At 39.5% G+C, this 222,617-nt stretch overlaps 1 protein-coding gene across 11 annotated transcripts; it reads right to left on the bottom strand.

Moving 5' to 3' along the window:
• Positions 1–90,006: 90,006 nt before the first annotated feature.
• Positions 90,007–221,023, bottom strand: tbc1d1 (TBC1 domain family member 1). Of its 11 annotated transcripts, none has more exons than XM_008119004.3 (22): positions 221,002–221,023; positions 201,655–202,127; positions 157,339–157,866; positions 152,400–152,489; positions 151,185–151,289; positions 149,423–149,555; positions 147,791–147,882; positions 144,198–144,308; positions 140,366–140,494; positions 139,106–139,192; positions 138,107–138,384; positions 135,873–136,025; positions 132,999–133,118; positions 130,548–130,687; positions 119,208–119,393; positions 115,710–115,871; positions 114,668–114,826; positions 110,666–110,910; positions 110,007–110,166; positions 101,397–101,566; positions 97,626–97,796; positions 90,007–94,012 (listed from the first exon to the last, which is right to left on the bottom strand). In XM_008119004.3, the coding sequence occupies exons 2-22, from the start codon at positions 202,069–202,071 to the stop codon at positions 93,809–93,811; spliced, it is 3,840 nt and encodes a 1,279-aa protein (XP_008117211.2). In that variant the 5' UTR covers positions 202,072–202,127; positions 221,002–221,023; the 3' UTR covers positions 90,007–93,808. The 11 variants fall into 11 exon arrangements, with proteins under 11 accessions (XP_008117211.2, XP_008117209.2, XP_016852235.2 ...); XM_008119002.3 differs by lacking the exon at positions 221,002–221,023 and adding an exon at positions 220,615–220,837; XM_016996746.2 differs by lacking the exon at positions 221,002–221,023 and adding an exon at positions 220,615–220,837 and having other exon boundaries at positions 135,873–136,022.
• Positions 221,024–222,617: the final 1,594 nt, after the last annotated feature.

Raw genomic sequence — 222,617 nt, 5'->3', positions numbered from 1 at the left:
TGTGGCACAAAAGGAGTGTTCTTTGTAGAAGTTTTAATGTTTTTATCACAGTATGTGAGTGTCTCTGCAATAAAACTTCTGTGAAAGAGACCCATTACACCCAAGAGATAGAAAAGCAGTGATATTGGGAGTAATTGATTTTTTTTTCATAAATGAAAAAGTTTGCTGCATCAGCTATTTAAATACAAAAGAGTAATAATTATCATGGGGCCCCTGGGGGCACAGTGTGTTAAAGCGCTAAGCTGCTGAACTTGCGGACCAAAAGGTCCCAGGTTCAAATCCCCGGAGCGGAATGAGTGCCCGCTGTTAGCCCCAGCTCCTGCCAACCTAGCAGTTCGAAAACATGCCAATGTGAGTAGATCAATAGGTACTGCTCCAGCGGTAAGGTAACAGCACTCCATGCAGTCATGCTGGCCACATGACCTGGAGATGTCTATGGACAACGCTGGCTTTTCAGCTTAGAAATGGAGATGAGCACCAACCCCCAGAGTCGGTCACGACTGGACTTAACGTCAGGGGAAACCTTTACCTTTACTAATAATTATCACACAACACAAGAAATTTGGTGAGACATACTGCCTAAATATGTTGTTATTCTACTATAATTGTGAACTACCAGCCTCGTATGATAAAGTCCTGAGTTAACTAAGTGCAAAGTATTTTTCCACTGGGAACTCAGTTTCAGTTGCTGATTTAGGCTGTGGACAAAGGGGAAAAGTGAGAGGAGGAGAGAGAAACTTGACATTTTTAGAGGAGTTGAAAAATGTAATCTTCCAAATCAGAACAGTTGGAGGATATGCAATATTGTTGACACTAGCTGGCCACAGCTCCTAAGGCCTGTTTCTTCAGACATGAATTTTCCTAGCTGTACCTCAAGCTGCCAGGAATTAACATTGGATTTTGTGCACAAGAAAGCAAGTGTTCTACCACTGAACTACAGTATGTAGCTACTAGCTAAACCTACCGGCTCCCCCAATTCCATTTCTCTTTGTCTTTTTACATCCCCTGATTCCTGAGCATGGTTTTTTTATTGAAATATTTTTTGAGTGGTAAGAAGTTACCTCTTGGGTATATAGATTTTTTTTGTGCTTCTGCAAATCTTGGCTTCCCCTGAACATGTGAATACCTCCTTTTTTTCTCAATGACCTCATTTTGGCTGCAGTCTTGTTGGCACTCAACACCTCAGTCTGCTGTGTAATGTGGCTGCGTGGGATGGCTAGTCCCAAGTATTTAAAACAGCAATAACCAGATGGTATTTTGATTTAAAAACCACTGCATTTGATGAAATTCTAAAATCAGGATTTTGAGGGCAAAAAATGAGACTCTGAATTTTTTAAAATATCCAACTGTTTTTGGATGGCCCTTTTATTTGAAATAGTTTTTAAAAACTGCTTTGCTAATCTATTATAGCATTCATTATATTATAAGATGCTTTAATCATGTACAAAGAGATGAATTTTAAACACCACTTAAAATTTTCAACAGCATAATGAACATAATTGGTTACAGTATGCTTAATTGGCCAGTGGGATGGAATTGGCTAGTGGGGTGGGATTTATCCAACTAGTAAAATTCACATTCCTAAGCAAATATCTTTATATTTCTAGGTGCGAAGATTACTGCAGATGCAGACTGCAGCCAGGAAATCAGAAGACGTCTACTTCTTGGGAGGAGATAAAATACTCGCAACCTCGATAAAATACTGAAAAGCAGAGACATCACACTGGCAACAAAGGTCCGCATAGTTAAAGCAATGGTATTCCCCATAGTAACCTATGGTTGCGAGAGCTGGACCATAAGGAAGGCTGAGCGAAGGAAGATAGACGCTTTTGAACTTTGGTGCTGGAGGAAAATCCTGAGAGTGCCTTGGACCGCAAGAAGATCCAACCAGTCCATCCTCCAGGAAATAATGCCCAACTGCTCACTGGAGGGAAGGATATTAGAGGCAAAGTTGAAGTATTTTGGCCACATCATGAGAAGACAGGAAAGCTTGGAGAAGATCATGATGCTGGGGAAAATGGAAGGAAAAAGGAAGAGAGGCCAACCAAGGGCGAGATGGATGGACAGAATCCTTGAATTGACTGGCTTGACCTTGAAGGAACTGGGAGCGGCAACAGCCGACAGGGAGCTCTGGCGTGGACTGGTCCATGAGGTCACGAAGAGTCGAAAACGACTGAACGAGTGAGACGAAGCAAATATCTTATTTATTGCAGCTATCACATTTTTGGTAGTTGGCTACCTAGAGAATTGTACTGGCCTTTTAAAGAAATTCGGAATTGGAGTCCTTTCACATTACAGTGTTCCCTCACTACTTCGTGGTTCACTTTTCGTGGATTCGCTGTTTCGCAGTTTTTAATAAACTCTAAAAAACTATTATAAATCATAAAAAATTACAGCCTAAGGAAGGGAAGAAGGAGAAGCCAAAGGGAGAGAAAAGGAGCCCAAGCGGCAACAGAAAGAGAAGGAGGCAATTTATCAACACACGATTGGTTGATAAAGACTTAAAATAGTGTATAACTACTAAAATAATGTATAAATATGAAAATAAATATAGTGTCCCTACTTTGTGGATTTTCACTTATTGTGGGTGGTCCTGGAACCCAACTCCAGCAATAAGTGAGGGAACACTGTACACAACCCTGATCCCCCTTTACCTGCCATTGTTCTATCTAAATAAGGGAGCATATTTAGAATTTTCTGATAGTGTCTCACCAGAAAAAGACTTTAGGATTCCATCATGATTAGAGTGGAATCATGATGATATAATTATGAAGTGTAAATTGGCTTCAGCTTACTTCACCTGATCTTATTTGTATCTACATACGTCAGAAGGTGGGTATCTGAGAGTCCGGACTTATGATCTTTCCCTGGTACTACACAGACTGCAAAATATTAAAAATTTGGAATGGTTTCTTGTTTTGGAAAATGGGTACTTTTTAAATGCTAAATAGTGTGGGTGTGGTGTGGGGGATAGTTCAAAGATTAATCACCACTTCTGAAGATTTCTAGGAGATTCAATTTGTTAATAAATAAAGGACAGTCCATTGTGTTTGAAGGCGTTGAGAGCCAGAAAACCACCTCGGGGTGAGGGCAAGGTTGAGCTTTGCCCATATCTGACAAATAGTGTCAGCTGAGATGACACAGTAACACAGCCAAAAACAGAATTACTCTTCAAGAGATGCTACGTTCAGCTTCAATATTCTGGCTTACCTTGATTCATGAGCTTCACATCAAAGTCCCTTGTTTCTGGATTGAAAATTCAATACTGTTGTCCCTCTGTATCCTGGATTCTGCATTTATAGATTCAACCAACCCCATCTTGAAAATATTCAGAATTAAAAAATCCACAAAAGCAAATCTTAAATTAGCTGTGTGTTAAGCACTACTCCTACTATACTTTTAATCACTTGTTGTTTAAAAAAATCTCCTTTGCAAAATATGTTCTGAGAAGCATGCAAAATGGTGAAAATGCTTCCTCATCACCTAGAGGGCATTTGAAGGCAAAAATTGTATTCTTTGCTGGAGTGTGTGTGGCAGGGAGCAGAATTCCACCAAGATCGTCTGGGAGCTAATGTAGCTCTCTGCCCTTCCACTTTTGCTCATACTTGTAAGTACAGTAGAGTCTCACTTATCCAAGCTAAACGGGCCGGCAGAAGCTTGGATAAGCAAATATCTTGGATAATAAGGAGGGATTAAGGAAAAGCCTATTAAACATCAAATTAGGTTATGATTTTACAAATTAAGCACCAAAACTTCATGTTATACAACAAATTGGACAGAAAAAGTAGTTCAATACACAGTAATGTTATGTTGTAATTACTGTATTTACGAATTTATCACCAGAATATCATGATATATTGAAAACATTGACTACAAAAATGGCTTGGATTACCCAGAGGCTTGGATAAGCGAGGCTTGGATAAGTGAGACTCTACTGTAACAATAAAAGTAAAAATATCAGGAATAAAAACAGAAATGTTAATAAAAGCAGAACAAAAAGAGAAAAAATATGGTGAGAAAACTAGTAAATAATACTGCTGAATAGTAAATCTAAACTTGTGAATTCTTATTGAATCAATGGGTCTACCCAAGACTAGAAATTGGATTTTGGCCCAACCTTGGTTCCCCTAGGTATTTTTGACATCAACTCCTAGAAACCTAAGCAAGTTTGATTGATGGTCAGGAATTCTGGGAGCTGATGTCCAAAACTTATGGAAGAACAAAGATTGGGAACCATCCATCTAGTTCAGTGGTTCTCAACCTAGGGTCCCCAGATATTTTTGGCCTTCAACTCCCAGAAATCCTAACAGCTGGTAAGCTGGCTGGGATTTCTTGGAGTTTTCAGCCAAAACACCTGGGGACACCAAGTTGAGAACCACTTATCTAGTTGATCAGCTCTGTGGTGGCTGCATGACACACAGGGCTGATTTGGGTTAATTCAGACCAGAGTCACTAAACTGGACCTTGAACTGCATTAACAAAAGGCATGGGTTGCTCTGAATTTTCCCCGAGAATCTGGAGTAAACCATATCTTCAGTGCTATTTATATGCCCCATATGCATCACAATGGGAAGAAAGGTAAAGGCTGATGGTTCATTGGTGCCAAACTCGTTCTGGTGCTGCTCAGCCATATTGATGCTATGGATGGCTCAGTGTGTCTGCCATTTCACCCCCAAGTCAGCTCAAAAATTGGCCATGTGGACCTTGGCAACGCTTACCTGGAGTACCTCACTCTGGATCAGCAACGGTATTTGTGGCTAGTGTAGATGCACCCTTAGACATTCTCTCTCCCCAGGTCGTGTCCACACTTAGTTAAAGAAAATATATAGTTGAAACCACTGGACTAGGCCAAAATGGGGTTCAGATGCTGCTATTGGTCTTAAAAATCTTAATGAAACATAGAGAAAATTGTGTCAGTCTCTGTGCTATATAGGCCACAGTCTATACGTACACAATATTATTCAACTAGCCTGAGCTGGTTGCTGCAGAACTCATTTTGCCGATGCTTGTTTCTCTCTCTCCTTTTGCTTTTTTGCCTTAGGCTATCAAACAAAGCTGCTTTACCTTCTACCTGTCTATCAACCGTGAGCTATTAAGTGAACAGCAGAAACCCTGTACGCAAGGGAGGGATGGCATGCTGGCTGCATTTCAAAACACAAGAGTTGCTGCTACAAATGTTATGCCGGCTGCTCCTTATTCTGCCTGAACCTGCTAGCAGAAGGCTACTTGAACTGAGGGAAATCTATAAAACTTTATCTGGGTGTTGCTGTGAAACTGTTAAATCACATCAAATTGAGCACAAGAGCATGTTTGGATTTAATAAGGTTTTGCCTTTCCCATGGGGGCTCATTCCAAACACATCACAGAAGCACGAACATTTCTGCAAGCTGACTCTAGTTGTGAAGGTGAGACGTTGTGATGACGAGAAACACTTCAAGACATTGAGTTTCTGGGAATATCCTTTCAGAGGAGTCTGTGTGTTCTGTCATTTTGAGATGGATAAAATTCAACTTTTGTATTTCTCTTATAAACCATTTAGCAAATATATTTTGCACGATTTTAAAGTCTTTCTACATATACAAGTATTTCAGTTCATGATTAGATGGAAGTCATGTATTTCATTTCCCATCTTCTGCAATAGAAAGGGTCAGATATGGTTAAATAAAGCGAGAGACATGAGGATGATGAAAACACGAGGATTATGAAAACATCACTGCAGCATACTAAAGTCATGCCAGCTTTTTTCCTTTGTAAATATGCTGTGGCTTCTGAGAAAATTCCAGAGACCATTCCCCCAGCCCTAGGAATGAAGCTCTTTTCAAAGCAGGGTATAGTTCACATTATTAAGGACCGTTAAGGCTCCTTAATTATCTCACAAACAAACAGATCATTGTGCATTCACTGCAAGACATTCATCAGGCATATATTAGTAAGTATATATTATTGTTGTAGCCCAGCCACCTGACTCCTTTTCACCCTAACACCACACAGTTCAAAGGTATTTCACAATAAGTAAGAAGTTTATTAAGAAAAAAGTATTTAATAGAAAAGGCAGGTTCAAAAATGAATAAGCAATAATCCAAAAGTCATTCCGAAATAATCATTCAAAATCCAGACTTTAAAAGCATTTTCCAAGTAACATCCATAAGCTTGATATTCTTGGGCACAACAATTATCGTTGACCAACTCTGAACATGAATCCTAAAATCCCAAAAGGTAAAAACAAGAAGCTGTAATCCAAGGGTTAACTTAAAACTTAAACCAAGAATTATAATCCAGAGTTTTGAAATCTTAAACACAGTACTATAGTCCAAAGGGTTGAAAACTTGAAAAAAGAACTATAATCCAATGATTTGAAAACTTGAACAAAGAACTGCAATCCAATTGAGAGGCACTGATCTTAAATAGGAAAGCAAGGCACAGAATTAATGGCAAGAATTCTTAACACAGAGCTCCCAAAACAGGCGACTTGAAAATCCAATGTTGAACTCACAATGAACATTGTTGCAGATCGCTTAAGAAATCTTGCCCATGATATCACCCTTTCTCACACCTGGGTGCCCTTTGCTTATTTTTCAGCCTCTGGGAAAAATATAGCTGTCTCTGCTTCGCGCTATCTCTTTGGAATTTTAATTCCTGAGTTATAGGCAGAGTCACTGTCGCCTCCAAATTCCTTTCAGAGTCAATTCCTGGCAGATTCTCATGAGAACCACTTTCTGTTTCCCTAATAGCAGATCTAACCGAAACATTCCCATCCTCCAAGGAAACTTCCTGAGACTTCACAGAAGTAACAGGCTCCAGCCCTGGCTCCAGCCCTGGAGTTTGTAACACTTGACTCCCATTTTCTGGATGGGACAAGATGGCAACCAAGCAAAATCGGGGGGGGGGGGGGGGGAGAGAAATATAGGCAGCTGCCTTATGCCATGTCAGAGCATTGCTCCATTTAGTTTAATGTTGGCAAATATGGTGTGTGGCATGGCCCATGATTTTATAATGTTTCAGAATGGAATCTTTCCTATCTCTTCATTGAGGTGCCTAGGACTGAATTTGGGACCTCCTGCCTCCAAGGCATGAGTTCTGTCACTGAACAAAAATCATTCGCTGAACAATTACGAATGACACCACTAACACTATCATCACCATTGTCAGGCATGGTGGCCAAAGTGTGAGATCAGAAAGTGTAGCTAAGAGAGAAACTTTAAAACAGGTGGCGGAAGATGATGGATCCTACTTTTATCTTGCTCATAAACCTCTACATTGCCTGAATTTCTTACCACACCCCTGAAGTCAGTTAAAAGGCATCAAGCTTTCACTTCAGCAGGAGAGTTTGGCATCCCATACACATGAGACGAGTGATGGATTCCCTTTCCCCTAAGGGGAAGGCTGACAATTAGATTCTATGCTTGAGCAGCTCCTTAATTACATGATGAATTTGATCCAAATGAGTTAGAAATTGCCTTGATCATCTAAGACAAAACCACACCTCTCAGACAAGCAAGAAAAAAATGCTTTGAGGTTCTGCTCTTATGTTGTATTCCTTTTTATTTGTCTAATTATTGGTTTTGTGGCATTCAATAGATGGAACACAGTCCTCGGCGCAATCACTATGGGAAAGGAGAGGGAGAAGAAGTCAGTTCTGATTCATGTGCAAAAAGGAGCAGAGAGGATTTAGTGGATGGTGATAAAAAAGGAGAATGTATCAGAGCAAATCTATATTACCTATTGATATCATATGCAGAAGGGGATCTCTAAGAAAGGAGCAACTTGTTCTGTGTCACCGGGGCATACGTGACAATAACAATGCATGTAATGTGAGAATCTTGACTGTACAGTTGTTCCCTTTTTCATCCCTAACAGGTATGTATGTGGAAAAAGAGCTGGGAATGGAAAAACATGAGATGATAGAAAGCTAAAGAATTCAAAAAAGCTTAAAGTTTCCTTGGGAGTACTGTTTCAGCTTGTAACATTGGAGATTTTTTTTTTTCATGTCAGGAGTGGCTTGAGAAACTGCAAGTCGCTTCTGGTGTGAGATAATTGGCCGTCTGCAAGGACGTTGCCCAGGGGACACTCTGCTGATTTTTGATGTTTTTACCATCCTTGTGGGAGGCTTTTATAATATCCCCACATGGAGCTGGAGCTGATAGAGGGAGCTCATCCTCGGTCTCCCCGAGTTGGATTCAAACCGGCAACCTTCAAGTTAGTAATCCAACTGTTGGAGAATGATGAGTGAGGAGCAGCAAACTGCAAAGTATCCCCCAACTTTGCCCAAAAGCAGGGCAACATTGATTTAAACCTGAAAACCCCATGATACTCACTTAAACTTGGCAAATGTCATAGAAACAGTCAGAAGAAAATTTGAGGCAAGAACAGGGTTTCTTGCCCATATAGAATCACCTGTATATAGGGAAAGGGGAATAGTGGTAAGGGCTAGCAACAGCGATGGAGAGACTGGCAAAGAAATTGTCCTTACATTGAAGAAGCAGGCATTCATCCTTCCATCATCGCAGAAAAGCATGCGAAAGTAAATCTATGCTGTCCTTGGTTTTGGACTACCTAGGAGACTACAGTTGTTATTTTCCATGCAAGTATCCATACCTTGAGCCCTGATGGCGAAGTGTGTTAAAGCACTGAACTGCTGAACTTGCAGACTGAAAGGTCCCAGGTTCAAACGCCAGGAGTGGCATGAGCGGCTGCTGTTAGCTCCAGCTTCTGCCAACCTAGCAGTTTGAAAACATACCAATGTGAGTAGATCAATAGGTACCGCTCCGGCGGGAAGGTAACAGCTCTCCATGCAGTCATGGAGAGTGTCTACGGACAATGCCGGCTCTTCGGCTTAGAAATGGAGATGAGCACCAACCCCCAGAGTCAGACATGACTGGACTTAACGTCAGGGGAAACCTTTACCTTTACCTTATATAATGAATTAACACATCTTTTCATTTTATGCAGATATGTTGTCCCAATTTCTCTTTCTTTTCTCCTTCTTAGATGATTTTATAAGCCAACATAGACTACCTCCAGATTTCAAGATGCTCCTTACCGTTTCCAATCTGGATTTGCTATTTGCTTACCTGTCCTGCCCACTTAGCACATGGTAAATTTGATACTATGAGCATCATCATCCATGGTTTCAGGAAGACTATTTGGGAATGAGTGGGCCATGAAAAAAATATTACCATTTCATTTCCTGCAGTCTTCAGAGCATCGGTGGACCAATGTGCATTTACAGTTGTGCAGCACTGGCTAGCTTTCTTTGATGGTGGTTGCCTAAATTTATTGGCCGTGCAGGCACATTATAATAAGGGCTGAAGATGTCCTGCCTAGAAGCTACTTGAAAAGTTGCACATCAGAAGACTTGCCATTTCATTTCTACAATTGCTTTACAAGCACAGATGAAAATGCACCTCACCTCGTCCCTTCTTAATCTCATTAATTAGAAGCAAAAGGTGCAGTAGCCTCATTGTCTGGAGGCATACGTGCAGCCTTGCCCCTGCCAGGCGGGGCAGGGTGTGAAGGAATATCCTTGGCTCTAATGAAGGGTGGCGCATAGCTGTGCAATCATGCTTTGCAGTCTGGCAGAACAAATTCCACACCAGAAGTTGCCCAACCTCCACTGCAGTAATTTTGGAGCAGCTATGATTCCAATTCATTAGTGAACAGAAATGGGCCAAAAAAAGTCTACAAATGCCAGGAGATAATAATGGTTAGTGCACGCTTCTGTAACCTTGCAGTGCTTGAAAAAGTCATTTTACTTATTCATTTCTGAGTCAAAGAAGATGCCGTTTAGCTACTATTCTAAAGCATGAGCTGTATTGAAGAATGATTCTTCTCTAATGTCAAACCACACAATTTTTTAATGATTTTTAAATGTGTATATAGAGGATGCGGTAGTCCAGAGACCATCCCAATTTGAGTAAATTGAGTACCTTGAGGGAACTCTCAGATGTTTCTCATACTCGCAATTAGAACTAAACACACAGCAGAGTATCCCGTGAGTACACATTTATTAAGGAGCCCCGGTGGTGAAGTGTGTTAAAGCGCTGAGCTGCTGAACTTGCAGACCAAAAGGTCCCAGGTTCAAACCCCGGAAGCGGCTTGAGTGCCCGCTGTTAACTCCAGCTCCTGCCAACCTAGCAGTTCGAAAACGGCACTCCATGCAGTCATGCCGGCCACATGACCTTGGAGGTGTCTACGGACAATGCCGGCTCTTCGGCTTAGAAATGGAGATGAGCACCAACCCCCAGAGTCAGACATGACTGGACTTAGCATCAGGGGAAACCTTACACATTTATTCTGTAAAATACGTTTACATCTTGATAAAACATTTATTTTCTGTATATGTGACTTTCAAATGCTTAACGCCACATTTTGTTCCTTTGGTTTAGATTTCACTATGTATAAAAACCTGTATCTCTAAGTAGAACAAGTGTCAAGTTTATAACTACAGTAGAGTTTCACTTATCCAAGCTAAACGGGCCGTCAGAAGCTTGGATAAGTGAATATCTTGGATAATAAGGAGGGATTAAGGAAAAGCCTATTAAACATCAAATTAGGTTATGATTTTACAAATTAAGCACCAACACATCATGTTATACAACAAATTTGAGAGAAAAAGTAGTTCAATACGCAGTAATGTTATGTTGTAATTACTGTATTTACAAATTTAGCACCAAAATATCATGATATATTGAAAACATTGACTACAAAAATGTCTTGGATAATCCAGAAGCTTGGATAAGCGAGGCTTGGATAAGTGAGACTCTACTGTATTGTTAGCACCTTAAAATGTTTTTTTTTATTATATGATATTCAATGGATATATTTGTAGCAAATGTTGATGTATATAACATTTTCAGACCACCAGAACAAGGCCTGGGGTAAGGCCTAAACCAGTTGTGGTCGGCTGATTCATGATCAACTCAACATAAGAACACACAGCGTTGATATTATTTCAGAGTGATTGTACAAAACCCATTCAATATTGTTTGTGATTACTGTGAAGTTTAACAGTATAATTGTAACAGTCAAATTATTCGCTGAACTTATTTATTTTCTATTTTGTATATAAGTGGGCTATTTGTGTTGAGTCCAGACATCATACCTGTAGTATGCAATACTCTCCAATGAAAACCTTCACTAATTTCATTTCAGAAAGAAGTAAACAATAATTTTAGCAATTTTTCACAGTTTGGGATTTATCCTGCAGAAAATTCACAGATTACTTTTTGTACAAAAAAAAAACTTGTTGGGGGCTACATAACATTATATGCCAATTTGGCACAGTATTGAATTGGAATATTCTTATCCAGAAACAATATTTTTTTAGGGTTCTAAAGTGGAGGTGCCCACTTTGCTATTGCCTGCTTTATCCTTGTAGAATTCTGGGAAATGTAGTTTAAGGAAGCAGAGGATCTCTTGGAAGATAATTCCAAAAGGCTCCACCCTAAACTACATTTCCCAGAATTCTGCAAGAGCAAAGCAGGTGGTAACAAAGTGGGCACCTCCTTCTTAAAACATTAATTTTATATTGTCCTAGGATATTGTCCTAGGATTCCTCTCTTCAGGGTTTTTTTTATGAGAAATAAATTTTGACCATTTTCTGAATATTTCCATATATTCCTTCTATTCCTACAAGTTAGAGGGAACTCCCTAAGGGACTTGCTCTCTGGAGAGGAGCCCTGTGGTTATGGAGGCCATACTATACAATAATGATTGCACAAAAATACTGTCCAATTTGTCAATTATTTCAAAAGTCTCTCCTTCCCCACCAATACTATTTTTATCAAAGTATGGAATGTTGAATTTGGAAATTAATTTGATGATGTTAAGTTTTAGAAGTTACAAAGCTACTGCAATAAATCACTCTGACCACGAGGTCATGAGTTCGAGGCCAGCTCGTGGCAGGGTGAGCACCCGTCAATTAAAAAAAATAAAAAATAGCCCCTGTTCGTTGCTGACCTAGCAACCCGAAAGATAGTTGCATGTATCAAGTAGAAATAAGGTACCACTTATAAAGTGGGGAGGCAAAATTAACTAATTTACGGTGTTGGAATGAGGAAATGCCATCACAGTGGATGATGAAGCAGCTGCTCCCCCCTGTGGCTAGAATCGAACATCCCCTCAGGAGAAGGTTAAATTGCCTCTGTGTCTGTCTCTGTCTTTGTTCTATGTGTATATGGCATTGAATGTTTGTCTTATATGTATACAATGTGATCCTCCCTAAGTCCCCTTGGGGGTGAGAAGGGCGGAATATAAATACTGTAAATAAATAATAAATAAATAAATAAATAAATTTCCGTAGCATTAGCTACAGTAATTGAAATCATTTAGATCATTTAACAAGTTGTCATTGATTAAATTGTCAACAGAGACATTAATGTTAGGCTATAGGCCAGGTCATGGGATTTAAAGAGAGTGGCATGGAGTACATTTTGCTTCTGACTCCTTCAAAATATATATATTTAAAATATTGCAGTCTTCCATGCTGGATTTCCCCCCACATGAATTTTTTTTTCATGTCAGGAGAGACTTGAGAAATTGCAAATCACTTCTGTGTGAGATAATTGGCTGTCTGCTAGGACGTTGCCCAGGTGTTTGATGATTTACCATCCTTGTGGGAGGCTTCTCTCATGGCCCCTTATGGGGAGTTAGAGCTGACAAAGGGAGCTCACCCACTCTGCCCAGATTCAAACCACTGACCTGTTGGTCAGCAGTCCTACTGGCACAAGGGTTTAACCCATTGCACCACTGGGGACTCCGCCCCCACATGAATTAAAAACCCCACAATATGACTCTAGCTTTGGAATGGGGACAGTCCAGCTCATCTGGGAACTGTCAAGTTGATGGAGGATGTTGCCAAGAATGGCATTTAATCGTACAATCTCTCAGTCGCTCATCCAGGTTTCTTTTTACTCCTGTCAATACATAGATTTCATTCTGGTGCTTATCACACAAGGCAGGCAAATCGCAATTATAGCAGGGTAGCAGTATCTTTGGCTGAGACTTATCACATGAAGTCACTCCTCTTCTGCTGCTCTTCCAATGGGAGATAGCCTGGAAAGTGTTTGTTTTCCAAACACAAATAAACTACTAATGACCTCCTTCTTAAAGAGAAACACTTTCCAATGGTCTCCCACCAGATGAATAACAAAAGAGAAATGACATTATGTGATAAGTCCCACTGTTAACATATTGTAATTATGATTCACCTACTTCTTGTGATAAGGCTCCCCTTTTTCAAATGCCTGATAAGTGAAAGTTTAATGAAGAATGATTTATTTCAGTTAAGGCAAACTGATCCTCTGCAAATTCAGCAATACCTAGATTTAGTCAGTGAATCAAATGGCAAATTCTTTATTTATTTTTTAGTCAGAACATATAATAATAATAATAATAATAATAATAATAATAATAATAATAATAATAATATCAATATAAAATTATATAAAATAATATAAAATTAATAAAATAAAATAATAATAAAATTACGATCTGCCAACTGCAAAAGGCCACCCTGCTGGGATCTGCACGCATCATCCGAAAATACATCACACAGTCCTAGACACTTGGGAAGTGTTCGACTTGTGATTTTGTGATATGAAATCCAGCATATCTATCTTGTTTGCTGTGTCATAATAATAATAATAATAATAATAATAATAATAATAATAATAATAATAATAATAATAATAACAATAATAATATAGGTAAAGGTAAAGGTTTTCCCTGACGTTAAGTCCAGTCATATCTGACTCTGGGGGTTGGTGCTCATCTCCATTTCTAAGCCGAAGAGCTGGCGTTGTCCATAGACACCTCCAAGGTCATGTGGCCATCATGAATGCATGGAGCACCGTTACATTCCCGCCGGAGCGGTACCTATTGATCTACTCACATTGGCATGTTTTCGAACTGCTAGGTTGGCAGGAGCTGGAGCTAACAGTGGCCACTCCCGGGATTTGAACCTGGGACCTTTCGGTCTGCAAGTTCAGCAGCTCAGTGCTTTAGCGCACTTCGCCACCGGGGCTCCTTCAATAACAATATACTTTATTTATTTTCTGCTCTATGTCCCTGAGGAGACTCACAGTGGATCACAGGTACATACATGGTAAACATTCAATGCCATTATACAATTGACAAAGATAGACAGTACATAAACAGAGGCAAGGCTTCCCTCTTTTTTCATCTCTAACATCTGGAGGATGTGCTTGGCTAGGAAGGCCATTTAATGCTAATTGAGGTGATTAATTACAACATTCACACTGGCCTTCAACAGGCCAGATTTCTTTTCCCCACCCAGGATCTTCCACAGATATATAAACCTTCCTTGCTTAGTTTCTCCATAAAAATGTTTATAAAGCCATTGTCCTCCCAACCCTGCTCTACGCCTGCGAAACATGGACGTCTACAGACGTCACACTCAACTCCTAGAGCATTTCCATCACTGTTGCCTCAGAAAAATCCTGCAAATCTCTTGGGAAGACAGGCAGAAAAATGTCAGCATGCTTGAGGAAGCAAAGACCACCAGCACTGAAGCGATGCTCCTACGCCATCAACTCCACTGGACTGGCCATGTTGTCCGAATGCCCGATCACCATCTCCGAACTCAAGAACGGTAAACGTAATGTTGGTGGGCAGGAATAGAGATTTAAAGATGGACTTAAAGCCATCTTTAAAAACTGTGGCATAGACACTGAGAACTGGGAAGCCCTGGCCCTTGAGCGCTCTAATTGGAGGTCAGCTGTGACCAGCAGTGCTGTGGAGTTCGAAGAGGCACGAATGGAGGGCTTAAGAGAGAAACGTGCCAAGAGGAAGGCCCGTCAAGCCAACCCTGACCAGAACCGCCTTCCATCTGGAAACCGATGTCCTCACTGCGGGAGAACATGCAGATCAAGAATAGGTCTCTTCAGCCACCTAAGAACCCACTCTCAAGACCCCATGACTGGAAGACCATCATCCTCAAACTACGAGGGATCGCCTAAGTAAGTAAGTAAGTAAGTTTCTCCATATACCTCACAGCCTCTAAGGATACCTGCCATAGATGTGGGCGAAACGTCAGGAGAGAATACTTCTGGAACATGGCCATACTGCCCAGAAAACACACAACAACCCTGTGATCCTGGCCATGAAAGCCTTCAACAACACTGTGCCAAAGTAGTACCTATTTATTTAATCACATTGCTGTTTTTGAACTGCTAGGTAGGCAGAAGCTAGGCTGATGGCAGGAGGTCACCTCACCTGCACCTTGAACTACCAACTTTCTGATCCGCAAGATCTTCTGTAGCTGGTGGTTTAATCCACAGCGCTAGCCCCCTGCGCAGCACAATCATGATATCCTTTCTGCCTCTCCACTTCCAATCAAGAAGTATGGTCTGCAAAGAAAGATAAAGATTTCAATTTGTTTTCTTATTTGCAACTCAAAGAGAGATTTAATCAAGGTAAGAACGAACTAGCTAGTGAAGCTGATGAAAATGTATTTTACTTAGAATTGTGGAAAAATTATGATCATTAAATTCAAAAAGTGTATAAACACCTTTGAAAATTGGAGACAGAAGATGAACCTGTAAGATCACCTGACAAGGTGGGCCCAACATTTGGGGCATAATGTTCCAATGGATGTATGGGAAAATCCGGATTAAAGAGATAAAATTTACCTTGTGCAGTGATTGATCAGAAATACAATGGTGCATAGATTGTATTTAACTCCAGCAAACTATCAAAAATGTCTACAAATGTTTTAAATCAATGTAAGGATTATTCAGGTAAGGAGAGGTCATTCTGCACATTTGGTGGACTTGCGAGAAAGTGAAAAACTAGTAAGATTTATATGTTAATTTAAAAAAGATTAAAGTAGCTTTTGCAATTTTTTAAAATGGATATTATGGATAGTAAAGAGAGATAACTTTTTATATACATAATAGCAATGGCAAGAATAAAGGCAAAGGTAAAGGTTTCCCCTGATGTTAAGTCTAGTCGTGACCGACTCTGGGGGTTGGTGCTCATCTCCATTTCTAAGCCGAAGAGCCGGCGTTGTCCGTAGACAACTCCAAGGTCATGTGGCCGGCATGACTGCATGGAGCACGGTTACCTTCCCGCCGGAGCAGTACCTATTGATCTACTCACATTGGCATGTTTTCGAACTGCTAGGTTGGTAGAAGCTGGAGCTAACAGCGGCCGCTCACGTCGCTCCTGGGGTTTGAACCTGGGACCTTTTGGTCTGCAAGTTCAGCAGCTCAGTCCTTTAACCCACTTCGCCACTGGGGCTCAATGGCAAGAATACTATTTGCTTAATCCTGGAAACAAACTGAAGCACCAATGGGAGACTGGATTGTTAAGGTTGCAGATTTTGCCCAAATTGCGATTTTAACACAATTTTAAAAAGATAAGACAACTGATGAGTTGAATTCTTTTGATAAAAATTGGAAGCATTTATAGGCTTTCTCGGTGATAAGCAATCTAACAATGTAATACTTTGTGGTTATGTGTATTAAGTCAAATAACCTTAGTAACTTTTACTTAGGTAGATCTGTAATGGCAAAATAATCTTTTTTCCAGATTTTCTTTTTTTTTATTACAGTTTGAATGGTGGGGAGGAAGAGGGAGAGCTCAGAGTTCCTTAGTGTTTTAGTTAAGGTTTAGAGTATTAGTTAATTTGTATTTATAGTTTTAGCTTTTAATCTTAGTTTAATGTCTTATTGTGTTTAGGTATTGTGTCTTTACTTTAGTCCCATTCTGATATCAGTATATGTGATGGCCAGGCATTAGCAGCAAACTCTCTGGCTGGTGTGGAGAGGTCGCAGAGACACTGGAATGAACCATTCCCTTCCACTGTATTACCTGGACAGTGGATCAGGCTGAAATAGACTGTGAATCACGTAGATCAGTGGTTCCCAACCTTTTTTTGACCAGGGATCACTTGATCAGAGACCACTTGACCGAGGACCACTTTGACCAGGGACCACTCTCCAACATTAGTACCAAGAGGGTTACGAATCAGTTTTTGGTCAACTTTAGATTTGGTTTGGTTATTTGGGGTGCTGATTCAGAAAATTGCATTGGATAGATCACATCAGCTCTAGTTTCTGATACAGAACATATGCCACTGGTAGTCGCCATCTGCTTGCCCACAGAAAACCATATTTAATAATCTAGAGTTGACATGGTTTATCCAATGCAATGGTCAGCTCTGCAGAAAGGAGCAGAAATAAATTAATAAAATAAATAAATAAAGAGGAAAGAGGTTCGCGGACCAGATTTTCATTCTCTTGACCCACTTCTAGGCCGTGGTCTACAGCTTGGGAACCACTGATGTAGATGTTCCTGAAAATGTCAGATTACCCTTTGACTTTGCCTAAATCGGAGCAAAGTTAAGTTTAGGGCAGAAAACTCGGGCTACTCCTCAGAAGTCACTATGTGAAGATAGCCTGTGCTGGTTTGAGATGAATCCATATTTTTAATTTGTGTAGGTAACCTCTAAAAATGAAGTCTTTACCCATCACAGTAAGAAATGCCAGCACCTCTCGAAGCTTCAACTCCCATGATTCTATAGCATTGAGCCATGGCAGTTGGTGTTAAACTGCATTGATTCTACAGTGTAGATGCAGCCTGAGGACCCCAGCCTCATGTTGTCAAATAACATTGTGATCCAGATTGTTTTCAGGGAGTTCTCTGAGTTCTCCAGGGAGGAATTGTGTCTGCAAGTCATCATATTTACATTCCTGGCCAATATCATGCAGTGTTTTCCTCCGTTGTGTTTGTTGGTCTGAGGTGTTTATAGCAACACCGAGTTTCTTAGGCTTTGCATTTTTTTTTCTGACAGAGACTGCCAAACACAAATGAGGTCAAGTCAAGCAGCACCAGTGAAGAGTACAACGATTCCAGAGCTTTCTTGGTAAGGAAGGCAGTGTGAAGAAATAGGAGAGGTCTAGTTCAGAGAAATTACAGGCAAAGCAAGTTGATGAAAAGAGCAAGGCATCCAGCCAGATCCTTGCCCAATATCTTTGAAGTTTCGGTGTTTTATAGCTCTGATTAGAACAATAATTTGTGCCTAGAGGGTAGCATACAAACACTTCACTAATAGAAGCCAATAAAACAGGGGAGATAAAAAAAAATGTAGCCAGCCATTTCGGAATACACAGCCCTGCCCATTACTCAGGTATTTCATCCCATTCATTTGATGGTATCAGTGGCATTTTTTATGTGACTGAAAAACTAATTGAAACACACTCTTTGCATATATTCACATATTTCTTTTACTGAGCTGTGGAATCAGAATGCAAATTATATACTCTCAAAGAACCAGATGCCACCTGATATTGGCTGCTAAGCAGAGCCAAATTTGGTTAGTATCTAGATAGGAGACACCAATGAAAATCAAGTAGTTTAGGCTATATATGAACTTGCAAAACTACCTTTGAGTATTTCTTGCCTGAAAATGCTCCATGAAATTCCCAGGGTTATCATAATTCAACAGGTAACTTGAAGACACGTACACACATATGGCTTTTTATATTTAACTAGCTTGGGGACTCGGTGGTGCCCAGGTCATTTGAGAAAAGCCTTGTTTGCCTGTGTTTCAAGTGTAGTCTAAATCCAGTGTCAGCGGGGTTCAGTGGGTGCGGGTGAACTACAACTCACATATGCAAGTCCGATCGTCCATGGTCCATCCCCCTCAAACATCACCAGGATGTAAAGTAGGTCATGGGGACCGTATGTGTCAAGTTTGGCCTTGATCAGACATTGGTGGGAGTCACAGTGGTCTCAGGAAATGAGTGAAGATACTGCCAGTCCCATCATCCATGGTCCAAACTCTTCCAAACCATACCAGGATATAGAGTGGGTCATGAGGACTCTGTCTGCCATGTTTGGTCCTTATTCATCATTGGTGGGAGTCACAGTGCTTTCAGAAAGTGAGTGAAGGTATTGCAAGTCCCATCATCTTGATCAGTCATTGGTGAGGGTTACAGTGGTCTTGGGAAGTGAGTGAAGATACTGCAAATCCCATCATCCATGGTCCCACACACACTACACTAGGGTGTAAAGTGGGCCACATTCCATCTGTGTGCCACGTTTTGTCCAGTTCCATCATTTGTGGGTGTCACAGAGGTCTGTGGGAGGTGATTTTGTTGAAGGTACTGGAAATCCCATAATCCTTGGTCCATCCTCTCCCAAACAGCTACAGCATGTAAAGTGTATCATATGGGATATGTGTGCCAAGTGTGGTTCAATTATGTCATTCTTGGCAGTTGCAGTGGTCTCAGGAAGTATGAAGTTACTGCAAATCCCATCATCCTTGGTCCATCCTCCCCCAAACTGCACGAGGACATAAAGTGGGTCATATGGGGTATGTGTGCCAAGTTTGGCCCTGATCTGTCATTGGTTGGAGTAACAGTGGTCTGTGGGAGCAGAAGCATTTGAAAGTACTGCAAATCTCATCATTCATGGTCCATCCTCCCCAAAATGGCACCAGGACATTATGCGTGCCAAGTTTGGGCCAGGTCCATCATTCCAGGCGGTCTCAGTGGCCTGTGGAAGTGGCAGCCAATCAGAAAGATATATAGATATAGATTATGTCATACATTAGTTTTCTACATCCAAGTTACAGATTCCCAGGATGCTCAAAAATGGGCCAAAGCAAGAATATGTAAACTCCGAAACTTGTTTATCTGTCAATTGCATTTATATCCAGCAGTAATTTAAGTGGGTTGATCTTCCCCATTTTATCCCTAGAAAAATGTATCAGTAACGTCAGGATAAGTATCAGCCATTAGTCAGGACTAGACAGGAAGTGAATGAACTCAATTGTAATGTGGTACAGCAGGAGAATAGTACAGATATAATGGACAGCCGGAGACAAATTGCTGAGTTCAAGAGCAAATTAAATCTGAACTATCACTAGAAACCAAAACGACTAAACGAACAACTTCATCAGGGACCCTCTTCTCCTTGTCTTCTCCCTGTTTCACTATGCTGTCAAAATGGAGTCCCACAGAGTCCATCATAGACTCCATGGGGCTCCGTTTTCATAGCATAGAGAAACTGAACCCAGAGTGTCTTTTGTGGAGTCAGATAAGGTGTGGGAAGAGGAAAAGATGTAGGAAGGGAGAAGGTGGACCTTGATGGGAGGAAACAGTATGAGACGGTTCCCTCTGCTGTCCCCCATTATCCCCCGCTATCCCCTGCTTTCCCTTTTCTTATCTGATGAGGTCCTTTGGCCATTATACTTTGAACACATAATGAGACAACATGACTCATTAGAAAAGATACTAATCTATATATATAAATGAGTGATGGCATCACGGCAACTCACAAAACAACAAAACTACAGGCCCCCCAACCTCAAAATTTGGCAACACAACCCATAATCCACGCCTCTAGGTTGATACAACAAAAAGAAAAGAAAAATAAAGTCCTAATTAGAGGGAGAACAATAATTGTTTTTATCCAATTGCTGCCAGTTTAGAGGGCTAATCTCTGCCCACTTCGTCTCCTAGCAACCAATTCAGCCAAGGGACAGCCAGGGTTCAGTTAGGGGACAGGCAGATTTAGGCCTCACTTAGGCTTCTTCCACAGATTATCTAATTTGCACTGGATTATATGGCAGTGTAGACTCAAGGCCTTTCTACACAGCTATATAACCCATTTATAATCTAATATTATCTGCTTTGCCCTGGATTACCTTGACTCCACACTACCATATAATCCACTTCAGTGTGCATTTTATACAGCTGTGAAGAAGGGGCCTCATATAATCCAGTTCTAAGCAGATCATATAAGATTATCAATATACAGTAGACTCTCACTTATCCAACATAAACAGGCCGGCAGGATACGTGAATATGTTGGATAATAAGAAGGGATTCAGGAAAAGCTGATTAAACATCAAATTAGGTAATCGTTATACAAATTAAGCACCAAAACATCATGTTATACAACAAATTTGACAGAAAAAGTAGTTTCATGCACAGTCATGCTATGTAGTAATTACAGTAGAGTCTCACTTATCCAACACTCGCTTATCCAATGTTCTGGATTATCCAACGCATTTTTGTAGTCAATGTTTTCAATATAACGTGATATTTTGGTGCTAAATTCAGAAATACAGTAATTACTTCATAGCATTACTGCGTATTGAACTACTTTTTCTGCCAAATTTGTTGTCTAACATGATGTTTTGGTGCTTCATTTGTAAAATCATAACCCAATTTGATATTTAATAGGCTTTTCCTTAATGCCTCCTTATTATCCAACATATTTGCTTATCCAACATTCTGCCGGACCGTTTATGTTGAGTAAGTGAGTCTCTACTGTACTGTATTTACAAATTTACCACTAAAATATCACAATGACTACAAAAACATTGATTATGAAAAGGCAGACTGCGTTGGATAATCCAGAACATTGTATAAGCGAATGTTGGATAAGTGAGATTCTACTTTAATATGAAATAATTACTGGGATAGAATAATGCACAACAATATAATCTCTAAAACCAGGACAGTAAATAAAAACCAACAGTCTGAAAGCAGGGAAATTGTAAATTCCACAAAGGAAACAATCAGGGCCAGCTAAAACCTTTAGGAAATAATATCCCCTGATGGTGCAGCGTGTTAAAGCGCTGAGCTGCTGAACTTCTGGACCGAAAGGCCGCAGGTTTGAATTGGGGAGCGGAAAGAACCCCCACTGTTAGCCCCAGCTTCTGCCAACCCAGAAGTTCAAAAACATGCAAATGTGAGTGCATCAATAGGTAACACCGCTCCATGCAGTCATCCCACGTGACCTTGGAGGAGTCTACGGACAATGCCGGCTTTTTGGCTTAGAAATGGAGATGAACACCAACCCCCAGAGTCAGACATGACTGGACTTAACGTCAGGGGAAAACCTTTACCTTTACCTTAACTACCACCAATTCCTCAATACTTTATTTCCCATACCACCATACTTCGCCACAGCAACGCGTGGCCGGGCACAGCTAGTGCTAAATAAAATGTTATTATTCACTATGCAGCAAATTAGCTTGATTCTGATGAGAGTGAGAAAGAATTCAGCACAATAGCAAACTTCCTAGCAGAGGATAAGGCCTGAAAAGGGGTAGATGGGGGTACAAGGGGTAGATGGGAGCATTATAATTTGCCTAAAGAAATTACATGTTCAGCCCTGCATCAATATCGCCTACAAATATTTCTGGGCCAGCTACAGATCTATGCCTGAGCAAAACTTGGAGTTGTCTGTCTGGTTTCCATGACTCCTTTTTCCTTTGTGCCTGCTTGTCTGTCTTGCAGCTTCCTTCTTTCCTGCCTCTCTCTAACAGCCTCCTTTGGGAAGACTTTCTGGCTCTTGTCCTGGCTTGTGTACCTGACCTTTTATTTAGATTGCCCTAGTTGCAGAGCATCTGCGCAGGCCTGCTTTTTCAGACCATGTTTAGACACTCCTGTGTTGTACTGGTGCCAGCGACAGTCCTGCTGGGACTTGCCCTATCTGCATCACATAACACTTGGACTGTCTTCCACTGAATGCTGGTACCAAAGAAGACCTTAACTTGTAGACACATGCCCAAGTTACAACAACCATAAGGTCTAGAAACCTGTTTAAACAATGGAAGACATAGCTGCCCAACTGCATTAGATGCCACTTGAAATATAAATCTTCACTCATATGACTTCATTATACGGGGCATTTTTAGCATCCTAGGACACTTCCTCGCCAGTCCAGTGATGGATGGGTACTCTACTCATCACACGATGTTGCTGGACTTCCAGAAGAGATCCTACGCACCACCGGAGTGGAAGCATCCTAGGAAGCTTCTCTCCAAGCTCAGGAGCCTGCTTGTGTTGTGCTCCAATGGAGCCAACATGGATCCACACAATTTCAGTGTTGCTTCTCCCATGTGATGGGGAGTGGTGGACGGAGTGACAGTCGGTCCCTCATCCCTGCCATTTTGCTGGCGAAATGTCACTGGCGGGGGGGGGGGGGGTGTCCATGTGATGAAGACCATAGTTTGTTTATTTTATGATGCTTATATTTATTATTGATAAATAATAAATTGAGATAAATAAGGTTGAAAACTGTGAAAGCCATGTTCTGCATGGTTATCATCTTCCCCCCAGTAGACTCAAATCAAGAAAAAGCTTCATGAGAACTGCCACTCCTCTTAATATTCCCCCAGCAACAGCAAGGGTATCCCTCTGGGCAACTAAACCAGGAAATCCCAATTGGATGGCCCCCCAAAAGGGTCTGCCTCCAGGGGCAAACCAAGAATGGGCAACTTGGAAGTCCCTGAACAGACTCAGAAGTGGGGATGGCAAAACGGCACTACCTAAAAGAATCCTCCACCTTGTGCGACTGTGGAGCAGAACAGACAACTCCGCATCTGTATGCTTCTCCTCAATGTCCTGCCTCATGTACAGAGGAAGAATTTGTTGCCGAAGGCTTTCATGGCCGGGATCACAGGGGAAGAATTGTTTGAGGATACAGACAATGTGGTCACTGTTGCCCGTTTTTTGTCAAAGGATATTTAGGCACTTGTGCTCCTTCTATTTTTATCATTTTTATACTGATTTATGCAATGCTTTTGATACAAAATAAATACATTTAGTATTGATGTATTCCGATTGCTGTTTACGTGATTTTAATATGTTGTAAGCCACTTTGGGTACTGTGAGGGAGTAAAGCAGATTATTATTATTATTATTATTATTAATAATAATAATAATAATAATAATAATAATAATAATAATAATAATAATAAAGTGAAAGTGAGGGCATAAATATGCCTAATGGCCAAACAATAAAGTGCCACCAGCCAGAGGCCTATAAATATCTGGCCATATTTCAGGTGGACAACATCAAGCATGAACATGTGAAAACTGTGGTCAGCAAAGAATACACATAAAGGGTCAGAAAAATTCTCAAAAGCAAGCTCAATGGAGGCAACACCATCAAGGCCATAAACACCTGGGTCATACCTGCCATAAGATATACTGCTGGCATTATAAATTGGACACAGGCAGAACTGGACATTTGGACAGAAAAACAAGAAAACTCATGACCATTCATCATTCACTGCACCCTCGCAGTGATGTTGACCGGCTATATCTGTCTAGAAGATCGGGGGCAGAGGACTCTTACAAGTAAAACAAGCAGTCAACGAAGAAGAACATGCCCTTGCAGAATATGTAAAGCAAAGTGAAGAACCTGCTTTGATTGAAGTCAAAAATCAGAAACTCCTCAAAGCACAGCAGACAAAAAATCAGTACAAGAAAACCACACTACAAACTAGAGCTGACAGCTGGCACAACAAAACATTGCATGGAAAGTTCCTTGACAAAATTGAAGGAAAAGCTGATAAGGAGAAGACCTGGCCCTGGCTCACGAATGGGATACTGAAGAAGGAGACAGAAGGCCTGATCCTTGCAGCCCAGGAGCAAGCAATCAGAACAAATGCAATTAAGGCCAAGATCAAAAAATCAGCTGATGACCCAAAATGCAGACTGTGCAAGGAAACCGATGAAACCATTGATCATATCCTCAGCTGCTGTAAGAAAATCGCACAGACAGACTACAAACAGAGGCACAACTATGTGGCCCAAATGATTCATTGGAACTTATGCCTCAAGTACCACCTCCCAGCAGTAAAGAACTGATGGGATCACAAACCTGCAAAAGTATTGGAAAATGAGCACGCAAAGATACTGTGGGACTTCCGAATCCAGACTGACAAAGTTCTGGAACACAACACACCAGGCATCACAGTTGTGGAAAAGAAAAAGGTTTGGATCATTGATGTTGCCATCCCAGGTGACAGTCGCATTGACGAAAAACAACAGGAAAAACTTGCTATCAGGACCTCAAGATTGAACTTCAAAGACTCTGGCAGAAACCAGTGCAGGTGGCCCCGGTGGTGATGGGCACACTGGGTGCCATGCCAAAAGATCTCAGATGGCATTTGGAAACAATAGACATTGACAAAATTACAATCTGCCAACAGCAAAAGGCCACCCTGCTGGGATCTGCGCGCATCATCCGAAAATACATCACACAGTCCTAGACACTTGGGAAGTGTTCGATTTGTGATTTTGTGAAACGAAATCCAGCATAGCTATCTTGTTTGCTGTGTCATAATAAAATAACAACAATAATAATACGAAATCCAGTATATCTATCTTGTTTGTTGTGTCATACAATAATAATAATAATAATAATAATAATAATAATAATAATAATAATAATATACTTTATTTATATTCCACTGTATCTCCCTAAGGGGACTCATAGCAGATTACAGGGTACATATATGGCAAACATTCAATGTAATTATACAATTGACAACAAAGACATACAGTACATAAACAGGTATTCCCTCTTTTTTCATCTCTGGCATCTGGAGGCTGTGCTTGACTCGGCCATGGGGAGGTGCTGTTGTTTCATTTTCCATGCCAAGGAGCCTGTTGTCCATGGACACCTTCCTGATCGAATTGCTGGCATGTTTTTCAGAGGCGCTTTTTACCTTCCCGCCAAAGCGGTACCTATTTATCTACTCACATTGCTGTTTTCAAACGCCTAGGTAAGCAGAAGCTAGGGTTGACGGTGGGAGCCCACCCTGACCCATGGCTTGAACTGCCAACCTTCCGGTCGGCAAGATCTTCTGTAGATGGCAGTTTAACCCGCTGCGCTAGATTCATTTATTTCACTGATATCCTAGCTTTTCCCCAGCATGGGACCCAAGGTGGCTCAAAGTACTTAATGTACATAGGCATGTCTGTCTATACACATGTTGGGTCAAATGTTGCAACATCTCAACTTAGAGAGCCAGAATTAATGTAATGCAGCTTCTGGTTTTGGTCCCTTTGGAGCATTTGGGGGATAGTGGATGCTAAAATTAGCTCAACTACAACATTCTATGAACCACCATTTCTGTGGCAATTTGAATTTTTTCTGGAGTTTTTGGTTGATTTTCTGAAAATCTCTTCCAGATTTTGGGAATGGTAATAGAAAAGGGGACGTCATGGTGCATGTGACCCCAGCCCACTTTTTTTGACCCCTGTTTTAATATGAGTTACTTTTATTTGCTGTTGCTGGTGGCAGCAAGGTATTGTTTTGGAATAGCAATGCATCTCTAGAACTCCCAGAAAGGGTGTATCCCTGGGTTAGCCTGTAAGAATTGCTTTAAATGCAGTTGACCCTCCATATTTGTTGATTTGTCTTTTTTTGGAATTGATTATTCATTGATTCGATTAACCTATTCTCTCTGAAAATCTATGGTATGACTCTATGGTCAAATTCTGCTGAGTAATTCTAGAGCAGTGGTTCTCAACCTGGGGTGCCCAGATGTTTTTGGCCTACAACTCCCAAAAATCCCAACTGCTAGGATTTCTGGGAGTTAAAGGCCAAAAACTTATTGGGACCCCGGGTTGAGGACCACTGTTCTGGAGCATCTAGATATTACAGAAAAGTGTCCATTCGTGGAGTTTGTTTCCAAAAGGTACCAAATCTACCTGAACAATTTTTCATTTAATCAGGAAAAAAATTGCTGATGATATGCATTTTTTTGTTATAAAATGCAATATTCCAAGGCCTGTGTCGAAGTGATTTGACACATTTTGGTAGTTTTACTCCATGCATAATATTCTTTTTCTAGCCAACAATGTACTGCCACATATAATTCATTTTTCATTGTTTTAAAACAGTGGTTCCCAACCTGGGGTCTGTAGACCACCAGTGGTCCCCAAGAACTAAAATATGGTCCGCGGCCTCACAGTTACTACACCGTTGCAACAAGAGCAACTGTTCTTGCAAAACCCTCTTATAGTGCTGAGGCAACGGGGATATCAGGCGAGGAGAGGCTGACTACCCATGAAAAGTGCAACAACAAGCCTCCTGACTGCTGCTTCTCCTCTTCCTTCCCCTTGAGCGGAGCCGAAGACACCAAGGCATACCTGGAAGCGGGGGTGCCTTGGTGTCTTCATTTTTAGTCTTGTTCCTGGGGTTATTTGGGGTGCTGATTCAGAAAATAGCATGGGATAGACCACATCAGCTCTAGATTATTAAATATGTTTTTCTGTGGATGAACAGATGGTGACTGGATGGCATATGTTTTGTATCAGAATCTAGAGCTGATGTAGTTTATCCAATGCAGTTTTCTGAATTAGCACCCTAAATAACCAAAACAATTCTAAAGTTGATGAAAAACTGATTTGTAACTCTTTTGGTACTAATGTTGGAGAGTGGTCCCTGGTTAAGAGGTCCCTGGTCATGTGGTCCCTGGTCAAAAAAAGGTTGGGAACCACTGTTTTAAATTTTGGTACCTTTTGGAAACAAATTCCATGTTTATGTTCACAATTTCTCACTTTTGTGGTGATACTGTGCCCATAATCCCACCTAATTTATGGAATGCCTTGCCAGTTGAAACTCGAACTATCCGAGACCTACTTGCCTTTCGGAAAGCCTGCAAAACCTTGCTCTTCCGACAAGCTTTCAATGGGTGAAAGACTTGGGGCTACGTCTGTTTTTATTGTTGTTTTTATTGTTGTTTTTATTGTTGTTTTTATTGTTGTTTTTATTGTTGTTTTTATTGTTATTTTAAAGCTAAGTGTATTGTTTTAATCTATTTCTGTAAACCGCTCCGAGCCAAACTGGGAGTAGCGGTATAAAAATAAATAAATAAATAAATAAATAAATAAATAAAATAATGGAGTTATCTATATAATTTATTTGATATACATGTTTATATGTTTTTGACTTTGTTTTACCCTGCTTTGACACATCGAGAGAGGTGGGTAATAAATAAAATGTATTATTATTATGAATGCAGAGGATCGACTGTATTAGCTTGATTGTATGCAGCAACATCATTGAGAATTGGGTTGCTGTGAGAGAAGCTTTCTCTCCTACTGAATCAATTCTCAAATCATCGAGAATTGATTCAGTAAAAGCTCAGGATGATGAGGAACTGGGAAGATCTCATTCTTTTGTTATCTAGTGTAAAGAACGTACCTTGTCAAGCTTACAAAAGGTTAGTTTATAAACTTGTACCTGTGAAAGCACATTTCGATTATGCACTGTACAAGATAAAAACGTCAGGCAAAACCCACTCCTTCTGAGAGGAAAACTTCTATTGATTGCAGTTGGTTCAGATAAGGCCTGGATGGGTGTTTCCTTGCTACAACAGCCTACCATTCTGAAGCTAAAAATATGCTATCAGGGCACGTCCTGCTTAAATGAATAATGAGGCCTTGTTCTGGTAGAGCTTTGTAAATACTGAAACCAAAGGAATTGCAGGAACAGGATAACAGCAAAAGAGCCGCCTGGACTAACGTCGGCTTATTCCAAAGTGAAAGTGTTGTTTATGGAATCCATCCTGGAAACAATTATTCGACACTATAACTCCCCTCCCTGCCTGGTAAAGCAGATGTTTTCCCCTCCCTGAGTAATATGGATACAATGGCACACCATGTGCCATGATATGTTAGGAAAGTTTACTCTAAGGGTCACTGCTTCTTTACATAAAAGACTGTTCTCTTTGATGACATCTCAAGTCCCTGGGAACACAGCCAATGCCAACCGGTGCTTGAATAAACTTACCGTACCCTTTGTGTTTGCTGTATTCTTCTCTGATACATGGAGTGTCAACCGATAGCTGTGCCTCCTCGGGTGTATAATTATTGTTGGTGGTGTTGCTGGAAAAGTGCTTCACTGGTGGCAAAGCCATTTTCAATACTGTTGACAGAGAATATCTAACCCAAGGCTGAAACATTTTTATATTATTGTTAATATTAGCATTTATTTCTATAGGACTTGTAGATGTTAACACTTTAGAGGCTTTCATCAATTGGTGATGTTACAAGTCAGACGCCAGCCAATGTAAATAACTCAGTTTATTGTGAAACAACACAAAAGAGCCTAGAAAACAACCAAAAAAGGGCTCAAAACACTTTCTCTTTAGTGTGAAATAACAATGTCCAACAAGAACTCAAAAAACCCGAACTCGGGATGTAATCTGGATTATCCTGGGAAATAATCCGGATTAAAACAAACTACTCTGAAAGGACTGGAAACTCGCTCCACCTACTCGTTGGAGCTTAGCAAACGGAAGAAAGCAACCAGCAACAACCCACAGCGACCAGCGGGCACACCATGCCCCAGAATGTCATTGTGAAGCCAAATCACGTTGTAAAAGAGAAGTCACAGCCGCCACGTCCGGTCCGTGTCGTTAGGGAGAAGTCACAAGCACCCAGTTCCAGTCCGCGTTCTTAGGGAGAAGTCTCAATCACCGAATTCCAGTACAAGGTCAACATAAAGAGCCAAAGCGACGGAGGCAAACCAGCAGGTCTCAAAGCAGTCTTCCAAACACGTCTTCTAAAACAGAGATCCCGAAAGCGGCCAACAAACACCTTGCCGATTGCAAGGTTACATTAGCAACAAACTTACTTTTATTTACAAGTCCTCCTCAGAACTTGAGCCAGCTAACGCCCTATCCACAGCTGAACCTTGTTGCCGCAAATCCTCATCGGAACTGGAGTTGCCCAACGCCCCATCATACCCACCTCCAGCTGCTGACCTTCTACGATCTCTCCAGCCAGTCCACCTTCTATCCAAACCCATAACTCCCCAGGATCCAGCTGTATCTTCTCTGTGCCATCCCTCAAACGTACCACTGCTTGTGAGTTCTTCACAAACATCCCGGATCTCTTGAATCCTAGTCCAATCCATCTCTTTACCCCCAGAGTCCGATATCCCATCCTCCTGACTCCCAGCCCCATAATCCTCTTCGAAACCCTCAAAGGAATCATCATCAGTGGGTTCGAAAAGTATTTCCTGGATTCTCTTCCTTTGTTGCTCCTCATCGGAGTCTTGCTCACGAGTAGTTTTCCTTCCTCTCCTAACACAACTGGTAGTATCTCTACTCGAAGACTCTACCACAACAGGTAAAAATGCTTCACCATATTGTGGTTGTTATTCCTGTCTTCGATTTATTTGCTCTCCATTTTTGGCATCAAAAGACTCTAGCAGCTTCAGAAATTACTTATATGACAGCATCAAGCCACATTTATATATAAACCGATAATGTGATAACAGACATATTTAAAAGACGACAGTGGATGTTATTAATTTCATCTTTAAAAGTTAAGGTCTATCTAAAAGGATCATCTTTCTTGCTATGAATGTGTTTGGGTATTGAGATAAGCAGTGGAAGTTTTTTTCAAGATACCCATTTAATGAATATTTCTGATAACAATTTTTTCCTGTGTGACTCTCATATTACATCATATAGACCGGACATGGGCAAACTAAGGCCCAGGGGCCGGATGCGGCCCCCTGGGCACTTACCTCAGGCCCGCCTTATTTTCCTTGCCTACTTGGCATAAGGACATGATGGCCCGCTGTGTCCTTTTGCTAAAAAGATGGGAGAGGAAGGCACGTAGCAGCTGAGAGGCCTCTGGAGTGCTCTTAGCCACTGTGTGTCTCACCCTCCTACCGGGACATGGACAGTGCAAGTGACCCCATTCTTATGCTGGGAGAACGACTCAAGGAAGGCATGTGTCAGCTGAGAGCTCTCTGGAGCACACTCAGCTGCCACCTGTCTTGGTGTCTACCCAGCATAATGTCAAGAGGACAGCCTGAGGATTGGGGGAGGAGGAGGGGAAGGAGGATCGGGGCAGTCATCAAGTGTCCCGCCTTCCTCCCAGTATAAGGATGGGATGAGCAGCCCCATCCTTATGCTGTGTGGACAACCCGAGGATGGCCTGGGCTCTGCCCTGCCCTCTCCTGGCCCCATCCTTTCCCAGGCTCTCCCCACCCAGTGTGTGCCCGGCCTTCCTCCCTCCTGGCCTGGCCCTCCCCATCGGGACCACAATGCAGCCCTAAGGCAAAAATATTTGCTCATGCCTGATATAAACCCTTGCACCTGCAATCAATCCCCACTTTCTTTTTGCAAAAAGATATCAAGATGATGATAATGATGATGATGATAATACCTTGGTTGTTTAAATTGCTCTTGGAGCTGTTACTCATGCATTTAATGTTTGACAAAAATGGCATGCCACCTGGGCCCCATCCAGACAACCTCTTAGAAGTGCAAGCTCCTGGTTCTTTTTATGGGGTGTACATAATGGCCCACGTAAAAGTGATTGCATTCAGCACAAAGCAGGAATAACCTGCTTTGTGGTGAGGTAATTTGACATCTGGAAAGACCCGCGTCTTTCAAGCTGCGGGGGCTGTGTAAATGGCACCGAGAATCATGCCACATGACTTCTGGTGCCCATCTACACATCTGTCTTGGGTTTCTTTGGCTTCTGGAGCCCAAGAAACCCGAGACAGCCCCCACCCCTCCCAAAACCCGTAGAAAAGCCTTTAAAAATGAAATAACTTACCTGGCCACTATTAGACTGCTGCCAGAGCTCTCCTGGCACATAGGAATGATGGGCTAGGAGAAGAGGGGCAGGAGCAATTTTCCTCCTCCACCCTTCTCCTGGTGTGTCATTCCTATGTGCTAGGAAAGCTCTGGCAGCAGTCTAATGGTGGCCAGGTAAGTTATTTTATTTTTAAAGGCTTTCAAAGGGGGTTTTGGGAGTTGGTAGGGGCTGTCTCCCTGGACCCCCTGAAAAGGACACATTTTCTGGGATGTGTGTGGACTGTGATCCGGGAACAATCACATTTAACAAGCACAATTGCTCCCATATTAAAGGGCTGTCTAGAACCGCCCCTATTTGTATAATACATAACAGCAATTTAAACTCATTCCTTGACACTTTCATTAAAGGTACAAGAACTCTAGTTTTGATAGTATTTTTTTAGACCCATGGGTCTAATGCCTATAAATATGATTGAATTATATTATTTAGGTGAACTATCAAGGTGTATTCCCATATGGAAAGAAATTAGATGCTGGAAATCCAAGGGAATTACTTCAGCAAGCTTTCCTGGCTGCAGAATTGCAGCTAAGATGGGTGCCACCTAGTCTAATCACTACCTTTCCCTAGATAGCAAATGACCATGGTATTGCCCCCAGGGCATGAAAGCTGGAGGAGATGCAAAATTTTACATGCAAAGAATTATGTTTCCCATGCCTTGATCTAGGGTTATGGCCTATATATTTGTTTTGTACAGAAAATGATCTCTCCAACCTAGGCAAACATTAATTTCTCTTGAGACCCATTGTCAAGTCTTCATAGACATATACACGAGTGATGGCAGAGCCACTGTAATACGAGGGTTATCCAGAAAGTAGATTACGCTGCGTTGCTAGCCATGCCCCCATTGTTGGAAACAAGTGGTTGAGGACACAAGCGGCAGAGTTTTGTGGGGAAGGAGTTGCAAAGCTCATTCATCGCTATGATAAGTGCCTAGATTTGAATGGCGACTATGTTGAGAAGTGGTATATGGGTGTGGTTTTCAACTGCATATGGTAAATGTTTTCTCCTATACTTTGTTCATTCTTAATTCCAAAACGTAATCTACTTTCTGGATAGCCCTCGTACATTGTGACCTAGTTATCTTACTGCATTTGGACTGCATTGGTGACTTAAGCCACAATCTTCACAGTCAATGAAAATAGGGCTATTGTTCTTATTGTTCTTATTGTCTTAAGCACCCATTTTCACTACTGTATGGTCCTCAGATGTAACGGAGAAGCTCTGCATTTCTACAAAGATGCAATGTAACCTACAGCTTCCTCAGAAATGCAGTTTAATTTTATTGAAAACATATAAAACTTGTTGGCAAGCACAAAGTCAAATGCTGGGAATTGTAGTCTGCTCATGAGATATTTATGAGCTAGTTAGCAAGGGTATAGCTGGTAATTTTGAAAGACTCCACTCTTTGATCTTAGCAAAGAGCAGTAGTTTAATTAAATCACATTTGAACAAGCCTCATTAACATCCGTGGGAATATCTGCGGTTTCTATAAACATTGACTCTTCATTTCAGCTGGATTCTTGATTGCTGTAGCTCTTTCTGAACTCATGGGTAAACTATATTCAGTTATTAAAATAGACTGGTCTTTACTACACATCAATGGAAGGGCCCTGACATGAGCGTCAATCCTCCCGTTGGATGATGTGTATGAAGCCATGACATACCCATGATGGCCGCTATAATTTTTAGGGTCACATGTTACTTGACTAATAATCTTATTACAAGAGACGTATCTCTTCTGACAGGCCTACCCAGATAGTATTAAAGATGAATTTTAAACTTCCACTCTATGTCCAACTTTTGTTTTGTGTATTTTAATATGCATTTTATGGAAATATGTTTTAATATGTGTAATCTATGGAGTGTTTTTAAATGATTATGTGTTTTGATTATGCGTTTTAGTAATGTTGTAACCTGCCTTGAGCTGTGAGGGGAGGTGGGTAAGAAATAATAATAATAATAATAATAATAATAATAATAATAATAATAACAATAATAATTGTGCGGTTTTCTGGCATTGTATATTTTTGCCGCTTCTGTGACTGTTCATTTGGGTTTTGATGATTCCGTAGCTCACTTGTTGATGGATGTCCAGAATCAGCAGCATCCACCATGGTCCTTTTTATCCTAGGCGATGACCGAGCCAGTATAGACTTCATTTTGGTTTGATTCTCCATAATGCTAATGGGTTAGGTGCACTTGGTTCCACTCCTCAGCTGAGGCCTCTCTGGCTTGGTTGGACCTGCCAGTAGTTACTAGTTTCGTTACCGCCAGCACAGCCCTCAGTCATCATTGGAGTGGTTAAGCCCCCCCCCCCCCACCACCACATCAAGGTGGCACCTGCGGGGAAAGGAAGGAAACCGATGAAACCATTGATCATATCCTCAGCTGCTGTAAGAAAATTGCACAGACAGACTACAAACAGAGGCACAACTATGTGGCCCAAATGATTCATTGGAACTTATGCCTCAAGTACCACCTCCCAGTAGTAAAGAACTGGTGGGATCACAAACCTGCAAAAGTATTGGAAAATAAGCACGCAAAGATACTTCCGAATCCAGACTGACAAAGTTCTGGAACACAACACACCAGACATCACAGTTGTGGAAAAGAAAAAGGTTTGGATCATTGATGTTGCCATCCCAGGTGACAGTCACATTGACGAAAAACAACAGGAAAAACTCAGCCACTATCAGGACCTCAAGATTGAACTTCAAAGACTCTGGCAGAAACTAGTGCAGGTGGTCCCGGTGGTGATGGGCACACTGGGTACCGTGCCAAAAGATCTCAGCCGTCATTTGGAAACAATAGACATTGACAAAATTGCGATCTGTCAACTGCAAAAGGCCACCCTACTGGGATCTGCGCGCATCATCCGAAAATACATCACACAGTCCTAAACTCTTGGGAAGTGTTCGACTTGTGATTTTGTGATATGAAATCCAGCATGTCTATCTTGTTTGCTGTGTCATACAATAAAATAATAATAATAATTAGAGAGCCAGTGTGATGTACTGGTTTGAGCATTGGACTACAACTCTGGAGACCAGGGTTCAATTCCCTGCTCGGATATCAAAACGCATTTTGTGACCTTGGGTGAGTCACACATTCTCATCCCCAGAAAACCCTATGATGTATTTGTCTTAAATCAGATATTACTTGAACATCAACAACAAACATAGCAAATTAAACTACGTGAATAGCAGTCTTCCAAATGTTATCAACTGGAATAAACTGTGGTAATAATTATCCAGTAATAAAAGCTTTAAACTAATGTCAAAACTGAAGGAAATTTAGTCACTGACCCATATGGCACAAGAATGGCAGCCCAGGGAGAAATCGTCCTATTTTCATTTACCAGAAAAACGCCCAATGAATATAATGACATCAGAATTTAACCTTGAGACCAAATTGCTAGTTACAGTCAAGAGGATAAATAATGCATGATTTCAACATGAACTAATTAAATTTTATTGAAATTAATTAAGAATCAAAGTGAACTGTTATCTTCAAAAGAAAGAGAGAAACCTCTCTTAGAGCTTAAGGGCAAAAAGAATTATATCGTATGTATTGTTGGGGTTTTTTTTGTATTTCGAATTATGAATTAGGACTTCACAATATTTCTGAATTCCAAGGATTTCCCAGGCCCATTTGCAATTCTGAACATCTGAAACTGCTATAGGCTTTGGGATTTGCAGTTTAGGCAGAAATCTGTGTCACAGACTTGTGATGCCTCACCAAATTACAAATCACAGTATTTCATAGGAAGTTACAGTGGTAGTTAATGCCAAATCATTATAATAGTGACAGTGAACATTAAAGGGCATTGGAGGTATTTTCATCAAGTTTCATTGTTCCCAGATAAAAGTGATTTTTATTACGAAATCAATTTCAGAGAATAAACAAAGTAGCAGTTTTTATTGAAATGAACTCACTTGAGATGAATCTATCAACTTTTCATTATAGTCTATTGAATTGTCCAGCTACTGTGAGAAGCATTCAGGAATGGAAGTAATATTTCAAAAAACCTTTTAAATAAAAAGAAATATATTTCTTTCATATTAAAAAATCCTGGACTTCTGAGAATATTTAGAATTTGAATATTCAGGTTTTTTATTTTCCTAAAAAATAATCACATGAATTTTTGCACAAAGCAGAATTTTCTGCACAGAAATGAATACAGTGTGTGAATTTTGCACAGAATAAAGCTTTGTCTACAAGGGCTTAATAACTTGTACTCACTCTGCAATTGCTCCTGGCTGTTCCCACAATGTTCTCCAATTTCCAATGCTTATCACAGAGTAAACCAGGTTAACCTGGTTGTAGGTTAACCCTGTGGCTTCAACACAGGATAGGCAGTATGACCTGATCCATTGCAGGGAAACAGGGATGAATCCGGCCAGATAACCGCAGAATTCCTTGAGATATCCTGGCCATCCCGCTTCCTGGTTACCCAGGTATCTCTTTTAATGTCAGTATAGGATATCCACAATCTTCAGGAACTTGTATGGATTTATGGGTGACTCTGACAATAAGGTGACAGTCCTATGGCACTGATGTGGTCTCGGACAGACTGTACCATGTGGAGTCTGCCCCACCACTGTTGGGGACAATATGTGTGACTGCCTTTGGAGCCAGTTCTCACATTTGTGCTCTGAACTAGCCCTATATTAATAATTTGTGTAGATGAGGCTTACATCTCCAATTGCGAATAGTCTTTTAAAACTATGCAGTGTTTTATTTCAGTGACATTGCTAAAATTGAGTTCCTATGAGTTTCCGGATGTATAGCCATGTTCCAGTAGCAGTCTCTCCTGACATTTTGCTTGCACCTGTGGCTGGCATCTTCAGAGGTTGCTAAAATTACTAATTTCTTCATCTGAGAGGCAGGTTATTGACTACTGTAATTCTATTTATGGGACCTTTTGTAAAGCTTGGAGTCCACAATCACGATCTGAAATCAGACTTCTTGGTGGCATTGGTCTCAAGAGCAAGAAATTATATGACTGTAGGATCCTGCGTAAGCCATATACATATTATTTCTGTGCTATAGCATAGATCACTCTTCAAGAGAAGAGTAGAAAATCAGTCTGAGCATAAGCACACCTGCCTGGTAGATTCCTGTGCTCTCAGGTTTTGACAAATTCAATCTTGGGATACTATGGAAGCAAGAATAAATTTTCCTGCAAATCCTGCCATACAGGGTACACTACATGAATTTCACTTTTAAATGTATATAAAAGGGAGCCAGCTTAGAGTAGCAGCTTTGACTCTGAGTGGCAAAACAGGATGTCCCTGGGCTGGTTCTTCCCAATGCTCCAAACCCACTGGGTAGCCTTTGGCAAGCCACTGTCTCTCAATCAGAGCCGGCCCTAGGTATTTTTCAAGTGTAGGCGAACAGAATTTGCCCCCCCCCCCTAAACCAATCACTGAAAAATAAAAGCGTTGGATAAGTGAAAATGTTGGATAATAAGGATGGATTAAGGAAAAGCCTATTAAACATCAAATTACATTAAGATTTTACAAATTAAGCACCAAAACATCATGTTTTACAAGAAATCAACAGAAAAAGCAGTCTCAACTGCGCCCCCGCATGTTTTGCGCTCCAAGTGACTGCTTAATTCGCCTCATTGTTAAACCGGCTCTGCTCTCAATCTCAGTTGACCCACTACTCTGTAATAGAGGGGAGAGTAATGATAATGGTAGACTACATCGTTGTAATAAGAGTTTGGAAAAGGTACTTTGAGGGTAACTCCTAAAATTCTATACCCAGCATAGCTAGTGGCCTTCCTGGTTGGGGAAATTTGGGAGTTGCAATTCAAAACAACATTTTTACCAATCCAGCATACCTTTGGAAGTTGCTGGGATTGGGTTCCAGGAAAATCTATGGATGCTCAAGTCCCATTATATATAGTGGCATAGAAAACTGTGTGCCTTGTATAAAACACCAAAATCAGTGGTGTTTTTGGGGGGTCGGGGAGCATATATTCAAGCTATGGATAGCTGAATTCATGGGTTCAAAAAGCATGCATGCAGAGGGCTGACGACAAAGCATGAACATTTTATTTTCCAGTTAATTAATGGACATTTGGAAAACCTTATGGAACTAATCACATTAACAAATTTCAGCATCCTAGAATGCAGAAAGCACAGAGCCTGACGGGGTCCATCAAACAGCATAGGGCTACTTCTGCCAGGGCTCTATGCTTTCTCCTGTGGGATGGGTAAGGGGGTGATATGAGGTATGGGGTGATGGACTCCCACACTGTCCGACAGACAGGGCCGGTTGAACGTAGAGGCCGCTGAAGCGGCCGCTTCGGGCCCAAGGTGATAGGGGCACTGTCGAGGCATCGACAGCGCCCCCGTAGCACCGCCGATGCCGCGCAGATCGCCCATTTCACCGGAGGCAGCTCAACGCAGGTGCAGATTGGCTGGCGATCTGCGCCTGCATTGAGCAGCCTCTGGCGAAATGGGCGATTGGCGCTGTGCCAATGGGCCCCCTCCGCACATGCGCAGGGGGTTGCTCGCTCACGCGATGACATAAGGCACGCAGTGTGCCTTACGTCACCGTGCGAGGGAGCGAGCGACCCCCCCCCCGCTCTGAGCCCAACCTCCGGCCCGCGCTGCGCCCGGTTTCCTGGCCCATGCTGGGCCCGGCCTCCTGGAGAAAGTACTCTTGTCTGCTTGAGGCAATTGTGGATGTTGCAACTGGCCACCTTGATTAGCTTTTAATGGTCTTGCATCTTCAAAGCCTGGCTGCTTCCTGCCTGGGGGGATCCTTTGTTGGGAGGTGTTACCTGGCCCTGATTGTTTCATGTCTGGAATTCCTCTGTTTTTGAGTGTTTTTTTTTTACTGTCCTGGTTTTATTTATTTATTTCCCATACTTGTGTCCCGCACTTCTCACCCCGAAGGTTTGTTCGCCTACACTTGAAAATTACATTGGGCCGGCTCTGCCAACAGATTTGCCATGCTACCTCAAGAATCCTCCTGCTATCACCTGGAATTTGGACCTCAATGTGGTCCCTTCAAAGCCATAGATTCAAACTGATAAGACCCTTGGGACCCCAGCTGTAGCAGAATGTCATGAAAAGCAGGGGCTTGAGGATACGTACCATGGAGATATATCTCACATTTTTTTCCAGCATATCCACGTGCATTTATCTTTCAGGCCATCTTGTTAGGGAACTGAGCTAGTTGTAGGTTCCTTCCTCCACCCCTGGCTCAGGGGTGGAGGAAGCCTAAAATCCTGTCTCTGAACCTGTCTCTGAGTTGCAGGAACTCACAGAAACAACAAGTAGGAACCCTTCAATGTTCACCCCCCCCCCCAGGTTGCTGCCTGGTGCTGTTAGGCAGAGTGACAACCTTCTTCCCACTGGCCTACAAGCTACCTTCATTTAGAGCAGTGGTTCTCAACCTGTGTGTCTCCAGATGTTTCGGCCTTCAACTCCCAGAAATCCTAACAGCTGGTAAACTGGCTGGGATTTCTGGGAGTCGTAGGTCAAAACACCTGGGGATTCACAGGTTGAGAGCCAAAGATTTTGAACTACCAACAAGATTCATGGACACCCAGCCTTTCTTTTACTTCCCTTCTGGATGGAAGCTGTTGGATGAATAAAATGGCCAAGCAAAAAGTTGATAGGAGAGTACAGGAAGAAGTAATTCAGTTGGGAAGAGATGTTTTTTCTTTCACAATTATCCATTAAACAGTTTTCTAGCATAATATATTCGAGAGTCACAAGAAAACAAAGAGATAAATACAGAGGAACCGGCCAAGTGGTGAGTGGACTATGGTTTTAACCACCCGATAACACATGGGAGACTCACCCCATAAAGGGATTTGGAGTTATAAAGTGATACACCCTATCTAGAACTTTGATTCTGGAAATATAAAGTGATAAAACCAGAAGTACTCTTTTTATTCATCTTTACGGCAGTGAATGCATTGCGGCAAATACCTGCAATTAAACTACAACCCTACAACCAGCAAGGCAATAAATATTAAATATTAAATGCCAAATACCAAATACGAAAAGCAAGATAACTGTCCACCATAGAAAAAAATAATAATAAAGAAGCTCGGTAGGCAACTATATTTAGCACAGAGACGGGACCGACCTTGGAAACAGCCTTGGACCAGCGGTGTTGTGGCTACACATTTTAACCCACGCTCGCCCGGGAAGAGCTGAAGAGGAGTCTTCAGCTCAACCCGGAAGCGGCTAGCTCCTAGAAGCAGGAAGCGGTGGGGAACAACTTCTAGAGGGCACACACCATAGAGAGGCATTCCGGAGGACGCCCCGTGAAGACTAACAACCTGCCTAGAGCGACCCGTAAGCACTGAAACGACGGACACCTAACAGATTGACAAGTAAACATAAAGAAGTCTAGTGAACATCCTTCCAAGCCCCCTTACTCGGTGAAAGTTATAGCGAATCTCGAACTCACGTCCCACACTTCAAACAACAGGCAAAATGACAACCTTCCGAGGGAAATATGAGAAAGACTTAAGAGATATGAAGACAACACCAAGAAGGAATTCCCTCCCAGAGGACACCAGCTGGAAAGACCTTCTACGGGAAATTCAAAGTATCTCATCCAAACAGGATATACTCCAGAAGGAAATACATGAAATGGCCATGAAACAAGATACACAACATAAACAGCTGCAAGAAGATATGGCAGATCTTAAAAAAGAAATTAAAGAGGAAATAAGTTTGATTAAAGCAGAGGTGATAAAAAATGCTCAGGAGATCTCTGGACTAAAACTCCAAAATGATAAAATGGAGAAATCACAACTGAAGACTCAGAGGAAAATAGAGAGCCTAGAAGCTAAAAACAATAAAGCAGAGAAGTTGCAAGAAAGATTAGAGCAAAATATTACTGACTATCAACTAAGGCTTAGGAACATACAGGAAGAACCTAAAGAAAATATCAAACAAATTACTGCCCAAATCATAGCAAAGATTCTGAAATGCACTGAACAAGAGGCTAGTGATCAAATAGACACCGCTCAAAGAATCCACACCAACTACGCGAAAAAAATAAAGTGGCAAGAGACACAATTGTTCACTTTGTTAAGAAAAGCACGAAGGAAGAAGTCTTCAGAGGCTCTAAACACTGTCTAACAACATATAAAGACAAAAAAAATAATGATATACAAAGAGTTCCCTCAATCTACCCTAAATAGTAGGAGGAAATATTTCTTCCTAACAGATGAATTAAAACGTCTGCAAATTAAATTCAGATGGGAAAGGCAAGAGGGACTGATGCTGACCTATAAAGAAGAAAAAGTGTGGATTAAAAGTGAGGAAAAAGCAGACGATTTCTACAGAAAATTAAAAAGGGACTTGTCACAGAAAGTAAAACTACAACCTCCGAGCCTGGAGAAAAATCCAAAGCAAGCGAAGAAAAGAAGGCAAGATTCGCCGAAGGAAATACAGACTACCCTGCTTACAGACGACAACCCGGAGGGATCTTCGGATGAGGAGGAGGACGCAGTGAGTGATAGATCAACTAATGAATAATTTCTTAGAGCCAATAAGGGTTTTTACAAATAACATCAACGGTTTAAACTCAAAAATTAAAAAAAAAAGACTATTCAACACTTTATTGAAAAATAACTATGATATCACGGCGCTACAAGAAGTACACATTGCAAACAAAGATGCCAATTACTTAACAAATAATAGACTAGGAAAAGCTTTCCACTCTTTAGATGAAAAGAAAAAAAGGGGAGTCACCTTATATATTACTGAAAAACTAAAACCAGTTAAAGAGTTCAGTGACCAAGAAGGCAGAGTTATTGCAGTTAAAATCTTTGTGGGCAATGAATCCATCCTAATATGTAACGTCTATATGCCAAATGGCCCAAAACGTAAATTTGTAAAACAATTGAGAACTAATATCAATCAAGTAGAAACTGATCACCTGTTAATAATGGGAGATTTTAACGGCATTATGGATTGTAAGATGGATAGATCATCAACGAAAAAGAATAGTAAAAAAAATGTTAAAAAATCTTTCCCCAAAAATCTGTTTCAGTTCATGGAAGAATTTGATCTATGCGACATTTGGAGATTAAAAAACCCTACTCAAAAAGACTTCACTTACTATTCGAACAGACATGAACTGTGGACTAGAATTGATATGGTATGGGCCTCAAAAAGCTTAGCATCTAAAATACAAGAGATAAAAATACAGGCAAGAGATCTCTCACATCACTGCCCTATAACCATGACAATCAATAAGAGAAAAAATATAGTAAGTTGGAAATTGGACAACAATTTGATCAAGCAGGAAAAAGATATAGAAAAGCTAAAACAGATAACTAAAGAATACTTCCAATTAAATGATAAGGAGAATATTGCCCCTCAAACCGTCTGGGATGCCTATAAGGCGGTGGTGAGAGGCTTCTTTATACAACAAAAGTCAAGAAAAAATAAAATTAAGAACCAAAAATTACTAACAATACAAGGAGAGATAGACAAACTTGAACAAAAATCAAAAGCAAACCCCCGAGTAGGTAATATATTAAAAAAAATAAAACTATTACAAAAAGAAAAGACAAATTTACAGTTAGAATCTATCGCAAACCAACTAAAATGGGCACGACAAAATGCTTTTGAAAATGCTAATAAGCCGGGGAAATGGCTGGCCAGAATAATTAGAAAAAAGAAAAATAAACAACAAATTATAAAAATCAGTACAAAGGAAAAAGATGTATTCACAGATGACGAAATTAAAACGGAATTTGAAGAATATTATAAAAAACTTTATGAAAAAGATGAAATTAATCCAGAGGAAATAACTAAATATATTTGCAGTCAAAAACTACAAAAAATAACAGATGACCAAAGATCAAAATTAAATCAAGAAATCACTATAGAAGAGATTAAAAAAGCAATTCAAAAATTAAAACTAGGCAAGGCCCCAGGCCCAGACGGCTTTACAGCCGAATTTTACAAAATTGAGCAAGAAGAAATACTGCAATTTTTTAAAAAAATTATGAACAGAGCCATTAGCGAGGGACGAATCCCAGACTCTTGGAAACAAGCTGAAATAATCTTGATACATAAAGACGGAACAGACTCGAGCAATGTAAGGAACTACCGGCCCATATCACTACTAAATAATGATTATAAAATCTATACTAAAATACTCGCAGAGAGATTCACAAACTTCTTAAAAGATTGGATTACAGAAGATCAGGCAGGCTTTCTACCCAATCGGAGTACTAAGGACAATATAAGAATAATTCTCGACGCAATAGAATATTTTGACCAAAATCACCAGCGGGAAGTGGGCTTCTTAGCATTAGATGCTGAGAAAGCCTTCGACAACGTCAATTGGGAATTTTTCAAATTATTATTTATAGAATTAGATATGGGGACTCAATTCCAAAACGGGATAAACGCAATCTACTCAAACCAATTGGCAAAAATTAAAGTAAATGGTCTATATACTGACAAATTTGAAATACAAAAAGGAACAAGACAGGGATGCCCACTTTCCCCCCTTATTTTCATATTTACTTTAGAAGTCTTGATGAGATCGATAAAGAAAGCAGAAAATCTAAAGGGTATAAAAATTGACAAGCAAGAGGTTAAAGTCCGTGCCTTTGCAGATGACGTGATTTGTATAGTTGAAAACCCTAGAGAGAATATTAAGGATTGGCTAAAAATGATTGAAGAATATGGTGCACTGGCGGGTTTCAAAATCAATAGGAAAAAAACAGTTATACTAACAAAGAATATATAAAAAAAAAAAACAAGAGGAGTTAAAGGATATTTCGGGCCTGGAAACTGTCAAAAAAATTAAATACTTAGGTATATGGATTACAAGTAGAAACAACCAACTTCTGGAATTAAATTACGGAGCAAAATGGCACGAGATTAAAAAGGACCTAGATAACTGGAAAAATTTAAATCTATCACTTTTGGGCAGAATAGCGATAATCAAAATGAATATCCTTCCTAAATTACTATACCTGTTTCGCAATATCCCCATTATCAGAGGTAAAAAATTATTTACGGATTGGAATCGGGAAATAAATAAATTCATTTGGCAAAATAAGAAACCCAGAGTAAAATTTACAACTATGACCACTCCAAAAGAAAGGGGGGGGCTTTGACTTACCAAATCTACAAATATACCATGATGCTTGTGCATTAGAATGGATAATAGACTGGGTAAAATTGGAAAAAATCAAATTACTAACTATAGAAGGATATAACTTACGATGGGGCTGGCACGGTTACCTATGGCAAGATAAGAGGAAAATTGACAAAGAATTTGGAAATCATTTTATTAGATCTGCCTTAATCGCAATTTGGGAAAAATATAAAGGATACTTATATAGGAAAACCCCCCTATGGTTTTCGCCTCTGGAAGCCAGTCAGCGCAGACTATTAGGATGGCAGAAATGGCCGACATACAAAGATATCATTAAAAAAGAAAGTATTACAAGAGAACCACCACCAGTAAAAGATTGGAAGGAAATTCAAAAAAAGTATATAAATATTACATGGCTCCAATACCATCAAATAAAAGAATGCTATAAAAAAGATAAAGTAATTGGATTTAATATAAATACGAATTTCTGGGATAACTTACTTAAAAGGGGAAAAAAAATTATAACATTAATTTATAATAAAATATTAGAATGGAATACGGAAAAGGATATAATTAAGGACTCAATGTTAAATTGGTCCAGGAATGTAGGCAGAGCGATAACAATAGATGAATGGAATACCATCTGGAATAAAAATACTAAAATATGCTATTCAATTGAGCTGAAGGAAAACTGGCTAAAAATTGTTCACAGGTGGTATCTAACGCCAAAAAAAATAGGATCTATGTATAAAGATAGAAATAATCTCTGTTGGCATTGTAAAAAACAGGTGGGCTCATACTTCCACATGTGGTGGAGCTGTAAGGTTATTAAAAACTTCTGGTCGATAATCCACAGAGAATGTAAAAAAATCTTTAAAGTAAATCTTGAATGCAAACCAGAATATTTCTTATTAGGATTATATAACTTTAAAAATAAAATAGACCCGAATTCGGAAACAGGGGAAATCAATAAAGAGAAAATCTTTATTTATGCCATCACTGCAGCTAGAACAGTAGTAGCCAAAAACTGGAAAGAAGGGAAGAACCTCACCAAAGAAGCATGGCTGGAGAAATTAATGGACATCAAAAACATGGACAGACTGACGTACTTGCTGAAAAAGGCTAACGGAAGACCAATGAAAGAAACGAATTGGACACTTCTAGATAACTACATGCAAGAACCAGCGTCCTAAGACAGGAAACGTACAGGAAGTGAAAAGATCGGAAGTCTATCTCCCCCCCCTCTCCCCTCCCCAACTTCCCGGATAGAGATCCCTCCCTCCCAGCTGTTACCCCTTCCCTATTCCCGTACCCTCCCTCCCTGAACCATATCCGTCAACCCCACACCAACATCCCTATAGTCCCCCCAACTTCCCCTCCCTCTCCCTCTCTGATCCTTGTGTAACACATTAAAGTTTAATAAAAAGTATTTTAAAAAAAAAAACAGTTTTCTAGCATTTTAATTGATATAGCGCAGAGCATACATTACACTGTAAGAGGTAGGCAAGTTTAAACAGTTTAAGAAATTTGCCACAATAAGATTCCATTTGAAAACAGGCTCTGAATTTGAGGCCAATGTCAATGGGATGCAGCCATGTAGCTGGGGGGGGGGGGTGCTTGAGGGGCTTCACCCCCCCCCCCCAATTCTTGGAGTGGTCTGGGAGAAGGCCTTACATTTATTATTTAAACTGTTATATTTATTCATATCATGATAATAATAATAATAATAATAATAATAATAATAATAATAATAATAATAATAATAATAATCTGATCACCATGCTCAATATATCCCATATGTATGGGGGTATTGGGATAACAATACAAAAAGTTTGCTAGGGTAGATCCTCTCCCACCCAGACTCAGCACCCCCCCCCCCCGAACCAAAATCCCAGCACCCCCCAAATCAAAATCCTGGCTATGGGCCTAATGGGATGTTTTGATATTTTTCCTGAGTTCTGCTTTTGATTTTGTTTCCGAAGAAGCAGGATCCCTAAAGTTTTGTTCTTCCCATGACTACTCATTTTAGAGACAAGGTAGTACAAAGCAATATGGAATATTGTGCAGTTGGGTTTTCACTGAGAAACCAATCTAAATTGGTAGAAATTTCTCCCTTCCAAACACTTAAGATTTGTATTAGAATCAAATGTTTCCCAGAGAAAGATTCCTTCTCAACCTTTGAACTCAGTCCTTTCATTTGTTTCAATTCAATACCATTATTTACCTTTGCTCTTGATTCTTCACATCCCTCTTCCCTCTGAGCTTCTCCTTTCTTTCTGTCTTATATTAGACACTAGCCATAACATTGGGTCGCTTGAGACAAAAACTAACTAGATGAGCAATGACATTGCAGGGACATAACTTTATGCACATGGAGTTGCACCTCATCATTTCAGTATTGGGAGGCTGCTAAATCAAATGCGATTTCATGTTCAGCCGTTCACAGCATAGCAACTGATACATAATGTGCAACGTCCAACACACAATATGCAATGTCCAACTCACAATGTGCAAAATAATAATTTTTTTTCGTGTCAGGAGCAACTTGAGTCGCTTCTGGAGTGAGAGAATTGGCCGTCTGCAAGGATGTTGCCCAGGGGACGCCCAGATTTTTTTTTGATGTTTTTACCATCCTTGTGGGAGGCTTCTCTCATGTCCCTGCATGGAGCTGGAGCTGATAGAGGGAGCTCATCCGCACTCTCCCCGGGTGGGATTCGAACCTGGCAGCCTTCAGGTCAGCAACCCAACCTTCAAGTCACGAGGCTTTAGTCCACTACGCCATCGGGGGCTCCGTGCAAAATAATAAAATGGCACCATACGCTTGTGCAACCTTATGTGTTAAGACACCAATCGGATGCCAGTCAATGAGCTTTTAATAACGTGTCAGTAATTTCTCTGGAAAATCTCTCTCTGTGTCCATTACTCTCTTTCTCCGTTTGGGTGCATAAACATGCACCCCATTGTGCATGTGTGTTATCGTATTATCGTATATGCTCAAGTATAAGCCGACCCAAAAATAAGCCAAGGCACCTAATTTTACCACAAAAACCTTGGAAAATATTGACTCCAGTATAAGCTGAGGGTGGTAAATTTCAGAAATAAAAATAGATACCAATAAAATTACATTAATTGAGGCATCAGTAGGTTAAATGTTTTTGAATAAAGCTCAAATTTAAGATAAAACTGTCCATCTCTGATCAAATCATTATTCTCATCTTCTTCAATGTAAATGTGCTTATGTATCCTTTAAATAATAATAGAATAAAATAATACATGTAATAATAATAAAAATAATAAATACAGGAAAATAATACATGTAATAATAAATAGAGTAAAATAATAAATGCAATAATAATAATATTAGAGTGAAATAATAAATATATTATTAATAATAATAGAGTGAAATAAATGTAATAGTAGCAACAATAATAGAGAAAAATAATAAATGTAATAATACCAATAATAATAGAGAAAAATAATAAATGTACCATATATTCTCAAGTATTAGCTGACCCAAATATAAGCCAACCAGGACCCTCACCCAAGTATAAGCCGAGGAGGGCTTTTTCAGTCTTGAAAAAAGGGACTGAAAAACTAGGCTTATACTCGAGTCTATACAGTACAGTTATCCAACACTCACTTATCCAACACTCAATTATCCAACGTTCTGGATTATCCAACGCATTTTTGTAGTCAATGTTTTCAATTTATCATAGTATTTTAGTGCTAAATTCGTAAATACAATAATTACAACATAACATTACTGTGTTTTGAACTACTTTTTCTGTCAAATTTGTTGTATAACATGATGTTTTGGTGCTTCATTTGTAAAATCATAACCTATTTTGATATTTAATAGGCTTTTTCTTAATCTCTCCTTATTATGCAACATATTCGCTTATCCAACGTTCTGCCGGCCCGTTTACGTTGGATAAGTGAGACTCTACTGTATTTAGAAAAATTAAAAACAATTACTTTGAAAAAAATAGTGAGCATTCAGAATCTCAAAATTATGTTGTACTTTTAAAAAAATGTAATGGAACTAATCAAAATCTTTCAAATGTTTTTCACATTTGAAAAAAAAATTGCAGTGATCCTCGGGTCCCTGAAAGTAAATTTTGTGTTCACTATTTTTTAAGACAAACCTTTTGAAACATACCATCCTAATTTGGTAAAAAATTCATCTAAATGCTTAATTTTATTTATATAGAAATGGATCATTCCACCCAATTAGGGATCACTTTAGTCTTTGGTGGTCTCACCCTAACATGTACTCTGAATGCATGAGGATGGAAACAGAACTACACCTACATGTCATGTTCCTGGCCATATATTTGACCTCTGTATGTTTGTCTGAGGAGCCCCCAGTGGTGTAGTGGGTTAAACCGCTGAGCTGATGAACTTGCTGACCGAATGTTCGGTGGTTTAAATCCGGGGAACAGAGTGAGCTCCCGCTGTTAGCCCCAGCTTCTGCCGACCTAGCAGTTCGAAAACTTGCAAATGTGAGTAGATCAATAGGTCTGGCAGGAAGGTAACAGCGCTCCATGCAGTCATACTGGTTACATGACCTAGGAGGTGTCTACAGACAACGCCGGCTCATCAACTTAGAAATGGAGATGAGCACTGGAAAGAAAACATAGGAAGAAAGATTAGGAAAGAAGAATGGGGAGAAAGAAGATGCCCAGAAGTCAAAACTATACAAATCTTTTTCTTTTTTAATTCTGATTTTAAACTTTTTCTACCTGGACCCCCCCCCCCCCCCTCTCCCACTACTCTATCACATTCCTTCTATTTCAGCACCTCAACCTATTCTATTTTTTTCTCTTTCTCTCTTTCTCTTATTTTCTTTCTTCTACTTTTTCTTTTCTTTTTTTCTTTCTTCTTTTCTTTTTCTTTTTGTTTATGCATTTCTTTTTGTAGTATTTTAATGTGTATATTGGAAAAAGCCTTAATAAAGATTATATTAAAAAAAGAAAAGAAATTGAGATGAGCACTGTGAACTGGCCTTAAAATATGGAGGGAAAATATGTCTGGAGGGAGTATATATATCAGGAGGATTTGGAGGATAAGGAAGGATAACAGAACTGAGGAATTTATATGAGTAAATATGGTAACTTATATAAGAAGGTACGGTAACTGCCACCAACGTGAGGTAATGTCTTTTAATGTAAATGATAAATGGTAAATGGTAAATGGTAATGGCTTTTCCCCAGGCGCAGAGTGAGGCAAGGAGACTGGTCTTTATGAACAACAACGAAGTTCAAGTTTATTTGTACATAAGCTTGTGGTTGCAATATATAGACTTTCAGGATCTTGAGTTACAGTGCAGTCTTATTTGTACGAATACTTCTTAAACAACTTCTCTTCAAAAAACAGTGATCTAACTATCACTTTAACAATCAAGCCGTGGATTGATCTTCTTCTTCTTTTTTTTTTTTTTGACCGACTCCCTCTAGACTAAACTCCCGGTCAGCTTATATCCTCAGCCTTTCCCTGAATGACAATAAGCTGCCGTCTGCTTGTGTGAACAAGCCTCAATTTCCCAGCTTTTCTAAGCTGTCAAAGAGCAACCTCTCTTCAGCTGATTCAAACAGCCACTAACTTCCTCAAAAGTCGAACAGCAACTAACTTTTTTAAAAAGGGTTTAAGCTTTAACTGCCAACTAAGCCACGCCCCCTTCTCCTCCAAAGAGAGGCTATGTTGCTATGGCAACCTGTTGTATACTGTTTCCAGCTGGCTTCTATGCGAGGTCTGCCTTCGTTAATATATAACTCCTTCTTCTTCTTTTTTTTTAACAAACAAATAAAATCATATTAATAATAATTTCTGTTAACTCATAACATCCTTACAAGCACCAACCTCCAGAGTTGGACACAACTAGACTTAATGTCAGGGGAAAACCTTTACTTTTACCTAGATGTTTTTCTGAAATGGCCATTACTTCCATACATGTAAGCCTGAAGGGCTATATGCATGTATAACCATATGAACTTGTGAGCCCTTTGAGAGCCCTACTAAACATTAGAAGGATAATGGGCATGTGTTTGTTTCTTCATATACGAATTGAACAAACCAGTGGTGGCCGTCATTTGTACAACTAATTCACTAAATGTGTGTAGGAGGAAAGAAGATTGTATCATCAATTTCCTAGGCCTTTGGCCAAAGATCTGAAGAAAAGCTACCCATAGTCAAATGGGAATGTGTAGGTAGTGTGCAAATAATCAAGGGCTTTATCTTTTGTTGAGTTCCCAATTACAAGGAAAGAGCCAACATAGATATGGTTTCTATGTGTGTAGGTTCATTTACACATCTGAAGAATAAGTGAAGTTCTGGAGTGGGAGCAGGTGTAAATCCATTCCACACCCACCACCTACACATCCAATAAAGATATGAAAAGGCCTGTAATGAATGGGGTTATATCAAAGAGTTGTGTAGTTAATTAAATTTGGCAACATGATAAAATCACTGAGGCAAGTGAGGACATTGTAAATGAAAAAGCTGGTGTTTTTGCAAGGAGTACCCTAAATCAAAAGATGGCATTTTCCAGCTCCGTGGATTTATCCAAACAAATTATCAGAACTAGGTTGGGTTTAGGTTATACCTTTGCATAACATTAGGTCTATAGAAGTCCATTGTTAAAAAGAAGGGTTAGAAAACTCCACCCAGACCATTAACATACACTTAATCTGAATCCAATTCATAAACTATGGAGAAATGTATTTTATTGGCATCACTAGAAGCCAAAACAAAACTGGCGTAGAACAGGATTAGGTATGGCTGCTGGAATTTTTCTAGGTGATATGTGAGCAGAATTTCTGGTTATGGTTCTGTAGTTATGAGATCATAAACTGGACATACAATCTCATATCAATCTGACAGAACCCCAACCAAAGCGGTTCTGAAGTGCTGCAAAATGGGATGCTAGGAAATAACATTTGCAGCACTTCCCTGTGACAGGATACATTGAGACAAGCATCTATGAAAGAACCCCGAGGGGTCTCTCCAGCTGCCTGTTTTGACTGCCTGCCAAAAGCTTAACAGATGGGGCCAGCCTAACTTTCTTGGATAGGGACTTTCACAGTCAAGTCATAACTATAGACACAGTGGTGTAGGTGTTTTTCCAAGCTAACTTCACAAAGTATTGGGACATGCAATAGGGCATCATTATAAGTTCTCAAATTTCTGGCCGGCTCATATGGGAGGAGGTGGTCTTTCAGATATTCTGCCCCCCAAGATCAACATCAGCACCTTAAACTGAGCTTGAAAGAATATTTATTTATTTTATTTATTTACAGTATTTATATTCCACCCTTCTCACCCCGAAGGGGACTCAGGGCAGATCACATTATATACATATAGGGCAAACATTCAATGCCCATATACACATAGAACCGAGACAGAGACAGACGCAGAGGCAATTTAACCTTCTTCTGAGGGGATGTTCGATTCTGGCCACAGGGGGGAGCAGCTGCTTCATCATCCACTGTGATGGCACTTCCTCATTCCAACATTGTAAATTAGATAAATTTGCCTCCCCACTTTATAAGTGGTACCTTTTTTTTCTACTTGATAGATGCAACTATCTTTCAGGTTGCTAGGTCAGCAACGAGCAGGGGCTATTTTTTATTTTTTAATTGACAGGTGCTCACCCCACCACGGGCTAGCCTCGAACTCATGATATCATGGTCAGAGTGATTTATTGCAGCAGGCTGCTCACCAGCCTGCACCACAGCCCGGAATATTGGAAACTAAGAAGTTCTTGAAAGAGTGGAATGCTATTTTTTTAGATCGGAATGGGTTATTTTAGAAATGATTCATTCTAGAAAGCCTGGAATTGTGTTGTCACTCTTCACTCTAGGACCTTACTTGGAAAGGGGAGAGTAGGGGACAATGAAGGTTTTTTTCAGCAAAGGTTTCTTTGCTGCCCTTACTGCTGCACAGTAGGTTCTCAAGTGAGCTCGGGTCATCTTGAATCTTGCTCCAACATTGTTCTAGCAAAAAGGAAAATAGAAAAAGTATGGTATATAATATAATATAATATAAAGTAAGTTATGTTATAGTTCTATACTTCTATAGTGATATAAAAAGGTAAAGGTTTCCCCTGACGTTAAGTCCAGTCATGCCTGACTCTGGGGTGTGGTGCTCATCTCCATTTCTAAGCCGAAGAGCCGGTGTTGTCCGTAGACACCTCCAAGGTCATGTGGCCGGCATGACTGCATGGAGCGCCGTTACCTTCCCGCCGGAGCGGTACCTATTGATCTACTCACATTAGTATGTTTTCGAACTGCTAGGTTGGCAGGAGCTGGAGCTAACAGCGGCCGCTCACACTGCTCCTTGGGCTTGAACCTGGGACCTTTCGGTCTGCAGCTCAGTGCTTTAACGCACTTTGCCACCGGGGCTGATTATATATACAATCATAATATATAAGTGATATAGTCACTTATATATTATGATTGTAGTATCAGTTTATATATTCCAACTGTACAGATAAATACATATAATTCAAAATTGTCTCAAATCTGAATCGGGTTTAAATCAACCTGATGATTGACCGTAACTCCGTTCCTGTGGTTTACACAATGAATAATGGTAGACTTATGTATAGTATCAATATCAATATAACAAACCACATATAATCCAATGATACTATACATAAGTCTACCATTATTTTTCTTTTTTCCTTTTTGCTGTATATAATAGACATCTGTGCATATAGCCAACATTGTTCTAGTAATCTATCCAAGCATTCCATTGTCCTTGACATGTGAGTGTGAAGAAGAGCAAACCACAGACCACTTACTTCAACATAACTTGAGCCCTGCCACATGCACAATGTAGGACCTTCTTGTCAGAGTATTTGCAGCGCAGCAGTAGTTGGATGGAATCAGTGAAACGCAGAACGAAGTGACATCCAGTGACGTTAGTAAAACTATATACAAAGTTTTACTATATGCAGTAATAATCAAGACAAACAGACTTGCAGACAATGGACGAACACAGGACTCTCACTCTAGGCAGACAGAACTCGACTCAACTCAGAACTGAACTAAACTGATGCAATCAGTAATGCATACACACTTGTGTCTGGACACTCCCCAGTTCCAGCCACACATCAAGGTCATTACAGCTTCTTAGTAATTAACTCTTTCCAGACTATCTTACACTCTGGATGATGCAATCAGTATGCAATACATGCAAGACACAAATTTCATTAAAACACTACCAATACACAAATCCCACATTAACACTTCTCACAGTGACACCAGAGACATTCCTTCTGGTCAAAGGAAATCTAGTATAATGCCAAGTTTTTAACTTTGTTTATCACCCTCAATTTGCTTCTGAGGTATAAATAAATAAATATTGCCCTGAGCTGTTCAGAAAACCAAGAAGCCCATACCTTGCACCTAAGTAAATGATCCTTGGGAGCAATTGTATCAATTGCCCGGGTCATTCCCATATTGTACAGATCATAAATGGCCCATTGACCTCATTTGAAGCTTCTCTGCTTCCTAATGATGAAAGTAAATGAAGGGAATTTCTGTCATTTTGGGGTTTCTGGGGGGCAGGAAGCGAGTGCCATCTTCCTGGGCTGCCTGAGCTCGGATAGTGTCGGATGGCTGTGGGGAATGAGCCTGGATCCAGGATGGCTGTCCCTACTGCCCCAGCACCAGGAACAGTACAAATCTTGCTTCAGGAATTGGACCTTTCACAGGGTTTTTAAAGCCTGGGGTCAAGCCCAATTAAGTGGCTTACCCCAGGTTCAATTCCATTAGCTTGTATGCATTGTGAAAGAGATAAAAAGGCCACCCAGTCCAAACTCCTGCCTTGCAGAATACACACTCAAAGCACTCCTGACACATGACCATCAAATCTTCTTAAAAACCTCCCAAGAATGAGAATTCACCACTCAACTTTCACCATTGGCATGAAACATTTCCAATAATTGGCTTCATGGGATTCTATGTACTTCTTTTTCTTAGAGAACAAACATTCTGTTCCCAGTGCTACTATATAATAGCTTATTTTGCTTTTCTGTCCATTACATCTGGATTTAGAAAGCAAAGCAGGTCTCTGTTGCACCCTAGGCTGCGAGCCATAGGGCAAGAGGTCTTATGCTCATGCCAAGAATACCTGCAGTGTCTTGGGAAGTCAGATGTCTCCAATTTCAACTTCTTTCACAGCAACCAAACTTCTCTGTCCCCAGGCAAGAGGCCTGCTTTAACCAAACCTCCTTACCAATATGTGTGCTGTGGATACGATGGATTGAATTACAACTAATTGATGGCTTTAAAGAGACTCAACAATGGGGAGCTATTCATATTGTTTGCCCTGTTTTCATTGTTTTACATGTGAGCATGGATGTGCCACATGACAGCTGTGAGATATAAACTAGTCTAAATAAACTTAGCATGGAAACTAGCACCAAGGATCAAATTTTCATGTCGTCCCCATTCTCAAATTAGTAATATCCTAAACTTTAGGAAACTGCTACCTCTTGATACTGTGAAATTGAAATTGAGGATCCATCTAAAACAATGAAATAAAATAGTATTAAATTTCTTCTATCCATTGTGAGACAGCATGGTATAGTGGCTTGAGAACTGGAATATAACTCCGGAGAGCAGAATTTATATCCCTGCTCAGCCATGGAATCCACTGTTTTGGTAAGTTATGCTCTCTCGGACTCAGAGGAAGATAAAATTAGCCACCTATGAATAAATCTCACCAAGAAAACTCCATCACAGGTTCAGAAATGACATGACGGCACACAATAAACTTCTACCCATTATGCAAACAATTTACTGGGCAATCTAGTACTGTACTACAATCATACATTTTGATATATTTGTTCCAACACACACACACACACACACACACACACACACACACACACACACACACATATATATATATATATATATATATATATATATATATATATATATATATCAGTTAGGGCACTATTCATCCACATTTAAGGACATGGAACAAAATAGATGGAATGTTTAACTTACTACTTAATGTCTCACCTTTCTTATTCTGCTCCCGGGATTTGAACCTGGGACCTTTCAGTCTGCAAGTTCAGCAGCTCAGTGCTTTAACACACTTCTCCACCGGGGCTTAAACAGATCCTTTTTTTAATAGAAAGAGGTTTGTTTTGTGGAATTTATATTATAATTTTGACCTTGAACTATAGTGCATTTAACTTAAGATTAGAGTCGTCTAAACAAGCAACTTGTAACAATTGTGTGTGAAACCTGGGAACAGATGCAATCATTGTGGCTGAACTGGTGTTTCCCCCCAAGTAGGAGCATGCAGAAAGCAGGTCATGCTGCTGGGATTACCCAGCAATGAAGCTTTAGTTTATATCTGAAATGTGTCAGGATAGAAGTGACAAGGTATTCTTTTAAAAGTAGGAATTTCTAATAAATTTGCAACATGAAGCTGCTACCACATGACATTCCTGCAATTTTGGATAGCGGCTACTTATTAGTATCATCACCTTCCTCTTCACACCACTGCTGGCACCACATAATTGTCAGAACCTGGAAGCTCTTGGAATAAAAGCATGCTCACAAAGGCAAATCTTGGATACAGCTTTATTTCTGTCTTACCATAGGCAATAGAAAGACAGCTCTGGCCAATTCTCGCCCATTCCTGTGTATATCATCCTGCTGACTTATGACCCCTCCCACTATCTATATTCTAAAAGCTACATTACATTCCCACCAAAAGATCCTACGGTTACTAATTCTCCCAGTCCAGATGGCCCTTATCAGAGATGTACTGCTAGCCTCCCTCTCCCAATAGTCATGGCATCAATAGCTGGAGATAATTTTATAGTGGTGAACTAACATGACTTTGTATGATAGGGACTATCAGAAAAGGTGGTGGTCCTGCTGCTATGCTAGTTTGCTACCTCTGTGTGATAAAGTCCTAAAACTAACTTGGATTATTATTTCAATTTGAGAGAAATTTCTAACTAATTTTAAAAATATGCCTTACTATTCCCATTTTATCACGGACTGCCATATTTCTGATGCTGATGTAAACATCAAAGAACGCATAATCTGGAGGAAACTATTCACACTTCAGTATCATTAAAATCAATGGGACAAATTAGTTCTGACTTCATTGGATTCCCCATATATTTTGACTGGATTAAAAGGATTACAGATTTTGGGGGAAATGGAACTAAGAACCCCTGGAATGATCATAAGAAGTGACCATACTGGATGAAGGATTCTAGGAGTTTTAGGGCATCATCACACATAAGCATTTATCCACTTTAATCCACTTTAAATGCTGCGACTGCCTCCTGCAGAATTCTGGCATTTAATAATAATAATAATAATAATAATAATAATAATAATAATAATAATAATAAGGAGAAGACCTGGCTCTGGCTCACGAATGGGACCCTGAAGAAGGAGACAGAAGGCCTGATCCTTGCAGCCCAGGAGCAAGCCATCAGAACAAATGCAATTAAGGCCAAGATTGAAAAATCAGCTGATAACCCAAAATGCAGACTGTGCAAGGAAGCGGACAAAACCATTGATCATATCCTCAGCTGCTGTAAGAAAATTGCACAAACAGACTACAAACAGAGGCACAACTGTGTGGCCCAAATGATCCATTGGAACTTATGCCTCAAGTACCACCTGCCAGCAGCAAAGAACTGGTGGGATCACAAACCAGCAAAGGTCGTGGAAAATGAACACGCAAAGATACTGTGGGACTTCCGAATCTAGACTGACAAAGTTCTGGAACACAACACACCAGACATCACAGTTGTGGAAAGGAACAAGGTTTGGATCATTGATGTTGCCATCCCAGGTGACAGTCGCATTGATGAAAAACAACAGGAAAAACTCAGCTGCTATCAGGACCTCAAGATTGAACTTCAAAGACTCTGGCAGAAACCAGTGCAGGTGGTCCCAGTGGTGATGGGCACACTGGGTGCCATGCCAAAAGATCTCAGCCGGCATTTGGAAACAATAGACATTGACAAAATTACGATCTGCCAACTGCAAAAGGCCACCCTGCTGGGATCTGCACGCATCATCCGAAAATACATCACACAGTCCTAGACACTTGGGAAGTGTTCGACTTGTGGTTTTGTGAAATGAAATCCAGCATATCTATCTTGTTTGCTGTGTCATACAACGTCATTGTGTCAATAATAATAATAATACTTTATTTATACCCTGCCACCATCTCCCCGCGGGGACTCGGGGCGGTTCACATGGGGCAAGGCCCAACTAGCACAATTTAGAAAAAACAACAAAATAAATAAATTGAGCAATATACAAAAAAAAATGAAACACAAAGACAATAAAACAAAAGTTAATAATATCAATCAACCACCAAGTAAAATTCAGTCAACTTCATTGGTGGGCGTGACTGCAGCAGCAATATAAAAATTTGTAGTTTAGGGAAGGGCCTTTAAACTGCTCAACCAGAGAAGCCTTAGGCCTCTCTAAACTACAAACCCCAGAATTTTGCAGGAGGAAGTCACAGCATTTAAAGTGGATTAAAGTGGATAAATGCTCAAGTGTGATGAAGCCCTAAGAAAATAGCTTTTCAGAGTTTTGAATAATGCCTCCTATGGGCTGGATCCAACTGAAGTTGCAGTTGGGGGAAAGAAGCCAGTTGCTTGCCAAAAAGAGAATGCAGAAAAATAGTTTCCCATGCCTCCTTTCTCCCTCTGCATTGTCTGCTCAGTTTTATGTGCAGCTTATTAAAATGTGACAGCTGAAACTGACACCAGGAGTTGCTGTCACAGCCTGTTCAGAAGTGTGCTACATGCTTTTTCCCCCCTTTTTAAGGTGGGACCTTGGGTGGGGTTGGATACACCATTTCTTTTGACCCGATGAACCAGATTAGCTGGGTCTGTTTCAACAGGGCGTAACCGCCTAGGCTGCTGAAGAATCTCAAGGTAAATGCCCCAAGTCATATTCTTTGGCGTTCAGTTCCTGACCTGAGGTCAGATGCCTTGCATTGTGCTAACCTCTTTCAAACACACCCTTGTAAACTGGCTTCAGCACCAAACCAGGAAGATCTTTTTAAAGGATAAGCAGTTCACTGAAACAATATCTAAGTAATATTCTTCTTTGTGAAATAGCCAATTAGTTGCAAGGATAATGCTTTGAAATTTTACATTTGGATTTTCAGAATATACATTTCCCAAACTTTACAACTGTCGGAGAGGAAGTCCTGATAAGTAATTTCCCATGCTCTAATAAGTTTTGTACAGTGTATGATCCAGGGAATACAGCCCCAATTTAGGTGCTTGACAATCTCTTCTTTTCTCAGTTCCAACACCAACAGCAGAAACAGGAATTTTACTAAGTAAATGAACTGATGTGCTTTTAACCTGATAGATGTGACCAAAATATGTATATATGATATGATGGTATGAATGGAAGAGTGAAAGAGAGCTAGACATTTGAAGACACCAGTCTGGAAAGCCTGCAAACCATTAACTACCTGCACAGGAATTGTAATTAAAACCTGCTAATGAGACCTGAAATAGTTGATCTGCCCGGCAAACTGTGATAAGAACTGCGACTGATAAGAGAAATGTTTACATCTGTTAACATCTGTCAACATTTGCTGACTTGATGAACTTTTGGGGCAGAGTTGCTAACACCAATCAAGAGGAATCAACATCTGGTCCAGGAAACTGAGGATATTCCAGGATGGAAGACGTCTATCACTCATTTACAACTTTGGGACAACATCATCAGCAAAATATTGCTATATAAGTGACCTTATGACAGTCCAGAAGGTGTGACAGACAGCGACGCTGTTCACCCGCCATGGAGATGGTGTACTTGGGAGTGGCAGATCTGCTATGGGAAAGCAGGATTCTGTTCACTGTTTGGGGCCTCCTCTTCTCAGGGAAAGAGGAAGGAGTGCATTTTGAAGTCATGGTCTTTTTGAAGTTTTGGCGTTTTGGCATTTTGGAATTATATCTTGGCAGGCAGCAGTGGAAGCTGGGTCTGGCCTAAGCAGGTGCTTTTCCAAGAAGGGAGAAAGAATATGGTAATATTTGTGTGCATGAAGATGGATGCATGTTGTGTGTGAATGAAGAATGAAAATGTAACCCCCCCCCTTTGTTTGTTTCTTAGCCAATGTAACTGTAGGTTGTTTGTGAATCCAATGTAGTTGCATAGAATTTGTATGTTTGTATGTCTAAATGTTGTTCTTTGTTGTTCTGTAAAAAGTTCTGCTATACCTCTCAGACTGAAATTGCAATAAAAAGAACCTATGCTTTAAAGTTATTGAAAAGTTATTCATAACATTTTTGGTGTCAGAAGTGGGATATTCTGTTCAGTCTGACCAGGATGTTTTAACTTTTGTTGTAAAAGTCTTCATGACATAGAGATGCAACCTCCCAACCACAGTTGACTCTAAAGGAAACTGCAATGGACATTTTGTGCACTTATTGCAATATCTACAAGTGGGGTCACATAGCAGTGATAATTATGTGAGCATTGATAAATAAACCTAAAGCTTTTGAAAAGACTTCAAATGTTGCCTCTTTGCCTTTTGACTCCAGACACACCCTGTCTCCCTAAGAACGGTCTGTTTGCTGTGATAACGGCAAAGGAGAGCCTATGGAGCTATACATGCATAGTCAGTGTATCACACAGGCAGAAAAACAGAGAAGGGAAAATTGCATTGTTTGTTGGCTGGACCTGGCCCTCTGGCATACTGGATGGTCAGGCCGGATGATGGGTGAATCAAATTGTCCAGTAGCTGAAACAAAGGGCAGGTGGCCCAGTCCATGGGTCATCTTGTCCTTAACACAGCAGGAGATCAATAGGACCAGTGTGGATAAACTGGTCCCAGGATGCAGGGTGACTGAATCAGTCTCGATCCATGGGTGGTATATGATATCAACAAAGACAGCGAAAAGGTTGCTTATGGGGGTTAGGGTGGCCATTGCTCTACACCTGCGAAACGTGGACGGTCTACAGACATCACACCAAACTCCTGGAGCGTTTCCATCAGCGTTGTCTCAGAAAAATCTTGCAAATCCCTTGGGAAGACAGGCGGACAAATGTCAGCGTGCTGGAAGAAGCAAAGACCACCAGCATTGAAGTGATGCTCCTACGCCATCAACTCCGCTGGACTGGCCACGTTGTTCGAATGCCCGATCACAGTCTCCCAAAGCAGTTGCTCTACTCCGAACTCAAGAACGGGAAACGTAATGTTGGTGGGCAGGAAAAGAGATTTAAAGATGGGCTTAAAGCCAACCTTAAAAACTGTGGCATAGACACTGAGAACTGGGAAACCCTGGCCCTTGAGCACTCTAATTGGAGGTCAGCTGTGACCAGCAGTGCTGTGGAGTTCGAAGAGGCACGAATGGAGGGCTTAAGGGAGAAGTGTTCCAAGAGGAAGGAGTGTCAAGCCAACCCTGACCGAAACCGCCTTCCACCTGGAAACCGATGTCCTCACTGCGGGATAACATGCAGATTAAGAATAGGTCTCTTCAGCCATCTACGGACACACCCTCAAGATGGAAGACAATCGTCCTCGAAGTATGAGGGATCGCCTAAGTAAGTAAAGGGAAGGAGGGTGTTCCTAGGCTTGGGGAAGTGGCAGGAGGACCGGGAAGATCAGGGAACCATGGGGAACGAGTGCATAGCAATGCAAATGCTTAATCCTCTTTTATTTGGGGATTAAGGCAATTTGGGGGGGAGGGGTTCCAGGCCTGGTAGCGACTGTTGGGACCCATCCCGTAGTGGAAGACCAAGTTCTCCAGGGTCCGAAGCATCTGTGGAACTCCCTGTGGTAAACACTTGAAATCTTCACCCCAAGGGGGGAAGGTCTGTTCTCGGCAACAAGTGGTGGTGCTGGAGGGGGTGGGTGTGGAAACTCAGCAGGTTGCACCAATGGCTTGTGTGGGCTGCATGCGGCTCACTGTCAATACTGTATGTTGTGCAGGCCTGATCTAGATGGTGGGTGTTTGAGGACTGAATGGGAGCTATAGTGTAGTTCCTCTAGCAGAACCTTTATGCTATCCTTTAGGGTACATGATCTGATCTGCAGGAGAATATGACAGCTGCTCTTTTAGAGATTTTTTTTTCATGTCAGGAGCAACCGGAGTTGCTTCTGGAGTGAGAGAATTGGCCGTCTGCAAGGACGTTGCCCAGGGGACGCCCAGATGTTTTTGATGTTTTTACCATCCTTGTGGGAGGCTTCTCTCATGTCCCTGCATGGAGCTGGAGCTGAAAGAGGGAGCTCATCCGCACTCTCCCGGGGTGGGATTCGAACCTGGCAGCTTTCAGGTCAGCAACCCAACCTTCAAGTCACGAGGCTTTTATCCCCTAGGCCACCAGAGGCTCCTCTTTTAGAGATAAATACAGACCAGGGCATGAACAAAAATTAGTAATATTTAAAGAATGGAATTTTTCAGCAATCAATGGTCACTGATCAGAGTCAACAACAATGCAAATTCCTATCCAACGTTTCCCATCACCTACGTGGGGAAAGGCATGCAAATAGCCAGAGAGGCCTAGGTTCTTTATTTACTATCTTTTCTATTATTGTCTCTGACTGCAATATCTTGCCTCTCTTTTAGTCGGGCACCTTCCGCTTTCATATTGCCTTTCATTTCCAATCCACTTTGGAGTCGGTTACAGAATTTCTCCACCCACCTCACTGTTGACCTGGATTCACACTCACAGTTTATCCACCCTTTCTGCTTCTCTCTCCACTTGATCCTGTCCTATAGCCCAAGCCACCCACACCCTCCTTCCTTTTTACACAACTCTGATGTGGCAGGCAGCCACCAAAGCAGCACCTGCTGAATTTCCAGTCCTTCTAGCATCAGGACCAAGGGCTTGTCCTACAGGGCACATTCAACCACACCTAGCTCAAATGCCATACAACAATGATTAGCACTTCAAGCAGGGAGTTACAGGGAAAGCTATCCAATATGGGTGACTGCAGTATAATTGTCCTCACGCCAAAAAAAAAACTTGTGCCCTTGTCTCTAAGAACATTATGAAATGGTAGGGGCAACTGTGCTGTAATTAAATTACACATACAGAAGAATAAAGGAGTAGTTTATGTTGGAGTAAGGTTGTATTTTATATGAAATGTAAATCAAGTGTTTACTGCTGATGAGCAGGAGTGTGTATTTTTCAGTGATGAAATGGTTAACAGCAGGCTAGTTTTGACTGACAGCCTGTTGTGATTGCTATGACCTATCAGGCATGACTTCCGGCCTTTGGGGGGAACTTCCTCTGGACAGAGGAATGTGGTTTTTATCTTATCTGTGTTCGCCTTGAGCTCTCGATGAAGATGGACTATGAGTGCTATGCTCTGAAGCCGAGAAATGCAACTGTAAATAGATCATGTAAATAAAGTTACTCAACAGTTGGACTTCGTCTGCTGGAGTGTTTGTTTGACCAGTGCTGTTTCTCAGCATGGGAATACAGTCTGGAGAAGGAGGTGAGACCGGGATGATGAATTTTGGAATCCACTCTGCACCCCATCATCCCCTGACAGTTTAGCACTACCTTGTTGTAGGTGTGCCAGGCTTCTTCCGTATGTGATAAAGGGCTCAAAATAAAAATGCTCCTGGATCTAATAGTTATCAGGAAGAGACCATGCATTCCCTTTAAAATGTAGGCATCATTGAACATGGTTAGGTAAGCATAGGGATATTTGTGTATTCGTGTATGGATTTATGGACTGCACTAGAAGAAGAATTAGCACAACCACCTCTTGCTTAAGAAAACCCTATAAAATTCATGGGGTCCATACACATCAACAGATGATTTAAAGGCACATACAATCACCCACATAAGACTTCTCTTTATTCTGCAAATTGGATGTGTTTGTAAATCGACCTCCCGTTTTGTAAAAGGATCTTCTGAGAGGACTGGGGAAAAACAAGGGAATTGCCATTCAAAATTGTTGTTCTAACAACTCTAGAAATAAGCACTAGCATTTGATGCCAAAATATTTTTGGTAGAAGGGTTTGGTGGATTCAGAAGAGGCCTATGAGTCACAAAAAGCACAAAGTGTATAGCCATAGCATGTAAATTTCCTTAGAAGAGTAAACGTTCAGCCTGTTGGAGCCATAAACCTGTTGTGTTTTCATTTAGATTTATGTCTTCAGTAATTAGAAATGTACAGTTAAGCAGTTAAGCAACATCTGATCCAGAAGAGATCTTCTGTTGTGTTACTATGCAGCAGAGACACCCAAGTGACTTATAAGCATTGGTGCCCAATACAGAATGGCACTGATGCACAACGGGACAACACATTGGTCCTGTTGTACATCATATTTGTCGCAATGTAAATGTGAATCGGGCACTCTTGCTGGTGATATGCCTCTTTTCAATCTGGTAACCAGGTTACAGGGAAAGGCAACCTTGTTTAGAAAATTACACGACAACTTTGCCTTAAGGTAGTCATAAATGGTAAATAGTTTGAAGGCACACAAGGACAACAGCAACAATGGGAAAAAATCATTTAGTGCTGCATTAGTGAGTAGGTAGCCCTCAATATTATATAGGTAAAGTTATTTCCTCTGTTATGGAAATAAATTCACTTATTTTCATTTCAAGGATAAGTGAAAGACCTAATGATGATAGTAGTTTGCTCAAAAGTTGGAATGCATGGAAGAACAGTGTTGCAGCAATACTCTTTGTCCTTCTGGTTTCTCACAGGAAATTATTGGACTTTTCTGAGCAAAAACATGTACTTTGTATAGATTTCTGTGCAGAACAATTTCCTGTGAGATTTTGCATGGCATGAATTCTTTTCAAGAACGGAGCAGAAAGTTTCCTTATTGACCTCTACAAGGATGAAAACTGTAGCAATGATTTGTTCTTGCATGAGAGAACAGAGATTGCAAAAATGCACATCCCTACTCAAGACCAGGTTTTTAGATTAATAACAAAGAGATTTCAAACTTGATTATTTTATATCTCATCCAGATGCTTCATTTTTCTAGACAGTGACTGATTCTATTGTAGAGGCTCACTTAGATGTAGAATGGTGTCATAATGCATCTCCAAGGTTGCTGCTCCATCTGTACTCCTCATGCCTTTAGAATGTAGCTGTGCAAGGGCAGACAGAAAAGGGGATATAATAATAATAATAATAATAATAATAATAATAATAATAATAATAATAATATAAAACTTTTATTATTTTTTCTCTATTATTGTTGCTACTATTACATTTATTTTACTCTATTATTATTATTAATACATTTATTATTTCACTCTGATATTATTATTATTATTATTATATTTATTATTTAACTCTATTTATTACTACATGTATTATTTCCCTGTAATAATAATAATAATAATAATAATAATAATAATAATAATAATAATAATAATAATAACATGTATCATTTTACTCTATTATTATTAAAAGTATACATAAGCACATTTATATTGAAGAAGATGAGAATAATGATTTAATCAGAGTTGGACAATCTTATCTTAAATTAGAGCTTTATGTAAACATTCAAAAACATTTAACCTACTGATACTTCAATTAATGTAATTTTATTGGTATCTATCCATGCAGTCATGCCGGCCACATGACCTTGGAGGTATCTACGGATAACGCCGGCTCTTCGACTTAGAAATGAGGATGATCACCAACCCCCAGAGTCAGACATGACTGGACTTAACGTCAGGGGAAACCTTTACCTTATTTTTATTTCTGAAATTTACCACCCTCGGCTTATACTAGAGTCAAAGTTTTCCCAGTTTTTGTGGTAAAATTAGGTGCCTCGGCTTATATTCTGGTCAGCTTATACTCAAGTATATACGGTACTCATTGTGGCTTTTGGTCATCAAGATAAATTGAAAGGGGCATTTTGAGCCTGTAGTAGAATGCCATGATAATAAACTTGAATATGAGACATTTGCATATATGTAGGTCTATCATACCCATTTATAACTGCTCAGCAGGTCATCAGCTTATACAGTACTGAAAATTGAAATACAATAAGACCTCATATCCATGCAAGTACAGTGCTAACTCAAAAATCATTAAAATAAATGACTTCTGGTTCCAGCATACTATAGTGTTGTGCTGGAATGCCTAGAGATTCCTAGAGATGTATCCTTTCTAGGCATTTTCTAGTTCCTCCAGCACAACTCTATAGTACCTTTGGGGAGGGGAGTCATACCATAGAATCACATAGTAGTATTAAAGCTGAAATGATCAGAAAGCAGAATTCTCTCCCTAAAAACATTTTCTTTGCTATGGACTCATGACCCTGCTTATTGACATTGTGGAAAAAATTGACTACATGAGTTTACATGCTGAACCACAAAGATTCTATGTAAATAAAGCACTGCCACCTCGCTACTAAGATTCCTGTTTTTGATTCCTGACACTTACTGACAGAACGAGACATTCCTCATGGGACACCTTCTCTCTTCTTACACAGAAAGATCTTTCCTGCCACTTCCGTTTCTCTTAAAGATGTCCTTCTCTCATTTGCCACACCTAATCTGATTCCAGGTTCCTGTGCAACACAGCTATCTAATTCCTACCCTCCTTGCTTGGCTGTTTCAAAGAAACACACCCTTATTTGTTTATTTTGCATGGACAGGAAAAGAAGCTGGCTGGCAAAATTGGCTGTTCTGACCCACATTTCCCCAGGGCCATGTCCAGGGGCTGGTGGTTGGGGGAAAGATGAATGGGGCATTAAGACACTCTGGATCACTTCCTCACTTGAGCTTCATTTTGGCAGAGCACAGAGAACTTTGAACACAGAAGGCCCAGTTTCAGCCCCTGGCATTCCCCAGTCAAAAGAATCGTTTTGTGGGAAAGATTCCTGCCTTGGGATGTTAAGAGAGCCAACGCCAGCCAAGAGCAGACAATGCTCAACTAGCTAATGCTCTTTTATAAGGCATCTTCCTGTGTTCTTATTGGAAACCACAAGAAAACATTGGACTACAAGTAATCTGACTTGTAATTATTTTTTTTATTAATCTCAGTAAAATTTACTGATGGGAATGAATTCCAGTCACTCCAGCTGAGTTTTGCAGCTTCGACCTGCATATATCTGTGGGACTCAGAGCCGGCCCTAGGTATTTTTCAAGTGTAGGCGAACAGAATTTTGGCGCCCGCCCCCCAAAACCAATCACTAAAAAATAAAAGCGTTGGATAAGCGAAAATGTTGGATAATAAGGAGGGGTTAAGGAAAAGCCTATTAAACATCAAATTACATTAAGATTTTACAAATTATTTATTTATTTTATTTACAGTATTTATATTTCGCCCTTCTCACCCCTTCTCACATTACACATATAAGGCAAACATTCAATGCCTTAATATAGAACAAAGACAAGACAAACGCAGGGCTCCGAGCTGGCCTCGAACTCATGACCTCTTGGTCAGAGTGATTTGTTGCAGCTGGCTGCAGCTGGCTGCTCAACAGCCTGCGCCACAGCCCGGGCAATGCAAATTAAGCACCACAACTTCATGTTTTACAAGAAATCAACAGAAAAAGCAGTCTCGACTGCGCCCCCATATGTTTTGCGCCCAAAGCAACCGCTTAATTCGCCTCATTGTTGGACCGGCTCTGGTGGGACTGGTATATGCAGTTTCATATACATATATTCAACAAATATGTCATCTATAAGCATAATCTTGGCCCTCCAGTGTGACTCTATGGTGGTATTGCACCTTCTTCTTCATTCACTCAGTCGTTTCCGACTCATGGAAACCTCATGGACCAGTCCACACCAGAGTTGCCTGTTGGCCATTGCCGCCCCCAGCTCCTCCAAGGTCAAGCCAGTCACTTCAAGGATACCATCCATCCATCTTGCCCTTGGTTGGCCTCTCTTCCTTTTCCTTCCATTGTCTCCAGCATCATGATCTTTTCCAAACTTTTCTGTCTTCACATGATGTGGCAAAAATACTTCATCTTTGCCTCTAATATCCTTCCCTCCAGTGAGCACCGGATATCCTTAATTTCAATAGGGTTTTCTATTACCTGTATTTGTGTATCCATGTGAAGTTCAGGAACAAATTTCCTGTGAATATGGGAGCTGTACTGTGTGTGTGTGTATGTATGTGTATATATATATGTATGTATGTGGATATATATATATATCTATATATATAAAAGGGTAATGAAATTTCGGCCTAGGACAAAACAACAAAACTACACATCCCAGAAACACTAAACTTGGCAGCGCAACCCGTCATCCATGCCTCTACGTTCATACAACAAAAAGAAAACAAAAATAAAGTCCTAATTAGAAGGAGAGGAAGAATTGTTTTTATCCAATTGCTGCCAGTTAGAAGACTAAGCTCCGCCCACTTGGTCTCCTAGCTCATTATTGATTATTGGTTATGTTTTGAAACAAAAATATTTTTTTGGTAATGTTGTCATTTTAATAGATGATATCCTCCTAATAGGGAGATCCCTCATTTATCCCATTCTGCTAGTTCTTTTCTTATCTCTCTCCACACCCTTTTCTTGTTATTTTTGAATGACTCTGAATTTTTCTTTGAAATGTATATTTGTAGATATTTGGCTTTCTGTGCAATATTATAGTCTGCATTTTCTTTTCATTCTTGTTTTTCCGACTCTATCAGATTCTTGGTTAAAAATTGACTTTTCTCTTTTTTTACCTTTAACCCTGTTAATTCTGAGAGGTTTGTCAGGCCATTGTTTAATTTGTTTTGCTGAATCATTGGGGGTTTCCAAGGTCAACACAATATCATCAGTGAAAGCTTGAATCTTGTAGTCTTTTCCTGCAACCCCGACACTCTTTATCTCCTTGTTCCCATTTTTTTGTTTTATAGGCATCTCTATACACATAATAAACAGGGATGGCAATAGCAGTCAGAGAGGCAGGATGTTAAATGCTTATTTACACATCAGGGAGAAAAGTCCCAGATGAGTTGCACAATCTGTCTAAAAACTGTTTATAATAGAGGAACTTCTCATCAGCCTGTTGTAGGCCAAAGGCTAAACTTCAAAATTCTTTGAAATAGCAGAATGCCCTGGTTCACAGTGTTCCCTTGTATGTCCCCTGGGCATTTCTTGGGTATACATTAGGGGCAGGACAATAGCTTTCAGAAGAAGACACAGCAAGAGCATTATGCCTAGTCACTGTTTTGAATGTCCTTTTGTTGTTTATTGGTTCAGTTGCTTCTGACTTTTCATGACTTCAAGGACCATCCCAGCCAGAGCTCCCTGCCGTCCATCTCCACCCCTAGCTCCTTCAAGGTCAAGCCAGTCACTTCAAGGATACCATCCATCCATCTTGCCCTTGGTTGGCCCGTTTTTCCTTCCATTATCCCCAGCATCAGTATCTTCTCCAAGCTTTCCTCTCTTGTCATTATGTAGCCAAAGTATTTCATGTTTGCCTCTAATATCCTTCCCTCCAGTGAGCAGTTTGGCATTATTTCCTGGAGTATGGACTGGTTTGGTCTTTCCTCCAACACCACAGTTCAAAAGCATTTATCTTCCTTTGCTTGGCCTTCCTTATGGTCCAGCTCTCCCATCCATAGGTTACTACAAGGAATACCATTGCTTTAACTAAGCTAACCTTCATTGCCAGTGTAATATCTCTACTCTTCATTACTTTATCGAGATTGGTCATTGTTTTCCTCCCAAGAAGTAAATGTTTGAAGGTCCTTAAATGATACAAAAACAAAAGTCCAAAAATTAATTTCTGATCAACAATTCAAATTATTCTAAAATGTAGAACTTCTAAACAAGTGTTCAATGGTCTTGGTTAATCTTGAACATTGGGAAAAGCAAACTGGAACTTCTGTCATAAGGTTGTCAACAATGGCATACCTTTTTCTGTCTTAAGTAGATGCAAACATGTTATTGTAGTTTTGTTTTAATCAAATATGCATTGATGTATTTCCCCCCTGAAAATACTCATATTTGAATATGTTTTTTAAAGCTCATATTTCAATGCATTAAAATGTATCCAAGATGAGAGGTGCATTGCAGAATCAAATGAAAAATCTCAAGGAGGTATGGATCAGATCATTTCATATCATGAAGACCGGATCTCTCAAGCATTCCTGTATTATGATCAATTGATAAACTACAACCATCAGTATCATTCTGCCAAATAAAAAGTAGTTTCTTTCAATTTATGTTTGCTATCCTTACTACACTTTGTCTGAAAAGCTAGGAAAGCAATAATAATAATAATAATAATAATAATAATAATAATGATCAACTTTATTTATATCCTGCCCTATCTCACCATGGGGACTTGGGGCAGTATAAAAGAATCGAACACCACCAGAGATTGAGCATATAAGTACTAGTTCTAATGCAGAACAACACACCATACTTGCAAGGTCAGGTCCCATATTTTCATTTATCCATGGGGAGAAGGTGGCCAATTCTGGTGGCAATTGGAGTATATGTAAATGATGATCAAGCTTTCTTTGTCAGCGAGTCAGACTAGGAGAATACAGGGAATCCCTGAGTTACAAACATCCAACTTACAAAAGACTCATAGTTAAGAATGGGGATGAGACAACAGGAAGTGAGATAATCTACGCCAAGGAAGGGAAATTCACTCCTGAAAGTGCTATCATGAGGAAAAGGGGTCTCCACTGAAGTTTTCTCATCAATCCTTGTTTTCACAACAAGTCAAATTTTTCAAAATTCAATTATCACAGGAAATCTTCCAAACGGGCACAGACAACAAAACAAACCCCACAGGGATGTTAACCCTTCCCTATGCTATCCAAGGGGCCCCTGGTGGCACAGTGTGTTAAAGCGCTGAGCTGCTGAACTTGCGGACAAAAAGGTCCCAGGTTCAAATCCCAGGAGCGGAATGAGCGCCCGCTGTTAGCCCCAGCTCCTGCCAACCTAGCAGTTCGAAAACATGCCAATGTGAGTAGATCAATAGGTACCGCTCCGGCGGGAAGGTAACGGCACTCCATGCAGTCATGCTGGTCACATGACCTTGGAGGTGTCTATGGATAACGCCGGCTCTTCGGCTTAGAAATGGAGATGAGCACCAACCCCTAGAGTCGATCACAACTGGACTTAATGTCAGGGGAAACCTTTACCTTATGCTATCTAAAGCTAAAGAATGGCTATATATACATATACACACAAACACTCACACACATATATAGGCTGAAGTTTCACTTAAAAATGAACCTGCTCCGATTTACAAATTAAACATAAGAACAAATTGACAGAACCTATCTAGTTTGTAACTTGCAGACTGCTTGTACAATTAACACAGGCAGGAAATCCCAGGACCGGCCCAAAAGATCCCACTTCAAGCCAGCTCCAAATTCTGCAGTGGCATTTACATGGCTCTGCTCTAAAACTGCATTTGGTGATGGGACGAGAATCCATACAATGAAATTTCCATGGTTTTGCCTAACATAAGGCATGAGTGTGTTAAGCATCTCTGTTCCATATAGGGTAGTGGTTCTCAACCCGTGGGTACCCAGATGTTTTGGCCTTCAACTCCCAGAAATCCTAACAGCTGGTGATCTGGCTGGGATTTCCGGGAGTTGTAGGCCAAAACACCCAGGGACCCACAGGTTGAGAACCATTGATGGAGAGGGTGAGATGGCTCCATGCATCACGTGAACACCATTGCACCAATTCTAGTTTACGTCAGAGTATTTGGCTCACATAGATGCATCCTAAGTAACTGATCTATAAAATTGTCCAAATTTTTCTTCAGGAAGGAGTACTCAGAGGGGCATGAGTTAAGAAGAGGCTGGCATGGGTACCTCTGGTACGGCACACAATTTGGTAACTACTTTATTATATTGACATTAATTAGAACCTGGGAAAAAATACAAAATATATTTCCATACTAAAACCCCTTTATGGCTTTCCCCGATGGAGGCAAATCATAGAAGGTTACTGGGATGGACAGTATGGCCAACTTAAAAAGAAATTTTAAATATAATTCCCGACTCACATGACTCCCCACAGTTAAAAGAAATGCAGGCCATACAAAAGACTAATAAAAATGTGTCTTGGTACCAATACCTCCAAATTAAAGAAGCCTATAAAAGGGATAAAGCCAAAGGCTTCGATTTAGAACAGGGGTTTTGGGATAAAGCAATTCAGTTAAAGACGAAAAATATATCAATAGTATATAACAAATAGATAAATTGGGAAACAGAAACTGAGACAATTACAAACGCAATGATTCAATGGGCAAAAAACATAGGCCGGCCAATCCAACTACATGAATGGGATTCAATTTGAAAAAGGAAAATTAAATACACATACTCTATAGACATGAAAGAAAATTGGGTGAAAGTCACACATAGGTGGTACTTAACTCCAAAGAAAATAGGGCTAATGTATAGGAATGCTAACAATAACTGTTGGAGATGCAAAACCCACACAGGCTCCTATTTCCACATGTGGTGGACTTGCAGGAAAATAGAGAAATATTGGACAACAATACTAGAGGAATGTAATAAAATATTTAAAACAAATTTAAGGAAAACACCCAAACTTCTCTTGCTGGGGCTATATGACCCGCTAGAAAGATTAGACACAAACAAAAACAAATTATTTACTTTTTTTTTAATCACCGCAGTGAGAATGGTGATTGCGAAATATTGGAAAGCCCCGACAAAAGACTTATGGATTGACAAACTAATCGAAATAAAGGATATGAACAAATTAACTTTTTTGATGCGAAGAAGCAATGGAAGAGTGATGAAGGGCACAGACTGGTCGAACTTCGAGGACTATCTTAAGAAGGCAACATCGCTGAACTATTAAAAGGAATACCTAAAGAAGAAAGACAAAGATCGGAAGTCCAACCCTACCCCCTACCCCTTTCCTCAATGTTTTACCCTTTACTCCCTTCAGATCACCAATACCCCTGTGAGGGCAGCGTGAGCACTGGAAACCAGACACGGAGGCCAATAAACAATCTAATATCTTTATTAAGGAAATAAAGGAGACAACTAAAAATAAGCAGAGTATATAGTCCAGCAATAGTCCTTTCAGAAAAGGTCAAATATAGTCCAGTAATGTGAAAGTAGATGTCCAGTATTAGAGTTCAAAGTTTTAAATCCAATAACCGAAACACACTCAAACCTTTAGGCTGTTTGAGTGGGGATTAAAGCAAGATCTGTCAAGAGTTCCAGGGTTCAATTCCGAGGCTAGGATACAAGGCAAGACAAAGTTAGTCATGGTAAAGCTGAATCGCTGTCCAGGCTTGACAGGGAGACGAGATGCAATGCCGGTCTACTTGAGAGTAGCACGCTGCAGAACTAGAGTCGATGTGAATTCCTCAACTGACACGTTGAACACCGCAAAGGTCAGTCGGTGCCCAGAACTTTTATGGAACTACACTCTCCTCTCCAGCCAGGTGTCTGAACACTCTTTCCCAAGGGAAAGTGGACTAAGTCAACAACTTGCCAGATGCAATCCTCCCGGGAAACTCTCAAGGGAACCGGCTTAATTAACGCTTGCTCTCTCCGCTAATCTAGCGCTTCTTCTCAGATTCTGCTTCTCCGAGCGAGATGTTTCCCAAAACAATCTGCGGTCAAAAGGAGCGCTGTCTGGAGAACCGGGCTGTGAGTCAAGGCCCTTTTTAATTAACTGTGGGCTAAATTTGTCAACAGGGGACATCTGGAAGGGAGCAGAATCTTGCGGAAGTGGCACAAACCCCATCTCTTCTTCGGTCTGATCCATAATAGCGACGGGGTCATGACTTGGGGGGTCTCTGAGACACTATAACCCCCCTTACACCTCCTCCCTCAACCCTCCCCTTTTTTCCCTTCCGTGCCTGTACGATTTTTCTGTGTAATATATGTTTCTGAATAAATGAAAAATTTCCAATAAAAATATTTTAAAAAAGAGGTGTAGTCCATAACACCTAGTATTCCAAGCAAAGTGTATCTCATTTGAAAACCTCCACCTTTTTCTTTAATAAGAACGTTTTGATGATTGGGCCATCATACATCCATCCATCTTCCTTTCATGGGAAATGTCACATGAGCCATGGTCTATTGTATTAAAAGTTTCATGGAAAACAAACCACACGAAATTCTCTAAAAGAGAGAAAAGCAGGTGTTGTGTCATCCACACCCAACTGTACACTCCCATAGCATTAATAAACCCACAGAATTTGAGAAGCAAACAAACAGATCCCATGTGTAAGTATTGAACTTTTTCCTCTTTGACCACACAGCCAATATGACATTTGTCATCATTATGAAGATAAAGATCAAGATACCCAAGATGGGAGTGTGTGTAAATAGGAAGACTCTATCGCATATTCATGTGTTATGTTGTAGTACATGTGCATTTTATCAATTTACTCCAGCTTGCTTATAGAAAGTATTTATTACATTTATTTACATCAAGTACCTCTCATTGGAATTATTACACAAAATACAAATGTATGACAAAATAGATAGAATAATCACAATTTTAATTCAAATATATTGAGGCTTAGAGTGCTATAGAAGGCTCTAGATTAATAGTCAATGTCAAAAAAAATTGCATGGACTGTAACTGGTATGCATTAATCTACAAGAAGGAAGGCACATAAAAACCAGGGAAGAGGTGAGAAGTGTATCTCTTGAAATGAACAAAATAGTTGTATTTGATTTGTAGTTTGTTTTTGTCTTTTTTTAACCTGGACATACACAATTTTGCTGTGGAAAGCTCTTGAAACAACAACAGCAACAACAACAACAACAACAACAACAACAACAACAACAACAACCTACTTATATTCTGCCCTTCTCCCTGAGTGGACTCAGAGCGGATTATAGCATATAAACAGACACAGACAAATACTCAATGCTTTGTTACAATTAAATATAATGAGGCACAAATACACAGACAAAGGCAAAGGCTTCTCCTTTCAATTCCGGCTCTGGAGGCGGTGCTCATCTCTGGCTCTGTGGGAGGTACTCTTTTCCATTTCCAAGCTGAGGAGCCTGTTTTGTTCATAGACACGTCCTGGTCGTGTGGCCGGCATGACTGCTTAGAGCCTTGTCTTTTTGCCTTTTCCTACCAAAGTGGTACCTATTGATCTACTCACATTTACATGTTTTTGAACTGCTAGGTTGGCAGGAGCGGGAGCTAGGACTAACAGCGGGAGCTCACCCCATCCCACGGATTCAAACTGCCAACCTTCAGGTCAGCAATTCAGCAGCACTAAGGTTTAACCCATTGCACCTTGAAATGAGTAATACTTCTTACATCCACATATTATGAAGTTCAGTTGGGATAGCCAAAGTTTCATGTTTGTTTTCCCCTACAGTTTCTTACTACCTCATTGTACACCACTTATCATCCCCTTTCAGGACAGAACCTATTTGTCAGTCCTTGGAAGCTATAGGACACAATGCAGGGCTCACACAGATAGTTCCATGGAAATGCTTTCTTGAAATCCGTCTTGCCAATATGAACACAAAGCTAGCACTAACTCTTTCCCGCCAACCCTCCAGTATATCAATCTACTCCTTCCCCCAGGCCCCCCTTTCCACATTCACACCTCTCTGTCAAATATTTCCTTCCCATGCTTGAAAACCAGAGCAGACCATAAATCAATCTTCCTAGCCAAATGGTTCTTATCATTCAGGCTATCTCCCTCCCTCATTGCTCTGGCAGGACATGAACAGGTCAGCTAGGTGAATGCTGGGCTTTTGCATCCTGACACTATTACATGATGCACCACACTTCTGGCCAGACTCCATTGGGAAAGGGGAGAGGAAGCCGTGTATGCCGCGGCAGCAGCAACACAGGAGGCTTCCTGTGTTGCCTTCAGAACAACGGGGAAAGCCGGGTAGCAACACTTCCTAACCATGTGATGGGGTCCCTGGTAAGTCACACGATGCGGGGCATGGAGTGACAGGTTTTCCACACTCTCCTCTGGGAGTCCATAGATTCACCACAATGCATGAATCCATGGGCTTTTGTGATGAGGCTCCAAACAGTCATGCCGGCCACATGACCAGGAGGTGTCAAGGAACAAAACAGCCTTCTCACCTTGGAAATGGAAAAGAGCACCTCCCCCAGAGCCAGAGATGAGCACCGCCTCCAGAGCCGGAATTGAAAGGAGAAGCCTTTGCCTTTGACTGTGTACTGATTGCTGTGGCCGGGCTGTGGCGCAGCTGTTGAGCAGCTGCCTTAAATCACTCTGACCATGAGGTCATGAGTTCGAGGCCAGCCCGTGGCGGGGTGAGCACCCGTCAATTAAAAATAAAAAATAGCCCCTGCTTGTTGCTGACCTAGCAACCCGAAAGATAGTTGCATCTATCAAGTAGGAGATAAGGTACCACTTATAAAGTGGGGAGGCAAGATTAACTAATTTACGACCTGGAATGAGGAAGTGCCGTCAGTGTGGATGATGAAGCAGCTGCTCCCCCCTGTGGCCAGAATCGAACATCCCCTCAGAAGAACGTTAACTTGCCTCTGCGTGTGTCTCTCAGTCTCTGTTTGATGTGTTTATGGGCATTGAATGTTTGCCCTATGTGTGTTATAATGTGATCCGCCCTGAGTCCCCTTCGGGGTGAGAAGGGCGGAATATAAATGCTGTAAATAAATAAATAAAATAAATAAATTGCTGATGGCGTCTAAAAGTGCCCTGGTTTTTATTGCTTTTTCTGAATTTTGGATTGTAATGTATGTTATTATTTATTGTACTGTTAAATTGTGCTATGATATGTTGTTTTATATTTTGTCATATTGTATGGTTTTGAGCATGGCCCCATGTAAGTCGCCCCGAGTCCCCGTTGGGGAGATGGTGGCAGGGTATAAATAAAGTATTATTATTATTGACACAACGATGTTGTATGACACAGCAAACAAGATAGACATGCTGGATTTCGTTTCACAAAACCACAAGTCGAACACTTCCCAAGTGTCTAGGACTGTGTGATGTATTTTCGGATGATGCGTGCAGATCCCAGCAGGGTGGCCTTTTGCAGTTGGCAGATCGTAATTTTGTCAATGTCTATTGTTTCCAAATGCCGGCTGAGATCTTTATTATTATTATTATTATTATTATTATTATTATTATTATTATTATTATTATTATTTATGTTAAATATATTTGTGCATCTTCCCAAATCTTGGAAAGACATTTTATAATCTGTGAAGTCAGGAGCTTGGGAAAAGTGTTCTAGAATTCACCAGCTATCATGGTTGTAACAAGTTCCCTATCCCCCCCCCCCCCCCCCCGAATGTATGAACAGTGGTCATGCTGGCTGAGGAACTCTGAAATATGTAGTCTATCATACACAGTCAACAGTATTTGGGCTCCAAGCAAGATTGAATGCTTATTGAAAAATAAACTTGGGTTGAATACAGTTGGCCATTGACCAAACAGTCATGTTTTGTTCTACCAAGGGTGGAGTATGGGGTCTTAACACATCCTTCTACACTTACTCAGTGGGTGATATCACTGAGGTAGGATGACCATTTTTGACCCCACCATATGGGGAAGGTAAGGGAAATAATATGAGTCCTAGTACAATGATGGGCAACCTTTTACGCTTGGTGTGTCAAAATTCACCAAAAAACCTAGTGGTGTGTCACTTCGAGAAAAAAACCATAATTTCGCAATATGTATAGTTTAAATAACAAAAATATATAATTGTAATATATAACTGCATTTAATAAATCATAACTATTTACTACCATTATTCCCATTTACAACAATCTATGGTACCTCATGCAGTTTCCACACTGATTTTTCTCTATTCTAGTTTCAATGTAGTCACGAATAATGAATAATATAATAATAATATAATAGTAACAATATGATAATATACTACAATAGAATATATATATATATATATATATATATATATATATATATATATAGGTAAAGTTGTTTGCGCCGTGACTATAACAACACAACTAAACGCCCCAGAAATACGAAATTTGGCAACACAATGCAAAAGTCTTGCCTCACGGTTCTTACAACACAACCACACCACAAAAACACAATCCGGAGCCACAAAACCGAAAAAACTGGCAAACATGCACAACAATGCAACTACATGACCCAAACACATGAAACTTGGCAACACGACCCAAAATCCTTGCCCCTAGGTGCCGACAACAAAAAGAAAAGAAAAATAAACTCCTAATTAGAAGAAAAGGAATCATTGTTTTTATCCAATTGCTGCCAGTTAGAAACATCAGGAGAGAATACATTTCAAACATGACCAGGCAGACCACAGAACTCAGAGCAACCCAATACAAAGACAAACAAAAATAATAAAATAAATACAAAAAACCCATAAAAAATAAAATACAATAATACAATAAAAATAAATAAATAAAAATAATATAATCAAATAATAAAATATAATACATACAAATAATACAAATAATAATAAAACAATAAAAATAAAATACATACAAATAATACAATAAAAATAATAAAAAACTAAAATAATTAAAACACTAAAATTAATACAATAAAATACTATAACAAAATAACTAAAAATAATACAACAAAATAATAAAATATATTAAATAAAAAAGATAAGTTATAATAAAATTAATTAAAAATACAAATAACGTCAAATAAAAATTCCACAACAATTTTTAACCAATACCACCACCACTTTGCCACAGCAACGCGTGGCTGGGCACAGCTAGTATATATATATAAGTGTAATGTGCATAATTCCTATGGAGTAAACAACAAAACCATTTGACGAAATCACACCAAATTTGGCCAAAAAAGACATAGTCATCCAATCAATCTACATGCGGCAGCGTGTCAACAAAAATGGCTAGGAGTGTCAGTGCTGACACGCGTGTCATAGGTTGGCCATCACCGTCCTAGTGTAATCTCTATCCTGCTTCTAGCAGGGCCCTGCTTTACTCAGTGAATTTTTTAATGAAGTTCTGCAGTTTGGATTCAGAGGTCTCCTTACTCCTACTCTTAAAGAGCATATTTCCATTTAACTTGTGTGAGAAAAAGAGTATTTTCCGACACTACCCACCTGTGCAAAGGTGGCATTTTGCAAAGGAACAACATTGCCACCTAGCGAGGAGGTAGGTATGCCATTACAATGCCCCATGTGGGAAGACAGATTTGCTAGAAACTTTGTGAAGCTGTTAGAAATCATTCCATAAAAATCCATCTTAAGTAGTGTGAAGACAGGAGATGAGAAAATTTACATTGCTGGATTGCAGTTGGTATCATTTCTTTTCATAGCAGTTTGGGCAATGTAGCTGCAGTCCAATATCTGGACAGTTACATAACCAATGGACAGAAGTAGGCTGTGAGTCTATTCTGATTTCACAGCTAAGTTCACTTTTCTAAAAAGCAGGTGTCATTTGTAGGTGTTAAGGTTGCCTCTGTCCTTTTATTGCATTGTGGAGGAAGGTACCCAGTACCTACTTTGTTAAGGGACCTCCTGTATAAGCAACTTGTCTTTTTTTTGAACATGTTCTTCTCTTGATATTTAGTTGCTGTGAGGTTAGCCAGACCATGGTTGGCTGTGTTTCTGCAGACAGATATAGATAGAACAGGGCTATTCTAACAGCTTTCCCAGTCATTTCACTTGAGGTGGGAAGAGAAAACTATACCTAGCATCAACATGTTGACAAATTATATGATCCAGTCATAAGTTTTATGAGTAACTAAGTAAAAATGCAGGGGTTAGGCTGTTAGTCTCATGAATATTTTAAGGTTGCAAACAGGTTCACACATGAAAAGTTTGGTGCTGCTACGTATTGCACTATGTGTGTGTGCATGTGTGCTTTTTAGTGCAATTACTCCTGGAATTGGTCACATAAAGGCAGAAGAAGATCCTATTTTTGGAACTGCTCTAGGGCCCCATCTATCTCAATCTGACCTTGTACAACATTGGGCCGGGCTGTGGCGCAGCTGGTTAGTAGCCAGCTGCAATAAATCACTACTGATCAAGAGGTCATGAGTTCGAAACCAGCCCGGGTCGAATTGAGTGCCCGACCATTAAAAAGCCTAGCTCGTTGTTTACTTAAACAACCTGAACAACAGTTGCATCTGTTAAGTATGAAAATTTAGGGACCGATTATGCGGGGAGGCTAATTTAATTAATTTACGTCACCATAAATTTAACTAATTTATGTCACCAAAATACTTGGAAGTCCCTAAACAGACTCAGAAGCAGGGTGGGCAGATCAAAAGACAACCTGGCAAGATGGCACTACCTGGAGGAATCTTCCACCTTGTGTGACTGTGGAGCTGAACAAACAACATATGTATGCTTGCCCACAATGCCCTGCCTCATGCACGGAGGAGTTGTTGTTTAAAGCTATGGACAATGCGATTGCTGGTGCCCGCTTTTGGTCCAAAACTATTTAGCTGTTTGTGATTCCTTTATTTTATCACTTTAAAACTTATTTATTATGCAATACTTTTGACACAAAATAAATAAATAAGTCGCCATAAAAATGTCCAGCAGCATGCATGCGGAAGAATGAGGAAGTACTCCATCAAGGACTCGGTGTCACAGTGGATGATGAAGCAGCAGCTCCCCCTGTGGCCAGAATCGAGCATACCCTCATGAAGCCGGAAGCTATAAAATGTTAAATAGCCTCTGTGTCTCTGTCTGTATGTTATATGTCTAATGGCACTGAATGTTTGCCATGTATATGTACATTGTGATCCACCCTGAGTTCCCTTCGGAGTGAGAAGGTTGGAATATAAATACAGCAAATAAATAAATAAGAACAAAGAACAAACTAGACATATCATTTCTGGAACTATGTTTTAGCTTTTCCAATATAATCAATGAAATATCGGAAAGGGAATCTTATCAAGATGTCATTGCAGAGTTGAGATTCCCCAAAGCCTACCACTCCCAGGGTTTAGAACAATATAATTTGGTAACACATCTCTTTCGGTATATCTGTTTGTTTGTTTGTTTCTTCTTTTCTTTCCTTAATTTGTACCCTACCTTCCTCCCAAAACTGGAATTCCAGGAGGCCCACAGCAACATAAAGAAAACAGATAAAAATGGAACCACAACCACAATAAACTGCGGAATTAAAACACAATTACAGTCTGCCCTGTCTCCATGGATCCTGTATCCAAAGATTCAGGCATCGATGGTTTGAAAATATTCCAATAACAACAACAACAACAACAACAACAACAGAACAAATGCTATTAAGGCCAAGATCGAAAAATCAGCTGATGACCCAAAATGCAGACTGTGCAAGGGAGCTGACAAAACCATTGATCATATCCTCAGCTGCTGTAAGAAAATCGCACAGACAGACTACAAACAGAGGCACAACTATGTGGCCCAAATGATTCATTGGAACTTATGCCTCAAGTACCACCTCCCAGCAGTAAAGAACTGGTGGGATCACAAACCTGCAAAAGTATTGGAAAATGAGCACACAAAGATACTGTGGGACTTCCGAATCCAGACTGACAAAATTCTGGAACACAACACACCAGACATCTCAGTTGTGGAAAGAAAAACGGTTTGGATCATTGATGTTGCCATCCCAGGTGACAGTCGCATTGACGAAAAACAACAGGAAAAACTCAGCCGCTATCAGGACCTCAAGATTGAACTTCAAAGACTCTGGTAGAAACCAGTGCAGGTGGTGCCGTGCCAAAAGATCTCAGCCAGCATTTGGAAACAATAGACATTGACAAAATTACGATCTGCCAACTATAAAAGGCCACCCTGCTGGGATCTGCGTGCATCATCCGAAAATACATCACACAGTCCTAGACACTTGGGAAGTGTTCGACTTGTGATTTTGTGATATGAAATCCAGCATATCTATCTTGTTTGCTGTGTCATAATAAAATAATAATAATAATAATAATAATAATAATAATAATAATAATAATAATAATAATAATAATAATAATAAGAGAGCCAGGTTTGTACTGGTTTGAGCACTGGACTACAATTCTGGAGACCAGGGTTCAATTCCCTGCTCAGATATCGAAACGCATTTTGTGACCTTGGGTGAGTCACACATTCTCATCCTCAGAAAATCCTGTGATGTATTTGTCTTAAATCAGATATTACTTGAACATCAACAACAAACATAGCAAATTAAACTACGTGAATAGCAGTCTTCCAAATGTTATCAACTGGAGTAAACAGTGGTAGCAATTGCCCAGTAATAAAAGCTTTAAACTAAAGTCAAAACTGAAGGAAATTTCATCACTGACCCATATGGCACAAGAATGGCACCCCAGGGAGAAATCGTCCTATTTTCATTTACCAGCAAAACGCCCAACTGCAAAAGGCCACCCTACTGGGATCTGCATGCATCATCCAAAAATACATCACACAGTCCTAGACACTTGGGAAGTGTTCGACTTGTGATTTTGTGATACGAAATCCAGCATATCTATCTTGTTTGCTTTGTCATAATAATAATAATAATAATAATAATAATAATAATAATAATAATAATAATAATAATAATAATAAATTTTATTCATTGAAGACTCAGGGCAGTTTCCAACATAGGCAAAACATTCAATTGCCAAAAGGAGACCATATAACAAAGTTAAATACCATAAAACAAACATACAATCCTGCTAAAACAAGCACAAAAATTAAAATCCAGTTTCAGTCTGCATATAAAAATAAATCCATTAAGTAAACCTCAATTTTGTCATTTTATATAAGGGACATCATTTTATTTATTTATTTACAACATTTTTACTTACCTTGCCTTTCTCACCCAAAGGGACTCAAGGCTGCTTTTACTACATCATTGTTGGTAATCATACTGAGCATCTATGGGGGTTGGCGGTTGTGTCCTGGAACCAAACTCCAGCTGATAACAAAGGCTCAGTGTATACAAAGTAGCATATAACACAATCAAGTTGAAAGCAATTTTAGAAGCACATTTTTAAAGTATATCACTTTGCTTAAGTCTGTATATGGATCAAGTAGGTCATTGTTCGGGGGGAAATGTTGGTTTCTCCCACTCTGCCTTGATACTATAAGCATAAGAAACCTTCACTGCCACATCCTCAGTTTCTTCATAAACAGGATGGAAATAATACATGTTTCAAAAGATTCAGCTGTGTGAGAAAGCAACATAGACACTCCCTTGATTGTTCCTATATGTTGCAGCTGATCACATTTATTAAACAATTTGTTTTTGGGGGCAATGTATTTGTCTTTGAAAGGGAAAGATACACTGTTGTCTTTAGATTGTACCTTTCGTTTGTAGGAGGCACCTTCTTTTCCACTTCCATATGATTGAGAAGTGAGAAGGTAATCCTGTTCTGCTATAGGGATAGATTCCTCCGTGTCAGGGTGAAGAAGCCCTTCATCTTCATCCTCATCACAAGCCCGGATACCTGCACAACACGTCTCATGTAGACATTATTTAAATTAGAGTTATTGAGATATTGTATAGCCTATAAGATAAAGGTAAACATTTTCCCCTGACATTAAGTTTAGTTGTGTCTAACTGGAAATTGATGCTCATTGCCATTTCTAAGCCGAAGAGCCAGTGTTGTCTATAGATGCCTCCAAGGTCATACAACTGGCATGACTGCATGGAGCACTGTTACCTTCCCGTCGGAGTGGTACCTATTGATCTACTCACATTTGCAAGATTTTGAACTGCTAGGTTGACAGAAGCTGGGGCTAACAGCAGGAGCTCACCTCGCTCCCTGGATTCAAACCGTCAACCTTTCGGTCAGCAAGTTCAGCAACTCAGTGGTTTAACTCGCTGTGCCATTGGGGGCTCCTGTAAAGCCTATAGTAATTTTAATTATTATTTGTTGTTTAAGATATATTGTTTTAGTGTTTAAATTATGGCTATGGCCTTTAACCCTTGTTTTTATTGATATTGTGTAATATGTTTTATTGCTCTCTATGTGATTTGTTTATACGGTAGAATGTTTTATATTATTTATATTATATTTGTTACACATGAATCCAACTGTACGTTCATTCTTAAATTAAATTTCAAATCTACCAACCAAGTGGCAACACAGCGTTTTGGTGACGCTGCGCAGCTGCGGGGAGGAGTTGAGGACGCAAGCGGGAACGTTTTGTGGGGAAAAACTTTCCAAGCTCATTCATTGCTATGATAACTGCCTAGATTTGAATGGCGACTATGTTGAGATGTGGTATTTGGATGTGGCTTTCAACTGCATATGGTAAATGTTTTCTCCTATACTTTGTTCATTTTTAATTCCAAAACGTAATCTACTTTCTGGATAGCCCTCGTAGATTAACCCTGGGTTTAAGCTTGTTTCATTCACCTTGAGGCATCAGGAGGGACATTATAATAACAGATACAATATACAATCGTATATATTAATTGGTGAAACTGTTTCCCTTTTTACCGCATGTATTTTCTTGCATGACATCCCGATCAGAATATCAGTGAAATTAAATAAACACAGAAACATGAAAAAAGTCACAAGTTCTTACCTTTCTTCACTTGGAATAGAAAAATGTCTCTCTATTCAACACTATTATGTAGTGTGTGTGTGTGTGTGTGTGTATCACCATACCTGGAAAGTAGTAATCCCTTTGAATGGATTCAAACACAATGCACCTGTGAAGAGGCCCAGGCAACTCACAACTAGAAGGCTTCCTGTGTTTCGAAGATAAAAAAATCCCTTCAGGGGTAATATGCCAAAAAAGAAAGTTCTGTGCTAAAAATTTAAGAGAAATACTTTCAAGGTGGCAGTAATAGGAGACATTCATTTTGTAATAGCTTATGTAAATAAATGCGAGGAAATGGGACAAGTCCTGCTGTGTCTGGAAATGAAGGAGGATTCTGCCTGCAAGTTTACCGAAAAGGATTCCAAAAACTTTCTGGGTATAGGATGGGATGTGGGGAGACAGCCAATATTTTATTTGTTTATTAGGTGACCTGGCAGGAGGTACTATTTAACTAGTTGGCCAAGGAAACTATGACCAGTAGCTCAAACATTTTGGAAAGGAAAAGAGTAAAGACATAGACATCCGCATCAGGAGTTGACTGCCTGATAATAGTGAAATACTATTTTCTGAGTCAACATGCCTGATTTTCTTCCTTAGTTGCAAATGTGGGAGAAATTACATCTCATCATCCAAATATTCATCCATGAGATGATGGTAGAGAAGGACCAAGCAAATGTCACTCCAGAAGTAAAGCAACCTTGTGGTGTTGGGATTTTTTTTGCCACTATGTATCCTTACAGTGTGTTAACTTTTTAGGAAGAATGTTTGGCTTCTGCCAGTGTGGCACAGTTTGAGCTATGTCAACACAATGGCCCCCTGGCATCAGAAGCATGTACCACATCCAGACTCATACACAAAGATGTCAGAGCAAGCAAGCATTGCAAGTTGTCTGCCAGCTAAATCAACTGAATGCAGGTCCAGAGTGAATGTGTATCGTAGAAAAGATAGATGATTGATCGATACAAACAGACATACATACACACTTATTTGCCATCAGTACCATCTTATAGACCTCAGCTCTCTCTTTCTATAGAAACACATTTATTTACCATCAGCACCCCCTTGTAGACCTCATCCTTTCATAAAAAAACTATGACATGATTGTCTAAACAGCAACTTGCACATGTAAACTCATCTGCTTATCTTTTCATTGTTTTAAAATCACGAGTTCTCCTATCATTGCCATTGTGCAAGCAAAATAGCCAAGAATGTATGGAGTTATGGAGGCATAATCTGGTGGACAAAGAAGGCTGAAGAAATCCAACACTTTGCAGACACCCATGATGCTCAAGGATTTTTCAAAGCCACAAAGATCACTTACGGACCAAGAAACCATGGCATACAGCCTCTACATTCATCAGATGAAACCAAACTTCTGAAGGATAAAATATCAATTGCACTACATTGGAAAGAACACTACCAGAATCTGCTGAATCGCAGCTCCAATGTGGCCGAAGAGGTTCTCTCACAAATCCTGCAACAACAAGCCAGGGATGAGCTTGCAGCACTGCCTAGTTTGGAAGAAGTCAGCAATGTCATCAGCCAACAACAACAACAAAAAAAACAACAAAGCCAGCGGATATGATAGGATCCCTGCTGAAATCTTTAAAGAGGGTGGACCTGAGCTGATACAACAACCCCACCAGCTCATTGAAAAAGTGTGGGTGACTGAGAAAATCCCAGCAGACTTCAAGGATGCCAACATCATCACCCTTTTCAAAAAAGGGGATAGAACCTTCTAACCTCAGCTGGGAAAATTCTCTCAAGAATCCTTGCAAACCGTCTTCTCCCTGTTTCAGAAGACATCCTCCCAGAATCCCAGAACGGCTTCCGTCCCTCCAGAGGAACAGTGGACATGATCTTCACTGCACGACAGCTCCAAGAAAAATGCAGGGAACAAAACCAACCTCTGTACATGGCATTCATTGACCTTGCAAAGGCATTCGACACAGTGAATCACAGCGCTCTCTGGACCATCCTCCAAAAAATCGGGTGCCCTGACAAATTTGTGAACATCCTGCGGCTCCTCCATGATGACATGATGGCAACAGTCTTGGACAGTAATGGCTCCCAAAGTGACCCATTTAAGGTGGAATCAGGTGTCAAACAGGGATGTGTCATTGCCCCTACCTTATTTTCCATCTTCATCGCTATGATACTTCACCTTGTTGATGGGAAGCTTCCCACCAGGGTGGAAATCATCTATCGGACAGATGGCAAGCTATTTAACCTCAGCAGACTGAGAGCCAAAACCAAGGTCACCACAACATATTATAGAACTCCAATATGCCGATGACAACGTAGTCTGTGTGCACTCAGAAGAAGACCTACAAGCCACTCTAAACACCTTCGCAGAAGCATATGAGAAGCTTGGCCTCTCATTGAACATCGAGAGAGACAACGGCCTGAGAAAATTGCCCAAGGGGCCGCATCCAGTCTCCGGGCCTGGGTTTGCCTATATCTGATTTAGATGAACCCCACAAAGATACTTGTGATTTCCGAGTGTGGTGTATAGTTCACTTTTATCCCATTCGATCACAAGAGCAGTAGCTTTTTAAAAATAAAAATACAAGGCATTTAAGGCCAAGTTTTCAGAAACCTGATCTGCGCACATACACAAATTCAATTTAACTTGCTTTCTTCATAACATAACAGCCGGTTGTTCCAGTTTATTAATGCAATAAACCATCATGATTCCCAGCAGCAGGAGCTTGTAGTTTTTTTTTAACTTCCTTTGGGGTTGAAATAGACAGTTTGAGGTGTTGGATTCCCGCTGCTTCAAATTGTTTAGGAAAAAAAGATTGTTTACTGGCAGCCACACATATTGGCTATTCCTTCCAATATTAAGTTATATAAAGCAAAGATACTATGAGTGTCAAATATTCACTTAGTGCAACTTTCATAAGAAGAAAGAAGGTACAGTAGAGTCTCACTTATCCAAGCCTTGCTTATCCAACCTTCTGGATTATCCAAGCCATTTTTGTAGTCAATGTTTTCAATATATCGTGATATTTTGGAGGTAAATTCGTAAATACAGTAATTACAACATAACATTATTGCATATTGAACTACATTTTCTGTCAAATTTGTTGTATAACATGAAGTTTTGGTGCTTAATTTGTAAAATCATAACCTAACTTGATGTTTAATAGGCTTTTCCTTAATCCCTCCTTATTATCCAAGATATTCGCTTATCCAAGCTTCTGCCGGCCCGTTTAGCTTGGATAAGTGAGTACTATGAGATGTAACCTGTAAAATCTTCAGCTCTTTCCCTGTTGCCTTTGCTGGCTCCCAAGAGTGACACTGTCGGACATTTGCTATAAACCCAAGGTTGGTGAAGGGTTTGTGACACCAAACCATGTTGCCGGTCTTATTCTGCACAGAATTCCTTGAAAGGTCAGAGGCAGCAGAAGATGTAATATCATCCTAATTATTATACATGTTTCTGCTCAGTTAACCAAAGATTGCAACAATACTGGTTATCCCTTTCAGCTTTATCATATTGGGTTTCCCTAGAGCCAAGAAAACAATCAAATTGGGACATAATATTGCAGAAAGACAGAGCAGGAAACATATGCTATCTGTAAGTGCACCATAAGTGCTGTTCAGGTTGGTAATTGTGGAAATATCCAAACATCGTAGAGATTAGGGTTGTTGTGTGTGTTTTTAGGCTGTATGGCCATGTTCCAGAAATATTCTCTCCTGATGTTTCGCCCACATCTATGGCAGGCATCCTCAAAATCACAACAACACTGTGATTCCGGCCATGAAAGCCTTCAACAACACATTAGCCCGCTTCAGTATTTTGCCATCAACTCTACTGGAAAAGAGATAATTACAAATTCCTAGATCAACAAGAGCAGGCTGAGCAAATTTCATGAAGACTCACCCTAAGTTTAGTGAATGTGATTTGGTAATGACTTAGCTGACTGCGAGCTGCCATTTGGAATGCCTTATGGAATGCCTTGCCGCCCTATATGAGAGCCATGCGTGAGTTGGGGCCTTTTACCCTAGCACTCAAGACATGGCTCTTTACTAGAGCTTTTAATCTATTTTAATATTTTTAATCAATACAGTAGAGTCCCGGTTATCCGACTTCCGTTTATCCGACACACCGTATTATCCGACGCACTGCCGGGGGGGGGGGGGGAGCGTGGCAAGGAGGGAAGGAACTTTTGCACCCATGCATGGAGGAGGGTGCAGAGGGGAGGGCCAAACTTGAAAGGCTCTTCTCTCGAGCTCCCTTCCTGCCAAGGGAAAGAAAAGCTCTCCTCCTCCTCCTCCCCCTCTTCTCTTGAGCTCTCTCTCTCCCTTCGGCTGCTTGAGAGAGCTCAAGAGAAGAGGGGGAGGAGGGGGAGGAGAGCTTTTCTCTCCCTCGGCAGGGAGTTTGAGAAAAGATCTTTTTTCTCCCTCTTCCTCCCCAGGAAGATGCGAAGGAGGAGGAGGAGGGGGAGACAGACGCCGCGTCAGAGGCAGCCATGCGCATGGCGGCTCCGGGCCCTTTTCCACACGGAGCCCGCCTCGCTGCCCGCCCCTAGAAACAGCTGGTGGGAGCCTTTGAGCTCCTGTAAGGTAAACAAGGAAGGCGCCGAGGGGGGGGGGGGGAGAAGAAATTTTCCATTAAAGCTTCCTTCTGAGCCTGCCTCCCTCCATGCATAGGGCCTCCGTATTATCCGTCAATTTCAGTTATCCAACATTGGGCCCGCCCGTTTATGTTGGATAACCGGGACTCTACTGTATTTGTATGTATGTATTTTTATCCTTTTTTATCTTGTAAATCGCCTAGAGCATCGTGGATGGAGGGCGATTAATAAGTAATTAAATGATGATGATGATGATGATTTGTGTGTGTGTAACTCCAATGAAGCAACTACAGTGGAACCTTAACTTAAGAGCATCCCAATTTAAAACATTTTAAGTTAAGACCTATCATTCAGCCAAGGCTTTGCTTTGACATGAGAAGTGTTTGAGTTAAGAGCTAGCACCAGAGGGAGTGCCAGCATGAGAGTAGAGTTTTAGGGCTTCAAGGGAGCAGCCTCTGTGTCTTGTGCTCTTGTCTGCTTTCAGAGATTGCTGTCCACTTTGGCTCTTGTCCATTTTGAGGAACTTTGGGTTAGTTGATTTTGTGTGGTTTTTATTCCTGGTATACTCAGTTTCATGGAGAGAAAGAGGGGGAGAGAGCAAGAGAGAAAGGGAGGCTGGAATGAGTAGTTTGTAGAAAAGGATGCTTTTGCCTCCTTCACTACCCTGTTTCCCTGAAAATTAGACATCCCCTGAAAATAAGACCTAGTGAGGATTTGTTGAATTGCTAAATATAAGGCATCCCCCAAAAGTAAGACCTAGCAAAGTTTATGTTTGGGAGTATGCCTGCCAAACAGAACACCAGAGCATGCAGGATTGGTAAATGTACATACAATAGATCGTTGTACATGGAAATAATGGTTGTAACAAGAAATTCTTGATAGGATTCAGTTTGTCTGGTTATGCTGGTTTGTGATAAAAACTACTGTACCGTATATAATAAATGTTCATTTTTTTTGTTCGACAATAAATGTGAATTCTTCTTCATGGAAAAATAAGACATCTCCTGAAAATAAGACCTAGTGCATCTTTGGGAGCAAAAATTAATGTAAGACACTGTCTTATTTTCAGGGAAACATGGTATGTGCTTTGTGCTTCTACCACTGTGCCACAACTTTGTGCTGCTACGTTATTAAAGTTGATCTTTTTTATTGTTCCATTTGAATGTGGATTTATTCATTATTCTTAATTAATAAAATACATCTTCCTGTTTAAAAACACATAAAAAATGGGGGGGGGGATTCGGGCCCCCCGGAATGGATTAATAGCATCTCAATGCAATGGAAATTTGCTCTGAGATAAGAGCATTTGAGTTAAGAGCTTGGTCACAGAACAAATTAAACTCTAAAGTCAAGGTATCACTTTCTTTGAAAAAATAAAAATGTCAACACCTTAGAGTTGATTCCTAAGATAAGGTATTCATGGACTATTATTATCAATATTTAAGGATAGAAAAACAGACCCAAACTTGTGAAGGACCATTTGCAAAGGGCCACTGTAAAAGATTAGAAGGCCGATAGCTATACTACAGCCAGCTTAACTGCCACATAGTAACAATGCATTGACTGAGCAGGCATTTCATTCTGAAATGACAGTGAAAACCTGTCATAACTCAGCCGGTGGAATTCAATCCAAGTAGAGTCAGACTTGGAGAAGCTGCTGGATCCAGAGAAGAGCTCCCATCAAGAGACTGAGCAGCTAAGGGAAGTTAACAGTTGATGAAGACCTTCAGCATGATGGGCTCTATAACGAAGTGTGTTTTTTTAGTTTACAGATGCCATGTTTAATTGTGTTTTAAAAGGATCAGTATTTCAGTTACTCTGCACTCATGAGTTGGTTGCCATGGAGAAGTGGGCGGAGCCAACTGTCGTTTTGTGTGGAGAAGTGCAGGTTTGAAAAAGAGCAGTTAGTCTGTGCCCTGAGGAGGTACAGTTAAGACTGATCCTCAGTGAAGGGATCAGGGAGACTCAACGTTTGATTTTGAGTCAGTTTAAAATAAGTTTGGTGACTTATTTTAAGTTAGTCTGTGCCCTGCTGAGGTACAGTTAAGACTGATTCTCAATTGGAGGATCAGGGAGACTCAAGTGCTTATTTGAGCCAGTTTAAAATAAGTTTGGTGACTTATTTTAAGGTAGTCTGTTTCCAGATAAGGAACAGATAGGCTGTGATTGTAATTCACAGGATGACTGCAGTTAAAGCAGTAGGGAAAGAAGTGACATTTTAAGAAGTTTGAAACACCTCAATATAGCTTTGCAACAGTTAATCCAAGTGCCTCTAAAAAGAAGTTACTATAACCATTAAGCTTGTGCCTGAATAAACGTGTTATTGTTCTTTTTAACATCTCAGTCTCTGACCTATATACTACCATCAAAAAGCAAACAAGAAAGAAGAAAAATAAAATTTAAAAAGTCTCCTCTTTTTGCCTCTAGTGGTGGCAAGAGTTGATAATCCCCTTAACATCTGGTGGCCGCATTATAAACATCCTTACCTCTGGTGGTAGCTTTTAAATAAAACATCTTTAATAACTGGTGGCAGCGGATATAAAATATATAACAATAATATAAATATAATTAATTAATAAAAACAACCTCCACCTCCACATCTTCGCAATTGGTAGCAGCAGTGGGATTTTAAAAAGATTCCCCCCTGCCTGAGTTCTCCTCAATTGGTGGCAGTGGTGGGATTTTAAAAAGATTCTCCCCTGCCTGAGTTCTCCTCAGGCTCCCATTTCAGTGAGAACTAACAGACATTGTGGTGATGCCCGTCATTCACAACATGACAAGAAAAACAGAAAAACCAAAACTGCTGCTGTTTCTTGCAGAAGATGAAATGGTAAATGCTGGGAAATTAGCCACTCAGTGTGTCCCGTCAAGCCCCTATAAATATCCCAGTGCTGAGGGGAGTTCTTTGTGTATGCCACTGTTCAAATAGCTAGTAGATTATTTTGTGCAATCTTTTGATTACTAAAAATTAAATTTTTATATACCATATTTTTCCGATTCTAAGACATCATAGCTTATAAGACACACACTAATTTCATTACCACCACCACAAAAAAACCAACTTTGATTATAAAAAATACATTTCAGAATATTTTTTAAGAATTTCATCTGCATACACAATAAGTTTTTGTTTCAATGTGGCTTTGTAGTGCAATCTTATTGACAGCATTTGAATATGCAATAAGAGATCAAAATAAACAAAACACATTTTATGTAGGTAGTTTCAGAGGTACAACCAAAACTTCCTAATTGTCACTGAGTTAGCAAAAGTATAATGAAATAACAGTGGGAAAACACTTGCAAAATGCACCATTTTATTCTACAATGGAATAGCAAGAGCAGAATGGAGTGATAATGATCTAACTTGGAGGTTTCTGCATAAAAACAAAATTTTGGGGAATATGCAAAATAATTGAGGAAAAGGGTGATTCTAAGACACAGCCTGTTTTTAGATATGTTTACATGAGGGAAAGTGTGTCTTAGAAATACAGCATTATCTCTAAGCAAGTTACATAGAGTTTCTTAAACTGTGCTCCTCTAGGTGTTTTGGATTTCAGCTCCCAGAAATCCTAGCCAGCTTACAATCTGTTAGGAACTGTGGGAGCTGAAGTCCAAAACATTTGGAGGAGCAGAGTTTAAGAAACTCTGATATAGAGGATTGTGCTACAAGTATGTCTCTCATTGGGTTGCTGTGAGCTTTTCATATAACCAGCCAAACACATTTATGTTGTGGACGGGTCCCAATGTGGCCATGATGGTGGACACATGCACTGGGCTTAATCCACAACAGCACTGTGTTGGTGTCCACATGGTCAGGACGAGAATGTATCAACCTTTGCCAGACCCATCACGTTTCTCCCAATGTCACCACCACTGCCACTCCTAGCCTGCCATAAAGCTCTCTGCAAGCATCTGGCTGTTGTGTCTGTAATGTTATAATAAGGTGCCTGAGTTAGGAAGCCCTTCTCCTCCTTGCTGGTAGTGTGGGCAATCATAGATGTGATTGTGAAGAAGAGGTGTTTGCACAAACTTTGTGACCAGATGGGAGTGGCAAGGACAATGTCCATTGAAAAGTGCATCAGGCTGAATACGATCTGATTTAACTGTCCAAACTGCTGCGAAAGTCTCAGGATACTTGAGAGTTTCCAGCAAGCTCTGGAATATCCCGATTTTGCCTGAAGCAATAAAATCCATAATACTCACTGGTAGTCAGCATACATCAGGCATGGGCAAACTAAGGCCTAGGGGTTGGATGCGGCTCTCTGAGTGCTTCCCTTAGGCCCTCCTCATTTTCTCTGTCCTCTTGGCCTAAGGACATGGCAACCCAACACGTCCTTATGCCAAAAAGACGGGGGAGGAATGCATGCAGCAGCTGAGAGCCCTCTGGAGCACTCTCAGCCACTGCATGTCTTACCCTCCTCCCAGCATAAAGATGGTACAAACGGCCCATCCTTATGCCAGAACGATGGCTCAAGGAAAGCATGCGGCAGCTGAGCGCTCTCTTGAGGACTCTCAACTACCGTCTGTCTCATCCTTCTCCTGCCATAATGCCAAGAGGACAGCTGGAGGATCAGGAGAGGAGGATTGGGGCAGTTGCCATGTGTCCCGCGTTCCTCCCGGCATAAGGATGTGGTGAGCAGCTCCGTCCTTATCCTGGGAGGACAACCTGAGGATAACCCGGACCCTACTCTGCTCAATCCTAACCCTGTCCTCTCCTGGGCTCTCCCCTCTCGGGCCTGCTCTGCCTATCATGTGCCTGGCCATCCTCCCTCCCAGCCTCGCCTGGCCCTTCTGGCTGGACCCACAATGTGGTCCCAAAGCAAAAAGGTTTGCCCATGCCTGGCATACATCATAGGGATAGCCAAATTCAAGTTAAGTCCAATTTTTTTCCTGTGTAGACTTGCCCTTGGTGGAAGAATCCGTAATAATATTTTATAATCTGCATCCAAATTCAGTGTACAGCTTCAGTCCTACATACTGTCCCTAAGCAAGGCATAGAAACGATTGTGCTACAAGTGTGTCTTTCAACCAGCCAAACAAATCTCTACAATTACAAAAGGTAATACAGTAGAGTCTCACTTATCCAACACTTGCTTATCCAACGTTCTGGATTATCCAATCCTTTTTTGTAGTCAATGTTTTCAATACATCGTGATATTTTGGTGACAAGTTCATAAATACAGTAATTTCTACATAGCATTATTGTGTATTGAACTACGTTTTCTGTCAAATTTGTGGTATAACACGATGTTTTGGTGCTTAATTTGTAAAAGCATAACCTACTTTGATATTTAATAGGCTTTTCCTTAATCCCTCCTTATTATCCAACATATTCGCTTGTCCAACATTCTGCTGGCCCGTTTATGTTGGATAAGTAAGATTCTACTGTATATGAAAAGATTGCATCAAATTGGCCATTTCTGTCCAATTAATTCTTAACACTAAAACAAATAATTATTACATTTCCACTTGGGAACAAAAAGCTTACAAACACACGATTTTAAAAAATAAATAAAATAACATTTTAAGGCATGACACATCATAATGATGTGAGAGTATCAGACCTTGCCAGTATACATTAGAGAGGGGGAGAAAAGTAGTGACGATCTAAGCTTGATACATTAAACTATAATGCCAGATGTTAAATGCCAACCAAACCCCATTCAATTAAAATACAACATTTCTAACAACAGAATGCAACCCCAAATGTTACTTAACAAAATTTGGCTTGCTGGAGTTCACTCTGTCAATATCTTCAAGCAATATGACATTTTAAAAAGCTCAATATGAATAAACAGGACACAATTCCATTTCAGGCAAAGAGCAAGAAAAATATCACAAACATAAAAATTCAAATTGCATATGAATATTTTGTAGCTTGTTAAATAGATGTAAGAAATCAGTTCAGGAGCTCCAGTGCTGCAATTCTTCAGCATCTTTGCATCATGTGATAATTTAAGAGGAGTTTTTCAAATGTTCATTGTATAAGCAACATGAAGCCCTTTGGTAGAAAAGCACGTAACAGTGGAGTTTAGAACCAAAAATGTTTAAAATGGACTGGCAATGTATAAAGAAGAAAGGCAGCAGAATGTTTTTTCCTGCTCATTATATTGCATATATATATATATCAGTAAAAAAATTAGAACAAACAGGCGTTTATTTCTGCTAGAGACATGCTTCTCTTTTGTGCAAAGTCTTTGGTTCATTCAACCAAAGTTAAGGCATGAACAATGTGAATGTTTCCAATGATGATTTCAGATGATTCTCCCTTGTCCACCTCCATGGTATTTTTCACTGTCAGTTGGAAGCATCTAAATGCTCTTGTCGAGTTAGAAGAGATTTCCTGCTGGGAACTGGTGAGCCCATGCGCAGCTCTGCCACTGTCTCTAGCAGTGTTTTCCTTTCCAGTTCGAGAGTGAGAATTGTCTGCTTCTGCTTGCTTTCATTGTTCAGCAGTGTCTCAATAATGCCCTCTAGGTTTTGGATCTTGGCATTTGCCACCTTAGTGAACAAAACAGGAAATGCAAGGACAGTGTTTGTGAAGAAGGAAGGAACATATGCACTGCTCACTCAGCACATTTCCATACTTCAAACTAAAAGTAACGCATTGAGCAACCAAGTGCAGAAATAAGACCGTAGATCTCATTAATTCATTAACATGCATATAGGTTTGGAATTTCATCTTGCATGCATAAAAATCTGAATGAACACTGGGGCACTACAGAAACTGTGAGCTCCCCCCCCCCCCCAGTTCTATGACATAGGAAATAATTGGGCCATGACTTATGGCCCCATGTAAGCTGCCCTGAGTCCCCGTTGGGGAGATGGTGGTGGGGTATAAATAAAGTATTATTATTATTATTATTATTATTATTATTATTATTATTATTATTATTATTATGACTTATAGGAGTTGTAGGGACTGGAATGCATAGTTCACCTGCAATCTAAGAGCACTCTGAACTCCACCAACAAATGACCTGGAACTAACTTGGCACACAGAACCCCCTTGACCAACAAATAATACTGGAGGTCTTTGGAAAGATTTATAGGAGTTGTAGTTCACCTACATCCAGAGCGCACTATGAACCTAAATAATGATGGATCTCGACCAAACTTGGCATGCATATCGGATATGCCCAATTTTGAATACTGGTGGGTTTTGAGAGGAATTGGCCTAAACATTTTGGAGTTCTACGTACTGGGATTTAAATTTCACCTGCAGTCAGTGAGCACTCTGAATTCCACCAACGATGGAATTGGACCAAACTTGGCACACAGAGTTCCCATGATAGCAAAAAATACTGGAGATCTTTGGGAGAAATTCACATTGATTTGGCGGAGTTGTAGTTCACCTACATCCAGAGAGCACCATGAAACCAAAGACCGATGGATCTGGACCAAACTTGGCAAAAATACCTGATATGCCGAAATGTAATTACTGGAGGGGTTTGGGGGGACTGGCTTTCCTTTCGGGAAGTTGTAGTTCACCCACAACCAGAGAAACCGTGACCTCCACAGATTATGAATCTGGACCAAACTTGGCACCCAGAACCCCCATGACTAACTCAACCTACTGGAGGGGCTTAAGGAGATTGACTCACCACAGTGAGAATAGTTTACCCTACAGCCAGAAAGCATACTGAACCCCACCAATGAGTCATAGAGCAAACTTACCCAACATACCAAACTTTAAGTATGGAGTTTCTCGGGTTAACTTGGCATGATGTGAGTTGTAGTTCACCCACAACCTCACCCACAACCACAATTCACTTTTTCAAATAACCCGGACAACACCAGGTACCCAAGTTGGTCAATAATAAATCTGATTTCATTTCTAACATATTCTCCCCATCCCTCTCAAATCTTGTTTCTTTAACATCTAAAACAACTTCTGCCTATATAACCTAACAGAGAGTAGAAAATTACAAAAACAAATAAATCTATGCCAGGCTGAGTAATAGACATTTACATTTATTAGCCAAGACATTTTAATTAAGTGGCATTGTTCATCTAGAACTACATTAAGTATGAGCTACGTGGATACTGAGATAAGGATATATGAATCATGACTCAGACGAAACATTATGTCTGAAAGAAACTGAGAAATTAGCTTTCTTGTCTATCATTATTCACAAGCTTTCACTTTAGAACATTAACCTGCACGATGCGGGGTTTTCCCTATTTTTTTTTCAGTGTTTGGTTTTGATCTCCAGGTAGAACACATCCAAAATAGGAAATAACAGACACATAACTGCTTTGCATATAATTTGAGCAGTAATTTCAGGCACCTCGACTGATGTCATAACATAAAAACTGTTGACTAAGGGGCTCATAAAAGTATTCCCTTAACCTCAACTTCCTTCTACACATGCTCTAAACTGATCGAACACTCAAGGGCTCCACTTTCGTTTTAAGTCTTTAAAATGTTTTTGAAATTACATACATTTTACTTATTTTGGTTAAAGGCTGTGTTTCTGACCATTATGCCTTCAATCATTTAGTAGTGGGGTTAGGAAGAGAAAACCTTCCTCATTACTGTACACAGAGAAAGCAGCCTTCTCAGAGCACTTTGAGTTTCAAGGACTCTGTTTATATGTTTTACTGATATTTACATGTATTGAAGTAATTCTATGTTAATTCCAAAAAAAATCAATAGCAAAGCCCCAGAAAACTCTGCGATAGGATCGCCTTAGGGTGATTTGGAAATGTTTTGAAGGCACACAGCAACAATATCAACATTACTACAGTTGAGACTCTGGATCAGAGTGTCTAAGATTGCATCTACACTAAAACAGTTTTACACCACTGTCATGATTCAATGCTATGGAATCATGGGAATTTCAGATTTACATGGTCTTTAGTCTTTTCTGCAAGGAAGCGCTAGTGTCTCACCAAACAACAACTCCCGCGATTCCGCAGCATTGAGCCAGGACAGTTAAAGTGGGTGTTAAGCTGTATTAATTCTACAGTATTGGGTGCGCCCTTAACAGTCTGGAAGTGCAGTGACACTCTGAACAACAGCCACATGTTTCAGGAAGAGAAACATTCCAACAAAGCCTCACTGCTGATAATTAATTCTTCAGTAATTGTTTAATTGAGTTCTCCTACAATTTTGCCAAATAAATAAGCAGCAAAGCAATTGCCACTTCCTGCTGCTTTTAGGTTTTACACATGGGTGCTAACAATTACATTCTGCTGACATTGATTTCATATTTTGAGACTCTGTCTCTGGTAGTTTTTCCTATTAATGGGAGAAGGCTGAGAATTTAAAATAGTAAATCCCAGTATTATACAGGATGCAGCCATAGAATTTAAATTGGAATAGGAATTCTTTAATACTGCAGCATGATTAGAGGCACAATACATGTAATACACAAGATCCCATCGATCTTGGAAGCTAAGCAGGCTCAAGTAAAGGTAAAGGTTTCCCCTGACGTTAAGTCCAGTCATGTCTGACTCTGGGGGTTGGTGCTCATCTCTATTTCTAAGCCGAAGAGCCAGTGTTGTCCGTAGACACCTCCAAGGTCATGTGGCCGGCATGACTGCGTGGAGCACCGTTACCTTCCCGCCGGAGCGGTACCTATTGATCTACTCACATTGGCATGTTTTCGAACTGCTAGGTTGGCAGGATTTGAACCTGGGACCTTTCGGTCTGCAAGTTCAGCAGCTTAGTGCTTTAACACACTTCGCCACCGGGGTTCAACCATGGTTAATACTTGGATTGGAGACTACTCATATATACCAGGTGCTGTCAGCTATATTTCAGGAGGAGGAGATGGCAAAACCTCCTCTTGAGTATTCGTTGCCTTAATAAAAACCTATGACATTTATGGGGTCATCGTAAGTCAATTGGCAACTTCAAGGCACATACACACACATGAAAGGCTTCTTCAGGAGATAATCCAACATGATAAACCTTTAATTATTCAAAGTATTTATTAAGAGTTCTGTTTTTAACATGGTATCAAACCCAATGGCTATTTTGTTTTTCACTATTTTTTCAAACACAGAAAAGTGTTACATCCCACTGTAAATAAATATGTCTACGCAGACAGCAGCTGCCTGATTGCTAATCGAGTTTAATATGCATTCAACAATGCACAACTGTTACCTGTAACTCTTCAAGGAGGCGAATGTTTTGTTGACGTAAACTATTGTTTCCTTTTTCTAACTTATCAATCCTCTGATTGTCGCTGAGAGAAGAATCTATCAGTTCATCCTGAAGTACATAATATTCAACTTCATAAGCCTGAAGTTGTTTAGAGATATCCATCTCAAATACCTAGTAAAAGAAAAGGCAGTTTTTTTTGTTACAGAAAAAACAGACATACATTGGGCTGGTAAATCACCAGCAGTAATAAGATCTACCAACCAAAAGGTGGCCAGTTCAAAGCCTGGTAGGGGTGAGCCCAGCTCACTGTTTACCTAAACAGTTCGAAAACAGCTTATAAACTGTAAGTATAGAAATTAGCAAATTGTGGAGGAGGTATTTATGGCATCATAAATAACAAGACCAGAAATTCAGTGACCGAGAGGAAGGTGGAAGGAGGAAGTCCTGATGGCTCTTCGCCATAGAGAATGAAACAACAGCACCCCCTGTGACTGAACCTGAGTGCAACCTCAACCTTCAAGGCACCAAAAAACTGGACTTCAAGACTACATATCTCCTTCTCCGTCTTATTCTGTTCTCCAAACAGTATTGAATGTTTGCTGTGTATGTGTACTGTGATCTGCCTGGTGTCCCCTTGGGGAGATATGGCGGAATATAAATAAAGTATGAGGGCTATCCACAAAGTAGGTTACGTTTTGGATTTTAAAAAGGACAAAGTATAGGAGAAATCATTTACCATATGCAGCTGAAAGACACATCTCAATACTACAATCTCATGTAATCCCCATTGAAATCTAGGCATGTCTCATATAGATAAATGAGTTTGAAAAGTACTGCTCCAGTAAATTCCCCTCTTGTGTCCTCAGCTCTTCCCCCTTCTCCCTTCCTGCAGTGTAGCTGGCTGCGCTGCCAGCCACACCCCCATTGTTGGAAACGGAGGAAAGAGGCGGCAAATTTACTGGGGCAGACTTTTTCAAACTCATTTATCTATATGAGACGTGCCTAGATTTCAATGGGGATTACGTGAGATTGTAGTATTGGGATGTGTCTTTCAGCTGCATATTGTAAATGATTTCTCCTATACTTTGTCCTTTTTAAAATCCAAAATGTAACCTACTTTGTGGATAGCCCTCATATTATTATGATGATGGAGCCCCCAGATGGCGTAGTGGACTAAGTGACTTGAAGGTTGGGTTGCTGACCTAAAAGTTGCCAGGTTCGAATCCCACCTGGGGAGAGTGCGGATGAGCTCCCTCTATCAGCTCCAGCTCCATGTGGGGACATGAGAGAAGCCTCCCACAAGGATGGTAAAAACATCAAAACATCCGGGCGTCCCCTGGGCAACGTCCTTGCAGACGGCCAATTCTCTCACTCCAGAAGCAACTTCGGTTGCTCCTGACACGAAAAAAAAATTATGATGATGGTGATTATAGAAAGCCTGTTGGGAAATCATTTTACATTTTTCTTGTTCTCACATGAATCCTAAGTTGGATCATGGGTCTGAATCTAATTCTAGTAGGTCCACTGGATCAATAGAACTTACTCATCTTTCAGTAACTGATTCACTGCGCCTGTTTTAATTCTGATTGTCAATTGGCTATTCTCCATAAGAAACCAAAGCCAACTTGGCATTGTGGTTTGAGCATTGGACTATTATTTTTAAGACCAGGATTTGAATCTCTGTTCAGCCATGGAAACCCACTGGGTGACTTTGGGCAAATCACATTTTCTCAGAGAAAGGCAAAAGTGAATCTTCTCTGAACAAATCCTATGATAGGTTTTCATTAGTGTCACCATAAACTGGAAACTTCTTGAACAATGACCTTAAAGCCTCATCTACGCTGCCATTTCTGATCCCAGACAATGGAATTATATGGTAATGTAGACTCATATAATCAGTCTGAAGCAAATAATCTGGGATCAGATACTGGATTATACGGAAGTATAATCGTCATATTTTGTAAATACTGAACAAAGTAGAATATGCTTATATATTTCAGAATAACTGAGTTAGGGTACTACACTGTGACAGCACTATTATTCCCCTTTAATTACCACGGCAAGATTATATGGAATCCTAGGTGAACTTTGGAATTCTAAGCCAGAGAGCTCTTGGGCTAAATGACAAACCACAGATTTCCACATAATGTTGTCATAGTTATTAAAATGGAATAAGAGCACTATGATAATGTAGGTCTGGGTATTTGATGGCTAACATCCGAATGGTTTTTGAAGAATGGTATTTCATCTGAAATGTCCATGTTACACTGAATCACAGATGATAACAAGCTGTGCCTTCAATATAGTAGGACATAGCGCTGTTACACTGATCATCCACCTTGCCTAAATGATAGGACTAAAGTTCTACATTTCAGCTGGGTTGCATATGTCAGGAATGAGGAGCCTGTGAACTTCCAGATGTACAACTCACCAGTATTGGCCATGTTTTTTAGGGCTGGTGGGAGCTTTTAGTAAAATGGCATCTGATGAGCCACAGCTTTCTCACTCTATTTATAGAAGGGGACTACCGAAGGAAAAGGAGAAAAGGGGAACATGGACGGCAACTTGACAAAAAGCAGTAAAGTAAAAATACTCCAATTTTTGTCAAAATCTTTATGAGAAAACTGCGGGGTAGGTGTATGAAAAAGCAGGCTTTTGCCAACAACAGTAATGGGAAAATTGTTTTGCAGAAAACGTGTTCTGCAAGAAAGTTTTCCTCTCAAAATGTAATTTTGCAAAAAAAACAACCTCTAAATAATAATTTAAAAAATCCGTCCCGAATGTCTCATAAACCTGCAGAGCTGAATGAGTATTTTGTTCTTGCACATGAAAAAAAAGTGCAAATTTTTGCATCCTACCAGAAAGCTTGAGGCTAGGACTTTTAACATCAGAAGGATGAAAAACAATTAAAAGATGAGATGGAATCCAAATACAGCTTGTAAATAGGTTTGAGAGAAAGATAGATGTAGGTAGGAGAAGCTTGGAGGTGGATTCATGGGGGAATACTGACGTTGTTGCAGTTGGATGCCTTCAAGGCCGCTCCAACTTATGGTGGCCATATCATTGGTTTTCTTGGCACTGTAGGTTTTCCATTGGCATCCTCTGAGGCTGACACTATGACTTGTACAAGGCCACCCAACAGCCATTCATGGCTAAAAGGGATTTGAACCTTAGTTACAAAGAGTCATAATCCAATACTCAAACCACTATTCTATGCTGGATCTTGGATGGTTAGAGGCCAAAATGTTGGGGAGAGAGAGTTAATTTTGCATGATGGCATGTGCTAACAAGCCACAATATACTGATTACAGATTTTATTATATATGTATTATATCTTTCTGGCTACAGTATCTGCAATGTATTTATCATTATTTTTTTTCTTTTCTATAAATATTTTGCTATAAAGCAAATACATTTGTATTGGTTTTAATTTTTTGATGAAGGTATGCCATATTTTGTTTACAGGAAGTGCTGTGTTATAATTTTTGGCTAGACTCTCATAGTGTTGGTTCCTATCCACAGGATACATTGCTCAAGCATCCAAAGTATTTCCATTGTTCAAATAAACAAAACTTACCAGCAAAACGCAGTAGGAAATTCAATTAAATTATTAAACAAACACTACATTAGAACAGGCCACTTTCTAAAAATACTTTGCCTGTGCATTAAATAAAAACCTTCGTAGCTAAATTATGGTAAACTAGCTCAACTAAGGGGAAAAAATATCCAGTCATAATTTTACATATCCCCAAACACTAATCAGTTTTATACCTGATTAATTGTCTTTTCCATCTGTACCAAGCCAAGGTTTGGAAGAATACATTTAATGAAATCAACTATAGTTTCCAGGTTTTCATGCTGCAGAATCAATGGCTTATGGCTTCCCAGTAGGCTTAAAGCCACTTTAAATATCACCTCTGGTCCATGAAGAAACAGTATGTCTGAAAAACAGATTGGGGAGAAACAGAAAAATAAGAAATGGAGGAAGTATACATCATAAAGAATGATACTATATCACTGGTGTCTTGTTTTTTTCTCCCAGATGTCACCCGCAATGGGTCAGTTCTACAAATTGATTCGGTCTTACTTTACAAACGGTTGTACTTGGGCCATGAACACTTAATGCCGACCATATGGTTTTGGCTATTTATGTTCTCTCTGATACCAACTTAGTTCATAAGCTTGCCAAAATAATAAAGCAGGAGGATCACATACATATTGCCCTTAGCTTCTTGGACAAAAACACAGGTGTAAATATGATAATATTCAAGGAGGTAGCCATATTAGTCTCTTGTAGCTCTGAAAGCGAGGAGGAACTGAGGAGCCTTATAATCAAGGTGAAAGAAGAAAGTGCAAAAGATAGGTTGCAGATAAACATTAAAAAAAATCCCGATTATGGCAACCAAACTGATTGATAACTGGCAAATAGAGGGAGAAAAACGTGGAGGCAGTGACAGACTTCATATTTCAAGGTGCGAATATTACTATAGACGCAGACTGCAGCCAGGAAATCAGAAGACATTTACTTCTTGGGAGGAGAGCAATGACCAATCTTGATAAAATAGTGAAGAATAAAGACATCACACTGGCAATGAAGGTCCACATAGTTAAAGCAATGGTATTCCACATAGTAACCTATGGATGCAAGAGCTGGACTATAAGGAAGGCTGAGCGAAGGATGATAGATGCATTTCAACTGTGGTGTTAGAGGAAAATTCTGAGAGTGCCGTGGACCACAAGAATATCAAACCAGTCCATATTACTGCTCACTGGGGGGAAGGATATTAGAGACAAACATGAAGTACTTTGGCCACATAATGAGAAGACAGGAAAGCTTGGAAAAGAGGATGATGCTGGGGAACATGGAAGGAAAAAGGAAGAGGGGCCGACCCAGGGCAAGGTGGATGAATGGTATCCTTGAAGTGACTGGCTTGACCTTGAAGGAGCTGGGGGTTGCCATGACTGACAGGGAGTTCTGGCGAGGTCATAAAAAGTCAGAAGCGACTGAACGAATAAACAACAAAAACAACAAGCATTAAAAGGAGGAAGGGGTGGGGGAGATGAATGTTCTAAATAGTCTAGCTGCAACACTTTGCACCTGAAGAAATTTCTGAACAGTTTTCAAGTCAGTTCATCATAAATAATTAGAATAATTCCAGTGGGGTGGAATTGAGCATGAATCAATACAACAATATCTGACACCTTCACGAAGTGGCACAACTAGTACACTAACTTGAAAGCTGCAAATATATTCCTAGCTACCGCTGAGACCTGAGCCTCTGTGGTCAGGGATGAGTCCAGCAATATAAACCTGAGATTTCATGGGCGAGTAACCCCATGAAGCACAAACTGAATCCCTATTCCCTCATCAGCCTGTTGACTCACTAGGACCTGCTGTCGTGTTTTGATCTATGAAAGATTTTACAGTTCATTGATCACGTTCTTGAATTTTTTTGAACTAAATAACAAAAGTAAGTAGTATGTATTAATATTAGCTAATTTTACTAGGCCATAAAACATGTTGTGTAATTATACTAATGTTACCCAGTACTTGCAGACTCTACCACTAGACGAAGACTCTATGTAGTCGAAACCTGGTGTGGGTCAAGGGTCTACTCATCCTTTATGAAGAATTAAGAAAATAAACAAGGAAGTTTACAACATTGCGAATGCAACTACCATTCATCATACTGTGAATGCAACAGTTTGTGATTTGTAACCTCAGGGATCTACTCATCCTTTACAAAGAAGAAAATAAACAAGGAAACTTACTACGTTGTGAATGCAACTACTATTCATCATACTGTGAATGCAACAGTTTGATTGTGATTTGTAACTACTTATCTGACATTTATATTCATTTATTGTACAAAATACAATGTTTAATGATATCTAATACCTTGTTATTATTCCATTAGTGGATACTTGTCAGTTAAACCCTTGGGAATCCATTTTTTCTTATAGTATTTTGATTAAGTGTCAGTTTGCTCACGATCATACTACAGACACCAGGGGCTGTCCCCCCCCCCCCCCCACACACACACACACCAATTTTTAAGATTTATGGAGTTGTTTTGTAAAAATTAATGTAAGGCATTCATTTTATTTATTTTTTTGAATATTTTAATGTTAACAAATTTAATTTCTCCAGGGTTTAACTGTAATGCTATCACTAAACCTTTTCAGGGTCTGGGTGCTAATTGGAAATGTGTCCCTAACCTCACTAAAACAAATTTTCCAAAAATAACAGCTATAAATGGAGCAAATATAAATGAAATTTATAGGGTACAAGTTGTGGCTTATCAGGCTGAATGCTGCCCACCAACCATGTTTGGTAAATCTGTAAAGGTCCAATAAACTTCACCATGCTTGGTGCTACACACACACACACACACCCTGCTACACTATGAATCCGGTGGTTTTGCCAGTTGCCTTGGGCTGTAGAAATAGGAGGCAGGCCAGAACATGTGGCTTTTGAGCAATGATATATATGATGCATGACAATTTGCACCGACCTTGTATAGAGCTATGAATATTAAGAAAATATATGTGCAACTGTTTTGCATGTAATGTTTTGCAAAGGCTTTGTGAATTTTAAAAAGAGTTTTTAAAAATAAATATAATTGTCTGTCATCCAGAAGTACTGAATTTCTAACAGCTGAATTTCTTAGTTCAAGAACTTTATAGTGTCAGAATTAGCCCATCAAAAGGAACTCATACCTGTCACATTCTGGTGTTCTCAATGTTTGATAAACTCCTTGTTTTTGTAGATCTCAGAGGCATGAAAAATAATTTGGTTGCTTCTCCATCGATGAGTGATCATTTATAGGTAATATTCAGGTTGGGGGTCACAACTGTAAAGGCTTTCTAACTTTTACTTTGCACAAAAAGGACATTCAAATGCTTTGTGATTGACAAGACTGGAATATACCCTCTTCCCAGTTCAGCCAATAGAATTAAATGCAATGTTGGGAGGGATCCATCCAATGAGATATAATGGAATGTTGTTAAGCAGGGTTGGAGTGCAGGGGAAGGAAAAACAGCTTCAGCAGATAAAAATAGTCAGCTGAGAAGAGGGTAGTTGAAGGAGAGCTAAGAGTTCAAGGAAAGGTTACAAAGCATACAAACGGTTCTGTGTGAACTGTAAATGGAAGCCTGCCTGGCAATGTGATGAGTTTAAAGAAACCTTTCAATCAAATCCTTTTCTGCCCTGTACTTGTTTTCAGTAAGGATTTCACTGGATCCTAGCCACACATCTACAAAGACACTGGTAAACACATTGGTCCCAAGTGAGTTCTCAAGAATGGCTGAAGTAGGACAGGTGCTTCAATATATGAAAAAAAAGATAGTCTGGTGACTTATCTACATTGGGGCAGTTTAATGCAGTGTAAATCTGCCCTGAAGTAGATCCAGATTCATGCTAAATCTGCAACTATTGTCCAGATGGCTCAGAATCACATCTGGCCTACTAGGTTGTCACCTCCTTTGTGTCAAAGCTGTTGCTCCTGGCTGGCCATGAAGCTTCCCGTGAGCTTTGGTCACCACAGGAACCCCTGCAGATGTAAAAATGGGATGCCTGTGAAATCAGCCAGCAAGAGTGGGGAAATCAGCACAGGGAAAGGGCAATGGCAACAATGTTCATTCGGAGAGTGAGTTGGGCTGAATTGGACCCAATCTTACTGTTCAGTCATGAAGCCATGGGATATTCTGGAATTTCCAGCAAACTCTGGATATTCACCTGACTTTGCCAAAAGTGGAACAAAGTCAGTTTTAGGCAACCCTTAACTCATTGGAGGCTGTTGTGCAAGGTAGGCATTGTCAGCGGGTCATTCGTGTTGAGTACAGGATTTGGGGCCAGTGTAGGTAAGACCTGCAGTTATGCAGAATCATTCTGACAATTGCCACTTTAACTGAGCTTTCTGATTGCTAACAAAATGTTACATCTGGATAAAGTTTTTAATTTATGTACCGCTACATGATATTGCGTACCTCTAAAGAGTACACAAGATCACAGAGCAGTTCTATGAACTCTCCAAAATGCAGATGAGATTTCAATGAAACAATGGACAAAACTGCCATTTATCTGTCTGATATAGCCTTCCACTTCTAAGCATGAACAATATCATTTTTCATCAACTTATCAATTTAAGAGCAAAACTTATGAGAACACCAGACATTCGTGTCATGTGAGAACTAGGCAAAATAAGGTTGACAGCACAGCCAAGGGAAGCTAATGTACAACTGAAGCCAACGGCAGTATATATGAAAAACTGGAGATCAATCCAAGCGAAGGTAGAGTTCGTAACATTTTTTTTGTTTCTACATAACCTCAGAGTTATATATCTCAATTGCCCATCACAGTGATAACTGAGATAAGCCCAATACTTCCTTTGTCCCATTTGTCCCCCTTTCTCTTTCCAATCCCAAACATAGAAACTCCCCCTTTTAAAGCACTGGGGAAACAGGGTGAAAGCAGAGAATAAAAGAAACAATCTTTACTCTCCCTTCTTTGACCTGAGCTATTATGGAGAACACTTTGACTTTCCTTTGCATCTGGTAAAGCAGTGGTTCTCAACCTGTGGGTCCCCAGGTGTTTTGGCCTACAATTCCCAGAAATCCCAGCTAGTTTACCAGCTGTTAGGATTTCTGGGAGTTGAAGACCAAAACATCTTGGGACCCACAGGTTGAGAATCGCCGTCTTGAGACTTTATCTGTATGATGAATGGCCTGCACAGCACTATTGCCTGCTTTATTGCACTACTTATCTGTAGCTCTAAGCTAGTGGTTCCCAACCTTTGGGCCTCCAGGTGTTTTGGACTTCAACTCCCAGAAATCCCAGCCAGCTTACCAGCTGTTAGGAACTGTGGGAGCTGAAGTCCAAAACATCTGGAGGCTCAAAGGTTGGGAACCACTGCTCTAAGCAGATGGCAGGGCATATCTCCATACAGAAGGGATAGGCAATGGGACATTAGTATGGCCTAGAGACAACAAATATTTGGTTGTCCACACTGTTGTCAGTTTAAACACTGAAACAAAAAAGCAATTGTTTCAAGAACAGATCGAGTTCAATCGCCTACTCAGAGGTGAGCCAACAACTGTACAGTATAGATATCCAAAAGAATGTCGGTGTTACTCAAATACCAAATTATGTACAATGTTGGAAGAGAACAAAAAATGGTTTTTTCCAAATTTCCTTTACAAATGAGAAAATAAGAGAACATAGAGGACCCTCATATAATGGTGCTTGTGTACAACACAGTCCTCTTGCCAACACAAACCATTTTAATTCAGTATTTAATAATCCTTAAATGCAGGCTTTACAGGAAACCTCTGTAGCACAGCAGCCAAGATACTGATATGTGAAGTAGGGAGACCTGTGTGCAGTTCTTAACCTAGCCTTGAACTTGTTCCACCATCATTTGTTCATCTCTAGTTCTACCAATGATTCTGAAAAGGCACAGAGTAATTCATTCTCATAATGGCTCCGAGCATTTCTTTTTTTATTTTTATGACTGCTTTTATGAATACTGGACATCTACTGAGGAGGCTCCTTCTAAGACCCAGTATTTACCAAGAAGACACTATATATGTATTTCTTAGTAAGAAAAAGGCCTGAAAATATTGACTAATTTTCAGGCTCATTTCTCAGGATTACTGAGAGAATACATTTTTATAATGTTAAAGCACTATATAAAACCATCATATATACAATAACACTACTATTACTAGAAAGCATTGGATTCATATATGTACTTAAGATGCAGCATATCTGCCAGGCTTATTTAAACACCTTTTAAAAATTTTGATGATGTAAAAAAAAAACCCTTCATAGATGTATGACAGAATGTTTCTATATTAGTTGATTTATTAGTCTGGAGACTTCCAAGAAACAGTATTTCAGTGAAAACAGCAAATTATCTTATGATAACTTAAAATGTATAATTTACAGGTTTTTCTGTGGACTAACATTGAAACAGACTAATGTGGCTAATTTTGCAATTCATCTTTTGGAGGAGAGAATCTTCTTTATACAAAGTTGTATGAAAAATTGAACGGTTGCAAAGTTGTTTTTAAAATCATATTCCCTATCTAATCTCTGTTCTTTTATGTGTCTACTTGTTTATGTTTAGTTCATACACACAGTTTCTTTGAAATGTACATGCTTATTTAGAAAGTATGCCTTCCTTCAATAAGAGGAAAACAAAATGTGCTTCAATTAAAAACAAGTCTATATTCAGAAACATATAGTGTGGGTAATATACAGAGTACACATGTTTTAGCTTACTTGCATTCATCCAAGACATTGATGAGTAAAGCAAAAGCTCATGTTTTTTATTATGCATGACTATGAGGAAAAATGCTGAATTATAATCTCAACATTTTACACTTGAAACATCAACTTAATTTCATACTAGAGTGTGTCAAATCAAAAGATTAAGAAATATTAGCATTTTCACCAAATGCCTGTTAGACATGAAATGTAAGTCAAAGCATGCAGCCCCGTAAGCTAGAATATTATTTTGTTGGAAATAGAAACCTCCTCAAGCCTCCACTAGTTATTTGTTATGCATATAATTAAAATTGATTACTGTACATGTGTGTACTGGTATGCAGGTTTCCTTAACTCTTTGTTGTGCTGCAGACCATGTGATCAGATCTGGGATTTGTTCATGACTCAGAATCCATTTTAGAACAGTATGCTTAGAGACTTCAGTAGAAATAGATGTATATTAGGCTCTCAGAATAGAGAGATGCTTTAGATTATGGACTGTTGGTTCTAAGAAAGATGCCCTGTGTTACCTGCACAGAGAAACTACTTCAAATCCTATATGTAACTGGATTGATATGCAAAGTACCTGTATGCTGAATACATGAAGTTTGTGAGTAAACCAACTATATTATTTTTAAAGACGTCTGCTTATTTTTTGTCTCTTGAAAGCATGATTTAAACCAATATATTTTAAGGGAGAGTAGATGTCTTTGGACAACTGAGAGAACACTTCTGAAACTCTGGTGTATATATATATGTGTGTTTTGTGCATTGACATATCTTTGTCCCTAACAGTTCAAAGAGATATCTTGGTACATTAGTTTAACAGCTAAGAAATCGAATTGTCTTGCATGAATGCCATTTTCCCAAAAGGTTATGGCATCATTTCAAAAAGGTTATGACTTCTAACAAGGTCATGCCTTTCCAAAGATCAAAAGGTTATGGAGATTTCCATTTTCCAAATATTCAAATGGATAGATGATACTCTGTAATGATTTTATTCCATTTTATCCAAACTACTATCAGAATACCCTGTTTCCACGAAAATAAGACAGTGTCTTATATTAATTTTTGCTCCCAAAGTTGTGCTAGGTCTTATTTTCAGGGGATGTCTTATTTTTCCATGAAGAAGAATTTACATTTATTGTTGAACAAAAAACGAACATTTATTATATACTGTACAATAGTTGTCATCAGAAACCAGCATAACCAGACAAACTGTGAATCCTATCAATAATTTCTTATTACTACCATTATTTTCATGTTCAACAATCTATGGAATGTAAATTTAGCGATCCTGCATGCTCTGGTGTTCTGTTCAGCGGGCATTCTTCCAAACAAAAATTTTGCTAGGTCTTACTTTCGGGGGAAGCTTTATATTTAGCAATTCAGCAAAACCTCTACTAGGTCTTATTTTCTGGGGATGTCTTATTTTCGGGGAAACAGGTATGTCAGAATATGATCACATTTTAAAAAACTGGTTTAGAATGAGGAAAGATCACTTATATCTGCAATTATGCAACAACTACAATAACAACAATAGTCTTCTGACATGAGTTTGTGAGCATGTTTGAGGCTTCTGTATTTTCTCTTCAAAACTCTTTGCACCAAAATGTATTTTGTGCAAATTTAACCTTTTTATACAAACAGTTTTTCTTTTGGAAAAAATGTTTTTCTCAAAGGATTTCTTGGAGGGGGGGAATCCAAATGCAACCCCACCCCCCCCCCCGCCAAAACACCACATTAGTAAGTTATAGATAGTATGTCAAAAAATACCGTGACAGCTTTTCTTATTAAAGTTTAGAAAATCAGATGTTGCTCAGGTAGTTTATTTTTCTATGTATCTCTGAAATGTGACTGAAGAATTTGGTTAAAGCAGCAAGATAATTCAATAAACTCAGATAAAGCGTCTGATTGTATTTACTGTAATCTGTTTCCATTTTCAGTCTTTATGAAAACTAGTTTTATCCTTCTGTTTGGTGTACTCAGTAGAATTTTATACAATAGAAAGATAGGAAAATGTCTTCAGTTTGAAACAAGCTATATTCTTGATGGTGATTGGCAAATCGATACCAAACACAATATCAACTAAGAGAACAAAAGCAACTTACCAAATACTCTAGCCACAAATCCCAGGGGAAACTGAGAGGCAAACATGGTAAGAAACCAGGGTGCAGCATATAAACTGGGCCCAATTTCATGGGCTTCAAAGTGATTGTAGAGGTCTCGGTGGTAATCATGAAGAAGACGAGAAAGTTGATACATCTGGATCTTGAAGAAAAAAAATTACAAATCAATCAATAAAACATAGGTGAAATAGGAACTCTGAGTTAAATACAGTTTTGTGGTTTGAATGGTTACACCAGCAAAACTACACAAAAGAGACATAGATGACAAGGCAGTGTTGAAATATACCTCCGTCTCACATTTCTTGTGTACTGATTCTTACTGTTGTGAAAGGGAAAATGTGAGGCATCAGATAGTAGTTGTTTAACTAGTGTAAGTTTGGTATCATCCAGATAAGGAAAACAACATTGAGACATAGCATGTCTGGGCCAATTCTTCCTTTCTTCCTATTTATAAATGTGAGACGAATTATTCCACCAGCTAAATTTTAGCTGTCCTTGAGAAAAACTTCTTGAATCCCTACTGAGCAACAGCTACAACAGTCTGTTAATGATCATAAGGTGAATATCAATTGAACTATATAAACAGTATTTTTCTATCAGTATAACAAAAATAAAAATTAAATACAAGATGGTGTTCCAACCTGTAAAATTGTCATGTCAGGTCGATACTGCTTCCTAAGGCCCATATCAAACATAAGGAACTTCAGCATCTTGAAAGCCTCTTCTTCACTCATGTGAAGCAACAGCACACCTGCTACAAAGCTAAGCCCCTGGCAATAGCCTACTTCCTGATCTAGGAGGGAGTACGCCTTCAAGATGTTGTACAGGGACAGTTGCCCAGCCCCAAGCTGTGCGGAGAAATATGGATGTGTTGGAAAGGTGCGTCCTGTGGAAACAGAAATAAAGTTAGCAATTCAGATATAAAAGAATGCAACTATGCCATGTTGATCAATAATAAATTGAAATAAATGTGCTGTCTTATTTAGAAATCCATAAAAGCAAATACTATAAACAAATCCTTTGTTACAATTGACTGTACCATTTAAACCCAATGTTGTCACTCTAGAACAGTGATGGCCAACCTATGACACGCGTGTCAACACTGACACGCCTAGCCATTTTTGCTGACACACTGCCGCATGCAGATTGATTGGATGACTATGTCTTTTGTGGCCAAATTTGGTGTGATTTGGTCCAGTGGTTTTGTTGTTTACTCCATGGGAATTATGCACATTATTATTCTATTATTATTGTAGTATATTATCATTTTATTACTATATTATTATTATTATTATTATTATTATATTCATTATTCATGACTACATTGAAACTAGAATAGAGATAAATCAGCGTGGAAACTGCAAGAGGTACCATAGATTGTTGTACATGGAAATAATGGCAGTAAATAGTTTTTGATTTATTAAATACAGTTATATATTACAATTATATATTTTTGTTATTTAAACTATACATATTGCGAAATTATGGTTTTTTTCTCGAAGTGACACACCACCCAAGTCATGCTAGGTTTTTTGGTGAATTTTGACACACCAAGCGCAAAAGGTTGCTCATCATTGCTCTAGTGAATGAAGTGCTAACGTATCTATCTCCTGACATGAAGCACCATCTGGGATAAGCAAGGCTCCACTTCTGCCAGTGCCATGACTGGATTGCTAACATCTTCTTGCTCTGACTAGAGCTTGTTATCTTGGTTCTCCTCTCCCTATCTCTATCTGGATCAGGATATAGGATACAGGATACTCTTCCACAGTACATCCCCTTTTGTGGAGTGGGGTGTTTTCCAATCCACTTTGCATAATTTTCAGTGGGCTGGAGTATCTAATGGAAGGAGGAGGCGGTAAAAGAAATGTCCACTTCTCCAAACTCAGTTCTATGTTCTTAAGTCTGGATTCAGCACGCTGATTTTGCATGCAGTCAGTATCAGTATCAGCATCCACTTATTCTATCACAATACAGCAATTAACACATGCTATTGTCAATTAGGACTGTATAAAATGTTCATCGGATCACCCCAGACCCGTGTTTGAAGTTATTTTTAAGGGCAAGCATTTTTCAGATGATGAGACTCTGATTTCCGAAGTCACAATGTGGCTTTTGGAGCAACCTGTCGACTTCTACAAGCAAGGTGTACTTTTGCTTTCCTATTGCTGAAGAATCGTTGCAGCTTTCTATAACCTGTTAAAATTCACCCCACCCTTTAATTTCTCAATTGTTGCATCTAGAGTCAATGTGCTGCTTTGTGTCATACTATCAGATGTTTTACTTGAAAAAGACAAAGCCTGAAACAAGAAGTCTTCCTGCATATAGATTATTGTTTTATGCACTGTGTACTAGAAAGCAAGGCTGTGTCTGATTTCTGGCTTCACACTTTCTAGACTGGCAGGAAACTAAATTCTACTATATAGTGTGCTCTGCTTACCAACTCAAGAGCAGTTTGTATTGCTGTGCAAATTACCTTCCTGCCCAAAGTAGGAGTTGTTCCAACACATGCTGAACAGGCCTATTCAGTGTCTCCTGTTTGGCAGACAGTTCCACACAGCAAAAAGTCATTTTGACAGCATGAACTAATGAGAATTGTGGGGTGGGATTGGTGGTAGTGGTTGAATTCCAGAATGTAAAAACTGTAATCGGGAGGATGAAATAAATTTTTTAAAAATCTGTTGGCAAAACTCAGGCATTTCTGGCCATCACCACTCCAACAAAGGTCGAGGAATAAGAATTCAAACATCAGGAAGGTTGCACATTCTTGTGATGGATTTTAAATTTCACATGCATGTCAGCTGTACAGATTCAGTTTTGAAAGGTGCTTCACACGCTTAGGCATTGGCAACGCTATTCTTCAAACATAATGAAATGCAAGGAGAGAGAGTTCCTTATACATTTGGAGCATGAAGCTTATTTCTATAAAGATAGTCTCAGAAATGAGCAAAATGTGAAAAGGTTTTACACAAACTACAATGAAACAAATTAATTCAATACCATGTTTCAGGTTTTGGCACTTTAAAATCATGTGATTTTTTTGCACTTTATTAATTCTGCAATTTTAAGAGCCACTCCTTAAATGACTAAGGATTTTTGTTATTGGGTTGCTGTATGTCTTTCGGGCTGTGTGGCCATGTTCCAGAAGTATTCTCTCCTGACGTTTCGCCCACATCTATGGCAGGCATCCTCAGAGGTTGTGAGGTATGGATAAACTAAGTAAGGAAAGGAAAGAATATATATATCTGTGTAGAGTCCAGGGTGTGGCAAGAGTCCTTTGTCACTGGGAAGCCAGCATTAATGTTTCAGTTAATCACCCTAATTAGCATTGGAAAGGTTTTTGTCTCTTGCCTGGGGGCATCCTTTGTTCAGTCATTAGGATGCCCCCAGGCAAAAGACAAAAACCTTTCCAATGCTAATTAGGGTGATTAACTGAAACATTAATGCTGGCTTCCCAGTGACAAAGGACTCTTGCCACACCCTGGACTCTACACAGATATATATATTCTTTCCTTTCCTTACTTAGTTTATCCATACCTCACAACCTCTGAGGATGCCTGCCATAGATGTGGGCGAAACGTCAGGAGAGAATACTTCTGGAACATGGCCACACAGCCCGAAAGACATACAACAACCCTGTGATCCCAGCCATGAAAGCCTTCGACAACACATTTTTGTTATTGATTCCAGTTTTGGACTTGAAAATTAGAACACAATACCATTTTCTAATTTTACTTAAAGCAAAGAAAGAAAACAAACCCCAGACATTAAAGACACCGTATTATGCATGTTACATTATATAGAATCTGAACAACTCAAATATTGTTCCCAATCAAGGTAATTCATCAATGCACATAGGCTGTAAGAGACCAACAATTTTCAAAGAAAACTAATTTTCAGGCTCAACTTCTGCAGAACATAAAGTACTATGAGGGGTGTTAATTCAAGATTTCCCTTAACCTATTTATCACAGGATGCTGAAACTGCACATGTGTAATGATATAAGTCTCTATAGGTTACGTGCCAATTTACAACTAGAACTGATAACGATCTTGATTTTACAGGTGCTGAAGTGGTGGGAGGCTTGATAATGGACCCAGTGGAATTCCGAGAAGTCATCAAGTTCCTTGACTAGAAAGGCCACACCAAAGAAGACGTTCGATGAGATGAAAGAGGTTTATGGTGATTGATTCCCCATCATATGATGTAGTCAAGAACTGGCATTGTCAATATAAATGTGGTCAGACTTTGGTGCAAACAGCTTCCATTCCAGGGCGACCAACTCCGCTATTGATGAACACACCATCTAGCAAGTGGAGGTCACCATTTTGGATAATCACCGCGACCTCGCACCATCAGACTTCGACCTCTTTCCAACAATGAAGTTATTTTTAAGGGCAAGCATTTTTCAGATGATGAGACTCTGATTTCCGAAGTCACAATGTGGCTTTTGGAGCAACCTGTCGACTTCTACAAGCAAGGTGTTTGCAGTTGCTTAAAAAGATGGGAGAAGTGTGTGTCCCTAGAAGGACTAATAACTGTGCTAAGTTTCATTGTTCTCAGTCCACAGGAAGTGGATCAGGGGAAATCTTTAATGAACGCCTCTCGTAAATATTATTTCACTGAGAAATGAAAAACCTTACCTAGGTCAATAAGTATTGCATGCTGCTGGGAGGTTAACTGTTTTAAGAGTTCTTTATAAGGTGTATCCTTTGGTTGTTGTCTGTTGGTAAACTGGTGGTTAAGCTGGTGTTGTTCTGCCAAAAACTTCCAGATCTCACCTCGGTGATGCTTAGGGATTCCTTTTAAAATGATAAGAAGAACAAGATTAAATAGAATGGAATGCAGGGATATTTCACACTCTTTAGTAATGTGCACACAAATGTTTCAAGCAGCATTAACCAGAAATGAATTTCTAAAGCCAAATTTCAACCTATTTTGGAAATGCATGACAGGGTTCCATAGAACAGGACTTTGGAGGTATGGGATAAAATTCCAGGCAGGATGGGGCTTGGAAGACTAGCAAGACCTCCTTCTTTAACAAGTCTAGGATATTTGGGATTGAATATCCCTTAAAGAAAATGTAAACCATTGCTATGCAAAGTGGTGGTCCCTGGACCAGCACCAGTTCACAAACTATCAACTACTGATTCATGAATACTTTCCAGAAAAAAAATGTAGCTAACAGGTACAAATATGATTTATTTCTGTGGAGAGTGGCAAAGGCCCTTTATGAATTACTGGGTGGAAAAACGTTGCTGGTAGAAGCCAGGGGTGAATGACACTTGAATTTTCCAAATTGCTCTCAATTTATGCGTAACATTAACTTACACACAAGTATAAATAGTAGTTATCATGAACATATTCACAAGTTCATCTGGTTTTAAATTCCTGTTAACTGCCTTGAATATCAACTTGGGAAAAGGCAGGGTATAAATTCAATCCATCAATTAGCTTCGTAGCTGCTTTACCATCTCTCTTATAATTCTGTGTGAATGAATTTAACTATTCCATACCTTTTCAATTAAAACTTCCATACCACATAAGTGTATTCCATTAACATACTATGTACATCTCAAGCAACTGTATATGACCCAAGAAAAAAGGTCTTACATTTTCATAGCTCGCTTTAAAAAAAGATGTTTATGCATTTGTATCCCCTAATAATTATATAAACACACTCACCTTTCCCAACAGCAGAATGTATTTTTTCTGTGTCAAACTTCATTTTTGATCTTCCTGGTGTCCCTAACATTTTTTCCCAAATCAAAGTTACTTCTTTGAGGCATGGGGTGATTTCCTCATAGTCAAGCTTCAAACGTTTGTTTAAGAGATTGTTTTCAGAAGCTACAAATTAAGACACACATTACACTTATTTTATGAGAAACTATTCTTAACGCAGTTACTTAACATACTTACTGAAAACATCAGCTCAATGAACCATGACAGTAAAAAAAAGGCAAACATGTTTCAGCAGCTTTGAAAAAGTAAGAAAATAATACAGAACACGACATGACTGATTCGCATTCAACGTTCCTATCTCACAGGAATGCCTCACTATGGGCATTTCAAAAGATGGCATTATAGGGCTTGTCCTTACTAGCATTTAAAGTATTCATCTTATATACACCATCTCCCCTATATACATATAGAAAATAATATGGCTATGATATATGGTGTAACTAAGAGCTGAAAACTGTCCAGAAAATTGACTGGGATAAAGACATTTTAGTAGCTGACAATTTTTTCATTATTCCCAAGAAAGTATTATGGGAGAGATTTTCCGACAAAGGAATAAAAAATTGAAATTATTTGCAAAAGCCTGCCAGCTTAGGAAAGAGATGCTCAAGTGGGTAGCTATTCTGAAGGTAAATTAACTCCGAGGACGGAAATGAGTCCATCTTTGAAGATGAAAAGATATTGAGAGTTGCTACAAGGAAAAAGGAGATGTAAGGAAGTCAAGAAAAGTTAATTTTTAAAAACTCAGTATTAAAACCATTGTTCAGACTTTAACTTATAATCTTATTTAAAACTAATGCATAATATCATAGCTATCCATTTAATGTTTACTTTGATATATGGACCACAAGCCCTTGCTGTAATCATATATTACTAGCACACTGTCATGCTCTTCCAGTACATCATAAGAACATTGCCATGTTGAGGACATAATAGCATCATGTATCATCAAAACAGCATTTCCATTTATTACAGGGATGACAAATTATAAAGGAAAATGAAGTCTTTCAGTAAGCATAGTCCTCCAAGTGATTCTAGTTTATAGAAGTTCTGTCAAAACCATACAAGACCAAGAGTTAGGATTATTTCTCTTCTGGTTCCCTGTTATGACATCTTGGGGTAAAAGCACAATTCACAAGGCTGTAATAGCTCTTCAAATGTTTTACCTAAAATATTTAGGACTTCTTATGTTATTTTGCCAGATATGGGGAGAACCCACGTTACAATTCTTCACTATGCCAGTTTACCAGACTACATTTTTAAGTATTTTGTCTGATCATTCAATTTTTCTCCCCTGTATTCTTCATAGGGATTTTTGTACACTTCAGTGGACAACAACATATTTGCTACTCTAGTTTTACTACTATAACTGTCTCCCAGAGAACCTTTTCATTGGTTGCTCCTAGACTGTGGAATGACCAAAAGAGATTCAACACCTAAATAAGCTGTCAGAATTAAAAAACGTAATTAACGACCTATCGATTTCAGCAGGCCTATCCAATTTTAAACTCTGATTTTTTTAAATTTACATTTTATTAGTATTGGTGTTTTAATCTTTGTTCTTTGTTTTTTAATATGTGTATTTTTATAGTTGTTTGTTTTACCTATATAGTCTATCTATGTACCCACCTCAATCCATGAAGAGAGGTAGGAAACAAAAATTGATGATGATGGTGCACTGTAACATTGAAACATATCACAGACTGACAGGGAAGTTCCCCATATTGCCTGTGAAATATGCTATATTTTCCTGTACTGTGCAGCAGTGCCACAAAACAGCAAGAGAGCAAAAAGAGATCCATCTATTTAGTAAGGCTATCCTCACCTGAATCCCTAACATGAGAACAATGTGGTGTAGCTGTTTGGGTGCTGGCCCAGGACTCTGGAGATCAGGGTTTAAATTCCAGCTTGGTAACAGACTCCCATTAAGTGATGTTGAGAAAGCAACAATCTTTCAACCTCAGAGGAAGATAATGGCAAAAACCTCTCTCAACAAATAGGTTTATCTTAGAGTCACTGTTAATTTGAAACAACTTAAAGGCACACAACTACAATAATGACAACATACATATTACCTCTCAATCTTCTCCTCACTAAGTTAAACACACTCTGCTACCTATGCCATTACTCACTGGGATCTGTTTCCAGAATGTTTACTATCTTGTTAGTCCTTCTCCATATAACGGTGGCTTCTCAAACTGTGCTCCTCCAGGTGTTTTGGACGTCAGCTCCCAGAAATCCCAGCCAGCTTACCAGCTGATAGGAATTGTTGGAGCTAAAGTCCAAACATCTGGAAGAGCACAGTTTGATAAACTCTGATGTAGTCCTATTTTGATCGCCAACACATACGTATGACATCATTTTCTTCCTTTCATAATCCTGGCTGGTTGAATAAGTTTCCTCCATGAAGTAGAAGAAAAGAAGAAATTATAATGAAAGCAGAAAAGAGGAAGCATAACATGGCTATAAATAATTACAAAAGATGGGGAAATGATACTTTTGAAAGGGAAGCTCCAGGATTGCTTGCTCCATCAATCTGCCATGCTATCTTTTAAATTAATTCTAAGTTTGTCCTGGTCACATTAATACAAAAGAAAAAAAACCATTTTGGATGCACAAGTTCTTCATGCATTTCCAGTATTTGTAGGGCAATAAGCAGTTTCTACCAGTTAGTCTTCAAGCCATGACTGATACCGAATGAGAGATTCCCCCCTGGACACACAGAAGACTGGGTAACTTGGAAGGTGCTGAACAGACTGTGTTCTGGCACCACGAGACGCAGAGCCAACCTTAAGAAATGGGGCCACAAAGTGGAGTCCACAACATGCAAGTGAGGGGAAGAGCAAACCACAGACCACATATTACAATGCAGCCTGGGCCTTGCCACATGCACAATGGAGGACCTTCAAATAGCAACACTGGAGGCACTCCAAGTGGCCAGCTACTGATCAAAGGACATTTAGTATAATGCCAAGTTTTTAACTTTGTGTTTTTAAATAAATTACAACTGTACCCTCGGTTTGCTTCTGATATGAGAAACAAATAATGGTTAGTCCAGTCAAAATCACTGGATTAAAATGCAAGGAACATTACTGAGAAAGACTGAACAGGATGCAAAGACATACTAAGATGACTATTACTTTGAATGGAAACAGGTGGATCCAAAGATACCAAGGGCACATTTCAAAGGAGAAAGAATTCAGGTACCTTATCAGCATTTCCAGGAACTAGGCTGAGAGCCCCCATTGATAAAACAAGCAAAGAGGCTCTTAAGATAAAGTAAACAAGTCATGGGTAAAGTACAGCATGAGAGGGAAAGCAAACATGCAGTTATTGAGGAAAGGGGATTCTGAATAAACACAAGGCAAATATTATCTCTTTCTTACTCCCACAGCCAAAGGCCTAAGATCCTTACTCTCTACCAATCAATGTTTTTGTACTTGCCTTGCAACTTTTGGTTTTCCTTTTCCATTCTAAGCAGTAGTATCTGCTGTAAAATGGCTTTTTGCCATAGTTCCCGGAGCTCTTTGGGTGACCTTTTCCTCTCTTCTTTGATTGTCCTAAAGGGGCCATCTTCACAAAGTGGTTGCAGTGGTGACCTGGGTGGAAGTTCTCCCAATTCAGAATAGTCTTTGTTATGTAATGAAACAGAAAAGAAACACTCAGAAATCACTTGCATAGGCATAAATAAATATTTAGATTAAAGCACAATCCCACTTCAGCTTTAGGAATAAATTTATTTTCGGTATCAGATTTCTAAATATGTTGAGAAGGAAAAATCTGTAAATGAAGTGACTTCCATGTTATCAATCAACACATTAAAGCTATTATAAAGGAGCATCTCTTTTCAAAACACTGGTTTATGATGACCTTCCTGACACAATGAGGCACTGCACACAAATATCTCATTGTCATTGTCAGAAGTAAGCTTTCTTCATATTATGAAGCATTTAAGCACAATGACTTACCAGGTGGACTTAACATTGTTTGCAAGTCATCAACCAATTCTTTTGGTTGATGCCTGAGAAGCCTGCTGTTGTGCTGCAGAAGAGGCCAGAAACATCTCCAGCCAGCCTGCCTGTTGCTGCCTCTGGGACTCCTTGTGAGTAGACTGCAGCCCCAGGCCCTTACCATCTGGGTGTGACTCGGCACTTCCTAGGAAGGAAGCTACATCTATAAAGCCTGAGTCCACAAGGCCCTGGTAGGGCTGAGAAGCCTGCTGTTGTGCTGCAGAAGAGGCCAGAAACATCTCCAGCCTGCTGTTGAACCTTGTCAAGCTGCTTCGAGAGATCTCCCTCCTTTGATAGGCTCTATCTGTCCCCTTCTCTAGACACTACACAAGATGGAGATCCTTGCAGCCCTTTGAATTCAGGGAGCTGACTAGGCCCTCTTAATAACCTTTCAGTAGAGCCAGGATCTCTGGGGGGTGGGGTCCGGGGGGGGGAGGGTTCCATCGAGGGTTCCATCGAGGTCGTGTGGGGGAGGAGGGGGTGTGGCCAACAGTTTCCCAGGGAGAAGCGCAACAGGTGTCTTGCGACCCTGGAGAAGGTTAGGTGTGGTAGCCTCCATGGCAGCCCCTCCGGGTTGAAGGTACTGCTGCTTAATGCCAGATCCGTCAGTGGGAAATCTGCAATTATCCAGGACTTAATCCTGGATGAGCAGGCGGATCTGGCTTGCATCACCGAGACCTGGTTGGATGAACTGGGTGGGGTAAACCTTACCCAGCTTTTGTCCTCCGGGTTTCGGGGTGCATCAGCAGGCCAGGCCTGGAGGGCGGGGAGGTGGGGTTGCGGTGGTCTTTCGGCAGTCCATCGCCCTGGTCAGATGCGCCGTTCCACAATCTGCTGTGTTTGAGTGTCTCCACTTGAAGGTGGGTACCTGGGACAGTTTGGGGATTCTGCTGGTGTACCGTCCACACAGCAGTCTCCCTACCTGAGCTAGCTGAGGTGGTCTCTAGCATGGTGTTGGGCTCCCAGCGCCTTTTGGTATTGGGTGACTTCAATATCCACGCTGAGGCCACCTTGACAGGTGTGGCTCAGGAATTCATGGCCGCCATGACGACCATGGGGCTGTCCCAAGTAATATCGGGTTCCACCCATCAAGCTGGTCATACACTCGACCTGGTCTTTGTTGTGGGCGACGGTTTGGTCAGAGTGGAAGAGCAAACTATTCTTCCATTGTCATGGTCTGACCATTATCTGATCAGTTTAAGACTCACCGTGTCCTCAAACCTCCGCAGGGGTGGTGGACCCATTAAGATGGTCCGCCCCAGGAGACTTATGGATCCTGAGGGACTCCTGACGTCTCTTGGGGTTCTGTCTGCTATGGAGGGTGATGATCCTGTCGATGCCTTGGTCGCTCGTTCTAATACCGAGTTGTCCAGGGCTATTGACATGATCGCTCCCGAACGTCCCCTCTCGCTGCGTGGAGTTGCCCTGGTTCCCTGGTTCACCAGGGAGCTGGCGGAGATGAAACGTGGGAGAAGGAGACTAGAGTGGCGCTGGCGGAGAACTCGCGACGTTTCTGACTGAGCACGGTCTAAAGCCGCTATTAGGGCTTATTCCGCGGCGTTGCGGGCAGCCAGGAAGGTTTTCACGACTGCCTGCATCGCGTCTGCAACAAATAGATCTTCTGAGTTGTTCCGAGTTGTTGGGGAGCTCCTCCACCCTTCTCAGGGTGGGGGGGGGGGGCACCTGACTCCTCGGCAACTCGGTGTAGCGAGTTCGCTCACCATTTTGCAGACAAAGTCACTCAGATTCGTTCCGACTTGGACGCCAGTCTTGACGCATTGCCAGATGAGGTAACCGAGGCATCTGTCTGTTCGATCTTGTGGGATTCGTTTCAGTTTGTGCAACCTGATGATGTGGACAAGATTCTTGGAGCGGTGAGGGTGTCAGGACCCAGGCTGCAGAGCACCAATAACCATGCGCAGAGGCCAGAATCTATCTAATATCTTTATTAAAGGAATATATAAAGTCAGTAAAAACAAGTGTAGAATATAGTTCAGGAGTAGACCTTTCAGGAAAGGTCAAATATAGTCCAGGAAAACAATGTCCAATATGTGATATTAAAGTCCAAAGTTATAATCTACTCCACCGAAACACACACTATTTGGCAAGCAATAGTGTGGGGAACTGTCCATAGTCTTTGAGGCTTAAGGTAAATCCGAAGGAAACTGGAAAACAAGGCTTGAATCTGAGAAGCAAGGTCCGTGGTTTAAAACGCAAGGCAAGGCAAGACTTGAAACTTGGCAAGATCAAACTTGAAGCAAGGCAAACATGAATCAAGAACTGAGTCCATAGAAGTCCATGGTACAAGGCTGGGCTGGAAACTTGATCCGGGATCTGGGAACTGGAGTACGAAGTCTACACACGATCTCACTCCTCAAGCCGACGAATTGACTCCGCAAGGATTCCTTTGCGGGCAAACACCTATATAGGATCTTGTTTTCCCGCCAAGGAACACTTTCTCTGGGGAACAAGAAACGAAACCTAAACTGTGTCCAGATGCATGACTCCTTAAAGTTTCCCAAGGGAAACAGACTTAATCAGCTAATTGTCTGGCAGCTATCCTGGCGCTCCGGTGAGTCGCCTCTCGAGCGCCCCTATCTTGATTATAATAATCCCGGCGAGAAAATGGGGGAGATTTCTGCTCAAGGCTTGTTTGGCTGACTTCTGGTGGGCAAACATCTTGCAGGTGCAAGGGCTCCACTTCTGGCTGAAGCGGTGGGAAACCCAAGTTTTCCTCTTCATCTGCCTCAATAGAACCAGGAACGGGACTACATGGCCCATGAGTCATCACAGAGGGCAACTACCTGTGCCCTAGATCCCTGCCCATCTTGGCTTTTAAAACAGGCCAGTGGTGGGTTAGTTGATTGGTTTGTGGCAATAATTAATGCCTCTTTGGGGCAGGGCAAATTTCCATCTAGCCTAAAACAAGCAGTGGTAAGGCCTATTCTGAAGAAGGCCTCATTGGATCCTACCAATCCGTGTAACTACAGGCCAATCTCTAACCTACCATTCTTGGGCAAGGTCTTGGAGCGGGCGGTTGCCTCTCAGGTCCAGGGATTCTTGGAAGATACGATTTTCTGGACCAATCGCAGTTTGGCTTCAGGCCTGGGTTCAGTACCGAGACGGCTTTGGTCGCCTTGGTGGATGACCTCCGCAGGGAGCTGGACAGGGGGAGTGTGACCCTGCTGGTTCTCTTGGACATCTCAGCGGCTTTCGATACCATTGACCATGGTATCCTTCTGGGGCGGCTCTCTGGGATGGGCCTTGGGGGTACTGCACTCCAGTGGCTCCAGTCCTTTCTGGAGGGTCGTTCCCAGTTGGTGAAGCTGGGGGACACCTGCTCGGACCCCTGGCCATTGACCTGTGGGGTCCCGCAAGGTTCTATTTTGTCCCCCATGCTTTTTAACATCTACATGAAACCGCTGGGAGAGGTCATCCGGAGTTTTGGAGTACGGTGCCATCTCTACGCGGATGACACCCAACTCTACTACTCTTTTCCACCTAAATCCAAGGAAGCCCCTCGGATTCTGGACCAGTGTCTGGCCGCTGTGTTGGCCTGGATGAGGGTGAACAAACTGAGACTTAATCCTGACAAGACAGAGGTCCTCCAGGTCAGTCGTGCGGCCGATCGGGGTATTGCGTGGCAACCTGTGCTTGACGGGGTCGCACTCCCCCTGAAGGCGCAGGTCCGCAGCTTGGGAGTCCTCCTGGATTCGGGGCTGACGCTTGAGGCTCAGGTGTCGGCCGTGGCCGGGAGGGCCTTTGCACAACTAAAACTTGTGCGCCAGCTGCGACCATACCTCGAGAAGTCTGATCTGACCATGGTGGTCCATGCCTTAGTTACCTCTAGACTGGACTATTGCAATGCGCTCTACATGGGGCTGCCTTTGAAGACGGCCCGGAAATTACAACTAGTACAGCGATCGGCAGCCAGGCTTCTAACTGGGGCGAATTACAGGGCACGTTCAACGCCTCTGTTTAAGGAGCTCCACTGGCTGCCGTTTACTTTCCGGGCCCAATTCAAGGTGCAGGTTATCACCTACAAAGCCCTAAACGGTTTGGGACCCACCTACCTTAGAGACCGCATCTCCCCCTACGAACCCGCACGTTCTCTTCGCTCGTCGGGGGAGGCCCTCCTCTCGCTCCCACCACCCTCGCAGTCGCGGTTGGTGGGGACGAGAGAGAGGGCCTTCTCCGTCGTGGCCCCCCGGCTTTGGAACTCACTTCCTAGAGAGATCAGGCAGGCCCCCACCCTCCTCTCCTTCCGTAGGAGCTTAAAAACCTGGCTCTTTCAAAAGGCCTTTGATACTTAATCTGGTGTTGGACTGATCGATCTGCCCATTTTATAATAGCCCCATTCTTGAGGTGTTGCCAATGCTATATTGCACTTTGTCCATTTTAACTGTGAAATTACCTTCCCCATTTCGGCCCACTTCGGCACATGTTGCACGTTGCCTGGGTTCTATGAATTAGTCTCCAGTGTTAATATTGTATGTTTTATGTTGATTTTAACTATTGTTTTTACTGTAATTGTTGTTTTTATTGGATAACTGTTTTATTGCTGTGTTTTGATATTTGATTGTTTTATCGGGCAAGGCCCCATGTAAGCCGCCCCGAGTCCCTTCGGGGAGATGGGGCGGGGTATAAAAATAAAGATATTATTATTATTATTATTTGTTTGATTAAAGATAGAGGAAATAAATCTCAATCTGTATTAGGCGGGTGTACACATAAACAGTTCTCTTTTTGAGGTGGATAAGAAATCCACTTACATTTCGTAGCTACTCCTGTTTATTTTGCATACTAAGTACATAATATGCATATTCTGTGATTCTGAGAAAGCTACAGAATCCAATACTGATCATAAAAAAACAGCTTCAGTTTTGGTTTAAACAGAAAAGCTTTTTATTTAATAGGATTAGGTTCCCAGAGTCATAACTACTAATTCTGAAGTGCTTAAAAAAAAAACAGCCCCTGTGGTAACTCTGTCAACATTTTGCATAGTTTTCAAAGTGATGTCAGAAAACACACAGAATCCTGCAGGAAAAATAACACCCATTCCAGAAACCTCTTTACTCTGTAAAAAGGTCAAGCTATGCAGTATGTTCAAAATAGGAAGTCTGAGTTCATGAAGCCTAATGTACATAGTACAAAGGAAGCAGACTTTTACCAAGTCAGACTAGATACTATATTCTATTACTTTGTCTTAAGCATCATTAGTTTATTACATGTTCTCTGTATCCATGGAACAGATACTTGCACTTTCACTTATCTATGTCTGAAAAAATATGTTTTTTCTGGGCATTTTCTAGGTCTTCCAGTGCAATTCTATGTTATTTTTCTGCTGGAAGTTGAATATAGAGTTACACTGAAGGACTTGACACAATATTGTATTACCATTCTAAAGCGGGCGCTTCTGCTTTGCTATTGTGTGATTGTCTTCTGCAGAATTCTAAGAAATGTAAAGGGAATTATCAGCTAGAGGTGTCCTCAGATTCCCAAAACTACATTTCTCAGAAATCTGCAAGAGATAGCTTCACCAGAGGAAAGCAAGAGCATCCATTTTAGAATGGTAATGTGATATTGGAATAGATATTAGAGGGGTCTTCTCTCTAGGCATTTTCTAAATCCTCCTACACAATTCTATGATTTGCTTCTGTCAGAAGTTGTTCATTTCAATAGGATTCACTATTATCTGCAGTTTCATGTTTTCATGGCATGTCCAGGAATGTCTCACTTGTGGATGTGGGGGGTTTCTTTGTCTGGACCATGATTTTCTGTAATATTTTCCAACATCTGCTCTCCATTTCTTAGAATGGAAGATGCTAGGGATTCAACCTGGGATTTTCTGTATTCAAAGCCTAGACTGTAAAGATTAGCTATAGTCCTCCTCTGTCTCAATGATTTTGCATAAATAACACAAGGCAACAAGTATTTTTCATCAGATATAATTTTAGGTCATTCTTATAGAGGTTTTGTGATGAATTCAGATCTGTGTTTATTTTTTGTGATGAGATTAATCGAATAAGTAATGCATTTACGCACTGATATTAATATAATCTAATTGATATCAGTGCATAAATGCATTAATTATTGAATTAGCTCATCGCAAAAGCTACACATGATAGAGAAAAAATAAACACAGATCTGAATTCAGCGCAAAAAACTCTTTAAGAATAAACTAAAATTATATCTAATGATAAATACTTGTTGCCTTGTTTTACACGAATACAATGTGAAATATGCTGACTTTACAGTAGTCTGCTGTAATGTACTATTAGTCATATTTTTAAAAGTTGACATAATGGGAAAAAGACATATTTAAAATCAGCATAAAATTGATTAAAACTGTGCTACTCTAATTTCTGATGATTACAAAAAGTTTGATTTTGTTGGCTTGTGTAATACATTAACTTACATTTGAAGATCTAGATTCAAAACCATGAATGAATGAGGGTGGAATGAATCAATTGGATTTTTTTTTGACGGGGATAGAAAACAAGTGTGTCATTTGATTCTTTTGGCATATTGAAGAATGTGATGTTTCGGGCATATCCAATGGGATTTTTTTTTTAAAAAAAAGTTTCTAAAAACCCAGCTGAGCCTTTAATAAAACTGTTTTATTGGTTTCAAAAGTGGTTTGCCACAGGGTACTGGGAGAATAGAGCAAACACAACCCTTCTCATGCCTGTAGAACTTGTGTAATTTTTGACTCTGAATCAGAAAAGTCTTCATTTTTTAAAAAAAGTACTATGCATTTTCTCAAGCAAAAAAAGCCATGAAGTTAGACTCTGTTGTGATGAAATACTTACCTTACTTGTTCTGAAGTATATAGTTTCTTACTTTTTTTTTACTTCTAAAAACTAATATAGACATTTCTCAAAATCTTACCTGCTCCCTTACTATTACACTTGTATAATATACAGACTGGCATAGAGATTGTCCACAGCTGATACTCGGGATACATCACATCCTAATCCTCCAACTTCATGCTGAAGTTCTGCATGAGATGTATCTAATAGATGCAATTATGACTAACACTGGGGATCCTGGAGGGATTCCCTCTCTGTAAATTACTGTATGAACAATTTTCTCTGGAATTCCCCCAACCCACAAATATTTGAAAACTGATGTGGCTATCAGAATGCCTCAAAGAGTGGAAGACATATCTACAGACAGATACTTCAATATAAAATAAATAAGTCTCTGCTTGTATAAAATAGAGCCTTTTAAAAAAAATGTAAATAGATATTTAGGTAGTGACTTTCACACACAGTAAGAAATTCTGATGTTCTTACCTTCTATGCTCTGCACTGAACTACGTAGTGTTTACAATACCTGTTCATCAACAGCCTACTAAACTTATTTTCATTATTTTTAGATTAATTTAATAATTTTAATTATTATTATAATGTATTCTAACCATGTGCACAGGCATATATTTTTTGGTAATTTCTCTCTGTGGCAGCCCCCATTCATACAACCCATCCAAAACTCTCCAAAATCAGTTCACTCCAAAATCAACTCTCTAAAATCAGAACTACGACATGAAGAGGAAGAGGCTTCTGCTTGAAGGAAAAGTTAGCCACTACCCATCTCTGATACAAGTTTCAGATCTTGTGCATCTAAATTTCTCAACACAAACGTCTTAAAAAAAAACACCCAGAAAAAAACCCCTAAAAATCTTGCACTGTGACATTTGACCTAAAAATCCCACAAGTAAATCCTTTTAAACAACTTCGGTCTTCTAGAATTACAAGCAAGAGAAACAGTGCCATCTAAAGTGCAAGATAAAAACTGAAAAAGCAGTTCAGAAGAGTGTCTCTCATTTTCTTTAAGGCTGTAAAAAAATTGTGAAGGAGTGGGAAATTTGCTGGATTGTATATGTTGATATACCATAACAATTGACTACAGTGGCTAGGGTTGATGGGAGCTATTTTCCAAAATATCTGGAAAGTCATAAACTATTCAACTGTTTTAATGTCTGCGGGGATATCTGGTTAAATAATACAACTCAGGGTATTTACAGCAAGGGGTGTCAGAGGGTGTGCCTGGCAATAGTGACTTCTGCTGCTGATGTCCGTAAAAAGCATTACAATGTGTGCATCAAGTGAAACTGGTCAAATGAGATTTACAAAATTGATTGAAAACTTTTTACTCTCCCTTTTTAACAAATGCAGCTTTTTGTTATGGGGGAAAATCTTTGTAGGTTGTCTTTGTTGGAGATGGTTTCTGCAAGCTTTGCCAAACGCTTGTATGAACTCTGCAAGGCTATTCATACTTTAATTGAAATACCAGGCAATTTCCATTCTCCACCCCTGGCTTTTCATCTTTAACTAGAACTGCTAAATGCTTTAGCCTTTACTCATTGAAAGGTGCTCCAATGCTCTGTTCAGTTTTGTAGCCATTTTTTTTTCAGAGATAGAGCAGACATCAGAATATATAAAATTCAGTTGTACTATAAAGGCAATATAATACTGGTAACTTTATTCTGACCCTCTTTTTATGAGCACAGACATATTATCGTTTTCTCTCTCTGCTACTACACAGAAAGTAGCTGTGTTTATGGAGCTGTCACCATGATTTCATGATCTCCTTCTCAAACAGTTGTAGACACTATGTCAGAACAGAGCATATTTAATGTTTAAATATGTTGAATTGCAACTACCATAATAGCATAACTATCTTTTATCGTGTCAGAAGCGACCTGAGAATGTACTGTAAATCACTTGTGGTGTGAGATAATTGGCTGTCTATGAGACATTGCCCAGAGGACGCTCAGATGTGTTACCATCCTATTGAGAGGCTTCTCTCATGTCCCCACAAACTATAGCTGACAAGCGGAAGCTCACCCCATCTTGTGAATTCGAACCAGCAGTTCAACCGGCACAAAGGTTTAACCCAGGGGTCCCCAAACCTTTTAAACAGGGGGCCAGTCCATGGTCCCTAAGACCGTTGGAGGGCCGGACTAGAATTTTAAAAAAAACTATGAACAAATTCCTATGCACTCTGCACATGCCTCATTTTGAAGTAAAAAAACAAACAAAATGGGAACAAATACAGCCTTGATGATAACAACAACAACAACAACAACAACAACAACAACAAAGAGGGTTGGAAGAGAGCCCCTGGGCCACTGAGTCCAGCCCCCTTCTGCCTTTGTGCACCCAAAGCACAAACAAAGCAACCCTGACAGATGGCCTCCCAGCCTCAATGTTAATAATAAAAATAATAATGATAATAATAATAATAATAATAATAATAATAATAATAATAATAGTAATAAAATAAGGAGAAAGAAGGCCTGATCCTTGCAGCCCAGGAGCAAGCCATCAGAACAAATGCAATTAAGGCCAAGATCGAAAAATCAGCTGATGACCCAAAATACAGACACTGCAAGGAAACCGACGAAACCATTGATCATCTCCTCAGCTGCTGTAAGAAAATCACACAGACAGACTACAAACAGAGGCACAACTACGCGGCCCAAATGATTCATTGGAACTTATGCCTCAAGTACCAGCTCCCAGCAGCAAAGAACTGGTGGGATCACAAACCTGCAAAAGTATTGGAAAATGAGCACGCAAAGATACTGTGGGACTTCCGAATCCAGACTGACAAAGTTCTGGAACACAACACACCAGACATCACAGTTGTGGAAAAGAACAAGGTTTGGATCATTGATGTTGCCATCCCAGGTGACAGTCGCATTGACGAAAAACAACAGGAAAAACTCAGCCGCTATCAGGACCTCAAGATTGAACTTCAAAGACTCTGGCAGAAACCAGTGCAGGTGGTCCCGGTGGTGATCGGCACACTGGGTGCGGTGCCAAAAGATCTCAGCCGGCATTTGGAAACAATAGACATTGACAAAATTACGATCTGCCAACTGCAAAAGGCCACCCTGCTGGGATCTGCGCGCATCATCCGAAAATACATCACACAGTCCTAGACACTTGGGAAGTGTTCGACTTGTGATTTTGTGATATGAAATCCAGCATATCTATCTTGTTTGCTGTGTCATAATAAAATAATAATAATAATAATAATAATAATAATAATAATAATAATAATAATAATAATAAAGAGGGTTGGAAGAGACCCCTTGGGCCATTGAGTCCAACCCCCTTCTGCCTTTGTGCACCCAAAGCACAAACAAAGCAACCCTGACAGATGGCGTCCCAGCCTCAATTTTAATAATAATAATAATAATAATAATAATAATAATAATAATAATAATAATAATAATAAAGAGGGCTGGAAGAGACTCCTTGGGCCATTGAATCCAACTCCTGCCTTTGTGCACCAAAAGCACAAGCAAAGCATCCCTGACAGATGGCCACCCAGCCTCAATGTTAATAATAATAATAATAATAATAATAATAATAATAATAATAATAATAATAATAATAGTTGTAAGAGAAGAAGAGACCCCTTGGGCCATTTAGCCCAACCCCCTTCTACCCTTGTGCCGTGGGGGGCCGGATAAATGGCTTCAATGGGCCGCTTCCGGCCCCCGGACCTTAGTTTGGGGATCCCTGGTTTAACCCATTGTGCCACTGCGGCTCTGACATCATTGACACTGAAAAGGAGCCACCTCCATCATGACAAAAGAATAAGCAGGATTGATGCATATTAACTATATACCTCCTGCATATTAACTATATACCTCCTGTAAACACAAGATTCTGCCACTCATAAAAACAAAAAGCTGTATCAGTATTTCATGCACAGAACAGGTTAGGACATTTCTTTTTCTAAAGTTAGTCTTTACCATCGTGCCAGCTGGTAGAATCACATCCTTTCTGTGGTGTTGCTACTCTTAGAAATATCTGTTGTCTCCATGAATGTCGACGAGTTCTTACAGGACTTTCGTGGAAAGAATCTGCTTCACTTGACGTGGGCTTGTAGTCACTAGTATCAGAAATGGGGAAAAATTTCCACTCAGTCAAAGACAATGAATAAACAGACTCTTCAAGTATGCATACTAACAGACTGCATATATGAATCTGCATTCTTTAACTAATCAACAAGTTTCAGGAGAAACGCTACTGCTGTATGCTTTCAAATTGACATTAATGTACCTGTGTAAAAAAAACACTGACTAGTAATGCTCTGTTACTGTTGGCCCCTTCACTCAGATTATATTATGTAAAATTATTTTTGTCCCTGGGTTATGTCATTTTCTAATTGGTTCTATCATAGAAACATGGAAAAAGTTTATAAAACTTAAAAAACATTTTTTGTGGGACATCCTGCAGCGCATTTTGCTATAATTTTTCAATAAATATTTCAACCAAGCCAACATAGTTTGTGGCAGCCACAAAAACAACGTTTCTGGAGTATAACAATTACTTCCAAAGTAAGTACTGCACAATCAAATTGGAAAGAACACTTTCAAACCAGGAGCAGAATTTTACATAGTGTTTACTTATAACACTGTACTCCATATCCTCATTGACAGAACCAAGGTGGGAGAGCAAGAAGTAATATGAGCCTTTTAGAAAAGATGGTGGGCTTTTTATGAATTTTATCCTCTTGAAGGCTCATTTTACAGAGAAGCAGATCTCAATTGTTATGTGGAAACAACTACCAGGTAACTCCCCTCTCTAATTTGGTCTTCAAAAGTAGTAAGATCATATTACAAAGCCATGAAAACCTTCCCAGATGGTTAAACTTGGCCACAAGTAAATTTATCCATATTCCAAACTAACAGCATTCCTGTAACAGCTTCTTTTCTGCTGATCTGAATAGTGTCAGTTAAACCTATGCCACTGGCATTCGGCTAAACATCTATCTTCTCCTCCGCATCTAGTGACAGTTTTGTACTATTTCCTGATCACATTCAGAGCCAAACTACATGCTAAGTTAATCACAGGTTTGTTTGTTTTTTCAAACGCAAGATCGTGCCATCATTTTTACTCTGAAGGAAAAGTAGCCACCGGATCATGATTTGGGACTTTGCTTCCATTCCAAATGAGAACTTCACACTTGTTTCCTGTTTCAAATCCCCAGGGAATATTTGCCAACAGAAATGTTTTCTGAAAACAGCACTTTCAAGGATTTTTTTTTTCCGTGTCAGGAGCAACCTGAGTCGCTTCTGGTGTGAGAGAATTGGCCGTCTGCAAGGACGTTGCCCAGGGGACGCCCAGATGTTTTGATGTTTTTATCATCCTTGTGGGAGGCTTCTCTCATGTCCCCACATGGAGCTGGAGCTGATAGAGGGAGCTCATCCGCGCTCTCCCCGGGTGGGATTCGGACCTGGCAGCCTTCAGGTCAGCAACCCAACCTTCAAGTCACAAGGCTTTAACCCACTACTCCACCGGGGGCTCCTACTTTCAAGGTCAAACAGCAAAAAGGAGTTCATGTAAGATTTCTAGTAGGCAATTTGAAAGCCTGAGGAAGGACCCTGGGCTGCCTTTCCTTCAGAATAAAAGCAGCAACATTCATCTTGTTTGCTTTGTTTTCCAAATAGTGATCAATAAAACTTATTCTTCGGTGCTTTGAAAGATATTCAGAACCTACAACAGGTAAGCAAAAGTTCTTACAAGATTAAACATTTGATCTTCAAACTAATTTCTATTCACATACAGTGCTAACACAAAGCTGTTAAATAATGTTTTTCACACATACAATCACCAGCACCATCACTACACCACCATCACCACATCACCAAAACCATCACAACATAACCATAGAAGCTGAATGATTCATGATTTTCACATTGTCCATATTATTTACAGATTTTTTTTCTCATGTAAGGAGCAACTTGAGAAACTGCAAGTCACTTCTGGTGTGAGAGAATTAGCTGTCTACAAGGATATTGCCCAGGGGACACCTGGATGTTTTGATTTTTTTACCATCCTTGTGGAAGGCTTCTCTCATGCTCCTGCATGGAGCTGGAGCTGATAGAGGGAGCTTATCTGCACTTTCCTCAGGTTGGATTCGAACCGGCAACCTTCAGGTCAGCAATCCAACCTTCAAGTCATCAGTCCTGCCGGCAGAAGGGTTTAACCCACTGCGCCACTGGGGGCTCCTATTTACAGATATACATATGGTAAACTTGAAGTGCAATAGCTCTGCCGTCAATAAAATCCCTATCTTTATCCCACTAGTAATATTTGACAAATAATAATTCCAGTGATTCCAACTTTAGATTATTTTATCAAATCATGGGACAATGTTTCAAACCATAGATTTTTCAGCTGCAGGAAGAGTACTCTACCTTTTTGTGTTCCTAAAGTCAGAGGTGTTATTTTCATCTACAGGAGCCAGAAATTTTAAGAAGTTTGGCACAGAAGAGGAAGAGTGAAGTTTTTTCCGTAGAGTAGAACGGTAGGAGGTGCTGAGTGTAGTTGAAAGGGAGTAGTTCAGAATGAGGGAGTATAGGGACGCCAAGTAAAATTAAAAACACAAAACACAAAAGAGTCAGTTTCAAATTAAGGAAGGAAATAATACTTGTAGGAGGCAAAACAAATAACAAAAACAAAACAAAAGAGAGAGAGAAAAAAAACAAAGACCAGAACTTCAAGGCATTCTGTGGATATATATATTTGTAGGTTGACTTCACTTGGAACAGAATGAGACAGGGCTCTTTTCTTTTAAGTTGGCCCTATGCAATGATGGATTTTTTTTAAAGGACATATCTACAGATCTGTTTCATGGTATAATGACCTTTTTGTATTAACAACACCACAACACATGGTGTTGGATGCAAATAATTGGCTGGATTCATATAATTATTTTTAAGTAGGAAGATGGGCACTGATCAAATGCATTTTAAGATTTATTTCCTTTCCAAGTTCCACGGTAAAATGTTTTATTCGTTGCATCATTACCTGGATGCATGGAAGGTGTTCTTTCCCATTTCTCAATTTGAGTCTCATTTATTTTTGACTAATTAAAATCTAGTGAACTGGGAGACTTCAGGGTCCTAAGGATCCTAAGGGTCACATGAAGCCAATGATTTGAACTGTGCCCATCTCACTCGTCTCACTTTAAGATTTGATTCTTACTTCTACAAAAGCAAGAATAACGTCACATGATGGCTCATGTAGGAGTGGATGGTATGACAACCCATTATGTTGTATGCTTGCATATATGTACACTTCATTGCATGTACATACAACAACATATGCAGGCAAGTATCTTCCATGTATCAAAGGGTCACATTTGAAGTGGATACAAGTTTCATAACGTATTAATAAAATAAACAGTGACTTTATTCAGAATCATCATTTTTTTTTCCTCCAAAAATCACTGCTTGAGAGGAAGTTTGGTTTGCTTATCAGAGGAAACTGTGATCTGATGGACCAGTATTCATCAAATACCATATTTCACTGATTCTAAGATTCACTTTTTTCTACAAAAAATGAGGTTCAAAAAAGGTGTATGTCTTAGAATCAATATCAACACGGAATCAAATGGTTTGTTTGTTGTTTTTTTAAAAAAAAATCAGATACAGTGGCTGACTGAAGCCAGCTCCACATCTCCACATCTTTAGTGCTGCCACCGGCTTGGGGCACAGGGTTTCTCTGCTGCTGCTGGCCTGGTTGCTGCGATTGCCCCAGTGTTCCTGGGTTTGTCTTGAAGGAAGATGATCAGGGGCATTGGCAGAGAGAGTGTGAGTAGTGTGGTCTCTCTTCCTGTCTCTGATGGTGGCAGTGGTGAGTGAGGTGAGAGGCATGCCTCCATTGCTCCTGGAACACAGGGCTTCTTCCTCTCAACTTGTGCCTCCAGAGAGAGAACAAAAGTCAGAGAGAGAGAGACAGAGAGAGAGACAGAGAGAGAGAAAGCCTGATCAGGAGTCCAAGCCCTTCAGCTGGCTTCTCTCTCTCTCTCGAAATGGGAGGAAGAAGCCCTGTATGCCAGGAGCAACGGAGACCTGCTGTATCACATACCGGGCTTCCTCTTGCCCTCTCCAGGGAGAGAGAGAGACCGACCACACAGCTCGTGGTCTCTCTGCCACTGCCACCACACTGATACTTTTCTTCCAAGACAAACTCTGCAACACTGGGGCGACAGCAGTGACTAGGCCAGCCCGGAACAGAGAAGCTCCATACCTTGAGCCAGCAGTGGCAGTATCAGGTACAGGGGGAAGAGAGACGGCTTCCTGTGGACTTCCCGGGATAGCTGGGCAGCAAAACAAACAAGTTGGGATAAGAGCTTTAAAAAATTGTTAACAAAAATCAAGTCTCCTATAAAATGGGTGCATCGTAGAATTAAAAATACCCTTTTCTCAAAATTGGACCTCAAAAATCAGGCTGCCTCTTACAAGTGCCTTACAATTGATGAACTATGAAAGGAGGAGCTAATAGGTATATCATAATTCATTCCTAATCCTCCAAACCATGGATTGCAGAACATGGAATAGTTCCAATTAGGTTTTCTGCTCATTCACAAAGATCAACAGGGGCAAAAAGGACTAGATGCATAATGTCACTTTACTGGCATTATTAGGAAATATCTAGAACAGTGGATTCCAACCTTTTGGCCTTCTGGTGTTTTGGACTTCAACTCCCAGAAATTCCAACCATCTTACCAGCTGTTAGGAATTGTGGGAGCTGAAGTTCAAAACACCTTAAGGCCCAAAGGCTGGTAACCACTGATCTAGAACATCTAACTGGAAGAACATCTATCTGGAAGTATCCAGAACATCCAATTGTGTTGGAAATTTTGACCCATATTAGAATCATTGGAAGAACTAACTTATTTATTAAATTATCAAATCAGTCACAATGATTAGGTCATACAGGAAACTAATAGAAAACAAATTCATAAGCAAAGCAGCAGCCTATATGTTAAAAGTGTCCTGGAACTAGTTTGGAAGTGGGGTGAAGGAGATGGGAAAAACTATTTAAATATAACTGGGAGAGGGAATGTGAACTGCATAGTTCATTCTTCTCCATCCTGTATTTGTTGGCAGTTTTAGACAACTTAAGATATCATGCCAATATGCTTTTTTTTCTGTGGGTTAACAATTTTTTTAGTTTTACCTTCATTTACCTTTATATTGTATAAGGTTTAATTCCTAGGGATATAAGCTTGCAAGTTGATACATTGCCAAGCAAAGACAAATGCCATTCATCTCATCTCTCACCTCTTTGGCACAGCACGCCTGGTTTGTTCTCCACTTGAATTAGATCTAAGATGTTTTAAGAAATTGGGTGAGGAGGCCGAGGGTTTAAGATGAGCTGGAGGAGGAGAAAGAGGACGAGCTGGCATTGACTGATCAGCAGAAACGTTAGAGCTGCTGGAAGGCGTGTTCATATTTTATGCAGAGGAATCCAACAGAGAATATTAAAAGAAAGGTAAGGGAGTGAAAAAAGACACGTGAAAACCCAATCAAAAGGGCACAGTAAACATAAGATAAAGTAAACATAAGATTAAAAAGATTCATTTGTATTCAGAGTGTCACATATAAGATTAGCAACACCACAACTACAAAGACCATAGGAACATATGAGCACAGTTTCTCTAAAATGATGATTCTCAACCTGTGGGTCCCAGATGTTTTGGCCTTCAACTCCCAGAAATCCTAACAGCTGGTAAACTGGCTGGGATTTCTGGGAGTTGAAGGCCAAAACACTTGGGGACCCACAGGTTGAGAACCACTGCACTAACATCTGACCTGACTGAGACCTGACTTATCTCAAGAAGATCTTCTTGGTATCTTGGTTTGTTATACATTTTGTTCTGTATTTCTGAGTCATTTCTGAATCTGATGTTTGGAGACTCACACTCATACATTCCAGTCTGATGCAATATGTTGACAAAAAAGATGCCAAACTGGAAAATAGAGTGAAATATGATCAACAAACAGTAGCAAGTCTAAACTTGTTATGCTAAAGTTATATAGGAATTAACAAGGTTCAAAGAAAGAGCAAAAAAAGCTACTCCTCTCTTTGACTCCTCTTTTTTTCTTGGATTAACAATTAATTTTAGGAATCTGTTTTCTCCATACTATTCACTTGGGCATGTAGAACAGTATGGATTTTATACCAACTGTAATTACCCATTCTGTGGGTTCCATTAAAAGACTTTTGCAAGGAAACAATAAGAGGTAGGCAAAGAATTAGTAATAACTTATTGAAGTGTGGGGCTTGAAAAGATAAAGGGAAGAATTCCAGTAGGTTAGCAATAATCCAAGGCTGCACGCACATAAATACTTAGAAATAAAATATGAAGAGAAAGATGAAATAAAATGGTAGAAGGATATAAAGATTAGTTCCAATAAAAATGCTCATGTTCTAATTGAATATATAGTGTCATGTGGCCTACAAAGCACAAGAGGGTAATGTGTGTGTGAGTGCATGCATGTGCGAACTCTCTTAGAGGGCAAAACAGCTATGATTCTGAGATCCTGGTATATTTTTAAATTCATTCACCATTTAGACTTCTTTTCTGTGGGCATGAGTAGACTTAGCTACCCATTCACTTTTGTACACATTTTGATCACATATATCCCTTCTCTACTCCAACCCCCAAAGAACACAATAACACCAGCAAGTACGACAATCTGTGTATGAATTTCAGCCTTTCAATCATGGACCATTAAATAAGTACTTCCCCTAGTCTAAGAACTTATGCTATGGTTGACACTAAGTGAGGAAACCATAGTCAGTCCTCCACATTTATAGGTTTCAGTTTTGTGGATTTGATTATTCACGGATCTGATTAATATGTTATCTCTGAGAATTTCCATAACTATGGTCATTATAACTCAAACATTTTCTGCAGAGTCTAACAGGTTGTTGATAACAGATTTGTATAAATGGGTGCCATTCACTGTTGTCAAATTTTTCATAATCCCAACATTGATCTAAGGGGACCCTGTTTGGAATTGGGACCCACAGTTTAAGAAGCAGGGCATTAGTGAACCTAGAAATTCCTAATGCTTCTCTAGAGATTGGTAGGTTCTCCAGTGTGATTCTGTAGTTACCATCTGACTGAAGTTGACCATAGAGTTGCACTGGAGGGCCTACAGACTCCTAGAAAAGTGTTTTCTCAGATAAAAGAGTGTTTTTTATCTGTATTTTTTCCATTTTCATAGGGGACCTGCCCCCTAACCCCAGTATATCTGGAGGGATACTATAAATGACTAGGCACTTGTCCACTTCTCCAATCAAATGTCAGATGTTTCATTCAAAAACACTGCTGACATGAGAAATATATTTTGTGATACTGTCTGAGAAATGTAAAATTTAAGTCATACTATAACTAGTTATATTTATACTATAAAAGAGAACATTACTTTTCCCTAAAATGGACATGACTTAAATCATTTTCCCCAAACTTCTCCCAGACAGTATCCTGCTTTAAACTTAGCCTTACGTTTGCTGGTGAGGAGTCTCTGTGCCCACAGAATGATACCTCATAAGTTTCCTTTGAGGAACAGGTGGAGATGCTTCTGTAGGTTCTGAACAATCTTGGTTTTCTGTTGGAACGTGGGTCAGGGTATTTGCTCGCCGCCTAAAACCCTGGTAAGCTGCTTTTGCAGGCTGCTCAGTGCACGCACTTTCTGACTCAATAGGGACATTGTTTACTGATCCATTTGCCTTCGGAGGACTCTCTGTGGGAAGGAGGTCCTCTACTTCACACACAGATGCTTCCTGTTAATGTAAAAGAGAAAATACACATAATATATGTCTTAACAAAACATACATGATGTACAAGAGGTAACATCAAACTTCACAAGCTTTGTTTTTTAGAAAACATTCACTCCTGAAGAAAACATTTCATTTAGCGATCTAGAAGTGCATTTACACTTCATTCATTTTAACCATTGTGCTACAACATTTTCCCTATGTTTCCAACACAAAAAGTAACAAAAATGATGTAGTTCTCTTGCACTGCCAGCATCTAATGACTAGGCTGCATGTGAAAACAAAATACTAGGTTTGCTTGAAAAGCCAAGAAATATTTATCCCATATCAATTATTTTTTTTAAAGTATACTGTCATTCTTGTACTGATATCACCATAAAATCATAAACTTATTTGACACATGAACTGTCATGAATGGTATCATGATGTGGGTGTTTTGTTGCTTCTGTTTTAGAAATTAGAAAAGGGAGTGTTTCTTTCAAAAAATTGATAAGCAGGTATTTACTGAATTATTTGTGCATGGCAGGTGAACTACTTAAAACAGTTTATGGGCCACAAATATATTTGGGGTTACTAGCAAGTTTATGATAAATCAATACAATCTCTTCAATAATTTAGTGACTTCAAACTTCAATAGTTCAAGGAAATAATATATTATAAAATATAATATAAAAAGATGGCAAATATATACTATTCTCTTTGTCTTTGTCCTTCACTTTGTACTTACTTTGCTTGTTGTGCTTACTGTGCTTGATAAAGAGCTGTCCAAGTCAATACTTTCAGAACTTTCAAGCTGATTTTTACTTTTATTACCCTAGCAGAAAAAGTCTTCTGTTAGAAAAACACGTATTTAAAAATCTGAAAACATTCACATTTCCATTTGCCATGAAGAAATAATTAAATCCTCAAAAGTCTCTTTTATTGGAGCCATCTTTTAATTTAATTTACTAAATGAACTAAAAATAGTTACTTGATATGAGATGCTCTGACATCCCTTGGAAAGGTCACCCACATTGATTCTTGGAAGCAACTTAAGACATTAACAAAACATAACTTTCTGATATTGGTCTAAGTTTTCCTTTTGTATAGTTACAAATGATACATAGATTCTTTTTATGTTCAGAAATTCTTTTAAAAGTGGCTAACATTTGTAGTATTATTTAAAATTATTTAATTTATCATCGTTGAATTACAAAGATAGTATTCTGAATAAAATGAAACCAGGAAGTAAACATATTCAGATGTAAACATATTCAGATATGCTGAAGACACCTTTCCTACAAATTTTCATGTATCAGCATCAGAGAAAAGTTTTAAAAAGTTCTGATGGTGTGTCAAAGAAAACATATTATAGGGTGCAGCTTCACACAAAGAAATACCAAAACGCTAAGCCTAGAACACATCTAAGAACCACCACTGAAAAAGATCTGTCCTCAAAGTGGCCCATCTCAGAACATAGAGTTACCCAAAGCAGGGTAAAAATCTTAGGCAGATTGACATGGGAAAATCATATTGATAACCACTTATTTTTCTAATATTTAATTCTATTCAGCATCACAGTTCTTTTAGATGAACATTACATCTTACATTTTATTGGACTAATTGCAATATGTAAGGTGTTAAGTAGCGGGTGTCTTCTGACAGTCTTTTCTGCAATGCTAAGAGGTTGTGTATACGCCTTCACTTTTTGTCTTCTTTTCACACATAATACTCAATTGCAGAAATTTATATTAATACTACAACAGCTAATTTGCACTTGGTGCCAACTGTTGAAGGGGCAAAATATGAGACTTAGGTTATATTTACGGAACAGAATAATGTGTACTGATAAAGATATTTCAAATACTTCATACTGTTTGACTATAGTATAAAGCTAATGTAAGTTCGAACATAGAGAAATTTTGATATTTCTCTAAGCATTACGTCTAAAGTTAAGAAGAGAAAACAATGCCATTAAACACATGGTATCACAAATGAAGAAACTTACTCGAGATAAAATACTTTCTAATGACTCTGTTAGTGATCTTTTAGCTTTGCTTTTCAACATGTCTAGTCTGAAACGAGGTGTGTTGCTTGGCATTTCATTTCCCACGGCCTCTACTGAAGACTGTGTGGTCTAGAAAGTAATAACAAACATTTAAAAAATATGAAGATAAACAGAACAAAATTCCATAGAAAAGGTAACTGGGCCTATTAATACCCTAGAAGTACTACATCTCATCTGATCTCAAAAGCTAAGCACAGTCAGCCATGGATAGTATTTTGATTAAGACTGCCAATGCATACCAGGTGTTGTATGCTATATTTCAGAGGACATGTCAGTGCTCTACCCAGAGAGTCTCTTGTAAATCAGCTAAGCCCACAAATGTAGTCCAGAGGCAGTCCTGGGTCAACACATTCAATAGTCAGACACGTAAAGAAGAGGCATGAGGATAAGCTGTAAGTTTGTTCCAATATTCTGAAGCCAGAATATCTCACCAACAGTTTCCAAGTTTAATATACAATGCACAACCCAAGGTACAGTCCATCTTTCAAGATCAGAGAGTCTACACATAGAACTTCAGGCTGCAGCTCCCAACACCAACATTGCTACCAGCAACTAGCTATTTCAAGCTCCAGCTGTTTATGCAGATCTTTCAGGTGATCCCACTTGTTGACCCTCTTCTCAGCCAAACAACTTGATCTAAACATTTGAATACCATCTGTTCTTAATTGTAGCCAGTTTGGATTACTTAATTTCTGGTCTTCCATCTCAAGACCCTGATCCTATCCTTGCTCTGTGCCCAGAGAGGTGGCAAGTCTTTCATTGCCCACTTGGGGTTGCTGTTATTCCTGCTCTGAGGTGGTGTTTGACTGCTGGTGTTCTGTATTTGAACCCAACTGGAATGCTGGGAGAAGTAATCCACATTCCCGTTGTCAGCATTAGTCATGACAGGAAGGATCTGGCAAAACTACCCCTGAGTATTCCTTGCCTAAGAAAACCCTATGAAATTTATGGGGTTACCATAGGTCAAAGGCATCTTGAATGCACACACACACGCCCTGAACCTTTCATTGTTCTGTCTTAAGTTTCTATGCTGCCCATTTCGAATTAAGAATTAAGCACAAAATGTGTCTAAGTGGCTGTTTTTTCTCTCTCTACGTGTTGCATTCTCTTTTTCAAGAAAAATAAAACCTGTAAACCAGACTTTTTGCTCCAGGATATCATCCCTGGAAAAATAATGTAGTTTGAATTTAAATGATTTTCTATGTAGAGTGCAGTATGCATTTCACTTAAAAATCTGATTGCAGGAAATTCAGTTTTTAAAAAAAGAAATTCAGTTTCCTGCCTGTAATGCTAAAATTGAGATCATGAGTGTTGGATTTTCCATTCAAAACTACAATAGGTGTGTTGGTTGCAAAGTTCTCTTTTTCAAGTAGAGACTACTATCAACTGTTTTATTCTTGTTTTACATTGTATTACTGTTTTTATCTTTAATACTGTGAATTGTATTTATATTGTTGTTTATTTCATCAATGTTATATGGGCCTTTGCCCCATGTAAGCCGCCCCGAGTCCCCACGGGGAGATGGTGGCAGGGTATAAATAATGTTATTATTATTATTATTATTATTATTATTATTATTATTATTAAACACCACTATCTATAAAATATTGCATAATGCTAAATAAATCCTGTAGGAGGAGACTAGCCACATTAGAAGGAAGGCTGTTGCTACTATTTCATTTCTTCAAACACAAGCAGAGGGACTAACCTTCTTCAAGGGATTACTCCCAACCCCATCCACTGGCATGGCTATTGTAAGAGCCAGTAGGAGTGGTTATGGGCATCATGCAAAGAGGTCTGTTACTGCCACTTGTGTCCTTCTTTCATAGCTGTCCCCTCTCCCATCCTTAGCTGCATCCCATCACCTACAAGGTGGATTATCGCAACTGTAGTCATATAGTGCCCAATGGAGATGGTGAAGGGCTGCTGAGCAAGGCAGATCATTGCGGGCTGTTGTCTGATAGCTGGCAGATGTCATAATGCTAAATAAATCATCCACAGTTTTCCACAAGTCCAGGGGATATGATTAGAACATATGATGTTAGAACAACATCTTCCTTGATGTGTTGGAGGAGAGCAAGATTTTTTTACTTAGAATATTCTTTCTACTCCTAGTAACAATGAGCAAATGTGGAAAGTTCTCAGACTGATCTGCCAGGAATTTCAAACCATAACACTGATAGCAGTACTCAGGTTCTTTATTCTTGACACCACTATGGTGAAAGAAATGGCTGCAAAATTGGCTGCTTGATTTTGTACTATGAATGATGACACTAGGGCTACTTAGCCTGGTGCAGTGAAGGCATTAAAAAGTTATGATCAGCTTCATACTTTCAGAAAGATATTTCTTGTTGATAGCGCTCATGATGAAAATTTATATTTTTAAAAAGATTATCAAAAAATCAAGTATATCTTTATCTGTGTTCTTTGAAAAGAAAGAGACCAGAAAGTCCTTTGTTGGGTTAACAAACAAAGTGTTCAGCAATCTCCACAAAAAACTTTAATGGTTGATTTATTTATTTATTTATTTGCAGTATTTATATTCTGCCCTTCTCACCCCGAAGGGGACTCAGGGCGGATCACATTATATACATATAGAGCAAACATTCAATGCCCATATACACACAGAACCGAGACAGAGACAGACAGACAGACGCAGAGGCAATTTAACCTTCTTCTGAGGGGATGTTCGATTCTGGCCACAGGGGGGAGCAGTTGCTTCATCATCCACTGTGACCGCACTTCCTCATTCCAACGTCGCAAATTAGTTAAATTTGCCTCTCCACTTTATAAGTGGTACCTTATTTCCTACTTGATAGATGCAACTATCTTTCGGGTTGCTACCGTGCTTCCCCGAAAATAAGACAGTGTCTTATATTATTTTTTTACTCCCAAAGATGCTCTAGGTCTTATTTTTAGGGGATGTCTTATTTTTCCATGAAGAAGAATTCATAATCATTATTAAACAAAAAAATTGAACATTGATTCTATACTGTACTGTATTTGTCATCACAAACCAACATAACTAAACCAGACAAACTGTGACTCCTGTCAAGAATTTCTTGTTACTACCATTATTTCCATATACAACTGGTATGTAAGCTGCCCGAGTCCCTCTGAGGCGATGGAGGCGGGGTATAAAAATAAAATAAAATAATAATAATAATAATAATAATAATAATAATGTACATTTACCAATCCTGCATGCTATGGTGTTTTGTTTGGCGGGTGCCGGGCATGCTTCCAAACAAAAACTTTGCTAGGTCTTACTTTCGGGTGCGGCCTTATATTTAGCAATTCAGCAAAACATCTACTAGGTCTTATTTTTTGGGGATGTCTTATTTTTAGGGAAACAGGGTAGGTCAGCAACGAGCAGGGGCTATTTTTTATTTTTAATTGACGGGTGCTCACCCTGCCACGGGCTGGCCTCGAACTCATGACCTCATGGTCAGAGTGATTTATTGCAGCAGGCTGTTCACCAGCCTGCGCCACAGCCCGGCCCCATATTTCTGATCTGTAACAAAACAGTTTTTTTTTCGTAAAAGCAAACAGTAAATATGCTGGCCAAAAGAGTAATCTCATCAGTTGAATGCTAGCTTGTATATGCTTAATTTCTATGTTCAGGGTGAGTATGTAGAGCAATGTGCTAATGTGATTCTATTAAGAGGACTGTATTATTACATGTTTTAAGAGGGAAGTATAGATCATTACTTTAAAAACATAATATTTTTTTTTCAGGAATAAAAAAGAAAAATAATTCATAATTGCATACCTGTTTGGATTCACCAAGATGAGTATGATCCTTTTGTTTTTCTTCATACAAACTTCTCAGAACTGAGATTATTAACTCATTCTCTTTCTGTTCATTTCTTGGCCTTATTTTCTACAACAGGAAAAGAGGACAGCTATCTAAATTGTGACTTGAAGAGAATTATTATTCAATTGTTGTTAGTGAACTACGTACAAAAATGTGTTTGTATAATAAAATGCCACTAGATGGCAACTATATACTAAACAACATACAATTGGCTAGCAAGAAAAGAAAGCTAAGATCATGGAAGAGGGAGTTTCCAAAGTTCAAAACACCTAGAGTTCACCATATTGGAAAAGGCTGTACAGTGTTCCCTCACTTATCATGGGGTTAGGTTCCAGAACCACCTGCAATAAGTGAAAATCCGCGAAGTAGGGACGCTATATTTCTTTTAATATTTATACATTTTTTAGTAGTTATACACTATTAAGTCTTTATCAACCAATCGTGTGTTGATAAATCGCCTTCTCCTCCTGTTGCCCCTTGGACACTGTACTATGGACGTTATGGAATATAAGTGCAATAGAATTCAAAATAAACTATACTTCTAAGAAATTTGGGAAGAAAATCTCAAAGCATAAGCATTGTTGCAAGTTTATTTACAACCTCATAAATATATATAAGTTAAAAGCTCAAGTGAAGAAACAGCGTATTTTAATACATTCATATTTTGTAGTGTTGGGGTTCCACCAGTGATCCCTGAATGAAATTATAACCAAGTAGGCCAAGATTTGCTACTTTATATTGGGCATAAGAGACAATTGTGATTGCTTCTGTGAGGATTTCTATGGAAGGAAGCTAGCAAGGTGGTAAAAATGACTGAAATGAAGATGTTGCCATTACTTGGAATCAGCAAGGGGTCAGCAGAGAGGACTGGTAGTTAGAAAGTCCATAAAGAATATTAGTAGAGGTTCTAGTCTAGAAACTTTAATTAAATCTATCAAAATAGAGCGGAACTAAATTCAATACACCTGGTGGCTGGTTGGAAGAAGGTGGGTGGCCACGGAGAGTTCATAGCCTTACAGTTTGACAGAACTCAACCATAAGACCTGGGTGTCCAAATGAGGTCCCATTCATACTACACAATTATAGCACTATTATTCCTCTTTAATTGCCATGGTTCCATTAAATGGCAATTAAATAGAATTCTCAATCAGAACATTCTAGTTCCATTCTTTGGAATCCATTCCCAGGATTCCATACAATGGAACCAGGGATGAAATGAACATTTAAAAATATGTGAAAATGGGTACTCCCCCCACAAAAAAACCCCATATACTTTTTGAGTATAGAGAAACCCTAATAAGAAGACTTCTGCACTGTCAAGACTACTACAGAAGATGGCTAAGAACCAAAGAACTGGGAAGGATGATGCGAGAAAGTTGCCATGTAGCATGGGGGTAGGAATGGCTTGCTGTTAAGGAAAATTTATATCCCTGTTGTTCTTATCAAACTACCGTATATACTTAAGTATAAGTTGATCTGATGTATTAGTCAATGGCAGGTTTTGGGGCCACAATTATGAATTTGGATGTGAACGATTGATAACTCAAGGGTCATTCAGCATAGAGGGGAAAAGGACCGGTGCTGCTTCAGATATTTAAAAAGGCCAGAAGCAGCATCATGGTTGAGATTTACTTCATTTCTAGGTTTGTTGTGCAGCCACATTGGCTTTTTCAAATGTTTCCCAGTTTTTTCTTCTTCTATAGGATTGCTTATAATTGGCTTTTTAAAACTACTTCTTAAAAAACTTCCATCCTTTCTATGAAATCCCTTACTTGTTGAAAAGAAGTTACTTTCTACACGGGGAAAGGACCAGTGCTGCTTCAGATACTCAAAAAGGCCAGAAGCAGCATCAAGGTGGAAAAGCAAAGGGAGGTTTTGCTTCTTTTGGGTTCTCTTAGGACAGACAAAGCTCTTGCCTTTTACTACTCCACATAAAGAAGGGCATGCTTCCTTTTTTATAAGAGTTAAAGTACAGTACTTACATATTGCATAAGTTGATCCAGGTTTCTGACTAACATTTCTAGACTTATACATGAGTATAGAAAATAGTTTCATACTTCTCTGGATATTGACAAAGTGCATGGAACATTTACTGTGATCATTTCTGTCATTCTAAGACAGTAGAGTCTCACTTATCCAACATAAATGGGCCGGCAGAACGTTGGATAAGCGAAAATGTTGGATAATAAGGAGGGATTAAAGAAAAGCCTATGAATCGTCAAATTACGTTATGATTTTACAAATTCAGCAGCAAAACATCAAATTTTACAACAAATCGACAGAAAAAGCAGTTCAATACACTGTAACGTTATGTAGTAATTACTGTATTTACAAATTTAGCACCAAAACATCACAGTGTATTGAAAACATTGACTACAAAAACATTGGCTACTAACAAATTGACTACAAATAAAGATAGAATTGCATAAAATGAACTTATAGAAACAACATTGTTGGAAACTAAATGCGTAAAATGTTCAGTCCTTGCTGCCTAGAGAAACAGCTGTGGATCCAGGCAGGAGGCAGACTGTGTTGGATAATCCAGAATGTTGGATAAGCGAATGTTGGATAAGTGAGACTCTACTGTATTCTTAATTTAGTTATCTCAGTAAGAAATCTATTTACTATATAAACTTGTGTTTACCTTGACCTCATATATAAATTGAGAACAGGTTTTGGGGCCAAAACTATGGATTTTGAGATGACACATAAATAAGTTGAGCACCAATGCTGTCTCAGGAGGCCAGGGTCAGTCCTTTTTTTTAGATTCTCCTGGGATAGACTAAGCATTTCACCAGTTCACCTTTTCACTGGTGAAAGAGAAGAAGGGAGGAGTCCTTTCTTGATAAGAATTAAGGTATAGTACTCACACTGATCTGTGAATCAACTGACCCAATTTTTTTGCATGGTTCATTTTTGTTGGGCTTATATATGGGTATATAGAATCATCTTTCAATAATAAGCCCGTTGCTTTTTCCCAACATTATTAATCAATTACACCTTACTGCCTTTTTACTGTACCACAGGAAGTAGTGATGCATTTTGACAAGGATTTTCTATTTATAATACTACATTGACTGCAATATATATATAATCATGTCAGAAGCAACTTCAGAACATACTACAAGTCGCTTCTGGTGTGAGAATTGGCCATCTATTGAGGCGCTGCCCAGAGGACGTCTGGATGTGTTACTATTCTGCTGGGAGGCTTATCTCACATCCCCACAAACTAGTGCTGACAGACAGGAACTCATGCCATCTCATGAGTTTGAACTGGCAACCTTCAAGTCAGCAACCCAACCTTCAGGTCAGCAGTTGAGCCAGCACAAGGGTTTAACCCATTGCACCACCGTGGCTCCACTAATGCATTATATAAAGAAGAAGAAACATACTGATAGTACAAAATGGGATTATTAAGCCTTTACAGATTTGGCATCTCATATTGTAAAAACAATAGTTTACATGTTCCTCCTACACAAAGATTAAACAGAGATTAAAAAATAAACAACTGTAGGTCTTCCCTAAAGAGACACCAGTAAGCATATTACCTGAACTTCCTCGAAAACTGAAACCTGCTCCTCGTTATTCAATGTTGTTAAATGCTTTTGGAGTTCTAGTTTAGTTTTAGAAGGATGCATCCCTAGGAAGTAAGCAAGTAAATTTATAGTAAAGAAAAAACAAGATAAAAAGATTAAATGAGAGCAAGTAGGGTACATTTTGATACCCAAATTGCCTTATCAATCCATAAATTGTCTAGGGTGACAGGTATTCTACTCAGTGCATTTGATTAAAAGAGAGCGCAGTGTGGCAGTTTCTTCTATTATCATCCTCATGAAGTTAAGATGCAAAAATGCTCTGATAGCTGTGAATTATCATAATGAGAGAGCAGCCACGATCTTGAGGGCTCAGTTTATGGAAGATAAGAAGACTCTTTTTCCTGGTGAGTTTGTGGAGCCAAGAGTACCATTAAGATAATTTTAACTGTAATAAAGAGAGCTGTGTTGACACAGGCACAATGAAGACAGTTCTCCACCCAATGCTTCAAGGCAGACACCCTTCACCTTTACCCAGCGACTTTACAGTGAAAAATATTTTTCTTCATGCATAACATTTCATACTAGGCTTGTGAAATCTGGGTAAACTGCGATCAATTTTGGTGTCCCAGATTTCAGTGAGGGCCCTGACCTATTTTGGGGGCATCCTGAATTCAGGAGGACAGAAATCTGTTTTTGATTCGAGTAGCTGAAACATTAGTTTTCTATCCAGCCCATTTGGGAGGGGGGGCTTCCCAGGCTCCACTTCCTATCATTATAGGTATCATTTGTCCTTATATTCTTCATTAAGACCTGGATTAAAAGCATCAGAGTTAAGCTACCAATTCTTTCCCTTTCTTGTCTGTAGGATTTCATGCTCCATTACAGCTGTTTTTACTCTAGAGGACACAGGTGCTGCAGGCATTCACGGTACTCTCCAAGGCATTTTAAAGAGGTTTCCCCATTTCCCAGGGAAGGAAGAGCTATCCTACACTGGGCTTCCTTTAAAAATCCCTCTCATTTCTATTGATTTGCAGGCCCTGAAGTGTAGTGTCTTTTCCCTGCTTAAGCTTTTCCTTCTAGTGACTGCCTCCCTCTCACACTCCATCTGTAACCAAATGCAGCCGGTTTTCGACAGCCACTGTCCTGTTGCGCCTGAAAAGAACATGGAAGCTGAGCCCTTGCTGTTATGGTTAGCCAAACAAGCCGGGCCAGCTGGGTTAGCCAAAGGGAACTGGCCAAATTGAATATGTGCATATTCAATTTCATACATAGTATTTCATACTAAGTGGGGCCCTCTACTCGTTGATTTCTTTTTATAGTTTCCCCACTCACCATGTATATGCACACAGCGAGAAGAACTATGTCCAATGTACTTTCCCCAATATTTTGCATCTTAAATTTATTCGTGCTTGTGCACTTAAGACTACCCTCTAAACTTCAAATGAGCTTTCTTCCAAGTTTTGACCTCATAATCATGCTTGTCCAGTTAGGACTTTCCTCTGAATTTCTAATGCTTTTCAAGAAATAGAACTGTTTTAAATAGAAATGGTTTAATAAAGGGCTTTATCCCTCGCCTATACACTTAGAAATAACTTATTTGTTTCTTTTTAAATAAAGAAACGTGTCACACTATATACTTCCTACCTTCTATTTTTTCACAGAGTTTATGAAGGCTCTGCATGGGACACTTGTCACAGAATTGGAGTTGTGCTTTGGGATTTTGTTGGATAGCAGCTACTGTAAATGCCTGCTTCAACGTCATCATGATTTCATCAACCTGGATGAAAAGAAAGTTTAGGTTTAAAGCAAGTATATACTTTTCTGATATAAACCAGAAGGGGTTATTTCTTTTCATGTGTTCTCTCCTTGGGCTTATTGCTGTTCAGAAAACAAAACTAAAAGTGATGTTGACGTCACTTCTGGTTTAATATTCAGTCAATTTGGTAATTTGGGGTAGGGGGTCAGCTGTAGCAGTTTTGAGAAGTTTTGCACCATTCAGGCATGTATGTGAAAAATTACCTGAAAAAATAAAAAACACTTTGGGAGGCTGGAGGACTACAGAGGCTACAAAAAGCATCTGTTGTGGTCTAAGAGTCGCACTTTCCCTACTACTGTTATATAGACATCCAGGAACTTCAGGATGTTTCCCCATGCTCCTTCTATTTCTTCTTCATTCACAACTTTCAATGGCACTGAAGGGAAGGGAATTGTCTAAGTGCCTATTTCTACAATTTTGCGGAGTTTCCTAAGGGACTTTGTGCATGGGTTCCACAGTTTGGAAACACTAAAACTGCATGTGACACCCTGCAACTGACATTCTGTTTATTAGAGCAGGTTGGCATGAGGAAAGATGTCATTGGGTGGCTTGTGGGATATCTGGTATCAAGAGATGCCCTGTATCCAACAGCTGTTGCCCCCATTTCCTCCCAACAATGCATGTCTGTGGGGGAGTAAGCAGATGGCATCAATAATGGCTTACCCAGTATTGCTGTACGCTGCCCTTGTTTTATAATTTGGCTTTCCAAAGCACGTTAGATAATGTCTTCAATATCTTGCTGAAAGGGTTCTTTCACTTCATTGTTATGAATATTCATGGACCATCTTAGGAACATGACAAATGGACTACTGAGTGAGTGCTAAATCAACTGTCAGCCCAAAAACATTATGGTGGTATCAGCTTGCTGATTTGCTTTGTCATTTTTATCTGCTTGTTTTGATGGAATATATCACATCACTGTTTATTGTGCCTGCTCTTGCCATTCCCCATTTGCAAATATTAGTGATAAATTGAGGTTAGTAATAATACAAGTAATGTTTTAACATGGGATCCTAATATCTTCCTGAAGTCTCATGGTTAGGGAGTCTGACTGAGCAAAAGAAAAAAAGATCCCTTTTCTCACATGATGGGAACCTTTTTTTACCATATTCTCTATGAAGCAAGCTAGTTGAGTAGTGTGGAATGAAAGCCAAAAGTTGGTAAATTCATTACTCCTCCTTCCTTGCTCTTCCTCCACTTCCCCCTCAATTTTCTCTTTCTCATCCACACCTCCTTGCTCTCTTCCCCCGTCTGAAGAAAGGACAAATCACTCCAACAGAAGGCTTGTGGGATTAGGCTAAAAGGCTACAAGATTTCAGTCTAAGGACTACATGCAAGCATACGGCTACATGTTGCCCACTGGAGAAATCTCACCATGCCAAAATAATCATTCAGATTGGTTTACTTTTCATTTTAAAATAACAACATAAGATAATCTTTCATCCTTAGGAACAATGCTTCATCATTTTTACACACTATTGTAAGAAGTTCTATTGCCTTTGGTTGCCCATAGTGCTTATACTTTATGTAGGCGTGTGGGCTAGTAAAATCTTCTCATAATCTGTCATGAATGTTCTCCAAAAGTCTTACCAGGGCTTCATCTGTACACTGAAACACGTAACAGACAAAATAGAACCCTCTATTTTCTGAAGACTCTCTGCAGATAAAACCGAAATGGTCCACATGCCTGATTCCCTGCAATAAATGTATACATTCACAAATGATTTGAAACGTTTTTAAATGGTCTTCAAATTTGGAATCAGTAGTAAGAGACAAATATTAATGACTAAGGAGGTAAATAAACTAATTTCTCTATTTTAATATTCAGTAAAGTTGTTACGAGTTTAATTTTTACCTACAATGCAAGAGTTCTTACAATGTACACAAATGTATGTTGAATGTAAAGCTGTTTTAGGGAAATCTGGCTTTACGATTAATGACTCCACTGGGAAAAAGAAGAGGAAAGCAAAAGAGAATGAATATCTCACAGCACTGCCAATATTCACTATGGAAACAGATTTTGTGGCTGGCCTCTGAAGAAAGATGTATAGTGGATGGCTTTTTTTTTTCTCAAGAGGCTATGAATGACAACCTATGTCCTGTTTTCTTCCAATATCACTAGTTAAGCAATTAAATTGACTGAGAGAGGGAGTTGGGTCATTACATTTGGAATTTGTTTCCTGTTGGTCTGAGAAAGACAGAGTTTGACCTTAAGGGCAAGTTACTAAGTGCTGACTCAAGAGAGTTCTTTTTGTTGACAATGGAAGAGGTCTTAAAGAAGGTACATTTACTGGCTGAGAATTTTTCTTGAGAAAATACATTTCTGCCATTTTTGTCCACTCATTTTACAGTCCCATTTGTAATCCCAGTTTGCTTTCCTTCAAAGTATACTGGGATTTCTATGGACCATGATTATCTATCTACCCCCACCATTTGAACATCCTGGGGAAAAAAACTAGATAGCTGAAAACATGTACTCATAAAATTCACTCCACGTTGAACTTTGCACAGTAATGACATTTGATCCTGTCATATACTGACTTCAGAAAACACAATGGTATAGGGTGTGAACTGTTTCTGGAATCTACAAGGAGGTATATGTGTTTAAACATTAAGAAAATTATTTCTTTCAGTCTGAAATTAAACAGTCAATGATGCAGTTTTTAAAAAATGAATACAAACTCTACAGCCCACAGACTTTCTTCACCCCTTTATGTTTGCTTTCACTTTATCAAAGGTTTTATTTTACATTACATTTGAGAAACCTATGGCAGTGTAACAAATATGACATAAAAATATTGGTACCTGAGAACAAAAGGAAATTTCCTTAAAGCTTTTTTCAATAACTACTTTTTTGGTGTCAGGACTAATGATGTAAACTTCAGACTGGCCGATCTGAAAAGAATAAAGAGACAATTAATCAATTGCTTTCCAAAATAGCCTAGAAACTGTTGTAGATCAGCCTGAGACTGATGGGTTCAATGAAGTTTTTGGGGGATTGCCTATGGGATTTCTGGGGGCACAAAATGGTAAAGATTTAAGTCAAGGGAATGATGTTTCCTTCAGTGATAAAGCTGACTGGGAAAGTGCAAGCCTTCAAGGTCGGCCTGAGACATTAGATAAGGAATAGTCAAGTGGAGAATTAAGTGATACAGAAGGCTCCCAGGAAAAAACACCTGGACATAGGGAAATCAACACAGGCCTTCATTTACAGATCAGAGCAGACAATAAACATCGTGGGAAAGATGGGGAGAGATTTCAGGGGAGATGTTGGATAAGTGAGAAACTACTGTAATTAGAAATGCTAGTGTCTGCTTAAAAAGCATTTGCTCTGCCACTAAAGAGGTGAGCAAATCATGCAGATCTCCAGATGTTATTGGATTACGACTCCGAGCAGTCCTGGGCATCATGGCCAATGATGAAGAAGACTTGGAGTTGCAAGACAACACCACTGGGAGGCTATAATCCCAACCTATACATCAGTGGTTCTCAACTAGATGTTTTTACCTTCAGCTCCCAGAAATCCTAACAGCTGGTAAACTGGCTGGGATTTCTGGGATCTGTAGATAAAAACACCTGGGGACCCACAGGTTGAGAACCACTGCTCTACATCAACCTATGACACCCTTTTACTACATAATCACTCCTTGGTCACTTCATAGGAGAAGGAACTCTGAATAGTTATCTTTTTGCATGTGTACATCATTACTAATTGATTGAGTCAAGCAACAGCATTTATAAAAAGCAATAAAGCAATGCTATTATTTCTTACCAAGTATCATTTAGCATTACAGGGAGTATATGACTGCTCCATGCACTATACTTTTCAATTACACAAACAGTTTTAAGTATGATCTTAATTTATCCTATAAGAATGAAATGACAGAGTTAAACAGATATCTGTCTTGAAATATGTCATATATGTGCTACCTAGCAACATTTATTCAGGAACTTTGGCCTGGAACAGCAGATTAAGGCTATCACTCTGAAACTGTTCAGTTCAAGGTATCCCCAAAAGAAACCAAGCTACCATGGAAGGAGGTATTAAAGAAGGCTGCTGAATCTTTAAACGTTACCTCATTGTTGAAGCAGAAGGAAGCACAATCAGTCTTATCCTGTGTCACATGAATTTAATTGAAGTGTCTTGATAAGTATTAACTACATTAAGGACTTGCATAGGGTCAAATATTTTCAAGACTGACACATTACCAGAACGTTGGCACCTTAAATTGACATCCAAAGCTGTTCTACACATGAAACGGCTTGCACATGGTGGAATCAAAGTGGAATTCAAAATGCCATGATGAGGTACAAAAAAGCGTGGCATCACAGTTTGAGCATTAAACTATAATTCTGGAGACCAGGGTTCAATTCTCTGCTTGGACACAGAAACACACTGAATGACCTTGGGTGAGTCACAAACTCTAAGCTCCCCAAACCCATGATGAGGTAGCTTTAGGGATGCTATAAGTCATAAATGCTATGAAGTCATGCAACAATACAAAGCACCAGTATAAGAATTAGAGTCATATAGAAATACCCATTATGGGTTGTAGGCTTTAAACATTTTCACAGAAAATGTGACCTGGATTAATCCAGAAGTGAACAATACTTATATTCAAAAAACAAGAGGCGACAGAGTATAGGCTGCTATGGAAGTCCTGCTAGCTGCCCACTTGATTTTAAGGCCTTAGCAATGAGGGAAGTACAAGTTCATCAAAGGTTCAGTAAAGAAAGTACTTTTTAAAATTACTTCATATCCATTTCCTTAAAGAAAAGGGAACACATCACTGATGGAAAGTTGCTAAATATGAAGACTAAAGGCAGTATTCAGTGGACAAGTCTGGATGGTCAAAAGACAAAATTCAGTATATATGAGAGACTAGCTGTGCCCGGCCACGCGTTGCTGTGGCATTGTCTGGTGGTGTCTGTATTTTATAGGCAGTGTGGAAGAGGCCTAAGTGAGGCCAAACTTTGCCTGTCCCCTGGGCTGAGTGGGTTGCTAGAAGACCAAGTGGGCAGAGCTTAGCCTTCTAACTGGCAGCAATTGGAAAAAAAACAATTATTCCTCTCCCTCTAATTAGGATTTTATTTTTATTTTATTTTTTGTTGTATCAACCTAGAGGCATAGATGAGGGGTTGTGCTGTCAATTTTTGAGGTTGTGCGGTGTTTAGTTTTGTTGTTTTGTCGGTCGCCAGGATTCCATCACTCTTTTATATATATATAGATGGTAATCTACACACACACACACAATAATATGCATATATATCACCACAGGAACAGTCTTACTGGTGGGATTTTAATCAAACCTCTGTCAAAAGATGGCTTGCACTGATACATCGTAGCCCCAGGAAAAATGGGACTCATTGGAGGAAAGAACTGAAGTGTGATTTTTTATGTGCTCATAAATTGCACTACTTTTGTACTTTCTTTATGTACATATTTATATTATATATTTATTTACTGAATATCCTACTGGAGAAGTAAAAACTAACTGAACTAGTATAAAAATCTGACAGAATTAACTAACACACCATCTGTCATCCATTTTTCAAAAATTAATTTGAATGATATTAACAAGGCCAAACAAACAAGGAATGCTTCAGTTAACTACCACTTCCCATTTTGTCCAAAAAGGAAAAGCATGACTATTAAGGGAGTGTCATGGTTTTAAATCCTACTTTGTTCCACAACCAGTGGACATGATGAATAGATAACGTAAGATGAACCATCATCATAGGTTATCACTCACGGCCGAATATGATTGCCTTTCCAAGTGCAGAGTTTTGGTGGAGGGTCTGCAGGTGAGTGCAGGGACCTATGAATAGGCTGCTTATGGAAGTTTTAAAAGTAAATAAACTAAATCTACTCTGGCTTTGTGTTCTATGGTATAGAAGGTTATTATTAATGGTTACATATTAATTTATTGCAAGTGTCCCAGAAACAGAAAATAGATAGGACATAAATGTTTTGAAATAAATATTGTATTTCTACAGTTCTAAGACACTTTTTCCTATATAAACATCTTTAAAAATGGGATGCATCTTAAAATTGCAGGTTTATCTTATGTATCTTATTACCAAAAGGTTGGCAGTTCGAATCTGGGGAGAGGAGTGAGCTCCCACTGTTAGCCCCAGCTTCTGCTAACCTAGCAGTTCAAAAACATGCAAATATGAGTAGATCAACAGGTACCCCTCAGGCGGGATGATAACAGTGCTTAATGCAGTTATGCCAGCCACATGACCATGGAGGTGTCTATAGACAACACCGGCTCTTTGGCGTAGAAATGGAGATGAGCACCAAACCCCAGAGTTGGACATGACTAGACTTAATGCCAGGGGAAAACCTTTACCTTTACCTATCTTATGTATTTTTGTTGTTGGTGGTGGTTGAAATTTGAGTATGACTTACAATCAATGGCATATTACGATGGAAGAAATAGGTAAAAGAAAAACAGTTAAGAGAAGACTTTCTAATTCCTTCACTTGTACAAAATGAATAAGCAAAGACTCTGTACAAATGATCCAATGTATGATTGTCTAAATGTGTCTAGCATATACTTATGTAATACTGTGCTTCAAAAGAACTGCTTATTAGCACAATTTTGTAATTTTTTCACAAGTAATTAGGGATAACTGTGAAACCAATGCATCACCAAAAGTTATGTTCCACTAATAGTTTGTTACATAATTTTCCTATTTTATTGTTATTATGCGTATTCCCCACTTAATGGCAAGATTGGGCAAGATTTATTGACAGAGCGTTTGCTATGGGCTTTCTCTCAGGATGAGGTAGAGTGTGACTTGTTCAGTCCTAGTCTGACACTCAAACTGCTACACCATGTTGGTTCACTTTCTACAGTGTTAATTACAAATTGGATTATTACTATTTAAATCAGTAGTTCCCAACCTTTTTTTTTTAACCAGGAACCACTTTGACCAGGGATCACTCTCCAACATTAATACCAAAATGGTTATGATTCAGTTTTTGGTAAACTGGTTTGGTTTGGTTATTTAGGTGCCGATTCAGAAAATTGCATTAGATAGACCATATCAGCTCTAGTTTCTGATAAAGAACATATTCCATCCAGTAGTCGCCATCTGCTCACCCACAGAAACCTATATTTAATATTCTAGAGCTGATGTGGTCTATCCAATGCAATTTTCTGAATCAGCACCCCAAATAACTCCAGGAAAGGGCTAAAAACAAAGACAACAAGATGCCCCCACTTCCAGGTGCCACATGGAACGGCTCTGCTCAGAGGGAGGGAGGGAGGGAGGAGGAGAAGCAGCAGTCAGGAGGCTTGTTGTCATGCTTTTTGTTGGGTAGTCAGCCACTCCCTTCCCGACATCCCCATTGCCTTGGCACTATAAGAGGGTTTCACAAGAACAGGCGTTCTTGTTGTAACTGTGAGGCTGCGGACCATATTTTAGTTCTTGGGGATCACTGGTGGTCCATGGACCACAGGTTGGGAACCATTGATTTAAATTGTAGTTTCTCATGAGGCCTAAACAATTAGTGAACATCTGGTTGATTCCAGGCCAACATCCACATACGATCATCTGCCAGGGACAAAATAAACTTCCTGCTTATGCTTCCTGAGATAGATAGATGGATTGATAGATATGTGGCATTAATTAGTTGCAGTAGTTTAGTTGGTAGGGATACCCAGACATTTTAGATATACATTTCTATACACCTGCTTGTAGAGTTGAAAACTTCTAGCAAAAACAATTGTTTTACCGTGAACAACATAATCCGGTTCCCCGCAATATCTGTAGGCTGGACATTTTGCCCTTGGATAAATTGACTCTTTAAGTTCAGAGCAACATCATCATCAAAGGATCTGACAAAACTGTGACTTCTTGAGCTCTCAGCTTGCAAATCTTTTTTGAAAGCAAGAGAACGTAATCCAGGCTGAGAGTAGGATTTCCTCATTGGCCTCTTCTCCTGTTCTTCATTAACCAAGGGTTGGAAGACAGATCGGAATTTACCACTTATGGAAAATCCTCCAGAGTGGTTGGCTGTTTCATGTTGTTGGGAAAATGAATCAGAGTCCAATTTTTTAGTGTCACTAACATCATTAAATTTTTCAATACATTCATCTATGAGTGCCGGGGGTGCATTTTTGTGTGCTACTGTTACTCGGCCGCAGAACAGCACTTCAAACTTTTTGCTGAAAGGATCTTCAACATCTGAAAGGTTATTCTGAAAGTCTTCTTGACGTGCAATCTTCCCAGCTTGTCGGATGGTGCTTATAATCTCAGGCACCTATAAAAAGAGAATGATAAATCAGAGCTTGTACAAGGAAGAATAAAAATGAAGAGAATTGATAGAGTAAAATGCTGTCTGAATTCTGAAACCTTTCAGAATGTGAGATGCACACTGCCTGCACAAGCATTTTGATCACAAACATCAAGGAAGGAAGATATGTGTAATCTGACAACATATATTACAGTCAGAATTTTCATATTATAACAACTTTCCATGAGGTTGAGATACAAAAGTCATCCCGAAATAGATGGGATGGTAATGAGGGGACCCTTTTGGCCACTATTTGATGTGATGTGAAGTTCTTTGTGCATATGTAAGGTTCTCTTGTGTTTACTTATATATACACACACAAATCCTGATGAGGAGTATTTATGTACCATTCAAGGCATACGTGAGATAAAAGCATTATCTTTAAGATTATCTTTAGAGCTGCAGTGGCGCAATGGGTTAAACCCTTGTGCTGGCTGGACTGCTGATCTGACGGTTGAGTTGCTGACCTGAAGGTTGAGCGCCCGTCTGTCAGCTCTAGCTTGTGGGGACATGAGAAAAGCCACCCAGCAGGATGGTAAAACATCCAGGCGTCCCCTGGGCAACGTCTCTATAGACAACCAATTCTCTCACACCAGAAGCAACTTGCAGTATGTTCTCAAGTCGCTTCTGACACAAAAAAAATTACCTTTAAGGCAAAGGTAAATGCAAAGACAGTTCCATGCAGAAATATACACACATCCCTTTGACTTTTCCACATTTTGTTACCTTATAACAGTGGCTCCCAAACTGCGTGCCCTGGCCCAGCAGTGGACCGTGAGAATAAAAATCCAGTCTGCAAGAATGAAAATCTGATCCACAAACCTACTTCCTCTTTATTTATTTATTTTATTTCCACTCCTTTCCACAGAGCTGACCATTGCATTGGATAGTCGACATCAGCTCTAGATTATTAAATATGTTTTTTCTTTGGGCGAGCAGATGACAACTACTGGATGGCATATGTTCTGTATCAGAAACTAGAGCTGCTGTATCTATCCAATGCAATTTTCTGAATCAGCACCCCAAATAACCAAAACAAATCTAAAGTTGACCAAAAACTGATTCGTAACCCTTTTGCTACTAATGTTGGAGAGTGGTCCCTGGTCAAAGTGGGCCCTGGTCAAGTGAGTCTTGATCAAGTGGGCCCTGGTAAAAAAAGGTTGTGAACTACTGCCTTATATCCTTAAACAGAAATGGATTTATTGGGGATGTTTCATGTACAAAAGATGCTCAACACAGTGAACGTGCCAGATACTTTTGAAAATTGTGGCATAAAAATTCAAGGGGTTTAATATCTCTGTGGGCTCAATTCAAAGATAGGAGCCTCTGGTGGCCTAAGGGATAAAAGCCTCATGACTTGAAGGTTGGGTTGCTGATCTGAAAGCTGCCAGGTTCGAATCCCACCCGGGGAGAGCGCGGATGAGCTCCCTCTATCAGCTCCAGCTCCATGCGGGGTCATGAGAGAAGCCTCCCACAAGGATGGTAAAACATAAAAAAAAAATCTGGGCATCCCCTGGGCAACGTCCTTGCAGATGGCCAATTCTCTCACTCCAGAAGCAACTCCGGTTGCTCCTGACACGGAAAAAAAAAATTCAAAGATTACGTTTTCTGATTTAGGAACCAATTCTATGCAGTCCATTGGGATTGTCAGTCCAATAAAAAGTCATATGGAGACACTGCATCCCATAGTAAGATATCCTAGTTTAGAAAAGCATAACAGTAGTCTGGGATGTTCATTCAGCCACTCAAATGCCTCCAGTTTAGACATGTTACTGACAAGCCAAGTGATCACACCAGGTAGATATAGCTCATAGGCCACAAAAGTAACATCAAACTGGGGAGGGATATCATTTCAGATTCCAGACATGCTAGTCTTAGGCTACAAATTAAACATATTTTTGGCAGATTCTCTCCCTTTCTTATAACAAAAAAGTCAGATTTAATCAAATGATAGAATTAATGCATGTAAAATAGTTCAAGAAAACATTTTAGGAGCCAGATTTCTATTTTTGGATCAGAAAAAGGGGAATCCCTGAAAGCACTTTTTGGAGAAACTTTGTGTCTCTACAGGTGTATTTATTTCCTTTTTCAAAATAAAAAAAACTAGTGCCAATTTTATCCTTAATAGTAACAGAAAGGATTTACTTTATGTTTTCAGTAAAGTCATTTTAATAATGGGCACTATATCAGTAGCATTTGTCAGAGGATTGCAATAAGGAAGTGGAATGATCTCAACATGAGACAGGAAGAATGACTTCATTCTCTGAGCGCGGCATATGACTCAGGTTGCCACGCTATGGTTTGGTTGCACTTTGATCTAATGTCAAGTAGCTTTAAAAAGAAGAAAAAGAAAATAATCTGTTCTCTTCTACTCCATAAAAGGCCATGCACACTATCCAAGGCAGATAATCAAACTATTGTAAAAAAAACTATACTGCTTACATTTGTTTCAATGTAGGAGTAATTTTTTTACCCATAGTTAGCACTGTCAATGTTGCAAAATGATTTAGCATTTATTTTAGTTAAGCAAAGCTTTTTAAAAAAATAAAATTACATGAATATTTCACACCTCTGCCTTCAATTCCTCCAAATGTCTATATTGCTGAATTTCTACTAATCATCAGAACTTCTATTAAATTAAATTAATTTTGATGGCCAACTGGTTTCAAACAGAAAGCAGAAGACAGGAGAAAGAGGAGAGTATACTGCATTCTCCAAATGACAGATTTCTAAGTTAGTATTTGCTTTTATTTTAGAAATATTATTCCTCAAACATTCTGAGAAAATGGAGTATTGTGTACAATAGCAACATTTTCTCCTGATGTTTCGCCTGCATCTGTGGCTGTCATTTTCAGAGGATTTGATGGTGCAGATGCCTCTGACGATGCCAGCCACAGATGCAGGCGAAACGTTAGGAGAAAATGCTGCTAGAACACGGCCATAAAACCCGGACACCACACAACACTCCAGTGATTTTGGCCATGAAAGCCTTCGACAATACATTCTGAGAAAACTACAGTATAGTATAACTTCCTTAGCATAGAATTGATATTCGTGGTTTAATAATAATAATAATAATAATAACAACAACAACAACAACAACAACAACTTTTTAATTCTTGTTCGCCTCTCCTCATCCCCACATACTAAAAAAAATTCTCCTCTCCAAGTCCTCCAGTACAATTCTCTGGTATAACTCTGGCGCAGGCATAGTCAAAATATAGGTGTATCCATCATCCACAGTTTCAGGTATCTACAGGGGAGTCTTGGAATGTATCCACCATAGATACAGGGGCCGTACTGTATGATATATTGCATACTTTAGGGAAGCTTTCAGTTTTGGTGAAAAGATAATAATAATAATAATAATAATAATAATAATAATAATAATAATAATAATAATAAATCTTTATTTATATGCTGCTTTTCTCCCACGAAAGGACACAAAGCGGCTTCCAACATGTTAAAATACAATACAAAATCAACAGCAATTGAACACACAAATATAAGACATTATAAACAATCAAAGTAAAACATAACTAAGCATGAAAAACCATATTCAGTATTGAGCTGTCTTCCTTTAAATTTCCTAACCCTTTAGACCTGATGTGTTTGTGCGGGACTGGATCCCTCTTCTTATGAGCTGATCATTGATCATAATAAAGTGAACTTGAACTTGAACTTAACAAATCTTATTGCACTTAGCACTGCCCAGTAAGGCTTAAACCTTCTCATTTCTTTTCAAGAATGTCTTGAGAATTGTAATTTGTCTTTTCCTTCCTTCAGGCCCAGGAGATTTGCATATAGTTTTGGATGCACTTAAAATGGAAAACAAGATGTCAAGATGTATTTTTGCTTCAGAATCCAAATCATAAACAGAATTTCATTCTTAATATTACAAACTTCTTTACTTTAGGCAAATAATTCTGAACTTAAAGTTACTTCCAGATTCAGCACAGGAGCAGAGGGAGGATTTTATCATTGTGACCAAACCTACATGTAAGGGAATGCAGAAAAGACAAGGGGAACCCACAATACAAATTTATTTATTATTGATTTATTACAATATTTATATCCCGCCCTTCTCACCCAACAGGGGACTCAGGGTGGCTTACAATAAAACACATATATAAAAATTGTGCAATGCACTATAAAACAGTTAAAATTATTATTAATGATTAAATTTACCTGGGTTAATGGGAAAATCTAGACACAAGCAGCTTCCATAATAGTTGGGCTGTGAGCTGGGTTTTTTTTTTAATTCCAGACTTTAAAGGAGCTATCCAAGGTGCTGATACGTATTCCTATAATATTCAGCACCTTGATGAGCACTTTATAGTTCAGACAAAAAGCTGCATCATCAGCCAATTGACATGGAAACCACCACTTATTACTGCCTGTAATGTTCCACACAACCCGGTTTATTATAGCCTTTAATTGTTGCTGGATTGATCTATCTGCCCATTCCATAATAGCCCCATTGTTGTTGTCTTGCCATTTTATACCGCACTTTATTGTCCATTCAACTGTCAAATTTCCTTTCCCCATTTCGGAACACTCTGCACTTTTCCTGGGATCTATGAATTAGTCTCCTGTTTTTAACACTGTACCCTGCTTGTTGATTTTAATGATTGTTTTTATTGATGTTGATGTTTTTACTGGGATAATTGTTTTATTGCTCTGTTACTGTTATTTGTTTGTTTTATCAGGCCAGGCCCCATGTAAGCCGCCCCGAGTCCCTTCGGGGAGATGGGGCAGGGTATAAAAATAAAGTTATTATTATTATTATTATTATTATTATTATTATTATTATTAGTATTAGTATTATTATTATTCATTTCTTTCCCTTCTAATTTCACCAACACTTTTGAGGCCTCACTTCCTCACTCCCTATCCTCCACTTCACCTTGTGTTCAATCTTCTCTCTAATCTCTATTCTTTCAGTTGCTCAGTCTTTCCCTCTTAGTTATTATTCTCACATTTGTCTCCCTGTTCTACATTTGCTAGTTTTTTCTTCCATGCCTTCCCTCTCTATCTTCTCTGTCCTAGTCATCTGACATTTGTACCCTTTTTTACATGTTAGATTTTGCTTCCATGCCTGCCTTCACCTTCCCTGTTTACTCATCTGTACTCCTACCTCTTCCATTTCTTATTTGCTCATTTGCCAGCTGTTAATTTTTTCTTTAGAATCTGACAACTTTTTTTCTGAAAACCTTCGGAAGGGAGAGGAGCTTTTTAAACTTCAAATTGTTTTTCTGTTTGCAAAAATAGACTGTGTGTTCAGCCAAGGAACTAGACAAAGATAAATGATCAATGGAATGGTCTATGAGCAAAACATGGCTTCTATATAGTTGTTCTTTTTTTTTCCACACCAACAGATCTCAATGAATCCAGAGTTCAAAATGATAACTTGCAGACCTGAATTATTTTGGGGTCATTTCAAGAGAAGAATACTGGATAACTGTGTTGCGAACCCCTGGACCTATGGGATGATTCAGGGTATTATGCATTGTGCAGTGGTTTGAGTGTGTACTACAGCCTGGAAGACAAGGGTTCAAATCCATGCTTGACTAAAGAAACCCACTAGGTGAACTTCCCAAGTGATGACTCTCAAAGCTCAGAGTAAAAGCAATGGTAACCCCATGCTGAATAAATATTGCCAAGGAAACTTCATGATAGGGTTGCTGTAGAATCACTCCAAGTAAAAAATGACTCGAAGGTACACACACATAGAGAACTATCTTGTTTTCACTGTTTTGTAAAATGTAAAAGAAGCCATTAGAAGTGGTTATTAGGGGAGCCAGGCAAAGACAATGTCAATATGCAGATAACAGACTGTTCTATTTCTAACACAGTGGTTCTCAACCTGTGGGTCCCCAGATGTTTTGGCCTTCAACTCCCAGAAATGTTAACATTTGGCAAACTGGCTGAGATTTCTGGGAGTTGCAGGCCAAAATACCTGGGGACCCACAGGTTGAGAACCACTGCTCTAACATCTTAATCAAGAAAAGTCATGTGTTCATGGTCTACATCCATGCCAAAATACAGCTCTGAGCTGAATGTTGATGGATAAACTGAATCACAATCTTATTAAGATGGATGATTGGAAATAGGTAGTCCCCAAGTCCTAGATGGTTGTGCTTATTTGTTTGAGATGGGGTTTTACTCCCTCTAATGTATATTATGTATTTTTGGAAGAGTTTCTCCTGAATCTGCCTCAACCACTGGATGTACAAATTACTTAAGACAATCTTTGATGTTTTCCCACCATAGAATGAGGCTATTATCTGCCAATCATCCAAGTTGCTCCTGCAGAATTCTGGGAAATGTAGTTCAGGGTGGAGCCTTTGGAGTTCTTAGCTAGAAAGGTCTTCGACTTCCCTAAGCTATGTTTCCCAGAATTCTGCAGAAGCAGAATGGACAAAAAGTCTCTGTTCTATAATACCGGTGGGAAAATGTCACTCAAGAGACCACTAATAGCTTCAGTTAATGCACTACAATTTTTCCAGGGTGCAGGAGTAGTTTTTCCCTATTCATGCATTGTTATCTACCAATTAGTTCAAAGTATTGGTGTTAACATTAAAAGCCCTCAACACCTCAAAGACAAGATACTTAATAAACTGCCTGCTCTTGTATGTACCCAAGATACTCAACAGAGGCTTTATTTGGTTGTCCCACAATCCACAGCATCTATTTATGCAACAGTGAAAGCACACCTTGGTTAGAGGTTGCATATTCCTTCTGGAACACCCATTCCAAATGGTCTAGAGATGGGTACAGTGTTCAGTTTGAAATACCTATTGAAAACATACCTGTTTATGCAGGCTAACTTCATTTTGTGGTAACTTCTCCTTTTTCCTATTAATTATTTATTGTTTTAAAATGTTTTTAATAGTATTATACTATTTTTATATCGTATCAGAGGAGTACTGCACTTAGAAATTATATTACATAAAGTGGTATATAAATACTATAAATAATAGATGGAATAATAAAATGTGCAAGTGCCATATACACTCGTGTGTAAGATATAAAAAAATGACAAAAAAATCTACCGCAAAAAGTAAGTTGACATATACACAGGTCAATGCTGGAGTAGGGACTAAGCATGACAAAGGTCCTCTTCGGATGGCAAGGCATGAAAGCAGAAGAAAGGGCAGAAGAAAAAGCTTCTTCCTCCAGTTTAGGGAAAGAAGGGTAATGGAATAAAGCGCTGCCCTTGCTTTAGGTCCTTGATCTTCCTTTTCATGTCATTTTCTCCAAAACCCATGTGGAGTGAGGTTGCTGTCAGTCATCTATGTTTGCAAAGAAAAGAATAATTGCAGATGATTTGTGTGGATAATGTTTGTCCAAGTAGTCTTTTGTTAGCCAAACAAAACAAACTACTTAAATTGATGGTAATTCTCTAAAATTCAGAGACATTGTTTACTTCTCTTCAGGCAACCTTGCTTATCTTGCAGGTCTAATGCTGTTTCAATTGACTCTTGTGGACTCAATTTCCTGTGTACCTCAATAAGGGTTAAACCTATATTTGCTTCTTCCATGTATTATTTTATACACAGAACCAGGGGATAAATAATAAATAATTTTAGGTCCCCAAGTATGTATGTCAGGCAAATTTAGAGAATAAAAGTAGTAGGGACTGGTAAATAAATGTAGCCATGAGACTACATTCAGAAGGGACTTTTAGACAACTGATCTCTGAAAAGTTATCTAAAGATCCCTTTATGAAATGCTTTTTTAAAAAGTACATTGAGCTATCTATATTTGCAAGTTTAATGTTTGAGGAGGTCATTATTCATGACTTCTATTAATATGAATCTTGAACATCTCCCTAGGAATCTCTAGATCCTCTAACACAGTAGTTCTCAATCTGGGGTCCTCAGATGTTTTTGGCCTACAACTCCCAGAAATACCAACCAGTTTACCAGCTGTTAGGATTTCTGGGAGTTGGAGGCCAAAAACATCTGGGGAGCCAAGGTTGAGAACCACTGCTCTAACACAACTCTATGGTTCTGCTGGAAGTTGACCACAGACATATACAGGAGAACTTACTGATCCCTAGAGGTACTTTTCTGAGGGGGGAAAATAGATTTTTATTAGTGTATTTTCCCATTTTGCATGGGTTCTGGGTCCCTAACTTCAGCAAATGTGGAGGATTGCTTCATTCACTTTCGATAGCTTTAGGTGAACATTTTCAACCCACATAATATATGGAGAGGTCAAAGAGAAATCAAACATACTTGGACAAAAGTTTCATAGTTTAAAATCAAGTGTTTTACAACTATGTACAAAGTGTCTTGTGTATTTTATAATAAAATGGTATCTATTCTTTGTAAAATAAATGAAGTTTCTTTGTTACAGTTCATAGACTACTATAAACAAAACAGAAACAGAACAAATCTGTACTTCCCGTTCTACTTGAACAAACACGACTTAGTCTGCTTTAAAACTCTCAAACCATTATAATCAATCTTGTTTACTTTCATGTTTAAACACTATTCAAAAGATTAGAGTTTACAGTTTACCCATGCAATGCGTTTGCCTATATTACTCATTTGGATTATTAAGCATTCCTAAATCCAAAAGTGATAGAATATCTCTGGCTTTTTCTTGCTGCTGCTGCATGTTTATCCATCTTTTTTTTACTTCTTGCGAATTAAGACTAATCTGGACCGTGTGAAACTATCTGGACTCCAGTTATCGTAAAACATTTCATCTCAAAATTTTATAGGAACAATTTTGGGTGCAGACTTGCTGTCGCAGTTCAACAGTTTTGTACGTCACGCAGAACATTTTCTCTAGAGAGCGACATTTGTTTTTATTTAAAAGGGAATGAGAAACAGGTAGAAATTTCATGTGACCACTACAGATTTATAGTTCTTCTAGTTGATGCTCACTATTTATCACTCAAATTGTATTCTATTCTCAGTATATTTCAAGATACAATTTATAGCATTAGTTTTGATACTAATAACCTCCTGCTCAGGACACTTCTAACTCATTAGGATTCAAGAGTATAGTTGGTACTGAACCAGCATCTTAACTTAGACAAATGCTTGGCCAAGGAGAGAGAAAAACTGTATACTGATACAAAATGAGCCTATAGTTGAGCTGAAATTGGCTAGTTCCAGGTGAAACTAGTGAGATGATCTGAGCTGTGCCAGACCTGCAGTTGCTCAACCTGCAAGTGACTAAAAAAAAAGCCACCCCAATGCCCAGGACTTCCCCACTTACTTTCACACCTGCTAGTTGTGACACAGCCAACCATGCAGGTTCATCATGAAAATGATGAGAATGGAGCTGATTATGCCAAATCTACAATATAAAATTCAAAATATCTTGAATGAAGTGACATACACTTCAAAGGTTTTAGCCTGATGAAAAACTCAAGAAGCATGTGAACACGGCATGGTGGATGAATGGGTCGTTCTGATGGTCATGTCAAAAACACCCCCTCTCCCACCAAAACCACAAATCAATGATCAGAACATCAATAGGCCAATATAAGCCTGCAGAAATCATGCACTATTTCATTAACTGGCATGTGAAACTTGAGCTCAAAATTGTAGATGAAAATCTCACAATGAGCATGATTACCATCCACTGGTGAGGTTTCCTCCCAGGTCTGGAGCTTGCTTTGTGGAGTGTGGACACTATAGACTCTAACAGTGTCAGTTTAGCCAAGATAATCAGAATTAATTTTCTACTGTCCAAATTTTTCACTTCTTTTAAAAAAGTCCACATATCTCTCGCCTGCTCCCACTTTATCCTCAGTTTACGTCAACTGCTCCAAACTACATTCAAAGAGGAGCCCCCAGTGGTGCAGCAGATTAAACTGCTGATCTGTTGAACTTGCCAACTGAAAGGTTGGTGGTTCGAATCTAGAGAGCAGAGTGAGCTCCTGCTGTTAGCCCCAGCTTCTGCCAACCTAGCAGTTCGAAAACATGCAAATGTTAGTAGATCAATAGTGACCACTCCGGCAGGAAGGTAACAGTGCTCCATGCAGTCATGCCAGAAACATGGCCTTGGGGGTGTCTATGGAAAATGCCAGCTCTTCGGCTTAGAAATGGAGATGGGCATCAATCCCCAGAGTTGGACACGAATAGACTTAATGTCAGGGGAAAACCTTTTAAACCATATTTAAAGAGAATAAGTAGCTTCCACTCAGGGTGCATTTGCTATGCAATCTTGGGAGATGATCTTTATCCTTCTTTGCCAAAAAGTGCCTGTTGCGTCACCAAAATACATCCCACAGGATTTCATAGTATTGAATCATGACAGTTAAAGTGGGGCCAAACTGCATAATTCTACAGTGTACATACCGTGTTTCCCTGAAAATAAGACAGTGTCTTATATTATTTTTTGCTCCCAAAGATGCTCTAGGTCTTATTTTCAGGGGATGTCTTATTTTTCCATGAAGAATTCACATTTATTGTTGAACAAAAAATGAACATTTATTATATACTGTACAGTAGTGGTCATCACAAACCAGCATAACCAGACAAACTGTGAATCCTATCAAGAATTTCTTGTTACTACCATTATTTCCATATACAATACTCTATGGTAGGTACATTTACCGATCCTGCATGCTCTGGTGTTCTGTTCGGGGGGCATGCTTCCATACAAAAACTTTGCTAGGTCTTACTTTCGGGGGAGGCCTTATATTTAGCAATTCAGCAAAACCTCTACTAGGTCTTATTTTCTGGGGATGTCTTATTTTAGGGGAAACAGGGTATATCTTCACTTAACTCAGCTAGAGGGTGGGAAAGGGAGAAAGATTTGCTTTTCCTAGTAGGCTAATTTGGATATCTTCCCCATCAGTACATCAATTTCAGGATTTCTCTGCTTCCAAAACCCACCTTAGCTTTGTCTGCTCTTCCTAATTAACAAATGTTGGTAGGAAAGCAATGTTCATCTCACCCCACCCGTGGAGAAGACTCCCCCATCTCTGCAATGGCACTGGGGGAAATTATTCTCAGGAACAAAGGTCTGCTTTGGCATAAACCAGTGGTTCTCAACCTGTGGTTCCCCAGATGTTTTGGCTTTCAACTCCCAGAAATCCTAACAGCTGGTAAACTGGCTGGGATTTCTGGGAGTTGTAGGCCAAAACACCTGGGGACCCACAGGTTGAGAACCACTGTTATAAAGCTTCTGATATTCAGTTTTCACACTCCATTCTCACTGCTACATTCTGAACAAGGAGGCCTTTAAAAGGGATGTACCTCATAGTTATTCAAAATGTATAGATCAAGCCCTAGCAGTTCAGTATGTTTTCTTACACTTAACTAGCACTAGTACACAACATAATCAGCCATATGAAATAAAACAAACAATCCAGAAATAAACAGAACAGTATATAACAGGGGAGAGGAGCCTCTGAACTGTGCTTATAATCTTCATCCAATTTGGCATGTGGAGGTTTTCCCAAAGTCCTGTTCTCTCAAGAAATGAAAAAGGGCAGAGGCCAGGAATGTCAGTGATTACGGAAATGGCTTCATACACCCCTTGCTTTCTGCATGTGAGGGAAGCAAAACATAACCAGCTGACCATTTTGAAAGCCAGCTGAGTCCAACATTCCCACCAACATGGTAAAGACAGGCCCAGTTATTTTGTGTTGTTCCACTTTTCCCAGCTGTTGAAATTTATACTCCCCCTGCCTCCATTTACCCCCTTTGCCGTCAGCTTACTTCAATGGCTGCAACTGCTTAATTAAAAGTGCAATTTAACTGAGCAAACATGGGCATGACATCTTACTCTTCCCAGTTGGTTCAGGCAGAGGTAACATTTCCCTGAATTAATCGTAAAATATGATAAACTACTTGTTTAATTTTACTTATCTAGAATGCTAAAGGCTGAGAAACTACCAAGAATATAAAACTGTCCCATCCAAGTAGACAAAATACATAGGCTCTATCTTTCAAACAAATTTGAAAGTTTACTTGGGGAAGCAAACATACAGCTTTAAGAAATAAAATTTAAATAATCAATCCTTGTATTATGGGAACTGAACAATAACCAAGTCAACTAAAGGAAGGCACAATGGCAGACTACCCTTGCAGAACTCATAGTAAATATAGACCTAGCACAGAATGTAAGGTACATTTAGTATCAAGATCCTTTGTTTTGTCCAGGACGGCTTGGTTAAATTGTGCTCTTTATAAAACTCTTTATAAGCTCTCTTAACAATTAAAAATATTTCTATACAAGGAAACCTGCTGCCTTTCCTCTGTGTCACATGTTCTTGGAAGTGCATTAGAAACAGGTAATACATTAGGTTCCTGATCTTATTTTCCATTTACTGAAAGCATCTTCAGACATATCATGTGCTCTAATGCACTAGGACAAAGAATAATTGCATTGTTGTCTAAAATCCGCTCTCAAGTTTGTGTCTCAATTGCTTAGTTTCATACAGGTTGTACTTACTCAGTGTTTGCTAACAATCCCAATTCTAAAGACAAAATAGCCCAGTTGTTGTTAATCCCACATATTTGATCTGCATTTGCCTGTCCTATTTTATGTTTTGTGCTCAGAATTGTCTTTGTCCCCATGGTTTAGTGTCCTACTTTTCTGCATCACATTCTTCCTGGGGTTATCTTAGTAGTTATGGTATATTTTCCTGTAAGAACATAGTCAATAACTTTGCCTGGGCATTTTTCGTTATGGATATAACCACTACTACTAGAATCCATATTACAATATTCTGTAAATAAGCAGAACTTGGACTCCTATCTCAGGAAATGATACTTCTTGCTAGGAATCATTTGTCGCCAATAATATGCAGCCAGCAGCCAAGTACTTATTACTCTGGAGTAAGAGGCACTCAGCTGCAGGCACACTCTGGGCCTGCCTGCCTGGATACCCCAACAAACACGCCCCATCACACTCTCCGAGACTGCATGAGTGGTGAGCCTGCAGCTGAGCTCCTGGACTGCCTGCCTGCATGCCCCACTACACACACACTCACTTTCCAAGGCAAGGAGGCAAGTTCAGATCCACATGAAGGTAGGTTTTCATGTTGAATAGATTTTTGTGTGTGGAGGGGGCTTCCTATACTGTGCTTCCGAAGAACGGAAAACACGAAAGAAACAGTAGAAATGGTAGGAACGAATTTCGCATACATGTCTAGTAATAGCCTGCCTTGTGAAGTGTGAATGATTATCTGTCCCACCATACTGGCAGCCCTATTGGTTAATACATAAAGAGAAGGTCTTCTTGATCACTGTTTTCAGGTTGTGGAAATCCTTCCTAAGGCAAGCTGGTTTGCCTATCTCTCTGCTGTCCTTTTGCCAACAGACAAAGTCTTTTTGAGTCAGACAAGCTGAAAAAAAATTGAGAAGCTGGCTGACTGCTAAGAAAGTGACTTGTTAACATGGAGGAAGGGTGTTGCCTTTTCCCCTTTTTCTTGTTTTTAATTTTGCTTTTATGTCACTTAACACAATCAGTTTAGTTATATTTTAATATTATGACTAACTGCAGTTTATATCTTTTAATCATGTTAAAATAAATGTAAATTAATTTACGTCATTAAAATATATGCATGGATAAATAAAACAATAGTTTTAAATTTTTAGTCTTAATCTTAATCTAAATTGGATGTGAGGGCAATCTGACTGCTACATCTCCAGGAAAGTACTTCAGAGGCAAGCATGCTCAACCAACAAATAGTAGCAGCTCCTCAAGGATAGCGTTTTACAGTGTAGATTCCACTTTAACAGTAAATAAAAAATATAGTAATCTAGTCTACTTTACCATGATTTTGGGATACTGGAATAAAGAGAAGTAACAATCTTAGAAAACAGTGGTTCTCAATCTGGGGTCCCCAGACGTTTTTGGCCTTCAGCTCCCAAAAATCCTAATATCTGGTAAACTGGCTGGGATTTCTGGGAGTTATAAGCTAAAAACATCTGGGGACCCCAGGTTGAGAACCACTGTTATAAAGGATCCCAGGGACATACAGTAGCTTTACTTTGCAATTTTATTGAAGCAGTTTTTTTTAAAACCCATATGCTCCAGAATGCTGTTTTTCTATAGTTCTATAATTAGGATAGGAAACATCCCTAATACTGTAGAGGATGCACATGTCTCACTGAAATGCCTGACAACAGGTGTCTTTTGCGGGACTTCTATTAAAAGACAAATTCCAAAGGAATCAACAAGTTTGATTTGAATCAGATTGCTCCATCTAACTCAGTAGCATTTTTTTTATCCATTGTGGCTTTTCTGGGTTTCTAGCATGAATTTCTTACAGTTGCTAAACTGAAAATCTTTTACTGCAGATGGCAGTATCACAAAGCTATATCACTTTCGTTCTAAAAAGAAAAAGTCCTCTGCCTTCAGACTTCATCCCAGAAGCGAGAGACGAGGAGTATAGGGAAGCCAGTGAACATGTCTTATTTTGTTCCCTACTGTCTTTCCCCATTTTCTGGGATGTCTAGATATTGCACCTCCTTTCCCAGTCTTTCCTAATTTTCAGATATTTGGAGTCCAGTAACACACAACTCCTGAGGATGGGTGTTCGGCTCCATTTCCATGCGCTGCGGAAATGGAGCCCTACGAAATCCCACCAGAAGTGCCTTTACATCATGTGATATCCTCCATGAGATTCCCATGGGGCTCCGTTTCTACAGCGCATGGAAATGGAGCCAAGAGTCCACTTGATGAGGTCCTTCATCTCACCATAGGAAATAATTTTAGAAGTTATATTCCAAGTGTATACTGCATGTAAGAAAATCAGGAGACAACAGGAATGACTCCTCCATGGAAAGGACCATGAAAGGCATCCAGATAACATGGTAGAAATGGCAAAATTGGCTCAGATACTGTGAAGATTTGTTTTCAGTACTAGTTTTCTCTGATTAAAGATGGTTCTGCAAACATACCTCCCTGGGAGATATAGCAGCCAGCAATATGTATTACTATTCAGTATCAAGTGCAATTTCTGAAATGTAAAAGACATTAACAAAGAATATGCAGTACTGTAATCAGTGTTTCTGAGTTTGCACATGATTAGTTTGATCTTTTTAGTGACCGAAAAAAACCCCACCATCTCTTTCTAACCAATCAGCCTGTGACAGTGGGTGCAGAAAGAATTCAGATTTGTATGTGTTATGGCAAACACCAAGCCTGATCAACTTGGACATTACCACATGAAGCTGCAATATGTAGTGTATCCGCTACTTGGGATAGTGGCTACTTACTGGCATTGTCACTCTTTTCTTTGCACCACTGCTGGTGTTGCACAACTGTGATGTCTTAGTAATGTGAAACTGCAGTTCCAGATGGTTGGCATAAGTCCACTCTTCTGCTGTGCCACTTCCCCCTTTTTATTTTTAAAAGAAACTTCACAATTACATGAAGTGTAGCATTTAAAAAATAAAAATAGCAAACTGCCATAGAAGTGGTTGGACCTCATCGCACAAGGTAAGTCCTTGGACTGTGGGCCAATTGATAGGCTGGGGATGAACATTTTGCACTCCCTGTCATGGAGACCCTGAATGTACATAGTAGTGGTTGTGATAGGGTTGTAAAAAGTTCATTTTAAAGCACTGCATCATTATTAATACAGTGGCATGTAAAACTCAGATTTTAAACAGAATCAAAGGAATACTTTCAGTTCTTTAAATAGCATGTCACTTCTCATATTGCAAATCTTAATTATGCTATTCAGTACTCTGGGAATCAAGAATTGATCAGTAGCAGTATATGTGTTGATACTCATCTGTGGAGCTATGGATGGCATCCTTTGCTAACCATAGGTAGTAGCTTGCAATTTTTTTGCTTTAGCACATTAGTTTTTAATGGTACAAGTGTTTCTTTAAAGGACATCAGAATACTTTGAGTAATTAAGATAATGTCTACAAATGATTTCAGGAAAAGATATGGGTGAGTATAAAAAACATCAGGGAAAATGTTTAAAACATTTCCCAACTTGGTCTACTAACACCATTAAGTATCATTAAGAAGGAAGTACATTTCCGTCGGCTCCTTGACAGCTGAATACCTAGATTTTGAACCAATTCTTAGATTTTGTAAAGTATACATCTTGATGCACCCTGCACCCATTTCCATTATTTGACTAACTTTGTTAAACTTGTTTTCAAACTTAGCTTGGTTATGTCATCAAAAAGATCTTATAACTATCCATCTAGGCCTGTTGCTGCCCAGGCGGCAACAGGCTACAGTAGCTAATTGTGGAACAGAATACAGACAAGTAAATGAAGTATGCTGTTATAAACAGAAGTAACCTACTACAGGGTTAAAGTCAAGTATAACCATATATATTTGTGTATAAGGTGACCTCATGTATAAATATAGGGTAGGTTTTTGGTCCAAAATTATGGATTTTGATATAACATGTAGATAAGCTGGAAGTCATTCCACAGAGGCAGGAAAGCACCAATGCCACCCAAGAAAGACAACCTCTGCTTTCATTACTCCTTTCAGGCATTCAAAAAGGCCAAAAGCAGTGCCACGACAGAAAAACTAGAGGAAGTTGATGTTTCTTTTAGGTATTCCCGGGATGGACTAAGCTCTTGCCTTTCATCACTCTACTCAGAAAAGGGGATGGTTCTGTTTATGAAAAGAGTTGAAGTACAGTACTTACACTGACATGTGGACAAGTTGACCCAGGACTTTTGGGTCTATTTTAAACTAAATTTTCTAGACTTATGTGTATGAATGTATACATGAGTATAGGAAGTGTATCGTTTTATTCCTACTCCAAGGCTTCAATGAACCAAGCAAGATCAACAAATGTTTAGTATGTCAGAACAGATGACAGATCTAATGCAGCACATAAAGTGGGAGAAGAACTTAAGTTTCTTTAGATCTCATTTAATCTCTCTCAAGGCCACTCTTGGAACATTTTTGTAGCCATGGTACTTAGTGTCTTTGTAAATATCCCAGAATAGACTGAAGAATCAATCAGAGATGCTGAAATCCACACTAAAATTGTTACCAGAGAGAAATATATTCACTTTATTTCATTGGTTTTTTGCTCCTAAATTTTAAACAAAAATTAAGGAAGTTTGAAATCTGAAATTAAGTTTGAAGAAATCAGTATGTACAGTGATATCTTGAGTTAAGAGTTTAATTTGTTTCATGACTGATCTCTTAACCCAAATCACACTTATCTCAAAGCAAATTTTCCCATTAAAATGCTAGTAATCTGTTTCTGCTTCCCGAACCCCCTCATTTTTGTTATGTGTTTTTAAAATAAAGATAAAGGTAAAGGTTTCCCCTGACGTTAAGTCCAGTCATGTCCGACTCTGGGGGTTGGTGCTCATCTCCATTTCTAAGCCGAAGAGCCATTGCCCATAGACATCTCCAAGGTCATGTGGCCGGTATGACTGCATGGAGCGCCGTTACCTTCCCACCAGAGCAGTACCTATTGATCTACTCACATTTGCATGTTTTCGAACTGCTAGGTTGGCAGGAGCTGGGGCTAACAGCGGGTACTCATTCCGCTCTCAGGATTTGAACCCAGTAGACACACAAAATTGTGGCGCAATAGCAGAAACACAAAGTTGTGACAAGGAAGCACAAAGTACAATGTGAAGAGGCAGAAGCATCCTTTTTTCATACTGTACTCATTCCAGCCTCTCTCCCTCTCTTGAGCTCTCTCCCTCTCTCTGTTCATGAAGCTAAACATACCAGGAATAAAAAGCACACAAAATCAACTAACCCAAAGTGGACAAGAATAAAGCAGACAGCAATCTCCTAAAGCGGACAACAGCACAAGGCGCAGGGGCTGCTCCCTTGACACCCTAAAGCCCTATCCTCTTGTGCTAGTGCTCCCTCTGGCACTAGCTTTTAACTCAAAATACTGCTCATATGACAAAGTAAAATCTGGGCTCAGCATCAGCTCTTAACTCAAAATGCTCTTAAGTTAGGATGCTCTTAAATCAAGGTTCAACTGAATGTGCATTTGAATTGCATTAATTTTCTCCAAGTGTTGCTGTAATATAAAAGGTTAGAACTAGGTCATTCTAGTTCAAGTGATGAATAGCTGACCCAGTGTTAGGATATGGATGTAGGTAGTCTGACATCAGATGTCTGGCTGAGTGCTGACTCACTAGGTGGCCTTGGACAAATCCCTGTTCTTCAACTTCAGTTCCTCTTCTGTAAAATGGGAACAATGGAACACAGCTCTTATAAGGGAAGCTTACAGTGGAGACTGTAAAATACATTTCACAACAGTGTTATGCATGTCTGTGTATGTTTACTTACTCCTGCTTTGTCAATACTCCTACTCTAGATTTGAACAAACTTATATTTGTTTTGCTGACCAAAATAAAATACTAATTCTGTGTTGCTGTTAAATAAACTGTACAATTTATTTCTGGCAATGGAAATACAGTCCCAAAATTATGTTTAGAAACTGCTCTGTCCTCCCCAGCACAGCCACAACTAACCACCTTAAGTCCATTTGTCAAGCAAAAAGGATGTGAGGGGGAGATATTTCATTGTATAGTTAGCAACCAAGTCCTGTGGGCAGTAGCACACCACAGAGCTTTCTGTTCCATCCAAGACATGAAATCTGAATCAGAAGGTAGAGACACGAAAGAAGAATAGGCTACAGCTTACTTTATGCCATATATAGTTTCTGTTAGCCCCAATAGTAGAATAGTGAGATGAACTGTTTCAACTGCTGACATTTTGGAATATGAGTTTCCAGACCTCAATAAACCATATACAGACAGTCTCTGAGTTACAAACATCTAACCTACAAATGACTCATAGTTAAGAACGGGGGTGAGACAACAGGAAGTGAGAGAAATCTACCCCTAGAAAGGGAAATTCACTCCTGAAAGAGTTATCATGGGGAAAAGGTGTCTCCACTGAAACTTTAGCACCAGTATTTGTTTCCACAAGCCACATTTTTCAAAATCCAATTATCCACAGGGACAGTAAGTGAGATGAACTCTTCTGAACAGGGGCACAGAGAGCAAAAGAAACATCATGGCAGTGCTATCCAAAGCTAAAGTGGAGCTGGACTTGCACTTAAAAATATACTTACGAATTCAGCTTAAGAACAAACCCACAGAACTTATATTGTTCGTAAGTTAGTGACTGCCTTTACAGCTTTAAAGGAATACATTGGGTTTCAGAAGGTACCCAAGGAAATTAGCAAATGTGAATTAAATTATTCTTTCCATCCCACCATAACCAATCTACTACATTTGAAGAAAGTACAGATCGCGCATCCCTTATATAGAATTCCAAAATTAAAAAATGGATGGTTGATATAAAGACACTTTTGCTTTCTGATTATTTGCTAATAATAATAATAATAATAATAATAATAATAATAATAATAATAATATCTCGGCTTACAACATATTAAAATCACATAAACAACAATCAGAGTACATCACAATAAATATAAGCATAATAAAATAAACAAATTAAGAAAAACAACTACAATATACATTCAAAGTTCATGTGGCATCATATCAAGACATGTAATGCACTCAACTCCAGTCCATAACATATGATATTCCTGTCATTCCTCATTAGTTTTCTTCACTAAATTACTATTTAAACAGGAAGGTTTTTAGTTGGTTCTTAACAGAAATTTCAGGCTATGTGTTAATAAATGAATCTTGTGTTTAGACTTATGTCCCATCTCCAAGGTTTCTCATTATGTATGAATATGCAAATACATGTTTACCAAAATCTGGGAGGAAATACGAGATGTAAAACACTTCTAGTCCCAAGCATTTTTCTATGGTACAATAAGTGTGTACCAGGAGATAAATGTGATCAACATTAAAATACTTTTGGTTGGGATTTTGTTCCCCAGTCCCAGTTTTATTTTAGGGTGTGTTCTGGGCTGTTTGTCAACAATCCCAAACCAGTCAACAATCCCAAACAGTATATTTTTCTTATCACAATTATTGCCTGCTACTGCTCCACAGGAGCCCCGGTGACAAAGTGCATTAAAGCACTGAGCTGCAGACCGAAAGGTCCCAGGTTCAAGCCCCGGGAGCAGCGTGAGTGGCCGCTGTAAGCTCCAGCTCCTGCCAACCTAGCAGTTCGAAAATATGCCAATATGAGTAGATCAATAGGTACCACTCCGGAGGGAAGGTAACAGTGCTCCATGCAGTCATGCTGGCCACATGACCTTGGAGGTCACTACGGACAATGCCGGCTCTTTGGCTTAGAAATGGAGATGAGCACCACACCCCAGAGTCAGACATAACTGGACTTAACGTCAGGGGAAACCTTTACCTTTTACTGCTCCATGCCCTCACTTGGAAGAAAGCAGAGTTTCAGTGGGAGTGACTATCAAGCTTTCTGGACAGACAGCTAAAATATAAACTACCTCTGACACTTTTGTTCAGATTGCTCTGTGCACACTTACCTAAATCCAAATTTCAACAGAAGTCTCTCTACATTTTAAAATCAAACAAGCATAATATGATTCCAAACTATCCAGAACAAATACGAGAATGGCTAGATTTAAATGAATGACGAAAGTTCATCTGCTGTAGTCAATGTTAAATTTTCTTTTTCCCGCTTCCACAAAACTTTGGCGAAGCAAGAAGTGCAACTTGAAGCCCTGCTACTGCAAGGGAGCGCAATCTGACTGCACTGTAAGGGTTCACTTACATATGTTTTCAGAGTGCGATAGGTATTTTATTATATACCCATTTATATAGTTATTTTTCTTGAATGGAACTTTACTGTTGAGTTTCCTTTTACTCCAGCAGTATCTCAATGTAAAAATACAGTCAGAGCCACAGAAGGGAATAGATGAGTTAAAATCTCCGCCTACCTTTGCCACCCAATTGAACAATGGTGACATCCTCACAAAGGCAGGAACAGCCGTGTGTCACAAGTTGTAATTCCAGCCACTTTCTCTTCTTCTCTTTCAGGGTTTGCTCTCTCCTAAAACCACCTTCACCAACATCTGCCTCAAGCCGTAAGCTCATTTAATGAGAGACAAGAAAGCACTCCTTTCAGAGCATGCTGCAAAGGAACATGCTTGTTTCCAGGTCTGCGAGCGGCTATGAGGTCACTCCTCTCTCACACAATTCCACGGTCTATCAGAGATTTTCAATGTAAGAAAGGAAAAGGCTGGGTAGGTCCAGAGCAGAAGGGAGTCTTCTATACGCTGCTTTCAAAAAGAGACTCCACCTACTCTCAGGGAGAGGGGGAGCCAAGGAATTACTAACAAAGTGGTGCTCTGTAGATGGCTCAGGAAGCTGTGAAACGGAGCAGCTTGTGTTTAAGAGCCCTGCAATAACATGCCAAGGTGGGGGGAAATTATGAACGCATAATGGTAACTTTCAAGGACTTCTGAATAAAAAGACAGTGTTCATAAGCACTACTTTTTCAAAAAAAAAAACCTGCAGCCGTTAATAGAGTTTTCTGGAAACAGTCCAACTTTCAAATAATGTCACTGGTAACTGAAAATAAAATCCAAATTCAGTTAAACCATTCTTGTCTCGCTATTAAAGATTTAAGTGTATAACATTAGACCAACAGAGAAACTGTGCTGTTTTATAATATAAACATGAAATACAAAGTGGGTATTTGTAACTCGTGCAGTTTCTCTTTACATATATGTAGTAAAATATCTATAATTATTTTTGGTGGTTTTGAAATGAAATAGTCATAGACCTTTGGTTTTTTTCCTTAATAAAGCAGAAATAAACATTTCCTTGTTAAACTGCCAAAACATCTTCCCCTCTCAAACACACAGAATCATCTGGTAAAATGGAGAGGAGGAAATCAAAACATACATATGTTTCATTCTTTCGGAGGTGGTTCTGTATGATATATTGATTTGAACTGAGATAGAAAGGTTGAACACAAGCATATGGTGAAAGAGGTAAGCTACAACTTGTTTCAATAAAATCCTAATTGATGCAAAAACTGTTCTGCTCAAAGACAGAAAAGGGCAGAAAGGCCATACAGAAGTGTAGAAACATATTGGAAGACACTAGTCCCATTCAGTTCAGACCCATTTTGCCATGCAAGGAAGCACAATGCATCCTGATAGGTGGCAACCCAGCCTCCCATTTTAGCAACTCATCTTTGTTTCTTTAAATATGTAACATTTTTTCTTCTTGTTTGAATTGTGTGAAATTGTATCTTCACAATATCTCACTCTTTAGAAGCTCCCATCTCTCATGAACTCAACTCTTCTCCCCTCTCTTTTAGTATTCCTTACTACGGAATTAGGAGCCCCCAGTAGTGCAGCCAGCTAAATCGCTCAGCTGCTCAACTTGCTGACTGGAAGGTCAGTGGTTTGAATTCGGGGACTGGGGTGAGCTCCCGCTGTTAGCCCCAGCTTCTGCCAACCTAGCAGTTCAAAAACATGCAAATGTGAGTAGATCAATAGGTACCGTTCCAGCAGGAAGGTAATGGTGCCCTATGCAGTCATGCCGTCCACATGACCTTGGAGGTTACTACAGACAACGCCGGCGATTCAGCTTAGAAACAGAGATGCGCACCAACCCCCAGAGTTGGATACAGCTAGACAATGTCAGGGGAAAACCTTTACCTTTACCTACTACGGAATTACACCCATTATTTCTGTAATTTTACTGAAGTCAGCTTTCTTAAAGCCTAGAATTTAGTCTATGCTAGGCTCTACTCCATACCAAACTCCAGGATAACATGGAATCTTCCATTAACCAGGTCATAATTGTTGGTTGGGGCCCCTGGTGGCACAGTGTGTTAAAGCGCTGAGCTGCTGAACTTGTGGATCAAAAGGTTCCAGGTTCAAATCCCGGGAGCAGAATGAGCGCCCGCTGTTAGCCCCAGCTCCTGCCAACCTAGCAGTTCGAAAACATGCAAATGTGAGTAGATCAATAGGTACTGCTCCGGCGGGAAGGTAACGGCGCTCCATGCAGTCATGCCGGCCACATTACCTTGGAGATGTCTATAGACAATGCCAGCTCTTCGGCTTAGAAATGGAGATGAGCATCAACCCCCAAGAATCGGTCACGACTGGACTTAATGTCAGGGGAAACCTTTACCTTTACCTTTAATTGGTGGTTAGGGCCACATGTGTCGAATGCAAGGCCCACAGGCCTAATCTGGCTCACCATGTCAATTTGTTTGTCCCACAAGTTCCAGGTGCATGAAAACAAACTGTCAAGTTTGAACCTGGGCAAAGATACACATGCAGACTAAGATATCCTCTTGCCATATCTCCCTCTAGTGACTGGATGCAGTATAGTGCACCTTTCCCCAACTTCAGAGCCACACAAAACCATAGAATCACGGAAGAGATCCTAGGGGCCATCCAGTCCAATCCCCTTCTGCCATGCAAAAAGACACCATCAAAGCTCTCCCGACAGATTGCCATCCAGCCACTGCTTAAAAAACTTTCAGAAAAGGAGGCTGCACCTCAATCCAGATTCTATAGTCAATTAGTTCAAATAGGAAGTTATTTCTAAAGTTTAAGTGGAATTTATTTTCCTGCCAACTGGCTCCTTGGCTTCATTGTGATCTAGTCTCCAAAGCAGAAGGCAAGCCTTGCCCTCTAAACAAGTGATGGTTGGGTTGTGACTCCCATCATCCCCAGCCGTGTTTCAAATGCAGCAGACTCAGAAGACATAGTGCTTGGCAGAGGGAGCGGTGCCTTAAAATCCGTCTTAAAAATTACAAACAAGCTTTTGAAGGCAACCTTAAAACTGAGGTGGCCCTTGGTGAAAACGACACCCCTGAGATAGATAATGAACATCACTCTTGTGACATGGCAACTAAACACTCCGAAATAAATCTGCTGGGTAAGTCAGGTGTCTAGTAGGACGCTGTCCAATAGATTTAAAACCAAGTAGACAACTATCTGCAATAGAATGAACAAGCAACATAGTAACAATACTTCCCATTTTTTAGAGTATGTATCAATTTGGGATACTGTAGGAATTCTTCTTTGCCAAAACTACTGTAGGCCTTCACATTTGTGAACAGAATGCATTTGTATCTGAAGTTTGCATTGTAGAAGTTTGTATTATATTGTTGTCAAAAAATCAGCCCCCGCCAAAAACAATTACAAAATAATTTTTATTCTCTCTCTCCCCCTCTCTCCCTCTCCCTCCCTCCCTCTCTCTCTTTCTCTCTCTCTCTCTATAGTATAACTTCCGCAGTATCAAAGGTTCAATGGCTCAGCCTTTCCCAATGGTTTCTTGCCAAAATCCCCTGAAGCCTGGAGATTCCCAAAAGGATTAAATCAATCATTTGTCAAACCCAGAGCCCTGGGGGAGGAGGAAGGGAAATGTTCTTCAGACAATGGCCTGATCACCAATCGCCTTACCCAAAGAGTGTCATCATAACTAAGCACTCTGGGGTTTTCCTTATACCCAGATTCATGGATATGGCTTATTGGAGAAATATGAATGTGTGTGTGGGCGGGGGGGTCATCCATATTGGGGTGCATTGGCAGGGCAGCTAGAATTATGATCCAGCATATCCTAAAATAACTGTAAACCATATAATATGATATTAAGTATGTGCTTGTGAAACTGTAAACTGGGAAACTGGTTTGATGTCCTGCTGAGAAAAAATCCCCTCAGGGAGGCAATGCAAACAGGAAAAGATCCCATTTAAGAAGCAATCGGGATCAGGCTACAAGGAAACATCAAGGTGTTTTGGAAATATCAGATATGAACTGTGCCTCAAAGGGATTTATATTGTTCTGTATGCTTTCCCTTCAGTTTTCTGTATCTAGCCTTTTCATTGTCCCAGCAACTTTTTTTTTTGTATACTCACATAAGACCATCATAGACTCTTTACATTGCCTAAAACCATATGATGAAGCCCAAGTCTGAGCAGAAATCTGAATGGCGCCAGCTTCAAATGGACAAATGACAGCTCTGTGTTTTTCCTGCCATGGAGGAAACTCCATCCACCTCTGATGTCAATGGGAGTTCCCAGGCAATGAAAGCCCGGATCCTGGCTTGACCACTTCTGAGCCAATGGGGGGGGGGGGGGAGTCCTTTAAATGGCTGTCAAAAGGCATAAAACGCCTTGCACTGTATTGCTTGTTTATGTCTGATTCCTTTTGAGCAGAGACTCTGTATCAGATTTATTTCAGGACTGAAATTTAATAAAACCTCTGTTTATTGCCTTCAACCCCAGTTTGCATTTCTTTATCTGGCTGTCAAGGTAGCACGGCACGCTGGGGAACGAACCTACACCATTCCTTAGCAGCTAGCTGATTTTGACTTCAATATGGCCAAATTTGAGATCACCATTTTTGTTTAATGATTAACGCTGAGCACTCAAAATTAATTGTATTGATAAGAACCAATATCTCTTCCTAATTAGAAATAACTTCTATTCTGTGATCCCTGTGGATCAGAAGACCCTAACTACACACAACCAAAACCTAGCAACATGAAATATAGTCTTTGGAAAGACTAAATGCTGCCAATTATTCAGCATAGGCTGTAAAACTGTGGCTGTGGCGCAGGCGGGAGAGCAAGCCAGCTGCAACCAGCTGCAATGAATCACAGATGCAATGAATCACTCTGACCAGGAGGTCATGAGTTCGAGGCCCGCTCTGAGCCTATGTTTGTCTTGTCTTTGTTCTATGTTTAAAGGCATTGAATGTTTGCCTATATGTGTAATGTGATCCGCCCTGAGTCCCCTTCGGGGTGAGAAGTGCGGAATATAAATGCTGTAAATAAAAATAAAAATAAATAGTCTAGACAGTAAGGCTTATTAAACTGTGGGTCATGACATCATTTGGGGTCCCATAACTGAATTAAAAAAAATTGTACCTTCCCATCTAGTGGCTGTTTTAGATATTTACATAAATTTGTTACCAACAACATGCAGCAAATGTTTCAGCAGTTTCTCTCTCTCTCTCTCTCTCTCTCTCTCTCTCTCTCTCTCTCTCTCTCGGCACCTCTCCCCCCAAAGCTGCTACTTTTCCTTTTGCAAAGAAGACAGAAGTAGGTGAGCAAAGTGGAGAGAGGGCAAAGGGCTAGTTCACCAGCCAGCTAAGAAATCTTTGTCTATAAAAATGCCAAAATTGAACAATTAGGTGTGCTTCAATTGTCTGTCATTTGTGTTTTTAAACAAAACATTAAAACTCATATCATGATACCTTTAAAAATCAAGGTTATAGATTTCAGTGCATCTGTGTGCTATCCCACATGAAACTGAAGACTTACATTAAAGCTGCTGCACCTATGACCCTAGAATAAATCCCTAAAGTGGTTGCTAGTGAACCACTAGCTAGTGGCCACTTGTCAGAAAATGTCATCTTTTCTACCCAGTCTTCTATGAACTGTAGTCAGAAAAAAGCTTCAGAGCAATGAATGAGAAAATACCGCTTACATTTGGCCTTCTTCAATGAAAAAAGAAGCAAAATCAGGTATTGTCCTCATAGGTAAAGGTAAAGGATTTCCCCTGACATTAAGTCTAGTTGTGTCCGACTCTGGGGGTTGAGGCTCATTTTCATTTCTAAGCCAAAGAGCAGGCATGGTCCGTAGACACCTTCAAGGTCATGTGGCCAGCATGACTGCATGGAACATTGTTACCTTCCCGCTGGAGCAGTATCTATTGATCTAATCACATTTGCATGTTTTTGAACTGCTAGGTTGGTAGAAGCTGGGGCTAACAGCAGGAGCTTACCCCGCTCCCTGGATCCGAACCGCCGACCTTTCAGTCAGCAAGTTCAGCAGCTCAGCGGTTTAACCCGTGACACCACCGGGAGCTCATAGTAAATAGCATTTTATCTATACAATAAACAATTTTGATAGTACAGAATACTGTTTTTATTGGTGCATTGTACCAAGTTCCACAGCCTCCAGGCTTTCAGCTTTCAGTACACTTGAATTGTTACCATTCTTCCAATGAACATATCATTTCTTGCATGATTATATGTTTGGAGCATTCACGTCAATACACACACATATAAGAGATGTTAAAAATATTTTCTTCAATATATATTGTGCATTCACGTGTAATAAAAAGTCTTCCTTATTTTACTAACTCAATTTGTAATCACACTTTAAAAGGAATAAAACATGGGCTGAAATCCTTGAAACACTGCAGTAGCATAAAAATAGTTGTGTGCATGGTTTGGCTTTCTCAGAAGTTAAGCACAGTCCCCTGGGCGATCAATTTTCAATAAGCACACATAAAACCCTCTTGCTTTTGACTTTGATGTGCTACATAAAGAGCTAACTGATCACTGCAAACAGGTGACTTCAAAGCATTGGCACCCATCAGACACTGGGTTACACAACTTGGAATCCAGGGTAACTAAACTGGTGCAAATTTGCATCACTGTAAATTCTTACAGGAGGCAAATGAATGCAGTAGGATTTACATATGAGTACATATGTTTTGTAGTGTACTGCTTTGGTTAATTTGTTACATTTGTTCAGTCAGTTCTGCATACCTTCAAACTTGAGACAATTAATATAAGCATAATACAAAATATACAAAATAAATGGTCATATGAAGTGGCAATCAAATTTATATCCACCAATTTCCCACAGTCTAGATTAAATTAAATTTAAAGGGGTCATAGTGCTCAACTTTCACAGAGGAAGAACAGCATAACATTGAAGCAGTAAGACGAGATTTAGAATATTCTTATAGAGTGAGGCAGGCCTGTTTAGTCTCTGTGACTCATGCAGCCTGTAAACATGTCTTATGGATTGCTTGGCTTCTGATAATTTTCCTGATTTTGTATCTCTAGACAGGCAGCATAAACATGGGTATGATTAAGCCCCATAGAGATTCTTTGTTGTTCAATAAGCACACAACCAACCATACAGATTTCATCTCATTATTGTCCTGTTGTTGTCAGTGCCTAGCATTTTGCAAAAAGAACTCCTAGAAACAGAATTTTTTTTCCAGGTCTCTTCAAGAAAGAGACAGTTGTATACATTACCACTGAAAAAATTGACATAAATAAGGCCCTGGCTCTGTAACAGCTAGACATGTGCATGGAATTAGTTCCTACCATTCCTACTGTTTCTTTTGTATCTTCCATTTCTTTGGGAGCACAAAACAGGAAGCTCCCTCCCCGCATGAAAATCTGCTCGAAACGAAAGCCTGTTTTCGTCTGCAGCCAAATAGGCCTCCTTGCCTTGGAAAGAGAGTGCATGTGTGGTGGGGTGTGCAAGCAGGCCAGAAGCACACCTACAGTGGAGCGCCTCTTACTCTAGAGTAAGAGGCACTAGGCTGCAGGCACTGGCAGGTGCACATGCTTTCTGGGCCTGCCTGCATGCCACGCTACACAAGGAGAGTGCATGTGTGGCGTGGCATGGAGGCAGGCTCGGAAAGTGTGTGCGCCTGACAGTGCCTTTAGCCGAGCGCCTCTTACTCTAGAGTAGAAAGAACAGGTGCCAGGTAAGAAGAACTGAAGCATCCTTAAAGCGCGTGCCAGGGAGGGCAGCCAGTGGGTGGGAAGCCCCCCCCCCATAATGGTCTGACTTTTGGGGCTCCAAACCAAAAAAAAAATATCTACCATCCTGATATCGGGAGGCTCCCAAAAAATGGATCAGGACCCCCAACGAAAGCCGGAACACGAAACGGGGCAAGGTTTACCCCAAAAACACAAGTCTAGTAACAGCTGATGACCTCTGAACATTCAACAGGTACATTTTTCCCTACCATAAAAATTGTGTTTGGAAAACTTATTACATTTTGAAATCTTTCTGGCCACCATGCAGCTGGTAATATGGCACATTAGAGCAAGACAAGATATGACTATATTTAGGTCCATATAAATGTATACAGTTTTATCCAACTATACGATAAGGTTGCTCCACTGGTCACAGGCATGTATATTAATGAACAAAATTATCATTTAAGCCTCTTACTTATGAAGCAGAATTTTATCAACTAATCTACTGGCCTCATTTTCCATCCTATTAAAAGACTACAGGAATCTGCCACAGCTGGGCAGAGCACAGTTAAAAATTAAAATGAGGGGGAACTTAATAAGCCAATTACATTAAGCAGTGATTGACTGAAACAGTCTGCAGTAGAGTGATTATGATTGGCAGTATTTGTTTTAAATGCCAGGACATATCCTTCATGAATTAGAGTGAGTATGGAGCTGATCTGGGCTTGATTCAAAATGCCCTTCTGAAATCATTGGGGCTACTTATTTGCATTACTTTATACCAGTTTTCACTGACACAGCTTCTCAACAGAGAACTCTTAGATATGGATTTTGATAAAATATTCTGTATGAGATTCCTGCTGACTGTCAATATCGGTAAAAGACAATATTTAGGAAAAAATATAAAATAAAATTTATAGATTTTGTAAAGGAAAGAGCCTCTGCCTCACTTTAAAAAATCTTGGATTAACAGAGCATCTTCAAACGCTATGTTTAAAGTTATCAATTATTTCAAAACATCTGCCTCAGCTAAAGTGCATTAAAGGCTTGCATCTATTTTTGGGGAGATAAAGTAAAGGCCTTTTCATTTCCCAACATGATTTTCTGAAATACCTCATATTTGGATTGCAGTTGGAGACCCTATAGACACTTAGACTGTTTGTACTGGCAGGGACATGCTGAAACAGTTCTCGGCCATCGGCAGAGACATAAAAATGATGGATGGGGCTAAGCTCTTTAGATCCTGGAATGCACAGCTTGAAAGACTATGTCACACCTGTACTTGCATTTTAAATTAAAGCCCTGACCCCAAGGCTAAGTTCCATATACTTTTGTTTAGTTGACATCACACTTTCTATTTTATCTCACCATCAAAGCTATGTGTGTTTTGATGGTGCTATTCTAGGAAAATTCAGCCAATATATTTATTTAAAATGTGTAACAAACATGTAGATGAATATCTTGAAACAGCAAGATAAAAATGTGGCACATCCGTTTAACAATATCTTTAGTCAAACCTTTTGCATGCACACATGATAATGATCACACAGGTCTGTGATGAAAAAAATAGTTTTCCAATATTACAATTGTTTTAATGAATTTGGGGGTACTGATTTTGAAAAGCACAATTAATATGTCGTACCTTGCATAGTTCTTTCACAAATTTTCAGTCACATCTTACAACACAGAAACATTAAAGTAATTTGTCTAAAAACTGTATGTGAGGGAGCAAATCTAAGGTCAGTATGTTCCCCAGTGGCGCAGCAGGTTAAAATGCTGAGCTGCTGAACTTGCCGACTGAAAGGTCAGCAATTCAAATCCGGGGGGGCGGGGTGAGCCAGCTCCCGCCAACTGAGCAGTTCAAAAACAGGCTAATGTGAGATCAAAAGGTACCGCTCCATCGGGAAGATAACAGTGCTCCATGCAAGTATACCAGCCACATGACCTTGGAGGCATCTATGGACAACGCCAGCTCTTTGGTTTAGAAATGAAGGTGAGCACCAACCCCCAGAGCTGGACACAACTAAACATAATGTCAGGGGAAAATCTTTAACTTACTATGTCAAAGGTGGAGCAGGTATGTGTTTTCTGCTGCTCTGGAGACTAGAACATGGAGCAATGGGTTCAAACTGTAGGAAAAGAGATTCCATCTGAATCTTAGGAAGAACATCCTGATGGTAAGAGCTGTTTGACAGTGGAATTCATTGCTTTTTGGAATATGGTGGAGTCTTCTTCTCTGAAGGTTTTCAGCAGAGACTGGATGGCAATCGGTTGAAGGTGCCTTGATTGAGATGCATGGCAGGGGATTTGAACTGGATGGCTCTTGTGGTCTCTTCTAACTTTATGATTCTGTGATTCTATGAAATGTCTTTAAGCATAAACTGCATTTGACCATGTAATAGTTGCCACTGCAGAATAGTCATACCCCTCCCCCAAAATGATATTTTTGCTTTTATCATGCAATAGTCGCATTGCATCATTCATTTGCTCACCCATGTGCCCTGCCCCCTTTAATCAGATGCTGCCTGAGTTAATAGTCAAACACCACTTTCCAGCTAAAAAGGAGATAAAAACTGTGACTATTACGCAATGAAATACAGTATTCTAAAATAAGTTTTAATGTTATTCAGTTTTGCTATCCTGTTATAAATGGCTGAGTCCAAAGAGTACAACATGAAAGAAATCTCAGCTGCATATTATTCCCAAAAATGTATGCTATAATAAGATGCCACAATACTTAATTTTTCATTTTGAATGCAATTGGTATGTAGTATGGACATTCTTCCAGAATACAGTGTTCTCTCACTTATTATTGGGGTTTGGTTCCAGGACCACCCGCAATATGTGAAAATCCATGAAGTAGGGACACTACATTTATTTTAATATTTATACATTATTTTAGTAGTTATACACTATTTTAAGTCTCTATCAATCAATTGTGTGTTGATAAATCACCTCCTTCTCCTCCCGTTGCCACTTGGACTCCTTTTCTCTCCTTTTGGCTTCTCTCTCCCCTCTTCCTTAGGCTGTAAATTGTAATTTTTTATGATTTATAATAGTCTTTTAGAGTTTATTGAAAAACCACAAAATAGCAAATCCGCAAAAAGTGAACCGCGAAGTCGTGAGGGAATACTTTAAATCCCATTCCAAATCTCTGTGGGAGAAGCAATAATGTGTCCTGACTTTTATACTTGTCTGGAGTCAACTGTTAACACAACAGTGTATACTGAAGCAACCACTTACTGTGACCTTTTTCATTTCTGATCATTTCTGTAATGCAAGCTCACTCGTCATATATTGAGGAAAGCAGAGTGTTTTACAGAGTGAAAAACTGACAGATGCTGCTTAATCAAAACTGGAAATCAGTGCATATATATTATATATACCCTCTGTGCATCCATGGATTTTGGTATCTAAGGGAGTACTGGAATCAATTCTGTCAAATAAACCAGGACAATATGGGATAAAAGTTGAATGGCACTGGATTGAATTATTATCTCCTGAAAGGAGGTGTTTACCTGAATAGGCAGTATAGTCTAGCAAGGCCAAATCGATTATACTGTGGTGACATGATTTGTTGAGTGATATGAAATATGAATACAGCTTAGAACTGTCAAAAGGTCAACTGTTCAAAGATATAGTGTACACTGGCACCATTTGACATAAGTCACATGGTGCTCCTCTCTCACACACACATTATTAGTCATTACTTCTGTCATAAGGCAATAGATGAGGATACTAGCAGACAATATTGGAAATAACTGTACCCAATCTCTGGGTACATATCCCTTTGGAAATAAATGACAATCATAACCTAATTGAAAAGGAAAAATGATGCCAAATCCATTTGGCAATTGTGAATCTCCATGAACATGTGGAGACCACCTTTTGAAAACCACTAGTCAATAAAAGCATGACCTTGTTAGAAGTCAGCTCTTTGTACAAGTGATATTCATAAGCATTCATGTAATGGCACACAAGTAATTCAACTGTTATATTGAAGAACCATGTCTTTGAACTAAGTACACAGGATATCCAACTGTCCATAGTCCTTAGGCATAGTTGTACTCACTGAAGTCCGTAAGTCATATTTCTCTACTGAAGTCCAAACAGCAACATACATCCACCTTCACTGAGGTGCAAAGCAGACAGAATACAAAATGGAGTCCTGAGTCTGAATATGCTTAGTACAATCACATGTCTATAACTCCACCCACACCAAAGAGGTACAGTAAAACTCCATCAGCAATACTATGTTATTTGTGTACAAAACTGATAGCTTTAACATTAGGTCTTCCTAGAATGGAATGGTAGAAACGATTTAAATTTAAAGTTTATTCTGATTTTTTTAATTTGGGGGAATTAAAAATCAAGGATTTGGGCATTTTGAATTGGAAATAACAGTAGTCATATTGTTAAAACAGACATTTTATTTGTTACTTTGGGGAAAGAGGGCTAAAAATGAATAACAGACATTCAAAACCAACATTTCATCTCATGTAACTAAGCATTTCCTGGTATTTCTGTATTGCAGAATGCTCTTTTTTCTGTAACTACAAATGCTCCTGTGGAGATGGTGCATTTAATACTGTGCATTCATAATTGCCTGCGGTCTGGAAATATCCTGTATGTTATACTGTAAAAGAGTTTATTTTAATTCATTTGAATAAAGTTAAATCCATTGTTATTCCTTTGCATTAAAAAGAAGAAAATATGATATAAAAGCATAAAATCTCAGAATATATGAAGAAACGAGGATCCCAACACTATAATCGAGAATGCAACAGATAGTTGTGTTGATGGAAAATCTTCTGCAAATTGAGTGAGTAAAGATGTAATATTTCTATTATGACGCAAATCCATATTTTATTTAAAAATGTCTCAAATAGAAAGCAGTTCTCCTTTAATATTTCAGCATATTAAATGTCATTGAGAATTTCATGATGCAGATATCAATATTTTTTCAAAAATGAAAAACACAAAATGATATTTATGTTAAGGGAAATTGTTAAGGGAAATTATGTTAAGGGAAATATTATGTTGGGCAAATTGTAGACATAGCTCTCTCTGTGTGTTTTCATGTAGATCTTCTTAAAATTGCAAATTGATGTGAATATGGGATAGAATGAATTTAAGATTGGAAAAATTATAATCTGAAACAAAATTTGATATTTTTGTCCATTCTCACAGTATGGACTACAATCTAACTTATTTTTATTCGTTTAGTGTTTACAATGTACACCATTGTAACATAATACAAGACTAATCCCTTCAGCAATGTATTATCATTCTTCTTTATTGTAATAATCTTGTTCTTGACCACTAATAATGATAATAAACGCATATTTACCTCTTATAGAAACAATGATTTCCCTAGCAAGTTTGCATCTAACTGAAAACCGATCTGCTTTGGTTCTCAAGATTCTATAGCAGAAAAAAATCCAAGAGAACTAGTCTATATCCGTAAAGTTTTGAGTGAACTAGGCCATGAGAAACTCTTGACCCCCTTGTGGCTTTTAACTGATAGAATTTCCCTACTATCAAGAGTCGTAGATCTTTATGAACCAGGTGTCACATTTGAAGAGGGATCAGATTTCCATAACCCAGCAATTTGAGTGCATTTAGAGGTCCTCATGAAACCTTAAAACCAAAATGTATGTTGAGAAGGCAACTTCTGAAACAATTCACTTTGTTTTACATCCCACACAATACAGCAGTATGGATAATTTGGCAAGAAAATTCTTCCCATATAAGGGCAGATGTTACCATATGATTTCATATTGTCTGTTGTCACTCTCCAATTTTGCCGTGCCCTCTTTTTGCCATCAACTACACCAGTGATGGACCTTATATCATGTTTTATTAGAAATTTCTTGGTGAGATACAGCAATTTAGATATTTCTGACAAATTGATTTTCAACTTTTCTCTGCTAAACCAAGAAAATCTTAAATTTTATTCCCACAGGACATTAATGTTGACTGATAGTGTAATCTCTCACTCCTACATATTAAACAGACTGTTGAACTCACTCATAAGCCACAGCTCCACAGTGTGGTTATTATAAGAACCTGCAAAATAGGAATACACATTCTTAATGTAACTCCACATTTAAAGTGATAAATGGCAATGAGAAGATTGTGGTGATGTTTACATGGGAGAGTCAGTGGATAAAAAGGAAGATTGTCTAATCCCTTCCTTTTTTAGATAATTCTTCCACATGTTTGCTGCCTCCGCAGAGCCATTTCTCCTGGCATCTAGGATTCCTTTGACTTTACAGCCCAGCTGCTGAAAAAGTTAAAATCTGTAAGGAAGAGTCAGCAAATTGGAGAAAGGGTTACTCCTGAATCCTGTTCTCTCCTGCAAGAGTTTTCCATTATGTGCATTTTATAGCAGTGGAAATTTGTGACTGGGACTACTCTGTTTCCCTCGAAAGGTCACATTTGGTCCAAATCATTCCAGAAAACCCAACATGTGAAGTCTTTTGTAAAGCTTTTCTTATGTTTTTGAAGATGGTTTTATTGTATGTACATTCAAAATAGCATTGAATGCTCAAGTCTAAGACCCCTAATCTATGGGGAAGCGGGAGGGGGTAGTTTATTATTTGATTCCATTGGTGGGGCCCTGCATTGTATTATATTACTTTATTTATACCCCATGCCCTTTCCAAAGCTGGGACTCAAGGCAGTTTGTTATGACAGCTACAAGTGCTCGAGGCAACCAGAAAAATATTATATTAGTTTTGAATTGTGCATTTCATTTATTTTAAAAAAAGATTATTTCATTTATATCTATATGCCACTTTTTCCTTGGAATAGGACCCAAAGTGGCTACCAGATTACATCAGCTAAAACCTAGCAACAAAAGGTATACACACAATTAAAATAATCACATTGAAACTTTTAAGCAATATAAAATTAACAGGGCTCTACAGGCCAATGGAAACTCCACCACAGATATCAGAAGAGCTGCAAGACCAAGAACAAGCCACAAGAATAAAGACATAGGTCCACCCATGATATGGTAAGTGATGTATGGTAAGTGTTCTTACCATACATCAAAGGAACCACTGATTGCATAGGGAAGCTGATGAAGAAATACAACCTACAAACTATCTATAGATCCACTAGGAAAATCCAACAAATGCCACGTTCAGCAAAGGACAAGAGGGATCCTCTCACCTCTGCAGGAGTCTACCGTATACCATGCAGCTGTGGACAAATCTAATATGGACCACCAAACGCAGCATTGCCCAAACACGAATCAAGGAACATGAAAGGCACTGCATACTAATCCAACCAGAGAAGTCAGCCATAGCAGAGCACTTGATGAACCAACCTGGACACAGCATATTATTTGAGAACACAGAAATTCTGGACCACTCTCACAACCACCATATCAGACTGCACAGAAAAGCCATTGAAATCCACAAGCATGTGGACAATTTCAACAGAAAGGAGAAAACAATGGAAATGAACAAGGGAAGGGTGGGCCCATGCCAGCGTGCCGGAAGGAAGCGCCAGCGGTGTGCGTGCTCTCCAGGAGGCTACTGTGGCCTCACCCACTGCTGCCTCCGCCTCCTCCTCCACTGAAGTCTATAGGAAGGAGGCAAGTGGGATTTTTTTAATTTGTGTGAATGTAGCAACGTTTTTTTTTTTAAAGAGCTATTGGTTGGGGGCGCAAAAATGGGGGGGGGCAAAAATTCTGTTTGCCTACTCTTCAAAATCACCTAGGGACGGCTCTGCAACAGATCTCACAACCTCAGGAGATGCCTGCCACAGATGTGGGCGAAATGTCAGGAGAGAATGCTTCTAGAACATGGCCATACTGCTCAGAAAACTCACAGCATCCCAGCGGTTCCAGCCATGAAAGCCCTTGACAACACAATATAAAATTATTTTAAAGCATACAAAAATTAAAAATAGGAAGACAAAAAGTTACAGTTAATAAAGCACTGCTCTAAACAAAGGAACAAAAATGTTTAATAGGTCAAACACCAAAGTTCATTTTAATTTTTTTCCCTAATTTTCTTAGCAACAAGAGCAACATTTACTATACACACTGGCTGGTTCCCTGTTACATGGTACCAACTAGATTAGATGCACTGAATCATTGTTGAATGAGACCAATTCATAGGATAATGCTGGGGAAGTTTTTTGCTATACTTTCAAAACCCTGATACGGTCAAAGCTCTGACATGGTCCATCTGGCCTTTTGATGAAAGATTGAAAACTTTATGTAAAAGGTAAGGCACGTGCTAAGTCGGCCTTTTTGGCTTTGTTTTTTGAGCTTTCCTTCCTTGCACTGAATATGAAACTGACTTTGGGAGCCTTCTGAGATTTACAAAACTAAAACAAAAAAGTTTCAAATTCTTAATTTTGGGCGTGGACTGTGCAAGCACATCGGATATCACGTTGTAAGCACAAATCATACGAATCTCATCTGATTTACAACACTTTCTGATGTTTTGCACATGCCTACTAGCTATGCCATGCTTATAGTGTTATAGTGCAGATGCTGTAGATTTTTTAAAAGATGGTTTTTCTAAAGGGATTAGATAAACAAAATTTACGCCAGTACACTGAAAGCATTCAGGCCGCCCACCCACCCCCCACAATGTGTATATGCATATGTGAAAAATTGTGTGTGTGTATGTAGATTTTACTTAAAGGTACTGTGGTAAATGCCTATGCTTGTACTATGGTGGTATTTCCCAATCTCTCCTCTCACACACTGAACGTGATAGAACAAGAATAATCAAACTGAATAGAAATGTTAAGAAATGCTTGTTTCTACTTTCCTTAGGCACCACAAGCCCCCAACAACAGAGGCCACTTATTTACCACTAAATCTTTCAAATTCTTGATGTTTTAGGCCAACAGGAAATGCTAGTGGTCAAAGGTTTAAAGTTCACACAAAGTACTTACCATTTTCAATAGGCTCAGAGACATAGCAATGCAAACATAATTAGTGTGACAATGACATCCCTATTTATTTAATGGAAACACGATAAATGCTTCTGTTAAATAAAGCCAAGCAAGTACTATTGCAGTTGCCATGGTCATGGATAAGAGAAAGCCAAATTCCTATCTTAAAAGAACAAAAGAAGGGCTTTCCCTCCCTCCACAGTGGTCAGCTGCTGACGCAGGAAAAGACAGCTCTGCACATATTTTTTCCTTTTAAAAGGTTACAGAAGCAATCACATGGTAAAGCAATTGTATAATTGTTCCCCAATACTAAACCCTCTTGAGTAGTGGCTCCCAACCTTTTTTTTGGCTATGTTCCACCTAAGCATCTCTAAAATCCAGACCATCTCCCCCTCCAGTAACATATACAGTAGAGTCTCACTTATCCAAGCTAAACGGGCCGGCAGAAGCTTGGATAAGCGAATATCTTGGATAACAAGGAGGGATTAAGGAAAAGCCTATTAAACATCAAATTAGGTTATGATTTTACAAATTAAGCACCAAAACTTCATGTTATACAATAAATTAGACAGAAAAAGTAGTTCAATATGCAGTAATGTTATGTTGTAATTACTGTATTTACAAATTTAGCACCAAAATATCACAATATATTGAAAACATTGACTACAAAAATGTCTTGGATTATCCAGAGGCTTGGATTAGTGAGACTCTACTGTACCAGTAATTCTTACTATTTAAAAAGTGAACTCCTATTTATTCACATGGTGGAAACCGAAAAGGCAATTAAAGAAGCTTTCAAAGAATATGGCATCAATGACAGAGAAAAATAAAAGAAGGAAAAATCAGTCGAAGTACAGAGGAAGAAATCCCTGAGTAGAATAATTGTTAAAATCATATGAATAAAATGAAGTGATAAATTCAGGATTTATCAAAGAGGGAATGTATAACACTTTGTTGTGGGTCTCAAGCTTTAGAAGTGAGGCAAATGTAAGTGCTATAGAACTCTAAATACAAATGGTAAGTGCATTTAAAAAGGTAAATAAAATTTGACCACAATTCTGTGATAGTGCTACCATTCTCAAACATGACCAAAAATTATTTTTCCAGGCCTTTTTGTACTTTTTTGTTAGCAATTCAATGGCATGTTTGGTATTCTTTTGTTGTAAAGAGACATAGACAGTGAAGCTATGTCCAAAACTTTCTGACAAAGGAAGCCTCCATGACATAGGAAGCCTCCATGCCAGTGGCATATGCCACTTGCTCTCCCCTTTTGGCACAGAGTCTGGCCAGAAGTCCCTGTGAATCAATGGGCTCCATGTCGAAAGTGAAAAGCACGCGACATACAACAGGCAAATCAGCTCATCTGATGAGGTCGTTAGATAGAAAATAAGGCTTCTGAAACATTAATTAGAAGAGAGATATCAATAATTTTGATGGACACTACTACGCTTGTACAAATCTCAAGTGATTCCTGAGGGGTATATTTCACAAAGTATAACTCACGGTTTTGCAGCTTATGTTAACATTTGTAAAACAAATACTATAAATAATATTTAAAGCTCCAATTAACTGTCTTGGCTATCTTCAAACTTGGTTGTGAATATCAAATATAAATTATGTAATAAACCTCTGTAACCAAGCTACACTTTGCAACAAATGCTTGGGAGTTCGCTGTATCTTTGCTATTCCTTTTATAGATGAATAATGTTGTAGATGAATACTTCTAGGCCTTACTGGCTGCATGATACTGATCAAAATGTCAGCCACTTCTAAGTGTCTTTCAGCACTGTATCCCTATGTGTGCTATCCTTAGAGGCACGTTTAGTAAACACAAGAGAGGCCTACTATATCCTGTTTCTCATGCTTCTATCTGCTTTTCTATTCAAAAAACATATGTAGTGTTGTTTTTGAAATAAGTTCTGACTGGCTGGATACTTTTGATTCTTGTTATTGGTATATTGGTGTTTAAAATTGTATTTTAATACCTTTTTATGTTTTACTTGTATTTGCTTTTCATAGAACCACAGGGGACCACAGGGGACATCCAGTCCAACCATTATTTGAATTTTGTTACTTATAGCCACTCTGCTATTTTTAGGCAGAAATAGAAGATATAAGGTAAAAGTAAAGGTTTCCCCTGACGTTAAGTCCAGTCGTGTCCGACTCTGGGGGTTAGTGCTCATCTCCATTTCTAAGCCGAAGAACCAGCGTTGTCCGTAGACACCTCCAACGTCATGTGGCCGGCATGACTGCATGGAATGCCGTTACCTTCCCGCCGGATCCACTCACATTTGCATGTTTTTGAACTGCTAGGTTGGCAGAAGCTGGAGCTTAACAGCAGGTGCTCACTCCGCTCCCCGGACTTGAACCTGGGACCTTTCGATCTGCAAGTTCAGCAGCTCAGCACTTTAACACTCTGAGCCACCGGAGGTTTAATTTAATCCATTAATCCATATTGAATAAAACAAAAAAAAAGCCTTTAAAGGATGGATTTTTCACAAAACTAATTCCTCCTAAGAATATCTTTAAAGTCTAAATTCAGACTTGACATCTGGCTGACTAAGGCAGAACTCTGGCCTAACTCTGTGATTGTCACTCAGGTAACTTTTGCATCCTTGCCATACTCATTGCAGACACAATTATCATCTTTATATTTTCAATTTGAGATGGGATGCAAAAAGCTTGTGTTTTTTTAAGTCAAACCTTTTCTTGAAATTCTGGACATTAAATGTTGAGGATATACTAATTATTGATTCCAACACCAAATACAAATAGTGTATAGAGTCTTACGATGGCAACAACAATCATCCAGAAAATGATACTAAAAACTTGGCAGAAGGTTAGACTTATTTGAATACTGTGCATACAGGTTGAGCATTCTTTCTCTAAAATGCTGAAATGTGAAATAATATAAAATTTAAAACTGATGTTTCAGATTTCGTTACCCCCCTACCGACCCGTTCCCCTACATCTTTTTTTCTTTTTCTCCCTTTTTTCACTATTATACTCTTTCCTTTAACCTTCCTAACACTAGCCCTACCTTAGGATTTTATTATGTCACTATGTAAAACGTTAATAAAAACTATTTAAAAATAAAATTTAAAAGTGTTCCATGCTTTTTTGTTATTGCTTCCATGTACACTAACTTTGTTTCATGCCCAAATTCAAGTAGCAGCCAACAATGAAAGAACCAAGGCATTGACATCTCCGGCCCATCCTCTGTTCAGATATCAGCCAGCATGCCAATGACTTAAATCAAGAAACAGCTTCCTAGGATCTATAGAGATACTCGCAGGAACACCTCAGGAAGTGAGAGTACAAAAGTGGCAGGCTGAAACCCTGAACCTCAATCAGTTGCTGAGACCGGATAAGAAACTCCCTCCTAGGCACACAGAAGAGTGGGAGACATGGAAGGTGCCAAACAGCCTGTGCTTTGGCATCACGAGATGCAGAGCCAATCTTAAGAAATGGGACTACAAAGTGGAGTCTACAACATGCAAGTGTGAAGAACAGCAAACCACAGACTACTTACTGCAATGCAGTCTGAGCCCTACCACATGCACAATGGAGGACCTCACAGTGACACCAGAGGCACTCTTGAGTTGCCAGCTTCTGGTCAAAGGAAATCTAGTATAATGTCGTTTTAACTCTTTAAAAGATTCTATATGAAATTAACTTTGGGCTATGTGTATAACGTGTATGCAAACATACATGAATTTAATGTTTACACTTTGTTCCCACACCCAAAAGATATCATTAGATACTGGGCTCTTGATATCTGCTAGAATTCGGTTCCAGAACCCTCTGTGAATACTAAAATCTGTGGATGTTCAAGCCTCATTATGTATAACACAGTAAAATGGTGTTCCTTATATAAAATGGAAAAATCAAGGTTTACTTTTTGGATTTTAGGACATGAGGTAGGAGTGCTTTTATAATAGAATCACTATTTAGGTTAGGCTGTGTACCCAACAGAAATCTTTATATAAATGAAAATACAGCTTCAAGAAGGGGCCGTTGATCACCAAATAGGTATTCCCATGTATCTACTGGGAATCTGGCCACACTAGCCATCTTGTCTTTAAAGATACTTCCTTTTTATGTTTTTGAAACTAAATATCAAAGAAGACCATTTCAATAGTGATCGAAAGATGAAAGGATTAAAAATGTTTATTCCTGAGGCAAGACCTCATGCTGAAATTGTTCGACCGGTCTCTGTTTAAAAAAAGATAAAAGACCCCAATGAGAGAACATTTGTTAACATATTTTGCAATGTACGTTCATCATCAAATTTAGGTAGAAGATTTTATAGGTTGCAGATGACAAACTAAGGTTTTTGCACACACACTCACATTCTCTCCCTCACATCCAAAGGGGATACCATTGAGTCCTAACTGGGTAAATTATTGTTAAAGCTATAGAATGTCACCAAACCAGAAATGAAAACTATGGCGTGAAGTATATTTCTGGTTTTGGTGAGGATGACAAACTAATATTTGTGCAAACTGCACTGTGACAAATTAGAACAGCACAGATTTAACTATACTTCATTTAAAACATGAAGACAGGAGTATGTGAAAAAGAGCAGATTATAACCTCAACAACTAAGCCATCATCCTTTAACTATTCCATGTGAATTAAGTATTGTACATGAACCAATGAAATCATAGTGTTATAAACAACCCTTCTTTATGGATGATTTCAGATTGTGTATTTTTAAAATAATACCCTTTTATTCTGAATTTGTCAACTGTGGATAGTTGCTAAGCTTGTAAGCTTTATGTCCAACATAATGACCAGTGTCCAAAAATAAGTTGTCTTCAGTGTGTCACATCACGGCACTTGCCCACTGAGGGTTTTGTCTTTCTTTTTCTTTGAACAGCAGACCACCTCCCCCATCAAAACTGTATTTGATATTCTCTTCATGTCTAAAAGGCATGAAGGGCAACTATTTAAAGAAACAAGCCAAAAGCAACCTCAGACATACAGAACTAGTTGTTCAGTACTTCACGTGCTCCCTTACACTAGCCACCAAAATATAGCAGTTTGTTTTGGCAATAGAAAGAAGCAGTAAGTCAAGTCAGTACTACAAAATAACATCATTATTTCAACTTGACCCTAGATCTGAGCCACAATGTACAAAAAAGGCCATCAATTTAGTTTCTGGTTATCTGTTTTTGCTTAGAATAGTTCATAGGAACAGAATTATCACATGAAATACTGCATTCTGGTTGGACTGCACTATGTTTCTTGTGAAAAACAATGCCTGTCAGTTTCAAAAGTACCATATAACAGCGAAAATAAACTCTAGTCCCCATGTGTGAATAGCACAATTACTTTTACATACAACATTTGTCCTTTAGATCAGGGCTTCTTAAACCTTTTCCAATTGTGACCTCTTTCTGTATGATAAATTTTTATGTGATCCCATTAAAGGCAGTCCCCAAGTTACGAAAGATAGGTTCTGCAGATTTGTTCTTGAGTTGAATTTGTATGTACTTCAGAACAGGTACATTTTATAAGTGTAACTCCAGCCAAAAACAAATATTTTTAAGCTTTGGATAGCATAGGCATGGTTTAACATCCCTGTGGTGTTATGTTTTCCTATCTGTGCCCCAATCAGAAGATTTCACCTCACTATCTGTCCCTGTGATATTTGGATTTTGAAAAATGTGGCTTCTTGTGTAAACAAGGATTGGGGATAAAGCTTCAGTGGAAACACCTTTTTCCCATGTTAACTCTTTCAGGCATGAATTTCCCTCCAAGGAGTAGATTACTCTCACTTCCTGTAGTTTCACCTCTGTTTGTAACTATGAGTCATTTGGAAATTAGATGTTTGTAACTTGAGGACTGCCTGTATATAGTTATGTAAAATAGGTATAAAAATCAAACATTGTGCGATAATAAATCAGCATTTGTAAGGCTTGCTAAAGAGGCTGATTTTTCTTTTTATGGATCACCAATGAAGCATTTTTGCAGAGTCCACTGCAAACACTGCAAGTTGTTGCTAACAGATTTGTGTAAATGAGTAATGTTCATAAACCTTTTCCTGTTTCCGAATTTTTCCAACACTGAACTAAAAGGACCCCATTTGGAGTCGAGTCCCATAGTTTAGAAAGCAGTGCCTTAGATATCATATAGAAATCAGGATGAGGTTAAGAGACCACTGAATTAAAGAATTGGGATTTAAATTTAGTATTTATCCAGGCAGAGACAAGCATTGTATCCAAACACTACAGAATCAACATTTCCTTATAACAGGCAGGCAATGGGTGGTTCAGAAGTTTGTGAACTGCAACTCTCAGCTTTCCTCACAATTGGTTATATTATCTAGGGCTGGCGGGAATTGCACTAAAACATTTGAAATGCTGCACACATTACTTACCCCTGCTCCATAATGTAATTTATTTAGGTGCTTTCACAATTGGCAACGTATCTTCTAAAACAGTATTGATCTTTCTTGGGTTACATGCAAACAAAAATATTCCACTTACTTTTGTCTGATCATCAGCTTTGAAAACGTAACAAATACTTTGCTGGTTTATTGCTCCATCTTTTATTAAGCAAGCAAAGTAACTTGGATCATGACTGTTGTGAATCAGTTTGTGGACATGTTGCGGTCTACACTCGAAGATGCTGGAACAAATCAGAGGATCCCACTGCTGGCTTTTTCCTGTGTCTGCTTCACATCGCAGCCTGGTTGGTGAGACATAAAGCCGGATTTGGCTGGTGCTTTCCTCTTCTTTCAAGGAATGTGAACTCATCCGCCGAATTTCTGCTACAATCCAAGGGAGCACCGGCATGGTTGTTAGTGAATGCACTGGCAGAGAGCCTACGAGCTGAAGACTGAAGTCAACAGAGCCATCACTGGCTGCTTCAGGATTTTTAACTTTGAAAGATATAGGTTCCATATTTGAGTCATCAAGGACGTGTAAGTCAATCAGTTTAGTTGTGGATACTTTGAATTCTGAAACAGAACATATGTCACACAGTTAACACAATCACTTGGTCTTCCTCTTTTCTTTAAGAATCATGTTAACAACTGTAGAAGTCCAAACTGGCACAAATCCTTATTTTATAAATGTCTGAATCAATGAAGTATTTTAACTTTCTATGAGTACTACACAAATAAAAGTATCAGCATTTAAGTACTTCCATGCCTCACAATAGAATTATTTAAGTCTATAGCAAAAGAGCACATCACACTTTATGTAGACCAAAGATATGAAGACTGAACTGGGACTGGTGTTGTCAAGCCACCCATGGAAATATCCACAAATACCAAGAAAGCAGAGATTATTCAAATTTAATGAAGAGAAAATAAGTACAGTTGGCCCTCCACATTTGATGTCTCAATGGTTTGGCTCCAGGCTATTTGATCATGTCTCCCCATATAGGCTCAGCTCTCGGTCCCATCCCTGTCTCAAGTGCGGCTGGTGGGAACGAGAGACGGAGCCTTCGCCGTGATCACTCTCTGTCTCCGGAACTCCCTCCCTAAAGAAATAAAAAATGGCCCCAACCCTCCTGTCCTTTAAAAAAAAAGTCTTGAAAATGCACTTATGCACTTTAGCATATGGAGAGAAGGAGGACTAGGACACTTTAAATGAATGCGACCAGAATGCTGGTTAATGTACTTCTACTTCATGGCTGCTATGATACATTTTAAGTGAACACCTGTGATAGCCATTTTTAAGGTATTTTAACTGTTTTTAGGGTGTATGTCTTAATGTTAACTCATGCTATTAGTGCTATTCTTTTTTACTGGATTATTTTTATTCTGTTTTCATTTTAATGCTTAATGCCTTTGTTATAAGTTTATTGCTATTATTGCATATTAATCTATATTTTTGATGTTAGTTCTTCTTTAGGGCATTGAATGTTTGCCCTCTTTTGTGTTGTAAACTGCCTTGAGTCCTTTAAAGCAGAGAGGGCAGTCTTAAAATAAAGTCTTATTGTTATTGATATTATTATTATTATTACCTTTTTACAGATTTGATTCATATATTCTTTCTAGGAATCTCTAGGTCCTTCAGTGCAATTCTATGGCCAACTTCTGTTGGACGGTACCCACAGAGTTATATTGGAAGACCGAGCATAAAACAATAACATGTTTTTATAATTTTTTATTTCATGTGGGTCCTGTGCTCCTTATCTCGGTAAAAATGAAGGTCCTATTACAAATTTTTACATTAAATTATTATTTACATTTCTACTAGTATATCTTTTTTTAAAGGCTCAAATGCTTAATCAACTGAATTGTTAAATTAACTGATAAATGACTTAAAAGTTTTATTCAATTAAATTGGGTAAGAACATTTTTAATGATTTTAAATATACTTATTAAAATATTAAAATACATTTTATCTCCTCACTCACATAGAAAGAATTTCACTTTGAAGATGACACCTTTCTAACACAACATTTCTTTATTCAGGAATAATCTTTGCACCAAAATACCAATTTAATGAAAGATTAAACTGAATGAAACTTTAAAACTGACCAGGAAAAAAAACAAACATAAAAAAGAAAACATTACAATATTAGCAAACCAACATTTCCATTACACACCTACTGGTTGCTGTTCCAGTGTTTCAAAATACTTTTGTTTCATTACACGTAGCTATCATTAATATAAATGATTCACTCTTAGTGGGAAAAGCCCAATTCATATTAAAAGGTCAGATGATCCTTAGCTTAAAATAAATTACATTCAATTGTTACAGTACAACAATCGTTCTATTGTAGTGGTTCAATATGAATTCAGAGCTGTCAGTAGATGACAGAAACCTGGGCCTAATTTCAATTGCTGGTTCCAAATAAAACAGACCTATTGAATTAATATGAACTTTGTCAGTCAACACTTACCTAAGATTCAATGAATCTAGCTAGGAGATTAAGGACTTGAATTACATCATCATGTCAATCAAGAGTGGTAACTCTTGTGATGTAATTCTTGTGATGTTGGTGTTGCTGAATTCTCAGCATTCTTCACAACAATACCAGGAGGCCACACTGTGTCCACCATTTATATCCAATATACCGATCACTTCCATACTTTATTATGACTTCACTTTCCTAGATGTTTTGCTAGAGTAGAGATGATAATTTCACTAGAACAGAGACTGTAATTCTTGATTTTTCCCAATCCCAATAGATGTCAGGAAAAATTAATCTACTGTTATTTTTCTTCCTCACTTTGGGGAAATCTGGAAAATGTTTTTCTCCAAGATTATACGAACTGAACAGTTTTATTTCAGCTGACATGTGCTGGGTACTATCTTCCTACAACTTTCTCTTCTCCCCCAAAGTTGTGCAGAAGCCATCAACTGTGATAAAACCTTACAGTTGTAAGAACAGCTGTGTGGTGAAAGTGAGGAGAGAATTTGATGGAAAGTTGGCAGCTGTCATTTGAAAGCTGCAGCCTCTAGCTAGGATTTCTGTGAAAGATTGGGGGAAGATGTGGAGGGAAGTTACAATAGGGAAAAGTGGATGTTTGGTAAATTATAATCTAGTTAATATTTTTTCTGCAACCTCCCTTCCCAATCCTTAGCAACTTTGGCCCAAGGGGAAAATGAAACACCTTTTCACCCAGCACCACACAAGAGTCCAGTAATTATAAAATGTTTATCAAAGAAAGCAGATAAAAAGGCAAAGCAGGCAATGCCAAAAGGGTCAGTAGAATAGAAACTACAAAATAGCAGTAATTCAAAAATGACAAAGAGTATAAAGTCAAGAGAACCAAAATCCACAGCAGTAATTCAGACTTAAATCCATAAACATGAAAACAGAAACTTCTCCAAAGGTAAACCCTCCAAGAAACAGCTCCATTAATGGAGCCAGAGCTAGGATTAATTACATTACCACACCAATGGAAGATCATTAAAGCAGAGACTGAATTAACCAAAGAAGACAGGAATGCATGCAATAAAATCTACAATTGTGGGTGCCCTGCTCTGAAAAACCACCTCAATACAGGGGGAATTTTTTTTTACTGCTTTCAGAGATGCTGAGGGGAAGTAGCGGGACTACTTGGCAATATCTTAGATTTAATAAAATTAGAACAGTGTAGAGTCAAAGGATCCTACTGTAGGGTGACAACCATATCTTCAAAGTGATAAGACAATGTAGAGGAGGGAGCAGGAGACCAATGAACAATGAAGACTCTTGTGTAGCATTACTTCAATTTTGAGTCAGGAGGCTGGACATCATAACCTCAGGAAATTTACCTCTCTCAGACTGAAACTGTTGTGACTGCGCCTTCGGGGACTGTGGATGATAGTGGTGGGATCAGGAGAGGAAGGAAAAACCCTCGCGAGGAGGGCTCATTGGAGGATTTGTACAGAAAGAGAATTAGGGACCTCAATGGGGAGTCTTCTGAGGAAGATTCAGATGGGGAGTTTGTGGAAGAAATGGATGCTGGTGAACAGGTGGTGGCTGAGGAAGTGGGCACTGACTGGGCACGGGCACCGGAGATGCCTGGGGAATTGGGGCCCATGGATATTGCTGAACCTTGGGTATCTTCAGAAGCAGATCCCACTTGGTCTGTTTGGAGGAGGGAGGATGGATCCTCAGGTGTGCATGGTGTTGGGTGTGGGCAGAATGATTGGAATTCTGATGAAGAATTAGGCACGCCCGATCCACGAACTTTAGCTGTGTGGAGTTCTGATTCAGATTAAGGATTTGGGACACCTGCTCTTTGGGTGTTGGTGTTTGGACACCCAGGGAGAATTGGGATAAATTGGGAATGTTTTGTCACTTCACTTTGCGTGTGGCAAGGTGTTGCTGGGCGCCATTGGGATTCCTGTACATGTTAAAGAAGACTGGACTGGGACTTTGCTTCAGATGTAAATTTATCTGGGTTGCTCTGCAACGGAGGGCTGGAACTGTGTGGGTTTTCCTGGACTACACTGTTATTACTATTTTTAGCTGCTGTTGCCTCTATTGCCTTGGCTCTTTGTGCCATTTTGTGGACCTTGAATTGATGACTACAACCTCTGGACCTTGGACTGGAATTCGACCCTGTTTCTGCCTTCGCTCTCTGATTGGTCTACCCACGGCTCTTGACTTCTGGCTTGCCTCCTGATCCTGCTGCTGTCTCCTGTCCTGACCCTGGATCAACCTGATGACGTCTCTTCGCTTTGTCCCTTGAGCTTCTGGCATTACCTGCACTCTTGAAACAGTTTGCTGCTGTTCCTGCTATTTCGACTCCGGACCGGTTTGACGACATTTTCTTGTACTGTCCCTTTAAATCTCCAAAGCCTGTTGCTTGCAGCAGTAAGTACTTGGAGCCATACCTTCCCTTTTGCACTGGCTCCAAGTTTGTTTACAAGCTCCTTTGCCCGGTTTTGGTTTCTGTTTAGAGCTTTGTGTTAAAACTGCTAGCTTGTAACTCTTGGGAGTTTTTTGGGAGTCTTTGTTTTGTTTTGGCTGCTTTTCCAAACCAACTTAGTTTGTTTAGAGCTGAATTGAAGCACCTTTTGTTTAATCTGGATTATTTGCTTGGTTAATCCGGTTTGGTTGCTAAAGCATACTTTTTGATATATTTTTGTTTGGACTGCTTTAAAACACTGAAAGTTAAGTGTTTAAAGCCATCCTTTGTGTTTCTGTCTATTTTTGGGGGGCTATCTCTTGAATAAACTCTGTTTTGCTCTCAAATTGGCGTCTGACTCTTGACAGAAACTATAGGCTACATCAAAGGTGTAATGCGTCTTTTTTATTTTGATGTAAGCATATAGGGAGGTGACCGAGATTAAGTCTCAACATATGAACAGGGAATATTAAGTATTCCAGCTGGTATTTTTTGTAGAAATGAGCACATATATATGCAATCAGAGATTTAGAAGGAAACAAAAAAACTTCACTGGCACAAATGAAATTTTCTTTCCTTAAACCTCATGAGATTGTCGTATATTTTACTGAGACAAAAAAATACCAGGACTGAAATTTAATTTCCCTACACTTTTTGCTGGGGCAGGGGAGCGTGCCAGTCATGTTTTACAAGATGCAGGTTAACATCAGTAGACACTGCATTCAGAGGAAGCTCAATGCTGTTAAAACCTGTGAGGAAAGAAAATCCGAACTACAGTAGAGTCTCACTTATCCAACATTAACGGGTTGGCAGAACTTTGGATAAGCGAATATGTTGGAAAAAAAGAGAGATTAAGGAGAAGCCTATTAAACATCAACTTTTACAAATTAAGCACCAGAACATCATGTTATACAACAAATTTGACAGATAAAGTAGTTCAATATGCAGTAATGCTACGTAGTAATTACTGCATTTACAAATTTAGCACCAAAATATCACGATGAATTGAAAGTATTGACTACAAAAATGCGTTGGATAATCCAGAATGTTGTATAAGTGAAAGTTGGATAAGTGAGACTCTGCTGTATATGTGGCCGGCCTCATTTCACTTTTTTTGGTTTCTATTTCAAATCCTACTTCAACCAACTGAGCCTTCAGTCATTTCTACTGGGGCCTAGGGCTTTTATTTCTACCCATATAACAAACTTCAATTTTCTATCAGTTGCAGAAACAATAACGTTTCTATCCCATTTGCAAACCAGTGAAATCCAAATGTGTTTTAGAGAGAATACGAGGGGTGTTCATTAAAGATTTCTCATGTCCCACTTCTATTAATCACAGGATGCTGAAACTGCACATGTGTAAAGATATAAGTATCTATAGGTTACGTGCCAATTTACAACTCAAAACTGATAACGGTCTTGATTTTACAGATGTAAAAGTGGTGGAAGGTTTGATAAATGATCTCAGTGGAATACAGAGCAGTCATCATTCCTTTACTTGAAAGGCTGCACACCAAAGGAGACATTCGATGAGATGAAAGAGGTTTATGGTGATGATTCCCCATCATATAATGCAGTCAAGAACTGGCATTGTCAATTCAAATGTGGTTGGACTTTGGACCAAACAGCTTCGATTCCAGGGCGACCCTACTCTGTAATTGATGAACACACCATCCAGCAAGGAAATTTTTGGAAAATCGCCATGCAACCATTCACCACCTAGCCCAAAATATCAAGATTAGTGTGGGGTCCATGGAAAAAATAATCCAAGATCATCTTCACATGCAGAGGGTATCCACTAGTTCCCCGGCTGCTCACACCTTTCAAGAAGCCGGAACAAGTCTCAGGCTCTACTGACGATGTGCCATGGAAACCAGGAGGACTTTTTCAACCAACTGATCACACAGGATGAAAGCTGGGTCCATCACAAAGACTAAAGTCCAGCCAATGCAATGGACGCATCATGACTCACCACCTCCAAAGAAAGCACGTGTCCAACTCTTGGCAGACAAGGTCATGCTCACAGTATTTTGGGACAAGCACAGAGTAGTATTGATGGATTTCCTAGCAAAGAGTACCATGATCACTAGGGCATACTATGCTTCACTGCGGAAATTGCGGGAGGCCATCAAAACCAAGAGACATGGCATGCTCACCAAAGGTGTCAGCCTTCTGCAAGACAATGCAGCCGTTCACAACTCACATGTTGCCCAAATGGAAGCATGTTCCTATGGTTTTGGAACTCTACCACATCCCAATTATTCACCCAACTTCACACCATCAGATAAGGACTAATAACTGTGCCAAGTTTCATTGCTCTCAGTCCACAGGAAGTCAGGGGAAATCTTTAATGAATGCCCCTCGTATGTGTTCTGAAAGCAGACTACATCAAGCTCTTTTTAAATTCTGGAGATCAACATTAGATAACAAAATATTTCCAAGTGCTTTTCACATATTAATATTTCTTTTAAAAGAAGAATAAATCCTGTGAGCTACTGCACAAAAATTGATCTCATGTGTCCTATTTTGGTTGAGTTTTAAGAGCTTGCTTGTGCACTGCATGTTATTTAAGGGGGAAAGGGTTAACACTTCTGAGCTATTATGTTAGGGCTTCACTGCTGTACAGATGGTGGGATTTGTGACTGCTGTTAAGCTCAGAGATTGAAGAAAACATTACTGTCCAAAATGAAAGAAGGCAGTCTGCAATCTCTCAGAGTTCATAAGGCTGTGACTGCTGACAGTTGCTCTCGAAGGTATTATGATCCTAATGAACCATTGCATTAATTTACATTTTTCAAAGGACACACACTTCAATTAAGTTATAAATGTGCACCATGGCACCAAGCAAGGACAAAATGCATCATGCTTAGTCCCTTAGATCTGTGGGTTGCGGTGCCTTAAAAGCAAAACACTAACCTCCAGGGAGACCAAAGGGCTAGTTCAGTGTCATTTTTCTTGTAGAGCTATTGCTCATGCAACACATATTGATGCCTTCCCTATTTTGTGTTTGAGGTTGAGTGTGTAAATGGAACTATCACAGAATGAGAAGCTGGTGTTTCTTAAGATTTCAAAGTGCCTCCTACATGCTATTATTCCACTTAAACTGCTGAGGCATGGAGTCCTGAGATTTTCAGTTTAAGGAGTAACATTTAGAATTCTCAGCCAGATATCTTTTGAGCCCCATTGAACTAGGCATTCAACTAGAAATTCTGGGCTTTGGTTCCATTCAGTGTTGCCAGAGCAGTTAAAGTGTTATACTACAGCACTGTAATATAACAGGATCTTTAAATGCCATCCGAAGCAAACATTTCAAACAAGTGGCAGGCTCTTCTAATCTATGAGATTTTAAAGATATTTGCCTGAAGAAGCTTGTGAGCATTGAAAGTTAGCATAATGTATTTTACAACACTTGGCTGGCCTAAGAAAGTTATCACTGCAAAGTGTATTTTGGTTTGCCTAACAAAAGTAACACTGCAATGTGTGTTCTGGATGGAACTGAAGAGCATAAAGGTAAAGGTTTCCCCTTGACATTAAGTCTAGTCAAGTCTGACTCTGGGGGTGGTGCTCATCTCCATTTCTAAGATAAAGAGCCAGCGTTGTCCGTAGATGTCTCATAGGTCATGTGGCGGTTCACCTTCCCGCCTAACTGGTACCTATTGATCTATTCACATTTGCATGTTTTTGAACTGCTAGGTTGGCCAAAGCTGGGGCTAACAATGGCAGCTCACCCCACTCCGCAGAATCAAACCACCGACCTTCTGGTAAGCATGTTCTGCAGTTTAGCAGTTTAACCTGCTGCACCACCGAGGCCCCTTTGAAGATATATACAAATGGGATAGGTCTCCTTAATAGGGAAAGCACATTGGATACTAATGAGAGTTATGGACTTCTTGGTGGTGGTTTGATCTGGGTATTACCTGGGGACAACCTTACGGAAATTTTGACACAAGGCTAAGACCTACCTATTTACCCAGAAGTTTGTGATTAGCCAGTTATGTCTACAATCAAACTCACTACAGACTATTTATAGTTTTATTAAATAGTGATATATCATTTTAATAATGCTGATTAAATGCAAGCATTATTAATTATGTTGGGATTTTATGAAGGGCAGCATATAAAAAGTAATGTAGCAAATAAATAATATTGCCTATAATACTAGCCTGTGGCTTCTAAGAAACTACTGATTCATTGTGCAAGACTAAAAATCTGGTGTTTGAAAACCTTGTTAATCTCAAATTAACATGTTCATAATACTTGATAATGAATTAAGAAAGTTTGAAATTTTGCTTTTTTTCTCTTTTGCCGTGTTAAAACTGATAGTTTTGACTTACCTAAACCTAATGAGAGGGTGGTTTTCAACTAAACTAAACAGCTACAATTCCATGTTTGCACTTACCCTAAATAGTTATTTCCCCTGTTTTTTCTTAGCCATTCAAATCCTTATTTTTTTAAAAAAAAAAAAATTCAATGCCAACTAACACTTCTCAACAAAGGATTCCCACAGGTAGGAAGAAGCCAGCCTTTGAAGCTGCAAGGCTATTCAATGCTAATCAAGGTGGCCAATTGCAATATTCACACTTACCTCAAACAAACAAGAGTTCTTTCTCCCGCCCTGGACATTCCAGATATATAAACCCCACTTGAATAGTTTCTAACAGACCTCACAACCTCTGAAGATGCCTGTCATAGATGTGGGTGAAACGTCAGGAGAAAATGCTTCTGGAACAAGGCCGTATAGGCCAGAAAACTCACAGCAACCCAATGATTCCAGCCATGAAAGCCTTCAAAAAAATAATTCCACGCTACTTAGAAACATGAGACCCGAAACCAGAATATGTTGTACCATGCATTAAAGAGCTTTCCTTACTTTTCTCAGAGAACAGATTGGAATTTATTGCAGTGACAGGATGTGTTCATGGAAGAAACAATATACCAAAGACATTATTTTTACTCATAATATTGAAACATGTATTCTTAGTCAGTGTAAGAAACTAGAAACAGAAAGTTGCTATGTGTACAAACATGACATAGTTTGTAATATTTACGTTTTCCATTGAAAAGAGGATACTTTGAATTTCTCCTATAAGGAAACATCTTATTCATTCAGAACAATGCACTTGTACTGGTTACAATGTTTGCAGTGTTTGTTATTTTTGAACAAGCTGAAGGAGTAACAAATAATTATGACCATCCAAATCAAAAGAAAACCAAATCACATGCTAATTCCTATGTTTCCCGCATCATTAATACAGTAAAACTTACATAATCATTGAGGTTTCAAACTTGCAGCCAATCCCAGACAGAAAGTTTTTCCTGAGCTCTGAAGTGCTGAATGGCAGACTGACTCTCTACTAAAGTTGGGCTCAAATCCTGTTTCATCTGTTTCTTTCATGGTTTAGTACCATTCCGTCCATTCGGATGGCATGGAATGGTACAACCCCCTCCGGAATGAAAGAAGCAGTGAAATGTAAAAAAGGGCAGAAAGGTAGATATTTGGTCGGCTGATTTTCAGCGCTTGGCTGTCGACCAGGCTCACAGGACCTACAGTTGAACGCCAAGCGCTCAATGCTCATAGGCTCTGCCTGCCAGGTCTACGAGTGCTCAATGCTTTGCTGTAGGCCCTGCCTGCTGGGCCTGTGAGCATCCAGCATTCAGCGCTTGACTATAGGCCCTGCGAGCCGGGCCTATGAGCCATTGAGAGTTCAAAACTCATAGGTCCAGCAGGCAGGGGCTATAGCCGAGTGCCAGGCCTGCTCAGATTTGGTTTTTTTGGACCTTGGATGGAAAAGTTCATTCTTATAGGCACCTATTTCTGTAAGCGGCGGATGAAAATGGAAACAGGGCCATACAAATTCCATACAAATGCAGAATACTACTCTCTACTACTGGATCCCAGAAGAAAAGAAAAGGGAACATCCCAAGTAAAAATGGTTCAGGTGCAGACGTGTTGAGCTCTAAACAAGTTCAGCATCATCAGCTCTAGAATTTGCTGACGGCACAAGCTCTGGACTATAAAATATGTCTGAGACAGTGTTTGAAATACACCGCTAAGTAAATCCAGGACTCTTTTCTTTGAGCAAAAAGAGCACTGATGTGCACAGTCCAGACAGAATTTCATTGATTTTATTTACACAACGTTTTCTATATAATAAAAATAAGCAATAAAACATGTCTCCCTTCCGATGATCAATTCTCACCTGGCACATTGCATTAACTGGTATTTCTGTGATTTGTTACTGCAGAAATATTAAGCTGAGTAGCATGAATATGTTTAAATTGGCAGAAACTACATTAATCAGGAGCCTACTAATTATAACAAAATTTCAAAACTTTTCTGTTCCTGATTTGAAAATGTGATTTCCTGTTTAATTGTGCAATACCTACTTTGAAAATAGCTGTTATACTCCAGAAACTTTGCTTTTGTGGCTACTACAAACTCTGTTGAATTGGTTGAGTCTTAATGAAATATTCATTGGAAAACTATAGCAAAATGTGCTGCAGAATGTCTCGCAAAAACAAATTTGCACAGTTTAATAAACTTTTCCCATGTTTTGATGATAGAACCAATTAAGAAACTGCATTTATAACCCAGGAACAAAAATTGTACTACATAGTGTTATCCATCAACTTAATATCTTTGGGATTTTAGTGGAATCTAACCAGACATCAACAGTCAGGTGCCAGCTCCAACAGAGTAACAGAAACGTAGAAAAAGAAAAAGCAGATGAAATAGTGTGGTGCAAAAACCCTCAAATGTCAAATTAATCAGAGCTCAGGAGTAACTAGCAAAGCCTTTATCCTGTTCAAATGCTAATTTGTGCTGCCCTTCATGTTCTTTTCTGGGTATTGAGGTAATTATGACTTGTGTGAGAAAATTGTGCATTTTGTACAGCAAGTTGACAACTTTTCTTTTTAAAAGTATCTGGGAATATGTATTTGAGTTATGTTTGATAAACCAGAAAGTAAGGAGATACTCTGCAAATAAGTGCCCCCAGAGGCACAGCGGATTGAACTGCTGAGCTGCTGAACTTGCTGACCGAAAGGTCGGCGGTTCAAATCCAGGGAGTGGGGCAAGCTCCTGCTGTTACCCCAGCTTCTGCCAACCTAGCAGTTCAAAAGCATGCAAATGTGAGTAGTTCAATAGGTACCGCTCCGGAGGGAAGGTAATGGCACTCCATGCAGTCATGTCAGCCACATGATCTTGGAGGTTTCTATGGACAACACTGGCTTAGAAATGGAGATGAGCAATAACCACAAGTCGGACATGGCTAAACTTAATGTCAGGGGATTTTACCTAAGCTGCAAAACTGGGATTAAAATTGTAACTTTTTTTTGGGGGGGGGGGGGGATTATTACTACTATAGTTGATTATAAAAAAATATTTTTCCAAGCTCTGTGATTGCACTACATAACAAAAGTTGAAAAAAACCATTCTGTTTCTGGTTTGAAAGTGTTATATCCTGTTTAATTGTGCAGAATGTATTTTGAAAGAAGTTGTCACACTCCAGAAACTTTGTTTTTGTGGCTGCCACAAACTATGTTGAATTGGTTGTGACTCTGCAATACTCATTGAAAAACTATAGCAAAAGGTGCTGCAGGGTGTCCCGCAAAAACCAAGTTTTTCGAATTTAATACATTTATGTTTTAACGATAGAACTAATTTTTAAATGACATTTAAAACCTAGGAACGAAAATTGTGTTACATGTTGATACCAACCACATTTTATCTGAAATATAACTGATCTAGTTTTCATTAACATTTTAACTGTGTTAGGCAAAGAATGTAAAGCACCAATGCCAGGAAACACTGTCAGCCATTCAATCCTCTCTGCTTGGGAACCACAACTTCCCCCTTATCATGCAAATTTGCTTTTTGGTGTCATCCCTTAAATACGTAGGAAATAGGGTTGGGTAAGTTTCACTTCTCAGCGTAAACTGAAAGGAGGCCCAACATTGCTGCACATTTTGGTGAAGCTTCAGAATATCTCATTTCTCCAACTGATCCCTGAAGATGGGCCCTTCCAGACAGGCCCTATATCCCCAGATCTGACCCCAGGTTTTCTGCTTTAAACTGGAATACAAGAGTCCACACTGCCAGATAATCTGGGATAAACAGAAAGCCTGCGATCTGTCTGAAAGGGCCCAAAACATCAATTCACTACGGACCCTTGCACACAGTCATATAACCCAGAATATCAAAGCAGATCATCCACAATATCTGCCTACCTCTCTTTCTCCTTTTGATCTTCAGCAATCTCTTCTTTTTGTTGCCTTTCCCTTTAGGCTGCAAACTTTTTGGAGCAGAGAACTATTACTATAACTAGAATCTACGAACCTCACCTCCTCCAAGGTGAACTAAACCACCTAAACTGGGCTTTACAGGCCAATGGATACTCCATCACAGACTTCAGAAGAGCTGCAAGGCCAAGAACAAGCCAGGAGAGTAAGACAAAGATCCACCCAGAGGAAGTGTTTACCATACATCAAGGGAACCACTGACTGCATAGAGAAGCTGATGAAGAAACACAACCTATAATAATAATAATAATAATAATAATAATAATAATAATAATAATAATAACAACAACCCTAACCAAGATTGAAAAATCAGCTGATGACCCAAAATGCAGACTGTGCAAGGAAGCTGACGAAACCATTGATCATATCCTCAGCTGCTGTAAGAAAATTGCACAGACAGACTACAAACAGAGGCACAACTGTGTGGCCCAAATGATCCATTGGAACTTATGCATCAAGTACCACCTGCCAGCAGCAAAGAACTGGTGGGATCACAAACCAGCAAAGGTCGTGGAAAATGAACACGCAAAGATACTGTGGGACTTCCGAATCCAGACTGACAAAGTTCTAGAACACAACACACCAGATATCACAGTTGTGGAAAAGAACAAGGTTTGGATAATTGATGTCGCCATCCCAGGTGACAGTCGAATTGATGAAAAACAACAGGAAAAACTCAGCCGCTATCAGGACCTCAAGATTGAACTTCAAAGACTCTGGCAGAAACCAGTGCAGGTGGTCCCGGTGGTGATGGGCACACTGGGTGCCGTGCCAAAAGATCTCAGCCGGCATTTGGAAACAATAGACATTGACAAAATTACGATCTGCCAACTGCAAAAGGCCACCCTGCTAGGATCTGCACGCATCATCCGAAAATACATCACACAGTCCTAGACACTTGGGAAGTGTTCGACTTGTGGTTTTGTGAAACAAAATCCAGCATGTCTATCTTGTTTGCTGTGTCATACAACATCGTTGTGTCAATAATAATAATAATAATAATAATAATAATAATAACTATGTGGCCCAAATGATTCATTGGAACTTATGCCTCAAGTACCACTTCCCTGCAGTAAAGAACTGGTGGGATCACAAACCTGCAAAAGTATTGGAGAATGAGCATGTAAAGATACTGTGGGACTTCCGAATCCAGACTGACAAAGTTCTGGAACACAACACACCAGACATCACAGTTGTGGAAAGGAAAAAGGTTTGGATCATTGATGTTGACATCCCAGGTGACAGTCGCATTGACGAAAAACAACAGGAAAAACTCAGCCGCTATCAGGACCTCAAGATTGAACTTCAAAGACTCTGGCAGAAACCAGTGCAGGTGGTCCCGGTGGTGATGTGTACACTGGGTGCCGTGCCAAAAGATCTCAGCCGGCATTTGAAAACAGTAGACATTGACAAAATCACGATCTGCCAATTGCAAAAGGCCACCCTACTAGGATCTGCACGCATCATCCGAAAATACATCACACAGTCCTAGACACTTGGGAAGTGTTCGACTTGTGATTTTGTGATACAAAATCCAGCATATCTATCTTGTTTGCTGTGTTAGACTATGTCATTGTGTCAATAATAATAACTACTTTATTTATATCCCACCACCATCTCCCAGAGGGATTTGGGGCAGCTCACAAAATACTCAAAGTGTGATACCAAAATACAAGTGCAAAACAAAACAATTAACACAACATCATAAATTCACAGTACCCCTTGGTAAAAACAATACAATACAGCAATTGCTGTAGATAAAACAGGAGTATCCAACCTCAAAATTGTAAAGTGCTAATAAAGAGTCTAACAATCCTCATATGAATTATAAGAGAGTCTAAACTTGATCGAAGTCTTTTCGGAAAAGCCAGGTCTTTAATTGTGTGTGGAAGGTTTGGAGGGTAGGGGCTAGCCTGATCTCCCTCAGGGGGGCATTCCAGAGTGGGGGGGGAGGGGAGGGCCACCACCGAGAAGGTCCTCTCTCTCTCTCTCTCTCTCTCTCTCTCTCTCTCTCTCACACACACTTGAGACGGAGGTGAGACTGAGAGAAGGGTCTCCCTGGTAGATCTTAAAGCCTGTGCAGGTTCATAGAAAAAGATGCGGTCTTTGATATACATATGCATACGATATGCGAGAGAATTGGCCAAAGATGCAATATAGGTGGTATACCACCCCCTATAAAATTTCTAAATGTTATAAGAACGCATCGGACAAATGCTGGAAGTGTGAACAACAGACGGGCACTTTTTATCATTTATGGTGGACATGCCCAAAAGCTCAACTTTACTGGAGAGACATTAGTGAAGCCATACAAACAATTTTAAAGATAAAAATCAAAAGAGAACCAGAGTTTTTCTTACTGGGAATGTTAGACATTGATCAGGACAAAAATAAAGAGATTTTGTTTAGTTACTTGGTAACGGCCGCCAGAATAACATATGCCAAGTTTTGGAGACGAAAGGAGATTCCGAATAAGGAGGAATGGCTAAATAAAGTTATGGAGGTGATGAACATGGACAAACTCACATATTGGTTATCTTCAAATCAAGGTTTACCGAAGAAAGAGACTAATTGGGACTTGGTAAAGGACTATCTAAAACAAATGAAATTGGAACCTATCTGCTGATTTAGAGACAATCTTTGAGGTTATCGATGACGAAGGGGATGCGGTGATTTATGAATTTTTATATATACAGTTGTTTTTTTAGGATGAACCAGTTAAAGTTAGATGGAAGTCAACAAAATACTTTTTTTTCTTTTTCTCTTTTTTCTACTTTATTTCCTACTTTACTATAAACAAACAATGTTCTACCACTTTCGATGTGCAATTTTTTTTTCTTTCTCTTTCTCATATTCCTTAATATAAAATTTTCAATAAAAATATTTGACAAAAAAAAAAGAAAGAAAAAGATGATAACCTACAAACTATTTACAGGCCCACTAAGAAAATCCAACAAATGCTGTGTTCAGCAAAGAACAAGAAGGATCCTCTCACTTCAGCAGGAGTCTACCATATATCATGCAGCTGTGGACAAGTCTACACAGGGACCACCAAATGCAGCATTGCCCAGACACGAATCAAGGAACATGAAAGGCACTGCAGACTAATCCAACTAGAGAAGTCAGCCTTGATGGACCAATCTGGAAACAGTATATTATGTGAGAACACAGAAATGCTGGACCACTCTAACAACTATCATGTCGGACTACACAGAGAAGGCATACGTTTTTGTACCTGTGTATGCTGATCACATGAAAGTTGTGAGTAAACCAAATAGGTTATTTTTTATCCAAGCCTACTTCGTTTTTGTCTGTTTTTCCAGACAGATCGGAGATTGCTGGTTATTCAGTCTAACAACTGAAACCATTACCTAGCATAATTATACTTGGTTGTATATTGCAAGAGGAGATTCTGCTTTCAAGGGGTTTTGACTCTTCTCTAAATGATTATGGTCTAATAAGTATCTCTTTCAAGGGGTTGGTTGGACCTTGGGTTCCCTAGTAAAACTGAATCATTAATGAACCAACCTGGACACAGGATATTATTTGATATTATTTGGAATCAAACTGTTTGGAATCATTGGAATCAAACTGTTTGCAAAGTATGCATGTTTAAAACTTAGATCTTTCTGATCCACTTTTAAAAAAACAAAAAAAAAAACAACTCCACCTGATGAAGACTCTTTTGAGTTGAAACTGGTTGTGGTTTTGCAGTATACTATCCATAATAAAGAAACAAGAACAATCATTATACAGTAGAGTCTCACTTATCCAGCATAAACGGGCCAGCAGAATGTTGGATAAGCGAATATGTTGGATAATAAGGAGGGATTAAGGAAAAACCTATTAAACATCAAATTAGGTTATGATTTTACAAATTAAGCACCAAAACATCATGTTGGACAACAAATTTGGCAGAAAAAGTAGTTCAATACGCAGTAATGCTATATAGTAATCACTGTATTTATGAATTTAGCACCAAAATATCACGATATATTGAAAACATTGACTACAAAAATGAGTTGGATAATCCAGAAAGTTGGATAAGCGAGTGTTGGATAAGTGAGACTCTACTGTATCATGATATTTTGGCTCTAAATTCATAAATACAGTAATTACAACATAACATTACTGCGTATTGAACTACTTTTTCTGTCAAATTTGTTGTATAACATGATGTTTTGGTGCTTAATTTGCAAAATCATAACCTAATTTGATGTTTAATAGGCTTTTCCTTAATCCCTCCTTATTATCCAAGATATTCGCTTATCCAAGCTTTTGCTGGCCCGTTTAGCTTGGATAAGTGACACTCTACTGTATATAAGAAGAGGACTCAATTTGTGTATGTGGAACAATCAAAGAACTAAGAACATTTATTTTTTTTGAGAAGAGGAGTAAATTCATCCTTCAAGAGAAAAATATTGTTTCTACTGTGAATGTAACAGCCCTTTGTTTGATTGTTTAACAACGCCTTGATTGTTTAACAACAGTCTTCTATCTGTTTTCATATTGATGTATTGAACTAAATTTAGGTTTAATGATTTCTATATTACAGTAATAGTGGATACTTGTCTTTGTAGTTCCAGGTAACCCATTTTCTTTTTTGCCACTCTAATAACTATCATGTCAGACTACACAGAGAACCATTGAAATCCACAAGCATGTGGACAATGTCAACAGAAAAGAGGAAACCATGAACATGAACAAAATCTGGCAACCAGTACAGTAGAGTCTCACTTATCCAACACTCGCTTATCCAACGTTCTGGATTATCCAACGCATTTTTGAGGTCAATGTTTTCAATACATTGTGATATTTTGGTGCTAAACTCGTAAATACAGTAATTACAACATAACATTACTGCGTATTGAACTACTTTTTCTATCAAATTTGTTGTATAACATGATGTTTTGGTGCTTAATTTGTAAAATCATAACCTAATTTGATGTTTAATAGGCTTTTTCTTAATCTCTCCTTATTATCCAACATATTCATTTATCCAATGTTCTGGATTATCCAATGCATTTTTGTAGTCAATGTTTTCAATGCATTGTGATATTTTGGTGCTAAATTCGTAAATACAGTAATTACAACATAACATTACTGCGTATTGAACTACTTTTTCTATCAAATTTGTTGTATAACATTATGTTTTGGTGCTTAATTTGTAAAATCATAACCTAATTTGATGTTTAATAGGCTTTTCCTTAATCCCTCCTTATTATCCAACATATTCGCTTATCCAACATTCTGCCGGCCTGTCTATGTTGGATAAGTGAGACTCTACTGTATTAAAAAAACCCTCTAAAATCAGGACAGTAAATAAAGAACAACATAAGATAGGAGAATTCCAGTCATGAAACAGTCAGGGCCAGCTAACACCTCCCAACAAAGGATTCCCCCAAGCAGGAAGCAACCAGGCTTTGAAGCTGAAAGGCCATTCTGTGCTAATCAAGCTGGTCAATTGCAACATTCAAACAGAGAAGACTTATTTCTCTCACTCTGGACCTTCCACAGATATATAAACCCCACTTGCCTAGTTTCCAACAGACCTCACAACCTCAGAGGATGCCTGGCATAGATGCGGACGAAAGGTCAGAAGAGAATGCTTCTAGAACATACAGGCCGGGAAACTCACAGCAACCCAACTCTGGAACAGGTACTCTGAGAGTGACTAATATGTAGAAGGCGACAGGGAAGGGTGGAAAAACACAGCACAGATAGCACGTAATGCTGTGTGGCATATTCTCTCACCTCACCCTCCACCCCAAGTTGCATTGCGCTTGCCCCAAACAAACCCTCCAAGCCGGTCTGAGGAGGAGGTGGAGTGGAGAAGGGCTTACCCAGCGACTTGGGACGCCTACCTCAGCAAGTCTGCCTCTCTCACCAGACGAGAAGGAAACAGAAGTCAGCCAAGGGAGGAGGAGGAGAAAGGCAGAAGAGCCGTCCCCGTGAGAGCAGTCCAGTCAAAGCAAAGGGACGCGCCGGCGCGCCTTCCCGCCTCCCTCCTGCTGCTGAGACCGAGTGTCAGTGACGGAGCCGAAGCAGTGTGTGAAAAGGGATCTCCCTCTCGCTCTCTCTCTCTCTCTCCCCCCCCCCCCCGCGCCCAATTGGGCCATCCCGCACGCAGCCGCGCCGCTGAGGGAGGAACCACCAGGGGAAGGAAAGGGGGGGGGGGGAGAGAGATTGATTGCAAAGCAAAAGCGTGCGCTTCCCCCCTCCCGCCTTACCTGCTCTTGGTTTCCGCGTCTTCTGGGAGGAGGGCTGTCCAGACTGAAGACAACCTACTGCTCTCTCTCCCTCTTGAGTCTGCGGAGAAACCACTCAAGGCGCCTTGGAAGCTTTCAAGCAGAAGTCAAGGACGACACTCCCCGCCCAAAGTTCACCTTTCCCTTTGATGCCTTAAACATTGGGGTGTTGTGCGGATTCCATGTTCCTGCAGCATTTCCTCCTGACATTTCGCCTGAATCTCTGTCTGGCCATGAAAGCCTTCAGCAATATATTGTTGAAGGCTTTCATGGCCAGAATCACTGTATGTGTTTCCGTGCTGAATGGCCACGTTCCAGAAGCAAACTCTCCTGACGTTTCGCCTACATCTGTGGCAGCCATCCTCAGAGGTTGTCAGGTCTGTTGTCGAAGGCTTTCATGGCCGGAATCCCTGGGTTGCTGTGTGTTTTCTGGCCATGTTCCAGAAGCATTCTCTCCTGACGTTTCGCCCACATCTGTGGCAGGCATCCTCAGAGGTTGTCAGGTCTGTTGTCGAAGGCTTTCATGGTCGGAATCCCTGGGTTGCTGTGTTTTCGGGCCATGTTCCAGAAGCATTCTCTCCTGACCTTTCACCCACATCTATGCCAGGCATCCTCAGAGGTTGTCAGGTCTGTTGTCGAAGGCTTTCATGGTCGGAATCCCTGGGTTGCTGTATTTTATGGCCATGTTCCAGAAGCATTCTCTCCTGACCTTTTGCCCACATCTATGGCAGGCATCCTCAGAGGTTGTCAGGTCTGTTGTCGAAGGCTTTCATGGCCGGAATCCCTGGGTTGCTGTGTTTTATGGCCATGTTCCAGAAGCATTCTCTCCTGACCTTTCGCCCACATCTATGGCAGGCATCATCAGAAGTTGTCAGGCCTGTTGTCGAAGGCTTTCATGGTCGGAATCCCTGGGTTGCTGTGTGTTTTCTGGCCATGTTCCAGAAGCATTCTCTCCTGACCTTTTGCCCACATCTATGGCAGGCATCCTCAGAGGTTGTCAGGTCTGTTGTCGAAGGCTTTCATGGCCGGAATCCCTGGGTTGCTGTATTTTATGGCCATGTTCCAGAAGCATTCTCTCCTGACCTTTCGCCCACATCTATGGCAGGCATCCTCAGAGGTTGTCAGGTCTGTTGTCGAAGGCTTTCATGGTCGGAATCCCTGGGTTGCTGTATTTTATGGCCATGTTCCAGAAGCATTCTCTCCTGACCTTTCGCCCACATCTGTGGCAGGCATCCTCAAAGGTTGTGAGGTCTGTTGGAAACTAAGCAAGCAGGGTTTCTATATAATAATATATAATAACTCAGGGCTCCAGTTACATTGTTGTTTGCTGCATTTTTTTATTTAAAAAAGGAAAATTCTAAGACATTTTCACATTGCATCGTAAATCGTTTTTCAAATTTGGCGTTACAGAGAAAAAGATAGGGCTGGATCTGGATATGCAAAGGCCAGAAATGGAATCAAGGACATGGGGAAGATTGCTTCAGTAAGTTGCTTTTTGTGTAACTCCCAGAATTTCCCTTCATCAGCATGGTCACTGGGGCTGTCCTGCATAGCTGGTTTCCCCCTGGTTTATTTGGTCAGCCCTCTACCAGTGACTG

Source organism: Anolis carolinensis, chromosome 5, assembly GCF_035594765.1.
Source record: "Anolis carolinensis isolate JA03-04 chromosome 5, rAnoCar3.1.pri, whole genome shotgun sequence".
Taxonomy (NCBI): Eukaryota; Metazoa; Chordata; class Lepidosauria; order Squamata; family Dactyloidae; genus Anolis; species Anolis carolinensis.
Note: the sequence above shows the minus strand (reverse complement) of the source record. Positions and strands in the feature narration are given on the sequence as shown.

Coding starts and splice junctions, on each gene's coding strand:
- tbc1d1 (XM_008119004.3), bottom strand. CDS start 202,071: ATGGAACCTATATCTTTCAAAGTTAAAAATCCTGAAGCAGCCAGTGAT. Junction 157,867..201,654: donor AAGCTGATGATCAGACAAAA/GTAAGTGGAATA, acceptor CTCTTTTTATAG/GTGCCTGAGATTATAAGCAC. Junction 138,385..139,105: donor CAGTAAGCACAACAAGCAAA/GTAAGTACAAAG, acceptor TTACATTAACAG/GAAGCATCTGTGTGTGAAGT.